At 44.9% G+C, this 228,054-nt stretch overlaps 4 protein-coding genes across 45 annotated transcripts; 2 read left to right on the plus strand and 2 right to left on the minus strand.

The window, feature by feature from the left end:
• Positions 1-1,570: 1,570 nt before the first annotated feature.
• On the plus strand, positions 1,571-41,090 carry Sag (S-antigen visual arrestin). Of its 3 annotated transcripts, NM_013023.3 has the most exons (16): positions 1,626-1,723; positions 3,037-3,141; positions 7,797-7,857; positions 10,404-10,448; positions 12,127-12,320; positions 14,711-14,770; positions 18,657-18,733; positions 19,938-20,073; positions 20,358-20,442; positions 24,239-24,311; positions 28,657-28,794; positions 31,055-31,132; positions 33,641-33,664; positions 37,912-37,967; positions 40,272-40,281; positions 40,847-41,089. In NM_013023.3, the coding sequence occupies exons 2-16, from the start codon at positions 3,076-3,078 to the stop codon at positions 40,953-40,955; spliced, it is 1,212 nt and encodes a 403-aa protein (NP_037155.2). In that variant the 5' UTR covers positions 1,626-1,723; positions 3,037-3,075; the 3' UTR covers positions 40,956-41,089. The 3 variants fall into 3 exon arrangements, with proteins under 3 accessions (XP_087420923.1, XP_087420924.1, NP_037155.2); XM_087564797.1 differs by lacking the exon at positions 40,272-40,281 and having other exon boundaries at positions 1,571-1,723; positions 40,847-41,090; XM_087564798.1 differs by lacking the exon at positions 40,272-40,281 and having other exon boundaries at positions 1,624-1,757; positions 40,847-41,090.
• LOC148003831 (uncharacterized) lies at positions 40,710-49,844 on the minus strand. Its single transcript, XM_087569030.1, has 4 exons — positions 49,646-49,844; positions 49,499-49,555; positions 44,746-44,881; positions 40,710-40,902 (listed from the first exon to the last, which is right to left on the minus strand). The coding sequence occupies exons 1-4, from the start codon at positions 49,709-49,711 to the stop codon at positions 40,784-40,786; spliced, it is 378 nt and encodes a 125-aa protein (XP_087425156.1). The 5' UTR covers positions 49,712-49,844; the 3' UTR covers positions 40,710-40,783.
• On the plus strand, positions 48,954-139,297 carry Dgkd (diacylglycerol kinase, delta). Of its 9 annotated transcripts, none has more exon segments than NM_001427452.1 (30): positions 48,954-49,147; positions 79,376-79,486; positions 80,833-80,913; positions 111,395-111,499; positions 111,839-111,971; positions 112,678-112,784; positions 113,121-113,246; positions 114,192-114,294; positions 114,882-115,044; positions 117,341-117,449; positions 119,951-120,090; positions 120,358-120,442; positions 121,622-121,716; positions 121,803-121,902; positions 121,982-122,255; positions 122,812-122,970; positions 123,790-123,915; positions 125,695-125,791; positions 127,867-127,977; positions 128,883-128,979; positions 129,174-129,281; positions 130,092-130,205; positions 130,952-131,086; positions 131,410-131,561; positions 132,791-132,902; positions 132,983-133,075; positions 133,827-133,946; positions 135,027-135,156; positions 136,168-136,298; positions 137,193-139,297. In NM_001427452.1, coding segments are annotated over 30 exon segments (3,663 nt in total). In that variant the 5' UTR covers positions 48,954-48,991; the 3' UTR covers positions 137,283-139,297.
• Positions 139,298-139,877: 580 nt separating this feature from the next.
• On the minus strand, positions 139,878-210,751 carry Usp40 (ubiquitin specific peptidase 40). 32 transcript variants are annotated; one of them, XM_087566446.1, is made up of 33 exons: positions 210,653-210,751; positions 210,096-210,193; positions 209,412-209,629; positions 206,829-206,896; positions 205,196-205,309; positions 202,720-202,884; positions 200,198-200,344; positions 197,695-197,838; positions 192,142-192,270; positions 186,608-186,703; positions 185,431-185,538; positions 183,757-184,054; positions 180,544-180,625; positions 178,800-178,971; positions 176,443-176,527; positions 175,426-175,496; positions 171,436-171,758; positions 168,705-168,828; positions 166,807-166,864; positions 161,171-161,224; positions 160,317-160,405; positions 159,227-159,313; positions 157,477-157,513; positions 155,028-155,092; positions 152,839-152,913; positions 150,045-150,168; positions 148,423-148,517; positions 146,622-146,740; positions 145,914-145,979; positions 144,404-144,614; positions 144,226-144,321; positions 142,983-143,077; positions 139,878-141,413 (listed from the first exon to the last, which is right to left on the minus strand). In XM_087566446.1, the coding sequence occupies exons 3-33, from the start codon at positions 209,608-209,610 to the stop codon at positions 141,302-141,304; spliced, it is 3,708 nt and encodes a 1,235-aa protein (XP_087422572.1). In that variant the 5' UTR covers positions 209,611-209,629; positions 210,096-210,193; positions 210,653-210,751; the 3' UTR covers positions 139,878-141,301.
• Between the last annotated feature and the right edge of the window lie 17,303 nt (positions 210,752-228,054).

A 228,054-nucleotide genomic window follows, 5' to 3' on the forward strand; every position in this document is an offset into this window, starting at 1 on the left:
ACTTTGAGTTGTAAGCTAACCAAAGCATGACTCTTATCTCAAAGTAATGAATTCAAATAAAAAGTGTTCCCTTGGGACTTAAAATCTTGGCTGGGGATTTAGCTCAGTGGTAGAGCGCTTACCTAGGAAGCGCAAGGCCCTGGGTTCGGTCCCCAGCTCCGAAAAAAAGAACCAAAAAAAAAAAAATCTTTGGCAACTTTAGGCAAAATAAAATAAAGGGGTACAAAGGAGACTTTATGGGGGGTAGGGATTGAAATAGAATGAAGTACAATGACAGACGTGTGAAAATACTGTCACGAAATCCATCGCCATAGTGAATGCTTCCCTAAACCATCAGCTCTTACTGCTGCAGTCCAAGGACTTGACTTGCTAAGTGTGTGGAGTCCCAATTACTCTTGGTTTTGTGTGTTGGGAACCGAAGAGGAGGAGGGAGAGGAGGAGGAAGAGGAAGAAGAGGAGAAGCAGCAGCAGCAGCAAAAAGTGAGAAAGAAAACAGCAGGTTTACGGAAAGCAAAGAGGACAGCAGACGGAACAGTTGGTTGATGGGCAGAGTTGTGAGGAATAAGGTCAGGATCTGGCAGGCATTGTCCAGACTAGATGGAAAGCCACCAGATGTGGGGACAGATGCTGACGCCCCCACCCTAGGTATCACAATAAGCCTTTTGTTGCTACTGTTTTATTTCTAGAGTGATGCCCATTGTCAGTAGCTATAGCATCCCAGACAATCCTTCCAGTGTGTTTGGCAGCATGAATTGCTCCTCACAAAGTGAGGGCAGCACAGTGTAGTAGGTACTCTGCCTCACAGGCCCAGAGTCTAATAACAAAAGAGTCATTAGTAAGGATGAATGGCAGGTGAGCCTCAGGCCTGGGCCTGTGGCTGGGAGGACTTCCCTGAGACAATGGCACTTAGTCAAACTTGGAAGGATCGGAGTAGAAGGCTCACGTAGACTCCAAGATGCCTGTCTCCATGGAAGAGTGACAGGACCTCCCCAGCAGGAGAATTGACAGGTCAGGGTTCAGAAGGTCTGTGCTGGGTCTATAGAAGGGCCTGAGATGTAGCGATGGATGCCCATTGGGTGGTGGAGTTATTATTGCCCGGGGAAGCCCAGCTGGCGTGGAGACCCAGACTGAACGTGTAAAGACCAGGGAAGATACCAAGGGCCCAACAGGACTCTTGGTGTGTAGGGTGAAGGTGAGGGACACGTGCAGCCCAGCCCTAGGTTGACCTTTCTCCTTGACCTTTTTCTTAATTTAATACCCTAATGCCTGCTGAGATTAATCAGGTCTGTCAGTCGAACATCCCCCTTCCGGATGATGGTGAAGCGCGAAGGGATAAGCCATCTATTTCCAGAACCTAAAGAGGTTTAGGATTTAAAAAAGAAAAAAGTTTTCAATTAGCTACTCCTCTCACCACACCTTGCCCCGGCCAGCTGGATACTCGTGCATCTTTGAGACCCTCTGAGAAGATTGGAGCTTCCAGTTAATGCTTAGAACTGCTGAAATGGCCAATCTGCCATCTCACTGATCCAATCAGCTCCCTGCTCCTCAAATCTGATTTGGTTTTTAGACACTGAGACCTCAGGGCTGGGCATCTCCACAGATCCCTACAAATTCCCCCCACATGGCAGCCAGGGGCCTCACCCTTGCCCTGTGAGGTTATCTGATAGGATTTTACCAGTTCCCTCAGCGCACGGGGCTAGCTGCTCACCATCTGAAAGCACAGGTAAGCTCTCCTGACTTCGGTGACAAATTACAAGGTAAGTAAGCATCAGCATTCTCAGAAACCAGGGTGGACACAGGGTGGGAGTGAGAAACAAGAAAGACAGACAGACACGCTTTTCTGCAAGGCAGTGTGCTAGGGTTCACTACCTCTGACTACTACAGGATTTTGCTTGGAAAGGAAACTCAGAGAACATTTAATCCCAAACCCTGAGATGGCCTTGATTATCTGCCAGACTGAGGAGAGAAAACAGACATCTGAGTAGAAAGAAAGGCCTGCCTGGTGTAACTGGGGTTCTCCTATGCCTCTGACAACTGCATTTTGGGGAGCAGTCATATGGCATATTTCAGGGATATTTTCTGTGAGCTTACCACAAAGCACAGAAAAGCCAGGTGTGGTAGTACATATCTGTAATCCCAGCACTAGGCAGGAGGATTGCCAGTTTGAGGCCAACCTGGGCTATATAATGAGCCAGGAGGAGAAAGAGGAGAAGAAGAGGAAGAGGAGGAGGAGGAAGGAAGAAAGAATCTAGTCATGATAGAATTGTTTGATTTTGTTTGAGACAGAATTTTACTGAATAACCCCGGCTGCCCTAGAAGTCATTTTGTAGTCCAGGCTGGCCTCGAATTTTCTGCAACCCTAACTCTGCCGTTTGAATGCCAAGATTATAGGTAGGAGTCACCACGCCTGGCATGACAGCATTTTAGATGCAACCTTACAAGTACATGACACCAACGCTTAATCAAAAAAGACAGAACTTCATTAGAATCTACCTGGTGAAGTTTACTGAGATGTCTGAAGCTTACCAAGAAAAACAGAACACACCAAAATATACAATGGGCCAGGCATGATGACACACACCTTTGATCCCAGCACTTGGGAGGCGGACTTAGGTAGATCTCTATGAGTTTGAGGCCAGTCAGGTCTATATAGTGAGTTTCAGGCCAGCCAGTGAGACCCCATTTGGGTGGAGGGGTGCACTGGAGCTGGAGAAACGGCTCAGCAGTTATAAGTACTTGCTGTTCTTCCAAAAGACATGAGTTCGGTTCCTAGCACCCAGGTCAGATTATAACTCCAGCTTCAAGAGATCCAACACCCTCTTCTGGCCTCCACAGGGTACTGGACACATGTGGCACACATACACATAAAAAAAGACTAAATATTTTTTAGATGTGCACTACAGTAAAGTGCAATCAATCAGAGAGAGCTTTGAACTGATCAAGGATGGATATTGGAGCATGGGAGGAAGTCACAGAGGTAGGCTTTATGTCCAGAGTGTCCATAACTTTGTATTTGGGTTCATTGTACTTTCTTAGCCATTCGGCCTTGGACATACATCCCAAGGGACAGACAACATGGCAGCCTGTGTGAAGACCAATAAATCCCATGTCATCTTCAAGAAGGTCTCCCGGGACAAGTCGGTAAGTGGTACAGAAGAGAGGCTTCTTGGAAATTATTGTAAGAAGACTAGGAAGCAGACATTTGTTAAATATAACCATGGTCAGCCATCTACCAATGAGGCCCAGGGAGGCCCTGTGTCCATGGCACGGACAGTCAGTGAGAGAGAACTGAGGATCCCACAACCCTCCATCTCTCAGCCCCATTGTCCCACCCCAACCTCATTATTCTACCTTGCGTGTTACAGCACTGGCCATACTAGCATACATACATATATACATACATACCCTAAGGCTGGTGTATCTGGTATATCTATCTAGCTGTATACCTAACGGACAGTGTAGATCTGCCTCGTAGGTTTTCCTGTGAGGCCTCACAAAGGAATCAGGCTTTTCACATGTACCTCCTCCTGCCCGTTCCTCTGTTGGCTGCACAGGTCATCATTTCCTTCAAGCTCTTGGATTCTTTAAGGTTATAACTTTGGGGTTCTACATCTTTTCATTCTCTAAGTCTTCCTACCACAGTGTCTGTCAGCCCTTCTTATCTCCCCTTTATACTTTGTGCTGACTTCTCTGATCATTTGCCATTCCTCACTCCCCATTCCACTCCTCCACCCCAACCCCCTCCCCACTAATACCTAACACATTCATCGTGTATGGCCATGCCTCCTTGAAATGGAGCTGGTCTTTAAACAGACACTATTTGAAACAAGAAATGTATTTCCTTCTTTCCTCCCTCCTCACTTCCCTTCATATATATATATATATATATATATATATATATATATACATACATATATATATGTATATATATATATAATGTGAGAGAGAAAGAAAGATGATAGACATAGACATAGACATAGACATAGACATAGACATAGACATAGACATAGACATAGACATAGACATAGACATAGACATAGACATAGACATAGACATCAGCACCCCACCACTATATACCCAGCTCTAATTTTACTTCTATTTTGAGTCAGAATCTCATTAAATTTCCCAGGCTGGCCTTGAACTTGGACTCCTCCAGCCTTAGCCTCCTGAGAAACTAGGATTCCAGTGTGCTGCCAGCCCCACTTAGTTTTTTTTTTCCCCTGGTGCAAGGGTCCGAGTGGAGGAGAATCCATCAATTCTTGTTTTGTGTACTGGGAGTTTTCAGTGGCAACCCTTGTGTGCCCTAGTCATGGGTACCTGGCGCCTGCAGCCATTTCTCTGTGGCTCTCTTTTCTGTGAGATCCTCAGCCTGGTGGTGAGCACCCCAGCTCATTTCGGTTCATGGTTTGAGGATACAGTTTAACATAATGGGGCCTGGTGGCAGGAACGTGAGGCAGGATGCAGACAAGATGAGTACCCCTAATGAGCTCTTAAATGTCAGGAGACCTTTCCCGGGAGCTCTCCAGGAGACTTACCTCCTATCCTTACTGCTTGGGCCTGAGCTACCTGTCTACACTATGCCAATCACAAGCCAAAGGAATTAGATGCTCGGAACTGGATCAATCAAGAAACACCCCTTGAGCTGGAAGTGGCAGCACAGATCTCTGATTCCAGTACTCATGAGGATCCCAAGTTCAAGGCTAGCCAGAGCTACACAGAAAGCACTTATCGAAGGAAGGATGCAGGCTGGCTGGCTTGCTAGAAGGATAGTTCAACAGTTAAAGAGCATTTGTCGCCTTTTCAGATGTCCTGGGTTCAGTTCCCAGCACCTACATGCTAACTCACCATTCATAACTCCAGTTCCAGAGCATCAGATGCCCTCTTCTGACTTGCAGGCACCAGGCATATTCATAATATGTATACATGCATACATACATACAACATACATACACACATACATACACATACACATCTAAATTAAAATGAGTACATCCTTTAAAACAATGTTAAAGTAAAAGACAGATGCGGGCAGGGAGTGGGGAGAAGAGAAGTGGGGAAGAGAATTACCCATTAGGGCTGGCCTCCCCTTAGCATGCGACCTCATGATTGATGGTGGATCACGTGCATGACTGGCTGGTTTATCCAAGAAGGTGTGCTTAGCTATGGGTGAGTTGCCGGAAGTCCATCTGTCGGTTTCACCCTTTTCTCTGTCCTCCTCTGAGGTCCCTGTCCTCCCCACTCCTTTCCAGGGTAGTAGAAAGGTGACCTTGCTCCCAGTTGAGTTTGGAGTTGCTTGCTCCTGGTTAAGACTCACGATGTACCTACCACCCCTGGGGAACTTACTCCCATCTAGCTGGACTGGATCTGCAACCTTTCCCTCTCTGTCAGTCAGGCTTGATATACACACCTTTAATCCCTGTAGTCAGGAGGCAGAGGCAAGTGAATCTCTCTTAGTTTGAGGCCAGCCTGGTCTACATGACAAGTTCCAGGACAGCCAGGGCTACATAATTAGACCCTGTCCTGTTTTAAGCACTTACCTCACACCAAGGTAGCAACCTAGAGTGGTTTTGTCTCCAGAGACCCACAGTGCTGCGGAGGCCTCCACAGTCCTGGAAGCCAGGAAAGTGGAATATGTGCTGGGAGGGGGAGAGACACAGATTCTGAGTGCTCCTGGGGCACCAGGTTTGAAGTCAGCCTGGGCTACACAGGGTGTTCTAGAACAGAGTGAGAGACTCTGGCTAAAAATAATATAAGGGCAGCCAGAGCATGCTGGGATGCTGGGGACCTGTAGTGCCAAAATGTTCTCTTGAAGCGTGAGGAGGGCTTCCTCAGCTAGAGGTGTCACTGAAGGGCCTTCCTTGCTGCCTGCATTAGGAACAGAGAGGTTTAATTGTGAGAGTTCTATGGCAAAGCTGTGAGAGTTCTATGGCCATAGCCAAGGTGAGGAAAAGGGGCCTGGAGCCCAGAGGTAAGGATCGATCCTGTTGGCCACCTTCAAGAAGCTGGATACTATTCCATAGAAGGGAGAAAAAGTCACGTCTATGAATTGGGAGGTAGCCACGTTAGGGTTCCTGCAAGAACAGAGGTAGGTGGATAGAGGAGAGTTTATGCCCCTGGGTAAGACTCATGGTCTACCAACACTTGGAGAACCTTAGCCCCATTCAGTCTGGCTGGACTGGGTCTGTAGAATTGGGGGCAGGTGCTTTCCCGGGCTATCCTGGGGTATCCAGTAGATATCAGAACTCAGAAGCCAACAGGACCTACTCCCAGGAACATGCTTAGAAGGATGTGCCAGCCCCAGGCCAGGCTGGCAAGCAGGGGACAAACAACAGCTCCCTCTCTTCTCTCCCTCTACTTTTGGGTCCATCCTGCACAAAAAGCAGAGGGCCAGAGAGTCCACTGGACAAGTCAGCTGGGTTAGCCTCAGGTGAGAGCTCTGACCTAGAAGGAGAAGCTTGATGCCTGCTGCAGTGCACTTTGTCCTGTGTGTCCCTGCATCCCTCTCCCATGCCCAGCTCCCACACTTCCAAGGGTCCTGAGGCCTGAAGAAATGCTGTGCACAAATATGCAAGGTTTCCCCTGGGTTCCTCTCTGTTGACAGAGATGTAGAAGCATTTGCCTGATACCACCTTCAACATCAGTCATGCAAACGGACCCACCTGGGGAGAAATGATTCCCTGTGGAAGATTGAGTATAAGATACAATTTAATGTCAAAAATCATTTAGGTTGTTTGGTGAAGTAAAAATGTGTACTTGATAGGCCTAGAGAAGTAGAGGGCTAGCCGGGATGCGTGCTTTTGCTCGTTGGCATCCTTCACAAGCACTGACTAAATCCTTCTCTGTACCAAAGGCTGTAGGAAATACTGAGAAGGCTGGTATATAGAACACTCTAGAGTCAACCTGTGGGTTGTGACCCCCTTGAGGGTGAAGGACCCTCTCGCAGGGGTCACCTAAGACCATTGGAAAACACAATTTATATTATGATTCATAACCATCACAAGGTTGTAGTTATAAAGTAGCAACAAAAATGATTTTATGGTAGGGGGGTCACCATGACATGAGGAACTATATTAAAGGGTGCAGCATCTGGAAGGTAAGACCCACCGCTCTAGATCCTCACCTCAAGGCTTTTGTGATCCTCTGGCAAAGAAGCGACCCTGCTTACCTACCAAATAGCTGAGGAGACTAGCTGCTGAGAACATGGGTGGCATCCCCACCAGTTTGCTCCATGCCCTCCTTCCTCAGGGCGTGGTTGCGGGTTTACTTGTGTGGACTCAGTCAATCACTTCTCTGGGACTCCTACTCCTTGCCTAGTCTAGAAAGACTCTGGACACAGAGACAAGGCCTTTCACTGCATAACTAGAAACAGAAGGCTGACTGTGTCTGTGGGCATGACCTTCTGCTAATGTATGGGTTAGCCTGTCAGATTCGCCTGGTTGCCTACAGACCTGGGCTTGAGAAGAGGAGGGAAGAACAGAGTGGGAAGAATTCCCACCATCTACACAGATGGAAAGAGTTCCCTGGAGTCACGTAGGGATGGAAGACAAGACACTGCACTTGAACCATCTTCACTCACAGCAGGGAGAGAAGGACACCCACAGAGTGTCTGTGGAACCAACCAACCCCTCTTCTGAAGACTAATGGAAAGGGCCAAGGTTACAGGGTAGAGTGCTTGCTTTGCATGCATGTGGCCCCAGGTTCGATTCCTAGCACTGGGTAAGAGGAAGAGGAAAAACACTACTGGGAAGACTTTGGGATTGTTGGCCTCTGAGTGAATGCCTTTGTTCTTTCTGCAGGTGACCATCTACCTGGGGAAGAGAGACTATATAGATCACGTCAGCCAAGTAGAGCCTGTAGGTAAGTTGAGTTGGGAGGAAAATTTAATGTTGGTTTTCCTCTCAGTCATTAGACTGCTAGATTTTGGTTTAAAAAAAATGCCAGTAGGGGACAGTGTCCCAGGCCTTTAATCCCAGCACTCAGGAGGCAGCATGTGATGGGTCTCTGTGAATTCAAAGCCAGCCTGGTCTACATAGTGAATTTCTGGACAGCCAGGGCTACATAGAGAGAACTTATCTCAAAAAATGAACAAACAAAAAAGATGGAGACACCTCAGAGGTAAAGAGCAGTGGCTGCTCTTACAGAGGACCGGAGTTCAGTTCCCAGCACCCACACAGCAGCTCACAACCATCTTAGTCCATCTCCAGGATATTTGATGCCCCCTTCTGGTTGCTGTGTGCAGTATGTGGGTGGTGCACATATATGCATGCAGGCAAGCACCCATATACACCAAATAAAACAAATCCTTTAAAAAAAAATCAATCTCAGTCAGTTGGTGGCACACACCTGTAATCCCAGCACTCGGGAGGCAGAGGCAGGCAGATCTCTTGAGTTTGCGGCCAGCCTGGTCTACAGAATGAGTTCCAGGACAGCCAGGGCTACACAGAGAAACCCTGTCTCAAAACAAACAAGCAAACGAATAAAATATCACAAACAAATAAAATAATAATCTAATCAAATAAATACAAACTAAAATGTCAGTGAGTGGCCACTGGTTAGTCGGAAATGATTTGGTTTTACATTTATTTATTTACTTGTGTATCAGAGGAAAACTTTGTGTAATCAGTTCTCTCACTTTTGTGTGGTTCCGGGGATTGAACTCAGGTTGCCAGGATTGTACAGTAAACATCTTTACCCACTTAGCCACTTTGCTGACCCCTCAAATTAAAAAAAAAAAAATAAAAGGTTGGTTTGTAGCTCAGCACTGCTTGCCCAGTTCAAGGCCCTGGGCTCCATCTTCAGTACTAAAGGAAACGATCCATCTCTCTGCTTCCTGAGTGTGCATGCAATACGGCCGATGCCTCAAACACCTGTTTCCACATTACCCCATCAAGACAGATGTACCCTCAAACTGTATGTGCCACTAGGTAAGCGCGTGCAGCATCAGTTACTTCTTACATCTCTAGAACCACCCAGAAATCTAATTATATGTAGAAAAAGAAACTGTTACCACACGTTTTCCCCCAAATCAAATCAATATGTTTCAATTTTTCAAATGCAAAAGAAGGTTAAAAGAATGGGCTGTGGCCATGCCGGTGATCCTGATGGTGCCGAGAGCTGGGTCCCCGTGCACCGCTGTGGGGAGTGTACAGTGCTGCAGCCACTGGGAAAGCAGCTCGGCGGGTTCTTTAAGAACTAAGCCTATCCTTTCCCTATGAGCCAATAATAGCACCCCTGGGTATTTATTGAGAAGTGAGAACTGCACACAAAAGCTTTCTTGGATGTGGTTGTTCACAGAGCAGCCCCAAACTGAAAAGACTAAAGTCTCTCTTCAGTAGATGAGGAACATTAAACAAACTGTGGTATATCCATGCCGTGGACTACTATTCAGTCATAAAAAAGAACAAGCAGCCAGTTGTTGGCACTCGCCTGTGATCCCAGCACTTGGGAGGCTGAGGCAGGAGGATGTTCTGTAAAAAGAACATCCTCAAAGGAGTGCAGACTTCATAATTCCACTTATATAACATTCTCAAGATGACAGAAATCCACAGACAGTGCTTGCCAGGGGCTGAGGATGATGGGAGCAGAGATGGAATGCAATAAAGCCCACGGAGACCTTTACGATGCCAGAACAATTCCACGTCTGGATTGTGGTGCTCACACCTATGATAAAACGACAGAGCTGTGCACACCCATTGTGTTCTTACCATGTCCTCGTCTAACTCTAAGCACGAGAGGTGACTGAATGAATGGTGCTGGAGCCCTCTGCACTAGCTCTGCAGCTTTCTCTGGCTTGCTAAGCGTTTCATGAGCAACCGTTCGAAAGGCGTAAGGGGGGAGATTGGGAGTTTTAAACGCTGAGGATAAAACTGTCCTCAGTGGGTAAGGTACCTTGCTGCCAAGACTGATGACCAGAATGTGATCCCCAGAACCACATCTTAAAAGTGACAATTCTTATTATTTTATGTGTACGTATGTGGGCCTGAGTGCATGTCAGTGCATATGCATGCAGGAGTCATCAGAGGACAGCAGGGCTGTTGGACCCCCTGAGACTGGAGCTACAGACAGATGTGTGTTGCCACATGGGTGCTAGGAACCCAAACCTAGGCCCTGTGCAGGAGCAGCTAGTTCTGTTAACTGCCCAGCCATCTCTCCACTCTCTAGAACAAATATTATTCTTAAAAACCATAAAAAGCAAGCTGGTTGGTGAATCAGGCCTGAAGGCAGGAGGATTACTTGTATATGGTCATCCTTAGCTACAGAGCAAGCCCAAGGCTACACTGGGCTACATGATACCCTGTCTCAGCCTCCCTCCTCCGAACTAAAAAGAGAAGATGCCAAAGTCCTAAAGTCAGATGCCTTGATTTCCTAATCTCACTCTCTTGGTTTTCTCTCTGTTGTTTTAGATGGTGTTGTATTGGTGGATCCTGAGCTCGTGAAGGGGAAGAAAGGTGAGCTAAGCCCCTTGCTCATCCTCCGGGCAGAGAAGGCCTAGTTGCCTTGTCCATCCTTCTCCGGGCAGAGAAGGTTATTGGTGGGCAGTAGGAAACTATGCTTGTTGAAAGGCAAAGAAACAAAACCCAGAGTTTATTTTTTTGTGCTTCCTTGCAAAGTTCTGTGCCACAGTATCACAGTGCCCTTGAGATCTCTGGTGGTTGTGTGTGTGTCAAACCATTTGTTTCTAATGACAACTTGCAAAAACTGAATTAGAACAGATTTGAGCTACGCTTATGATGATGTCGCTGACTCAGATCCATTCTAAATATGCCTTTGGAGGGGTTGCTCCTGGCAACCACGAGGCATTGTTCTAAACCTTGGATGTACCCACTGGAATATGTCAGATGTAGGCTGGTAACAGGGTCGGGGTGAGAGGGGAGCAAGGCAGGAAAGACAGAACAATTGTTCTCTTCTGTTCCCCCAACCCCCTTCCCGGGGGCTCTTCAGCTCTCTGGCTTGAACCCAACCAGTCTGGCCCTTTACCACACAGGGATTCAGCTATCAGGGAAAACCACAGCTTAGTGGGTGCAGGCAAAAGTCCAGGCCTGCTGTAAGGAAGGGTGCAGGGTGTCGAGTGGCTCTGAGTCAGCAGTCAAGGGGCAGCTGGCCTCAGAACTGACACACGAGAGTGCTCAGCCAAAGCTAGGAGACCCGAGGTACCACTTTCAGCAAACTTTACCGTGGAAGACCATGCACTTCCTGTCTTCAAAGAAACCTGAAGCGAACTCATACACTGGGCACCGGCTCCCTTTAATCAGGCAGAATTTTGCGAAGTGGTGATTTAGAGGCTGTTTAGTGAGGCTCCGAGCAATGCGCAAAGACAATAGAGGAAACTTCTCACGTTCCATTTTGTCTCCCCGCCTGGCCCAGGCCTTTGGCTCTTCCCTCAGCCTCCATATGGCTCAGGCACATGTCCCATTTGCTTCCAGCACTGTTTGTCTCTCCAAACATTCTGCCCTCTCTGACCCAAGCAAGCATGTTAGCACTGTGTCAGACGTCCAGCTCCGGATCGTCATGCTGGTGGACCAGGAGGAGGGGGGTGGGGAGGAGACAGTAAGGCCAGGTGGACTGTGCTCGTCTGTCCGCACATTGTTTTAATTTATTGCATTTGTATTCGTGGGTACGTGTGTGTGTCCCTGTGTCTCTGCATGTGTACATATGTGTGCAGGTGGGTACACAAGTACTAAGGTTCACATGCAGAGGTTCAACTTGTGGAGAGTTGGTTCCCTCCTGCTACCGTGTGGACCCTGGAAATTGAATTTCGGCTGTCAGCCTTGGAAGCAGACGCCTTTACTCAATTAGCCATCTTGCCAGCCCTGTCCATAGATTTCTACCACTCTAGCAAAGTAATGTGGTTGCCAAGGAGATGGCCCCCAATCCGTGAGAGCCCTGCTTTTGGATAATGAACTCTAACCCTAGGAACATGCTGATCCTCCCAAAGTGTGCCGACCAGCTGCATAGTATTATCCTCCCAGACCCTCCCCCCCATTCCTTCCAGGCAGCAGAGCCTGGCGCCCTGGGGCAGACACCATGATGTGGTCACTCTGTTGCTGGCTCCGCTCAGTGCCAGTGGCTGAGGTGCATGGGCCTGTGCAATGGACCAAGACTAACCTGTCGCCTGTCCTTCCCCAGTGTATGTCACCCTGACCTGCGCCTTCCGCTATGGCCAAGAGGACATTGATGTGATTGGCCTGACCTTCCGCAGGGACCTGTATTTCTCTCGGGTCCAGGTATATCCTCCTGTTGGGGCCATGAGTGCCCCAACCCAGCTCCAGTTGAGCCTGCTCAAGAAACTGGGAGATAACACGTACCCATTTCTGCTCACGGTGAGCTTTCCTTCCCCTGCCTGCTCCCCCGGTTTGTCTCCTTCATCCGTGATACCCTATGATAGGAACAGGGCAAAGAGGAGGGGACGGAGGCCCACACATGTGGGCCTGTAAATTGCACCCTTGAAAGAAACTCTAGATTGCATGTCCGAGATTGTCTGTTTTTAAGTCTTTGGAAATAGCCTCCCTGCCTCAGAAGGCACCATTTCAACCTGCCCTTTGGATATTTTCCTTCATCTGACCACCTAATTAGATGAGTATGTTCTGTCTTCTCTCATTCACTATAAAAAGAAACTGGTAGATGTGACCCTCAGCTGGCCCCAGGGCGTTCTAAGCAAGCAAGAGTCTGCTTTGGGACAGGAGGTCTTAGTAGATGAGTGCCATCTTTTACCCCTCAGCCCCAGGGTAAACAGGGCACACAGGGAAACTCTGTCTCCATAAAACAAACAAACGAAAAGTCAAGAAACATTGTCTAAGTCAGAACATGCATGAACCCCGCCCTCCAAAATGTGATTCCATATAAAACAAGACAGATACAAAAGGAAAAACAGTATCATACGTTTGCACTTCCATAAGCAACAGTTGAACCCCATTAATTTAGACGGAATGAAGACCAGGTGTACTGGCCGGCTGGGGAGGAGGACAGGGATTTCAGGTTCTATGGATAGAGCTTCTCTTTGGAATGACGGGGAGGCTCTGGAGACTAATGCTTATGACTATTCTGACGCAGTATGAACAGATTTAACACAATGAAACACGCACTGAAATGAGCTAAAGTGGTCAAATCTTATGTTATCCTATTATACCACAATTGTTATATATATTTTTTTAAATTTACTTTGCCCAGTGTGGTGTTGCATGCCTTTAACCTGAGTACTTGGGATACAGGCTTATCTTTGAGTTCAAGGCCACTTGGTTTTGCAGAGCCTGTTCCAGGATAGCCAGAACTTCTCAAAAATCAGATAGATGGGTAGATAGATGGGTAGATAGATAGATAGATAGATAGATAGATAGCAAGCACACATACCTGTGCAGAACTTGAAGTAGTAACAATTTGTGCAATGCATAACAAAAACCTTTAGAGGCCAGGTATGTTGATATGTGGCTTTAATCCCAGCATCCAGAAGGCAGAGGCAGGATGATCTCTGTGAATTTAAGGCTAGCCTGGTCTACATAATGGGCTCCAGGAAGCCAGGGCTACACCAAGAAACCCCATCTCAACCCCTGCCCCCCAAAATACAAAAAATAAAACCAAAAAGCTTGTTACAAATGGAAGGTTTTTTTCTTTTGCTATCCTGAAGCTTGCTGTTGTAGACCAGGCTGGCTTCAAACTCAGATTCTCCTGCCTCCGCCTCTCACGTGCTGGAATTAAAGCCATGGGCCAACATGACAGGCTAGTAATGGACTCCTTAAGTTCTGGAGGTGTAGCTTGGTGTTGGAGCATTTGTCTGGCATGCACCAAATTGGTCCCCTGCACAGAAAGATTTTTTTTTTAAAGCAACCACAGAGGGCTGGAGAAATGGCTCAGAGGTTAGCCGCTAGCTGCTCTTGCAGAGGTCCAAGAGTCAGTTTTCAGCATCTGAATGGCAGCTTGTCTGTAACTCCAGTTCCAGAGGATCTGTCACTCTCTTTGGGCCTCCATAAACACCAGGCACACATTCAGTGGACATATACAGACAGGCAAAACATTCATACAAAAATATTTGGAAATTAATAAATCTTTGAAAAATGTGATTTTTTTTTCAGTCATGAATCTCAGCGATATATAAACAGAGGCAGGAGAATTGAAAGTTCAAGGGTAGCATAAACTAAGCAGAGAAAGATCCTGTTCTCACACACACACACACACACACACACACAAACACACACACACACAAACACACACAAATTTGATTTTGACTTAATAGTTCACATACCATTAATTGACTAAAACTGGACTACAGGATTTGAAGATGTATATTTACTGTTGCACTATTTATAATGACAAAACAATTAAACACCATGTAAGTGTCCAACAGGGGGGAATGGCTACATGAAGTGCATTGTAAAAGCTCTAAGTGCTATAGAGAGAAATTGTAGTCATGTGTGTATGGCCAGAGGGATGTCTGAATAGGATAAAGGTTAGTGAGGTGTGTGACCCAGATAATCAGATACCTTTGGTCCCCGTGGACACACTCGGGCCCAGGTGATGAACACAAGCCTTGGGTACAAGGTCAATTGTGTGTCTCTGTACATGCTGGGAGGTTTTTGGAAATAAATCATCATTGAGCTGGGTGTCAGGAGAGTGGGAGAATTCTGTGGGTTTTTTCGTGTCATATTGTATGATGGATTTACACTGCACATAGAATGACCCCTCTGAACGTCATGGTTGTATGCTTGTGTTTTTCCAGTTCCCTGACTACCTACCCTGCTCAGTGATGTTGCAGCCAGCTCCACAAGATGTAGGGAAGGTAAGTTAAAGAACAAATGCCACAGGTTGTCCTCTTTCAATAGGCTTTTGCTTGCTTTGAGGTGGACTCTTATGAGACTGAGACTGACTTTGAAATCCTGCCTCCACCTCCCAAGGGCTGGGATTGCAGTCATGAGCCACCATGCCAAGCTTTCAATGGCCATCTAAAGTAGCTTTTTATCATTGAAAATTCAAATATGCTCAGGGCCCAGCATAAAGATTCTCCAACCATGAACATCCTTGTGAACAAGAGATTGAACCCCCTGGGTCTTACATGTTAACAGACAGCCACAGGCAACAATAAGAACACAGAACTGTAGGACATATTAGATGGCCACAGCCACTATGGAAAGCCTCAAGCTTGTGTAAGGGAGGACAACAGATGACATTTAAAGTCAGAGTCCTTAGTCTCAGAAAGTGGGAAAGCCAGACTTTACAGGGAAAGAGACCCTGGGACTTGCTGTGGAGGGAACATGCTTCTGCTGTTTCCTGCTACATGCTAGATGAGGGGAGAAGGGGTAGAGGGTGGGAACTGAGGTCAGGGTGGAAGGAAGGCATAGGGCAGCCAGGTCTTGACAACTTGAGTTTGAATGACATGGGAGCCAGTGGAGGGGCTGAATAGCAGGCTCTGACTCAGGGTTACAAAGGGACAGAAATGGATCTGAAGTTGCTCAGACATGTGCTGTGAAGGGAAAGGGCTGAAAAGGAGGGTGTGAACAAGATGGACCAGGGACTCCAGACACAGAGGAGGGAATGAAGACCAGAGAAGAAGGGATAGGTGCCAGCTTGCCTGGGCCCCAAGATTGACTATGATGGCAGGTCTGGAGGTATGGAGAACAGTAGGCAGGGACTGGCGATGGAGAGTGGAAGGACAATGTTCGTCAGTACGTTATCATCACCCACTGGTGGTCATAGATTAGAAATGGGATTAAAGGGGTTGGGGATTTAGCTCAGTGGTAGAGCGCTTGCCTAGGAAGCGCAAGGCCCTGGGTTCGGTCCCCAGCTCCGAAAAAAAGAACCAAAAAGAAAAAGAAAAAAGAAATGGGATTAAAAAGACTGGGGTGGGATGGAAGGGCATAGAAGAGAATTGAACTAAATGGAATGGGACCATCCATGGTTTGCGATACATTGCATACATTGCCTACTGGTCACACATTGCAAAGGCCAATGTCACGAGAGGGATTTCACACACACACACACACACACACACACACACACACACACACACACACACGCCTGATTTCTAGGCCACACTATAAATATTACTTCTGAATGTTTGAATGTCATGGTCCAGGGACGCCGAGGACAGCTGGGATCAGGGCTTTGGGGGAGCCACCAAGGGCCGAATGTTTGCAACCCAACAGGATATCCATGGATACCACTCCTAGTGCCTTGAATACCTGTGTCCCTAGTTGTGTGCAGCATTAAGTCAGAAGGTAATGCAGGGTCAGATTGTACTCAAGATATGGGGACAAGGAACTAAGAAAATACAACTGAGACTTGTCAGATCCATCAGTGCTCTTTCCAGGAGGTCCTAAATCCTGATTCTTAGATAATCTTTCTGGAGTTTTATACCCTGTGCAGGCTAGAAGCCCTCTTATTCCTCTATTCTTAGAGGGGAGAGGGTATTAACTTGCAGGGGGGGGGCACTGGGCTGGGAACCTTCAGTATCTTTGATCTGGGGACCTGGTTGCAGCTGGAGGCTTGAGGGACACAGAGGAGATTATTAGATACATGTATGTATGTATGTATGTATGACTATAATACATACCATTCTGTGTATCACAAGTTACAGTTATAATCTTCTACAATATAATGTAATTTGTTTGATATTAGTATATTAATGAAATGAGATATACTAATATACTTCACCCCTATATAATGGTTACACAGTAAAATATCTTAATGCTATATAACAGATAGGTTAACAGAGTATAATATATAGACAGACAATTTGAAATACATGATAAATGATTATGCTATTATCCAGTTTTAGAAAGCTGTAAAGAGAGTGACTGCTTCAGCCTAGCGGAACCCCAGAGCCCAAAGAGACCTATGGAAGTGTGTGGCTTGTTCAGAGACCAGCACAGGGTGTGACAGCTAGGTGGGAATGGGTAGGTGACAGAGTATGCTGCCTGCAGACATTTTGGCTACATTTCACCTGTTTGTCTGCAACCTGAGAGCTGACATGTTCCTTAGTCTCAGAACCGTTAGGTCTATGGCTCAGCCATCACCATTGACATGTGGCATTGGGACACAAGAGGCATCCTTGTTATCCCTTCTTTTCTCTTGGGGCAGAGACCAGGATGTGCTGGGCCTACACAGGGAGTGAAGGGCAGGAGATCACATGCAGATGCATTTATTCCATCCATGCAGACTTAAAAGTCCTCTTTCATTTTGAAAACAAGGCCATCTTACCATTTCGCCTCATTGAGAAGGAAAAATTCAATCATTGTGAACCATTGTAGTCTGGCCAGGGTTGGCTTTGGGGGGGGGAGTCACCAAGGTCGAAGTGTTTACAACCTGACAGGACATCCATGGATACCCCGCTCCTAGTGCCATGAATACCTGTGTCCCTAGTTCTGTGTGCAGCATTAAGTCAGAAGGCCATGCAGGGTCAGGTTGCACATTTGTGAACAAAGCAGAGAGAGGCCTGGACCTGCCTGGATGCGAGAGGCACAGCTCATGTTGGCAGGCTGTCCTTCTGTAGTAGCTGTTTGTCCACACCATGTTTACTCCTTGTCCTGGCTGATTTATGTCAACCTGACCCAGGCGAGACTCATCTGAGAGGAGGGAGCCTCAATTAAGAAAATGCCTCCCTGAGCAGGATGAACCATCACCCTGTAGCCTGTGCTTCTGCTAGTATCAATGTGTAGGTGCCATTCTTGTAGCTCTTACCTGCAAATTTAGCTTGAGTTAAGGCATTTGGGGGAACCATTTAGCTTAAATACTGCTGGTTTGGAACGTCTTTGTAAGAGTAGGGTTGGCACTAAGGCAGTATGGAAGGCTAGGGGATGGGGGTCACACTGTGCTCCTATGGAAACTCTGAATATTTTATATGGATTTTTACTCACTTTTCTGACATGATACAATTGAGGGCCCCTCGGCTGCGGAGCAAGCGTTTGTAGCTTGAACATGGGTGGAATGGGCCAAAAGCTTAGGTTGTGACCCATTTTGAAAATATAGTATCTTGAAATAATTGAAGGGAAAAAAAAAACCTCCTTAAGATCAGGCTGCAGACAAGCCTGCAGAACTTTTGTTTTATTTTTTGTTTTTCCAGTCAGGGTTTTTCTGCATAGCCCTGGCTATCCTGGAACTTACTCTGTAGACCAGGCTGCCCTCCAGCTCAGAGGTCCACCTGCCTCTGCCTCTGTCTCCTGAGTGCTGAACTAAAGGTACACTCCACCACTGCTGGGCTAATTTCTTAATTAGTGATTGATGGAGGAAGAGTCAGCCTATTGTGGGTGGTGTCATCCCTGGGCTCTATAAGAAAGCAGGCTGAGCAAGCCATGGAGAACAAGTCAGTAAGCAGCATCCCTCCATGGCCTCTGTATCAGCTCCTGTCTCCAGACTCCCACCCTGTTTGAGTTCCTGTCCTGACTTCCTTTGATGAGGAACAGTGATGTAGAAGCATAAGTCAAGTAAACCTTTCCTTCCCTGTTTGCTCTTTTGGTCAAGGTGTTTCATCACAGCAATAGTAACTCTAACTAGAATGCTGATGTCAATCTAGATTAGCAGTATATTTCTCCACTAGTCTTCATGGGACAACCCCAAGAAAGACACCGTTTAGGAGAAAAGCTTGGGCCATATATCTCCCTACAGGTGTGGCCTCTGTTCTGTTAGGGAGGTGCTGACCACTGCCCTATCTGTTCTCTTATCTCCAATAGAGCTGTGGGGTTGACTTTGAGGTTAAAGCATTTGCCACAGACATCACAGATGCTGAAGAGGACAAGATCCCCAAGAAGTAAGAGTTCTTGAGGGACTTGGCTGGGGCTGGTTGGCATAGAGGTGGGGCTAAGAAATGCTACCACCTTATCCTGGTGTGACAGACTCTTTGAGTTGGTTCCTGGTGGCCGGTGTCATGGAGTCTCCCAAGATCAAGGCAGACAAGGCCTGAACTATCTACCATTTGACTGGGGAGGACAATGACTACCGATATGGGGAGGGGAACATAAAAGGGAATGACAATGGTCTTAGCAACCTTGGGGACCCACAGGCCCCCAAACCTTCTGGGTCCTTTCATTTTCTTTCTATTTATTTATTTTTTCTTCTTAGCTTCTATTTTATTTTATTCTATCTATTTTATTTCAAAACAGTCTCACTTTATAATCAAGACTGCCCTAGAACTCCTTCTGCCTCAGTTTCCCAAACCCTGCAATGCCAGGTACAAGATACCATGTCTATTTTTTTTAAAACATTTGTGAACTTACGATAAGATACGTACACTATGAAGTTTGTGATTCTAACCACTTTGAAACACATGAGTCCGTAACACTAAATATATTCACAATGTTTCACTGGCCTCGGATTCTAACTCAAAGCATTTGTACCATTCCAAACAGAATCTCTGTCACCAATAAACATTCCTGCCATCCAGCAGGGCTCATTTTTAAAAAAAATCTTTAAATGAGCATTTCACACTTATATACAATGAACTAGGATAATATACACCCCCACTTTTCTTTCCCCTTTTCACTCCCCCCCCCAAATCCTCCCAGCTCCTCCCCCTCTTAGCTGTGCCTTCTTTTTATTTGATAACTCACTTTCACTGCTAAGTCTCCACCCTTCCCATCTCTTCCCATGTTCTCCTCATGCTCGGCACCCACACCTCCCCATGCTGTGGATCCGACCCACCCGTCATATGGACCATGACCTGAGCGACATGCTTTCGATGCTTCTGATGGTGACAATGTGCCAGTTTCACGGAGCTCTAAAGTACAGTCACATAAGGCATCTGAAACCATGACACAGCTCTCCTGCGAGGAGGCTAAGCCAAGTCTGACAGGATGCAGAGGACCCTACGGGCATTGCAGGTTCAGCATTCAAACCCCTGGAATCACAGAAGAGTGATCAGAGCAGGCCTTTCCCACGTCCCTAGCAGGACGATTTGAAGCATTCGGGGTTGGGGTGGGGGCACCAGCCATGAACCCTGGGCCTTTTCTCCTCAGGAGCTCTGTGCGGTTACTGATCCGGAAGGTGCAGCATGCCCCACCTGAGATGGGTCCCCAGCCCTGTGCTGAAGCCTCCTGGCAGTTCTTCATGTCTGACAAGCCCCTGCACCTCTCAGTCTCCCTCAGCAAAGAGGTAATCCTCATCCCCATGAGGTTTAGCTCACAGCCCCCTCACTTTGTAGATGTGCATAAGTCACCTTGGGTTGGCCAAAGTGAGAGCATAGATGTTTGCAAACTACCAGCTTATTTCCATTAATTTGGAGCTAGTTGCTATCGCTTTAGATTTTCTAACACTGGGGGCCTTCAGCTGTATCTATTGGAAAGGGACTGAGAAAACCTTAGTCTAGGGAGCCCTCAGCTCACAGACGCCATCTTCTGCATTCCATTCTTATCTCTGACTTCTCTCTCACTTTCCAGATATATTTCCATGGGGAGCCCATCCCTGTGACCGTGACTGTGACCAATAACACGGAGAAGGTTGTGAAGAAGATTAAAGTGTCAGGTGGGAGCTTCCTCTCTAGACTGGAAAGCAGGGCTTCTAGAATTCCTCAGCCTCAACTAATTCTTAGGGCCCACTCTGGCCTTATAAGTCCCCACCCGACCTGTGTCCTTCGATCTGCCTATTGCTGTTGTCATTGATAGCAGGATTTTTTTATTTTTGAGACAGGGTTTCTCTATGTACTGGAATTCACTCTATAAACCAGGTTGGCTTCAAACTCAAAGATCTGCCTGCCCCTGTCTCCTGAGTGCTGGGGGTAAAGTCATATGCCACCGCCATTTGGCTGATAGGATCCAAAAAAGAGAAGGACATTAGAAGTTACCACACTCAGGCTGTGGACACACCTCAGTTGATAGAGCATGCAGGAAGCTCTAGGTTCGATACCCAGCACCACATAAACTAAATAGAATAGTTTAGAATAGCACGTATAGAATTTCAGCACGTGGGAGGTAGAGACAGGAAGATCAGAAGTTCAAGGTTGCCCTTGGCTATATGTCTATGTTGAGGCCAGCCTGGGCATTGGGAGACCCTACCTCAAAACGAGTCATTCCATTCACTGTTGTGGCCTTTTGTCTTGGAACTTTGTCTCCAATAGATAGCCTTCCCATCTTCCCATGATCATGCCTTTCCAGAGACACCCTCTGAGCCAGGTCTCACTTGGGGAGTCCAGGGAGAAGCTTCCCCCTTTTTGCCTTTGTTTGCTTGTTTAATTAATGTGTCAGGTGTTTGCCTGTGTGTATGCCTGTTTACCATGTACATGCAGTGCCCGAGGAGGCCAGAAAAGGGCATCGTATTCCCCGGAACTGGAGTTACAGATGGTTGTTAGCTGCCCTGTGGGTTTGGGGGCTTAAACCTTAACCTTAACTGAGGAACCATGCTCCAGCCCCACTCCCCCTTTTTGGAAATTGATAGTTTTTGCTGACCGATACAGCAAGCGTGTGAGCATGGCACTAGATTTTAAAACACTGGGCTTAATCTGCGGACTCCAGATATGTCATCTTTGAAACCCAAGTTGGCTCATTGCCCACCTTCTCAGGCCTATAGGCCCTAAGTACGGGCCCCCAATAGAAGTGCTTCATGAACAGCATGTGATGTCTTACTTCGAATGAGTGTCTAGTAAAGACCAACTACGTTATGTGCCAGAGTGAAGCATCCCCCCTCTTACTAGTTTATATTTCCTTAGTCCATTGTGGCACATACCCGTAATCCATGCACTCAGGACACAGGAGGACTGTAAGTTTGAAGTCAGTATGGCTAACGTACCTAGCTTTTCTCTTAAGACATTAAAAGTATAGATCAGGGCTGGGGATTTAGCTCAGTGGTAGAGCACTTGCCTAGGAAGCGCAAGGCCCTGGGTTTGGTCCCCAGCTCCGAAAAAAAGAACCAAAAAAAAAAAAAAAAAAAAAAGTATAGATCAAACCCAACATGCGTAGGTCCTTTGTGGGCAAAAGAAATGAAGAAACAAAAACCAAAATGGATTGATCAGGGAGAATAAATTCAGACTTCGACTTTCCACTGAAATGTTTGATGGCCAAGCTAAGGTAGATTGACAATGTCAGAGTAAGTAGTCATATCAGTTAACCCTGGACAAAGGATATGGAATTTCAGTGTCACATTAGTCATTGTAACTGCGCTGGGCAAGCAAGAGGATCAGGAGTTCAAAGCCAGCCACAGCAACATGCAGAGGCCAGACTAGACTACATGAAATCCCAGTTTATAAAAAAGCTAGAGGGGCTGGGGATTTAGCTCAGTGGTAGAGCGCTTACCTAGGAAGCGCAAGGCCCTGGGTTCGGTCCCCAGCTCCGGAAAAAAAAGAACCAAAAAAAAAAAAAAAAAAAAGCTAGAGATGTTGCTCAGTTTGTAGCTTGCTTGCTGGGCGTAGGCAAGGTCCTGGGTTCCATCTTCAGTATATACATACACACATACACACATGTTCACATACATACAAAATAGGGGTTGCCCCATGCAAACCAGATGGTTACATAGCCCAATTATTTGCTGTGGTTTGGCTGTGCCCACGGTGAGTGTGGTGAGTGTTGGGAACTTGATCTTCACATTCATGTGTTAATGATATTTGCAGGTAAGACTTTGGGAAGTAGCAGGGGTCAGATGAGGTTCTGAGGAAGGGCCTGTGATGACATTAGTGGCTTTGCATGAAGTAAAGAGACTTAAATTAGCATACCTGCCCTGCCTCTGCTGTTTGAGGTCCTCTGCTATCGCGATCAAACAGGAAGGCCCTTATCAGAGGCCAGCACCACTTGGAAGTTCCGGCTTCCAGAGCCAGGGGCTAATTAAACCGCCATTCTTTGTAAGTAATCCTGTCTGTTATTCAGCTAGGGCAACAGAAAATGGGCTGAGACAGGATCAGACAGATATTCCACTCCTCCCCCCTCCCCCGAAATGAAGGTCAGGAATCGTGTACGTGTATATTAGAAAATCTACGGTTTTTTTTTCCTTTCGGCTAATGTGAATATTAATTCAGCCTTGTTTCATATTGGTTTGGATCTCTGTTAGGAATGAGTCATTCAGCATATTGCTTACGGTGCCAATGGCTCCCTTGATCTGTGTAGTCTGTCCGTCCCTTCAGGCTGCTAGAGCAAAATTACCATAAACTAGGTGGCTCACACACACTGAGATGTGGGCCTTAAACTTGTGCTCCTCCTACTGCGGCCTCCCTAGTACTGGTGTTTGCAGGTATGTGCCTTCATGGCCAGCTAACAACACATAGTTATTTCTGGCAGTTCTGGAGACGGGCAGGTTCAGATCGAGGTGCTGGCAGGCTTTATCTATTGAGAACCTCATCCTCCAACAAGCTCCTGAAATGTCCTTGTTAAGGCCACAAATTCCACTCATGAGGGTGCTGTCCCCACAACCAGATCACTTCCCCAGAGAAGCCCTCCTCTTCACAGTGAAGGCCAGCTTCCCAACCTGGCGCCCCGAGTTTGATCTCTGGAACTCACATGGTTGAAGGAGAAAATGCCTTTCCCACAAGCTGTCCTCATGTCCCACCAAGTCCTTGACTAGTCTCTGATCCCCTCCAGTGATGCAAATTTTAAAAATAATGTCACCCAGGGGTTATAATTTCAATCTTGAAAGAACGGAAAAGCAAACTTTGAGAAGCAGTTGCAAAATTGATCATGTATCGTTGTATTTAAAATTACTTCTCGGGGTTGGGGATTTAGCTCAGTGGTAGAGCGCTTGCCTAGGAAGCGCAAGGCCCTGGGTTCGGTCCCCGGCTCCGAAAAAAAAAGAACCAAAAAAAAAAAAAAAATACTTCTCAGCAAAGTATGGCGGTGCACACTTGTAGTGCTAGCTAGCACTTGGAAGCCTGAGGTAGAACTCTGAGTTCGAGGCCAGCCTGGGTTACACAGTAAAACCTGTTTCCAAATAAAAATATTTCTCAAAGTTTATCGGATAATAACAACACCAATAGCTTTTGAGAGAAGCTGTGGAATTTTCTGAAACAAAACGTTAATGACTTCCTATGAGTTAGGTGCTGTGATGGGCACTTTAAATTGTTTCTTCTAATCCTCAAGCTTGATTTAAGAGATTATGGGCTCGGAGAAAGGGGCGCAGGGGGATTCCCTGTAGCCGAATCTCAGAGCCCAGTGTTTCTGTGGGAATTAATGCAGAGCAAGTCACTGGTGTACAGAAATGGCCTGAAACCAGACTTTGAAAAATTGCTGCTTTAAGCTGAGGGCTGAGAAAGCTGGATTTGAACAGTCCCGTGTGTCTCCTCGAGGGTATGGGGGGCGGGGGGAGCTGCACTGACCACCATACGCCTGTCTTCCCTTTGCAGTGGAACAAATAGCCAATGTGGTTCTCTACTCGAGTGATTATTACGTCAAGCCTGTGGCCTCGGAGGAAACACAGTAAGTAGCGGTTGCCTTTCCACTTCCTGGGCGGCAGCCCACTTTGTCAACTTCCTCTTCTGAAGAGGGATTTAGAATACTCTGACAGTCCCCTAGCCTGGCTTTCTTCCCCTTTTCTCACATCAAGGGCTATACAGCAAGGCAGGCTAAGCTATGTTTTTATTTTGCCTCTGGGACCATCTCTTAGGCTGGGAGACCTTCATAAACAAGGGGAGGGGAGAAATCTAGAGAGCAATGTCACCATGGGAACAACGGGGGCTCTGTGTATCCTTGGAAAGGGTTGACAGGAATGAGATGCTCTTTCTGCCCCCCAGAAGATGACTAAATGAGCTATTAGTCCAGGCTAGGGCCATAATATGTAATATGTCTGGCGTAGTCCTTCTGTAAATTCTACTACAGTAAAGGCTGTCATCCTAGCCTTTACCATGCCCTTCCATGACAGTCAGGCTAGAGAGAGAGAATGTATATGTATGTGTATGTACATGTATGTGTATGCATATATGCATGTATATGCATGTGTATATGTATGTGTATGTATGTATATGTATATGTGTATGTATATATATGTGTATGTGTATGTATATGTATATGCATATGTATGTATATGTATATGTATATGTAGAGAGAGTACCTAAGTATGTTGCCATGTTAGGTGGCTCATTTATAACTACAGCTCCAGAAAAGCTGATACCTCTGGCCTTTGTGGGCATAAATAAATATTTTTCAGCTTTTTAAAAAAATTTATTTGTTTTATGTATGTGAGCACACTGTTGCTGTCTTCAGACACACCAGAAGAGGGTATCAGATCCCATTACAGACGGTTGTGAGCCACCATGTGGTTGCCGGGAATTGAACTCAGACCTCTGGTTGAACAGTCAGTGCTCTTAACCGCTGAGCCATCTGTCCAGCCCAATAAATATTTTTTAAAAGGCATTTTAATCTAAGCTTAAGTAGGAAGGTTGAAAAAGAGGAGGTGTTTAGCTACGAAACACAGCAAAGCACCCAAGAGCTTCCCAAGAAAGATCGAGGTGAGCCCTACCCGAGTGTGGGCTTCTTTTGATCATCGCAGCTTGAAAATCTTGCCGCAGTGATAACTGGACCAGAAAACTGGATCCATTCTGAGCTCTTTGTGAATGACTGCCTCCCTTCAGTGGATTCACATGCTCACAGCATCCCTGAACGGTTGCTTGTGCCCACCAGGTGTTCTGTGCTGTGCTGGGAGGAGGCGTTCATTTAATACACAGGCTGGGTAGGGGCTTGGCTGCGCATCTCCACTTTTCTAGCTAGCGTGCTCTATGCAGAAAACATTACCAGGGCGACAGTGAGGTTGGGGTGGAAGGGAGGGGTGTGTGGTAAGGAAAGAAAACCTGATTCATCGAGATCATATTACATATTTAAAATCCAACTTCAGAGTAAGCTGCTACTGAAAAGAAAAAGACAGGCTTGCATTTAAACGTTAGGCATACGGTTTTGAGAAAGAAAAGAGTGCCTCATAGCTGACTTCTAGCAGGCTCTTTGTTCCACATCTTGTTCAAAGAGTGGGGAATCTTTCGGCAGATGCCCTATAACTGTAGGAGTGTGTGTGTGTGTGTGTGTGTGTGTGTGTGTGTGTGTGTGTATGTGTGTGTATGTGTGTATGTATGTGTGTGTATGTGTGTGCATGTGTGTGTATGTGTGTATGTGTGTATGTGTGTGTATGTGTGTGTATTTGTGTGTGTGTATTTGTGTGTGTGTATGTGTGTGTGTGTGTGTGTGTGTGTGTGTATCCCATTTCCTGTTTCTCATTAAAAACTATGTGTGCTTTGTGGACCAAATGATCCTCAGGAGAGTGGACACCATTCTAAGATTTCCCCGGGGGCTGGAGGATTCTAGAAACGGGGCCAGATTCTGTTAGCTTTTTCATTGTTGAGGCACATATCTGAGAAAACAAACCATCACGAGGAATACCTGTTTCCATTCACAGTTTCTATCAATCACAGTAAGGTGGGCGTGGCAGAGCAGCTCAGGAAACAGAGAATGCTGGCATTATACCCACCCTCCCTTCGATTATAGTCAAGCTTTTAGCCTCTCAGATGGTGGCTCTTGTATTCAGGGCGGTCTCTCCCTCTGGGCTAATCTTCTCTGAAAATGTTCTCACAGACACATCCTGAGTTGTGCTTCTCTCATCTCTGAGGCACAATCCCATTATGATAAACTCTCACATTGGTCTCAATGTAGAAGTCACTTAGAAGGCTGCAAGAGCCTAAGCCACTGTTCTAGTCACATCCAGCTCCTGGGGCTCTGGTAGGAAGGCTTCCTCGAACCAGCTCAAACATCAGTTGTAGGCTGCTGCTGACCATGCAGTGTAAGATCATCATGACCCTGGGCACAGCTATGGGCCTGGCTTCTGCAAATTCTACTACAGCAAAGGCTAGCCCAAGGGTTCCCTTCTAGAGTCAAGCTGGAGACAGGGAGGCAGGGGAGGGGGAGAGAAAGAACCACATCCCAGGTGGTAGGATGTGAACACCCCTAGCTCAAGCAAAACTTTGCAAAGCGTTTCCTGTACTTACTAGAGGCAGGAGAAGCAGAAGCTGCTTTAAACTCCTGGGGGGTGGGGTGCAAACAGGGAAGTCCTTCCTGTGGGAGGCAGTTCAGATTTCCAGATGTCTGGGAACTCATTCGGGAAGTGGTTCTGATGCTGGCTCCCAGCCACATCTACCTTCTGCCTTCAGCCCAGGCCTGGTTGCTAGGATGTGCACTGCAGAATGAGTTGTCCAGCCCAGGTACCACTCTGGAACCCCGGGAATGCTGTGTCTCTAGCCAGGTCCCAGAATCGCCCCTCAGTGTGGGGTTCCTTCTGCTTTCACTCATAGGGAAACCCACAGCCCTCTGAAGAAGCCCCAGTAAAGAAAGAGTTGAGCCAAGCTGGGCAGTGACATTGAATGCCTTAAATCCCAGCAGAGGCAGACAGATCTCTGAGTTCAAGGCCAGCTTGGTCTACAGAGTGAGTTCCAAAACAGCCAGGGCTACACAGAGAAACCCTGTCTCAAAAAATAACCAGAAAGAAAGAGAGAGAGAGAGAGAGAAAGGGAGGGAGGGAGGGAGGGAGGGAAGGAGGGAGGGAGGGAGGGAAGAAGGAAGGAAGGAAGGAAGGAAGGAAGAAGGAAAGGAGGAAGGAAGAGGTATGCCTCCTTGAACAAAAAGCAGACCGATCAGTCTGATCTGGGTTATAAGTGGTTATGTGAGCTTTCTTTGCTGACACTGCCCACAGTGGGGTTTAGGAGGTCTCTCGGGGAAAGTGACTGGGGTCTTAGACATGTAGGCTGGCTGATCTTGTTTGTTTTGTGTTTTTGAGACAGGGTCTCTCTATGGCTGTCCTGGAGCTTGTTGTGTAGACCAGGATGGCCTTGAACACTAAAGATTCTCCTGTCTCTGCCTCTCAAGTGTTGGGATTAAAGGCCAATGCCGCTACACTCAGCTAGTTTTTTTTAGTGTGTTGCATTTACTTCTGGACTTGTTTAGTTTTGCTTTTATAAGATGGATTTCACTATGTAGTCCAGGCTGGTCTAGAACTCATGATCTTCCTGTCTCCATCCTCTGAGTCCTGGGATTACTGGTATGTACCACCACTGCTGACTATTGGTCCACAAAACATTTCAGAGGTTTTAATAATTTAGAACAGGTCAAGAGGCTTGAGGGAATGTCCCAACCTTACGTGTGTGTGTGTGTGTGTGTGTGTGTGCGCGCGCGCACGCGCGCGCTGTGTGTTGTTTGTGTGTTGCATGTTACATGTTGTGTGTGTTTTATGAATATGTGTGTGCACATGTGTGTATCCCGTTTGTGCCTGGTGCCTCTGGAGGCCAAAAGGGGGCATTGGATCCCCAGAACTAAAGTTACAGGTGGCTATGATTTGCCACATGGGTGCAGGGGACTGAATTCTGGTCCTCTGCAAGAAAGTCAAGTAGTCTCAACTACTGAGCCATCTCTACACCTTATTTTTTTTAAACAAAGTCTCTCACTGAATTTGGATGTCAGTGACTGAGTGAGACTGGCCTATGAGCTCCTGAGATCTGTCTTCCAACTCTCTAGTGGTGGTTTACAGACACACTGCTCATGGTAGCACAGGGCTCCCTCCCCTCATGAATATATGATGCGCATTTTACCAACTGAGGCATCCCTCCATCCCTGAAATATCACAGTCTTGCTGCCTCCGAGCTCAGGACTCACACAGCATGTCCCTTTGGTAAAGGGAACTTTGACTCTGAAAGGGTTCATGACAGATAGGATCTTGAGGGGTCAATGGCGGCCAGGACATGGTGTTAACTGTGATTATAACAGCCACAAAACTCTATGGTTCTTCCTCAAGGGAAAAAGTGCAGCCAAACAGCACTTTGACCAAGACGCTGGTGCTGGTGCCCCTCCTGGCTAACAACAGAGAAAGAAGAGGCATCGCGCTGGATGGGAAGATCAAGCATGAGGACACAAACCTGGCCTCCAGCACCATGTGAGTCCTGGATGTTCTGTGCGTGGGTCATCGGTGCAGGGCTGTACTGGGCTTCCCTAGAGGCTCACAGGCTGGCATATCAGTAATGCCCCCACTTCAAATGTGGTGTGCATGATGTTGTGGTTGCCTGGGTTAGCTCTGAGCATAGCCTTATACCAACCACGTGTCATTGCCTGCCCTCTGGGTGGCCATGGCCAAGTTCCTTGAGCTCTCCGAGAACCTTAGTTTTCTTATCTGTAAGGTGGGAGTAATCACCAGTTCCAATGTCACAGGCCAGTGACGAAGACTATTTGGAACAATGCATGTAAAGTGTGGTGTCTGAACACATAAACTGAGTTGTATTTCACTATTTTCACTTGTTCATTTCCACCTGGAAAAGTCAGAAGACTCACTGGCAACTGATATGCACCAGATTTCGTCGAAAAGAGGAGCTGACTTGCCTATTCTGTTTTTGGAGAACTGCTAGATGGGTTTAGGCAAAAAAAAAAAAAAAAAAAAAAAAAAAAAAAAAAAATCTAGGGGAAAAAATTCCACAGGGAAGCCAGCTGCTAGCTGCCTTTCTAGGCCTCATTTGCTGTGAGATTATAAACTACTAAACGTTGAAGGTGTGAGGAAGGAACCAAAACACAGGCATGCGGCCTATGTACTGCCCTCTCCCATAGGATGTGCTGGGGTCTTCCTCCTGGCTCCAGTACGAAAGAGGACGAGGTGATCCCTTCAGAAGTGATGCCCAACAGAAAGGGGAGCAAGAGTGTCCTGACCGAGAGAGACCTGTAGCTCACATTTTGTGAGGTTTATATCAGAGAATACAAGTGAATATTTGGCAGAATGAAGGTTAGAATCAAGGGATTTTCTGAGGATAATTTGCCAACCATCTATGTTAGATTCTAAAGCATGTATGTGAAATTCCAGGGAAAGAAAATTGATGCCCTACACCAATTTCAAGGGGTGAATAATCTGATGCACACCCTTCTGCAAAGAGTTAGTTGTTAAGCAAGTCCACTCCGCCCTGGCTTTCCCACTCAGGAAAACGGCAGGGAGAGCCCTTGAAGTCTCCGACATGTTCTGTTCTCTGTGTTTGGGTCTTCCATATAGCACAAGTTTACAAACCAATCCCAGCAACAGTGTGGCCTCAGGTCATGCCTCTGTCCTTCCACCAGATGATGATACTCTTTGGGGAGTGCTGTAGTCTTAGAGAACATGATCCGGCAGGAGACCTCAGGCCAGACATAGTTCTCCTGTCTGCCCTGGCCCCAGAGCCCAGGACTGCCAACATAACTTCACTCTGCCTCCTGCCTTCAGGGTTGAGATTTTGTTGTGGTTCACATTAGTTTACAGATATCGTAGTCATTTTTCTACCCCATAATTCCTGTTGCGAGACATCATGGGATACTTAAGTCTTCCATGTTGGGTCATAGGAGAGACTGGTCTGTGACAAAATGTCCGCCAAGGAACTTGATTGAGGGTAGGAATCTCAAACATGGTCACTCCGTTTGGTCACATGTCACTCTCCTTGTGCATCCTTGGTGTCAGGTGCCATGCTGGCTGCAGTGCACACATTGCTTTTGGGTGCAATTCAGAACAACCTTGATCCAAGTTGTAGGAGAGTGTCTCTGGCTTTCTCATGAGCAGAGCCCAAGAGAGTAAGGCCCAGTGCTACCTGTTTGTGTCCAGGAAGGCTTTAAGACTGGAGGAGGGGTTGGGGATTTAGCTCAGTGGTAGAGCGCTTGCCTAGCAAGTGCAAGGCCCTGGGTTCAGTCCCCAGCTCCCAGGGGAGTGGGGGACAGGACTGGAGGAGTTGTGGTGCAGAGAAGAACCTTCTAGGTGGGTTAGGAGTTGGCAAGGTTGGTGCTTAGGGACTTTAGGGTATGGCAAAGGCATTTCAAAGACTGTTTGCCGAAGTTGGAACCTGGATGGGCTGAACTCTCTGGCTTCAGGACTTGAGGACTCAGTAGCTACAGAATGGTGGGCAGGGCAGGGCAGGAGAAGGGAGAGGGAGGAGACAGGAGAGTGATTTAAGTCAGAGGTTGAGTCCTGAGAAGGAAGACAGATGATGTTGTGCTCTCTGTGAGCACCCTAGGGAAAGATGGGGAAAACCCATTCCCCAGCTCCATGAGTGGGTGAAATTCTAAGACTTGAGGCCAAACTGTGGAATTCTCCAGTTCTGGGACAGCATCTTCCGAATGATGGCCCTGGCAGGAGAGGGATGGTTCCCACGCTGGCTCTGCTCTCATAACCCTTCTCCTTCTTGATTGGGTAGTATCAAGGAGGGCATCGATCGGACCGTCATGGGCATCCTGGTGTCATACCATATCAAAGTGAAGCTCACGGTGTCAGGGTAAGTGTTCAGCGTGTCATCTCTGTGTGGCCTGTCCCTCTCCTCAGTGACTGGCAAAGTAAGCCCGAGATGCCTACTGATGCCTATGTAGTGTTTGGCATGATTCCGTTTGTCAGCTTCTGTAGTTTTGTTGAAGGCAATGTGTCCTGGAGAAGCAAACGGAAATACACACACTGTGAAAACCACTGAATGTAAGTGGGTGTACATCTGCACACACAGTGAGGGCTGACAGACAGAATGTCAGTCAGACCCCTTTGTAAACGTAAATTGCCTTGCTTTTTTTTTTTTTTTTAAGAGAATGACATCGGTTTAATTTTCAAATTTCAGGAAGATCAGTAGCTGCCTAATGAACTCTGTAAATCTTCCTCCTTTAGGGTTCAGGTGGGGGCATGAGCCACCTTTGGGAGTCTGAGGGAGGATTAAGAAGCATTATGATACACAGTGACTGACTTTGGTTTTGTTTTTTAAATTGGGGCTTAGTTGGTAGAGTGTTTGCCTCAGAGGCAAAAGGCCCTGCCTTTGATCCTTAACGCCAAATAAAGCAGGCATGGTGTGTGTGCCTGTGATCCAGCATTGCAAAGCATAGCTGGGAAGTCCAGAAGTTCAAAGTCATCCTTGGCTACCTAGAAAGTTTAAGGCCTGACTGGGTACATGAGGCCCTGTCTTAAAAAACAGACATACTCAAGTACGGAATGTCGGTACACACTCGCAACCCCACTACTCGGGAAATTTAAGTAAGAGGATTGCTATAGATTCTGGAATAAAAGAAAAGTTTATTTACATCTTAGACTTTTCTGTCCTTAAGTAGCTTCCTTCCTTCCATTCCCTAACATGTAATCAGATAATTAGGGGTCACCTTTTCATTAAAAAAATTACTGCAATCCAGAGTTCTAAAGAAATGGTTTCCTTTTAAGGACTTTTTAATTTTTATTTTATGTGTACAGCTATGACGCCTACATGGATGTAAATACGCATGTGGTGCAGACCTTCAGCCCCAACGTTAGGGAGGCAGAAGCAGGCAGATCTCTGCGAGTTCAAGGCCAGCCTGGTCTACATATCAGGTTCCAGGCCGTCCAGGGCTATAGAGAGAGACTCTCCTTCTCTCAAAAAACAAAACCAAAAGAGAACAGTCTGTGCTCTTAACCATCCTTCCAGCCACACTGGTCCCTTGTGTGTGTGTGTGTGTGTGTGTGTGTGTGTGTGTGTGTGTGTGTGTGAGAGAGAGAGAGAGAGAGAGAGAGAGAGAGAGAGAGAGAGAGAGAGAGAGAGAGAGAGAGAGAGAGAGAGAGAGAGAGAGAATATCATCATCCTTACTCTAATCAAAACAGAAGGGAGCGAATTCCCATTTTCCTTTCAGATTCCATTCCCAGCCCTGCTGGTTTTTTCTCTTGATGGGCGGTGGCATTAGCCTGGCCATGAGAGGCTCCACACACGTCCCTATTTTTAAGAAGGGAGAGAGTTCCCCAATTTTGCTTGGCTCTGAGTTGGATATCTGGTTAACATGGCATTTATATTTCTCGTCTGTTTCTTTCTTTCCTTTTTTATGTACAGTCTCACTGCATAGCCCCTGACTGTCCTGGATATTCCTGATGTTTTCAAATCAAATGTTTTTTTCCTTTCCTTTCCCCTCCTATGGTCTAAAAACAGGGTGAAGCTTCCTCTTACAGTAAACATAAATAATAAGTAAATGCATGCATGCGACGCAGTCGATTCTCCACATCTTTGAATACTTTATCAATTTCAACAAATGACAAATTGAAAATACTTGGGGAAAAAAATAGTTTCTAGTTCAAGGCCAGCCAGAGCTACATTAAGAGATCCTGTCTCAAAAATAAGACACAGTAACAAAATGTTTCTGAACTGGTTGTGTGCAGGCCGTTCACCTTGTTTATTCTTTAAACAACCCAGTCCGTTATTCCTAAGGCATTGTAAATAAAGTAGGGGTAGCTCAGAGTCTAGGGAAAGGTGTGTGTGGGTCGTTTGCAAATTCAGTACCAACTCTTGAAGACACTGAGACTGGGAACACTCCTACTAGGGGCTCTAAAACCAGTGTCCCAAAGACTCAGAGAGACAGGGACAGCTATAACCGTGCATCCCAGTGGCCTCTGTGCCGGGGAGTTTCTCTCTCCCTCTCCCTCTCCCTCAAGACTTTAAAATGTATTTTGAGAGACGTTCCCACTGCCTCTGCTTCTTGAGAGAACCGAGGCCGCATGCTCCGCCACCATAGGGTGGCAGAAAACTTCTGGTTCTGGTTCTGTGGCTTTTGTTCGTTTCTAAGTGAGTCTACTTTTAAGTAATCCTTTGGAGAAAGATGGGAAGCCCACAGCACGTAGCAGTGAAACTGAGCACTGAGGGACCCTGTGACCCAGGGAATTTGGAAATTTATGCTAGAGAGCAAAAGCTACGCCTACCAGGCTGGGTCGGGGACTGTCCTGCCTTTGAACCCTGGGACTTGAAGTTGTGTGGCCCCTGGGGACTTACCATGACTGTCTGCTTTGTGCTTTCCAGCTTTCTAGGAGAGCTCACATCCAGGTAAGCCTCTTTGCCTCCCTTCTCCACTCAGCTCCCTGCAGGCTGAGGACAAGGAGCCTGTGACCAAATAGAAACTGGTAAAAACCAGTTTCTGGGCAGCGGTGCTTAAAGATAATGTAACGGATGCATGGTGACTCAGATGTGTGGTAAGAAGTGTCACTAGCAGCCGAGAGGCTGGAGACCACGGTAGGCTGTGCACAGGGGCAAGGACACACACACACACACACACACACACACACACACACACACACACACACACACTAGCATACTCTATCCAGCTGTCATTGGCGTGTGTAGAATGCATACAAGCTATGTAAGATGTTCTACCATTTTAATCATTTTTAAAGATACACCACAGAATTAAGTACATTTACAATGTCATACAACTATCACCCCGACTAAGTTTTTTTTTCTTAAACTGTTTTTAAGGTCTGTAAAGGAAACCTAGCGTTTGTTAAGCAATCACTCCTTTCCCTCCCCACAGACCCTGGCAACTACTGGTTGCTTTCTGTCTCTATAGATTCCTCTCTGCTGGGGCTGGTGATATGGCTCAGCTGGTAAAGTGTTTGCCTAGCAAGCACAAAGACCTGGGTTCAGTTCCCAGCACTTCATAAACCTGAGATTACACACCCGTAATCCCAACTACTGGAGAAGTAGAGGCAGGAGAATTCGTCCTTGGTTGTCTTTGACTATATAGAGATTTCTAGGTCAGCCTGGCTGGGCTCCACATCTCTCTGCACGGTGAGGTGCACCTTCAATTGCAGCACTTGGAGACAAAGGCAGACAGATCTCTCAGCGTTCAAGGTCAGCTTCTTCTGCATAGAAACTGTCTCAAAAACAAATTCCGTATATGGCCTATGTGACTGGCTTTACTTAAACATTTGTAGCATCTGCTACAGTTCATTCCCTACTCATGACCGAGTAATATTCCATTGTGTGGACATACCACATTTTGTTTATTCACCCATCAGTGGTGTTGATGTAAGGACATAGCTGGCAACTCAAAGAGAGTGGATCTTAGAATGACCTGGGGACACAAGTTCAGGTCTCCAAATACCACGTTCTGACATGGTCACTGAAGGTTTTTAATAGTAAAAGAACAAAAAAAAAATCATAAATCAAGGTATTTTTTTAAAAAAATGCATCGGTGGGAATATCAGGTACACAGGCTATAGCAAGGTGGGAAAATCTCTGCTATACACTTCAGGTACCATCTTGGATGGTGGCAATTTGAGATTTGGGGCTGGTGGAAGCTAGGGGTCTCTTTGTGTATCTCCCAAAGGATACAAGGATGCCAGGTCTAATACTAATGTCTGAAGATACACATGAGAACTTTGTCTTTAGAGCTGCAGCATTCCTACTCTCCACAGTGACGGGATTTCTTTTTTTTTTTTTTTTTTTTTTTTTTTGGTTCTTTTTTTTTCGGAGCTGGGGACCGAACCCCGGGCCTTGCGCTTCCTAGGTAAGCGCTCTACCACAGAGCTAAATCCCCAGCCCCAGTGACGGGATTTCTAATCCGTCATTCAGCCTTAGAGAATTTTTAACAAAGATGTGGCTTTTTTTTTTTTCTCTAAATTTGGTTCCCAGCAGACACTTGAATTGTTTCTACTTTTTGGTAAATGTGAATAGTGATAGGTGTCTTTTGAAACACACACAAAGAACCAATAAGTTTGGAAATATCTGAGACGAGTACTCACCTGTCATTGTTCTTTGCCTGGGTTCTTATCACCTACTGCCATCGCCTGGGCCTACCGGGCACACTGGCTGATTAGCATCTCTGTGATGTGGAGAGTTGGAATGTTGCAGGTCTGGAGCTGAATCATTCGGGCCTATCTTTTGCCCTTAATAGCCATTTACTGCCCACCTCTGTGTTTCACCTGACATTTCATGTAGACCTGGCCTGTACCTGGGTCACTGTAAGCAGGTCAGTGCTGGGTAGGCTGCAGGGGTCCTGGGATACAGGGCATAGTGTGTTATCTCATCCCCTCTCTCTGGATTCCCCTTTGACTCATCTTTCTGACACCTTTTCTTCCTTCTTTCCTTCCTCCCTCCTTCCTACCTTCCTTCCTTCCTTCCTTTCTTCCTTCCTTCCTTTCTTTTTTAAAAGATTTATTATTTATTATGTATATGAGGACACTGTCTTTCTCTTCAGACACACCAGAAGAGGGCATCAGATCCCATTACAGATGGTTGTGATCCACCATGTGGTTGCTGGGATTTGAACTCAGGATCTCTGGAAGAATAGTCAGTGCTCTTAACCACTGAGCTATCTCTCCAGCCCCCTTTCTTTCTTTTTAATTTAATTTTTTTTAAATTCACTTTACATCCAACTCACTGTTCTCCTCCTGGCCACCCCATCCGCAATCTTTCCCCCATCCCCCTTCTCCTTTGGGTGGGTGAGGACCCGCTGGGAATCTCCCCCCACCCACCTTTCCTTTCTTCTTCTCATATAAATTCTAACGTGTCCCAAAGCATTTTGGTACTAGAGATGTGATAGACTCTACCTTGCCTCTTTTGCAAGAGATGGGTGTGCCCAGCCTTGTACCAGCCTCACAGAGCTTTTTTCTTTTTATTTTTTCTCTTTTTTTCGGAGCTGGGGACCGAACCCAGGGCATTGCGCTTGCTAGGCAAGCGTTCTACCACTGAGCTAAATCCCCAACCCCACAGAGCTTTTTTAAACTATTATGGCTGGAGGGATTAAGAGACTTATTTTCAGCCTCGTGGAAACGTGAGTGTAAAGAGAGGAATGTCTGTGCCACAGTACAGGTTGAGGTTAACCCTGCCTGCTTCAGTTTCTCCCTGACATAATGACGTCTGAAGCATAGTCCAGCTTTCCAGACCGTGTCTGACTACCATGCCCTTCCAGAGTAGCCATCCGTGTTGTAGAATTTGGCTCTAGACCCGTAAATTGTTCTAAGATTCTGTGAAGTGGGTGAAGAGGCCACTCCCTAAGGCTGCATGTGGTAGACAATAGCTGGGAGAGTTTGTGTAGGCATAAAAAGGAGGCTCCCTGTGCTTTGGTGAAGTGGATGGAAGGAGCTTTCACTACCTGACTTCCTGCTGGGGCTTAATCTAAGGAGTCTAATGCTGAGTGTCACAGAGTACCTCTGCCCCCCGCGCCTCAAGGGCCAGAGCTGCAGGTGGAGGGTGTGACCACTGACACCCACAGCAGCAGTATCACGGACAGTGGTTTCCAGAGGTGACCGCTGGGTCCACTGCCTCTGGGCTGCTGCCTAGGGTGAGGAGGGCTGGGACACTGAGCTTCTAGTTTGGTTTCCATATACTATAGTAACTTTTGTTTACTATAATAATAATCATCATCATTTTAAGTTTATATTTATTTAATTATTTTAATTATTTGCCTGCAAGCATGTCTATGTACCACATATGTGCCTGGTGTCCACAGAGACCAGAAGAGTGTGGTTGTTCCTATGGAACTGGAGGTGCAGATGACTTGTAAACTTCCTTGTGGGTGCTGGGAATCAAGGCCAGGGCCTCTGGAAGAGCAGCCAATGCTCTTAGTATCCAGACCCTCACATAAACATTTAAAATGTATTCAAATGTGTCCTTGCTGCAGTGAATACTTTTTTTAAGATCTACTTTATTTTAAGGCGTCTGTACATGGATGCAATTACTTTGTGAAGTTCAGAAGTGGGTGTTGGATCCCCTGGAGTTGGAATTACAGGCGGTTGTGAACTGCCCTATGTGGGTGTTGGGAACTGAACCAGGGTTGTCTTAGGGTTCTACTGCTGTGAGGAGACACCATGACCAAGGCAACTCTTATAAGGACAACATTTAGTTGGGGCTGGCTTACAGGTTCAGAGGTCCAGTCCTTTATCATCTTGGCAGCATGCAGGCAGACATGGCTCTCTAAGAGCGGAGGGTTCTGCATCTTGACCCAGCTCCATGCGTAGCTTTTTATAACCAGACTTCTTGTAGGAGTTCGCCTCTTCTCTTCCCATGGTGTCACATCATTATCGCTAGGATCCAGAGAGCTAAAAGCACTGGCTGCCTCGGCCACGCCTGAGTGAAGTTCTTAGACCACATTCCAGGGAATACATTTCAAATTCCTGCCTGACCACTTCCTGAAGTCTGTTTTGTTTTGAGTCTCGCTGAATGAATCTTTTGGAGATTCTCTGTGGCTCCAGTTTTGTGCTGTGTAATCTGAAACTCTGTGTGTGTGTGTGTGTGTGTGTGTGTGTGTGTGTGTGCTTTTGCACTCACCAGCCTGTATTTTTTTTTTCTAGTGAAGTGGCTACTGAGGTGCCGTTCCGTCTGATGCACCCCCAGCCTGAGGACCCAGGTCAGTCATTCCCACTGTCTAGGATGCCTCTCATCCACTTACCACCGGCAGATTTATTCATTTATTCCTGGTTTCCCTTGACTATCTGTCTGAGCATCCACAGGATGACCACCAGATCAGCCTAGATGAGAGAGCTAGTCACCTACTCTATCCTGGGCCTGTCTACCTCCTATTTGTATGTGAAGGGTGTAGCATTCCTACCCTCTGTTGGGTGTAGATGACCTAGTGAGATTTTTATCAGTGACCCTGTCAGTACACAAGTTCTGCTATCCACAGACCTCAACTGAGATTGAGGGAGATGATGTAAGGGACAAATCCTCTGAAGAGCCCGAGGCTTGGCTTTGTGTAGAAACAGAAGGCCTCTCATTCTGAAGTGTAGACAGGCATTTAAAAGGTGCTCTGTAGTTTTGAAAGGAGCGATAGTGACGAGATTACAGAAAACACTAGAAAGAAGTCAGCCTGATTTCCTACCACCTCCGGTCCATTTGATGATCTGCCCGCTGACTCTCATGTGGATGTTAAACGAAGCAATCACAGCTCATATCTGTGACACACTGAGGCTCCATCATCGTCCCTACAAAGATGTGAACGGAATGTAGCATGAGCTCAAAGAGGTTCTGAGAAAAAGTTAAATGAAGGTAGGTGTGCTGGCATGCCTGTAATCCCAGTGCTCAGCAGCCTGAGGCGGGAGGATGGCTAGTTTGAGGTGAGCCTAGACTATAATGGCAAGACTATTAGAAAATAATTTCTCCAAGTATCTTTACCAACTATTTTAGATTTCAACCCATAGTAGACTTTGCCAAAAGCCAGTCTAGTCATACATTTTGCTCATTTATATTCATCTGATTTAAATGCTAATTTAAGCATTTATTTGGGACTAATCAGGATGGTAATCCAGGGAAACGCAGATTCAAGCAGTCTTTTTTTTTTTTTTTCTTTTCTTTTTTTCAGAGCTGTTTTTTTTTTTTTTTTGAGACATCCTTGGCTGTCCTGGAACTCCCTGTATAGACCAGGCTAGCCCCAAACCAGGCGCTCTACCTGCTTCTGCCTCACGAGTGCTGGGATTTCTTGAACACAATCTCTTCAATATCTCTTTCTTTTCTTTCTTCCTTCCTTTCTTTCTTTCTTTTTCTTTCAAGGAATGAATATAGCATCTCACATGTAAGGCAAATGTTCTGCTACTGAACTTCATTCCCAGCTAATAATAATAATAATAATAATAATAATAATAATAATAATTTTTTTCATGGTGTGAGGTTCATCTGATGTTCTGGTTCCTCCCAAGAAATTGAAAATACAGTTGGGCTGTTTCCTGGAATTTTCAGTAGAGGTGACTTACTTTGGAAGAAGTGGAGTTTTTCTCCCTCCCTTCTCTGGGTATTTTCAGTCATTATGGACCTTACATTAGACAACTCCAACTCCTCATATTGTGTGTGTGTGTGTGTGTGTGTGTGTGTGTGTGTGTGTGTGTGTGTGTGTGTGTGTATGTCTGAGTGTCTGTGCTTTCTGCCTTCCATCTTACCTGCCTGCTTCCTGGAGCCCTGAGTCTAGGTTGGTTAGCTTCTAGGCAGAGAGTGCAGTCATTATTTGGGGCCCCCGGGAACCAGGACTGAGACAATCTGTTCCCAGTATGTGCTATAGAGTGCTGCCTGGCTTTTATTGTTCCTTTTCAGTTGTGGGTTACCATTCTAGTGGTCTACTCAACAGAATAAAATTCTAAGCTATCCTTTGCCAGGAGAAGTTTTATTTTATTTTAAAATTTCACTGTAACAATGGTTAAATCTAAGGCCTAGAATGTCCAGGCAAGTTCTCTACCACTGAGTTATCTCCCCAGCCTTCTTTTTGTTGTTTTGAGATAGAGTCATGGTGACACAGGCTTGTCATTTTAGCTCCTGGGGTGAGGTGGGGGTGGGTGCTGAGCAGGAACATTGTGAGCTCAAAGCCTGTCCCAAAATTTATACCAAAAAAAAAAAAAAAAAGTTGAGAGGACTGAAGTTCAAAGGTCATCCTCGGCTATATAATGAGTTTGAAGTTAACATGGGATACAAGAAACTCATTTAAAAAATTAATTGGAGCTGGAGATGGCTCGGTGGTTAAGAGCACTGATTGCTCTTCCAGAGGTCCTGAGTTCAGTTCCCAGCAACCACATTGTAGCTCACAACCATCTGTAATGGGATCCGATGCCCTCTTCTGGTGTGTCTGAAGACAGCGACAGTGTACTCATATATGTAAAATAAATAAATAAATCTTAAAAAATTAATTGAATTTCCCCTCTCTATTCTCTCTCCTCTTCTGGGCTTACAGCAAAAGAAAGGTAAGAAAGGAAGCTTCTCTGGGGTCTCCTGTGTTTTGTGACCCCCTTTTCTCACAGAACTCCTGTCAGAATGTCTGTGCGGAGTCCTTCTATCTTCATCTGTAAGAACTTAGATGTGTGCGCACATAGCTTTGTTGGATGCGTCTTTTGTTCTGTGGGTTCTGTCACTTTTTCTCTCGCATTTATTTGTTAAAGAGCTTTTAAGTACAGTTTTAGCTAGGGGTGATGGGTTGCCTTTAATCCAGGAACATGGGAGGCTGGGGCAGGAGAATCACTGCAATTTCCAAGCCAGCCTGGGCTATAGAATGAGACTCTGTCAGAAAAACAAAAAGAAAAAACTGAAAGAAAACAAAACCCCTAAAAAAAGGCCTGAAGAGAAAGGCATGGTCCCTCTTCTATCCAGGGATTGACACTGACAAGGACCCTGTTCCACCCTGAAGAATGAACACATTCATCTTGGATTGGTTCCTTTACTACCGAAAGATCAGTAGTCTTGTTCCATTCAGGATTTAATCCTCAGCTTCCCAGAGTAAGAACACTGACTGACATGTCTGTTTTCTTCTAGTGTCCAGGATGAAAATCTGGTTTTTGAAGAGTTTGCTCGACAAAATCTGAAAGATACTGGAGAGAATACAGAAGGGAAGAAAGATGAGGATGCAGGCCAGGATGAGTGAAGACTTAGCCTTGATGCCTAGAAACTGCTTGTAGTCCTGGTTGCCTTGTGGGAAACCCCTGGTAACCTTTCAGAGTTATGCTAAATACGAAAGCTCGAGCATTCTTCCCAGAAATAAAGTCTGTGGGTCCTCCCATCATGTGTCAGGCTGTATGGCTGGGGCACTAGGCTGTTGTCACTGATACAGAGCCTGATGCCTTTAGGGTCTCTGGAGTCTGAGAGTGAGGGCAACATCTAGAAGAGAGGGCAGGCTATCACAGAATAACTCGGTGCTACTGTGCTCTCCAGTTTTTGGGGTGGGGGGTGGGGAGGTCAAGGATTTTCAGCCAAGTTTCTCCGGATACACATGGAGTGGTAAGTTTAGTTCCTGACCAATCCTAGTTACAGGGCCCTTTCAGAAGCTCCTGAGTTAATAGGGCAGAAAACAAGTAAGGACAAAAATCCCCTCATGACTCCACTTTGGGGTCCAATCCCTTCTTGGCTTTCGGTTGCTGGCCAAGGTTTTTCTATTTCACACAAGCATCAAACCAGATTTGGTTAATAAAGGTAGGCAGAACAGAAAAAGGGATCTGTCCCTGGGGTGTCCAGAAAACTGAACTAAACTGAGGAAGAACCTAGGCTGCCATGCTCAGTGTGACTAGAAGCTATGATCCTGGGAACTCAGCTCAGAAGCTCGGGCTGGCACCCAGCAAGCCTCTGTACCTAGCCTCTGCTATCTGTGCTCTGGATAGCACATCTAAGAAAAGAGAATCTGACGAGCCCAGCATTGGCTTGGTGGACCAACATCTCCTGACCAGCAGTGGCCAGGCCTGGCAACAGGTTTATCCCGACAGATGGACTTCATGATCATACTGTTATTATGGAGAGGAAGAGTGGGAAGGATCAGAGAAGGGGAAAGGAGGCACAACAGGGGCTCTTTCAGGCCTTATCAGAAGGCCATTCCTGGCCATAGTGTCCAGCATTCTATATTGTACCAAACAGTTCTTTTGATATCCGTGGAAGGGGCCTGTGTGTGCACTGGGGTATGGGGGAAAGATGGGATGGAGAGGCGGCTCTCATCCATGGTCAGGGAGTGGGCAGGAAAAGTGGTAGAGATTTCTGTATAGTTCAGCCTACTCACTAGTGGCAGGCTGTATGCATGTACAAAATACTTTCCTAACTGTTGTGACCAAATACCTAACAAGAGTAACTGAAGAAAGTAAGGTTTTGTTTTAGCATATGATTTGAGGCAACAGAGTCCACTGTGATTTGGGGAGCATGAAGAAGCTGCATCTGTGGTCAGAGAGGAATGGATGCTGGTACTCAGCCTGCTCTCCCCTGTTTGTTTCAGGGTAACTCCCCTTCCCTTGGTTAAACCTCCTCAGAAATGCCTTAATAGACATACCTGGAGGTGTTTCCTAGGTGGTTCTAAAACTGTGAAAGTTGATGGTGAACTTTCAGGCTGCCGTGTGCCACTACGCTCCATGCTCTGGATTTTGATGTGAAGGCAAAGCTGGGAGCCTTACCCTGGGTCCCACACAGACAAGGCAAGGCTTGGACCTGTGTGCTGACTTTGAGTTCCCTAGTACTGGGAGAGGTGAGAACTCATTTATGAAGCTATGAAAATGGTAATATACATAGAAAATTGTGGGTTGGTGGGGGTAGACACAGTCTATCTCCCTGTCCCCCAAGCTGGGGTTGGGGATAGGGTGCTGTCATGGTGCCCAGGCAAAGGGATGGCATGCTTTTGGAGAATGCAGTACTTCCTCACGGTTTCTTTCCCCTGCTTTTTGACCAGGCAATCTGCACTGGTTAGCTCCTGGTGGGTGGAGCTCCCTGTCAGCCAAGGAGGCTGGGGACTCTGCCTAGTAGCTCCTGGTGAGAGAACCATCCTGTTGGTTCCTGCATTGCTTGACCCCAGGACATCCTAAGTCAGAGTGGACATTAATAGGCCTGACCTGTGGAGCAGTGTGGGCAAGAGAGCCAGGAGGGAAGGGCCAAAGCCGGAGCTCTGGAGACTAGAGGTCAGAACAGCTCTTGCCCTCCCAAGTTATTTCGGTGCTAAAACATCCAAAACAGGCTTCCAGGTGCTGGTTTGTTTATATACTGCAGCTGCAGAGGGAGTGGGGGCAGGAAACAAGCAGCCAGCTGTCCCAGCAAGACTCTGTGTGTGTGTGTGTGTGTGTGTGTGAGAGAGAGAGAGAGAGAGAGAGAGAGACAGACAGACAGACAGACAGACAGACAGACAGACAGAGACAGACAGAGGAGTGTGTGTGTGAGAGAGAGAGACAGATACAGAGATAGAGACAGAGACAGAGAGAGACAGAGAGAAGAGTGTGTGTGTGTGTGTGTGTGCACGCACACATGCGCATGTGTGTGATTGGCTCTGCTGTGTATATGTGTGTGTCACTGACTCTGTTCTTTGTATGTTGTTGTTATGGGCTCTGCTCAGCCTTCTTATACATTTCTTTGCTGGCTTGCAGAAACCTCAGAAGGCAGGAGATCTGAGAGCAGGCTGAATGTGTGGCTGAGTTTTGGGGTTAGGTGCAATGTAAAAAACAAAACAACAAAACCCAACCAAACCAAAAACCGGGTCAAGGAGCAGAACGTGTTGCACAAACAAAGGAGCATTTGGGACAAGGTTGGAAGAACCTGGTGGCAAGTGCCTTTACCCACTGCATCATCCGGTCAGCCCTAAGACAGTTGTTTGGTTTTAAGATTCACATTTCTGTGTGCATGTAAGTGTATATGTATGGCTATATACTTGTCATATGTGTGTGGGAATCAGGACGACTTTCAGGAACCCCTTCTCTCTGGGGTCGTGGGGATCAAACTCACCGTTGTGAGGTTTGGCAGGCAGTGCCAACTGAGCTATCTCACCAGCCCAGTGGGAGAGCCTAGGACAAAGCTGTACATCCAGCAACCACAGGTCTGGAAAAGCAAGGATTCCTGCCATTTATTAAATGCCTGCCTTATGCCAGGCACCTCCCACATGACTCCAGTTGCTCCAACAGCAGGCACTACCACCCATTTATTTGGAGAGAAACTGTCGTTCAGAGAGATTAGATAGGAGAGTTTAGAGGGTCAGAGAGGATAGCAGAGCCTTTATAAGTAAACAATGGCTGCCCTTTAGTTCTTTGAAAATGTTACTGACACAATTGCCATTCACTTGTAGTTGTAAGATAAGACAGCCTTCATGGGCTTTACGGAGTGGTCTCCTTTTACAAAGCTATAGAAGTTCAATATTGCAGACAAGTGCTTACCATGGTGTCATTCCCTATCTGGTTTGGGTCACCCAGTTCTCTCATTTTTTTTTTTTTTTCACACACAAACTCCTTTTGGAGCTGTTGGATTTCCTGCTCTTTTGACAGGTTTTATCCCCTGATTTCCCATTAATTTCATAGGCTGGATAGTTAGCAGGTCGCAGCCGTGGGTGGGGCATGTAGGGGTGGAAGTCAAGCACATCTGGAAGTGTGTGTGTGTGTGTGTGTGTGTGTGTGTGTGTGTGTGCGTGCATGCACACATGTGTTCTTTTGGTTGTCACAAATGTCCAGGAGCCCAGGGAATCTCTCTGTCACACCCAGTGAGAAGCTGTCCTGCTTCATGGAGAGTGAGGGTCATCCCAGGCTTTCCAGATGGAAACATGCCAGGCCGTTCTTTCTGACAGGATCGGTCCTCTTCTTCGCATGTCACTGAGACGGATGTGGCTGGATGTGGGGTGTGTTATTACTGCCACCTTGGTGTGCCCTCCAGGTGGGGTGAACTTGTGGTGCAGCAGCTTGTCATTAGACATGATTCACTGTGTGACTCACTCAGGGAAAGAGGCACCGGAGGGAATGCGTTTCTCCTAGCCAGCCGGTCTTGGGGGAGTTGATGGCTCCAGTCCTTTCTGAGATCTCCAAGGGAACCACACTGTGGGTTTAGCAGGGAACAAAAGGGCTTCTTCACCTGTCAAAAAGAAAAAAAATCACACCCAAGTTAGGTCTCTCTGCCTTTAGAGCCTAACGTACTTCTTTTCAAGCCAAATGCCCTTCTCCTAAGCACATTTTATTTCAAATAGTTTTAGATTTACAGAAGAGCACTGAAGAACCCAACACTGTTCCCCCTATTATTAATATCTTACATCAGAGCGGCTGCACCAAACGAAGTGGCATCGACACATTATTATTAAACTAAACACATACTCTGTTCAGATTTCCTTACCCAATGGCCCTTCCCTGTTCCAAGATCATGTCTGGGATCCATGTGACACAGTCAACCTGTCTCCTTAGGCTCTTTGGCTGTGAAAATCTCCAGGGTTTTTTCCTAATCGCAGCTACTTATCCGTCCTCCCATCTGTCCACGATTTCTCCCGGCTAACTGCCACTGCTGTCATGTTCTTACCCATGGCTCTGGTTTCCAAAAACCATAAGGTCCGGAGCTCAGATGTACCTTGGGCTTCTAGCAGGTGCAGAAACACACCTGGCACCTCAAGCCAAACCACTTATTTCTTCCTTGAATCGGTGCTTTTGCTGACGATGCCGCTATCCCAGGGAAGCAGATTCTTGATTCCCTTTTGCACTATGAGCAGTTGGTCATCTTCCTCCCTCTGCTTTCTGTGTGTTATCCCTGTCTCTAATCCCTTGGAGCTAGCCTTGTCAGCATTGCCTAGAGCGGTTGCAAGCTCTTCCTAATGCCTTCCCTGCCTCTAATCCGTTTCTAATCCAGGGCATAATTCTCAATCCAGGCACTTGAGGTGCTTGGCTTTCCATCCCCTCCTCCTCTTTGTCTTCTTTCTCTCAGTTGGGATGGGGTCTAGCTCATAGTCCAGGATGACCTCAAATTTGTGAGCCTCCTGCCCCAGCTTTCTGCCTGCCGTTAATGACCTCATCTTAACATAGTTTCCTTTGTTTGTTTTATTCCTTTTTTTCTTTTTATATAGTTTCCTTTTTATTCATTTATTTTTTACCTTTTTATTAATTCTTTGTGAGTTTCACATTATGCACCCCAGTCCCACTCATCTCCTGGTCCCCTGTCCGGTTGCCCTTGCAACAACTGCCCACTCCTCTCCCAAATAAAACAAGTACAAACAGTAACAAAATCAAAGCATAGAAAACATCTCATTGTGGAAAGCTGAATGTAGTATGTCAGTGTGTCCTAGAGTATGTCCCTCTGTCCCCACCTGTTCACTTGCACAAATGTTCATTGCAATGAGTCATTACAAGTCTGGTTCAAGATCTTTGGCTTCTGTGACACCATCAATATTAGATCCTCATCAGGACTCCTCCTGGTTATTCTGTTGTTGTCTGATGTCATGGGGATCCTGCAGCTTTGGAACAGCAGGACTGGCACTTACACATGTCAACTACTTTCAGATGATATAGATTTTGGGGTGGGACAATTCAGAATCCCAGATCTGGGCCTGGGTGGTAGCAGAGCTGGTCAGCCCGCCACTGGCTGTCCCTTATCCGCACCACCAGGGCCAGCTCACCTGCACTTACATCTCCAGAGCCAGCTCCTCTGTGCTGCCCAGTCAAGGTGTGGGAGCCACTCTCCCAAGTGCTGCTGTCTGTGAGGGGCTGGGCCAGCTCTCCTGCTCTCTCACCCTTGGGGCTGTCTCACCATGCCTTTGTCAGCAGAGTTGGCTCCACTTTTTATTTTCTCCTATTTTTATATAAAAAGGACAGTAGTCCTTTTTAAAAAAATGCACTTTACAATTGAAAAATTTATTTAGAGTGTGTGAATAGGTGTGTGTGCCATGCACATGTGTGTAGGTCAGAGAACACCTTGACAGTGAGCACCTTTCCTTGCTAAGACATCTCACTGACCCCACAATTACCTTTCAAAGACCCACTCTTTAAATACAAATACAATCACATTCTGAGGGCCTTGAAGTCAAGACTTCAATACTGATTTATGGGGAAACTTCCTTCCGCCACATATTCTCTGCCTTTCTGCCCATGTTCTATTTAGGAACTTCCCTCAGGCCTTGGCTTCCTGGGAGGCCAACCCAGCAGTACTCAGATGGAGGAGATCAGTTGGTCTGAGTTCACACTCTGCCTCCCTGGCATACTTAGGGGAGTGATACCTGAGACTTCCGCCGCTGTTAGGGGCTGGTTCCTATTGGTTCTGCGGGGGTGTGGCTGAGGGGTGTGGCTGAAGGGCCTGTATTTCACCGTGCATGCACAGGGGCTCTATATGGGCAGTTGTCCCTATCAAGAGCTATAGAACTTGCCTGTGCTAAAAGTACATACACAAGGGCTAGAAAGATGGCTCAGCGGTTAAGAGCACTGACTGCTCTTCCAGAGGTCCTAAGTTTAATTCCCAGCAGCCACACGGTGGCTCGCAACCGTCCGTAATGGGATCCAATGCCCTCTTCTGGTGTGTCTGAAGACAGCCACAGTGTACTCACAAAAATGAAATAAATCTTAAAAAGAACAAGAAGTACATACATTATGATAGCTGTCAAGCCATACGAGGCTATTCAGTGCTGCAAATGTGACTAGTGTCACTGAGGAACTGAAATTTTTGTTTTCTTTGAGACAGGATCTCCTCTGTGTAGCCCTGGCTGTCCTGGAACTGACTCTGTAGACCAGGCTGGCCTCGAACTCAGAGATCTGCCTGGCTCTGCCTCCTGAATGAATGCTGGGCCACCACTAAAGTCATGAGCCACCACTGCCCAGCTTGGTTCTTGTTTTGTTTTTGTTTTTGTTTTTTTTTTTTAAACTAAATGTCATTCTTTAGCCTAGGCTGGTTTTAAGACTAGAGCTAGTTAATAGGCATTTAAATATAAGTACTTGTATGTATGAAGCCAGTGGCTTCAGCACAAGGTGGAGTGCCCTGGTTCACCCAGGGGTCTCAGATCTTTTCCATAACATTGGGGCTGGTCATGCTCTGTGCTGGCTGGGAGACCAGGATCCTAGCCTCATCTTTGTGCCGGATGAAGAACTTCCCATGGTTCCTGGTGGTATCTGACTTGTATTTCCTCTAGAAAGAGTTGCCCAGTGTATGAGGCCCAAAGCTTGCTGACTGGTGGGTAAGACAGAGGTCCCTGGTCTCCAGCAGCAGCATCTGAAAGGGTGAGGGGATAGCTAGACAGAACTCTGCTGACTTGCCTCGTACAGCAGGGCACAGTAGGAGGGTAGCACATTCTTCTGGTTGGCACCAAGTCCTTTTCCACCTCAATGTGCCAAAAAACCCACCCCAGATGGAAGCCACTCCTTTTCAAACTGCATAGAGTCCTCCTTTGGCTCAGTGTAGACTTCATTCTGCTCACTCTGTCTCGCTAGTACCCCATCACTCCCTTCTGAATCTCTCAGTTCCCTTATTTATCTCTCAGCCCCACCCAGTAATTCAGAGTGGCTACTTGCCTCAATACTTCATAGATCCCTGCTTTGTGACCCAGCCAGGCTCAGCTACCTCCCTACAATGCGCCCCCTCCCCTCCCAAACCTGATTTCTTGCTGCCCTCAGGCCTCAGCAGAAAAAGCCAATCCCTAATCTGGTCCTTGAAGTCTCATTTGATCCCACAGCTCACTGGTTCCTGTCCTATTCTCATTTCCCTCCCTCTAAACACCAGTTTCTTTTATTTTACTTTATTTTTCTTGCATTTGGTCCTTCACACAGATCAGACCTCTGCCTACAACACGGTCCCTCGGTTAGGGTCAAGTCCGGCTTACTTTCTTCATCTCTCCTTAACAGTGGCCTTAACAGAAGTTCTGCGTTTGCACGCAGGCATCCACTCTGCAAACTGTTTCACCAATATAGTCCTGCGGCCTCTTAGAGGTCACTTATATTCGGGTGTGAGTGGGGGAAAAAAGGTGTATTCAGAGATAAAAACCAGAAATTGTGTTCCAAGAAGAAAACGACAGAAGACATCAGAATGAAAGAGATGGGTCAGGCAGAAACAACCCAGCAAGAGCCCTGCAAGCCTGCGTCTGCCCCTACTGTTTACGGGGGCGCGGTGGGGTGGGGCGGCCGGCCTCTAGGCCCCGCCCCGCCTAGGCTCCGCCCCAGGCACTGGGCTCATCCCACCCCCGCCCCGCCCCGCCCCCCGCGGCGCGCGCGCTGGCCGGGCAGCATGGCGGCGGCGGCGGGCGCCCCTCCGCCGGGTCCGCCTCAGCCACCTCCGCCGCCGCCGCCTGAGGAGTCGTCCGACAGCGAACCCGAGGCTGAGCCGGGCTCCCCGCAGAAGCTTATTCGTAAGGTGTCCACGTCGGGCCAGATCCGGCAGAAGGTGAGCCCGCGGCGTCGGCCGGGCGCGCGCCCCTCACGCCGCGGTCCCTGCCGAGGCCCGTGACCGTGTGCGAGCGGCCGCCCAGGCCCTGCCGGGCCCGAGGTCCTGCGGTCACTGCTACGGGGCCGAGCGCGCCGCGGCTTAACGGGCCGCGGGGACCGGGCCGCGGGGCTGGGGCTACGGGGACGTGTCTGTGGGGACTGGTCGCAGGTGGGCGCCGCCACTGAGGAGACTGAAGCCCGGCGTGCTGCTGGGGCCGCTGCGGGGACCGCTGCGGGGGCCGCAGGCGTGTGCTCCCCGAGGCCTGGGGGTCTGCACGTCTGAGTATCGGGTGCTGCTTCCCGCACTCACCTGTGTTAGACTCACCCTGGAGTGCCCACCTCGCTGTGGGGTCCTCACCCCTATGTCCTGAAAGGGAAGGGATGCGCGTGGAGTGGCCGCTTCTCCCTCCTTCCCTCCCTACCACCTTTCCTCCTTGGGAAAGCCGGGACTCCTCACCCGCTGGGCACAGAACTCTTCGGTGGAGAACTCCAGCCGCTCGGGATCCAGTGTAGAGACACACATGCCTTTTTGTGGTCTTTTCCTAAGAATAAAGTTGCACCCTTTGCTTTCCTTTTCTGGTTCTTTTTGAACACTGCGGATGGTCTCTTGCTGGCGTGATCCCTCCTTGTTGTTGGAAGGGCTTCCTCAGGCAGGTGGCTGGACAGGTGGTGGAGAGCAGGTTACCACCGTGGGGCAGCCCTGGCAGTTCCGGCTGGCACGGGCGGGCTTGCTCATCCTGCTGCAGTGCGCTTTTCCTCCGAGGCCAGTTAATTACCCTTTACTGGAAGAGCCATTTCTTGTTTTATCATCTGTCAGCCTCTGTTACTTGCCCGGGGTTGTGGGTTGGGGTGTCATTTAGGTGCTGACGTGTTACATTTGTTGTGCGGTATCCAAGTCACTCAGCACACGGGACCTAACACCTGAGTTATTCTAGCTATAACAGTAACAGTCCCAGGGATGGTAGAGCGATTGTATATAATGGTTCTTCAATTTCTCTTGAGCTAGCCTTGCATACTTCACTTGGGTTTTATTTAGAGTTGGTGATAACCCAGTGAGTCCTCAGGATCCCGTTTTTGGGCTCTTATGGGTTAGAAACCAAAGTGGTTCAGTTAAGTGACGGGCCCAGGTGAGGCTCTCACTGATGGGAGGTAGTTTCTTCATTTAAGGGTTCCAGTTCAAGTAGGGCGAGGACACCAGTACATGTTATGTTATAGTAAATGCTGTGTTTGAAAGTTTGGGCACACCGGAGAATGGTCAATGGTTCGTTCAGGTTGAGTGAAAGAGGCAGGACAGGTCAGTCAGGGCCAGATGTGAAGGCAGCCTGCAAGAGAGCACTTCCGAAAGTCATTCTAGGCATGGGAGCCATGAGCAGATGTTCCTCATGAACGTGTTTAAGGAGCCTTGATGCCCTCTCCTAGTGCTTGGTCCTTAAGATGGGTAGTGGTGTGAGGCAGATCAGATCCTGTGACTGAAGGAAGTGCCGAGTGAAGGCCAAGATCACAGTGGAGAGGGTGGGTCCTCAGAGATCCCATTGAGTCCAGAATTTTATTGGTCAGGATGGTCTCCCTGTCTTTCCTGTGGACGAAAACAATAGCTGCTATACCAGCTGTTCTCGTTGGTGGGGAGGGGGAGGTGAGTGACGGCTGTGGTGTTAAAAATACACCCGAGAATTGCGTTCGGAATACATTCACATCTGCTGTACAGATAGCTCAAAGCTGGTTTTTCTTCTGGGTTGCTAGAGCTTAAGATGTGGGAAATAAGTTTACTGTGTGCTACTTTTGTAGCAGAGAGGCCATTCACAAAATTTTTCTGGTAATATGTGTGTGGCATATAATGCAAAATTCCAAATGGTGTGATCAGAATCCACTCTTAACTGTTTGACCAGAGGAGCTTAGTGCAGGGGCGCTGTGACACAGGTGCTGAAGAACAGAGAGGAAGCTGCAGGCAGTGAGGCAATTCAGAGATGAGGCAATACACAGGAAGCTGCTGCTACCACTGAGTGGAGGGACAAAGGTCAAAGGGAGAAGACCACATCAGACTTCGGGGACAGTGGGCTCCTCCAGAAACGAGCCCAGGAGTCTCATCTGGCAGAGAGAGCTCTGGGAGAGCAGAGCTGCTGCTACATATGTACTAGTCCTTTTCTGCCTGGGCATCCTGCCTGTAAGGGTCACCTCCTCTGCAGTCTGAAACACAGCAGAGTGGAGGACGGTCAGAGGACCCACTGACCCAGGATCAGAGCTGTGTGTATGGCAGGTTTTCAAAAACATTAATCTACTGTAACCTTTAGCCCTCTTAATTTAGGAGAGAATTGCTAGTGGTCCTCTGATTTTAGTGTGCAGACACATCTCCCTGGGGATCCTATTAAGTCCCTGATGCTTGTTGAGGAGGACTGGGTGGGGTCTTAGTATATTTTTAACAGGCTCCAAAGTTGATGCTGCTCTCTAGGAAGCATGCTTTGAGAAGCAAGACTAGGGTGATCCTGTAGAGAAAGAAACCTCACCAAGCTCCATGTACATCTTCTGGTCACAAGGAGTTCTGAAAGTTTTTCTCTAAGTCTCCCCTGCAAATCAGATGTATGTAACTTGGGGTGGCCATTTATGACATGTTTGATTGGCATCTTTTTCCTAGCTTGTTTGAATTCTTTGCAGTTGAAACTGCCCCCAGCAAACACATGGCTTCACTTGTGTCTTTCGACCACAGAACACAGTAATGACATAGTTAGGGTAGAAAGAGAAACAGCTAATGCAGCAGGCAGAGCGGTAAGCACATCAGCACTTTGGACTGTATTGTAAAATTTGCGTAAAGTGCAGTGTAACTCTTTGAAGTTATTAAGATAGAATTTTGTTAATACATTTTTTAAAAGTTAACTTTTTTTTTGATTTGGGTATAGAAATGTATTTCTTTTTTTCTTTTTCAGTTTTCTTTTTGAGACTGGGTTTCTCTGTGTAGCCCCGACTGTCCTGGAACTCATTTTATAAGTCAGACTGGCCTCAACTCAGAGATCTGCCTGCCTTTACCTCCCAAACGTTGGGATAAAAGTCATGAGCCACCACACCCTGAAGAAATGTTTATACTTTTGATTTCAAATGTAAAGCATTTTTTTCCCTTTGTGAAAGTAACAGAAAGTAAGTAAAGGGGCCAAGTTTTATTTTTTTTTTTTTTTTTTTTTTTTTTTTGGTTCTTTTTTTTCGGAGCTGGGGACCGAACCCAGGGCCTTGCGCTTCCTAGGTAAGCGCTCTACCACTGAGCTAAATCCCCAGCCTATTTTTTATTTTACTGTTTGAAGGGAGATGGTTTCATGTAGTTCAGGCTAGTCTTGAACTTGCTATGTAGCTGAGGATGTCCCTGAACTTCTGATCCATTTGTCCTACCTGAGTATATGCTATATGCCCCACCACTCCTACTTTTTTTTTTTTTTTACTGTCCTAAGTTGTTTATTGGATATGAATTTCACTCCTACTTTTTGCTGTCCTGAAAATTGAATTCAGGGCCTCAATGCTAGATAAATTGTCTACCAGCTGAACTACTTGAAAAGCTCAGGTTTATGAAACACAGCTGTGGCTGGGGAAGTATCCCAGTGGTTAGTGCTTCCCTAGCATGGATGAAGCCGGTGTGGGGGGGGGGCATGCCTGTGACCCCAGCTGGAGATAGGAGTAGGAGAATCAGGAGTTTAGGGTCCCCTTTAGAAATTCCCTGTCTCAAAAAAATAAAAGAAAATAAAAAAATAAAAGAAAAAACGGTCTATAATTCACATGCCATTTGATTTCCTCATGTAAGTAATGGTTCACCTGGGCATAGTGGCATTTGTAATCCCAGGTGGTCTGCAGGCTGAGGCAGGAGAGTATGGAATAGCCTGGGCTATATTAACAGGATCTGGTCTTAGAAAACAAAACAAAGACTGCACAGTTGGGTGGCTTTTGGCATGTTCACGGTTGTGTAAGCGTCACACAGCCAATTTTAGAACTTTTTCGTCACTGGTTCCTCTCAGCTCCCTCAACCCTAGGCAAACTGCTCATGTATTCTGTCGCTATGCCTGCCCATGCTGATTACTTTTTAGAACTGGAGTCATTTAGTGTGCTTGCTGTCTTTTGTGTTGTTTGTTTCTTTCTTTTTTTTTTTTTTTTTTTTTTTTTTTTTTTCTTTTTTTTCGGAGCTGGGGACCGAACCCAGGGCCTTGCGTTTGCTAGGCAAGTGCTCTACCACTGAGCTAAATCCCCAACCCCTTGTGTTGTTTCTTTTATTAAGCATATTTAAATTTAAAAAAGTTAGTAGCATGTAAAGTGACAGGTTTCATTGGAATACTCACATATTCATTAAAGTATCATACTTACATTCAGTATATTTTCAGGATGCCTCCAAGTTATATTGTGTGTCAATACCACATTCCTTTTTATTATTTAGTATTCTGCAGTAGAAATAGGCATCATTTTATATATTTATCAGTTTATGGATCAGTTTCTGCCTTTTGGCCTTTCAAATAACACTCGTGTGAACATTTGTGTACATGTTTGAATAGACATGTCTTCCTCTCTCGTAGGTATATACATAGGAGAGTAGAGTTGTTGAGCTTTAGGAAACACTGTTAAGGTTTGGAGGACCTGCTAGGCTGTCTCCTGAGTGTGCAGTGTGTGCAGTGTCTGCATCCTTGCTCATCTTTACTGTCTTTTTTTTTTTTTAAAAGATTTATTTATTTATTATATATAAGTACACTGTAGCTGTCTTCAGACACACCAGAAGAGGGCATCGGATCTCTTTACAGATGGTTGTGAGCCACCATGTGGTTGCTGGGAATTGAACTCATGACTTCTGGAAGAGCAGACAGGTGCTCTTAACCACTGAGCCATCTCTCCAGCCCTACTGTCTGTTTTACTATAGCTCGTCTGTAGGTGTGAAGTGCTATGAGATTGTTTTCCCCTTCCTTCTTTTTCTTTTTCCCTGTGTTAAGTAAGAGATGAAGCCAGATCCTCATGTGGGTTAAGCAAGTGCTGTACCATTGAGCTACACTTACAGCCCCTATAAATGTTCAAATTTTGCACAGAACTTACTATATTATAATGTCACATATATGGGGTCCTCTCCCTACTAGACCCTAGCTGGAGAAGCTGCCTCCCATCAAAAGAATCCTCACCAAGGTTCAAACCCAGAAGTAATAGCTGCCATCCCAGCTGCTCTGGTTGGTCTTAGCAGGGGCTCCAGGCCTTGACGTGCTAAGTGTTGTGCCAGGCACTTGGTGCTTTCTTCAACAGCAGTGACTTTCAGAGAGGCTAGGCAGGAGTTCAGACAGAAACCGGCAGGTTAACAAGAAGAGGGGATATTACTGAGGCTAGGGTGCTTTGAGAAGACATCAGGACTCTGAGACTCACCTGAGAGCTGCCAAAGACTGCTTGACAAAGTGTGAGAAGAGAGATCAGAGGGGAGTGGAGAGACTGACTGAGCCACATTGGTGAGTGCAGTGCTAAGTGGCATTGTCTGATGTGGCTAGACTCTGGAGAAGACCATGGCCCTTGATGAATGTGAATGGGACACTGGGATTGCATTTGCCTTTGGAATTAGTACTGGGGTCTGTAGTGGGGATAGTATCTTCCTCAAATCTGATCTGGCCCAAACCTCACATATAACCTTATAGAATGTTAGCTAAGGATCTTGAATTCAGGGTGAACTCTGATGTCTGGTATCTTTTTAAGAGGAACTTTGGACCCAAAGACTCAGAGGAAAAAGTAATGTATAAACAGCTGGGTACAGGGGCCAGCAAGATGGCTCAGCAAATAAAGCCCTTGCTGTGTAAGCCTGGCAACCTGTTTGATTTTTAGAACCCACCTAAAGGTTGAAGCAAAAAACTAATTTTACAGGATTGTCCTCTGACTTCCACACATGTACCCCTCCCCCCATTAAACAGACAAATAAATAATTGGGAAACAAGACAAAATAGCTGGATACTGTCACAGTGCCTAGGGAGCTAGAGGAGCCATGCCTGGAATTGCTTTCAGCCCTAGCTTCCTGCACTGTGACAATACGTTTCCCATGATTTTAGCCTTGTAGGGTATAGGGCTTTGTTCCAGAGGTCCAGGATGTTAGCACAGGGTATGGTAGGGCTGAATGCGGGGCCTGGGGGACTGACCTTTGTTGTGGGGTGCTTCTGGAGGGCTGAAGTGTCAGGCTTGGTCAAAAGGCAGGAGTCCTGGGTGAACTCTCCCATTTAGGTTAGGACCCTCAAAAGCCACTTGTAAGGAATATTGTGAAGCAAAAATAACACTATGGAAAGCCTGTTTGAAACCATCATAGTCCCATGAAGTCAAAGCCATGCTAGAATGCCAGGTCTGAGGTTCCTCAGAGAAGCACTTCCAGGATGTGCACAAGTCAGTTTTTAAACACACAGTAAAAAGGTTATACACAGGGAGGCAAGGCTCCTGAGGTAAAACCAACAGTCATAGGCTAGAGAGATAGCTCAGCAGTTAACACATTCTGTTCTTGAAGAAAAGACTCAGTTCCTAGCAATCATGTTGGGCAGCTCCAACTGTCTTTAAGTCCAGCTCCGGGATTGTGGGCCTCTGCACACATGTGCACAAACCTATACAGATGTGAGTGCACACACTTAAAAATAACCAAACTAGGGGGCTGGAGAGATGGCTCAGTAGTTAAGAGCACTGACTGCTCTTCCAGAGGTCCTGAATTCAATTCCCAGTATCCACATGGTGGCTCACAACCATCTGTAATGAGATCTGATGCCCTCTTCTGGTGTGTCTGAAGACAGCTATCATGTACTTATATATAATAAATACTTAAGTCTTAAAAAATAATCAAGCTGAATCTTAAATCCAAAACAACCAACCATCAAGGCCGATGGACATTTTCTTTAAAACAGTTATACTTGTTATGTTCAAGCAGACATGTTAAAAGACCATGAGAATTTTGGCAGACAACCTGAAATTATATACAAGAACCAAATGCATATTATTTTTTTAAAAGAAGATTTATTTGTTTTTATTTATATAAGTACATTGTAGTTGTCTTCAGACACACCAGAAGAGTGCATTGGATCCCATTATAGTGAGCCACCATGTGGGGAATTGAACTCAGGACCTTTGGAGGAGCAGCCAGTGCTCTTAACCACAGAGCAATCTCTCCAGCCCCCAAATGCAGATTCTAAGACTGAAGATTTGTTAAACAAAACTAAGCAAGCAATGGAAGAGTAGACATAATATAAAACTGTAATACAAAAGAAATAGCCACAAGGAAGCCTGAGGACATGAAGAATGGAAATATATGGGGCTGGCAAGATAGCTAAGAGGGAAAAGGAGCTTGCCACCAAGCTCAGTGACCTGAATTCAATCCCCAACCCTACATTGTGAACTGAGAGAACCCATTCCAGAAAGTTGTCCTCTAACTTCCACATGCATATCACAGCACAAGCTTCCCCTCCAAATAAATATATAATATGGTTAAAAATAAATATATAAATATAATTTAAAAAGGGAAACATCTGAATAAGGTCTGACTTGTGTTTGACTGTCATGAGAGGAGACAGACTTGAGCAGAAACAGGACTTGAAAGGGTAACTGTTGAAACTATCCTGTAGCCAACAGAAGGCACTGTCCACACGAAAGACACACACACAGGGCACTCCTAATAGTGGTGAAAGCTGTAGTGATCAGAAATCAGTGTTAGAGAGAAACCTCTCCAGAGAGCGAGTGTCAAGCTAATAGCAGTGTTCTTAACAAAAACCACAGGACCCAGAAGTCAGTTGAAATTTAAGTACTGGAAGAAGCTGAATCCATGGATTCTTTTTTTTTTCTTTCTGTTTTTCGGAGCTGGGGACCGAACCCAGGGCCTTGCGGTTGCTAGGCAAGTGCTCTACCACTGAGCCAAATCCCCAGCCCGAATCCATGGATTCTTTATGAAGCAAATCCATTCCCAGCAATGAGCTAGCCCCTAGTACTATGCACCCAAGTAAACAGTGTTTTTGAAGAAGGAAACATTAAAGGATTGTATGTTTGCTTTATCTAAAGGGAAATGATCTCAAGTAAAAGGTTAGAATTGTTGGAAGGGGTGAAGAGCAATGTGTAGGGTGTTTGTGTGGAAAAGACCAGGTGGTTCTTGGCTGTGGGTCTTAACTCTGACTTTGGGTTTTAAAAACATGTAGAATTTGGTCCCCAGCTCCAAAAAAAAGAACCAAAAAAAAATGTAGAATTAAACACAGTAATGTCATGAAAGTCAGAAAGGTAAACTGTAGAACTGTTCTTTTAAAAAAAGTTAAAGATTGTTGAACCAGCTATTGATAGGAGTCCTAATCTGTGTAGTAGCTCTAGAGTAGCCATGGCTGTGTGGGGCTGTGTGTAAGTCAAGGACTGCGAAGTGATATAATAAGCAAACAGTAAGTCAGGAGTCTAAAGTCCCAGTGTGTCTGACCACTTGTGTTGGATGTGAGCAGGAGGAACACAGCACAGAAGCCATAAGTACTCTCGCCTAGTATATGTGAAGAAGCCCGGGGTCCACATAGCACCACATAACTGTCAGTAGACTTAAGTTCCAGCTAAGAGAGAGTATGTAAACTAAGTTAATCTAAGCTATTTATGTAAATGTCACATTTAAAACACAGATGTAAAGTGATGGAAAATAAAGGAATGGAGAAAGTAATGTAAAGACTAACTGAAAAATTGATGTATTAGCTTTAATAGCCAATAAAGTAGGCCAAGGCCAACATTATCCTATATAAAGATATTATACTGATAAATGAGTTTATAAAAGGTTTCAATAATTAAAAGTTTGTAAGAAACTTATAAGTACCTAATAATACAACTTAAAGCTGTATAAAAGAAAAATTAACACAAATATAATAGGAATCTCAAATATCCACAATCTGGTGGCACCCATAGCAGGTAGAGGCAGGAGGGCCAGAAGTTCACTCTCACCCTCTGCTGCTTGATGAGTTTGAGGCTAGTCTGGGATACTTGAGACCTTGTTTGAAATTAACATCATTAACAACACTCCTCTCTTCCTCCCCAAGTCATAGCAGGATTTACTTTTTGAGGAAGTGTCATGTAGCTCTTGTTGGCCTCAGATTCACAGCAGTCCTACTGCCTCAGCCTCCAGAGTGCTGGGATTACAGGTGTGTGTATCACTGTACACGGCTTCATAGTGGAGTGGTTTAATGTATGTGTCTCAGGGGCTGTTAGGACAAAGCAGACCAGGAAAGAGTGTATGAATGTAGCAGAATAAACAACATGGCACATGGATAGACGATGATACCTAATAATCACAGACAGAATGTATAGACACACTAGTCAAAATTCCTCATGTGCTGCTACAAGGGAAGTTTCAGCAGTGTTCACAAGAATGCAACAGAGTATGTTTTCTGATAGCAGTGGAATTAAATAAGACAGGTATTAATACAAAGAAATCCTGAGAGTGTATCTGGAGATGTAAGAGTTTCTAAGTAATTTATGGGTCCAAGAAAACTAGAAATACTTTTTGAGTTGAATGATAGCAGTATATATGTATGTGTATATGTAGCTGTAATTCCAACACTCAGGAGCCTCAGGCAGGAGAGTGAGTTTGAGGACAGATGGGACTACAGATCGAAACCCTTACTTTAAAAACAGAGTCTCAACTAACTAACAACCAACCAAACTAACAAAAACCCCAAACCAACTCAACCAGCCAACCAGCCAACCAAGCAAGCACAACATTGATAGCATGTAGCTGGAGTCAGATCTGGAGGAAAATTCCCATGAATCACCATGGAATCACTAGAAGGAAGACATGTTAGAAATCCCTGAGATTTAAGGAGCAACACATTGAATACAGAGAAAATGGAACAGCTGTGTAAAGGAGGAGGAGGAGGCCAGGGAAGGGAAGGGGAAAGGAGAGGGGAGGAGGCTGATACAGAGGAAAAGTGCTGTGGCAGCATGGCAGGAGGGAGCTGAGGAAGTAAGCAGAATGTAGTTACAGGCACAGGGCTAAGGAGGCTGGAGAGCTGTGTTGGAGGCACAGTAAGAGGTGAGAAGTCTGATAATAGGATCCAGATTAACAAAACGACTCCAGCTGTGCCATGGTTGCTGGAGGATGCTGCCAATCCCCAGCGTAGGGATGATGGCAGCTTGTGACAGGGCAGATGGCAGCTGGGTTGGGGGGCGGGGCTCTGCTGGCTTGGTATGGTTCTGGGGAAGAGGATGTTGATGACTCTTAATGAGGCATGGGGACATTTTCTGAGGCAAATGCCATGAGTGAATATGGACCAGCTTGGGGATTTTGCTCTGATCACCTCCAGCCCTGTGTACTATCCTGGATTAAGCTTTCCCTTCCTCTCCACCCAGCCCCATATCACCATGTGGCAGCTATAAGTGTGGTTTATCCCAGCCTAGAAACAAGTGTGATACTGGATTTGGCTGCTCAGAGCCAGGAGGAGGGGCAGGGAAGAAAGGTGGGGAGAGGAGGAGAGGCGCCCAGTGAAGGCTGGGGAAGGTAAGTGACTTGGTCTGTGGGCCATCCTGAACACCTCAGCAGACATCTTGAGACACACCATAGCTTTCCCTCTCACACATCAAGTCTTTTTACTGGAACATGGTAACACACTAACCTCAGACACCCAGATAATTTTTACATTTCCCTGATTGAACCCGTGTGTTTTATGCACGTCCCACCTCCCCCACCCCCATGACAGTAAAGGCTGACGAGGTAAGGGCAGCTATCTTGTCAGAGCTCTGTCTGATTGCTTCCTTATGGGTTTTTTCACATTTCCTGTAACCTGGAAGTGAGAGGTCTCAGAGACTCCTTAATATTTGGACTGGCCTTTGGGGAACCTTTGAGTATGAGAAGCTCTGAACTCTGGTAGCCCAGCTGAAGCTGTCTGTCATCTAGTCTCTTGGGAGGTCATCACTAGATGTTTTCATGGAGATGTGGGGTCCTTTGCAAATTAGCAGTTCTCTAAGTGGTGCTTCCTAGGCATTGTACAAATGTCATTTCCCAGCCTTTACACAGCAGTTTTTAGCTTTTAAGTGCATCTGAGTGTGTAAAATGGAGAGTCCTCTGTCCTGTCACTTACTCTACATTGGTGGTGTTATTGCCTCCCCCAACTCCTCTTTTAGTAGAGCCTCACCATACATGCAGTCTAGGCTGGCCTCAAACTTGAGGTCCTTCTGCTTTAGTGTCCTAAATGTTAGGAGTATAGGCATGTGACATCTGCCCAGTCATGGGTTTTGTTTTAAAATTTTATTAATTTTTGATTTTGAGACTGGTTCTCATTGTATAGCTCTGGCTAGTCTGGAACTCACTAACATAGACCAAGCTGACTTCAAACTCACAGAGATCTGCTTGTCACTGTCTCCTGAGGACTGAGATCAAAGGTGTGCACCACCATACCTAGCTGTTTTTTATTTAGAAATTTTACTTATCATTTTGTGGATGTGTATACATGCTTGTGTATGAGTTAGAAGATGACTTTCACACACACATTTGCTGCACCAAAGGTCTCTATGTCTTAGATAGGAAAGTGGCTGGGTTGGGCTGTCTGCTGCATGGCCCCTCTGAAGCTCCCCGGGCTCTTCATGTGTTCTGCGGTGAATGGGAACCATACTGCCATGGTGGCTATAAAGTTAGATGGGAAGACGTATGCAAAACAAGAGAAACTGTAATAAAAACACAGTGGAAGGCTTCAAAAGAAAAAAAAAGCGCTGACTTTCAGGAGCTAGTGCTCTCCCTCCACCATAAATTCAGTTTATCCACTGAGCCATGTTTCTGACCTGACAGCTGATTTTTTTTTTTTTTTTAAACACAGGTGTTCTCTATTACGTAGCCCTGCCCCTCCAGATAACCTGCTATATTCCTGACCAGGTTCTGATGCTCTTGTTATTGTCTTTTTTTTCTGAGTCAGGCTTCTCACCCCAACTGTGAGCTCAGTAGGCCTGCCAGCTGCACTACCATCTGTCATCTTGAGGGAGACCCCCAGCGTTCGAATTAGGGGCAGATGGGGCACAGGTGCATTCCTTGTTGTGAGGTGTGTGCCTGTGTCTGGTGTGCGGCATTGTACGTCTTCTCTCCTGTGCTCAGGACAGGAGTGCCTAATGGTCCTGGCACTTAAGGCTTGTGGGCCTTTCTTACCCTTTCTGCACTGGATTGAGTTTGCCTCCTGAAAGAGTTCGGCAACATTCTCCCAAGGTCCTCTTTGGTCTCCTGCTGTATCTCCTTGTATTGTTTCCTCCGGTTCTCACTGTCTGCATGCTGAATGGTCTCACCTCTTACCACTGTGTCCACAGACTTTTCATGGTTACGTTTCTGCCCTTGATTTAACCTGCAGTCTTCAGGGAGCCTCAATTTTGTTTTATACTGCGGCTGATACTTTTGTTTATTGTACATTTTTCACATTAGTCCTTCAAGTTGGGTTTCAATTCTGCTGTCATGTGACGAATTTTTGCTTTTTTTCTAATCTTGGCCATTATCTTAGCTTGTCTTTTAAATTTTACCCTGTTCTCTTTGATGTTCCCTGTCCTTTGAAAAGTGATTAACTTTATCTTTTTTTTTTTATAAAGGCAGTGTCTTCTTGGATTTTACTAATGAAGAGAAGCACATGTACATATTTTCCCTCTCTCTCTTCTTCCCTTGTCCTTGTTTCCTCTCCCCAGCACCCCTCCCTACCATCCTCAAATGGAACCCAGGGTCTCTCTCGTGTTAGGCAGGCTGTCTGCTCCTGAGTCACTCTAACCCAACAGCATGCATTTTCTAAAACAGCTTTCTGTTTTCTATAACAGTTCATTTCGTAGTCATGAACATGCTTTATGACATATATTCTCTTTAGTTTACCTATATTCTCCATTTTGTTTCAGCTAATTAGTTGGTGCCACCATGTGTGTAGCTGCTGGAAGAAATGCTGAATGCCCTCAGACTGGCCTTAGCTGTGCAGCCTCGCCTGTGCAGTTCTGTATTCAGTGTCTGTCCACTCTAGACTGTCCTTGAGTTGTACACATCACCCTCCTATCAGTCTCCTATCACCCTCCACTGGCTGGCCCTCCCCTGTCAAATCCCAGATGGAGAGTGGGCTGTGGTCATGATTGGGAGGCATTGACTGCCTCCAGTTTGAACTCTGCTGATTGCCTGATGAATGGTGCTTTGTATTTTTGGGAAAATTGAAGAGGGTCCCTCTCTCTCCAACCCTCCTCCCCTCTTACTCTACTTTTTAGGTCTTACTAAGACCTGTCTGGCCTCAAACTCTCTACCCTTGGGTTCAGTCTCCCAAATGCTAGGGTTCTAAGCCTATATTATCATTTCCAGCTACATATGTTTTTAATTTTAGAGAAGTCTCTCTCTCTCTCTCTCTCTCTCTCTCTCTCTCTCTCCTTGTTCTTTTGGTGTTATATTTTAAGAAGCCATCAAGTCCTATGGACTTCTGATGCTTTACTGTTGTAGCTCTTACCTATGAAGTCTGATTATTTGGAGTTATTTTTCTTACCTGGTGTGAAGTAAAGTCCATGGGGTATAGCTCTCCAGCTGCAATCTCAAGTGCATGGTCCCAATGAAAGTGTTTTCTAGGAAGAATTTGTTGTCTTGACACTTTCAGAGGATATTGTTTGCTTGTTTTGTTTTGGTATAGAGTCTCACTGTGTGACTCAGCTGGGCTTTCTTGATCATTTCCCTGGGTCCACCTCCTGAGTGACATCGCATCGGGCTGACAAGTAGAGATCTTTTTGGGGTGGTAATGGTGTTGAGATATTGTCTTGATAGATTCAGATTGGCCTAGAATTAATCATGTAGCTCAGGCTGGCCTTGAACTGGTAATCCTCCTCTCTGTTCTCCTAAGTGCTGGGATTAGCAGTTTGACTTGTGTAACAGCCAGAATATTCAAAAGCAAATCTCTGCCCTTCCCCTTTGAGCTCTGAGAGTAGCTGCTTGACTCAGCTTTTGCTTACTTAAGGTTTGATATAACATTGATGTCATTAGACCTAGGGATGTGCCCCCTCTCTCATTTCCCCTTTTAGTTTGCTCTTTAGATATTTATAAAAATCTGTTGAGTAAAGGGCATTTGGGGGTGCTATTGGTCTCTATTCTGTGTATGGTTGGATGCTTTTATGCTTTGAGTGGACAGATAGAACCCAAGGTTGTCAAGACTTTGAATTGCACATGCTCAGCATATGTGAAGCTGTGCTTTCTCTACCTATAGCGTCAAACTAGACCAAATCAACCAAGTTGCAAACAGCTTCATATTAAGCTAGGTGTGGCAGCACACACCTTTAGTTTTAGCCCTTGGGAGACAGAGGCAGACAGACCTCTGTGAGTTCAGGGCCGACTTGGTCTAGGCAGTGAGACCCTGACCTGTCTCAGACAAAACAAAAACAAACAAACAAACAAACAAACAAAACAAAACAAAAAAATTAACAACAAAACGATGACAAGGGCTGTAGAAATGGTTGAGGGTTATCTATTGTCCCCAGGACACATATGAAGTGACTTAGAACTGCCTGTAACTGTAGCTCCAGGAGGTCTACAGGCATGTGCATAAACCTATACACATACACAAACGTACATAAAATTAACAAGGAAACAAATCTCCAAAAACAATTCATTAGACCTTCTCAGTTGATTATCAGAGAGTTAAAGATAGAGCTGACTGGTACTAAGTGCTGGCCTGTGTGGTGTTTCTCTCTCTCTCTCTCCCCGCCTCTCCCTCTCTCCCTCTGTGTGTGTGTACTGATTTCACCTTCACAACCATGTGACAGTTGTGAGGATCCTGGGACATCTGGCCCCAGTCACACAGCTGGAAAGCAGCAGAACAACTGACCGTGCAAGCCAGAGCAGGTGTAGCCTAGTGTAGCCTGCTCTGCAGGCCACTGAGGAAGGCTGGAATGGGACAGTGCTTTGCGCTGTTGGGGAACAGCAAGGCAAAGTTAATACAGAGTGTATTTTAGTTGTGTTAAAAAAAAAAAAAGCATTCGGAGGGAAAATGATATGGGTCTTTTGTTGTAGTGTGTGTGTGTGTGTGTGTGTGTGTGTGTGTGTGTGTGTGTGTGTGTGTGAATTTGAAGTATTGTTAGTTTGTTAGTTTACATTTTCTCATAGGGACATGTGTTATTTTATCTTAAAGAGCAAGGGCGCTGTCCTTCAGTTTGGGTGACAAGTGGAGCCTGTGTGAGTGTGTTTGTAGAGGGTGTTATATTCCCCATGTGGGAGACGAAAGAGAGACCTGTATTCATCCTCTTCTCTGGAACATTCTAAAACACAACCAGATCTGGTAGATTAAAGCACACTGAATCCAAGTGTAACAGGGAACCCATCAGAGATACTACTCAGATATAGTTTATAGCCAATTGAAAGTCTTTATTCAAGCTGTCTATGATTATACTCAGATATTTTGGACCCAAGGGTATTGTTAAGTGTTTAGAGTAAGGGGTTTTTAAAGGCAGAACCACATGCTGGTATCTCATTCACAAGCAGCTGCAGGGGGAGGTTTGCACAAGCAGGCAATTTAACAGAAGCTAAGATAAGCTGTTAGCGGGGGCATCTTGACTTTAGGTTCCTAGAGTAGAGCTGGATAATTTTCCTCAGGGCTCAGTTAAATCTAAAATGGTCTCAGCAAGAAGAGTGCAAGATGGAGGGACCTCTGTATTGTTTTTCCCTGTCATATTCCCCACAAGTTCTCAGTCATGAATCAGATTGTCAACTTTCCTATAGCTTAACTGAGTTTATTCTCTGATGTAGTTGGCCGTGCAGTTGAGATGCAGGTTCTCATCATTAGCCTGATCAGAGTAAGGATCAATGGTCTAGCTAATGCTGACAGTTAAGCTGGTCAGTCAAGGGGCCCAGGTAAACAGGCTGATATCAATTATCTGATCTATGGATCCTTTTTTCCTTCCTTTGAGTTTTTCTCTGACCATGCAAGGTTTTCCCCATTTACCCATGATTGATTGGCAGAGAAATAGAAAGTTTCACCTAAGGCCATGCAAAGGCCTCCCTGTTTTATAACAAGGGGTCAAGCCTCTTTCAGTTCTGTAGGACTACCCCCATGAGGGAGTCAACTTGGCATTCCAGCCTGGAAATAGACTCAGACCTAAGCCATTTGAGGAATTCTATCTGGGAACTGAGTTCCCTACCTTGATTACCAGCAATCAAGGCTGAGATGCCTATAGCAGTTACTCTGGCTATTTCTGCCCCTACTAGAATCTGGACCAGAATTTGAGCACATTTGACCATTTTTAACATTGACTCGAGGCCAATAAGAAGTCTCTCCTTGTTTGCATTATAGGCATATACCTGGGAGATCTCATAGACCAGTATATGTCGAGTGGGAGTGTGCCTGCAGTGAGTTGGAGGAGGCACATTTAATCAAACTGTTAGTACAAGCAAGCCAGATAATTTGCGGACATGATGAGGTACTTGTCCCTGTCAGGACGACTCACCATTGTCAGGGCATGTATAAAATTGTAGTCCCTGAAAGCCTTTTTCTTGCCAGTCTTCTCTACAAAACTGATATACTGATCCATGTCCCTCCGCTAGACCCATATTGTTCCACCCCTGGAAGGCACATAAGAGAGCAGAAGTCTACCTGAAAGATAGAGTTTCCATCCCTGGGTTTTCTGAGTTCCCATGTTCAGGTTTAGGGGATAGTAAACTCTTGTCAGTGTTACCTTTAAGGGGCCCAAGTGACTGCCCACCTGTTCTCAGTGGCTTTTTTTTTTTTTTTTTTAAATCTCCCAACAGGTGATGGCAGCTACTTTGACAGCAATTGGAGTGGTGAGGATAACTGGGTAGGGTCCTTTTCAGACAGTTCTAAGGTCTAGGCAGGGATCCTCCTCATCCAAATCGACTCTCATGGCTAGGACTGGTGATGAGACTTAGCAATATGAGATAGTAGGTGTCTTAGGGTTTCCATTGCTGTGAACAGACACCAGAACCAAGGCAACTCTTATAGACAATGTTTAATTGGGGCTGGCTGACAGATTCAGACGTTCAGTCCATCATCATCAAATTGGGAAGCCCAGTAGTATTCTGGCAGGAAAAGCTGAGAGTTCTACATCTTCATCCAAAGGAAGCCAGGAGTAGACTGTCCTCAGGCAGCTAGGAGGAAGGTCTCAAAGCCCATCCCCATAGTGACACACTTCCTCCAACAAGGCCACTCCTCCTAATAGTGCCACCCCCTGAGGCCAAGCATATTCAAACCACCAACTAGGATTCCCTTCACAGTTTGATCAGTGACCCGGTGAGCTTCCTACAGATTCTGCAAGGGCTTGAAAAGGGACTGATTTAGACATTTCTGTCTGGGGAATATCTTGGAATTTGGAAGTGCTGTGGTCTTCCAAACATAGTTTCAAAAGGAATAAGTCACTCCCAATAAGGAGTACATCAGGCCCTGAGCAGGGCAAAGGGGAGGAGGTTGACCCATCCCCCCACCCCCTAGTTTTTAGGATCAATTTGGTCAGAGTCTCCTTAAGAGTTCTGTTCATCCTTTCTACCTGATCTGAGCTCACACATAGTGCAATTTCCAATTAATATTTAATACCTTTTTCAGATTTTGAGACAATTTGGCCATGAAGGCTGGGGCAGTCCAGACTTTGGAATTTTTTTCTAAAGAAATTTCTTAATAACTGTTGATGTTCTGATAGGGTAAGCCTTCATCCATCCTGAGAAGCTCTCTACAAACACTATCAGATATTTTTAGTGCAAAATAGTAGGCCTGATTTCAGTAAAGTCCAATGCCCAATTTTTATAGGCCCATTTCCTTGAGCCCAGATCCCTTGTGGGGTATTCCTTTCCACTTTCCAGTTTATCTGAGCCACAGGTAGCACATCTAAAAAGTGGTGTTTTAATCAGACTTTCCAAATTTAGAACATAATACTTGGGTCTGAGTTCAGTTTTCACAGCACGTAGGTAGGTGGTTTGGTGGGTACCCATAACTAGTTGCCTTCCCAGATTCATGAGAAAAATGGGTCTGTTGTCTAGCAGCATCCACCATCCATGTTACCCTGTGTGGTCAGTTCTTGTTTTGGTCAGACAATTTCACCTGGGGTACATTCCAGGTGCCTTGGCAGGGCTACTGTGACTTGGAGAGGCCCCACTGATTCTAGAGCTACTTCTTGGGTGGCCAAGTCAGCTACTCTTTTCCTCAGGCTTCTGGGGAATCCCCATTTTAGTCTTTTGCAGTGAACAACAGCCACCCTCTTGGGTAAGTAGATAGCTTCCAATAGAGCTAAGATTTCTATTCTTGACTTCTTTTTCTGCGGAGGTTCACAGGCCCCCTTTTCTTATACAGTGCCCCATGGACATAGGCCATATACTCTATTATTGTCTATGGCAGTAGCATAAGAGTTACAGCTCTGAGGGGAAGGCTTTCTAATGTCTGCTTTGACAGGAGGTTTTCCCAATGCAAGTGTTACAGCTCTGATGGGAAAGGTATCCTGCAATCAGGAGCCAAAGAATACCACAAAACCATACCTTACAACAGATCTCACACAAGAGATTTATTGGGAGGGGAAAACCCACGAGGGCGGCTGCCTCTGCTAGTGAGAAGCAGCAGAGAACTGGGCAGAATGCAGGATTTATGTAGGGGTTCTGGAGAAGGTGGCCTGGGATTGGAGGGATTATGTGGCCTGATCTTGTGGCAGCACTGGCTGGCTACTCTTGACTCTCCAAGGGTCAGGAGGCTGTCAGAGTAGTCTAGGGGTGGAGCCTGGCAGCTCTAGGTCTCCAAGGGTCAGGAGGCTGTCAGAGTAGCCTAGGGGTGGAGCCTGGCAGCTCTAGGTCTCCAGGTGGGGCTTGCAAAGGAAATCTCTGCCCAGGCAGGGAACAGCCAACGGATAGCCTGGTCTTCCCTCCACCGGAGGGAGTGCCGAGTCACTGAGCTGAGGGTTTTCCTGCTTAAGAGTTTTATCTGATCCTGTCTTGGACAAAACTGCTCCCATCTGTAAACAATACCGGGCCATCAGTTAGAGCAGGTCTAACAGACTGAATCATGCCCCTCACTCCAAGATAGTCATTTGGGGGATCTGCAGGGTCATTATTTAGCAGGTGACTGGCAGGGTTGAGGGCTGATGTCTTGTGGAACCAAATGTGGAGTTGATTGAGAAGCAGGGCTTGGTATTGGGTACTGAGTGTTAGACATCCATTTCTCCGGTCCTCAACAAAGTGTGGGGCTGTCAGGAACAGTTAGTGCCATAAAGTTAATTTGCCAGTTTTTTTTTTTTTAAACCAGTATACTCAGCCATCTTCCTGTTACCAGGTCAAGACTCTTGGACAGATACGTCACAGGTCTTTTCCAGGGACCCAGGATTTGTATGAGGATTACTTAGACAATGCCTCTGACCTCATCCATGTACAAGGTGAATGGCTTAGCAATGCTTGGGAGGGCCAGGGCCAGGACAGACACTGGGGGATTTTTCAAAATTTCAGAGGCTCTCTGCCCAGTGTCAGTTCATTGCAAAATCTTTGTACCTTGATGCTGCCATAGAGGGGTTTGGCTGTTTCAGGAAATTCTATTATCCATAGCTGGCAGTAACCAACGGCCCCAGAAAGTCTCATACTTTTTTTTTTTTTTTTTTTTTTTTTTTTTTTGAAGCAGGGATTTGCAAGGTGACTGAAAATATGGTCATAGGAAGTTATCCACTTACCTTCCCCTAGGTTGCAGCTTAGGTATGTGAACTGAGGGATACACCACTGAGTCTTCTTGGCTCACATTCTGTCCCCAAGGGCTTGGAAGGGTTCTAAAAGGCCTTCTATCTACATTCCTCCTTAGTAGTTGAAGCTATGAGGAAGTCTTCTACATATCTTTCTCTGGGGTGTCTGGGACCAACTGTAAGTGTTTTTGTTAGGATGGAAAGGTATCCTGGGACTTGGAAGCCCAGGGAAGGAAAGGCCTACTACCACTTTGACAGCTTTTGAGGCTATGCTGGGGATACTCTCCCCTAGGAGCTGCAATACCTCTGCTGAGGAGGCTTCCTTTCAGAGCAGTGTGGTTCCTGAGCTACCGTGTTTTAGGATATCTGCCATTAGGACACTGACCCAACTCCGAGCAGTAAGGTTTCTGAGCTCCTGTGTCTCAGGATGCCCTTCCAGTGGGACACATTCTCCCCTCAGAGCTGTGTGGTTCCTGGGCTTCTGAGAACCAGGATGCCCTTCCAACTGAGCAGAAACCACTTAAAATCAGACCAGGGGAGTCTGGTGATATCTCACACAGATCCCAGACATAGGATCTAAGGTCATTTCCTCTCTTGTGTGCTAACCAGATGATACTTCTACAGACCAAATTTACCTCTGGAAGTGTTCAGACCAGATGCCTTTTGACTTACCTTTTTTTTCCTCTTCCTTTTGAGTGGTGGCTTGGTGCCTCTGGAGCACTTTGTGGTGATCAGTCAGGATTTTTCTGGAGCCCTAGAACATTTCAGGTTCCTGTCTAGGATCCCTTGTAGAGATTTTGCTGGGGCCTTCAAAATAGACGAGCCCAGGAGATATGACCACTCAGACATGTCTTATAGCCAATTGGAAGTCTTCATTCCAGATGGCTGGGACTACAGTCAGGTACTCAGGACCCACATTTTTAGAGTAAGTGCTGAGTTTTTGGAGTAAGGGCTTTTTAAAGGTAAAAACCACATCCTGATATCTTAGCAGCTACAGGGCAGTTTAACAGAAGCTAAGCTAAGCTGGAAGGGGAGGTTTGTATAAGTAGGCGGTTTAACAGAAGCTAAGTTAGCTGGGGCATTTTGATCTTACGTTCCTAGAACAGAATTAGATGCCTTTTGTCCAAGCTTTAAAATTCTGGGTTGGAAATTAATCTAAATTTATCTAAGACCTATGACGGTCTTGTTAGAAATAGGATCTATTTTAGCTGGACAGTCAAACCATTTGATGTATGAACACTGTCAGTTTCTCCTAGATACATTATATCAGTGTTCCTCAGAATCTGTAGGAACTCAAGTAGTATATGGAGAAATAAAACAGGAAGGGGACTTAATATTGTTTTTTGGGAAGCAGGTCTTTAAGCAGTTGTGGTATTGTATAATCCTACTTTTCTGTTGTCTGAACACACTTGCAAAGAAGGCTGGAAGGATGTTATCTAAGAATATGAGCAGTGCCTGGACCCTGGGTGTGGCAACTAAATTAGAAGCAACCTCCCCAAGCAGAAAGGTAGCTGAAAGGTAGGCTATTTAGTTTGATGCTTTATTTCCAGCAGGGGCCTATAAATGAGTGAGAGCAGGCCCCCAACTTCTACCATTTGAACATGACAGTGACATTCCAAGGGGACCCTGAAAAGCAGTTTTTTTCTTTTCTTCTTTTTTTTTAGGGGTGGGTGGGTGTTTTAGGGGATAAGGTTTTTTTGTGTAACCCTGGCTGCCCTGGAACTCACTCTATAGACCAGGCTGACCTCAATCTCACAAGAGATCCTTCTGCCTCCTGAGTGTGTGCCACTACTGTCCAGCAAAAAGCAGTTAAGAGTTCGGGGCGCTGTGCTTTAGAGGAACGGTGGAGGATGACTGACTCGGTGTCCATGCTGCAGGCCTCTCGACCTCTGACCTTCAGAGGCTCCCCATTTCTCTAGTCTTGAACATACCTTATGAAAAATTCTAAGCAGACACAAAAGTTGGAAGAGCTGTGTTTACCATACCACAGGGTGTCTTGGTTTATCTTCAATCCACACCTTTCCTGAGTGTTTCAAAGCTGACTCTGGTGCTTTGTGTTTTGTGAAGTATCCCTTTGTCCCAGTGTAGCTTTCTTAAAAGGTCAGACGTCTTGTCCCATCTCTTCCATTAAAGTGTTCCCAGTAGTGCTTGGCACGTTGAGTACTCAATAAATACTTGCTGAAATTCAGTAGCTTCATTCCATAGCTTCATTCTCTGTGGACTCCGAGTAAATTCTTCTCACTGTGGCTGATCCATAGTATCACATATCTTAGAATGTTCCTCCAACTGCTTGTGGTCCAAGTTTATCACTTGATGTGTGGTACAGACATCTGTGTCTGTGTATGTATATTTTCTCTTCTAGAACTAGTAGTAGGAAGATAGTCGCCCCCCTCCCACTCCCCGAACTTGTAAAAGCCAAAATAATGAAAATTATTTTGAAAATTACACACTGCACACTCCCATGCTGTCTCCACACCTTTGCAGTGGAGAAGCATGGAGAGGACAGATTGAGGGAAGTCCCACAGCTGATCTCTGTAGATGTGCGTGTTTCCCTGCGACCTCAGTTTCCTTCCTTAGCAGCTTCATTGGGTGGTGAGGCTTACATGAGGGCTTTTTGGCTTCTTGTGGGCACTTCACAGGTACTGTGCTGTTCATGTGTGCTGTGGCCACCTTGAGAGGTCCTCTGTATAGACTAAATAGATGGTCTGTGAACACATGTGGATTTAGCCAGTTGAGTGAGAAATCAAGGGCAGTTTTCTCCAGTGTTGCCCCTGAGAATCTTTTGTACCCAAATACCTGGCATTGTCCCAGTTTCTACCCTTTCCTCCTGTCTCCAGGTCACCAGTTAATTAACTGTATTATTTTATATTTGTGTTTATTTCTTCTCCAGAACTTAAAACTGCTTATTTCTGTTCACTTCCAATACCTCTCATTGCTCCCTACTGCATAGGGAGCTGTTCACCTTTCTTTCTCTTCATTGCCCCAAGGACCTTATTGCAGCTTGTTAGAGAGCTTCTTCACTCTGGGCCATTTTACGGCCCAGTTCCCAGTCTAACACAGTTGATCTAGCTTTTGCCTCTTACAGACCAGACCTTTTAGTTTCTGGCTGTAGCCCATAGCAGCAGTTGCAGAGTTCCATCCTTCTCTGTTACTCAGTGCGTTTGTGCCTGGGTTGCTGGGGTAGGCTTGCTATTTTGCTGAACAGAAGAGAAGTGAGTGCAGTCTTGCTGGGTGTTGCTATGTGTAGTTCTGTTCTCACAGTCTAGTGCACAATATTCCTATTACTATTTTTTGGGGGGGTTCAATCTGATGGTGAAGATGAAAGTTAAGCTTTGTTTTTTTCTCGTTTATATTTCTTTTTCTGTGAAATGTTGGTTTATATTTTTGCCTGTTTTCCTCTTGGCCTTTTTGTTTGTTTCTTGTTTATTTGTGAGACAGGGTATCATTATGTAGCCCAAGGTGATCGTGAACATATGTTCTTTAGTCCTGGAATTTTAGGGCATACCACCATGCCTGGCTTTCCTAGTCTTGGTGTTCTTGGTGTTTATAGATAAGAAATGTTGGCCCTTTATGGGTTGGTGAAACAGTTCCTGAAGCATTAGGGGGACTAAGATGGATAGGATCATCCGGAGTTGATATGGTGGGGGAGATAGCCTTAGGACGGAGGTCTACATACTTGCAGACAGAGTAGCCATTGTCTGTTCTAAGAGGGTGGGTATTCTGGAAAGGATTCCTTCAGAGACAGAGTGACAATTACCTGTAGTCTGAAGGGCATTAGTTTTTCAGCTGGTGGAAAGAAGAACTGAAGATCCTTAGGTCTCTTTAGAAGAATGAGGGTGGAGAGTTGTCCATGTGAAGGGCTCTAGGCTACAGAGGAAAGACGTATGGGGAAAACACACCACATTAGACCTCCCTTTTAAACCTGGTGGTCTGTGACTGAGTGTAGGTTCTCAGATGTGAAGGTTATTGGGATCTCTGGGGCAGCCTTAAACACTGCCCCCCTTAGGTCCCTTAACTACTTGATTTTGATTTCTCAGGCAGTGTGAGCTGGTGAGGGATAAGGCTAGTGTTTCTCAGAGCTGCCAGGTAGTTCTATTGGTGTTTGTAGTTGAGAGGCACTGGGTAAGAGAATATGGCAGCAGGAGAGATGGATAGAGCAGAAGAAGACTGATAGACTCTTCCCTCCCTCCCTCCCTCCCTCCCTCCCTCCCTCCCTCCCTCCCTCCCTCCCTCCTTCCTTCCTTCCTTCCTTCCTTCCTTCCTTCCTTCCTTCCTTCCTGGGGAGCAGGGACAGGGTTTCTCGCTCTGTAGACCAGGCTGGCCTTGAACTTACAGAGCTCTCGTCTGCCTCTGCCTTCCAAGTGCTGATATAAAGACTTGAGCCACCACCGTACCCAGTAGAAGCCTGCTGCTGCTGCTGCTGCTGTTGTTGTTGTTGTTGTTGTTGTTTCTTCTTCTTCTTCTTCTTCTTCTTCTTCTTCTTCTTCTTCTTCTTCTTCTTCTTCTTCTTCTTCTTCTTCTTCTTCTTCTTCTTCTTCTTCTTCTTCTCCTCCTCCTCCTCCTCCTCCTCCTCCTCCTCTTCTCCTCCTCTTCCCCCTCTTCTTCCTCCTCTCCCTCCTCCTTCTCCTCTTCCTCCTCTTCCTCCTCCTTCTCCTCTTCCTCCTCTTCCTCCTCTTCCTCCTCTTCCTCCTCCTCTTCCCCCTCTTCTTCCTCCTCTTCCTCCTCCCCCCTCCTCCTCTTCCTCCTCCCCCTCCTCCTCTTCCTCCTCCCCCCTCCTCCTCTTCCTCCTCCCCCTTCCTCCTCTTCCTCCTCCTCCTCCCCCTCCTCCTCTTCCTCCTCCTCCTCCCCCTCCTCCTCTTCCCCCTCTTCTTCCTCCTCTTCCTCCTCCTCCTCCCCCTCCTCCTCTTCCTCCTCCTCCTCCCCCTCCTCCTCTTCCCCCTCTTCTTCCTCCTCTTCCTCCTCCTCCTCTTCCCCCTCTTCCTCCTCCTCCTCCTCCTCTTCCTCTTCCTCTTACTCCTCCTCCCCTCCTCTTCCTCCTCCTCCCCCTCCTTCTCTTCCTCCTCTTCCTCTTCCTCCTCTTACTCCTCCTCCTCTTCCTCTTCCTCCTCTTCCTCCTCCTCCTCCTTTAATTATGTATTTATATCCCAAATGCTGCTCGCTCCTCCACTCCTCCTTCTAGGGTTCCTCCTCCATACACCCTCCTTTTTGCTTCTGAGAAGGTGGCCCCTCCCTGGGTATGCTCCCAACCCTGGTGCATCAAGTCTGAAGGATTAGGTGAGAAGTCTGACTCTTAACCTCTTGTTAAGTTGTCCCTCATCAGAACTGCTTGTTTGGACTGGAGAGATGGTTCAGTGGTTAAGAGCACTGACTGTTCTCCCTGAGGTCCTGAGTTCAAATCCCAGCAACCACATGGTGGCTCACAACCATCTGTAATGAGATCTGATGCCCTCTTCTGGTGTGTCTGAGGACAGCTACAGTGTACTTACATATAATAAATGAATAAATCTTTTTTTTTTTTTTTGGTTCTTTTTTTCGGAGCTGGGGACCGAACCCAGGGCCTTGCATAAATCTTTAAAAAGCAGGTGGGCTGGGAGAGAGCAGGGGACTAGTCACATTCTAACCTGATGCCTGGGAGAGGCCAATCAAGGTGCTCCGGAGCATGCTCTGATCTTGTTTTCTTGTGTACAGTATTGGAAATGGAGCCCTGGGGCCTCTCCCTTGGTAAGCAATTGCTTTTTCACTGAACTATATCCCCTCACACTTTGTGAGAAACTGAGAGACAGTAATTTAAGCTTGGCATGGCTACATGCCATGTCTATAGCTTCAGTTGCATAGTGATTTGAGACCAGTTTGAGTTTTGTGAACTCATAACAAAAAACACAACCAGAAGTGAGAGAGACAGAGAGAGTGTGTGGAGGGGGAATTGATTGAGAATGATCAGAATTTAAGTCCTAAGTGTGGGACTTGTTCTGGAAGAGGGACAGAACCAGTGGTGTATGGTGGCCACTTTGAAATGAGGGTAGTTTTACTTAAAAAAAAAGTGTGTGTGTGTGTGTGTGTGTGTGTGTGTGTGTGTGTGTGTGTGTGTGTGATGGAGGTTGGGGATGTGCCACAGCACACATATAGAGGTCTGAGGACAATTTGTGGGAGTTGGTTCTCTTCGCTACCTTGTTAAGTCTAGAGATTCAGATTGCAAGTGCCTTTGTCTGATGAGCTATCTATCTCACGGGCTCTGATACTTCTTTTAGCTTTGATGCTATTTGACACAGGAAATACAGGGCTAAGAGCGAGTGACAGGGCATAGGTCAGTGAAGAGAGTGGCTCGGACCCTCTTGACACCAGCATTCAGTACTAGGTAGAGTGGACAGTGACCTTTATTAGACAGAAATGCACTGGGCTGCTTGTTTGTATTAGGGCATTAGCATGGCTGCCATAGCACTAGGCATTGTACTCAGGACATAAACAAAGAGGGAGGGGAGTTTTGAAGTTGCTTGTGTTCCCACATACCAGAGACAGGCGAGCCATCTCCTTACACCAGCTCTGTGAATTTGACCAGGACGGAGGAAATGGTGAATAGTGACAAAGGCCCTTGTAACATTCCTGTGACACTGAGACCTTGTTAACAATGCCAGGAGACACTGCTTGATTGTGTTGGTGGACATTTGCTGTGAGCACCAGATGAAGGACAGACCCCTGAGCAGCCTGGGCGCCACTTCTTTTGGCTTTTTTTCTGGTTCAGTTCTTCCTTAGGTGAGTGAGGACAGGAACGAGGCATCTCCCTTTTTCTTACTGCAAGCTTCTGTGGAATAGGGGCCTGAGAATACAGTCACTTAATATTGGTGCTGTTGGAGAGAAACCAGGGCATTGGCAAAGGTGAAATTGGGTTCTCTTCGGTAAGAAAATAAAGCTGTTGACACTTTCCCCAAGTTGGTATTTTGGAAGTCTTTAGAAAAAAAGTCTATGTAGTGCTGCTCTTGTCACATCAACAGTGTCATATGTGGGTCCTGGCTCTGTGGAGTTGATAATTCTTCAGGACAGTGGCTGTCCAGGTGTGCATTATCTGCACTCTTGCTGTCAGGCACTCAGTATGAATTGTCAAATGTGTCCTAGCTGTGCATTTCTTTATTGTCCCAGTAGACCATGATGAGACCAGTTAGGGGTGCACACAGCTCTGAAGCACATGGAATTGTTAATGGTATTGGAGCAAAGGAAGTTGTTACATTGTTGATGTCCGTGCTTGTGTAGGGCATGCGTGTGGTTGTGTATGAGGAAGCCAGCAGGCATCTCATCTTCTTCTTTTGATATAGGGTCTCTCACTGGGACCTGAGATTAAGGCGATTTGGCTGGCTAGGAGCCCTGGAGAATCACCCAGTCTCTACCCTTCCCCAGTGTTTCAAAATGTGAACCACCACTTCAGACTTTTTACATGGGCCGTGTGGTTTGAACTTGGGTCCTTGTATTATGCTGCAACTACTTGACTCACTGGTCATTCTCTCCAGATACCTGCTTCCTTTCTTTCTTCTTCTGCCTGACCAATATATATAATTTAATTTAAAAAATTTAATTGTGTGTATGTGTGTGCACGTGTACATGTAAATGAGGTGCCCTCCCTGGAGACCACAGGACATCTGATCTCTCAGGCAGTTGTGAGCTGCCTGATGTGGGTACTGGGAACTAAACTTTGGTCCTCTGCAAGAACAGCACCTGCTCTTAACTTCTGAGGCATCTCTCTAGCCCCTGTCTCATATTATTAAAGTGAGCTTCTGAGTCTTCCCTCCCTGATGTGGGGCCACGTGACAACTAGGTCAGCTAAGCAATGATATGTCTATTTTGCCACTCCTGTTGGGTTCTATACAACTTTGAGTATCTCAGGCTCATGCACTCTGACCTCCTTAAATATGTCTGCAGAGGGACATTGCTCACTTGCCTGTACTCTATGCCCTCACACTCTACTTTATATCTCTTTGCTCTGTGGACTAAACTGTTGTCTGAACCATTGCTTGCTCTGTGTCTGTGTTTGAAGAAGAGAGGCAGAGAAGAGAATACATCACTGCTGGGTCCCTCCCTGTGCCTGTCCCTGACACTCACTGACTCTAGTGGGGATGGTATGCCAGACAAGCAATGCCTCTTGCAGGCTTCCATTGAGAAATCCAGCACATGGTTTCAGGGTGCAGTTTTCTTCCACTGTTAAAAGTTAATTGTCTTGAACTGAGTGTTTAAAAATATCCTGTAACATATTTGTAGTACTCAGAGCACGAATCAGAAGATAAATGACTTTCTGAGAAAGCTTCAAAGAAAGAACTGGTTTTTATCTTTCTCTATCCTTTTCCGCTGCAAACCCACCAGGGTCTCCTTCTGAGCATGCTTGTTCTATAAATAGAACAGCAGGTCTCTTTGGGCAGCCCAAGCTTGCAAGCTCTGGTCTACTTTCTGAAACATATTTGTGTGACTGTGTATCTGTCTGTGTATATGGGTGATGGCGTAGATTGTATTTTAATTTTGCTCTTTTCCTCTTTTGTATGAGAAGCTAGGAGCAGATACAAAACATACTTTTGTATCTCTCCTTTAATGATAGTTTGTAACTTTTCTGGGTTGGCACATTGGTTTTGCAGCCTTATTTTTATTTTAACATTTGTGCTTAGGAAAGAAATGCAAGCAATTTCTTCCTCTTCCAAGGTAAGGAAGCTGAATTGGGGTGAGGAGGGATCCACAGGAGAGGTTCTCTGTGTGCTTCAGGCATTAATGGATGGTTATGTGCAGATGTAGTTAACAAGAATGCCATCCATGTGAGCGGACCTGGAAAGGGTATTCAGAATCTAAGGTGGTTACAGCGCTTCTGTACTGCAGATTGGCTCCTGTCCTGGCCTTAGGGCCTTGTTCTGTTGTAGTGCATGCTAGTGACTGTAGCTGGAGGTGTTTCTCCTGTGGATTGTGGCATCATGCTGTTTTCCTTGATACTTTCTAACTGCCTGGGAAATAGTAAGTGATGCCTTCAGAGATAAGAGGTGAAGGTAGATACTACAGCATGAGTAACTGCTCCTCAGCAGTCTAGTCTCAAGAGTGCAGCTGGCATAGTACCAGGTCGGACCCATAGAGTACATTCTAGTGAGCCTGAGAGTAAATGTGGACACACGCATCTCAACCAGCCTAGAAGGTGCCCCAGGAAGATGACTTGTGTCAGGAGAGGAAGTGTCAGGCACCATATAATGGTGGGCTGTGGGCCTCGAACCTGGCTCTGCGTGTTTAGGGCGTGAAGGAGCTGGGGTTTGGTTTAATATTTTTTATGTCTCTCTACCTTTCTTCCCTGAGATATGGGATGGTGGAAACTTAGTTACACAGTGTGCTGTCTTTGTACTATGGCACATTTCGATGACCCGAGCTTTCTGTGTCTTGTTTAAAGTATCCTCAAATGCTGGATGTTGATGGTGCATGCTTTTAATCCCAAGACTTGGGAGGCGGAGGCAGGCAGATCTTGTGAGTTCCAGGCCAGTCTAATTCTACAGAGCAAGTTTCAGGACAGCTAGGGCTACACAGAGAAAACCCTCTCTGGAAAAAGGAAAAAAAAACTCTGTCTTGAAAAACTTAAAAAAATTTTCCCCCCAAATGTCCAGGTGCTTTATACACACACACTATTTTAAAAGTGGGTTAAAGGGCAGAGCTGCACAGCTGTAGTGTAAGGAAAGCACTGAATATGGAGTTGAGTTCTTGGTCTTCTGGATATACTTGTTATTATTTTTTCTTTGCTGTGCTTGGGATGGAACCAGGGCCTTGAGTGTGCTGACAAATAGTCTATACTGAGCTCTACCAGGCCTGTTATTAGTATTGACTGCATTGGTGACTCTTGAGTGGTTCAGGGCATCTGGCCATTTCTTCAGTGTTTGATTTCCAAGTAGTATGTTGGGATCAGGGTTCACTGGGAGCCAAGTACATGGGACCCTGCTCTGAGTTGCTGTTATCTGAGCAGGGGGAGTTCTCTAGGGAGAAGGGAATATTTCCTGTAGTATAATGGGCTTTTCAGTAACATGGGGGTAAGGGAGTGGGGAGTAGGGGGCAGGGGGCAAGGGGGCAGGGGGCAGGGATGAGTATCAGATACCTACGCTGACCTCAGAACCATGCAGAGGGCTGAGTAGAACACAGGCTAGAGCCACACTGAAACTCAGAGCAGTGGACGTGAACAGTTTTGGCAACAAGATCCTGAGAAATGGCAGGAGGCCAGAGAACACGAAGGCAGGGCCAAGAATAGCTGAAGAATACCAAAGGCTGAAGCTGGAGAATGCACTGGTCTTTGTTGTCCCCAGCTGCTGCTTCCTGGAGGCTCTCGAACCTCAGTTTCTCCTGTGCTAATCTGCTGGGCATAGTTAGGGAACACCTTGGGTCTCTTAAGGCATGGTCTGTCTATTAGAGAAATGGTATGCCCCTTGCCTCTCCCTTTCAGCACAGTGCTTAGTCTGTGTAAGGTTAAGGTCTGTGAGAAAATGAGAACTGTTCTCCTTTGGCCCCTTAGGGACACACTTTGTTCACCATCATGACAGGCTGCTTCAGGGTGATGGGCACCTCAGAAATGCAAGCTCACAGTGTGCTTCTGTGCTTTCAGACCATCCTCAAAGAGGGCATGCTGACCAAACAGAACAACTCGTTCCAGCGATCGAAGAGGAGGTACTTTAAACTTCGAGGGCGAACACTCTACTATGCTAAAACAGCAAAGGTGAGGCACCTTTAGAGGACTACCTCAGGAGCCACATTTAGGAGCCCAGAACTCTTGCATGGGATAAATATTTGCATACCAGTTATTTCTAGTTAGGGTTGTTTGTTTGTTTGTCATTTGCTTGTTTTGGTCATGTTGGAATTGAACCCGGGCCTTGGATGTGGTATTCAGAGTTTACCACAGAACTGTAGCCCCATAAATCTGGCTTGTAATAGTAGGTGTCAGATTTTATTTGTCACTAAGCATGCTTTATTTCTTGTAAAAATTATTTTTGTTCATTTTCCCCTTGTCTAAAAATGGAAAAATGGTCACAGAACAAACTATATTACAGTTTCTTTCCTTTCAGAAAGATGGGAGCCACAGGCTCATGAATCTTTTATTATGGGCTAAGAACTGCTCTGGTCACTGGGCATCTTAGTGTGTGAGCAGAAATATGCAGGTCTTTATTTCTAGGCTTCCCAGCAACTGGCCCTGGGTGGTGAGTTCTGGCTGTGTTAAGACTCAAAGCTGGACTCCTCAGGCAGCTGTCAGAGGAGCAGCTGGGATGTTGCTGCTTTGAATGTGCTATCGGACTTCAAACCCCAGTGTGCAGGCTGGCAGGTCAACATGTCTCCGTGTTGGTGGCAGTTCTTGGGCATTAAGAAAAGTCTGGAATGATAAGCATCTCTAGAGAGTTAGTGTGCTGAAATTAGAAGTGGAGCAAGGCAACATGCTTAGAAAGGCTTCTGACCACAGCCATGGTTATTTTAGTCCAGTGGTGGGGGTAGGGAGGGTTTTCTTAGTTTAACAACTTAGTCTTTCCTTCAGGGATTCCAGATAGAGAAATCTTAGAATAGAAGGAACAGTAAAGTAAACAGGAGGTAGGGGCTGTGGCTTGGGCCTAGGTTGAGGGAGGAGTAGAGGGAGCCCCTAGATCTGACTGGGTTCTGTTCCTTGGCTTTCTTTATGGCAGGGTGGGTTTATCCTCGTGGGGTTTGTCTCTTGCCCCTACAATATTTGTTTTAGTTGGAACTTTTCTCCAAATGTGTTTGCTGGAGAAACCCAAGCCATAGGGATCCTCTGACTCTGGATCCTGACTGACTGTCTCAAATCTAAAAGAGAAACACAAGAAAGAAAGGTCAGCATTGTTATAGTGTACCCACTAATGACCTCTGTGGAGTGGAAGCCACAGACTACCTGTGGTCCATGCTCTTTGGGAGAGGCAGGCAGGTGGTTGCATGCATTTTGCATGGTGGTTTATTGCTCAGATGTTGAGGGGTGTGTAGGGAGAATGTGGGCAGCACTACTAGTGCTTGCGTGTGTTTGCCCTGGCTTGCCTGATACCCTCTGTCTGCATCTCTCTCCAGTCGATTATATTTGATGAGGTAGACCTGACTGATGCCAGCGTGGCAGAGTCCAGCACCAAAAATGTCAACAACAGTTTCACGGTAAGATTCTAAGCCACACCCATATCCTTCTCCAAGGTTGCTTTGCTTTCTCATTGCAACGTGGAGGACTTCAGAGTTCCTCATCTCCTTCCTGATTGGAGTGATTTCTGATAAATGTTGAATTTCATGCTGAAAGCAGTACTGTGACTGGAGAATAATCAGAATTTGGTAATGTAAGCACAAAGCAAAAAGGCCTAAATGAAATGTTTTTAAGGTGTTGCTGCTTATACATTAACATTTGTTCAGAGGCTTGCTTGCTTCTTCTCTTGCTTCCTCTTTCCCTCCCTCTCTCTTCTTTCCTCGGTTTTGAGGTAAGGTCACTCTATGCCGTTCTGGCTTCCCTGGAACTAGCTGTTCCAGGCTGACCTTGAACCCACAGAGAACTTTCCAAGCTGGGGTTAAAGGCGTATGAAGGGTCACATCAGCACACCTGGCTTATTTTTGTGGAAATTTGGGAAAACCAGAAAAGCTTAGATTTAAGATAATTGAAAAGCAACTATACTCACCCATCTTACAACACAGAATATTAGTAATCTGGTATACTTCTTTTTGTCTTTTATTTAATGCATTTGTAACAGTTATGTAGGGTTTTTGTTGTTGTTGTTGTTTTTGTTTTTCTCAAAAGTTCCAAGACCTCAGAGGCAGCCAACCACTCGCTCTGGTGTCAACTTTGTTCACTCTTCCCTGCTTCCTTGAAATTAGACTGACCATTTTCTTTCACATGTTTCTTTTCTTGAAAACGTTCTTGAAAGCTTTTGGGGACTCTTCTCTCACAGTTGATCCAAATTTGCATATTATTTATATATTTTCTTGTAAGACTGTAACTCTGGCCTCACAAGCTGATATCAGCAGTAGCAGGACTCGCTCTAGTGGTGGCACTGGAACCTTTAAAGCATATATTTCTAATACTAAGCTAGCTCAAACACAGAAAGTATTTGCCGCCTAATTTTTCAGATTATTCCTTTATAACTCAGTGAAGGTGGGTACCATCCTCATGTTGTTGATGCTGGTGTTGGACCCTCTGTCTGTTCTGTTCGTGTAACCGCTGCAGGCTTTCCTGTGGTAATCTAACTAACTGGGCTTTCCTCATGGCCCCTTGCTTTCCATTGTCCTTAGAGTGCTTGTACTTTCTCTCCATTAACTCTGTGGTTTACTCACTGACTGGGGAAAGGCATTTAAACCATGTAGGTCAGTGGTTCTCAACCTTTTAAACGTTGCAATCCTTTAATATAGTTCCTCCTGTTGTGGTGACTCCCAACCACTAAATTACTCCATAATAGTAATGTTGCTACTGTTATGAATCATAAAATGTAATGTAAATGCCTGATATGTAAGATACCTGATTTGTGACCCTCAAAGGGGTCATGACCCACAGTTTGAGAGCCAATAATGTAGGTGAACTCTTCTCTGATTTGGGTTTTTCCTTCCTTGAGAGGTTTCCTGTGGTTCAGGCTAGCCCGGACTTGATCAATAGCCAAGACCAACTGTAAACTGCTGCTCCTCTTGCCCCACCCCCCCACTTAGCTGATACTGTAGCTATTCACTGCTTTGCCTGGCTCGATGTGATTAATTTACTTTTTGTTTTGTTTTGTTTTGTTTTTCAAGACCAGGTTTCTTTGTCCTAGAACTAGTTCTGTAGACCAGACTGGCCTTGAACTCACAGAGAACCATCTGCCTCTGCCTTCCAAGTGTTGGGATTAAAGGTGTGTTGCTGCCATGGCTCAGTAATTCATTTACTTTTTAATTTTATTTTCTGTAGTACTGGGAATTGACCCAATGGCTTTGTGCATGCTAGGTAAGTGCTCTAACCATGCATTGAGCTATATCCCAAGACACTTTTAGAGAGTTTTATTTAAAAGTTATTTTTTATTTTATGTGTGTGTGTGAGTGCCTATACATACATATGTGTGTCGTGTCTATGCCTAGTGGGCATCAGACCCCTACAAATTGGAGTTATAGGTGTTGGTGAAAAGTCTGAGTTCTCTGAAGAAGGAAGTGCTCACAACTGCTGAGACAGCTTTCCAGACCTCCATTGGAGGGTTTTTTTTTTTTTTTTGGTTCTTTTTTTCGGAGCTGGGGACCGAACCCAGGGCCTTGCGCTTCCTAGGTAAGCGCTCTACCACTGAGCTAAATCCCCAGCCCCTCCATTGGAGGTTTTAATTAAGTAATTATATAAAAGTACACTGTAGCTGTCTTCAGACACATCAGAAGAGGGCATCAGATCCCATTACAGATGGTTGTGAGCCACCATGTGGTTCCTGGGATTTGAACTCAGAACCTTTGGAAGAGCAGTCAGTGCTCTTAACCACTGAGCCATCTCTCCAGCTTCCCTTTTGGGGTTTTTAATAGGACACCTTGGTCCCCTTTTGGCCTGGAACTTACTATGCAGCCTAGGCTGGCCTTAGTCTCCTGATGCTCCTGGCTCAGCATCTTGTTTGATGAGATTTTGGGTATTTTACATCACACCTGGTTTATGTTGTCATTGTTGTCTTCCTCTTCCTCTTCTTCCTCCTGCCCCTTCTCCTCCTCCAGTTATTTATTTTTATTTGTGTGTGTGTGTGTGTGTGTGTGTGTGTGTGTGCGCGCGCGCGCGCTTATGCATTCCCTGTGCATGTAGAACTCACAGAGGCCAGAAGAGAGTACCTAATGTTCCTGGAACTGGAGTGAAAGTGGCAGGAAGTTGCCTGACATGGGAGCTCAGGCCCTCTGAAAGAACAGTGCATTCTGTTAACTGCTGAGCCACTTTTGCAGCCTTTTAAAATTATTTTATTTTTAATTGTGTACATATGTGTGTAGGTACCAGACGAGGCCAGAAGAATTGGATTTCCCCTGGAGCTGGAGCTGTAGGTGGTTGTGAACTGCCTCATTGTGGGTGCTAAGCACTGAACACTAACCCTCTGCCTTTAACCACTGAGAAAGCTCTCTAGCCCCCTTTTCCTTTGTATGCATCTGTTTTCTATCGGTAATCTCTCTCTCTCTCTCTCTCTCTCTCTCTCTCTCTCTCTTTCTCTCTGTGTCTCTGTCTCTGTGTCTCTGTCTCTCTGTCTCTGTCTCTGTGTGTGTGTGTCTGTCTCTCTGTCTCTCTCTGTGTGTGTCTCTGTTTCTCTCTGTGTGTGTGTGTCTCTGTTTCTCTCTCTGTGTGTGTGTCTCTGTTTCTCTCTCTGTGTGTGTCTGTCTCTCTCTCTGTGTGTCTCTGTCTCTCTCTGTGTCTCTCTCTCTCTCTTTCTCTCTCTGTGTTTGTCTCTCTGTCTCTGCCTCTATGTCTCTCTCTCTGTGTCTCTGTCTCTCTGTCTCTGTCTCTGTCTCTCTGTGTATGTGTGTCTCTCTGTCTCTCTGTGTGTCTCTGTCTCTCTGTCTCGCTCTCTGTGTGTCTCTGTCTCTCTGTCTCTGTCTCTCTGTGTATGTGTGTGTCTCTCTGTCTCTGTCTCTCTGTGTCTCTGTCTCTCTGTCTCTGTCTCTCTGTGTCTCTGTGTCTCTGTCTCTCTGTGTGTGTGTCTCTGTCTCTCTGTCTCTCTCTCTTTCACTGTGTGTGTGTGTCTCTCTGTCCCTCTCTGTCTCTGTCTCTCTGTCTCTGTCTCTGTCTGTCTCTGTCTCTGTGTGTGTGTGTGTGTGTGTGTGTGTGTGTGTGTATCTGTTTGTCTTATCTATCTGAGAATCTGAGAGAGGGTCTTACTATATATCTTAAACTTACCTATAACTGGTGATCCTTCAGCTGTGGCTTCCAAGTGCTAAAATACAGTTATGATCCACCCCACCTGACTTGTTTTTCTGTTTTTATTTATTTGAAGATATATTTAAAAATTAAAAAAAATTGTGTGTGTGTGAATTTACAATGGCATGTATGAGGTGGTCAGAGGACAATTTTGAGGAGCCAGCTCTCTCCTCTGTTGTAGATTTTGGGGATGACACTAAGATTGTCAGGTTTGGTGGGACTTGACTTAACCTGCTGAGCTGTCTCATTGGCCCTGACTTTTCAAGGTTTCAAAGTCCCAGTTCTTTTTTTAAAAAATTTACTCAGTGCATTTATTTTAGAGTTATTTATTCTGTGTCAGAATATTCAAGTGTTTGGTTCTTTTTTTTTTTTAAATATTTATTTATTTAGTATATGAGTACACTGTCGCTGTCTTCAGAAGAGGGCATCGGATCCCATTACAGATGGTTGTGAGCCACCATGTGGTTGCTGGGATTTGAACTCAGGACCTCTGGAAGAGCAGTCAGTGCTCTTAACCGCTGAGCCATCTCTCCAGCCCTTGGTTCTTTTAAATATCTTTTCTGTTTAGTTTTTCTCTTGGCTCTTATTCTTTGGCCTTTTTTGCTGCTGTGTAATTTTGATTAACATGGTATAGAAGTTGTCAAGATGACTTTAGGCTCTCATTCTTTTCTTGAAAGGATTTGTTCCTTTGATCCTTGAAGGCAGAAAAGTTACAGCAGATCTACTGAAATCTAGGCTGAGGTAGAGGCAGTTTGAGGATTGTCTTAGTCACTGTTGTGTTGTTGTGAAGAGACACCATGACCAGGGCAACTCTTAAGAAAGAAAGCATGTAATTGGGGCATTGTTTACAATTTGATAGTCCATTATCCTCATGACGGGGAACATGGTTGCACATATGTCACTGAAGCAGTAGCTGAGAGCTTCATCCTGATCCACAGCTGAGAAACAGAAAGGGGTGGGGGAGGGGAGGGAAGAGAGAGAAAATGCACACTCTCAGGATACCCTTCCTCCACACTGATTCCAACAAGGCCATATCTCCTAGTCCTTGTAATGCCTTCAAATGGCTTGTTCCCTAGTGACTAAGTGTTCATATATATGAGTCTGTGGGGACCATTCTCATCAAGACCACCACAAGGATGGTTTTGCTATCTCTGCTGGCTGGTTTTTACTTTGGATTCAGTGGTGCGATTATGCATGGGTCCCTCCATGGATTCCTGTGTATAACCCAGCTTGAGAACATATGCCACTCTATTGACTTCTTGACCTCTCTGGCTCTGAGTAAGGAGTTAGTGTCTGTCATTGTGTGAATTTTCTCCATGTCTTGTCAGCCCATACTATTTATAAGCGTCTGTCATTTACGATTGCATGTTGTAAAGATGAGAAATATCAATGACAGTGTTGCTGTTATTGTTTCTAATCTTTTATAATTTAGGAAGATTGCTGCTCAAGTCTTCTTGTGGTTTTGTTTCTATCTGCTGATGGGTTACAGAGTTTGTCTTGTTTGTTTGTTTGTTTATTTATTTATTTATTTATTTTTTGAGAACTTTGTCACTGATACAGCAAGTGATTTTGGGGGTCTTCCCTGGCACATATATTTGAGTTCTAAAGATCAGCAGACAAGGAGAGGAGGTTTTTTTTTAATTTAATTTAATTTTTTTATTAAACTTGTATTCTTGTGGAGAATTAGAAATGAAGCTAGAGTGGGTCTCCAGAGGAACCCGAGATCTGCCTTTGACTGCTCAGTATCTAGGTTTCCTTCACCAGATAAAGAGCCTAGATAACAGGCCACATTTCTTTCCTCCTTTTCTTCTGTCTCTTCCTCTTTTTTTTTAAACAGAAGAATCATTCTTTATGTATACAAGTATTTGTATGTGTACCATGTGAGTGCCTGGTACCCTAGGGTACCCAGAAGAGGTCATTGGCTCCCCTGCAACTGGAATTATGATGATTGTGGTTGCTGGGAACAGAACTTGTATCCTCTGCGAGAGCAGCAAATGCTTCTAACCACCGAGCCATCACTCCATCCTTTCACTTCTTCCCTTTCTGAGGCAGTCTCATGTAGCTCAGGCTGGCCTCAAACTTACTATATGGATGAGGGTGGCCTTGAAGTCTCAGTCTTCTTGCCCCTCTCTCTTCCCATTGCTGGCATTACAGGCTTGTGCAGCACTCAGCTCTCTTCTGTTTTCTTAGTCTCCAAAAATACAGAACATCTTTGAAAGATAACACAGAGACTTTGTCAGTTTGAAACAATTATAAAACATAGTATTTAAAGTTTAGACTGAAAACCAGAGGAAGTCCTGTGTTAGCTTTATTAGTTGATGACCTTGAGTGAGTCATGTGACTCTGCACTGTAAGTTCTTCTTCCAAGGAGTGAGGTCTTTGGGTTTCCAGGAGCTCTAAATTAATGCGTACTATGAAGGATTGGTGAAGCTGTTGCTGTTAGTATGAGAATGATAGGTACACACTGGTAGTCAGTGGTGAAGCAAGGCAGTAAATTAATTTATTATATCATTTTGTTCCTAACTGGACTGTCTTCTACTTTGGTGTCATTGCATTCCTGAAATATCACAGTTTTTATGTTTGGGAGTAATATGTATCTGAACTCAATTCTATAGATTGTTCTCAGTTTTACCAGACCCAAGGCCATATGGCCATATCATTTAACCCTTTAGATCATTGCAGCAATCAATGTCAGTTGGGTTGAACGTTAAAGAGAAAGAAAGTTTTACTAGAATGTTCCTGAAATAGAAAATCATTAGAAAGAGTCATTCTGTGCTCATTTTAAGAAGTGCTGTAGGTCTTTGAGAGACTTCTGGCTTCTTTGTTGATGCAGCTGTCTGTCTGTCTTTCTGTTCCCCATCTTTGCTTCCCATGATGTACTCTAACATGGTCTTGCTTTAGCCACTGCTTTTAGACAGTGTTATATGCACTGGTATCTGGAGGAAGGGGCCTCCCTAGACCATGTGCAGACCTTGTCCTTTTCTTGGAGGTCTTGGTCTTGGAAGGCTACCCTTCCTGCCCATCCTTTGCTTAGGAAGCTGCCCCCCTGCGCCTTCAGAGTAGTAGTCCCAAGCCTGGTTGGACTGGAGCATTCTTTGGAACTTCAAAAGTCCCCACACTATGTCTAGGGACTCTGAAACTAATTCACAAATGGATGATAGTTCAAGGTTGCCTAGGATTTGGGGGGACGGGTAAGTGTAGGGCCTTGATTAAAGGTCCTTTACTAAACTCAGTGAGGTTGAATCATCACTTAGTAATTGGTGTCCTTGGTGACATTGTTTTAGGTTAGCTTGAGTTTGAGACCAGGAGGTTTAAGGCCCTAACACTTCACCTCTGGGTTGACTGACGCAGAGTGCAGCTACACACATGTCCTGCTGCTTCAACATGGCTGTGGGATGTGGAGCCACCTCTGTTTTGAATCCTTTGTGGATTAGGGGCCTCGTGTTTGGGTGGGAAGCTCTGAGGCAGGCAGGGCAGCACAGGTGTCTTTCTGTGTGTCTACGCACAGAAGCAAATTTAAAAGCTTGTTCATTCATGGAGAATGTGGGACTCTCGTGTGACAGCAAGGAAGGCTCACACTGGTTACCAGATTTCTAAAGTGAATCAATAAATAAAAGTGGAAACTAAATTTTAGAAAAACTTGATTTTATTTATTTATTTTTTTGACAGTAAATTGTAGCAAACTCTGTATTAGAAACCTGAAGGGAATGTACAGGATGGATAAATGGTCCCTCTGTTCTGGAAGAGGTCTCACAACTCAGATATGAAAGAACTAGCTGTAGTCAGTAGTAAGCAGGATAGGAGAAAGCCCAAATAGAACCAGGCAGTGTGTGTGTGGTCTGCGTGTACGCGCATGTGTGTGTGCACATGTGCTGGGTATGGAGTTAGGTCCCTTCTACAGGAAGAGAGATATGGGAGGAGTCAATCAGAGACATGGAGCTTGGGAGCATTGGCTCACTCTGGGAACCACAGTTGTGTCTCTCCATGGGTGGGTCAGTCATTCACTTTTCTTGAAATGTTGTAGATCAGAGTAGTGATTTTAAAACAAGTTTAAAAGAAAGGGAGACATGTCCCTCTCTTTCTTCCCTTTATTTCAAAGGGAGACACTGTTTTACTTTATGATGTTTGCTATATGATGCATTACATCATACGGGTGTAATTTCGTATTCTGCTTTATTTGCTAGTTTGTGATAGATGTCCCCCTGTCATGAGCTTTGTGAGGATGCAATCTATAGTGGCAAGTTACTACTCTTAGTACTAGGAATGGAGGGTGTCTGGCTAGCCATATATTGTTAGAAAAGCATCTCATATTGAGGAAGGGACATGCGTGGCAGTTAATGTGACTTCCCTGCAGAGTGACTCCCGCTCTCAGCCTCCTTTGCTTCTTCCCACCAGCTGTCCTGCGAGCTGAGTAGAGACGGCGTCCTTCTGTTCCAGGTGGTGCTGGAGACAGATGTGTGTCTGGTCATTAGCACTACTTGACATCATTGTAGATGGATCATGCTTAGGCCTTTGATGTGTCCTAACACCTTCTCCTGTTTGTCTGTATAAAAGGGAGTTTGTTTTATCAGTAGTAGTGTTAGGAAATAAGAGTAGTGCCTATTAGAACTAGGTTTGGCCGCTGTGTTAGTGTCCTGTGGCTTCCTTAACAGATTTCCCACAACTTAAAACAGAAATGTATTTGACAAAGCCAGAAGTCAAGAGTTGGCAGCCCCACCCCTCAAGACCTTAGGGCAGGCTTTGCCTTGCTGCCTTAATTCCCAGCAGCTCCAGGGATGTGGTGCTCTCACTACAGTTCACTCTCTGCCTTCACATGATTTTCTCTTGTTCCGTGTGTGTGTGTGTGTGTGTGTGTGTGTGTGTGTGTGTGTGTGTGTGTGTTTATTTTTTCAGATAGTCCTCAACTCAATTTTATCTGCAGATGCTGTGTTCCCAATAAGATTTATTTATAGATTTTTGAATCAAACCATAGACATGTCTGGAGGGCACCATTTGATACTCTTCAGCTACTCTTCCCTCGGTAGTTTTTTCTTTTCTCAAATAGTCCTTCTGCTTTCGTGTGTGTGTGTGTGTGTGTGTGTGTGTGTGTGTGTGTGTGTGTGTGTGTGTGTACAATTTAGGTTCAGTATAAGAAAATACAATTAATTTGTTTTTCAGAGTTTGACTAATTCACTTAATATAATGATATCCACTATTTATTATTTTTGAGAAAGGATCTCTATGTAGCATAGTCTAGTCTTGAAGTCACCCTCTTCTTGCCTCAGTCTCTGGAGTACTAGGACTTAAGGCATTTTATTTTTTATCTTAGAGACAGTCTTAGAAGGGGTCTGTAGGCTTTACCAGACTTCTAAAAGAATTCCATGGTAAAACTCTTAATGTGATGTCCTCAGAATATGGCTTGGTACTCCACCCTATACAGCTGTTGTGGTAGAGACCTGGTGGGTTCAGTATTAATGTCATTGTGGCTGTTTCTGTGATGAACCAGGTGAGAATAATCCTGTTGCTCACACTGAGGAGTGAGTTCTTACAGCTGGGCTTTGGACTCTTTTACCCAGGAAAGACTGGAAGAAGTTAACAGTATCCATAAGCTTTATGAGATCTTCCTTATTTATTTGATCTTTGAAGCATGGCCTCACCATGCTTGAAACTTGTGATATCCTTACCTCAGTCTCTTGATTACAGATATGTATTTCGAAGATCTTGCCAGCTCTGTGACCTAGGACAAGAGTCTTTATCCTTTTAGGTTTTCCCATCTGTAAGATGAGAATGTGTTGGGATAAGATGGTGTTGGGTTGGCACAATACATATTCTGAACTTTTGCCATCTTTCATCCCACTTCTGCCCACCCCCTGCTGAGCAGGAAAGTAATGGAGCTTAGTGCTGACACTAAGCGCTTAGTGTGATTTATTGGAATTCCTCAAGATTTCGAATGAGGCTGACTTTCTAGACAGAGCTGAACAGTAGCACCTGTTGCCTAAGAGTGGGTGTTGGGAAAGCAGGAGGTTTAGGAGTTTATATACGTCAGGTTCTTCTAAGGAACGGAGTTGATGGGGCACGGATGACTGTAGAGGATCTGCTCATTAGCTTATACAGTCAGAGAATTAACTGTCCCACAGTGGTGGTCTGCTAGAGAAATCAGTAGCTGTACAGTCCAAAAAGCTAGAAATCGCAATTAAAAAGGGGCCAACAACGGTAGATCAGCCTCCTGTCTGCGGCTGAAGGCATGGAAGGCTGCTGGAGTATATGTGTTGAGATGTTGAGGAAGGGCTGTGGGATGGCTCAGCAGTTAGTTGTTGTATAGATAATGAAGATCGTTCAGATCTGAGAACCCATGGAACAGGCTGGACATTTCACCCACCCTGTAACCCCAGCTCAGAGGAGGAGGAGACAGGAGGGCCTCTGAGGCTAGCTGGCTTCCAGCCTACCTGAGAAAACATGAGTCGTAGGTTCAGAGGGAAAGAGAGAACTGGCTTCAAAAGTAACAAAGAAGAGATAGCCAAAAATACGCCACAGACCCTTTTCTAGGCTTGTGGGTGAGTGGTGGCTTCCTGGTGACCCCGGACTACTCATGTACAGAGGCACATGCACCTCACATGTTTGCATAATTCATAAACAGCACAAAGCCTAAAGAATCTGGACTTTGTTCTGCACAGGGATGGCAGGAGAAAAATAAGCTAAATAAGAGGCTAGTACCTGATGGCTAAGGCCGAATGATTAAGAATTTGAGACCAGTCTATCTGGGCTGTATAGGTAGACCTAAGAGAGGCCTTTGTTTAATTGCTAGCTAAGTAATAGAGGAGCTTTATAGTGGGTTAGAAGAATTGTTCAGTACTGTTGTGTTTGGCTTTTAGGCTTGTGGGTGAGTGGTGGCTTCCTGGTGACCCCGGACTTCTCATCTGTTCCCAGCAGATGTCAGCCTGAGGGTGGTCAGGACTGTTCCACAGTGAGAAACTGTGACCTTTATCCAGATTTCAACATAAGTTTTCCTTCTCAGCTTGTTTAGATCTCTCATATTTCCTGGGCAAATCCCTAGCCAATCACTTTGGCTTGGAGAAAGGAAACTGTCCATACTTGGCAGATTTCCCCTTAGGAAAGACTCTCTGGTTCCTGTGACTGCTGGACTGGGCTTGAGGTGGGCAGAGGTGTATTTGAGGGTTCTTGGAGTAATTTTGTGGGCCAAGTGTTGTTTCCCTATAGTCAGGAGCCCCTGCCTCTCCACTGGGAATGGGCTCATTTTGTGCTTGGCTAGGGCTCCAGGTAACCTGTCCCTGGCCTCACATGCCATACCTCAGCTTCGATGTCTGGCGCTTCTCAGGTACCTGAGGCTTTACCCTGGTGCGTTGGCTGTTCATGAACATAAAGAGATCACACCACTGTCCTCTAAAATACTAGGCACTCAGGGACAAACAGGACTTTCTTTCACATAATTTTCTAAAAAAAAGAAAATGATACTAGGTAAGCCTGAAGTAGCCTGCTCTTGGCACTGGGTGGGGCCACAGTTACGGCCTGCCTTGGTCAGTTGCAGGGGCTTGTGAGAGCCATGCAGAGGGACTTTTACCCCAAGCAGACTGCATGTTTTAGAATTCATTCTGTGTTTCCAAATCCAGAAGCAGGAAGAAGGCCTGGTTTTGTGCCAGGTTGGTGGCCATGTGTTTACCAAGTGTGTGGCTTTGTTGAAGGCAGTGCTTATGCCTGGGATACAACTGGTCCACAAGCTGGCTAGGCTTATGCCAGTTCTCATAGTCACTCTAAGCAGAGAGAAGACACTGGTCTCCTTGGCAGCCAGGTGGGTTGGAATGTTGTCTGGGTGTGAGGTCTTGCTACTTGCCTGAGCTGTGTGGTTAGATTATCAGGAGGGTTGCCTTGGGCAAAATCTAAGCTGTTTATAGACTGTTGTATGTGTGTATGAAAATGTGTGTGTTTATTGTTAATATCTGATTGTTTTTCTTTACAAATGGCAGAGAAAACAAAAGCAGACAGTTGAATGACTGCCATTTGACTCTAGTCAAAACTCTTAATAGTTTTATGAAGGGGCTTTTGATACATGACAGATGGGAAGGCCTTGGATCTGATCGGATCTTCTTAGAGTGCCTATGAAATTAATAAATAGTTCTTTTACTGAGTGCTTTTTTTTTTCTTTTCTTTTCTTTTCTTTTTTTTCTTTTTTCTTTTTTTCGGAGCTGGGGACTGAACCCAGGGCCTTGCGCTTGCTAGGCAAGCGCTCTACCACTGAGCTAAATCCCCAACCCCCACTGAGTGCTTTTTGATAAATGTGCCTATTGTGTGACAGAGCCAAATCCTATCTGTCTTATCTTTGACCTTAGAAATATAGTATCATTTTTTTAGGAAATTATATGGAAAAAAAATCCTACCTGTTGGTCCCAGAGTGCCTAGTATTTTAGAGTACACAGTGGTATGATCTCTTTATTTTTTTTGAAACAGCTTGTTACTGTCATTGCTGTTTACTGACCCAGTGTGTGTTGCTTCCCGTCTGAGGAAAATGCAAATGCACTGTGTGAGTTTCCATGTTCATGCAGTGCTGTAGAAGCTGTGGGTGCTTCCTCTCAGAGAGACATAAAGGTGTGCCCTCCATACAGCCTGCTATAAAAAGGGCTTTGTGCAGGGCTGCACCCAGGGCTAGGTCCCCCCCCCCCCCCCGCCCTGCTGGACTTTGCTTCAGAGAAGTTGGCAGAGCCTTTTCTATGGGCACATTGGTCATGGCTGCACATTGGTCATGGCTGCAAAGGTTATTAAGGGAGGGTCAGGACAGTCCAACATTCGGAAGATAATTAGGTGTGGGGGTTGCTCTGCACTTTCTTTGATTTCTTCATCCAAACAAACAGAAAAGCTGAAGTGGCATGACCTTGGAGATGGAGCCTTGGTGTCTGCCCTGCACTCAGCCCTGCTGGCCTGTTTCTCAGGTGTTAAGCAAGAGTATGGGTACAACCTGCTGCCAGCCTCGTGGTACCTTCTGAGGAGGGAACTTTAGGGCTTGCTCTATTCAGGACAAATCTAATCATACCGAGACTACATTGCTTGTTTGTTGCACCCCTAGTCTGCACGCTGATTTGTCCAGGGCAATGCCAATTCATACAACTGGCTGTAGATGCCGTAACACCATTACTTATTTTTAGATCCCACTTTGATTTGCATATACTTCCTGGCTTGGATGATATGCTGTATGGTCATGCTGGTCATCAGGAAGGGTCACAGTGTTCTTTAATGAGTGCTCTAGTGTGCTGGTACATGCTGAGAGTAAAACCTTCCTACAGCTCAATAGGTGCAGAGATGCATCATCCACTGCAGTGTTTAAAGCATGGATTTTCTTATCATAGTCAAGAGGGTCAATATTACTGCCACTTCCAAAGTAAGTTTTTCTCTCTTTGAAAAATTACTGTGATTGGGGATTTAGCTCAGTGCTAGAATACTTAAGGCCCTGGGTTCAGTTCTCAGCTCCAGGGGAAAAAAAAAGACAAAATAAAAATGACTAAGCCAGGAATGGTGGCACTTGGCCTTTAGTCCCAGCACTCAGGAGGCAGAAGCAGGTAGATTTCTGAGTTTGAGGCCTGCCTATTGTATAAATCTAGTTTTAGGACAACCAGGGCTACGCAAAGAAACCCTGTCTCAGAAAACCAAAAATAAATGAACAACAAACAAGTAAAATAAAATAAAAATGGAAATTATTTAGGGCCTGGAGAGATGGCTCAGCTGTTAAAAGCACTGGCTACTCTTACAGAGGGCTCAAGTTTGGGTCCCAGGACTTATGATGGAGCTTACAACTGCCTGCAGCTTCAGCTCCAGGGTATCGATGCCTTCTGGAGTCAGAGGACACTCACTATACAGACAGAGATACAAGCAAATGAGTAGAAATAAAAATTAAAATAAAACCTATCTGCTGCTGTTTTCTGGAGAGGTTTTATTATCTTACGCTCTTTCCAGTGGTAGATCCAAGGTTCTTCAGTTGCCCATGTTGTTAGCAGTTGGATGGAAGCAGGATCTCACTTGTGCTAGGCACCCCCTTTCCTAACTATTGGAGCTAACTTCTAGCAACACGAACAGCTCTTAATGTGTTTATCTAATCTGTGAAGTGTATGCTTAAATAGTTTGTTTTTGTGTACAATTATTTTCTTAATATATTCTGGATGTCCTTTCTCTGGTAGCTGTCTTATAATTGGCCTCCACAGTCTGCCATCTAATTTTTCTTAATGGCATTTTTAGAATAATTCATTTGTAAAATCGGGTTTGTCAACCTTTTCTTAATTTCTGCCTAAGAAGTTTTTTTCACCCTAGAAGTTTTGTAGCGTTTGATTATACACTTAGATCTGTACATAATTAATTTTGTGTTTGGCACAAGATACAGAATTAATGTTCGCTACATCAATGCCAGCTTTTTTCTTCAGCATTTATTGGAGAAACATCCATTTAGTTACCTGTGTTTCCTTGGTGAAAAGTCCAGTGGCCTTGTATCTATGAGTGTAATTTCAGTGCATGCATGCAAGTATGCACTTTGAGATAGAATTTCACTGTAGCAAGGCTTGCCTCAAACTCACTGTGTAGCTCAGACTAGCTTTGCACCCATAGTGGTCTTCCAGTTAGCCTTCCAAGTTGGGGTTAGAGGAATGATCATACCCAGCCCTCTACATTTTAGTTCTGTTCCTCTGATTTGTCTATCTGTCCATATCGTCGTCTCATGCTTTGATATTTATTTTCTATTTTATGTGTTATGAGTGTTTTGCAACGCATTCATGTATGGTGCCTGTGAGAGCCAGAGGAGGCCTTTAGGTCCTTTGGAACTAGACTTATAAGTGCTTATAAGCCACCATATTAGTGCTGGGAATTGAACTTGGGTCTTTTGGAAAAGAAAAAAAAGTGCTCTTAACCATTGAGGGATCTATCCAGCTTCAGAAGATTGATCTATCTTTCTCCTTCTTCCTTTGTTTTCCTTTTTGTTATTTTCTGAGACAAGGTCTTACTATGTAGCCTTATTGATGTGTTAGCAGCCACGATCTTGGGCCTAGGATTAGGGTTTTCTTGGTCAGAGCTGGCACCTTGGAAGGACAGGTGTAATTGTCAGTTCCCTTTCTGATCTGGGTTTAAAGGAGAGCTGTATTGGAGTCCCAAGGTCATGTGCCGTTACATCCATCACAGGCATTCAGCCCCACACAGCGCAGCATGACCTAGGTAAGGACCAGCTTCTCCCTCTGTCTTACATATCCATTTTGTGTGTGTATGTGTGTGAAAGGAGGTAAGCACAGATAGACTTGTAGCAGTGGCACTTGCTGTGATCCTGTGAGCTCAGTTGAGACTGGTTTCTTTAGTCCTATTGCCTGGCTCTAAAGCGACAACATTTGAGACTTTCATGGTGTGTGCGTTCAAAGGAATGTAGTCATAACATTCCTTAAGAGCGTTTTTGGAGAGAGATAGTGACTGCTCTTCTACCTATGGTAGACTGGCTGGGAGGGGTAGGGCAGTTTTGTTGAACAGTCACTGACTAACCGTGTGTTTTCTAAACTGTCCTGGGGCTGAGTGTCATACTGGCCTCCCTGCCTAAGGGAGGTAATGGGCCAGATAGTGCCTTTCTTTGCGTTCTGCCCCTGGTCTAGCTATTTCCCAGCAGCAGAATTAGGGAGCGTCCTACACAAGTGAGCCCCTTACTCAATGGAGATGATGTCAATTTCTCAGACAAACACAGGAAAGTAAGAGAACACAGCAGGCCTTAGCTCTAAGAATGTTTTAAGTTGGGGTTGGGGATTTAGCTCAGTGGTAGAGCACAAGGCCCTGAGTTCGATCCCCAGCTCCAAAAAAAGGGGAAAAAAAAAAAAGAATGTTTTAAGTTTGCATTTGAAATAGGGTGAGGTATGTTGTGGGAGTTATGCTGAAATATAGATGGATTTTTAAATATCTGTAAGGCTTTTCATTCCAGATTACGTAGTAACTGTGCAAACATGCACAGTTAGCTATGACGTGGTAACAGGAATGGTTTAGTGCTGAGTTCACCTGGTATTTACTCCACAAGGTGCACTCAGGGACCAATCTGGGAGTAGAATGGAGACCCCACTTTTGTGGAGACAGAGACAGAGAAAGGAGAAGGTACAGATGCTTTTATTTAACTTTTGCCAGTTTCTAATTAGTTCTAATTTCTAATTCACCTTTATATTCCTAAACTGTCTACAGCCAGGAAATTTTATATGGGGTAAGCAGTCGGGTTTTTCTAGAAAAAGCCAGATAGTTTCATCTCTGTGGGCTATGGAAGCCCTGTGACAACTCAACTGTGCTGTGCATGGTCATAAACAGTATGTAAATGAGCAGACGTGGCTGTGTTCCAATAAAACTTTATTCAACAAGCAGATAGCAGGTTGTAGTTTGCCTGTTCCTGATTGACAGACTTAGACTGCATTTTCAGTCTGCATGTTGTTATTGGTTGTGAACCTTAGCCTTTAAACATTGAGCCATCTCTCTATCCCACTTTTAAAAATACTTTAAATTTTCTGAGAATTTGATATAATGTGTTTAGATTCCATTCACTCCTCCTTCAGTCAGTTTTTCCCAGATTCACCTCCACTTCCTTAACTCACCCAACTTTCTGTCCTTTTTTAAAAAAAACCCATGTAGTACAATTTATGTTGCCCAAATGCTCTTGGGTGTGGACCTCCCCTGGTGTGTGGTTGTCCTACCAGAAGTCATACTCTTTTAAAAAAAAAAAACAAACAGATCCTTCCTCCCCCAGTAGCTATTAAATGGTAATAGCTCTTCCACTAGGAGTGTCCTCAATCCCTAGTTCTGGGATTCTGTCTGGTTTGAGGTTTCACAGGCCTTGTGCATGCTGTAACAACTGCTGTAAGTTCATGTGTGCAGCTTCCCTGTTGTGTTTGGAAAGCACTGTTTACCTGTAGTCATCTACCCCTCTGTCTCTTAAAATCCTTCTGTCCCATTTTCTAAGATCTCAGAGCCTTGTGGGGAGGAGTGCAGTATAGATGTCACATCTAGGGCTTCATACTCTTGTTCTCTGCATGTTGACCAGTTGTATGTCTCTCTGTTAATTCTCATCTACTGCAAGAAGAAACTTCTCTGATGAGGGTTGAGAGATACACTAATCTATAACAATAAGGTATTAGGAATCAGTAATATTATGTCCATTTAATAAAAGGATAGTAGTAGGTTCATTCCTAGGACCTGTAACTTATCTAATCATAAGGTTTTGGTTCTGGTAATGTTGCAAGATATGGGTTTCATCTCACGGAGTAGGGCTTAAATCCATTCAGAAAGTGTATGGTTACTTCAGTAGCGTTCATGCCATTCATCATTGTACTAGTGGGTATATGTTGCCAAGACAGTTGCTATAGATCACAGGGGTCATGTTGGGTAAGACTGATGATTACTGTTCTTGTCTGGTAGTGTGCATAGCGCCTTTCGGCACTGTGAAATCTGGCCAGTAGGAATGAATCTTCTCCTAGGTTAGTACCCTCCTAATCTTCTCTATGTTTTATGACTCAAGTGATGATATTATTCAGTACTAGGGTCTTACCCACCAATTTGGAGGGTAACCAAGAGCAATGCCAATGTAATGTTTGAGAGTCCTAGAGGACCCAACAACTCAGAAAGAGGTTATTTTTTCAGCTTTACCTACTACCATGTTAAATCAGGGTCCCTGATATTGCTTCCTGTTTGAGGTTTGAGTGTCACTACTGAGGCAGTGAATTAATTTATTCTTGATAAATAAAGATGACTCTGTTTTCTTGCTTTCTGTGATGATGAAGATGGTGCCTTAACTGAGATTATATTTGAGATATTTAGTTGGAAACCCAAGAACTCATGATTTAAAGAGGGAGAGAGTTCTTTTTCTCCCATAGGAAGGATTGGTATCAGCAGGCTGGTGATACCAGTGGATTCCAGTAACATGCTCCAGTAGCAGCCCAGTGGAGGGTGGAAACTCAGCTTCCTGCTGACTTTTTTTTTTACCCTGTCCTCACTGTTCTTAGGATGAGGGCTTCCCTCTCAAGGTCACCATGGAAGCAAGATGCTTGCTGCAGGGCCAGCCAGGGGCCAGTGGGTGCCTCCGAGCTTCCTGTGGGAATGCTGCTGGAGGCTCCCGGTGACGGCAGCCTAACTCTCTCGCTCTGCTCCCCCAGCTGTGTTTTCTCTAGCTCTCATCAGCTGGAGAACAGAGCAAGCTCTGCACGCGGAGAGGTTGCCTCAGGCGCAAGCTTCTTATTTAAATTTTTTGTTAATTTGTTTGTTTATTTGGGTGCCTGCCTGAGCGTCTTCGTGTGTTTGTGTGTTTTCTCATGAATGCCATAGCATGTGTGTGGAGATCAGAGGACAACTTGAAGGAGTCAGTGTTCTGCTACTGTCATGTGGGTCTTGGGGATTGAACTTAATCTGTCACACTTGGCAGCTCTGCCATCTGCTGTTCCTGCTGCCTTGCCTACCTACTACCATGTTTTTTGCCATAAGTAGAAAAGAAGTTTTTGTTATGGACTAAAAAATACAGAAGATCAGAAAGAAGAGAAAAAAAATTATCTGGTAGTTCCATTGAGTATGAACTTTCATCTGGGCTTCATGTGCTCTGCCTTAATTGCTTTATATATATTAATATAAATATGTCCTTCTCTATGTTCCCCCAAGCCTTTTTCTCGTGATAAACTACACATGACAGAGTTGCTGTCTTAGGCCTTAGTTCAGATGTGTGTGCTATGAGCACACCCTTCACATTCCCTGTGGGTCCTGTACAGCTTTTTGTCTTCTGTTCACACTCTATGCTGCTAGAATGACTTATTTAAACCCGACTGAGTGTTGAGCTTAGAACTAGTCCCAGACTGATTTATAAGCAAAGGTGTGAACAGTCAGCTACTGCCCTTACTTCTCTGCTCTGGGCAGTGTCACTATGCAGTCAGATCCACTTCTAGTGCTCAGAGGACTTGAACACAGGGTCTGGACTACAGTGGTTGCTTAAGAGTTCCCCCTTTAATTGTACTGGTGATGTTGGTGTACGTGGGCATACTGAGCTCTATGAAGTAAATGTTTGGCAGAGAAAAGGGGATAAATACTGCTTGGCAGCCGTCAGAACCAAGGCAGCCCTCCCCACCATCCTGTGTAGCTCATAGCTTCCCTTGCTGGCTTTCTCTAGCCAGGTTCTCAAGATTGACAACGTCCTCCCCACAGTATGGCTGCAAGCTGTACTCGGAACTGCTTAGCTCGCTTTGCTCGCTTTGCTTTTGCTTTTGCTTTTGCACTTGCCTGCAGTGGTGTCTACCTATTACATTTTTGTAAGAGATAAATATCTAAGTTTACTGAGTATGTTTCCTTATAGGTTTAAAATTTATATATTAAAAAACGTGGGCTTGCTGTCATTTTTTGATTATAGTTGTGTGGGGTCTAAGTGGCTGCTCCATAGGTCTGGTGGCTCTCATTGTATGTATACAATTGGGAGGGGTTTTAGGAACCTGGCGAATCCTAGCAGAAACCATGGGAGGGTTTCTACTATGCCATTTCATTTTTATTACCTAAGTTTTATGATTGAGAGTCTAGAGATGAACAGTATTATGCACACCTTAAACATGGATTCTGATGTATCAGTGGGGGTAAGGAATTGGGGGTGCAAGATTCTGCATGTGGCAGCTGTTCTGTCAGGATCCCTGTCATGGCCATGGACTGAAAAATAGTGTGGCTGTGGGTCCTGTCCTGAGTTCTTTTACCCCACTGTGAGGGCCAGTGGCTGTGGTGGTGTCTGCTTCCATGTTTCAGGCTCTGCACACATCCCAACTGCTGTGAATAGTCTTTCTGGGGTACTTCCAGTTAGGGAACAGTGCATGGGTACCTAGGGGCCAGAGCTGCACCAGAACAGCAGGATATGAGTAACAGGAAGTGACAGGAATTGCCCAGGGCGCCGGACCTTTTCTGGGCTACCTTCCTGAGCCAGGAGCTATATTTAGCAGAGCATTTCCCAATCCTGTTCTATGCTGACACTGTTTGCCACCTCCCTAGTCAGTGACTGGATGGCACGGTACTAATATGTCTACTCTGTGTCCCTGGTCTACCTGTGTGACCCACAGGTTGCTCTTCACCATTGTAAAACTTCTTCCTGCTTGTGCCGGTTCTCTTGGATGCTGAAGCACTTGAGGCAGCTGGAAAGTGGAGAACAGCGGGTCAGAGACAGAGCCCATGGGAGACTGTTAGGGTCTTGGGTAAGAGGTAAGGCTCTCCTGGAGTACTGAGAGGGACTGCTTCCAAAAAGTGGAAGGCTGGTGTCTTTAAGCCGCTGCCTTCATCTACATGCTAAGAACATCCTTCTGCCCTTTCCTGCCCAGGAAAGACGCTGCAGGTTTCTCTGATTTATCCCAGATGTTCTAAGCTGTGGCAAGGGAATGATTTCCCTGTGGTCCCAGAGCAGCTGCTGCAGAGTGGACAGCCCTGTCCTGCCTTGTTCTCATCTACTTGTTGCTAGAGTTTTACCCTAAGGTATCTGTTCACACCCTTAGCCACATGGGACATGTGTCCACAATTAGAAAACTCTTTAATTTATGGTGATGGCCATCCCTAGAATTCACCGACTGCATGTTTGGAGCAAGGTGTTATGTTGGTCTCTTCTGAAAGCTTCCTATGGAGAGGTTTAGGTAGTGCCTCCCCTCATCCCCATCTAAAGCATCAGCTATGCTTTTGAGACCTCAGCCATTCAGAGAATTGAGGCAGCTACCTATGAAAATAGTTGTCTGCTGTGACCAAGGAGGCCCCTCCATTTCATTAGTTAAAACAGTCTCCTGGTGTGGTTGCCAACTAGTCTCTTACATTTTGTGTTCCTGAGCTTTGAGTATGAACTGTGGTTGTGTTGTTACCTCTGCGGTACATCTCTGTTTTCATGCTGAAACATTCAAGGCCTTGAAAACTCATTATGCTCCCCAGACTAAGACATGTGGGTATCATTGAAGAAAGTTCTTGAGATAGTCTTTCCTTTCTCAGCCTCATTTCTGTTCTGCCAGTGCTCTGCACTTGGTGTTTTTCGTGCCCTGCTCACTGTTCTGCTGTCTCTACATGCATGTGTCTGTACAGCCCTAGGGAGTGCTGCCCAGCTGGCTCAAGGATTGAGTCAGTGGTGTTCTACCTGTCGATAGAGATAAGATTACTGTGGACACATTGGCCTCCTGTTAAGTAGCTTGGGTAAAGACCACAGAGTTGGGGTTGGGGATTTGGCTCAGTGGTAGAGCATTTCCCTAGCAACCGCAAAGCCCTGGGTTCGGTCCCCAGCTCCGAAAAAAGAAAACAAACAAACAAACAAACAAACAAACAAAAAAAACCACAGAGTTGGTTTTCATAGTTTCCATAACTCTCCAGGACGTGGAAAGCTCCATCCCACTGACAGAATAGGTCTCCCTAGATTTCACTGTTGTGAGCTATGGTGCCAAGGACACACTTATCTTTATGTTCCTGGCTCACAGGCAGAAGCCTCTAGTAAGTGTTTCTAAGGATAGAATTAGCAGGTCTGCACATCTTCAGCTAGACCGACAGTGTCACATCGCTCACCAAAACTGCTCCAAGACATGACAAATAGCACAGCGTCATTCACTTATATAGGTATAGACGGCATGGACTATTCCTGAGCTGCCAACTTGTAGAACATGTTGCCACTGTTAGTACTGTGGGTATTTGCCACACGATGGTGAATATTTGTTTATCTGGCCAGGAAAGTAACAGTAAAAATAGCAATAGCAGGGGCTCTTCAACAGCTCCACTTGTACGCGGTCTCTGCCACTGACATGAGTAGCATGTGGTACATGGCTGTACTTGAGCACCGTCAGTGCTGACGAGTAGTCTCATTCGTAATGAACCACACTGATGGCAAGATGGTAAATTCTTGGATATGAACATTCATTGGTTACGACTGAAGTGGAACTTCTGATCTCTACCTCTCAACTCCAAGCCTCCTTCACCCATGGTGTCCTGGTCTCAGCAAGGCAGCTGACCTTCCTCTGCCCGAGGAGGCCTGTTGACTCTTTCTCTTACCCATCCGACCTGTCAGCAGCTCCACACCTCTGCTATCTGTGTTTGGTACTAGATTGCTGAGCTTCCTCCCAAAGGCTTCGTGACTGCTGCCCTGTCAGTTTTCAGTAGAGCGCCAGAGCAATGCAGGGGAGAAGAGTCAGAGGCCAGACTTGTGAGGGAGCTGTCGTGCTTTCCACTTCACTTGAAGTAGAAGTTACTACTCTGTGCCCCACATGGCCAGCCCCTCCGTGCTGCTGGATCTCATCACCCCTTCCCTGTCTTTGCTCCTGAGTCACCTAGAAACCCCTCCCTGTCTCACCCCACCCCCGCCCTCCCTACTCTTCTTTCCCATCCCCAGAGCTACATTGCATTCTGTGAGACTTTTGTCTTCAAGTGTTTTTCTGCTATAGGAGTCTTACCTGTTTGTTCAATTAAAAAATATCACCTGGATATATTCCTGAGGAGGAAAGGATTTAGAGCCCCAGATGAGAGATTAATGTGAGAGAGGAGGAAAATCTAGAGTTTGTTTCTGACTTGGGATGGTTAGTGGCTGGATGGTAGGTGGTGGTCACTGGTCTCTGAGGGCAATTGGCAAGAAGACATCAAAGTTCCGTTGGATCATGGGACTCCTAAGGCACCTGAGCATTGGTCTGCTGACTCATGTTGCTCCCTCCATTCTCTTTGAAGTGGGAGCTGGGCTTACAGCTCTCCAGGGAGGACTCTGCCGCCTGCCTTCGTTCATGAATTCCTCAACTCCACATATTTCCAGGTCTTTTCTTGGTAGCACTGTGCTGGTACAGGGCAAGTGCCTGGCCATTCATTGTGGCCAACAGTAGAACAAGCATCTGAGGTAAAGTGTGTGGTTTCATAGTCTGCTGTGCTGAGAGATTGACTGAGTGCTCACCTTGGTGCCTAGCATTGGTACAGGAAGTACTGGGGCCACCATTCCTTGAGGATATGTGCTGAAGGTGAGACTTGTTTTCTTGGTAAGCTGGGAGGCTTAGCAAGATCAGGGTGCACTTTAACTTCTGATGCGACAGGCCTCTCAAGAATTGTGGCCTGCCAGGAGGTGGCTCATGCCTGTAAACTCAATACTCGGGAGGCAGAGACAGGTGGATCTCTTGTGAGTTCAAGGCCAGCCTCTGTACAGAGAAACCGTGGAGGAGGGGGTTAGGTTTCCATGTCAGACCTAATTGCTGTTGATCATGGCTTCTTGTAAATAACCTTTTCATTTTGAGAACCTTCATACCTTTTACCCCCTTGCCTCAGTGGAGAGCTCTGTGTAGCTGTAGAACATGCCCTGCAGGGACACCACCATTGACTCCTCTATACCCAGAGCATTGCTTTCTTTCTCCAGTTCTTTCCTGCTCCCCTCTGTTTCTGCTCAAGACTTCTACAACCCCTGTGGCTACTAGTCTGTTTACCATGTCTGTAGCCTCAACAGTTGGGGAATGGTGTATTACAGAATCATACAGCACGTAACCCTTGGTGTCGGCCTTTTCCAAAGCCAGTAGAGTTTCTGGAGGTTAACTCAAGTTGTGGGCCTCAGTCACTGTTCCTTCTTATGGTTAAGTATATCCCATGGTATGGGTGTGCTACAGTGCCTGTAGTTTTATGGAGGAAAGTTTCAGAGTTGTGCTCAATGATTATGAGAAGGTTGCTGTGAGCATCGTGGATATCCGATGGCTTGTCTGTTCTTCCATAATAAATGTTGGAGAGTGATCGCTGAGTTTTATGGGGGTTGCATGTTTAGTTATGGGGAAGGGTGGCATATGCTATGGCATAGGTATGGAGGTTAGAGGACAATTTGGAGGATTCAGTTACCTTCACTGTGTGGGTCACTGGCTTGAACTTGGAGTTGTCAGGATTGGTAGCGAGCACCTTTACCTTTTCCGCCCTATTGTGGGCCTGCATGTTTAGTTTTTATTTGTTTTTTGTTTTTTGTTTTTTTGTTTTTTTGTTTTTTTTGGTTCTTTTTTTTTTTTTTTTTTCGGAGCTGGGGACCGAACCCAGGGCCTTGCGCTTCCTAGGCAAGCGCTCTACCACTGAGCTAAATCCCCAACCCCATGTTTAGTTTTTAAAGAAACCCCTGTGTTCAGGCTCTAACTGACTGTGTGAGCCTCTTACTCCACCTCGTGTGCAGCTTTGGGAGGTGTTGCTGTTGTGTGTGTGTAGAAATACACACAATGTTTGTGTAGAGGCCAGAGGCCATTCTTGCGTGCCATTTCTTGCTCTTTTTTTTTTTTTTTGAATTTTTTGTTTTATTTTATGTATGTGAGTACACTGTAGCTGTCCTCAGGCGCACCAGAAGAGGGCATCGAATCCCATTACAGATGGTTGTGAGCCACCATGTGGTTGCTGGGAATTGAACTCAGTACCTTTGGAAGAGCAGTCAGTGCTCTTAACCGCTGAGCCATCTCTCCAGCGCCATTTCTTGCTTTTTAAAACAGGATGGTCTCTCACTTAGCCCTGGGGTTGGGTTTTTTTGTCGTCCCAGTTCTGGGATTGCAAATATGCAGTGTTCCCAGGTTTCCTGTGACTTCTGGCTGGGACTCAGGTCCTCATGCTCGAGCAGCCTTACTAACTAGGCCATCTTTCTAACTGACCCCTTGCTTGCCTTTATTGTCACCTTCCTCATGGTGTGCAGTGCTCTCTCATCTTGCCTTTCTGTGCACCTTCCCTGACTGAGGATTCGAATGGATAGGGTGGGTGTTATTCCAGCCAGGAAGGCAGCTTACACCCTCCTTGGCTTTCTCTGGATACCATGAGCAGCTGGATGTACCCTGGGTATGGCAGGAGTGGAAAGCCTCCTGGACACTGCTCTGGTGGGTTTGTTCTGTCAAAGGCTACCTCTTTTCTCAGTCTTGGAGGGACTTTGGAGGTAGCGTTAGGTCCTTTCTCATTCTTCAGCTCTCATTCCAGAACACCCAGATGTTGAGAACCGAGGAGAGCCCACCAGCCTCTGCTGTTTATCACCGATATCTTCACTGACCAGGGTTCTCACTTGGTGGTGGTGGTGGTGGTTGTTGTTAGGGGAGTAAGGAAAGCCCTGTCAGAGTCAGCTGGGCTTTTCTTCATGAGATCTGAAGACCAAACAACTCAACTTCCAGGCCACATACTTGCCCTGCCCACTCTGTGCTTTGCCCTGTAACCCATGTCTTGGCCTTTGGACATTCTGGGTGCAGGGCCTCACCTTAATGCTGAGAGGGCTGTTTCCTGAAATGGTTTTGCTGGGTGGTTCAATTTGATGGTGCATTCATTACCTTCTACATCTTAACTTCTTTACCTTCTGTTTTGAATTCTTGAAACATGTGGCCAGAGTGGGAGGGGCAGCCAGTTGATGACTTAATGAGGGTGCATTGATCTTCAGGCCATTCACCTGCCAGAAGGGAACCCAGAAGAGCTTGAGATGTGTTCTGGTCCTTTTGTCCACTGCCTATTGCTCTGGGACTAGGTGCTTTGTGGTCTCTTTCTGCCAGATAAGAAGCAGCTGCAGGCCCAGGGACACCGTGGGTCTGGCCTGCCTTGTGCCTGCTCCTTAGCTGCTCATTTGCTGTAGGACTTGGAGCAGCCCCATCTGGCTGCACTGGGTCTCATCAGGGTCTCTCCTGAGAATGAGGAATTCTTTACGGCGTAAAGAAGGCTCACTGGGCAAATACTGTAAGTAAAACACCTTATTGGATTGCCTGAGGTTGTAAGTGTCCTTCTCTGTTAGCCACTGTTGTTATCAGCCACAGTGGGTGTGAACAAGAGCATACTTTTAGTTCTTTCAGAAATGTCTTCTGAGTGTCTGCTTTGCTTTGCTTATGGGGCCTTGTACCTGTTAAACAAGTACTCCATCCCTGAGCCATATCCCAACTCTTGTAGCTCATGCTCTTTGACCACAGGTTCACAGAGACCACTGTCTGTGCTTCAATCATCTCCTTAGCTAATTCTACCCAGCACCTGACTATTTTTTTTATTTACATTTCAGGTGTTATTCCCTTTCCTGGTTTCCTAGACATAAGCCCCCATCCCATCCCTCTCCCCTTCTTCTATAAGGATGTTTCCCTCCCCATCTCTACCCCCTCAACATTTCCCTACACTGGGGGGTCCAACTTTGGCAGGACCAAGGGCTTCTCCTTCTATTGGTGCCCAACAAGGCCATCCTCTGCTACATATGCAGCTGGAGCCCAGGGTCAGTCCATGTACAGTCTTTGGGTAGTGGTTTAGTCCCTGGGAGCTCTGGATGGTTGGCATTGTTGTTCTTATGGGGTTGCAAGCCCCTTCAGCTCTTTCAGTCCTTTCTCTAATTCCTCCAATGGGGGTCCCGTTCTCAGTTCAATGATTTGCTGCTAGCATTTGCCTCTGTATTTGACATGCTCTGGTTATGTCTCTCAGGAGACAGCTATATCCGGCTCTAAGATCTGTTTCTAACCCTGAATCAACAATTTCCAGTGACCCTTCCTGTTCGTTTCTGGGTATTTGTCTCCTGCTATTCCTTCTGCAAATGTTTTTCTTTCTTCAGTTTTTTTTTTTTACATTCATTTCTTTATCTTGTATGAGCCATCGCACAGGTGTGGTGGTCAGAAGACAGCTTGTGGCAGGTCACTTCTTCCTCCTAGGATGTGGTACTTATGCTTTACCTGCTTGAGTAGTCCTTGCACATATACTTTTCAATCAGGATTTCTGAGAGTCTAGGTAGATGCATGGTTTTCTTTTCTTATCTTCTGCTCACACCCCCCCCCCCCCCGCCTACTTTGGTGTGGTGGGGGTAAGATACTCACTGTGTAGTTCTGGCCGGCCTGGTACTGGCTGGACAAGGCTGGTTTCCTGTCACTGCCTCAAGGTGCTGAACTTAAAAGTTGTGGCATACCATGCTTGGCTAGATGGTTACTTTTAAATTTTTGAGAATTCCAACCTCTGTATAGTTTCTCCTGAAACTCAATATGTACACATAGGTGTGGGGGAGACACTTCTGTCTATGTGGTATATGTTGGCAGGTGGCATGGCTGCCCTGGAAGTTCTATCTAGAGAGATGAGAACTGTGGGACTGAGATAAGTATAAGACTTGGGAGCATCAGTCATGAGAGTGAATTGAGGGATAGGTACTGTTATCTGTGGGCAGTTCAGAAATATGGAAGGTGATAGAGTCTGACTGGAAAGGAGTGGGAAGCTGATTTTATTTGCTAGGATTTGCTGCGATGATCTCATTCCATTGACGGGGCTGTTTATGGTAGAACCATTTCAAGGAGGCAGTGCCACATGGACTTTGTCTTGGTCATTTCACATGGGAGTCCTGGGACAGTGACAGTAAGGTGCTGCTGACATATACCCTGATAGAGCTCAGATGCGGTGGTGCCTTCAGTACCTGTTTTGAGATGGGAAAATGGGAACAGGAATTGGAAAAGTATCTGCTACAAGTAGCTTTGGATACAGGGCCAAAGTGTGGTATTGGTCCAAGGCAGGTTGTGTCCCTGCACTGCCTTCTGGGGTTCGATCACCCCCTTTCCAGAAAAGAAATGGACTTCCCACGTTCACCCAGTGACACTAGGTGGTGTTCAGGTTAGTGTCTGTTTTGAGCTTCCTCACTATAGAACAGGCATAGGTTAAAGGAAAGAAATGTAAACACAGGTTCCTTGACATCTGCAAGCATCCTTTGCTATGCTGCTCAGGCTAAGGAAGTGACACCATCGATTGTTTGATTTATCGACTCATTGGCTTTAAGCATAACAGTTTTACAAGGTTATTTTTTCAGAATGTGCAGGGCTAGATTAGGGGAGGGGCAAAGATCCGTTTTCCGGTGTGCTGGAATAATGCAGCAGTGCCTCTCACAGTTGTGGAAGTGGTACACATAGCATCAGTTTAGGAGGGGATATGTAAACTCCATATAGTTCACCTCTGTGAGTGTCCTGGTACCCTGCTATCTCTGAGCCATGCAGGGTCGTCGTCGTCGTCGTCGTCCTCCTCCTCCTCCTCCTCCCTCCCTCTTCTTCCTCCTCCTCCTCTTCCTCTTCTTCTTCTTGATTAGTAATTTTTTTATTACCTTTATTGTTTTATAGTCTAGTAGTTACCCTCCTTCTGGTCTGCCCTTTCCACAGTTCCTTCTGCCTCTTGTCTCCAATGGGATTGCCTCCCCACCGCACCCCCCCACCCCCCCCCCCCCGGCCTCCCAACTCCCTGGAGCCTCAAGTCTCTCAACGTTTAGGCACTTCTTCTCCCACTGTGGCCAGATCAGGCATTCCTCTGTTGTATATGTGGCTGGAGCCTTGGACCAGCTCTTCTGTGTTTGACTGCATTTCTTATGCTGATGAAAATGTTCACATTTTGAGGTTGTGCTAGAGAGAGTTATTAAGGAGAGTTTACAGACTTTGTAGAAGAGCAAGCATAATGAGCAGGGGTTCAGTTCCTACCACTATCTCCAACAATGTCTAAAGTCCTGGCTAACCCCACTTCCTCATACTGCGCTCTTTGTGAACATCTGAGGTGGTTGTAGGTCTGTCTTTTTCCAATATGAGTTTTCTCTGGGTGGCAGCTTCATCTTCATGTTCTTGGAAACTCAGCTCTGGAGCAGACTGTGGTAAGCCAGTAGGGAGTGTGGGTGTTGGGAGGGAAGCCCGCAGGGTGCCTGTCTCAGGAAGGCAGACCTCCTTGCCTCTTGTTCTGTCTTCATTTTAGCATGCTCTTGGCTCTTCCCATGCTTGTGTCCAATGTGTCCTCAGATTCTTCATTTTGGGAACCCTGGAAACCTGAGTGTAAACTAAGCTTTCACTGGAGACCCAGTTCTGTTCATTGTCTCTGGATGAACCTTAGTTGCTGGAAAAAGCGCTGTTTCCATGTGTTCTGAGTTCTAGGCAAAGTCCTAGCACTTGAATGTCATGTTTCTGAATTAGGTCTTCTTACTGTCAGTTTGAATAAATGAGATGGGTTCAAATGTAAAAGGTAAAGCACTTGATTGTGAAGATCCTGCTGGACACTTATTGATGGGAGTGTGGTGGGGGATGGCTAGCACTTGCAGAAGGGAATTTGGCAACATTTAGCAAGGTTACATATGAATTTACTCTCTTTCAGGGAAATTATACTTCTAGGAATTTGACCCAGAGATATACTGTAAAAATAGTAAAAGATTGTTCACTGTGGCACTGTATAAAATGCAAAGTATCTCAAACAGTGCAGAGTTCCCAGAGGTAGCAGGACTGGCTGAGAAGCTGGTGTCTGTATCATAGACTGCTGCGCTCCTCTGAAGTAGAACTAGGGCTGTGTGCTGTCAGGCGTGGAGGCGAGGCCATACAGTTATGAGAGAAGGCAGAGGTGGGGGGTGAGGTCTGTAGTGTGCTTCTGTTTATACAAAGAGTATTAAATACTTTTGTGTTTGTGTAGCTTATGGATGAAGTAAGTCTCCCTCCACACCTTCCCTTCTTTTTACGGTGATCAAAACAGAGGAGAAAGACATTTACAAAAGAACTTCTACTCAGATTTTGTATAGATTTGATTTTGGAATCACTTAAACATTTGTATTATTTATGTGTATGTATAGATATTATATTTGTGTGGAGATCAGAGGACAGCTTGCAGGAGTTAATTCTCTCCTTCCACTGTGCAGGTCCTGGGGAGTGAACTCAGGTCATAGGCTTGGTAGTGAGAGCCTGTACCTGCTGAGCCATCTTCCTTATTCTGTATCACTCTACAGTAAAGAGGTTATGACATTTGTCACAAGTGACTTGTCACTTTCCCCCTAAATTGTTTGTACCTGTTTACCTCCCATCAGTACTTGAGAACTCCTCTCCTACAGCTCCAGCAAGTCGAGATGTCACCTTCTAGAACTTTACCAATCTGAACAGAGAAAAGCGGCTATTTTTCCCTTCTGTGGTGACACCAACTCAGTGTCCTTGCATTCCCATTCCTTTCTTAGTGATTTCTGTTCTTCTGTGACTCTGAGTTTGCAGTTTTTCTTCCTCAGAAGGCTTCTCATTAGTTTATAAACTCTTCCCACATTCCTTCCGTTTGTTGGCTAGCACCAGTTGTGTATCATTCCAGCTAAACTGCTTAGTTCCTAACTGTAGAAGCTGGTTGTTGCTCTGTTGTCTTATGTGCAGCACATGCTCATGGTAGTTTATAGTAACTGGATCAGACTTGCTATGTCATTTACATGCTGGCCATTAAATAAAGGCCCCCTGGAGCAGGGGCTCGACATTTCTTTGTTTGCTTCTCTTTTTCAGTTTTCCAGGCCTTCTTTCTTATGTGTGAGCAGTGAGCTCTAAGTGTTCACTCAGATTGGAGTTGGTGGATAGCTAATGAGATGCCACTGATTTATTACAATGATACATAACTACTTATATGATCTGTTCAATGTAAATACCTGAGTGAAATATTTTCCCTGTCGATATACACTTCTTTCTTAGAGTTTACTGTTGTGAATAGACACCATGACCAAGGCAACTCTTATAAAGGGCAACATGTAGTTGGGGCTGGCTTATAGGTTCTGAGGTTCAGTCTGTGATCATCATGGTGGGAAGCATGGCAGTGTCCAGGCAGGTTCGGACTGGAGGAATTGAAAGTTCTATTATCTTGTTCCAAAGACAAATGGAAGACTGTCTCTAGGCAGCTAGGAGGAGGGTCTCAAAGCCCACCCCCACAGTGACACACTTCCTCTAACAAGGCTACACCTACTCCAACAAGGCTATGCCTCCTAGTAGTGCCACCCCCTTGGCCAAGCACATTCAAACTACCCACCGCAAATTATGTACATAGTTTTTATAGCTGCCAGCATCACCCTTGTTCATGGGTACACCCACCATGTTGTTCTCCTTCTAGGTCATCACTCCTTGTAGGAAGCTCATCTTGTGTGCTGACAACAGGAAAGAAATGGAAGATTGGATTGCAGCACTCAAGACTGTCCAGAACAAAGAGCATTTTGAGGTTGAAAGAGAAGTATATTGTCTATGGGTGCCTGCTGTTGCCTCTTTTGCCTTCCCGCTAATCCATCCCACCCCCACCCATCCCCCCACCTCATAGTATCTTCCAAGTAGATCCCATCATTTGTCTTGTAAAATTGAGGCCCATGGTTCGTTCTTTCTGTAGACCTGTCAAGACTGTGGTTCTTGGGGGGCGTGGGGCAAAAAAAAAAAAAAAAAAAAAAAAAAAGACTGTGGTTCTTTGCGAACCCGATTTCCTCTCTGGGGTACTTCATGTAATTCTAAGTTGCCTCACTAAAAACTTGCAAATGTTATCTTTTCCCTTTCTGTGTCATTCTTCCAGCCTACCCAGTACAGCATGGACCATTTCTCAGGGACGCATAACTGGTACGCTTGTTCCCACGCACGGCCAACCTACTGCAACGTGTGTCGGGAAGTTTTGTCTGGGGTCACATCCCATGGGCTATCCTGTGAAGGTAAGAAAGCTGCATTTGTGAAAGGTGATGGGAGGATTTACTTGATGAACTGTTTGAAATTCAAATATAGTCCTAATCAGTAAATTAATCAGTCCTAATCAGCTGCCTGAGGGTTGTCAAGGTGGAGTGGTTCCCACCACTTCCTTCTTCTTGATCTTCCCACAGAGGACTCAGACCGTGAGTGTCCTCTGCTTACCAACCTACAGCATGAGCACAAAGAAAGTAGCAGTGAGGAACAGGAGGTGCGGCCCTTTCTGGCTGTGTGCTGTGGATCAGGAGAGAACATGCCTCAGAACATAGGATCGGGGGAGGATTCTGGTGGCAGAACCGGGATCACACAGGGACTACAAGCTCGTGGTCAGGACTATCTGCTGCTTTTTTTTGTACAGCTGATTTTACATTTTAAATGGATAAAAAATTCAAAAGAAGAGTATTTTGTAATATGGAGTTAAGTGAACTTCAAATTTCAGTTCCATAGTGTTTTCCGATTCTGCTTGTCTGAGGTGCTGTGACAGTGGCCAGCATTGTCTGCCAAGCCTCAGTTGCTCACCCCATTCTCTTTTACTGGCTCTCCCAGTGCTCTGCGGTTACACGTGGCTGGCCTCAAGAGTTCATTCCACCGTAACCTCACTAAGCAGCCATTGCCCCACAGGGAGGCTTCTGTTGAGGATGAAGCTTGTAGAGTTGTGTATTCCTTTTCCCACAGTGTGTAAGTTTAAGGCTCACAAGCGGTGTGCTGTGCGTGCAACCAGTAACTGCAAGTGGACCACACTGGCCTCGATTGGAAAGGATATCATTGAGGACGAGGATGGGGTATGTCCAGGGGGTTCTGCCTGTGACCTGCAGAGCACCTCCTGTTTCCTGCCCTCCTCTATACTTCTCATTTAATGTATCACACTGGGATCTAGGACCTTTGTGGCCATTCAGCTCCCGATTCTGCCCTAGTCCTTATAAGTCTGGGTGTCTCCTTCCCAGTAGCTGCTGTGGTGTGGGAGGTGCCTCATAGCTGTCCTTGACTACATTGGCCATCAGGGACAAGCTTGTGTGGGGAGGAGTGTCTTGAAAAGAGCACTTCTGTCCCAGAGTGCCCAGCTGAACCCTGTATTGGAACTCTGGGTTGTCCCTAGCACGTCCTTGCTTGGTCTACAGATCGCCATGCCTCACCAGTGGCTGGAAGGAAACCTGCCTGTGAGTGCCAAGTGTATTGTGTGTGACAAGACTTGTGGCAGCGTATTGCGCCTGCAGGACTGGCGCTGCCTCTGGTGCAAGGCCATGGTGAGTAGGTAGTGTCTGTCTGGCCTGTGGGTGCACGGATACTCTCTGGGCCTAGGGCTTTGCTCCTCTCCTTCCTAACTCCTGAGTTTACTCCCAGGCTTTCTAAACGCTCTGAGCCTTCACTCTCACTTGGGCCTGGTCATCCTCATTTTTTGACAGTTTTATTAATTTCTTTCTTTTGACGTTGATCCTATCTTTTACACAAAAGGCACGATGTCTGCTCCATGTGGCATCTCAGCAGGTTGTGTAGGGGTCTTTTGGGACAGGTTCATGGACTTCTCTGTGCGTGAGAGTAGGGATACTTACGATGAACAGCGAGAGAAGTTTGTTCTGGGACAGTAATCATAGTGATCAGCACTCAAGCCAAGAGAGGAGCATGTCTGTAGCCTTGAGCACAGAATCAAGTCTCATAGGCCCTGCTTGTCCCCGCCCACACTGGCCATCAGGAAAAAGCTTGTATAGGGAGGAGTGTCTTGAAAAGAGCACTCTGGCATGGCTTGGCACTCTGGGGTGTCCCTAGCACGTCCTTGCTTGGTCTACAGATTGCCATGCCCCACCAGTAGCTGGAAGGAAACCTGCCTGTGAGGGTCAGTGATCAGTCAGCTGTGGCTCCTGGTTGGCACCTTGTATTGACCCTGTCAGTGACTTGCAAGGAACCTAGTCACATGAGGGCGGCTGTCCAGGAGCCCTGAAAGTTAGGGGCGCTAAGACAGAAGCAGAGGGCTGTGGTTCAGTTTCATGTCTGGCTTTTGCTGGGCGGAATCCCATCTGATTTTTCACCTCCTATTGTACAAGGCCGGGGAGCAGGGTGCTTGGGGGGCACAGGTTTGCCTACTCAGATGGTGTCTGCCTCTTCTTGGGAGGATTTCCAGATGCTGTGCCAGGGAGTTTCTGGTGTGTATGAGGAGACTGTGACTCTTGCTGACATGTGGATTTTTATTTCAGGTTCACACATCTTGTAAAGAGTCCTTGGTGATGAAGTGTCCACTTGGCCTATGCAAGGTGTCTGTCATCCCTCCCACAGCACTCAACAGTATTGACTCCGATGGTGGGTCTCACATGCATTTCTCTATGCTGCCTTCCTTATCAGCTCTGGAGACGGGTGTCTTGGCTGTTTTGAGACATGATCAGCAAGAGGCTAGCTCAGATGTGGCATGGGCAGAGGTCATAGTTGGATCCTGGGAATTGCTATAGGACTCGCAGCTTGAGCCAGCATTTTTTGGAAGGATTGATAGATGTACTTGGCTGTCAAATAGAGACTGAGTGTAAAGTGTCCTGGTCTACCATGAGCTGAAGGGCTGTGCCTGTCACCATCTCTGGCAGAGCCTAGCATGTCCAACTGGATCATGGAGAAACGTGCTGGCAGGGATTGGGGAATGGGATCTCTGATGTACCTGATTCAGAGGAAGGAACTCTGCCAGGCTGGTAGCAGGAAGAGGGGATAATGCAGTGAGGGAAAATCTGGAATCCTTGAAGATGTGAAGTGAGGTGAGGTGAGCTCATCTCCTCACACCTGGTTTGTCCCTCACTGAGTCACTGACTCATGCTGTGAATTCTGTGCCTCTTGCTGCTTATTCAGTCCCCAACACCTCAACAGTTTGTAAGGGTTCTTTCCTGTTCCACCCTCACTTCTAGGGTTCTGGAAGGCCACCTGTCCCCCATCTTGCACAAGCCCCCTGCTGGTCTTTGTCAATTCAAAAAGTGGAGACAATCAAGGTGTGAAGTTTCTCAGAAGATTCAAGCAGCTGCTGAACCCTGCCCAGGTTTTTGACCTCATGAATGGAGGACCACACCTTGGGTAGGGATTGTGTGAAATCCAGTCTAGGAATTTACAGTGCTTTGTAAATAAGACATACTTGTTTTAAAAGGATCAAAGATAAGGCTTAGTGCATCTGAGCTCTTGCTAGGACCTGAGTTTAATTCTCAGTACCTACATGGTAGCCCACAACTGTTTATAATTCCAGTTGCAGGGTATTATCCAACACCTTCTTCGCGCCTCTGTAGATACTATACTGTACACGTGGTGCGTGGACATACATACACGCTAAACAGCAGTATACATAAAATAAAAATAAATTTTTATAAAGAAATTTTCAGATAGCAAAGAAGTTCAATTGTCCCTCCCCAAATTCTGCTTGTGAAGGACCTGCTCCTAATAGATGGTAGATGTCTGCATCCTTCTACTGCAAAAGCACCACACAGAAGTGAACTTGATGCACACCACTCTAGTTGCTCTGTACAGCATGTTCACATGCATCCACTCCTGTGCTTGGGACGTTTCTGTGCTGGTGCTTACAGGCCTGCCTTGTTCTCTGGACTGCCTGCTTAGTTCATAGGAAGCCTTTCTTCCGTGAAACCAAGGGGTCTTTTCCATCTCAATACCGTGGTATCTTCATGCAGGTGAGGGGAGATAAGAAGTTTCTTACATGCCTGCCAAGGAGACAGTGTCCTCTCCTTTTAGTTTTTACTTTGCACAGGTTTGCAGGAAGCATTTGTTCTTGTAAGGTAGGACTCAGGACATGCCAGCATTGGGGAGATTGAAATGGAAGGTGCTTTGATCGTGAGTTCTGGAAGGAGCTGAGGAGAAGCTCTTTTAGAGGCAGGCGCTGCTATAGCTCGAGCCTGGACTTCTTATGTGCCTAAGCTGACATGCTGTGGGCTCATGCTGTGGGGCCTGTCACTCCGGGGTGCTGGGCCACCAGGGTTTGGGTTTTTTCCTGCTCTCGCTCATGTGCACGGCTTGTTGGAAGAGTCACTAGTGGCCTCGCACAGGTTGTTTGCTCAAAGGCAGTTCTGCAGATGCCTGTTTTCTTAATGGCACAGATCCATTCTTTCTGAGTTAATGAGAGACTAGTCTCAGGAGGGATCTTAAAAGCATCCTATCTGCTGATTGCACTGCATTGAACAGGCTCAGGCAAGGATATTGCTTGAAAACTCCACTGTACTGTGGCAGGCAGGCTGGGTTTTGACATGCAGGAGCTCCATGAAATCTAGCTGGAGCTGAGTAGAGGGTGATGTGACACAGAGGTCTAGTAGAGATGGCATGGGAGTTGGTTTACTCATTTCCTGTTTCTGGGAAGCATCTCACATCATACAGTTTGTTACCTACCCGAGTTCTGGCCTTGGCTGATTACTGCTTCTTCAGAGAGCAGGGGTCCTTGTTGGTGAACATTTAAAGGATACACGTAAATATTTTTCTCACCACTTGGAAGTCAAATGCAGCCTTGATGCTCAGAACTTAGGTTCAAATCTGAGGCAATGTCTTGTTGCCCATCCTAGCTTGTGTTCTGAGGACTTCCTGTGCATCCAGCTCCATTAGAGACAGAGTCTGTAAGGTCCCCAGTGAGAAGGCAGTATACTTGAATGGAGGGAGGCACTGGTTTCTTTGGGATAGGCATTAAGGGAGACTACGTTAATCTAGTGTTTTAATTTCTCTTTGTGCTAGCTTCTGAGGAGATCTAGTGTGCCCACTCCATACACTTGCCTTCACCTTCTCCTATATGCATGCTAGGGACTGAGTCAGACCTTGGGGGAGCTGAGGGCTCCAATTATTTGCTGAGATATTTGTCTCTTTATTCATAGCAAGCCATTAGGCAAAACATGACAGAACTCTTGTTTGAGAAGGTTTTATTGGAGGTTCCTTAAGGACTCAGAGCAGCAGTAGAGGCTGAGCCTAGCTGCCCTTATTGGGGGAGGGGAGGGCTGGGCTAGCACATGAATGAGGAAAAGCAAGAATGGGGTTTCTTGGGCCTAGTATTTGCCTGGGATAGGGAAGATTGTGCCCACAAGTCCTCCTAGGAGCTCACATTAAATGAGACTGTCATGGTACTCTGAAATGTGTGTAGTATCTTCCTGTTTCTGGTTGGAGGAGTTGCTGGGATCTGGATTTCACACCACTGTCATCTATGAGCCAAGGGGCTGGGCAGACAGACATCTAGGCAGCCTTGTAGACCCCCCCTGTATACATACCTGGGCTTAGTCTGGGTCCAGGTTCAGCCACATGGGACAGGGTGTTTCCCTCAGCTTAGGACAGACAGACCCATCATTTGTCGCTTAGACTATACTCATTTCCCTGGCTTCCCATTCTTCTACAGCTTACGATTATTTCAGAAGTTTGACACCTTCCGGATTCTGGTTTGTGGCGGGGATGGCAGTGTTGGCTGGGTCCTCTCTGAAATTGACAGCCTCAACCTTCACAAACAGGTACTACACATAGGTGTTGAGAGGACACCCACTGTAATGGACAAATGGGAAAATCACATAGGTCAAGTGAGCTGTAAACACAACTTGGCATCAGGCTCTGTGTGTGGGGGGGAATGAGGATGGGAGCTGTAGTCCCCTAAGCTCCAGCTCTTTCCTGGGAGGTGATGTGCCTAATTGCTGGATGCCTCTGTCTAGAGAGGAAAGGAAGAAAGAATCTTCAACCTCCAAAGTTTGAGTTATGGTTCAACTTAATTGCCTAGTTTTTAACACTAAAATAAAATACATTATCCTGATTTCTTACTGTGTTCATTGAATTTTTACTCCCAGTCCCCCTTTTTGGCAATTAGCCATTGTGTATATTGTCATAACCATCGCTCAGATTGTGTCAATCCACACCATCCATCTGGTACTCACCCGCTAGTGGGTTACTAAACTGCAGAAATAGTGGTGTGTGTGTATTTCCACGTGTGTTCCTTGAACAGCTCAGTGTGGCAGGTCTCCACGGGATGTAGTGGATGGACCTGAACTAGCACTTCTCCCCAGTTAGTGCAGGAGCTGGAGGGCTGGGACAACCTTGTTGATATCCTGTTCATGTTCTAGAATCTTCTCTTTTGAGGAGCCCCTTATTTAAATTTTTAGTGCCAAATTGCATTTGTCAGGGATGCTCCAGTTCCCATTCCATGGACGGTGACTCGGAACCGCCCCTTGCCTTGAGGCTCATTCTTTCTGATTCACCCAAGTCTGTAAACAAAGTCTTAATCATATAAATATAATGATAATGTTAATCACAGCTTTATTGGAACGCTGCTTTAAACGAATCCCCTGTTCATGGTTTTTTGCCTTGTTTCCTGTTGAAGTAATCAAATTGGCAAAATAAAAAGCAGCTGTCTCTCTGTCACTGAAAGATCAGTTTTTCCTGCCAGGCAGTGGTGTCACATGCCCAGTACTTGGGAGACAGAGAGGCAGGTAGATTTCTGAATTCGAGGCCCGCCTGGTCTGCAGAGTTCTAGGATAGCCAGAGCTGCACAGGAATCCTGTCTTGAAACGACAATACTACAAAACAAAACCCAAAACAAACAAACCAGATTTCCTTAGTTTTCTGGCTTGTCATTTTTCTCTTCTTCATAATTTTTATCGTTCTTTAGTTTTCAGTGATTTTGTGTTCTTTGTGTAGTCTCACTCACCAATACTATTTTGTGTTTGTCTGGAGAAGAGATGGTGTGGGACTTCCTGATAGCCACACCATAGCTCTAGAAAAAGAAGCAGCACCCCCCAGTGGTGGGACTGTAGTATACAGTTTTGTTGACTGACTTTTGATCTTAATGTTTGGCTCTCTAGGAAGACTATGAACGTGGTTCTTGTACTCAGTCACGCTCTGTGAACACTTGTCTCCTGTGGCTTCTTTGTACTCCTTAGAGCTCTGTCCGCTCTCTCCTGCACCCTGTGTTCCCCAGCCCTGCATGTGGTGGTGTTTCTCCTCTTGGCTTCTAGTACATGCTAAGTGGTCAAACCTCAAGTGTCCCACCACCCTCATCCTTTACACTTTTCCTATGGGGAAAGCTTTGTGATGCATTGGAGTTTGATACCATGTCAGTTTGGGGGACATTCCGGGGTTTTTGGGTATTGTAGGTTTCCAACCTTGCCTGTCACTCGGCTCCTACTTTGCCTGAATGTCTTCATGCATCCAGGGCCTAAGGAGAAGCCCCACAACCATTCCTGATTCCTTGGTCTTCCTCTTCCTCATTTCAAGCTAGTTGCTAGCTTGCCCAAATGACCCCAATCCTGTTGTATCTTCCCTAGTCTGGGCCATTCATAGGCTGCTGAGAGTGACACTCCCTAGGACAGTTACAAGCCTTGGTCCCTCCCTGCTTACAGCAGACTTTACTAGAGCCCATATTTGCTCCTCCTTCTCTGTTCTGCCTTCTTCCCTTTACTTCTGCCCTCTGTTAAGTCTAGGAGGAGAGAGCAGGGCTGGGGTCAGTTTGGGGAACCACCACCTCATAGGCAAATGGGTGCAGTCTAGGTCTTGTATGTTCAGACAGCCTCAGCATGGTGTCTGATAGGACCTAGAAATCATCAGGGGACTTTTAGTGATGTGGAATGGTACTAGTGACAGCTTTTGGAAAGTGGATTTGGCATCAGTGAATGAGGTGCATAGTAGGGTAGAGAGATGTTTGGGGAGTTAGAGGTCGACTCTTCAGGTGTGAGTATCTCAGTGTCTTTGGGAAGGGAGTGGTTGTAGAAACCAGGGGTTTTCAAGGGTTGATTGCCAAGACATGTGAATAAGTGAGGAAGGGCTAGGGCTCCTGGTATCTGCTGTTGATCCCAAAGCCCATCTGTCCCCTCTGGTGGGCTCTGCTGAGAACGTACAGGCCACAAAGTTCAGATCAGAGTTCCTGCGCTTCTTGTGGCTATTGATTGTGTCAACAGGGTGGTACTGCATGGGAATGGTTCTTACTCTTGGTGTCTAAGGGAATGTTTTCCTCACTGTTTTCCACCAGTGTCAGCTAGGTGTGCTGCCCCTGGGGACAGGGAATGACCTGGCCCGCGTTCTCGGCTGGGGCTCTGCCTGTGATGACGATACACAGCTCCCTCAGATCTTGGCAAAGCTGGAGAGGGCCAGCACTAAGATGCTGGACAGGTGAGTGGGGCAGCCTGGATGTGTGAATGGCAGCTGGACCAAGAAGCATTGGTCACTGTGGCCAAGCTTTCTTCCTCGAAGATCAGTGAGGACTAAATCTGCCCCGGTCTCAAAGACCCAGAAAACTTAAAAAGTCAGAATAGTACTAAGATCAAGGCACCAGACCACAACGTTGGAGCGATGAGGGGCTGGCTTGGGAATGGGGCCCTTCAGATCCCTGAATGTCAGTGGGCAGCCTGCAGCTGAGCTGACTTTGGACCTGTGCAGGTGGAGTGTCATGGCATATGAGACCAAGCTCCCTCGGCAAGCCTCCTCCTCCACGGTCACTGAGGACTGCAGTGAGGACTCAGAGGTACTACCACCTGCTTGCTCCTGTTCTTTCTCCGTTGTAGTGCTCAGCATGGTACTTTGAATCGCACACTCAGCATTGAGCTGCATCCGAGCCCACCGCCACATGTGATTGTCATGCACTCAACTTTTTTACTGCATCCCTTCCCCTTTTGTGGTTCTGAAGGGGTGCAGGAAGAACTGTGGGCTGAACTTGAGACCGGGCAGGCTCAACTGAGTAGGGCTTCATGATTGTCAGGAGGTTTCCTAAGTTGTCACCAAGATTTGGGGTGCTCCTAATGCCTAATCTCTTGTGACATCTTACGTTCTTCACTGTAGCTCAGCACCTATTGCAGTCTGCTCTTCCTGCACAACCTCCTCCTGTCTGCTTCCAGAAGTCTCCATGTTCGTCTTTCTGCCTGCCTCTCTTTGATATCTATGCTGCCCTTGCAGTTAGCGCATAGTGCTTCAGTATCAGTCCTGTGTGCTGAGTAGTGGCCATGCCAGGGATTCAGTTCCGAGATCCTGAGGGGTAGGGTTTTGTCTTATGTCCTGACTGCAGTGCTGGGCACATGCAGTGTTAGTCCTGCTAGGAGACTGGTCTGAAAAGCCCAGGGGTCAAGGGCAGTAGCAGTCAGCAAGCAAGGTCAAGCCTGCTTTTATGGCATCACAGGTGGAAAATGGTCTGTGCTTTTGTTTTGAGAAGAATATTTCTTTAGAGCCTGAGAAGTACCCAAGAAAATGTCTGAGACTCTGGCATAGATGGTCTCTCTTTGACTTGTGAGCTTGCTGGCCATGGGGAGGGCAGAGAACAGTGGAGTTCTCCTGCCTGTGGGTACACCTTATTGGCAGAGCTCCTGGTCAGGAGAAAAGGTAGCTTCTGCTCTGACTGGCCTCTAGTATATTCCTGAAGAGAGACTGGGGTTTACTCCAGGGCTTCCAGGCTTGTTTCACTGTCCCGACTGAAGAGTTGTGGACTGTCTGTTGGCTCTTGTAGGTTTTGTTTTGTTCAGACTTACCATTTTACTGTCCACAGGTTGGTAAAGCTTTTGGTCTTGTCCCATAGCTGTGGACAGCCCTGATAGTGATTGGAGATGCTCTGTTCTGGGAGAGGATGGACCAGAATGGCCAAGAAAACTCTTAAGTTAGACACTGTGGAGTTCACAGTTGATTCTGAGACTAACTGCCCATTTTGGTATGATAGGTGCAGCAAATTCTCTTCTATGAAGACTCAGTTGCAGCCCATCTTTCTAAAATCTTGACTTCGGACCAACATTCTGTGGTGATCTCATCAGCCAAGTGAGTGACGGGGCTTCGGGGACTCAGAGAGGCAGCAAGTGTGTGCTATACAGGGTCCTAGCCAAACTGCCCTCTGTTTTTTATAGAGTGCTCTGTGAGACAGTGAAGGACTTTGTGGCTCGAGTGGGCAAGGCTTATGAGAAGACGACAGAGAGCTCACAGGAGTCAGAAGTCATGGCCAAGAAGGTAGGTTTCTGGGCACAGGGTGAGTGGAGCAGCAGGTACAGAAGAGCTTGCTCTCCATGCCGCTTTTTCTTGAATCTAGTGCTCTGTCTTGAAAGAGAAACTGGACTCTCTCCTTAAGACCTTGGATGATGAATCTCAGGCTTCATCCTCTTTGTCCAACCCACCTCCTACCATTGCTGAGGAGGCTGAGGACGGGGATGGATCAGGCAACATCTGTAGTTCCACTGGGGACCATTTGGTGGGCTCAGCGTGTCCCTCCAGGCCACAGATCTTCCGACCCCGGGAGCAGCTAATGCTGAGAGCCAACAGCCTGAAGAAAGCAATTCGCCAGATTATAGAGCACACAGAAAAAGGTAGGTCTCTTACTCCCTAGGTGGCGCTAGAGTTCCCAAATTTTCTGGATGTAGTAATAGACCAAGAGTGGTATGTGAAAGTCATTTTGGCCCAAGACTTCCTCACCTCCATCTTCATATGACACATCCCAACCCTACCAACCTTCACTCTCTCCTACCCTCTCTCACTGCCCTCGGAAAACACTTGATTCTGTGTCCTCCCTCACACTCTACCAACTTTCTTCCTGTCACTCTGAGCAGCTCTGCCTCTTCTTGCTTCAGACCCTGTGGTCACACCACACTGGGTCACTGGTGTGGCCATACTACCCACTCTCCTTCTAGGGCCTCTAGTTACTCTGTTCACCTCCACATCCTCCTGTCTCAGAGTCCTTCTCCCCAGCCTATTAGCTGGAACCCCCAAGTCCTAGTACATAAACTGAGCTAGGGCATTGGACTAAAGTATGTGGGGAGGAGTTTGGGTCTGAGCGTTGAGCCACTACCACTAAGAAGAGAGAACCTAAGTGCTCTTAGCCCTACTGGCACAGTCTTAGCAGAATGAATGTTCTTTCATTACCAGCGGTGGATGAGCAGAATGCCCAGACCCAGGAGCAGCAGGGTTTTGTCCTTGGCCTATCTGAATCTGAGAAGAAGGACTTGAAAACTGACAATAGGGTGTGCACATCATCTGCCCATAGTGAGAGCTGTGTGGTAGCCAAGGGGAGGAGTCACCGCAAAGGTAAGGCTGGGCTTTGGTTTTTGGGTGATACTTGGTGAGGTGGACATGGGCACTTTAGGGTGCTTTTTCTCTTCGCTCTGGCCATTGGAGTAAACTGACATTCTCACCTGTAGCCTACATCTGTACCACCTCCATGTTACCAAGATATGTTTAGTAGAGGGTGCGCACTGTGTCACCTGCAGGAAATAGGGCTTCTCTGTTGAGGACTGTCCCTGTCCTCCTAGGTGTTCTTAGAGTCTTCTTATGGCTGCTCATAAGTGTCTGGCAAAACTGAGACCTTCATCTCTCTCAGAATAGGCCCCAGCAAAAGTCCTCAAAAGGAAGGAAGGGGTTCTTCTCATCAGCCTGTCGTGGCACCGTGGGAGAGGCAAGGGGGCTTTTCTAGAGTAGACGTATTGTTTTTTTTTTTTTTTTTTTTTTGTTTTTGTTTTTTTTGGTTTTTTTTTTTTCCGGAGCTGGGGACCGAACCCAGGGCCTTGTGCTTCCTAGGTAAGCGCTCTACCACTGAGCTAAATCCCCAGCCCCCGAGTAGACGTATTGTTAATTAGCATCCGAGCTCTGTGCCTTCTGTACCCAAACTGATTAGGGATTAGCCCCTCTCTGTCCTCATACTGCTGTCCAGGTTTGTGTCCTTTCAAGACGAGCCAGGCCCACAGTGGACGTGTGAGTACTCTTCCTTCTCCTTTATTCAGGGATCAGCACACATACTTACCACTGGCCAGTGAGCGGCTTGAAGCACTCCTCCTTTCCCACAGCCCTCCTGCCTGTTCATTTGGTTGTGACTTTGGACAGTGTCAAGTGTGTGGTCCTATCTTACAGCATCCAGGACCCCTTGTGAAAAGCTGATGAGCAAAGGTCTGTCACTTGGCAGCTCTGCTTCACTCCCTCCCAATACAGGAAGCCGGGACAGCCTGCCTGCTCTGAACACCAAGATCCTATATCCAAGTGAGTGATCCGCTCCCCCGGGGTGGGGGTCTTAGGCTGGGGGTGGGGTACCAAGGAAGTAGAGGCCTTGCAGGCCTTGGCTGGGCTATGGCACCCGGGTCTTGGGAAGAATAAGACTGTTGGTGTCCTTGGAAGTTTACAGGTCCATGGAAATAGAGACAGAACTATGTAGTTTAATTTATGTGACTGCAGGAAAAGTGATTTTTGTTTAATTAGTGTTTTTTATTCCTTAGCAATTTCCTATATGTATACAATATATTCTGATGACATCTGTCCCCACCACCTCCCTTCAGGCCACCACTGTGGCCCTCCAATGTATTCTCCCTACTTTATGTTCTTCTCTTATTTTCTTTCTCTGTTTTTGTTTTTTTCCAATGTACTGAGTCCAATTAGTGTGCCTGGGTATGGCCCCTACTGCAACATAGGCTCCTCCACTAGGCCCAAGGCTTTAGGAACCCTTCTATCCAGCACTTGGGTTTTGATCGGCTTGCTGTTGTGCACGTGATCAGTGCTTCTGAGGCTGTGCTGTCCACCAGACGTCATTTCACAGCTCTCTCCCCACCGCAGGCTCTCACAGTTTTCTTCAGTGTTTCCTGAGTCTTTGGGAGGAATTGATACAGTTGACCCTTTTAGGGTCGAGCACTTTGACCAGTTAGGGGTCTGTACATTCACTATTGCTCACTGGAGAAAGAAGCTTCTCTGAGTTTTTCTAGTTAAATTCACACAGATAGAAGCAAATATTTAAAATACAGTGTGGCATCATGATTGTTTACCAAAACAGTAGCAGCCAGTTTTCTCTTAGGACTACACTCTTCCCAGTCATGGACTGTTGGTCAGGCTTACTGTACTAGGCATGAATCCCCTGTCGTGTGGTATAGGTCACAAATTCAGGTACAAAGTGGTCTCCCCCATAACAGTTGCACTGGTGGGCACATCTTCCTGGCAGGTTGGAATTGCCACACTCAAACAAAGTCTCATGCTGGGTAAGAATATTGATTTTTTTTTTTTCCCCTACCCCCACCCCGACAGCCACATAACAAATATCAGCTCCAAGAAAGCTAGCCAGGAAGAGTGTTTCCTTCTCAGTTCCAGATTAATTTCTCTCTGTCCTGAAACCCAAGTGTGCTGTGTCTTTAGTAAGAGATTTTTTTTTTTTCTTTTTTTTGGAGCTGGGGACCGAACCCAGGGCCTTGCGCTTGCCTAGCTAAATCCCCAACCCCGAGATTTTTTTTTTTTTAATGTACGTGAGTACGCTGTAGCTGTCTTCAGACATGCCAGAAGAGGGCGTCAGATCCCATTACAGATGGTTATGAGCTACCATGTGGTTGCTGGGAATTGAACTCAGGACCTCTGGAAGAGCAGCCAGGGCTCTCCATCTCTCCAGCCCCCAAGCAAAAGAGTTTTACCACGTAGCTTTGGTGGACAACCAAAAGCAATGTCAGTAGCCCATGCTGTTTTGGGAGCTCTTGGACTCTTGACCAATTACTTACAGCATAGTATCCCAAGCCTAGGAAGGTACTTGTTTAAAAGGCATGCAATGTACACATAATGGCAGGGAAAAGAAGAAGGAGACAGTTTTTATGTGTCTTCTGGGTGTTAAAGTCTACTGTCCATATAACTTACTTTACTATGGGAAGGTGGTGGGGATTTTGAATCGTTAGTCAAATTGGAGCACTTGTTCATAATGTTGTCCTGTAGGATATGTGGCACCAACCTTAGAGATCTGTCTTGCTCCATCTCGAGCTCCTGGCCAAGAACTCTCTTTATCTTCCCTTGCAGGTGTTCGGGCAGGGATGTCTGGTTCCTTGCCAGGGGGCTCAGTCATCAGCCGCTTGTTAATTAATGCTGATCCCTTTAATGCTGAACCTGAAAACCTGTAAGTATGAGGCAGTACCAGTGGGCATTTGTTAGGATGCAGAGTGAAGAGGTCTGATTCACAACATTCAGAGCCATCGTTGAACAGCAGGCTCTTTTTCAGCTGTCCTTGATGTGTGCCTGAGAGCCTTCCCTGTAGGCTAATTTGGACAGCAGGGGGCAGACCTGTTACTGTCCTGTCCCAGGCCAGATCAGTGCTGACACTTCTTTACTCACTACATTGTTTTTGCCTTTGTCTCTTGTTAATCTCATGGTGTCTGCCATCCCTTCAGTGATGTAGTTTCTAGCATTCCTGGACTGAAATCCTCCAAGTGGTTGTTCCCTGGGTGTTAGGGTTCCTGGGGACAGTGTCTTTGAGGATTTAAAGTCTGGTGGCTCTATACTGAGTTCCAGGGGGTGTGTGGCTTCTTCTGCTATGTGATAAGGCTGTACAGACATATGCATAGTGGTTTAATGGACCCCTGTGTATATTAAAGCTCATTGTAGATGGTATTTCTCATACCAGAGAAGACACTGTTTTAGGCATGTTCTCCTACTACTGATTGCAGCTTTGTGGGCAGCTAGAGACTGGTGGCAGCTGGCTATAAGTTCTTACTGTGTGGTGTGATGATGGAGTATGTGTGTGGTTCACAGTGGCCCTGTTTTGGAAAGGTGGCTCTTAAGTGTACAGCCTAGAGGTCCATGGGCCTCTGCTCCTGGTCTGGTCTTTTGCTCGGACCCTGACGTATTTCCTCAGCAGGGGCAGAGCTGTAGTTCCTCTGGAGGCCCAGACCAGGAGACTTCTTTGTTTACCTCCTTTGATGTCATGGAAGGCCCCCATCTGTGGCTAAACCTGTTTTTTCCCCTCTCTGTCATGGGTAGCTGCTTCCTCCTTGGATCCCTGCACCCAGCCTCTCCTACTCTTGTTCTAGTACCCTATTTTCTGTATTACTTTTTTTTCTTTCCTAGGACCTATAAATACTGTTCATCACATGCTCTTTAGCTTAGAAAATAGTTTGGCCCCAGAGCTTTTCTGAACAGTCACAAGGCACTTGAACTAGATGTATGATCAGGAAAGATGCTTGCTGTACAGATTGGTTCTCATCAGGTTGCAAGAAACATAACCTAAAATGTATTAGAATTCTAGGGCACACTTTGTGGAGCACCTCCTCTTGTCCAGCGTCTGTGGGAGTTCTCAGAACTTACCTTCCTCCTAGTGTCTGTCACATGGGACTGGGGGAGGGCATGGGATAGGACACATCAATGGCTCTAAAGGAGTGAGTGAGAACAGTGCCACAGAGTCACCAGTAGTTCTCTGGGGGAAGGGAGGCTTTGGCCTTTGGTATAGGGGTTTTCAGTCACTGCCCTTTTCACTTCAGAGGCTGGTTGAACAGTTCAGCAGTGCTAGAGAAGCATGCTGTGAAGACCTCTGGGAAACAGGCTGGCAGTGCCTCAAGGGCAAACCAGAGGCTGTGTGTCCCAGTGGTTCTGCTCATGGTACAAACTCTATCAATTCTAAAACAAATGTCTACAGCAACATGGGCACTTATGTGCGTAAGTCATTACTAGAACACAAATAAATTTGAATGTTTACAGTTAGTGATAGACAAACGTAGTAAGGCCACATAATAGAAGTTTGCTTTGCATAAAGATAAACTGTGGTTAAGGGAAAGGAGTCAGAGGACACTGTCTCATTCCATTTATTTGACAGGTCCTGGATAGGCACATCCAGAGGATCAGTAATTTCTGGGGCCTGAACAGTGAGGAGTAGGAGCTAGCGCAAGTGGTGGTGGTTCTGAAATGGGTGAAAGGACTCTGGAATGTACTAGAAACTGTTGGTCATGTACTTTGAAGTGATAGTGATTTGACATGTGAATAACATCTTGGTAGAGCTCTTACCAAACAAACAAATAAACCCTAAATCAGGGCCCTGAGTTCAAACTCTAAACTCAGGAAAAGGAAACAAACCAAAGCAAAGTGAAAACAACAGCAAAACATGGAAAAAGCCATGAGGTTTGTTCTGCGGGAGAAATGGCAGGGCAGTCACAGAGGAGCCTGTCAGGCAGAGCCATTGAGACTGTAAACTTGCCTTTGCAGAGAGTACTACACAGAGAAGTGTGTCATGAACAACTATTTTGGCATTGGCTTGGACGCAAAGATATCTCTAGACTTTAACAACAAGCGTGATGAACACCCAGAGAAATGCAGGTAGGTACTCCCTGTTGTTAGAGATGTAGAAAGAGGCAGTAAAGAAGCCAGCTCAGAAGGGGAGGGACTCCACCCCTGGATTGGCCAGCTGGGGCAGACTGGAGATCAGGAAGGCAGTGATGCGTATGACTGTAGCGGGCTGTGTCTTACCCAGCACTGGGGTCTGTGGTGATGTGTTGGAAGAAGGTGACAGCAAGCTCAGCAGCCCAGCCCTGCTTATAGGGAGAGCTTTGCCATCCACAGACTGCCTACCTCCTCGCAGTTGTCATCAGGACATGGAGTATGTAGAGGCTTGGGAATTCGGAGGTTATTTTCTCCCTTGTGCTTTTCTTTTATTTATTTACTTATGTGTATGAGTGGGAGTGGGTGAGCAGATGCCATAGTGCATGTGTAGAGGTTGGAAGACCACCTTAGGTGTCATGTGGTCCTTGGTTTACATCTAGTTTTGAGACAGTCTTCTACTTTTCACTGCTGTTTTCCTGGCTGACTGGCCCGTGGGGTTCTGGGGATTCTCCTGTTCTGCTTCCCATTAAGCCATGTGCCCTGGGATTTCAGATACGCTCTATTGCATGCAGTTGTATGTGGGTTCTGGGGATTCAAACCCCAGGCCTCATGATTGCATAGAAAGCACTTTATCCACTAGTCATCTCTCCAGCATAATTCCATAGCCACAGCCATGGTATATAATTTTCCTTCCCTCCTTCTCAGAGTGTGACTGCTCTCTTGGCAGTGTCAGTTTGCAGCATGCTTCCTCATCACTAACTTGACTCTTCTTGCGTGTTTGAGAAGCCCAGACTGTTCTGTTCCAGTGTCCTGTTGTACAGTTGCTGAGTCCCCAAGTTTTATAGCAGTAACTCAGGCTATTGTAAGAGAAGCCCTGTCGAAGGTGGCACTTCTTCTTCTAGGAGTCGGACTAAGAACATGATGTGGTACGGTGTCCTTGGGACCAAAGAACTGCTTCACAGAACCTACAGGAACCTGGAACAAAAGGTCCTGCTGGAGGTGAGTGGTAGCCTCCGGGACTGGTGGGTGATCTTCCAACTTTGGCTATAGCTCATTCCTACTGAGCCTTGCCTGATGGTCCCTGAGGAGCCCTTGCCTTGGCCCCGGCCCCCAGCATATCAAATCGCTGCTAGGAGGAACTGGCGAATGCTGAGTGTTGCTCTTTTCTCTCCATTTGCCTTTCTGTGGTGCAGTGTGATGGGCGCCCGATTCCCCTCCCAAGTCTTCAGGGAATTGCTGTCCTCAACATTCCCAGCTATGCTGGAGGGACCAACTTCTGGGGGGGCACCAAGGAAGATGATGTAAGTGTGGGGTTTGAGGTGGGTGGGCTGGGCTCACAAGGTCATGAGGTGTGACTAGATGCACTATCTCCCTGGTCCTGACAGTGGGCATGGTGGAGGACCAGATAGACAGGCTCCCTCCCCTATTGGGCTGGTGTCTAGAAGGCAGGTCTAGCACATGATCAAGTGAGAAGCAGCTGAGACTTGAAGGAAAACTTAAGTTGGCCAAATTGGCAGGCACTAGATGGGGAGTATCCTGTGTTGACAGAAGAAAGAAGATGTGGAAGCTCAGAAGTTAGAAGGGAACAGTTTCCTGACTGTAGTGTCGAATGGGCACGGAGAGGGAGATGCCTGGAGAGCCTGCACTGCATGAGGCAATAGAAGCCAAAAGCAGAAGTCTGGACTTTACGCCAAGAACATAGGAAGATAGTAAGATAGTAATAGGCTTTAACCTGGGTTTGCATGTAATTTAGAAAAACAAAACAAAACAAAACCAAACCAGCTAGCATTTACTGCATACTTGTGTGTAGGCCACTGTTCTAAGTAGCTGGAATCTGTTTGCACATTCATTCTGTAACCTCCCTCTCCTAAGGAGCAAGCAGTGTTATCTCCCTTTGAAGGAAGGAGGGCATGAATAACTTAGCTATGGCTAATAAATAGCAAGCTTGAGAGCCAGTCTCAGGCACCAACCCTGCACCACACTTACCACCATCGCCGCACCGCATGTGGGTTGGGCTTGTCTGTCACCAGAACCCCCAGAACAGGAAGCAGAGCAAGAAGGAGACGTGCTTGGGGAAGTGAGGCAGACAGCTTTCATGCTGGCCCTTTCAGACTTTTGCAGCTCCATCATTCGATGATAAGATTCTGGAGGTGGTCGCTGTGTTCGGCAGCATGCAGATGGCTGTGTCTCGTGTAATTAAGCTACAACATCATCGAATTGCCCAGGTACTGGCCATGCTGTCCAGGGGTCCAGCCCACCCCATTCTGGGGCTCATCCCTGTTTGGAGAGGCAGGGCCTGGATTTGCTCGTAGTAGAGACCCAGGAAGAGAGATGCCTAACTAGGACCTAGAGGCAGCCTCCCTCTGCCTCCCTCTCCCACTGAGTGCTCTCTGAGTCTTGCTGAGGTAGAAAGGGCCCAGCCTAGCCCACCAGGGCTTGACAGACAGCACTGAGGCTAGCCAGAGAGCACTGGCAGGGCAGGGCAGGGCAGGGCTCCTGGCTTTAATTCTGTCAGCACTGTTGAGCTGGTACAGGTCCACCCACTTTGGGGATACAGGGAAGGAGCAACTATACATACAGTGCAGTGCTGATAAAGTCTATTGGATGAGATTGCTGGTGTCCTGCATTCTCCTGGTCCCCAGCAGTGAGCTGTTTAAAGTTTACCTTTTTGTTTTGGAGTGCAGTTTTGTAAAGAGAGTTGCAGAAGCCTGTTAGACTTTGCTCTGCCTGGGGATGTTTACATCTGTCAGGAACCATGACTCTTTGACCCCTGTAGCCCAATATCACTATCTGCACCCAAGATAACCTGATCTACCTATTCTAGATGTCTGGGAAGGGAACAGTGGGGGCAGAGGCTAGAAAAGGAGGACCAAGTAAATGGCTGTGGGTAAGGGGTGGGAGTGCAGATACTCAGAACAGCAATGTGCTTTAAATCTCCTGGCACCGGAGTAACAGCATGGCATCTGTTCAGTGTCGCACAGTGAAGATCTCCATCCTGGGGGATGAGGGCGTGCCTGTGCAGGTGGATGGGGAAGCCTGGATCCAGCCACCTGGGTACATTCGGATTGTGCACAAGAACAGGGCACAGACTCTGACCAGAGACAGGGTAAGAGCATTTGCCAACAAGGCCTGGTGGGGTCTGGGCTGCTTACTCACTCATGGGCTCACCTATATGTTCATCAAACAGGCGTCTTTGTTCTTGGATTCCTCTTCACTATACAGAGATTAGCTGACATAGTGGTGTGCCCTGTAGTCTCAGTAATCTAGAGGCAGGAGACCAGCTAAGGTTATACAGTGAGACATGTTCCAAAAGACACAAAGTTAAACTAACATCCTTTCCATACATAGCTCTTACCTTGGTGGGCAGATGATGTGCTCACCCTGTGGAGGGCACAGGAGGAAATCTGACTCTGGGTTCTAATGTCTTAGGCCTTTGAGAACACCCTCAAGTCTTGGGAAGACAAACAGAAGTGTGAGCTGCCCCGCCCACCATCCTTTTCCCTGCACCCTGAGATCCTGTCTGAGGAGGAAGCGACCCAGATGGATCAGTTTGGGCAGGCAGCGGGGAGCCTCATTCACAGGTAGGCTCTGCTGTGTTCCTTGAAACCTTGCAGGCTTTGGGACCTGGTCCTGCTTGCTGGCTCTGCTTTACTGTGGGGCTGAGCCTGACTTCCCTGGCCTAGTTTGCTTCTTTAGTCGCCTCCTTTATTATTCAGGTTTGCACAGTGAAGACGTAAGATGCACAGGGATTTTTCTGAGCCACCAAAGCTTTAAACCCCATGCTGGGTTTCTGCGAAAGGCCACAGACTGCTCTGTTATTTTATACAGGAAAGTCAACAGGCTTTTTTCTTGTTTTAGCTGTGGTTTGCAGAGCTACCGTTGCTCTGTGGCATTGCCATTCTGTTCCTCCCTGCTCACCTGGGCTCTCTGGAAGCTCTGATCCTTTCAGCTCTCAGTAGTGCCCTTGGCTGTCCATTTCTTGTTTCTCTTTGGCTCTGGCTGTGTGTTCTCTGTGTGTTCTTCCGGGACATATTTGCCTTGTTCTGGCCAGCAGAGGCTTCAGGTTCCTTAGCAGGCCGATTTCTCTTTGATCCTTATGGTCATCTCTAGGCACCTCTGCCCCCATGCTGTTGTCTCTAGACAAGTAGCTGATACTGGTGCAACCCCATTCTGCTCCTTTGCGTGTCAGCCATGTTTATCTAGCTCTGTGTTATAGGGACCGTGGCCCTGCCACCTTGTAGTCCCTGGGAGCCCAGGAAGCCTGGCTGCTGGGAAGGCGTGCTTACTAGGTCAGCCTTCTGAAAGCCACCAGTAGCTCCATGCTTCCCACAGTATGTGCAAGTTTCTCCCTAGCTTATCTTACCACACCCAGCTTCTCTGAGATGTCCCTGGTTGGCTCTTGGTCTTGACCCAGGCTGATCTGGCTCAGAGCTGATCAGCACACCATGTTACTCTGTCAGAAGTGGATCTGACTTGAACTTCCAGAATGTCTTAGCATGATGCAGCATCCGTGTCCAAGTCTCTGATTGCCAGCCTGCATGCACAGCTGTTTGCTTGCTTTCCATGTTATGAGGTTTCGTCTTACAGTTTCTTCCCTGGAGAAGCTAGGATTTGGTATTAGATTTCCACAAAAGTCCACTATTTGTTGGTATTGGGATGTGATATACCTGTGGCTGTGACTGAGAGGTCATCGTGGCAAAGCTACTATCTCCACTGGTGTGTCACCCCCCCCCCCCCCCCCCGCATATGTCCTCTGGGTGTGCTCATAACAGTGTGTAAGGCCTGACAGATGTGTGCCTCTTTCCTTCAGCATTCGGGAAATAGCGCAGTCCCACAGAGACATGGAACAGGAACTCGCACATGCTGTCAACGCCAGCTCCAAAGCCATGGAGCGAGTGTACGGCAAGCCCAGAGCTGCAGAGGTACTTGGTCTTTTTGGGTCTGGCTCCTTCTCACCTTTGCAGCTCTTGGCCTTTCATATGGATGCATTTGTTCTTCTCAGGGGTTGAACTGCAGCTTTGTTCTGGAGATGGTGAATAACATCAGAGCACTGCGCAGTGAGACAGAGCTGCTGCTGGCTGGGAAGATGGCCCTGGTGAGCTGATAATCGACAGGAGGGTTCTGGCTGTATGTGAGGTGTATGTCCAGGGTGCTAGACATGTAAGGTAGCCGATTCCTTCCTTCCTAGATTTTTCTTTTATTTGTTTATACTGTTGCTGTCTTCAGACACACAGGAAGAGGGCATTGGATCCCATTACAGATGGTTGTGAGTTGAACTCAGGACCTCTGGAAGAGCAGTCAGTGCTCTTAGCCATCCTCCAGCTCTAGGTGCCAGTCTTAACATTGGGTGTGCTGCACTGTCATCTGTCTCCACTCACTATGTGAAACTGGCTGTTGAGTTAACCCTTAGATCACTGTGTGGGAGTAGGGGTATTGCTGGGCTCTAGGGTTTACTCAGATGGCTGCATATGACGTGAAGAGCACTGCTGAAGCCTCCCAGCTTAGTAGTGTCCCACCCTCCACTCCAAAGAGGTTCTGTCCTGGATGCCCAGATGTTGCATTAGCTGCCTCCCATGCTTGTGCACTTTGTGACAGAACCCAGGGGGACCGTAGCTGGCCAGGTAATAGGGTTGCTGCTGTGGCTTCCCTAAGCAGAGCAGAGGTCCACTCATCCTCACCTGTTCCTCGAGGAAGGGACATTCTGGGCTCAGGCCTTACCTTAGTTTCAGTTCTGCTAAGTTTTTATAGCAGCCAAAGATCTTGATCTAAGCCTTATCCGCCTGGCTTGGCTGGTCCAGGCTTGCTGTGCTTAATAGCTCCATTTCTCTCTCCCTTTTCTGGAGCAGCAGTTGGATCCCCCTCAGAAGGAACGGCTTGGGGCTGCCCTAGTTGAGATGGACCAGCAGCTCAGGAAGCTGACAGACACTCCCTGGCTTTGCCAGCCCATGGAGCCTGGTGAGGAAGAGGTATGTGGGTCCTTTACATAGTTACAGGTTTAGTGGCTCATGCCATTAGTCCAATATGTGTGCAATATAGCCCTTGAGGCAGCTGCTCTGCCTTTTGGAAACTTCTCTACTAAAATGGCCGGCCTTCAAGGTGGGGAGAAACTTAGAAATGGAGGAAGGAATTGAGGGTTGGGAATGGAAAGTGATCCATGACGAATGGGCCCTCACTGACTTTGAAACAGGCAGGACTGGGATGGAGCAGGGGAGGGGAGAGCAGGTGGCAACTTCTTGGAGATTGGTGACAGGAACTTGGTTGTGTGTCCATTCCCCATAGGTACTTAAGAAAAAAAATTTTTTTTTTCTGAGCTGAGGACTGAACCCAGGGCCTTGCGCTTGCTAGGCAACTTAAGAGATTCTTAATTGTTGCTTATCTGATAGTTTAAATAGAGAGGGACCCAGGGCACACTGTTCCAGGATAGACTCCACTTACAGCAGGAGAGCAGATGGAGGAGACAGAAGAGGGAAGCCTCTGGGCTTCTGGTGTCTTAGAAATGGAACAGAAAGGGCCTAGAGAAAAGTCATTTTGGCCTCCTGTAACACAGGAGACAGTGTCCTCTTTAACACAGTGACAGGAGAGAACGGATAGAAACAACTGCCCAGCTCAGTCTGTGGGAACCTGTGGCAGCAATATGTTAAGGATGAGAATGTTGTGGCTGGAGAGAGGGTTCGGTGTTTAATAGCACATACTGTCCTTCCAGAGGACTGGAGTTTGGTTGCCATCATGCAGGCAACTCACAACTAGTTGTATAACTTCACTTCCTTGCCCATTTCTGGCCTCCCTGGGCACCCATACAAATGTATAAGAACAAATAAGAGTATAAAAACATTTAACTGGGGCTGGGGATTTAGCTCAGTGGTAGAGCGCTTACCTAGGAAGCGCAAGGCCCTGGGTTTGGTCCCCAGCTCCGAAAAAAAGAACCCCCCCCAAAAAAAAAACAAACAAAAAAAAAACATTTAACTAACAAAAGTATCTCTTTCTACTCCCAACCCCCAACTATAGGTTAGACCTTGGCAATGAGTTTCTGACTCTGTGTTTCTTAGTCTCTCCAACAGAATGTGATGCTGGATCTTACTAAACGCAGCCGCAGTGGTAAATTCCGCCTTGTGACCAAGTTTAAAAAGGAGAAAAACAATAAGAACAAAGAAGTTCACAGTTACCTAGGAGCCCCTGGTATCTGCCCTTCTCCTGTGTCCCTCCCTCTGACTGTCAAGACCCAGTTCTCCTGGTCTCTGCTTTTCTTCTCAGCACTTGAGGCTCTTCCCCTTGGTCTTGTGCTATATAATCTCTAGTCACATTGGCTATACTAGTCTGTCTTATAGCTGTGAGACCATACCTTGCTTGTTTTCTCTCTATGTGGGTACTGACTGATGTCATGCTTTGCTTGAATGCACCTTCTATGGAGACTGTGGGGTGATGGGCAACTGAGCTGACCTGTCTACCCTGAATTTGGGGCTTGAAGTGGGGAGGACAACAAGAATGACGAGACGAACTTGGAGACACAAAACTAGACTCAAGACTGTGCTGGGGTCCTCTGTGCCTGCTTCCTCTGGCAGGTTGCTGATTCCCATTTAATTGACTCACTGATGAAGGTTCTTAAGCCTGGCATTCCAGGTCACGAGTGATTGTGGGTGAAAAATCAGTGGGAAATGGTGCTAAAGAACAGATTTTCCTCTCTGGATCAGTAAATTGGGTCTTTAATTTATCTTAGTGGTTGTTGGCCCTGAGTACTGGGTCTGCACCTTAAGGGGCCAGAGCTTGAATTGGTGTGGCATCTGCTGCCATTCAGGGCAGCTCCTGTCTGATTTTTTTGTCTTTGCATGTTTGTCTAGAATTGGGTTTATGTGAATAATGATGGATCTGACTCTGCATGGCCTAAGTCTCTGCGCATCTCCTGTAGTGCTCCAGCTGTGAGCTCCTCTGTGTTTGGTGCTGTTTAATTCCTCTGGGATACAGAGGTATCCAAAAGGCTGGTGACTCACCTGGCAGGAATAATCAGCACTTCTGCAGTGCATGTCCCTCGGGAGGGTGGCTCTGTCTCCCTTAACACTGCTGGAGCACACTGCCTGTGGCTTTTGAGGGCTATCTTGGGTGGCACTGCTAGGGTGTCTTGGTGTTGGCTGCTGCCTACTTGGCGCTGGGCTCTGGGCATTCACTGCACTCGTGCTTTTCCGTCTCTGACAGTTCACCTCTGGGGGACAGAGGAGGTTGCTGCCTGGCTGGAGCACCTCAGTCTCTGTGAGTATAAGGACATCTTCACGCGGCACGACATCCGGGGCTCCGAGCTCCTGCACCTGGAGCGGAGGGACCTCAAGGTACTTCACAGGTGTCTTCCCAGAACCCACACCTGCACTTTACACACTTCTTTCAACTATGTCCTCTTCCCTGACTGTGTCCTAGCATCACTGGTCATCAGTTTTTCTTTTTGTGTATCCCAGGGTACACAGGTCTTTGCCTTTTATTGATGACGACCTCCCTTGATACAAATAAGCAAGGCCAGGTGCAGACATGATGGGAGAAGCCTTGATTCTCTTAGCCACAAAAGGAACTGTCTTAACCTTAGAAGCTAGGGGATGCTTCCCTGTGGTCACTAGTTCAGCTGAAAAGTTCTAGGGTCTAGTGGTTGGTGGGCCACCCTGCTCCACAGTGAGTGAAGATGAAGAGTCTGCTTTCTCAAGGCTGGTCTCACAGACAACCACTTGGCTCCTGGGCAGCTGCTGCCACTTCACCTCACAGGGAGAAGGGTCAGGTGGTTCATCCTCCCATCCCTGTGCATGTGTGGTCAGTTCTGCACCCATTGCACTGGACTCACATCGCCAAGCCCTGGCCTGCTTGGTCTTGCAGAGCGGTCTCTGGGCATTGCTTCTGGTTGTGTCCAAAGGTAAAAAAAAAAAAAAAAAAGGCCGGGGGGGGGGGCAGCGGCGTTTCAACTGGTAGCTCTCCCAACACTGCCCACTTGCTGTCAGGCCTCTGTTCTTTGTCTGCTGGCTGTCCTTCACAACAGTACTCTTTGTAGGACACAGGAACCATGTGTTGGGTGTCTGCATGACTGACATCTGTGCTGATTTCCTTCCTATTTTATCCATTGGCCATTTTCCTATTGTACTTGAGAAACTGAGAAAGCTTGTTGGTGGCAACCCATTTGTAGACCCTCTGGCCTGAACCCTCTTCCTGATATCCATGTTGCCTGTCTTCCTTCTCTGTTGCAGGACCTTGGTGTGACCAAAGTGGGCCATATGAAGAGGATCCTCTGTGGGATCAAGGAACTGAGCCGGAGCTCCCCTGCCGCCGAGGCCTAGCCTCTGCATTCTCTGCCTGCATCCTCCGCTCCTCCCGAGACTGAGGCCCAGGGAGGAAGGACACTGCCAGCACTCAGCCCCTGGCCTTTCTCATGGTGCTATTCCTTTTGTTAGTGACAGGAAGTCTGACGCCCGTTGGTAACAGCTTTGGAGTCTTGAACATACCAACACAGCTACCTTTGAGAATACTTTTCCTAGCTGCAGTCATTTGGGGCAGACTGTGTCAGGTCCACTTGTGGCTCTTGCTAACCTGCCTGTGGGCCACAGAGAATGTGGTGAATGAAGCCTGACCACCCCAGCACATGGCATTCCTGCAGAACCTTCTTACCTGTGGCACATGCTTGGAGTGTGCTGTGCACTCTCCTTTTCTGTGTCCTTTACTGGGTAGTAACATCTTCTGCCTCTATTGGCTCTCAGAAGCAGAGTTGGGTCTGGCCTCAGTGGCCCTCACCAGAATGTTCTCTGTGCCTGCTACTCACTCTGTGGTTCTTTTACAGCAGCCTTGCAAAGGCCGCCCACTGCTGTTGCCCCTTTGTTCACAAGGTTTCATTGTTTTAAAAAACAAGCTTATTTACTTTCCTGGTTTGAAAGTGGCATGGATCTATCTCCAGGCTTCTTATAGTCTGTGAGGAAGAAGGAAAACCCTCCTGCTTAGGCCAGGCCTCAGGACACTTGGTTCTCCCCTCTCTTGTCCTTTGGGCTATGAGCATACGGACAGTCCATGTGTCTCCTCAGGATGCTACAGGTGTCTGCAGTCCGGTCTGGGCAGACAAGGATGTGGGTTTACACTAGTTCAGCATCCCTGTGGAGCCCAGGCTTCCCGGGTGCTGGGAAGGACATATGCCATGGGAGAATGAATAGTCAGTAGGGGCAGTCTGGGCCATCTCAGGTGGCTTCTCATTTGCTGTGAGATTGTCCCAGGAGGTGTCTGTGAGGTCTCTGAACTGGCTCTGAGACAGCAGGTGGTACTGTTGTGGGCAGAAGCTCTCCAAAGCTCAGACTACATCCTGTGGGCAGTTCCCAGGTGGGGATGTTCCCCTGGCCTTCACCACCACTGACTTACCCCTTTCTCCACTTTCAGAGACAGCAGTCCTCCACAGGGACTTGTAGAACAGCTAGAAAGGGCTGTAGTTCAGCCCTGGCTGTGGTCCTCAGCAGAGATGACAGTTCTGTGAACTCTGCCAGTGCTTCCCCATCTGACATGGAAAAGTGCTGGACTTGGGTAGGGTCTCCATCTGGGAGGCAAGGTTGCTCTGCTGTTTGTGCTGCAGACTAGACTCCTTGCTCATCTTCCCTTTACTGGTGGCAGATCTGAGAGCCCTGGTCAGCAGAGTGGAGTATGGAGACGGCCTACATTGTTGTTCCTGCTGCATTCTGCCCCAGACCTAGAGTTCCATCCACTGTAGATCAGATGTGGGCTGGGACATTGCTGCCTCCATGAAAGCAACCCTGGATGGAAATAGTTGTCACTTTTCCACCTGGGGCTGTTTCCCACCGAGCAGTCAATGTAGACTAGAATGTGGAAGCAGGGAGAACCTTGGATAATTCACAGAGCCTGTGCCAGCCAGACCACCTGAAACCTAGGGGTCATGAGGAGAAACAACTGAGGCCAGTGGCCTTGAGAAAGCTTCATGTTTGGATGACAGCATTAGAATTCACTGTTGTCAACAAAAAGTGAGAGGTCCAGGCTGAGTGTTGGAGGGACCTGCCAGGTGGCCATGGCTCTTCACAGATGTATTCTGGGTATTCTGGCCATCACTACCTGACCCCAACCCCACGGCAGTTCTTTAGAGCTGTGGAGAGGGAGGGAGAATATGAAGGATCCCAAAGGATTGGAGTGAAGGTTTTGTGCCTGCAGGTGGGGCTAACCTAACCCTTATATTTATAATCTTAATTTATAGTGATCATCTGGAGCAGATGCCTCTTGTATTGTTATGTACATAGTCTGCATCAGAGAGTTGTAAATAAGTTCTTCTGTGTATAATAAAACAAGCCTGTTTCTGATCTTCCAGTCAGCATTCCGTCCTCATTCCTGTGCTTATCGTTGCTAGCTGCTCTGACTTGGTGGCTGTAAAGCAAAACAGAGCCATTGTGTTCTAGGGGTCTGATGTATGTGCAGCTCAGCCAGGGCAGCTCTGGGTTAGTCATTAGCAACAACAAAACCTTCGGGACAGCAGCTGCCACTCATACTTCTTTGTCAAGTGCTGCAAATCACCTTTACACATTGATGTTTGGCTTGCTCAACTGCTGTGCTCCTGTAGGCAGTGTGGGCAGTTCTGGTATTGTTGAGTCCCTCATAATTAAATCTGACCTAGAGGGAAACTAGCAGCTATGAACATGGTTTTGGACTGTTAGGAAATTCATAATACCTACCACCATGGCCCAGGCCAGATCCTCTTCCCCAGAATAGTAAACAGAACTACTCGACCGTCAGTTCTTCCAGCACACTTTCCCAGAAGTCTATACACTTACTTTTAAGCCAAAATATATTAGAAACACTGATTTGGAAATAAGTATAAGTCATGTTTGTTGAGTCTCTAAAAGCATGCTTGGAGAGAAAGCAGTGGAACACAAGTCAGTCAGTGTATGACAGAGTTGAGGACTGCAACTTTAAAATGGTTTATTTTTAATAAAATCTTAGTGTTTTTTCCCTGTTTTGTCTATTCTATCCCCCAATTAAAAACAAACAAGAAACCAACCAAATAGAAAGACCTGTCAAGAGACTCGGGCTGCAGCCAGCACTTGAGGCATGGCTTCTGGCTTCTCTAAGTACTGAGAGGGTCAGGGAGCTTCTGGCTTCCTGAAAGCAAGGTATCTGAGCTAGTACTATATTGTCAGGGCTGGGGTGAAAGGACAAACTAAGGAACTATGTCAGTTACAGTACAAGAAACAGTAGCCAGTACCCAGAGGACTCAGTTGTGGTCAAGTAATGTTTACTATCTGGGTCTCCCAGAACCCCTTGGGGTGTAGCTACAAGGACATGGCCAGAAAAGGTAACCAATCCAAGTCCAACATCTTCTAATCCAAGTGCTTCAATAGAAGCAGCCACCTAACACGACGCTGCCAACTCTGGCAGATGGTGTTGGGAAGACAAAGGAAGAGCAGGATTACGTGCTGATCAGCAGCTCCACAGAGAAGCCAGTATGGCTAACAGCAGAATATGAAAAGCTTTTAGCCAGCAAGGGCCAGCTGAGCCCAGGCCAAAGTAACTTTTCCTTGTCTTACACCACCTCAGTTCTGTTACATGAAGACATGGCAGAGTCGGTAAGAAACCGATACCCTCTTAGGAATACTGTCATAGGCTAAGTCAGCCCAGGCCTAACCTGCCAGTTCAGTAGCTGATGCTGTTTTGACAGTATATTAATTACAGTACATAAACACCATATCTCTTCAGTTACCTGTGCTGACTGAGAAGGAAGAGGCCTCAGTTTGCCTAGGACAACTGGGAGCCTGGATTTGTTGTGCTAGGCTTCTTTGATGGTCCTGCCTCTTGCCAGAGTGTGTAAGTGGTAGACAACAGGGCAGTTGATGCCACACGCAGCTCTTCTTGCACAGCTGTCTTAAGAGTCCCACTTTAAATTTGGCCCAAGAGGAGGCGCATGGCATAGTGAGGGCTAGAACTGGGAATGAAGTCAAGATACACATCCTTCCGTTGCAGCTTCAGTGAGGTGTCAGAACTAGATGACTAACTGGTCACCTCAAGAATGGGTAGGTAACTGACCTTGTGTCTTACCTATCAGAATTGTCCTCTTTGAACAACTTGCCATTGTCCAGAAGTATGCTTTCAGGAGAGGCCACTAAGATCAGGCATGGGAGATGTATTCCAGTTGGCACAGTGCCTGGGGTCAGCTGCACCTGCTTGATCTGAGAAGTGCTGTCCCTTAGCCTGTCACAAAGCTGAAGACTTGAGATCACTGGCTGTGGAGGCAACCAGCTTGTCCACTATAAGCCCACAAGGTTTCTGTCATAGAACTGACAGGACGGTTCTATCTGGAACACAGGACATACTGCTGCAGGGGCTATCTGAAGCTCGCAACATGGATGGACAGAGAAGCTTCTGGTCCCCGGGGCCTAGTAGGCATTCCTGAATTGGAGAACACATCGCTGCTCTGTGTACGTTGGACTTCTCGGCTGTGGGAGACAGAGGATATCACTGATAACACAATCATGGGTGAGGGCCTTATTTAGTTACTTCTTGTCTGTTCCTTTAAGATTTACTTTTATGGGCATGAGCGTTTTGCCTGCATGCCTGGTACATGTGGAGGTCAGAAGAGCGCACTGTATCCCTGGAACAGGTTATAAATAGTTGTCATTTACCACGTGTGTGCTGGAGACTGAAGTTAGGTCCTCTGCAGAAGCAGCAGGGCCGTCTCTCCAGCCCGTGTTGAGGGTGCTAAGAATGGTTCCCAAATGAATTCCACATACTAGGGTTCAAGGTAGAATGGGTTTTGCAAGTTTGACAGTTGTTTTTCAACTGCCTATCTGAGGACCTCACATCTCTCATGTGAGAATGGGGCTCTTCACATCTTGGCTACACATTGTTTAGGCGGCTGAGCACAATCATCTCACAGCAGAGTGACCTTTTTCTTCCTCACATTTTAAGTTGAAAATTAACATTCAGTGTACCCAAATTATGCCCACATACTTATGTGACAGTTCAGGCAGCTCCCTTTGCTTCCTCAGTCCCTGTCCCCAGACAACCACCATTCTGACCACTTAGCAAACTAGTCTTCACTGTGACTTCCAAACATGCAATCACGGTAGTGTGGTTCCTGGGTCTGGCATTCATAATGTACAGTACTTCTGCAGATGGCTTCCATGAGACTCATGCTGAGGCTGAGCTCGGGCCACTGCATTTCTTCGTCTGCCTGTGCTAAAAGTGAGTTTGTGAGGGTACTGCTGTGTGACAGGTGTGTGTCCCCAGAAGTAGGAAGCACCTCCAAAGTGGTGTTCCAGCTCTACACCTGCTAGCGAAGCCACAGACCTAGGCACTATCGTCTCACCAGTGTGCCATCATTTCAGCAACATTAATGGAAGTGTCGTGGTTTGAATTGACATTTGGTTGATGACTGAGCTTAACTGAATACTTTCTGTATGCTACAAGCTATTGCACTTCCCTTCTGCTCATGCTTTTTACCTATGTATTCATTGGCTCGTTGGCTTTTCTACCAGTAGGCATTATTTACACCAGTAGCCATAGCTTTTGACCCAGCCATCGTGCTCCCACCATCTGCGCTGGGCTGTCAGTGACGAAGGGTGAGCATGCTCTCTGAAAGGGTATATAGGTGACAGTGATGCTGGTCTCTGAAAGGGTATATAGGTGACAGTGATGCTGCTCTCTGAAAGGTGAACTCACAATAAACCCTTTTGGTGGCCTTTGAGTCTGAAAGCCTGTAATAACATTAAGTATCAAAAAAATAAGATGGGAGGAAGTGGGAGGCAGTGCGGGCCAGTGAGGATGCATTATTCCAATAGCATGCTAATGGCAGATGCCTGCTGAACACAGACCATGGTGACAGCAATTCCAGTTCACGATGTTCTAGCTCTGCATAGGGATGAAGGTGACAGGGCCTGACTTGGAACACTGCTGGGTGACAGCAGGGCCCTGCAGATCAGACGAGGTGTCTGAAAAGGTAGTGAGAACACCAGGTCTTCATCCCTGGCGGCCTTGAGTAGAACATGGCCAAGCCTCAGACTTACCTTTTCTTTTTCTCCAGAGCTGTCCGCTTCTGGTTTTCCTTTCCAATGTCATCTCTGATTGTGCTGAAATCATCATTGTCATCAAACAAGAGATTCTACATTTCAAAACAATAAAAACAAAGGTTTTCAGTCTGCCCTACTATCCAAACTAAAAAAAAAAAGATACTCAGACTTAACTGATTTTTGAAAAATTTTAACTTTTTTTCAGTCAGTATTTGAATTTATTTGTTGTATATGTGTGTTGTGGGGGCGAATATAACATGTGCATGCTACAGCACACGTGTGCAGATCAGAAGACAACTCTGTAGAGACTATTCTATCCTTCCTATGGGCGGGAGGGCGGATTAGCAGGTAAGAGTACTTGTGGCTCAAGCATGAGAACCTGAATTCAAAACTCCAGAACTAAGTGGGAAGGTCAGGCATGTTTGCTCGTGCTTGGGAGGACAGGAGGACCACCAGGGCGTGCTGGCCACCAGTCTAGTTCCAGCTTCAGTGAGAGGGTAAAGTGGAAGGTGATAGAGCAGGACACTGAACACCGTCTGCTGGCCTCTGCATGCACACGTGCTCACACACATGAATAAAAATAACTCTTCTAGTAGAGCCCAGACTGGCCTGGAACTTAGAATGCTCCTGTCTCCAACTTCTAAGTGCTGAGATTATAGGCGTAAGCTAGCTTGGCAAGCCGTTTGCTTCTATTAGAGTTGGATCTTTGTGTGTCTTGGGTGTGATGGTTCATATTACCAGTCAGCTTGACAGAATCTAGACCTGTGTGGGAGAGGCGTGCCTGTGTGACTGCCTTAACTGAAGTGAGGACCTGCTTACTATGGGTGGCACCCTTCTCTGGACACGGGGTCCTTGGCTGTACAGAATGGAGGAAGAGCTGAGGAGCAGCATGCACACACGCACACACCTCATCACGTACGTCCTGACTGTGGGCGTGATGTGACAGGGTTCCTCAAGCTCCTGTCACTGCTTCTCCCCCATGATGAGCTACAATAAACCTTTTTCCCTTAAGTTGCTTTTGTCAGGATATTTTATCAGAATGAGGGGAAAAGGAACATGGACAGTGGTCGTAAGCAAGCTGGCTACATCCTTTATTTACCGTCCTTAACAGTGCTGGTCTTGGTCTACCTGCTGTCCTCATTCATTCTCTGAAACAATTTGTGTAAGGTGACACTATCTGGTAAGTGTCTCTGAAATATTTGACCTTTGATTTAAAATGATAAATACAGTTTTCACTCACCTTAATGCCAATAGTGTCTCCGTCTTTTAAGTAATATGGTCCCCCTTGCAAAGTATCTTGGTTTTTCTTCTTTTTCCTTTTGGCAATTTGCTGATTCTGTTGAAACATCAAACTAAAATTCAACTTGAAGTTTGCACTGGACTCTCTGCCCTGGTTTCTCTGAGAAAGCCCAACTCACCCAGCTAGATATTGGAAGCCACTCAAACTTTTCAGGAAAATATTTGGCAATTTCAATTTTCTCCACAGGAAGAGAATAGAAGTCAGCCACTCTCTGCCTCAAGGAGCCAGCAGTCCATCCTCTGGTGGTGTCCCATACTAGGTCTTTGGCCAGGGAGTAGGCTCTCTCACCAGGGATGCGTAGCTGTGTCCTCAGCAGTACATCCCGGGGGCTATAGAAGAACAAAGCAGACACTGGGCAAAAGCACAGGAAAGATGAGTGCTGCAGAGCGTGATGGGCAAAGCCCCCACCCCTTCTCCAGATCCTGAAAGGTGCCCAGATGGAGGTGGGGCCCTACCCCAAGTCTGCAGTAGAGGCCTGCAGCACCATGGCAAGGGGCACTGGCTCCTGCTGCTGTGAAAGCCACTGTTACAACATATAAGCTCTGGGTATTATCCAGAGTCAAGTCACCCTCCAGGGTTCAAAGCCATTCAGATTGTCTGCTAAGAAACTCCTTGAGAAACATGAAAAATATACAGATCAACTGCCAATGTTCATAAAATACAGATTTATAAGGCCCAGTCTTACTAGCAATCACAGCACTAGAAAAGCCATGAACACGATGACCTGTTTTCATTTGTCAATTCAGGAAGCATCTAAATGCTGAATTCAAGGCGGGTTTGCAGGTGAAAACACTTAAGAGCTCGGTATATGGGACCACCAGAAGCCTTTCACAGAGATGAAGCATTTAAGAGATCCTAAGTGTCCACATAAGTTGGTTCCTGATCTTCCTACCTATAGATGTGCTCTTAGAAAGACACTGGGGTTGACTGAGGGTTAGGCCTGGAGGGAAGGGCATGTTTTCCAGAACAGTAAGAGCAATCTCATTACAACTGAGAGAAGGAAGGCAAGTACTCACGGATACTCATAAAGGTTGTATACACATTTTCCCACATGCAAAACACATGTGACACTTTGGTTATAGATGGTTTTGGGGTGCTTCATTAGTCTTCAAATAATTACTATATCACAGCTGCTATTGCTGGTCTTGGGGATGCAGAAATGAACATAGTATTTGCTCTTGTGAGCACTTATGTCCCAGACCCGGAAACAGACACTTGGAAAGCCATCTCAGCACACAGTGGGAAGACGTGTCTCAGCAGCAGACACTGGGAAGAAGGCAGTACATAGGCAGGATGATGGGGGACACTATAAATCATGTGCCCTGGGAAGGGCTCAGGTTGTCAAGGGCTCAGTAACACCTTGAGAATGACAGAAAACTAACAGTCACTGCTGTTACCAGAGTAAGTTTTAGGAAAGCCATATAGATCTGTAAATACAATTTGGTTTGTTTGCCTGAGTCAGGTTCTTACTGGATAGCCCAGGCTGACTTATGGTGCTTCTCCTGCTTCAGTCACACCCAGAATTGTGAGACAATTGAGAAGCAAGGGAAATAGCACTCTTCTGATCAGGCCTGTACATTCTCAGGAAAGCCACCACTTGGTGGGAAATGTGCAGCAGGCTTCCTTACCCCAAGTCCTCCTCCTTTTGAAGGAGCTCTAAGCAGAGCTCAGTTCTCCGGCCCAGTCTGTACTCCCTGGGAATTGAAATGAGCAACTGATTAAGTCACTAGGGTTTCTGCAAGCCCCAGGCCCCAATTCCAAGTATTTTCCTGAAGAAAAGGAGTGCTTTCTGAATGATGCATACAAGCACTCGGCTTTCAGAAAAGGAAGGCATCTACAGCACTGCGGTGGCTACTACACAGACATCAGGCCACTCCTCACCACACAGGAAGGCCCAGCTCTGAAGATGGGCAAATGCCAGTCAAACAGCCCTCTGGCTGCAGCTGGTTGGACTGCTTTTTGGTTGATAATCAGACACACATGAAAGAACGTATTAGGGCTGCTTTTGCCAAAAGAAACCGAATGCCCCAAACTGGCCCATTAAGATTTCTGGAGGTGGAGCAGCTGGCCACATGTGACCTGAATATCAGAGAGCTCGCTCTAACTCCCACATCACTGAAGTCCTTTAAATTATGATCATGTGGTCTTTAGAGCTATGTCTGATCTTGATATGGAGGCTGATGTTCTCCCAGAGTTAACTTGGAACAAGAAGCTTATCCGACTGACAAGTTCCTAGGGGTACTCTGACTCATGGGGCCGCTTCTCTCATAGACTCATCTTGCTCCCTGTCCCTTACAGTGGCAGCAAAGGGTGGCCAGGAATCCAGAGACACTTACTTGAGCTGCCGCCAACCAGTGCGCAAGAGCCTGCTGGGGCGCTTGCTCTCCACTGTCCAGACTCTAAGCAGGCTTGTGGACTGGACGGCGAGCTTCAACACAGAAGGCAAGGCCAAGGCCTAGAAAGAGCAAAAGACATATCGCCACTGACTTTACAAGTACTGGAAAGCATCTGAATGAAAGACTACATGACTCTGAGGGACGAGTACCTCAGTGTCTGTCAATAAATCAATTACAAACTCAGAAGAGCTGGTTATGGGAGGACATACCCACAACCACAGCGCTTGAGAGGTAGAGGCAGGAGGATTACGAGTTCAAGGTTATCCTTAGCTACATGTTTGTATTCCGGACCAGCCTGGGATACATCAGATCCTGTCTTAAAAAGTCAAAACATTACAGAAATATCTGTCTTAAATGAGGTATATATGAAGTATATCCTGGTACTTTCCTATTTCTTTGCACTGAAATAGACCAGAAAAATGAGCCTTCTATTTTTAAATTCAAGTTTTAAAAAACCTATTTTATTATTTTTAAAATTTGAGACAGGCTCCTGCCCAATCTCCTGGATACTGTATATCACAGTGTTGTACTAGCACTCATGGCTGAAAAAGTACTGCTGTTTGCTGTTTTGCGACAGGGTCTCTCTATGTAGTCCCGGCTGTCCTGGCACTCACTTTATAGACCAGGTTGGTCTTGAACTCACAGAGATCGGCCTCCCTCTGCTCCCAAGTGTTGGGATTAAAGGCGTATGCCACTACCTTAGAATTGAAAAGCTTCTTAATCATGTTTTTATAAAGCCACTTAACCCATTCTACATGGGTGTGACTCATACAGGCAGAGCCTGCTCAAGTGAATGCAGCAAGGCTCATCTTCAGCTCTTACCTACATGAACGTAATCCATTCTAAACACAGAACTTTTGGTTTGAAACACTTAGACTTTGGCTCCGACAGGGAGGCTGGAACTTTGTGTGCTCTGTTCCACAGGAGCAGGTGACTTTGAGCACCTCTTAGACTGAGGATGGAGTACAGAAAGCAGCCTTTGTTCAGCTTTTACCTAAAAATGGCTGTCTTTTATCTTTCCGCCGAGAACAAGGGATAAAAAGGTCTTCCCATTTGTTTTCGTGGAAATGGAGCTTAAGTCTTCTTAAGTAGGGTTATGTCATTCACTGGGGACACAAAAGAGGACACTGCAGGTCACAGCAGGTCCTGCATCTGTCTCTTTAGTAACTGCCATGTCCACCACAGTCTAACAGAACAAGAGACTGTTTCATCAGAGTGGGCCATGCGTCATCCAGCCTTCCCATTTGTATGGTGAGATGTGACACACAAGACAACAAAATGTTCAGCTTAGGACCCTAATACAGATAGCTCTCAGCTAAGGAAAACCCATACAACACAGCTTGGAACTAATGACATTCAACAAGTGGATCACAATGTACAAACAGTATAAATGAAGAGCTAAAGGGAATGCTTTATAAATGGTTCAAGAAGTCATGTTTCCCTAAAAAGTCAAAAGGAACATAAGCCACAAGCTTCTGAGGACCAATCCAAACACAAGCACAGCATGCCTGTGGGAACTGTATGAGTGGAAACCACTGGGCCACAGCACCAACAGATACCAGAAGTGTCTATGTTGAATGTGGGCTGCCTGTTGGTACTTACCCCTGACCATGGCATATAACACATGCCATATCAGGACAGACTGTAATTGGGGGAAGAGGAAATAGAAGAATAGATTAATTAATATCTCCCTGGAAGAAGCCATATCAATACCAATGTATGCTGCAGGAAGGGGCCTGACCTTAGACTTCAGTTCTGCCAAAGTGGCCTCTTCTGAGATCTCCATATCTCCCAAGTAGAGGAGAGAGACTTCTGCAGGCTCAGGGCCAGGAGCACCTTCAAAAAGACAGAGATGCATGTTTGGGTAGTCTAACTTTACCTTATGTTTCTGAGGTACTCTGCCATGTTCTCAGACTGTAAATAGACTCACTTCATCAACATCCACACCTCTACCTTGAGACCTTTGCATGTGCTCATGATTTCACTGTTTGTCACTCGGCAGTCAGGGATTATGCTCTAAGTGTGTGCTCTCCTCACACCTGTGCTCTCCCTGAGTGACGGCTCACACCTGTGCTCTCTCCCTGAGTGACTGCTCACACCTGTGCTCTCTCCCTGAGTGACTGCTCACACCTGTGCTCTCTCCCTGAGTGACTGCTCACACCTGTGCTCTCTCCCTGAGTGACTGCTCACACCTGTGCTCTCTCCCTGAGTGACTGCTCACTTACGCTCTTTTTGCTGGCTGCTCTGCCCCACTCCTCCCTGCCTCACAGAAGACTATTGGCAGGATACTCTATATTCTCCTCTCTCAGAACACTTACCCGAACGTGTCATTTTTCTGTGTATTTCCCTGTGTGTGTGCATATTTAAGAGCAGACTTTGTAAGAGGAAACAGACTGTCATGGTGTTTATCTACCACTGTCTGTTATGATAGATTCTATATGGAAAAGGCTTGGTAAATAGTCATGGAATGAATCAAATCTTAATGAGAGGATCTATGTAGGCTTAAAAATAAAACCTAAACCAAAAGACACCACCTAGCTGGTGGCATATGCCTGTAATCCAGTACTTGGAAGCAGGTACTGGGAGAACACTGATGTTGGGGTCATTCTGACCTAGACAGCATTCAAGGCTAGACAGCAAGATCCTGTCACAAGAAAGGTAAACCTGGTGGCCAGTGATGTGGCACAGCAGATAAAGGTGCTTTTCTGTGAAAGATTGGTAACTGTAGTTCATTTCCAAATCCATATAAAGGTAGCATGAGGGAACCAATTCCACAAAGCTATCTTACAGCCCCCACATATGCCCCATGCATGTAGGCACACACAGTAATTATGAACAGAACAAAACAAAACAACAGTGTGTGTGTGGGGGGGCATATCAAATGTTCTGTCATGGAAAACACTAACAACTAAAACTTAAGTCAGGATAGCCATGCTCACTTTTGTTTTACTTATAGTTCTTTGATTACTATGGAACACCTTGCAAACACTAAGAAATTATAGGTTGAGTCTACATAATTAAATGAAGAAGTTCATTTCCTGAAGTTCTTTTGTTAAATTTTTGCTTTTAGAGGGAGGGTCTTACTATGTAGTCCTTGGCTGGCCTTGACCTTAGTCTTCTTGCTTCACCTCCTGAGAATGGGGAGTAAGTGCGTTCTAACACTCCCAGCTTACCAGTGGTTCCTATGTCCCTAACATCTAACGACTAAGACAGTTCCACTACGACACAGGAGCACTACGCAAGGTGAACCTTTCCCTTTACTACAAAAGAGATGTTATATATGTGAGTACACATATCTGCCTAAAACTATGCAGTGTGTATCTAGCAAGAGCTGCAGCTGACAGTTAAGAGCACTGTTCTTACCTTGGGTGGGAGCAGCTCCCCAGCTGCTACCTTGAGAAAAGGCACAGTTTAAGTGGTCCCAGCTCTCACGGTGTCCTGACAGCCTTTCAGGCTGGTACCACCAGATGGGCATCTTCAAGTGCCCCTGAAGGACAGAACATTGGAAGACTGAGTCTTACTTCAATAGTTACAAGTAGTTGTGAGCCTCCTGATGTCGGTGCTGGGAATCAAACTTGGGTCCTCTGTAAAACCAGTACATGCTGATGGCTGAGCCATCTTTCCAGCCCTCATATATACATTTTCTACAGTGTTCTTTGAAAAGAGACTGGTGAGATAAATTATAGGTCTGGGGATATAGTCCATCGGTAGAGTAAGAGATTAGCACATGCAAGGTTCTCACTTCTATCTCCAGCACATACAAGTACCTCTACACAGTGGGCTACCACAGTTACTATAGACTGAGATAACTCCATATATACTGATACAGCACATGCTTACACATTAAATATGAATGAAAAAAATAGGTAAAGTCAGGCATGATGGCTCATGTCTGTAGTCCCAGGACTTGGGAAGCTGAGGCACAGCTGTCAGGAATTCAAAGTTAGCCTGGGTTATACACAAAATATGGTACGTGGAATAAAATCTACGCAAATGAAAAATACTCATGCATGACATGTATACTGTATACACAAAACACACATACTTGAGGTAGGCACACCAAAGTGTAAACCTCTGGAGAGTACAGAGAAAACTGGATGCCAATCCGGAGGACTGGGGTGGAGGCGGGGAGAGTGCCCAGCACTTGGAACTTTATATTACCTATGCAAACATGAAACTGTGCAAAGCTCAGTAGGACTTATGAAATTATGAATGAAAAATCAGATGCCATGTGTGACCCTTGGGATATGGTAAGTGCATGCAAGCATGGACCGTGAGTGTCAAACACTGAGGAGATGGCACCCTTCAGGGGAGAGCATACAGGATGCACGTCCTTGTAGCTCACAGCTTATACATGCACACATTTGGAACCCCTCCCCTCCTTTCTCTTCTGGGAGGGTCACACTGTCCTCTTGTGTCAACCTCACTGCAAAACCACGCTTGGTTGCAGAGCATTTTCTTTAGGAGGGTGCTCAAGGCAGACACGGGTATGACTCCTGCTTTTCGTTTTAGAGCTTTATCTTTGACAAACAGCTTTCTAAGCTGTCTGAATTCTCTACTAAGTGAATGTCATTTATCTGAATATTGGAAACATTTTACTTTATCATTTTGCCTCTTTGCATTAAAAATGAATAAAGAAAAGCAGTGATAGGGGTTGGGGATTTAGCTCAGTGGTAGAGCGCTTGCCTAGCAAGCGCAAGGCCCTGGGTTCGGTCCCCAGCTCCGGAAAAAGAAAAAAGAAAAAAAAAAAAAAAAAAAAAAGAAAAGCAGTGATGTGTAATGCTTGTTAAAAAAAAAAAAGCATCACAACAGGCTGGGCAGAAGGCTCAAGTGTAAGGTGCTTGCTCAAAGAGTTTGGACCCCAGCACCCATGCAGCAAGACAAGTCGCCCTGACAAGCTGACTGGCTGGACTGGCTGAACTGGTCACCTCCAAGTTCAGTGAGAGACAATATCTCAGTATATAAAGTGAAAAGAATAAAAACTGATGTCAATTGCTGGCTTCAATATACATGTGAACACACATGTATCCCCACATGTGTCCACAATGCATGTGTCCCCACTTGTGTCCACAAACATATAAGCACTCCCCACATATGCATATCACACACACACACACACACACACACACACACACACACACACACACACACACACACTGACACAGTAAAACACTCTGGTAATACAGACCAAAAAGGTCTTTTAAAAACATGCATAGGTTTTGATTTAATAACTCTAGAGACTTTAAGTCTCTAGGAACAAAAACTGTAGGAACAAAAATTAAGGGCTGGGGAAATGGTTCAGTGCTCTCTCAGGGGACCAGAATTAAGCGCCAGTTTTTATTTTTATTTTTTATTTTTTTCAGGCAAAAAAGATACAACAAACTGTTAGCGGTGATAGCACTCACAACTCTGGCTCCAGTGCCAGGGAATCTGGCACTCTCTCCTGGCCTCAGTGGGCACCAGGTACACAGCCATACATACAGGCGAATAACCATACACAAAATAAATAAACTAAACCGTTTAAAAAAGTAAAACCTAAAACCAAAGATGAATTTGTAACACTGAAAATATAAGAAACTAAAGAGCAGTAAAATTTAGTTTGGCTGTAATGGTAATTTCTGGGCTTTCCATGGGCTTAACATATTAAATATAAAGCCTGGTGTGGCGGACACATCTTTTTAAGCCCAGTAGTCAGGAGGCAGAGGCTGGTGAGTCTCTTTGAGTTCGAGGCTAGCCTGGTCTATTCAGCAAGTTCCAGGCCAGCAAAGTGAGACCACATCTCAAAATAAGTTAAATATAAAAATGGAAGAAGTAACATTCTTTACATAGTTTATTTTAAATATAATTTTAACTTAATCACACATATATTAATATATAATGATTTTAATTTTATCTTACATATAGCTACTTTAATTTTATTTAGAAATTTGGAGGGAAATCTCCCACGTACCAACGAGGAGAGATTTTTGCAAAGCTGTATAGATATTTTTTATCATTGTATTTTTATACAATTTTGTATTTTTATACATACTGTATTTTTATACAATTTTGGCAAAGCTGTATAGATATTTTTTATGATTTCCTATATTTTCTCATTCCCCATCATCATAATAATCAGAAAACAGTAACTTACTTACAAATGGCCATTTGGTCTTACCGGAGAAGGCAGTTTTCCTTCAGTTAACAGCAAAGTGTCCCCAGAACATATCATAAGCTCTTTCAATGTTGCATCCTGGGAACACAGAAATTCTTTTTGTCACTTCTGAAAGGAACAAAGAGACCACTGGATCTTTTAAAGTCTTATACTTCTATTGTCTTAAGAGATAAACAATCAAGCAGACACTGAAGACAAAGGAGATAAACTGAGAGAATAAATCAGAATAGCATTATGTATTAAGCTATGAGTACAGAGCAGAAGACCCACAAAGGATCTAATGAAAGAGACAATGATTTGTGCAATGTGAGATGTTAGTGATTCTTGGGGAAAAGGCTGGATTTGGAAAACTAGAGGAAATAAGATAAGGAACTTTGTTGGGAAAAAAAGATCAAATGGAAAGTCAGAGCTGACAACAGTCAAGAGCTGAGAGCAGGAAGGTCAGAGTGCACAGCACCGGGCGGCAGGGGAGTGGGCATTGCCTTGGGTGTGGGACAGAAGCAGCCACTGAAGACGGTTTGGGCTATGTATGATGGGCTGTGTGGGGACCACCTGCTGGGCTGGAGAAGCTGTTGAAGTAATTTAGTTAAGAGGAAACAACTCTTAAACTCAAGTGGTAGTCTGGTAGGAAAGGGGCAAGGAGAGAGTAGAAAGGCTAGCAGGCTCTTGAAGGCTAGGACTAAATCTCAAAAAGACATAGAAGACTAGGATGGGAAAGAGAAGTTTGAAAGGGACTTCAGCTTTGAAAACAATGAATTTTTGCACTCCTTTCTGCAAAAACTATTTACTCTCTGGCCCACCCTTAGTAAGTCATATGGACTAATTTTCCAAGATGAACAATGAACAAACAGTTTAGACAAATAAAGACTGTCTCTCTCATCAAGAACCACTGTGGGGGAAGCCTTCATCATACATAGCCCTATTTCCAGTAGAAGTCTCCTCTGCCCTTTGGACACGGACACTCACGTCTGAGCTAAGCTGGAGTTCTCCCCACCTCCATCACCAGCCTGAGTGGCCCCTTCATTCCTAACTCTACACAGTTCCTAGTGGTGACTGGACACTGGGAGTTTGGGAGGAGCCCTGCCTCCTCCATCTCAGTCTGCACTGTTTCTCACTTGGGCCCCCATCTTAGGCTGCCTTCTGTCCCCCTGACCCCCCAGTGTAGCCTAGTGCCCTCCCATTTTGTCTGCCTGAGCAGTATACATACACCTCAATGGAGGGGTGGTACTTGGACCCACAGTGAAAAGGCTACCTAATTTTAACACCTCAGGATTCTTTGAGACCTGCTTCTTACTCTGCTGTCCAACCCCACAAAGACTCAGAGGGTGCTCAGTGGACTGGTCCCACTGGAGACCCCATTGTGCCTGTTTAAAAATGTAAACCACTGCTGATTCCTAGACAGCAGGACTGGAGCGTAGGCAGGGAGACAGTGCTGACCACGGCTATCTAAGATGCCAGGGCTTCATTTGGCCACCTGCTAAGAATGAGTGTGGATATGGAGGTCTGATGCAATTTAAGACCAACTAACAGCCTGCCTGGATTCCAACGGCCTAGACAGAAGCCTTCCTGCTGCTGGGCCATGTGACTGGTTGGTACAGACATTTACTTACAGAGAAATTCTGAGATCAAAGAATTTGGAGTTTAGAGTTTGAATGACTTCAAAAGCTTTCCAGCACCCTTTTGCTATTTGGTCTCTGAAATCCTCTGCTTGCTGATAAACTTAGTTATTCCTCAAGCTTGCCTGCCCATCAGAGGAGTTTACCACTCATGTCAGAAATGACTTGCCATTTATCAGAGAGCCGGTTGGAAAAAGTGAACACAAATAGACACATTTATAGATCCTTTTTTTTTTTTTTTTGTATGCTAAGAAAGGGAAAAAAACTTTCATTTTCTTTTGGAATTGCTTCCTATAATGGGATGAGGGAATTGTGTATAAAACTATGAAATAACTTGCCCATTTTTAGAGCAAAATGTAGAAAAGATGGACTGGCAAGATGGCTCAGTGGGTAAGGGAGATTGCCACCAAGTCAGGAGAACTTGGACCCACACAAAGGTGGAATGAGAGAATTGACTGCATGAAGTTGTCCTCTGGATGTCACACACCTGCTGGGCACATTTGGCATGTTCCCCCTCCCCATCACATACACAATAATAAGATGAAATATTTGAAAAATATAGAGAAAGGATCTTACTTCTTCACATAAAGGCTCACCAGCTTCATAGCACCAATCCATTTTCCTTAAGTGCCACATCTCTCCTAGGAAGAATTAGCAGCAAGATGAGGAACCCTAGAGAAGATGCTGTAAGGTTTGCCAGGAACAACCTTCTAGAGACAACAGGTATCAAATGAGGCTCCATCATTTTTTGTTTGAAAATTATGTCTTCCATAATATGAAAAATTAAGTTGGTCCTTCAATTTGTTTAGTTTGCTTTTCACCCAGCAAGAACTTGCAAATCAAAACCACATCCTCACTGGGGCTGTAGCCCAGGAGCAGCACTTACCTGTTATGAGCAAGCTCTTTTTTTTTTTGTTTGTTCTTTTTTTTTTTTTTTTCGGAGCTGGGGACCGAACCCAGGGCCTTGCGTTTCCTATGAGCAAGCTCTTGAGTCTACACACAGCCTAGCTGAGCACGAATGAAAGGAACACCTGGCCATAGTGTACTTGCTGCTGTGCTACAGTGTTTACTCTGTAGCTTTGTAACATGTATTCTGGATTATACATAACACACACACACACACACACACACACACACACACACACACAGGTATGTGCACATACATACTTCAAGTGTAGAATCTCTTCTGAAAGCCCTAGGAAGTTGAATTTTAATTTAATTTTGCTGTCGCACCTAAGAAATTTCTCAGGTATACAAGGAAACTTAGCAGTTAATCTAACAAAAATAGACAATACAGCCTGAGAGGCATGTTCATGAGGTAGGTGGGAGTGAAATATATTTGACTAGTGTTTGATTAGAGTCCCATTTGTCAGTGGACTGACTACCCTGGTGAAATGACAGGTGCTCTGAAAACATGTGGGGAAAATGTTGAGTGGGGCAAGTTTAAAAATCGGATATTAAAAGAATAACAATGTTGCTAAATATAACAAGAAAGGTACACTGACTTCTTACATTTACCTTCAGGCAAATAAGAAAGCTTTAACTTTGATTTGCCATAGTAACCTTCTTTCCTTCTTCCTTTTTTTTTTTTTTTTTTTTTGGTTCTTTTTTTCGGAGCTGGGGACCGAACCCAGGGCCTTGCGCTTCCTAGGTAAGCGCTCTACCACTGAGCTAAATCCCCAGCCCCCCCCCCCTTTTTTAAGGGGTTAGTGGAACAGGAGGAAGAGGGGGATCAAATCAAGGACTTTGCACATGCTAGTACTCTACCCCTGACACACACTAGCAGCTCTTGTTTTGGTTTTTGTTTTGAGATAGGGCATTGCTATATTGCCAGTCTGGCTTGGAACTTTTGTTTTTTGAGTCAGGGTCTCTGACTATCCTGGAACTCACTACACATTTGTCTAGAATTTGAAGAGATCTGCCTGCTTCTGATTCCTTGGTGCCATCCCAGGGCTGGCTGTGTAAGCCACAGAAGCAAGCCAAGAAGCAGCACCCTTTATGGCCTCTGCATCAGCTCCTGCTTCCAGGCTCCTACCTGTGTGAGTTCTCACCCTGACTTCCTTGGGTGATGAACAGGTCTGTGGAAGTCTAAGCCAAATAAACCCCTTTCTTCCTAGTTTGCTTTTTGGTCATCATGTTTCTTTGCAGCAACAGAAATCCTAACTAAGACAAGTTGATATAGTGCTGGGTTAAAGGTGTGTACCTTCATGTTGGGGGGCCTACAGCTTTTGATCTTCATGTCTCTCCTTCCAAATGCTGGGGTTATAGGGATGGGGCGGTACATTGAGCCCTTATAATCTAAGTATATTTAAGAAAAAAATCGTTAACGAGTTACAAGTGAACAGTGTACAATGACAAGAAGCTGGGCTCTGAAAGCAGAGAAATGGTCCCTGCTGAAAGGCTGGGTATGCCTTCTAGAGTCTTGAAGCCTCCGCTTGCTTCCTCACCACAAACTGGGACTAGGTAGGGATCCTTGTAGGGCTGCAGGGCTAATGAAGTAGTGCATACACACCGCAGACATGCCTCGCACCGAGAGTAACTGGGCAGGGCTGCTGCCTATAAGGAAGCTTGGGGGCTGCGGAGACTATGGTGTCTCAGCCTACTGAAGAGGCTCTGCATGGGAGGGAAGCACTTCAGTTATTCTCAACTTACTGTTTTCTTCCCTTGTATTATATTTTCTAATCTATAACACAGAAATCAACAGGTGCAATTAAATTTTGGATTACTGTGATTTTTCTGGAAGTCAGTAAAAGACCTGAACAGTCCCAGGTAGAAGAAACCTTGGCTTTCTGTTAACCTCTGCTGGACCCAATGTTAGCTATCGATCGTTGCTTAGCACCAGGCTGCCATTACTTTTAATTTGCAGATAAAAACCAGGAGACCTTGTTATGTACGCACAAAATTTAAGTTACAGTTTTCCCACAACTCTCACAGAAAGAAGCCAGCTTGAGGATTCTTCATGAAGCTTCCAGATACTGTTTTAAAGGATGTGAATACGGTTTTATTATCACAGTAAAGAACTTACCTTGCTGACCTGACTTCTCCAGCATTATCTTTAAACACTGTTAAAAAAAATTATACTCAGTGTTAGTTTTCTGTTTCTGATCTGCATAGGAGGAGAAGTCCAGCTTTTGAACCTGGAACTAATTAAGTCTGATTCTACTTCACTATTCATAGATAAATACACATATTTCATGTTCACAGCTGGCTCTCTTCTAGGAGCTAAGTAGGGCAATCCAGATGGGGAAACAGTTTCTGCCACTTCCAACTAGGACTGTTCATAATACTAGGCCTGGTGGGTGGCACATGAATGTAATTCCAGCCACTTAAGGGTTAAACACACACTAAGACAAAGCCAGAAACATTTAACTCATTTATTAAAAGGACAAGCAGAGTATGCATGACTGAGTTTTGGATAGACTTAGGCATCCTATAAAGAGAAACTAACCTGAATTAACACCCAGAAAACACTCCACACAAACTCTCGGGAAGAACTATGGAAGCCTGACCCCACAGCACAATGTAAAACATCAGACAACACGTGCCAAAGATTAAAGAAAAAAAACATAATTAGCAACACCCACTTCCTGATGAAAAACATTCCTAACCTAAACTCATCTTAAAGAACAAAGTTTGAGAGATACTACCTAAGAGCAAAGAGAAGTAAAAATCGGCTTCTCATTACCTATCAGAGACCTGATGTCTAGTTTTGGAAGGAAGGTGAAACATGCCTAACTTTTTGGTCCCTAGCGTCTACTACAGGCCAGATGATCAGAACTTCCTTGTAGGGTTTGCATTATGTGAGCATGTGAATGAGGCCCTCATGGTGTAGCTCAGGCTGCCACAAACACATAATGCTCCTGCCTCAGCCTTCGGAGTGCTGACATTAAAGCACGCCTCCTTTCATTTTTTTCCCTCAAACTCTTTTCTGATTTTTAAAACTTTTTTCCTTACACAGATCAGTTAGTCCCCTTAAGTTCAATCATCACTTGCTGACACGGGGACCTGTCTCTACTGTCTTCTGTGATGACACGCTGCAGCTCGGCATTTACATTCCCTAGCCTGGACAGAGTACCAGCATTTACTCCACGACGCCCTGGTTCCTCCTTCTAGAATCAAGTAGCTAAGTCTAGCAGCTATCCCCTGGGTGTTAGGGCTGCTTCCTGCTACCAAGTTACTCAGGAATTATAACCTGTGGCAGGGGATGAAGCAAGAAAACCTAGAGGTTTTAAGAGAAAATAGATGCAGTTCATTCAGAATCTTCTATTTCAAATACAGGAGTGCAGGCTTACTGAAAATCCCAGCTCTTAATGACAGCAACACAATTATTCATTTGTTTTCTCAATGCAAATAAACAAACAAAACCCTCAACCCTGTTGTGACTTTATATGTATATTAAGTAGGAAATATCAAAAGGTTAATAGTAGTGGGATAAGAGACAATGAAGGATTTCAGTATTTTCCTTTTATACCCATTTCTTGTTTAGAAACAGGGTTTCTGTCACCCAGGCTGGCCTTGTAATCAAGGGCTGGATTACAGGTGTGTGCCACCTGTCTGCACAGCTCAAATTTCTGTAGTATTAACGATCATCAGGAAAGTAAAAAGGAACACGAACAATCTTATTTAAAAGTCTTGGTTGCCTTAACCAACTTCTGAATTTCCTTTTGATGAGTATTAACAATTTCTGAAAGCCCATACTGTGTAAGCCCTCAGCTTATAACCTCCAAATCCTGACATAGGATAACATGGCCCCTAAACCCAAAGTAATTACTTACATCTCTCACTGAGAGTGTTTCTTCTACTATGACTTCCAGCTCTGCCCCAGGGTGAATGTCAGTCCCCAGAGCAAAAAACAGGAACAGCTGTGAGCAAGACCAAAGTATGAAAATAATTTCCCTGGACTAAAATACCCTACAAGCTTATTATTTATTTTCAAAACGAAGGCCAAAGGCCCACAGAGAACTAATATAACAAGTTCAGTGGCTGGGAACACAGTACTTGCCCCACCATTCTGAAGGCCCTGGGTTTAACCTAGAATTGAAAAAAGATGCAGGTGGGCACTCCAAACAAACACCAAATTTTGTGAAAACAAGATGATATTGAATAATTTCACATTATCATTTAAACATCAATCTTACTTTCCTGAAAGCAAAAGTAAAATGCTACTCAGAAGACCCCTAAAAATCCCATGCCACTTTAAACGTGTTCTCACTACGACTTGGTCACTCCACAGGGATCTGTAGTCACTGTACAGTAAGCATCATCTGTGGCTCTCTCAGACATTTAGTTTTAGTCCATATGCTGCAGTCCCCAAGGCCCCATAGGAAGAAAACAGAAAACTCTCATCAGTTAAGCTCCTTAGAGCAGTTCTAGCTACTGTCTAATTCTACTTCACTTGTCACAGCTTGTCATGCCTGCTACTTGCTAGCATCCCAAGGAAAGCAGACTGAAGGACAGTGGTTGGGGAAGTAATAAGATATATCTAGGAGTGACAGAGAACAGGATCAAAGTCCAGACTGTCTTATGAGGTAGTCATGGAGCTATGGTAATAACAGCTCACTATCTAGGGAGACTCAGGCAAGGGGTCCATTCTGTGGTGTTTTATAGAGAAGGGGATGCTGAGGATGAGGGCGAGAAGCTGGTACACAGCTAGCACATCCCTGCAACACAGAGTGGCCCCTCAACTTTACAAAGTCTTCTCAACCACAAAAGGAACCTCAGAAATATGCTTTGGAATGGTATTTTTGGTTTCAAGAGTATAATAGTATAAAAATTTAAAGAAACTTTCTACAGAAAAACAGTATTCCTGGAGCATTAAATCTATCAGTTGGGAAGGACCAACTGTTCTGCTGGGCCATACTGTACCTGAGAGGAAGTTGGTGCTTTCCCCAGACACAGTCCCATGGAGCTCCCCATCTTCACCTCTGCCTCCTCCAAAGTGCTGGTATCTGGTACTATGAGTAAAGTTGGTAACCAAGTGACTATTTTGAATTCCTACCTCTCTTAAGTGACATTATTTTCTTTGAAAACTGAGAGGATCAAGGCTGGGCTGCAGCTCAGAAGGAAAGTCTGTACTTGTCTTGGGCAAGGCCCTGAGTTCCACCGAGCACCACCACACCATTACTAGGTTTTTATATACACTCTGAAGAAAATATTGAGAAAAGGGGAGTTGTGCTTCATGTTAAAGTAGCACATGTGTGGTGCTTATGTTTAACTTTCATATTCCCACACTAGTCTCATCATCTGTGCCACATGCTAAGAACCACGATTCATAATGAACATGACTTGATCAAAGACTTCTTTACACGAATTTAAAAACCTGCACAGTGGACTGGACTTGCTTCATCCACATTTAGAGTTGTGGCTGGAACATGGGTTATTAGACCCTGTGATGGTGTCAGGGCTGATCTCAAGAGGTGCCAGAAATGTGGGAAGTAAAGACTATTCACAGCAGTATCCCAGTGAAATGAACAAGCAGAGAGACCTGAGGGGTCAAGCTATGAAAACCTTAGACAACACCATGACCACAACAAGGACTGAGGCATCTGAAAGAATGTTTAAGAAAACAGAGATGGTGTAAGTCTTTCTGTAACAAATAAGATATTTGGATAGAAACACATCCAGGAGTCATTTCCTGAAGGTGAGATGTGGAAACCATTATTTACCATACAGGTGTCTGAATGAGAGCCTGCTAGACTTTGAAAGCTGCCAAAATTTACCTGGACAAAGGAGCCTCCCGTTTCTATCAATGGGTCTCAAACAGCTGTTCTCAGCTGTGAATGAAAAGAAGGTGGTTAACTACTAAGCAAAGAGCTGTAACGTAATGTTCTACTATGGTAATTACAGTAAGTACAATAAGCTAACCTCCACCCACAAAAGCAAAACTCCAGATGCACATAGTGGCTCTGTGTCATGTCTATGCTCAGTGCATAGCGGCTCTGTGCCCTGTCTGTGCTCAGTGCATAGTGGCTCTGAGCCCTGTCTGTGCTCAGTGCATAGCAGCTCTGTGCCCTGTCTGTGCTCAGTGCATAGCGGCTCTGTGCCCTGTCTGTGCTCAGTGCACAGTGGCTCTGTGCCCTGTCTGTGCTCAGTGCATAGTGGCTCTGTGCCCTGTCTGTGCTCAGTGCATAGTGGCTCTGAGCCCTGTCTGTGCTCAGTGCATAGTGGCTCTGTCGTGTCTGTGCTCAGTGCTCACTCAGGAAGCCAGGGAAGAAGAGTCATGGATTCAAAGCCAGCTTCAATTACACAATGAGATGCTGTCTCAAAAACAAAACAGAATACTCCAACAATTAAAAAAACAAAAACAGAACCCCCCCAAACAACCTCAAATGAGGATAACCTTCACTTTGCAGCCATGCAATACTATATAAACAGCTGAAATGGTTCAGTGGGGAAAATTACAACTAGCCAACAATGACTTTAGCATATTTTTCCCAAAACATTAAAAATTGTAAGGTTACTCATGGTTCAGGAAAAGAAAATTAAAATGAACACTTATACATACACTTATACTTTAAACATGTTAGTGTGAACATTCAAAACTAGAACCAGAGATAAGCATCTCTGTCCTGCAGCACACTGATCAAAAGCAGGGCGTGACGCTCTGTACCCTATATAAGCACTTGGGAGAAGAAGCAGGAGGGCTGCTGAAGCCAGCCTGGTCTATGCAGTGAACTCCAGGCCAGCCAGGGACAAACAGTGAGACCCTGTCTTCAAAACATAAAACAGGAACCAGGCCCAGAGTGTGGACCAGGGCTGTCTGCCCCTCGTGGGGCAGCTGGCGCTGGGACATGAGGAGATTTTCTGCCTCTTGGCAAGTGCTTGTACTTTTGACATGAGCTCAGTTCCCAGGACTGTTTGTGCATTTAGTGCTGGCAAACATCTCTGTGAGCTGGTTTTCCCCAGCATCATTTCTCTTGGGATGTTTGCATTTTTATCACCATCCTCACTTAAGTCACTAAGTTTGCCTTTAGCAATTTCCTCAGCTGCATGTTTGGTGCCTCGTGAGTGAGTGACAGCTATGCCACCATTCCTGTGGACAGGGATTGCTTCTCTATTGTGACTTCTGTTTCTCTGGGTGCTTTCTTTCATGACCCATTCATGTACAAGGTCAGGTAGGCTTATGGCTGTGAGAGAGGTAGCAGAGCGCCATACTTTACTGTCTGTGTGCAGATATGTATGACACACACACTAGCCAGCCACCACTGAACTTGAAAAAGGGAAGAGACTGGTCTGATTTGTGACTTCAGAGCTAGTAACTGTGGATAGGCTTTAGCCAAATACTAAAATTTGACTATTTATCTGAAATTCAAGCTAACTGCAAGTGTGCAAAGCAGACCACCTGCATTTCAAACATATTTAGCAAATGGATGAGGCCAGCATGCACTGTTGAGGATGCAGACTCCTGATCCCGGGGAAGGAGCACACTAAGTTTTCAGTCCACATAGAATTCTTACATGAATTGCAAAGCATGAACTTGGAAGGAAGGAGTGTCGAGATTTCTGAATGGGCAAGAGTGGCACAGGCTTAAAATGGTCTAAGTTTATTAGAGTGGGACAGACTTTCCTCCTGAGACTCCAGAGTTCTGTCTCAAATACGGTGTTGTTATAAAGATGACAGACATTTTAAAATACAAATTTCTTATTAAAGAAGTAGATAAAAAGTATTTCCCTAGTTTAAAAAAGTAGATTTTAAGTCTAGTGCTTTAAGTCGTTTTTTTTCAGTCCTGGCTGAGTGTGGTACTGCAGGCCTGTAGTTCAAGCCACGTGGCCTAGTGTGAGGGTTTCCTGTGCCCACAGACTCAAAGTGGAGGCAGGGTAGCACAACAAAACAAAGCCCTCACATCAGTCATGACAGCCATCAAGCATGACAGCCCTGGAGTTGGCCCTTACACAGCCTCATCTAATGGGAGAAGTGAATGGCTGTGGCACAAATGAAAAGAGCACTTGCAGCTATAAATGCTATCAAGCAAAAGTACAGAGTGTTAGGAGTGAAGCCAAAAGCCTGAGACTGCATGGTCAGAAATAAAGGAGAATACTTAGGTTAAGAACAATGAACAGCTTAAGTAGGAGATAAGAATGCAAAGGCAAGAAAGTCCAGAGATCAGAGCACAGACAGTCTGCAGGCAGACGAGAGCTTGTGCAAGGGGCTCCCCCAAAGGACAGTCTGCCTGCACAGTCTGCTGTGACTCAGCAGGATGGTGGCATCGAAATCAGAGACAGACAGGTCCTGATTGCAGGTCCCACAGGGTTAGGTTTCAGAGTTAGTGAAAGAGTAGTGGAAAAGCAGAAAGAGCTCAGATAGAGGGCAGAATCTAGCTCATGAAGTGGATAGGATCTCTTGCTGCAGGAGACATAGTGTGGAGAAGGAAAAAGTGTCAGGATGAGCAAATCAGTTACTGGACACAGTACTGATTCCCACTTCCTGAATAAGCAATATGGCTTTGGTAAACTTTACCAATGTATTTTTACTTAGAGTGATACAATCCAGTCTAGGAGCACAACCTGCAGAGCTTGACAAACACACAAGCACTCATTCACACCAAGGTTATCAAGCTCAAATTCCCTGCCATGCTACTCTGCAGTTAACCCCTACAGCCCGATCCTCATCTGCTTTCTGGGATTGTAGCTTAAGCCGGAGTTTCCTAAGACAGCTCCTGTGTAGGAGCGTTGGTTTATACTTGTTTGTGTCTGCTCCTTTCATTTGGCATATAGCACACAGTTTCTGAGAGCCACACCTGCTGTGTGGAGAGTGCTGCTCTACTGACTACAGTGCCCACTGACAACACTCATGTTTTTATAAGGTTGTATGTTTTACCTTTTCTTCAGTAAATATCTAGAAATAGAAGTGGGACATGTTTGCATTTATAAAAAACCAAAACCAAACCAAAACAACAACAACAAAAAAAAACAAAAACCAAGCAAACAAAATTCAACCAAGCAAAACCAACCCTCAGTTTTCCAAAGAGAATACAGCACTTTACACTCCCTGCACACAGGAGCTCCACATTTGGTTTTATCGGGATTGGGTATTACCTATATGACAGGTGTTGTGACTTCCCTCTGGTGGCTACTGAGACAATCGTGCCCTCACAGACAGGTCTCCCATTTGGGGCTGAGATGTCTTTGAATTCCGTTACAAGTACTTTTTATAAATTCTGTATTCAACTATAAATGTGTATTTTCTAAGTTTTTCTCCTAGTTCATAGCTTGCTTTTTCAAGTGTCCTTTGAAGAGAACTTGTCATAGCTACTTAGGGTAATTTTCATATTTTTTCTTTATATTCTTTCATGGTTTGAATGTGCTTAAAAATCTTTTTCACATAGTAATGTCATCAAGAATTTCTTGTATGTTTTCTTCAAGAAGTTTTTTCTTTTTTCTTTTCTTTTTTTTTTTTTGGAGCTGGGGACTGAACCCAGGGCCTTGCGCTTGCTAGGCAAGTGCTCTACCGCTGAGCTAAATCCCCAACCCCTCCAAGAAGTTTTATTCTTTTTAGTTTTAGTGTTTAGTTTTATAATGATTTTAAGTTAATATTTTATAAGATGGAAGGTAAAAATGGAAGTTCATTTTTGCACATTTGGAAGCCAATGATTCAGAACTGTCTACAATACACGGGTTTCTTCTTGAAACACTGTCTTAAAGGTGCAAAAACTCTTCTTTGTCCACTGAACACAAAGTGGGTTGTATACATCTATATGCTCTATACATCTTCCTGTATAACAGACCCGACAGCAGTGTCTTGAAGCCATACACTGCAGCATCCCTTCAAAGCTGCTATGGCTTCTTTAGGGCTTTTGCTGTTGCTATTTTTGAGACAAGGGCTCACTACATCACCCTGGATGGCTTGGAACCTGCTTTATGAAGACCAGGTTGATCATGCTCTCACAGAAATCCACCTGCCTCTACCTCTGGAGTGCCGAGACTAACCACACTTGGTTCATTTGAATTCTTTCAATTACCACACAAATTTTAGAATGGCATCGTCCTGTAAAATATAATGCTGTTGGTGTTTTGAGTTAGAACACACTGAATCTAAGGAGATAAGCTCTTAGCATGTCATGTCTTCTGATCTGTGGACATGTTATCCTACTCCTTTATTAATGTGGTGTTTAGTTTTTTTGTGCATGTTTTCTACTTTCCAGTGTACAGGTCCTGCACATATTTTTCAAATATATGTTTGATACTTAATGATATTGTTTTTATTTTCTTGTAAACGCATCAAGGCAAACACTTGAAATTCTAACACACAGGAGTTTAAGGCAGGAGGATTTTGAGTTCCAGGCAGGCCTGAGTTATAGAGTGAGATCCTATATCCAAAACAAAACAAAACAAATTCCAAATGAATGAATGAATGAATGAATAAATATATAAATAAGGTTTTCTCAATTTTGATGTTCATTTTGTTTTTGCTGTTGACAGATTCCTGCATGTTAACTAATGTAGTATTCTTGCATTTAATGAGATACCCATTTACATTCACTGACAATGGAAAGGGGCTTGGAGAGGCTGCACCCATGACACACGACTGAGATGGTAAACTCTTCAGCCACTTCGGAAGCTGATGGCACTTCTAATAAAACCGAACATACATTTGCCAGATGACCCAATGTTGTCTGTCCTAAGTCTAGCTGAGAGCCTAGCATGTTGTGTCTTCTGATCCACACAGAGATTCATGGCAAATTGTGTACGGCAGCACTATTCAAAACAGGCTAGTGAGGTGTGAACATCCTTACAACTGAATGGCAGTCACCACGAAAGGGATTAAACTTTTGCAAAGTTCTAAATAGTGGACAGACTGCAAAGACTAGTGTGCTAAGCACGAAGCCAGACACAAAAGTCTATGGACCCTGTGATTCCCTTTATACAAAACGTCCAGAAAACAATCTGACAGAAGGCCGTGGCTACTTCTGGAATGATGGGAGTGTTCTAAAACCGGACACTATATCTATCTATATATTCCTGACTGACACTAATTTACACACTCACGATGAGTGTGCCCTTTTGATACCTAACTTAAATCTCAATGAAGCCATGAATGAGCAGAAAATGTGTAGACTTCTCACTATAAATTTTATAAAAACATACAAATACACCTAAACATATACAGTACATTATGAATACAGTTGAGTTAGATATCTTACTGTTTTAGGGAGAAAGGAAGACTAGTTCTGAGAGAGACACAGAGAACTGATTTTATGTTTCAAAAACAAACACATGAAAAAATATTAACATTTGTCCATTTTGGGTGGTAGGTATAAGAGATTTCCTTAAATTACTTTTGTACTCTTCCATATTTTTTCAATAAAAGAACAAAATTAAATTAAGATAAAAACCAAAAAGCAAATAGAAATGATTACCTAGTTCCTTCATTAATTTTAATTCCTTTATGGCTTTAATTCGAATATCAAACACCACCTAAAATAGAGAAATAAACTAATGACTGTGTATAGGTTGAAGGGGTGGGGATGAAATGAAGATTACCAGTGTTTCTGCAGAGACCACCTGAGACATACAGAGTTTTTAGCCATCCCTGACATTCTTCTGACGAGACTGAAAGCAGAAGTTCAGAACAGGTCCTAACAGTCAAGTTCTCAGCCAGCTGATTTTAACTGGGACAAAAGGATACCGACGCGAATGAAAGAAAGAGTTCTCACTGGAAGCGCTGCACTGACAACACTCACCTGAGAAGAGTCAAGGAAGGAACAGTGCACAGGCCCATTCCTCACAATGGGACAATGGGTCTGGGACCCGGAACAGAGTATAAAAATGTGTAACAGCAATCCAAGATAAGTATGGCTTCCATTTAAATGACTTTTTTTTTTTTTAAGCCTACTTTAGGCCAATATCCTCTACAGCACCAAATGCTGGTAAAACTTACAGGTAAAAGTGATGTCAGAAATCATGCACTTGCCTCTCTACCAGAACCCACAAAGTGCTAAGCAGACTCAAATGACAAAGGATTTTACCAACACTTCCACACAGGATCAGGTACTAGTGTGCACTGATCCTAGACTAAGAATACTAGCAAACATCACACTCTTTAAGAAATTATAATGCCAAGGATTGGCAAGATGGCTCCGGGGGACAGTGTCTCATGCCAAATCTAATGGCCTGAGTTTGATCCTTGGAGTCTGCATAGGGGAGAGAGAGAGAACAAACTCTGACTTCCACATGCATGCCTGTCCCTACAAATAAATAAATGTAAAGAAAAACATTTTAGAAGAAAGTTTAAAACAATATAAAACATCTTAGTAAGTTTCTATTTCTTTGGTATAGAAAAAATCATTAATATGCTAGTAACAAGTAAATATAAAAATATATTTCCTTGAAGTACCAGGGTGGAGAGATACCCGGGGAGGCCCCACTCGCTCAGATAGTAAGGGGAAGGGGAAAGGATTGGGAGAGGGTGACTGGGAGGAGGGCAGTGAGTGAGATGTAAAGTGAGTAAGTTAAAAAAACATGTTTCCTAATCAGGTGTGGTGGCGCATTCCTTTAATCCTAACACTCAGCAGACAGAGGCAGGTGATCTTTGTGAGTGTGAGGCCAGCCTGGACAGTTGGACAGTCCAGGACAGCTAGGACTACATAGAGACCTTGTCTCAACCTGCCCCTCCAAAACAAACAAACAAACAAACAAACAAACAAACAAACAAACAAAGGAATGAACAAACAACGTATGTTACCAGAAATTATTATTATTATTATTTTTTTTTTTGGTTCTTTTTTTCGGAGCTGGGGACCGAACCCAGGGCCTTGCGCTTCCTAGGCAAGCGCTCTACCACTGAGCTAAATCCCCAGCCCCACCAGAAATTATTTTTAACAAAACCGGAATCCTTGCCTCCACACGTAGCTAGAGGAATACTTGTTAAGGGTAGTTGGTTTTGCACAGGACAGTGTATATAAAGAGTAATTAAGGATAAAAATAAAAACTTAGCAACACAAAAAGTAAAATGACAAATTCACACATGTGCTTTAAACAGTACAGAGAAAACCCTTGACAACAGTTCTCTGTGCTTATCAAATCAGAGGACCCCAGGAACCACCAGGCGAGTCCTCATCCTGGTTCTAAGCGTCTAGGCTCAGGAGGGTAGAGAAGAGCACATACTGCTTTGAAGCAGGCCACTGGTTGAAGTAAGTAAATAAGCAATAAGAGCTTAGAGGATATCATTGATACAGCTGTTCTGCAAGACTTGACTGTTTCATAAATAAATTCTGTTGCCCAACATTACCAGCCAGGGTAATGGCTGTCTACTCACTGTGTGCATGGTCACGGCTATCTGAACCTGCTTCTCTTCAGATCCTGACTGGCAGAAGTTTTTCACTTGGAGCCAGTTGAGCTCATTCATGCTGCTGGTCCATCTCCCTTGTTTGGACAACAGACTGTAGGTAAAGAAGGAAACATTGAAGAAATGAGTCCTTACAGGACACTCTTGCTTGGGTATCACTATCCAGACTCGGCATGTATCCCCTAAAGTGACTAAGGGGTAGGACCACACTCCATGACTCGCTACCATGACATTAGTTGTCTTTAGGGCAATGTGAGGCAGTAGACTATGAGGCTGGTTTTCATGGCTCCAAATCCTGAGTTACATGAGTTGTGCCTGTTTTCAAGGGGAATTTTTTTTCTTCTCAAGATAAGGTCTCCACAGCCCAGACTAGCTTTCAACTCATTGTGTAGCCAAGGCTGGCCTGAAACTCCCAAGTGCTGGGAAAACAGGCATGTGCCATTACATCCAGCTTCAAGGGTCACTCCTATAAAAGAATGGTCACCTGTTGTCTGCCTGCACAGGAATCCCTAGAGAGGTTTAAAAGACTATCAAAGCCTATCCATTGGGGTCTGGATTTAATCTGACAGCAAGGCAGCTGTGTACATACATGTACACATGTACATGTGCAAAAAAGTGCCATATGTATGCAGTCATACACACCATACATTTGTATTTCATTGAAGATTTTGGTTTTTTATGGTAGCAACTGAAGCAAAGTTTCTTCTTCTAACAAAATCTTCCTATGGACTGAAGAAATATATGGGCTATGGAAAGAACAGAGGTTTGAATATTTGGTCTCCCATTGGTGGAAATGTTTGGGAAGGATTAAGAAGTTCGGTCTTGTTAGAAAAGGTGTGTCACTGGGGACAGGATTGAGATTGTAAAAGCTCACACCATTATCAGTCTCATTCATTCATTCATTCATTCATTCATTCATTCATTCATTCAGTTTCTCTCTCTCTCTCTCTCTCTCTCCCCCCTCCCTCCTTTCCTTACTCCCTCCCTCCTTCCATCCCTCCTACTTGTGGGCAAGGTTGTAGCTCTCTGCTCCAGTGCCATGCCTGCCTGCCACCATACTCCCTGCCATGATCATCATGCACCCTAACTCTGGAACCATGAGTCACAAATTAAATACTTGTAAGTTGCTTTGGCCATGCTATCTTATCAGCCCAAACATAATTCTACTCTTTATTTCTGTTATTACACTCTGATAGCCCACCTCTTAATATATAACACAGTTTTAAGCATAAGACGTTCATGAAGACTGCCTTTTAGCAACTTGAGGATGAAGCCAATGGCAAAGATGGCACCACACTTAGCACTTGAGATGTGTGACCACTTAACTCTTTCAGTCCTACACTCTAGGAAGTGGGTACTCACTGTTACCTCATCTTATGGAAGAAACTGAACAGAGAATCAGGTAAACTTGTCTAAGCTCACTCTGTTAGTTGCACAGCAGACTGGAAAAACAACCCAGGTGCTGGCTGGAGTCCTCATCCTTACCACTGGGTCATACTGCCTCTCTTAGGAGCAGCGGGGCAAATGATGATGCCCACATCCATTAGGTGGAAGCTTCCAAGGGAGGCTTACAGAGTTCGCAAACACATGAGGGGAAAGAAGATACAGACAGCTGCTTATCAGAAAGATAATCATTAGTGTGCTTAAAAATATAAAGACCTTCCAAACGAGGGTTTCAGTTTAGAAGAAAAGGAAACCCACCAGACACCAGTGACCAAAGCTGCATCCTAACTGAGGGCTGGGGTCTCCACTGCTCTTGTATCATCTCCCGAGTCCTACTAAACGAAGACTGTCTTGTATAAAGAGCACATGATCCATTCTCTTACACACAAGACAGAGATGCACAGCTGAAGAACATGTCTCCTTGGAGGACCACAAAAGTGCACAGGCTCTGCTTCTCAGATCTCACACAGGCTGTAGAATTGCATGGACACAAACACAGAAGCAGGAGCAGGAGCAGGAAGGTACTGTGCTTCAGAGTTTCAGATATGGCTACAGGGCTCAGGATAATCTCTCCAGGCAGTTGTTCCTTGAGGAAGGCTGGGTCTTTCCCAAGAATCACAGAGAATGCCATGAGGAAAGGCTAAATTGTCCTACGAATCTCTTTTTCCTCATGAGAATAAGCTTTGAGCTTTATAACTCAAACAGAATTCACTTGATAGAATTTTGTCTATAGACAACTAATTGAAACTATATCTATAAGCCAAAGACATATTTATAACAGTTTTTCTCTAAGTTATACAACCCAACATTCCTCTGTACACTTACGAGCAAAGCCTGATGCCACTAGCACTTCTGATGTGGAGGCAGGCGGGTCAGAGTTAAGGCCAGCCTCAGCTAAATAGAGGCTGAGGCCAGTCTGGACTACACACAATCTTATCTCAAAGCTGGACAACAAGAGATGTTAAAGCAGGTATGGGTAAGGACATTTGTGACAAACATAACGACCTGAGCGTGACTCCTGTGACCTATATAAAAAGGTGGAGGAGGGGTCCACTTCACAGCACTGTCCTTTGACTTCTACACGTGTGTGCATACACACAAATTATTTTTTAAAAGAATAAACCACGAAATACAACTCAATGGCTAGAAATAAAGGAACATTTACTTATCACCAAAATAAAGTTCCTGAGTTCTACAGGGTAATGCTATAGTTAAATTACTTTGAAAGTTCTCCCCATTTTTCTCTTCAACGAGTTACCTGTTATCATCACTGTCTGAATCCTGAACCAAAATTAAGCTTCCATTTCTGAGACCTTGCTCTCTGAATGTCTTCTTCATGTCTTCTTGGGGAATAGCAGTCCAGCACTCTTCATCTGTAGATTCCACACTGTTCATGAGGAGGACGCCTTCTGGGGTGCCCAAGGCTGTGAACACAGTGCCCACTTCGGCATTAGCGGGAAAGACATGTGGCGACTCCACCAACTGCTCACACTCTGAGCCTTCCCCACTTAACTCTAGATGAAGAATGTGTAACAGCAGAGGTTCACAGTCAAAACCAGTCTGAATTTGGACTCCACCAACCTGCAATATCAACAAACCACTAGTGAAATTTATGTTTGCCAAATTCAATATTATTCTATCACAGGAAAAACCTATTCTTGTAGCTCAACCCACATATTTTCCAAGTGAATAGTTTTTTTACACTGCCTTTTTTTTTTTTTTTTCCGACACCAGCGACAGAATTTACTATTTGAAGCAGTTTGAGAAAGCTGAGGTGTTGGCCATGGTCTTCTCCAGCAGAGTCTTTTTTTTCCACATGTCCCCTACTCATAGCTGAAGAGGTAGATTACAGACTTCAGCCCAAGTTACATCACAGTTACTGTGCACTTCTTGATTATCTTAAGATCACAAAGGGTGTGATTTGGACCCAGATCTTATAAAGAAAAGCTCTGTGATTTAATTAGGCTCTGTGATACCCATCCATCAGACATCACCAGCCTTACCCAGCCGAGAAGGGGAGCATCTTCTGATGCCAGAACTGAGTGGGATGGGATAAGTGCCTGTGAGTGAGCCTGGGAGAGGAGGCAAATCCTGTGAGTGGGAAACTCAAGCCCTCCTGTGGTCCTCTTGTATGAGTTAGGCTGGACTTAGGATCTTTGGGTGGAAGTCTCCCGGTTGCTTAGCAACCAGTACTGCTCCTGATCAAGAATGAGCACTGTTGGGAAGATGGGCCTCCACTTTGCAAATGTAAGGACAGAATTCTTAGGAGCTGAGGCAGAGGTGTTCTTTGGGCAGAGCTGAGTTCCCTTATTTTGTTCACATCTGGGGATCTAAGCTGGTGTACCTTATCTGGGATTTGCCTTATTCTTCCCATCAGTTCCTTGCCTGAATCCAGAAGGCAAGTTCCTTTTCTTATTCCCCTCAAATCAAATGACACTTGGGAAACACTGTGCTCTGAACAGCTCTGGGGCCACTCCCATGTTAATGAAGTCATTTCTCCATGTTAGCCCCACTCTCTGGCACCCACATTGGAAATGGATGAAGGCATGCTTCATCTCCTCACCCAAAGAAGGTACTAAGAAAGGGCATTTCTGGGCCCTCTGCCAGACTCTTGGCTCTAGACTTTACTCAGTATACGCATCTCATTCTGGCTACGAGGTCCCCCAAGGTGTCCCTACTTCTGTCTTTAAGGCATGCCAGCTCCTCTAAGGCTCTTGGTTTATGAGTTTATTATTCCTACCGTTCAAAAGGAAAGTTCCGCATTAATGGCTTCCCCTTCTAGTCATTTAGCCCTTAGATGCTGAGAGAGTGGGCTAAGGGCATAGAGCAATCACATTAGGGGTTCTGGTCATTGGGGTCACACTTGATCATAACTTTCAGCCCCAGTCCCTTTTTGGCTGTTTCAAAGGCTTCTACAGCCTTCTCCAGGGGGAACCTATGGGTCACTAAGTGCTTTACATTCAAAGTCTTCGATGCAAGCATGGAAACTGCCATCAGCCACGTGTTGCAGTATCGAAACACGCCTTTGATATCCACCTCCCGCACAGCTGCGTGCACTAGGGGTAAACTGATCATCTCGGGGCCCATTCCCACAATCACCGAGGTCCTGCCAGAGTGAGTGGCATAGATGCCCGACTGGATGGAGGGCTCCGCTCCCGAGCAGTCAATGGTGACCTCTGGCTTGCTCCCCAGCAGACTTTCCACCTTACTGGCAATTTCCTGAGGGGTCTCTTTGGCAACCTGGATGGTAAAGTCTGCTCCAACTTCCTTGGCCTTGGTTAACCAAGAAGCAGATAGGTCAGTCACCACTACTTGAGAAGCTCCCATTGCTTTGGCCACAAGCAAAGTGACTATCCCAACCGGCCCAGCTCCACACACAAGGACCTTGTTCCCCAGGGAAACCGAACGTCGATGGCAGGCATAGATCCCCACAGAGAGAGGCTCAATCAGGGCCCCTTCTTCAAAGGTGATGCCATCAGGAAGCTTGTAGCAGAAGTCAGCGCTGTGCTTGTAGAAGCGGCAGAGGTTCCCACCATCCGGGGGCGTGGCACAGAAGAAGATGGATGGCGTCAGATTGTATCGGCCGATCTTGCAGAATTCATTTATTTCTCGGGGAACGCCAGGCTCGATGGCGACCCGATCTCCTGGTTTTAGATGTTTCACCATCGGTCCTACTTTTGTGACTGTTCCAGTAGCTTCATACCCAAGCACCATTGGCTTTTTCACAACGAAGTCCCCAATTCGGCCATGCTCCCAGTAGTGAACATCCGAGCCGCAGATCCCCACCGAATGCATCTTTAGTAACACGTCATTTGGGCCCAGCTCAGGGATTGGGTAGTTCTCCAGGCGAATGTCTCCAGGTCCGTGCACCACCAGGGACAGGTTCTTGCCCTTAGCAAGAGCTGCCATGTTGCTCTCTTGCTTCGAGGTGTCGGCTGGATCGGGCGGGGAGCTGGTGTTTCTCTACACTGTCTTTTTAAGTACTAAAAGAACAACTTTGAATTTTATGTTGAAAATTTCACTTATTCATTTTTTCTCAATTTATGTGTTGCCAAATGATGGTAATGAAACCCTGGAAACCCAGAGGACCAAGGACAGGCCACGGGGTATCTGAGATGCTCATCCCTCCTGAGACAGCGTTCACTCTTGTCATTCCTACTTTAGCAGTCCTAGCCACAACCCCTTCGCTGTCCTTGCAGCTGTCTCACACACACACACACACACACACACACACACACATCCTAGAGCCTATAGTGCAGCTGTTTACATAAGAAGGCTATTGATGACTGACTTATCCTGCATCAAGCATGTGACATTCAGTCTGGTAAACTGAAAGTGATTAATTAATTACTTCTGTGCATGTGCATTTCTTCATACAGGTGTGCATGAACACACTCATGTATGTCTATATGTGTGCAGCCAAGATCCTAGTTGTTCTTCCTTTTTTTGAGACAAGGTCTCGAATTGACCTAGAACTCACCACGTCGGTTAAGCTGGCTGGCCATTAGCCATAGTAATTACGTTTGCCTCTGCCTCCTCAGTGCTGGGAATACAAGAAAATGTCACCATACCTGGCTTTTTCACATAGGTTCAGGGCATGTAACGGAGATCCTCAAGTACTTTACCTACGTCAGTCTGCCCCGACACCCAAACATCTCTTTAATCGATCTAATAAATGCCACTGACTGGACCTCAAAGGCACTGAGCAGTCCAGGTTTTGCTTCTCTTCCTTTTTCTTTTCCCCTTTCCCTTTCCTTCCCCTTTTCTCCTTACGCCTCCTTTCAGTTCCCGAGACACAGCTTCACTACATATCTTAGGCTAGCCTGGAACTCACTATGTGGTCCAGGTTGCTCTCCCTTCAACTTGGGAAGTTCTCCTATCTCAGGCTCCTTGGCTACATGTCCATCACCATACCCAGTTCATTTTAGTAATTTTCTGATGGCTAACTGCATGTTGATTTTTTTTTTTTTTGGAATGAGACACGGTTTCATGCTGCCCAGGCTGGCTTTGAACTTACTATATAGCAGAGGATGACCCTGAACTCTGATCTTGTCTCTGCTTCCTGAGCGCTGAGATTGTGTGTGCTGCCATCACACTTAGTCTTATGCAGGGCTGGCAACTGCACTAGGCCCAAGGCTTCACATATGCTAGGCAAGCAGTCTACCAACTGGACTACATTCCCAGCCCTGCAACAAAACTGTAAAACATCCTAAATCATCATCAATATTTCTTCAGCCATTTTTCTTACCTCCACCCCATTCCATACAAAGATGTCTTCCTCATCAGCGATTTCAGCTTCACCCAGTGTCAGTTCATCTCCTAGAAACATAAGGTACTCAATTCATTCCCCATGACCGACCACAGATATAGCTAAGCTAAAGAGAGCCACAACTCTCCAATGTGTATTTGAAAAAGCATTTACTAAGAAAAATCATAACAAAGCAGTAGCTATCTTATTAGCTATACTACTATACATACATACATATATATATATATATATATATATATATATATATATACATATTTTAATCTGGACCATTCCATTGCTCAGTTTTGTGAGCACAGCAGCAAGACAGGAGGGCACACAGAGGTCAACAGGCCCAAATCACCTGAGATTACCTACAGACAACTCCAAGTGGCCCAGATCACCACCAAACACTGCCGGTGTCAGTTGTCACAAATAGGTGTACGTTACAGCACTACCATTCTTATGCTGCTTTGTTATTTCAGAGAAGTGGTGCCTCTAAACTCTCAAAAGACTGTATCAGTTACAAAGTCTGAAGTGGAGTGGGTAAAGCCACATAAATAATGTTTTAATGGGTTAAACCGTTTTGCTCAGTCATTTGTGACGTGTGTGTGTGTGTGTGTGTACCTAAAGCATTTTAAAGTTTTGGCAGCATGGTAGTCTTAGTTTTAAAAAATGCAAAACATTCGTACTGAGAAGACTGTGTAGACACTGGTTAGATAGACTGCTGAGACAGAGGGCTTACACGGTGCCTCAACGGGAAGATGCCTGCCGCACAGTCTGATAACCCAAGTGCTAGCCTGGAACCCAGAGAGTAGAGGCAGAGAATCCACTCCTGTAAGCTGTCCTCTGACTCCCAAAGGCTCTTGTGCGGCCATGAACATACACATGCATCCTGCATGTATATACTGACCCCCCCATAAATGTAATTAAAAAAGAAAAAGGTGGGAGACAGAGCAGGACTGGCAAGCTCCTCAAGATAAACACAGAATGAGTTGCTGTGTTCTGTATTGATCTTACCATCGAGGGTATGGTACACATGAAGTCCTGCTGGCACACGCTTTGCAACACTGAGAACCATGTCTCCTTCCCAGAACTCCAATAGCTAAGGAACATTTAGAGTGAGAGAACAGTGAACCATAGCACATGAGCAGCATAGCCCTGGACTCAATAAGAGCAGCCAATGAGCACTCCCCTTCCTAAGCAACACCCACATTTTAGAACGTCATCAACGTCATTTGATGAATTACTCAAACCCAAAGATGTTGACTGCATCCATTGCTGACTGAAGAATTTGGGTGCATATGCCCCAGTAGCCATCTTATCAATTTATCTAAGGATGGACTTTGTTGGAAAGCAAACTGCTCCGCAATCTGACCTAGGAATTCCTGACCCAGCTCCACCTAGAAAACAACACTGGCTCCAGGGATGATAGAAGGGAAAGCCCCTACTCTAATTTAAAAGGTAGCTGGGGTATAGCTCTGTGGTACAGTACTTTGGCTAGCTTGTGTGAGGCCTAGAGTTTTATTACTCCTTCCCCCCACAACACATACAGAAGCAAGGCATCGGTTATATACTAGAGAGACAGGCTTGTTAAGTTTTTAAACCTGAACCTGGGGACCAGCAGAAACCTCACTGAAATAGTATCAGACCACATTTTTACTCTAGTCTTTTTTTTTATAACATTATAAGATATTACAAAGACAAGATATTTTGTCTTTACATTTATAAGTGGCATTTAAGTGCCAGTTTCCTCCTTCAACAGTGGCTTGTGTAAGCGGATAGTTTGCAGAGACGTATGACTGAAATACTAGACTGCATAGCTAGGAGGACATAAGGCATGAGAGACAAATCAGGCCATTCCATTTGGAATGCCCTCCACAGGCTCAGAGCACCAAGACCTGACTCAGAAATGAACTTTACTGCAGACATTCAGACACATACAGGGCTCTAGAGAGCCTGCTACTGAAGCAAAGATTACATGTAAACCAATGGAAGCAAAACACACACTGGTTTGCTTTTCTTAGGAGAAAATAAAGAGTTGGTAACTTTGATGATAGATACAAAGTTCTGAAGAATTTAAATTATTTCTGGAGCACCTTTCTTCTTCCTTTTCTTCTTGAGATAGGGTCTCAAACTTACTGTGTAACTAAGGTTGATGTTGAACTCCTGATTTTCCTGTCTGTGCCTTGAGAATGCTGGGATTATAAACACATGCCTACAAGACTGGCAAACGTTTACATTTCTAAACCCTTTGATCAGTAGTATACGGTGAGGAAGTGGGGCTTAGGGACAAGACCAGGTAGAAGAGGAGGAGACCAGGGCTGCAGTCCTAGCACTAAATAGCAACCAGATGTCTGTATATGTGCAGCACTGGATGCTTTAAGACATAATTCCACTTTCAGAATGGAGTTGGCTCACCCTGATTGAGGCTGAAGTATCAAATAAAATGATGTTTGTGAAAGAAAGCACTGTAATTAAAAATGAGCATCTCCACTGTCCTGTGCCTGAAACACAGGTAAAAAATGACCTGGAGGTGAATACTAGGTGAAAATGCCTGGTTGGTAAATCACATCTGCAAACCCAACACTGAGGAGGCTAGGGCAGGGGGGTTACTAATGAATCTGAGACCAGCATGGGCTATAATGTGACACCATCTCAAAAACAGAAACAAGAGCTAAATATCAAACAAAAGGATCTGTCCAGCATGCTCACACAAGAACAACAAATACAGATATTAGCAGTCAAGCTAGTCATCATCATCATCACCACCACCATCACCACCATCACCATCACCACCATCACCACCACCATCATCACCACCATCATCACCACCATCATATTATACTAGAACTGCAAAACTAGTTATTTTGATTTGTTCAATGGTTCTTGTTTTAAGTAAGAGCTTAACCACCTTCCCTCTCATTTCTTTGGAAAAGCCATTCTCTTTCACTTGTTTTCCAAAAATAGAACTTTACTGTCATCTCCTGCCCTCATAAAATATACCAGGCTCAATTAGTCCCTTCAAAAGCTGCTGAAAAAACACCAGAAAGCGTTGAGAAGGTGAAGTGGTAGCAGAAAGCTGTGATCCCAGTACTTACTATGGGAGGCTGATGTGGGAGGATTGTGGTTTCAAGTCTAGCCTGGGCTATAATGAAAGACTTCATATAGACTAAAAGGACTCCATATCAACCACTGAAACAATCAAAGAACAAAACAACAACCCAGACTTCCAAGTAAGAGAAGGTTTGGGTCATCCTGCTATGCAATGGCAGATGTAGGATTCTCCTATGCAGTTTTAGAAAAGTTGTAACTTGTGTTAAGATGAAATGAAAAAAAGTCAGCCTGAAAGGACCTTAATGTGTCTGTTGAATTACCTGAAATATTGACTGACGGAGATCTCCTACAGTTTTTCTTTTATCAAATGTTAAGTCCCACACGCTCTCAGTCTGAGAGACTGCAGGGTGAAGAGCCCCATTGAAGAAACGGTAGTGAGGACCCAAGTGGAGATGCAACTCAAAAGTACTGTTTGCAGAGTCACATTCTGCCCTTTAGAGACATAAAACACACACATATACTATGTTTCTGTAATACTCTTTTATCTCAAACCAAAAATATTTGACTTATCATATATATGCAAATTCTCTACCTTAGTGACATTTTGTCTTCTGCCTGCCCAAGTGATTCAGTCACTTTGGCTCTTCACTACAGAGCACACACTCAGCTGGAAGAAGTCAGGAATTCCAGGAGAAAGCTGTTTCCACAGACAAGGTGTATGCTAACTGCCTCTAGTCCTGCCACGATTCTGGATGTCTGTCCACATATTCAGAGGTGGATTCCAAACACCATCCCAATGTCCACTAGGCTCCTGAGGACTTCCCAGAAGATACTGACAGCAGCTAAGATCTTTCCCAGTGTTTGTTTCCCAGGCTGAAATCCTAAGTGACTGGCTGATCTCTGCTCCTCTCTGGGACACTCAGTTGACTCAACGCCTGGTACTAAATTTGCCCCCTTAGGTAGAACCATAGGCTGGAATGAGGCCATCGCTGAGACTCAGTACTTCAGATGTGTTCTATGCTCATCAGCAGGAACATTAGATTTTCAATGACCACATTAAGGACTTTAGTTTTAGCTTTTGCTGTTTTGTTTTTAATTCTTAAGTTGCAACTGCTAGCCTAGGTCATCACACAGGCTACTTTCTGCATTTAACATGTTTCAATGATTTAGCTTTCACTGATAGTTCCATTGATCTTGGTGTGTCATTCAGTGGATCTGCTATTTTCACTCCCAGTTTCAAGTCCATGATAAAATTTCTAAACATAACCTGCTACATTATCTGACTCTGTTCTCTCCCCAACGCTGCTGACACCACTGGAGAGCCAATACAGCAACAGAACAGTCTCTAGAGCTCAAAGTTAGCCATGTTCCTAAGTTCTGCCCTTAGTTATTTTAAAGCTTTGTTTTTATTTTTGGTATTTGCACACACACACACGCAATCATGTGTGTGCAGTATCTAGCCTCACACACATACACACACAATCATGTGTGTGCAGTATCTAGCCTCACACACATACACACACAATCATGTGTGTGCAGTATCTGCAGAGGCCAGAAGAGAACACAAGATCCCCTAGAACTGGAGTTACAGACGTGAACTGTGATGTGAGTGTTGGGATCTAAACCTAGGTTCTCAGGAAGAGCGGCCAATATTCTAACCACTGAAGCACCACTCCAGCCCAGCCTTTATAGCTCCCTTCCTCCTGACTGACACTAAGCCCCTTTAGAATTAACCCATCTCTAGTCTTCTGTCACTATATATCAGTTCTTACAACTACTAAAAATTGAGGGGCAGTTGTATTGACAAGTTCTCTGTAAACTCAAGAGAATAATTTGGCTAGGCCAGAGCACAATTCTTGTAGCATGCTTGCAATTTTCTCTAGGCTTCCTAGGCTCTGCTCCTTACTTGGCAATGGCTACCGTATGCTATTATTCACTCTTACATATGCATAAAGGATGTCTTTACTATAACTAGTGGATACGTATACATATTTTGGTAAACTTTCATACTGAATGCTTATGTCCCAGAAACACTCTCTAAACACCAAGTGCAGTTCAGACTACCTTCTCGTCTGCAGGAGAACGTTGGCTGCATCCATTTCCTTTAGTAAATGACAGGGAACTCTGTATCTTGGATTGGCTTGAGCTGTGAACAAAACTGACCATTAATTTGTTTTGACTAAACAACACTGAATTGCCAAAGAGGCAAGATTAAAAACCTAAACTCATGTGTGGCAATTCACACCTGTAATCCTAGCTCTGGGAAGGCCAAGGCAAAGATCTTGAGTTGGAGGCCAGCCTGCTATACTAGAAGACATTCTCTCAAGCAGAGATGAGGGGCTGCAGAGATAGCTCAGAGGACAGGTGTGTTTGCTTTTGCATAGGGCTGAGATCTGGTTCCTAGTAATTAGGCAGCTTACAACTGCCTGTGATCCCAATTCTAGGGAGGTTGATGCCCCCAGACACTGCATGCACATGGTGGACATAAATGCATGCAGGCACACACTCATGCTGGAAGCCAGGAGCACTACCATTGACCTACCTGAGGGAAAGTAAAATCTCTTGATCTTAATTTTGCCAGATTTACAATGAAAAAAGAGTGTTTTTTTTTTTTTAAGAATCTCATTGTTTCAATTTTCTTTAAGCATTTTTTTTAAAAAAAGAACACCCACTAGTTTTGTACTGATTATAATTTTAATAGTTGGTTACCGTAAAAATTCAGAAATTAGGGATGAAGGTGACTTACCAGCTACTAGCTTTGAGGAAACTTGAAGTGCAGGGTGAGGCCCACCCACTCAGTGAAGGGGAGGGGAGATGGGATGACTGGGAGGGGTCAGTGATCAAGATATAAAGTGATAAAGTAAAAAATAAAATAAAATTAAAAAAAAAAGAAAAAAAAAAGCTGCTCTTCACTGACTGCCCTTCCAGAGGACCCAGGTTTGGTTTTCAACACCTACATGGTGGCCAATGACCCACTGTACCTCAAGTTCTAGGGCATCCAATGCCCTCCTTTGGCCTCTCAGGGGACCAGGCACACATGGTACATATACAAAAGAGGCAAACATTCATACACTTAAAATAGTAAATCTTTAAATTTTAGACATTACACTTACTCATTCAGATTTTTTAGGCTATGACATGAGACAGGGTCTTGTTATAGTCTGGGCTGGCCTGAAGTTGACTATGTGTCGTGGGTTGGTCCTGAACTCACTACAATCATCTTGCCTCAGCCTTCAAATGCTGGGGTTACATGTATGAGTCACTATGACTGGTTTGAACTAATTTTGAAGAACATTAGAGTACTATCTGTAGTCTTACTCCCAAGACATCAATCTTTTTATAAAAACAACTGAGATTACAGTCAGCAAACTCGTAGTGATTTTTCACTTCCTATTCCCACAGGTAAAATTTGTGGCTGCACAGTAGTGCACTTAAGTAAAATAATTAGTCTAATATTCTTTCTTTTGAAAAAATATTTCCTTAATGTATATGGGGGTTTATTTTTGCCTGTATGTATCCTCTGTACAACCTGTGTACCTGGTGCCTTTGAAGGCCTGAAGACGGTAGGTATTAGGTTCCCAGGGCTGGAGTTACAGCCGGTTGTGAGTCATTGTGTGGATGCTGGGAGTTGAACCCAGATCCTCCGAAAAGCAGCTAGTGATCTTAAATCACTGTACCATCTCTCTCCAGCTTCTAACCAACCTTTTTCTGTTAGATAATGTAGTCGTTTGAGTAAAAATAGATACGAATACTTGGTCACTAGGGAGTAGCACTATTAGGAGGTGTGGTCTTGTTGGGGGTGTCTCTTTGTTGAAGAAGTATGTTAGGAGGTGGGCTTTGAGATTTAAATGCTCAAGCCAGGACCAGTGTCACTCTCTCTTCCTATTGCCTGCAGATCTGGATGTAGAGCACTCAGCTACCTCTTCAGCACCATGTCTGCCTGCGTCCCACCATGCTTCCTGCCATGATGATAATGGACTACCTCTGAACCCCAATTAAATGTTTTCCTTTATGAAAGTGGCTGTGGTCATAGTGTCTTTTCACAGCAATAAAACCATAAGTGAGACAGATATGAAAGTGACTATAAAAATCACGATGGCAACAAAACCTTTAAAGATTAAGTATCTACTGTTCTAACTTCTTTCCTCTTACTCCAATTTGATTCGCAATCTACTGGGCTGCAGAATTACAGGTTGCCCAGGCTGGCTTTGAATTTATTCTAAAGTCCAGTCAGGCCTTAAACTTTAATCCTCATGCCTTACTTCCTGAGTAGCTGGAATTACAGTGCTATGCTACTAGGCTAGGATCTCTTTTTCCTCCTTCCAAAGACAAAGCCTTTCTGATTAAGAGCAGTCATGCGTATTCATGATCTAGAAAGTTAATTTTTTTAATTCTCATGCAAATTAATGTTTTATTCTCTATAAAAATGATCACTATTCCCATTTTCTAAGAAAATGGAAATTATCTCACTGCTCTGTTAATCTAAGAAGGTTTTTCTTTTTTGAAACAGGGTCACTAAATAATCCTGGCTGGCCTGAAGTTTGCTAGGAAACTAGGCTAGCCTTGAATTCACAAAGAGATGTGCCTGCCTCTGCTTTCCAAGTCCTAGGATTAAAAGCATAAACCACCACACTCAGCAGCTTTTTACTTTAGAGGAACTTTGGCAAGGACCAAAGACAACCTTACTGATTTACTTGCGATGATATCTCTACTGTAAATGCTCGTTATTATGGTGAGATTGGAATGGTTAACTCACAAGGTAGAAGTTCTCTCAGAAAGCTCAACAGAGTACTTCAGATATATTTCAACTGCTCGAGAGCATAATATGTTGAGAAAAAGGAGAGGTAGGAATATACAAAGGAGAGCAAGAAAACAAGACCAAGACCACTTACAGCTCAAAAGCAACGCATAGCTAAATGACAAAGACAAGCCTAACCGGGCACCTGCATGCAGGCTGTCCACCACAATAACAATGGACATCATTCAAGAATGTTTAATTAGGAAACTATGAGCAAGGGGAGAAAAATGGCAGACATTTCCTCATAAAAATGACACATGAAAAAAAAGGTATGATTTCCTGCTGAAATAAACAAATACATCAAGTAAGGAAAACTTAAATGACAAGCTGATTTCATAACAATATATTTCTATTAGTTTTAAAATATGTAAAAGTACCTAGGTAAAACCATCTCTTCAAAAGACAGAATTTCAGGCAGCATTTGAAGTGTATCTGCTGAAGTTGGTAATGACAAATCAGAACACTTCTTTTTTCCGTACCTTCAGAGGGTCTCTGCAGCGTGGCTTTCCGATAAAATAGCATGTAGGCACTTTCTTTACCCTGGAACTGCTGCATGATATCTTTCTCTTTGATTGGCTGGACTTTGGAATCATTGATGTCAAACCAGTGTGGGCAACTGATGTTATCCCTTAAGCCTGGGGGTTCTGAAGCAAGTGTGTGTGCAATCTGTTCATGGCTCTGTGGATCAGACGGGACCTGGGGAAAATGGCTTCTCTGGAGACTGACTGTACTTTCATCTGTGCTGAGCAGAAATACCTGAGGATGGAGCCGTAAGAACTATCCAGAACAAACAAAAACAAAAATTAGGTTTCTTTAAAAAAAATTTAAGTTTTTAAACAAGACAAATTCTCTGTGTTAATGTGAGTGTGTGTGTGTGTATGTATGTATGTATGTGTGTGCATGAGAGTGTGTGTGTCTGTCTGTCTGTGTAATTAGATATTTTTAACTTCACCTTTTTTTTGCTACCCTTGTGAGCATGGAAAACTTGTCTGCTAACAGTGCTGCCCTGGGAGACCAGTGACAAGCATTTGTATAATATGTTACTACTGCTATTTTAAGATTTGTTATTTGTATTTGCTATTTTAAGCAAACAACTACTTGCTATTTGACTGTTTTAATGAAGAAAATTGGGAAGAATAAACATTTCTGAACTATTTAGTAGGCATTTAATTCTATAGATTCCATTTGCCAATTCTTGGGATTGTTTTCCTATGTCCTCAGAGTTCTCAGAAAACTCTTGCCCACACCTGTATCTTGAAGTCTTTTCAATTAAAAAGCTTTAAAAAAAAAAAAACCCTAATGAAAAAAACCTTTGCCAACTACACATCAGACAGGGGATTAATACTGAGCATGTAGAAAGAATTCTGAAATTAGACACCAAAATACCAAATCACTTAATCAATAAATGGCTTAATGAACAGAAAGTTCTACAAAACAAAACAAACTCACAAGTGACAAATAAGAGCTTTAGAAAGTAGTCAACATCCTTAGTCGTCAGGGAAATGCAAACAAAAGCCACCTTGATTCCACCTTACAGTCAGAGCGGCTGTGGTCAAGAAAGCAAACAATGGAGAGGCTCCTGGAGAAAAGGTGTAACCATGTGCGGCCACTATGGAAATCAGTATGGATCAAAAACTAAAACCAGAATCACTGTGTAACTGAGCTGACTAATCTAAGGCCTTATGCCAACTCTGAGGGTACACTGGGAGGACGCTAACATACCATAGTGATCTGCACATCCATGTTTATTGTTACACTATTTGAAGCAGCATAGCTAGTTGTCAAAAGATGATCAAAAAATGTGGCGCATGTATACAATAAAATTTACTTAGCCATAAGGAAAAATGGAATCATAACATCATTTTCTGAGTCTGATTTAAACCTAGGGGGAGCAGGGTGACTGCCTTGACTATTCATTGAGCTTTAGAGTGACTTCTGTGGTAATTAAAGGCTTCCTCCTTTCCTGCTTATTTCTTTGTGAATAACAAATACTTTGCATGTGAGCTGTAGCATACCAGCAGAATTCTAACCATTAAACAAAAACATTGATAATTTTAATCTGTTTTAAAGCTCCTTCTTCACAGGAACTTGTGTTGCTGGGATTGTGATATGGTTTCCTGGGATGAGGCTTCTTGTGCTGAAGCTAGCACTACCTTTCGCAGTGGTCCATGCTGTTTCCTGTACTTCTTGTTCCAAGATATTCCTGTTTTTATCAAGAGTTTCTGGCCCAGCTGATCAACAGGAATTTGATTGGCCTCCTCCTTATGAAAAAAATAGTTAACATCTGATGAGAAATAATTATACCACAAATTCATTGGGGATCAATACAAGTGAACCTGCCAATCTTCCCTAGAGTATAAACTTATAATGGGATCAATCAGAGCTATATAGTTTTAAAGTAACATTGAGCACCAGTTTATAAGACCTTGATTTGAAAATCCATTTGCCAAGGGCCACAGACAGGAATTCAGAGTACCATCCAGAGGAGTCCTAAGGTCTGCCCCACTGTGACATTATTTATGATTTGGAAGAATAAACAAGAATGATGTGGCTGACACAGGTTTTATGCTGAACCTTTAGCCCCCAATGCTTCACAACAGGACTGTGATTGGAGACAAGGACTTCAAGGCCACAGGCTGAAATTCTCTTCTGTTGTGTGTTTTGAGACAGACTCTCATGTTGCCCAGGCTGGCTATGAAACTGAGAATGCTTTTGAACTTCTGGTCCTCTTGCCCCATTCCTCAAGTGCTGGGATTATATGGCACTTCATGTATTACTTTATGTGGGAATGCTGAGGACTGAACCTGGAACCTTGTATGTGCTAGACAAGCACTTTACCAATGAGGCCACATTCCTTGTCCTTATTATTATTATTTCCTTGCAAGTGGTTCCAATATCAAGACAAATGGAGTTTTCTTTGAACAAGTTCTTATTCTCTAGCTAGGCTGGCTCAAAACTCAAGATGTTTCTTCTGCTTCAGCCTTTCAAGATGAGAGATTACAGAAAAGAGCCACCACACCTAGTGATTAAGTCAAAGGAATCAGTGTGTGGTGCCAGGCACCTTTAATCCCAGCACTGGGGAGGCAAAGACAGACAGATTTCTGAGTTCATGCCCAGGCTGGTCTACAAACCAAGTTCCAGGCCAGCAGGTCTACACAGTGAGATCCTGATTGGAAAAAAAAAGTTAAAACAAAAACTTTCCATTTTAGAGGTAGCCCTAAAGCAATGATGATATTTTCATATACATAAACCACATACACAAATGCACCCAACATACACACGTCCCTCTAATACTTCCATGCCCACAGATATGTAAAAGACTCACTCTACCTGCAATAAGATTGCTTTTAGAACCACCAGTGGATCATCAGTCTCTTCTTCATTCTGAGGAGCTTTCAAATTCACAGCTGAATCACTTATCTCCTCCTAGGAAGGAAACAGTTTCTTTCACAGATGCCAGTTTAAAGGAATTAACCAAATAAGAATGTGTAAGCCACCGGAGAAAGAAAGGTAAAAATAGGACCTGTGAAGCTGGAAAGTCAGACAGACCTGGCTTTGAGTGTAGGGCTGCATCAAGTCAGTCCACACAGTTTACTTCATCACTCTGGCTTTATGTGCAAACTAGGGTTGTGAGACAAAGAAAGGAAGGACGGCCCCATAGGCTTACACATTTAAGGACTTAGTCGGCGGGAAGGAACGCGAGTAGGTGTAACATGTCAGAGTGGCTGGAGTGGGTGGAGCTTTGTTGAAGCAGCAGCTGTGACTGTGTTGGAGGAAAGAGATCAGTGGGAGTGCGGTTTGAGGGTTTCAAGAAGTTCACAGCAGGCCCAGAGTGGCTTGCTTTCTGTTTGTGGAGCAGGATATAGTTTTCAACTACTTCTGCTTGATGGCTTCCTGCTCTCTGCTATGATGAAGATGGAATAAACCTACGAGCTGTAAACGAGCCCTAATACATGCTCTCCTTTGTGAGAGCTGCCTCAGTCATGGAGTCTCGTCACAGCAGCAGAACAGTGACCAAGACAGCACAATATACATAGAGGGTTCTAACATTTCCCAGCTACAAATCATGGTGTTTCATAAAATTAGTGCTCACTATCATTTACCGCAAAAGTCGTTTTTAGTCTTCACTGGTGTGTTTACACACCTTGTTGGCTTATGGAAATCCTACCAAATTTTTGTAAGCTCAGCGTAAAGACTGACTCACTTAAACACTTACCATTCAAAAAGCCCAGGATGGGCATTGTGGCACGTCCTCTGGTAGGCAATTTTTGTTATTTAAAAACAATACATATGCCACCATGCAAAAGTATTTTCTTTGCTTTGGTTTTAAGACAGGGTCTCAAAATGTAGCCCTAGTTGGATCTGAACTCACAGATATCCACCTGCTTCTGCCCTTAGAGTGTGCTGTGTGTGTGTATGTTTTTTTTTAATTTCTGTAAATTATAACTTTCTTGGTTTCTAATTAAAATTTTTATTTATTTTATTTTCTGTATGAGTGCTTATTTATGCACCATATGCGTGCTCTCACAGAGCTGAAGAACGCATTAGATTCCTTAGAACTAGAGTAACAGATGGTTGTGTGCTGCCATGTAGGTATTGGGAAGTGAACCCTTTGAGAGCAACAAGTTGAACTGTTTCTCCAGTCCATCAAAAAAGTAAACTGGCTAAAACTGTAACTGCTAATTGATAGCATTAAGCTAAAAAGAAAACTGTTAAGAAATAACAGCTTATGACAGACCAGATTTATCATCTTTTTATAAATTATTGAAAATGATGAAGATAAAAGAAAAGCATCTTTTTCTTTTTATACTTATTTTTAAGTTAGTAAACAAAATAAGTTTAACTGATAACTTGAAAAAAAAAATCTAAGATTGGGGCTGGAGAGATGGCACAGCAGTTAGAAGCACTGACTGCTCTTCCAGAGGTCCTGAGTTCAATTCCCAGCAACCACATGGTGGCTCACAGCCATCTGTAATGGGATCTGATGCCCTCTTCTGGTGTGTCTGAAGACAGCTACAGTGCGCTCACATAAAATAAAAAAATCTTTAAAAGAAAATCGATCTAAGATCACCTGGGAGGTAAGCCTCTGGGCATGTCTGTAGGGAATTATCTTGATTAGGTTAATTGAAGAGGAATGGCACCACTCCCTGGGCTGTAATCCTAGAGTGTATAAAAAAGGGAATGTGTACTCAATACAGCATTCACCGCTCTCTTCTTCCTGACTATGGTGACACTGTGACGAGATGCATCTTCCAGTTCTTGACAGCATGACTTCCCTACCATGACATATTGGACACTGAACTGTGAGCCACAATAAGCTGATCCTCTGTTAGGTGTCTTTGGTCAGACATTTTATCACAGCTCAGGAGGGTAACTGAGCCCAGCCTTGCTGACAATGCTCATGCAGAAAAACTTCAGAGAAGAAAGCCTATGGCTCATGCAAAGCAGGCAGGAAAGGGACCGATTCTTCAAATAACCAATCCTCCAATTCTTTGGCACTAACTGAATGTCCTACATTTCCACTCCATTCTGACACTAGCCATGCAGTCATTCAAATCCCACCTGCTGAGGAATCAGTCTCAAAAAGATTGGCCTCTTCTCTTTTCAAACACCAACTACAACTTTCCAGAACAACGTGCAGCACTCACTACAGTGTATCATGAAGGATATCAATGTAGAGACTGGATGAAGAGGACTGCTGGGTAAGGCTTAGAAAGTCAGATGCAAGAGCCTCTGTCCCCAGGGAGTAGGCACCACACCTCTGTCCCCACATCCCAGCTACACGAAATTCCTAAACTTGTTTCTCAAGAATTTGTCACTGAAGTTTTACTCTGGAGCTTTGTGGTGGTTCTTCTTGGTTGTCAACGTGACTACATCTGGAATTAACTAAAGCCCAAGTGGCTGGGTATACCTGTGAGGATGTTTTTTTCTTAATTAAATCATTTGACGTGGGAAGATCTGCTTTTAATCAAGATCCTTTAAGGTGAGAAGATCCACCTTTAATCTGGGTCACACCTTCTGCTGGCAGCTATTTAAAGAACACAGAAGAAGGAAGTGGTCACTTTTTGCCTGCTAGCTCTTCCTCTCAGTGGCAAGTTCATTCCTTCACTGGTATTAGTGCCTACATCTTTGGGGTTCTGGTGTATACTGAAGACCAACTGAGATATCCAGCTTTGTGGCCTGAACAACTACTACTGCTAGACAGCCATTGTTGGACTAGCTGGACCACAGCCTATAAGTCATTCTAATAAAGCCCCTTTATATATCTACATGAAATATATATATTTTCATCCTATAAGTTCTATACCTCTAGACAACTCTGACTAGTATAAGCAAGACTGATGAAATCACCAGCAAGAGGTGACTGAACTCAATTTCCTGTCCCTTTTCCCTCTCTAAGGTCAGAAGGTGGGGCTGCCAATTTAAACTCTTTAAGCACATAGTTGTTTTCTCTGGCAACAATGTCCCACATTGAAGTAGCATCACCTAGATGAAAGGGCAAGGGGCTCATTATAAATAGCAAAATATACTTCCATAGAAAATCCCAAAGAATACCCCATGGTCAAGAAAATATACCAAGCATGTGCAAGTCCATAGAAAATATACCAAGTTCACATAAAAATCCATATCTTGCTTCTTTTGATTATATTGACAGGGCCTTCATCTATAGACCATGCTGGCCTCAAACTCATGATAATTCTCCAGTGTCAGCCTTTCAAGTGTGAGACTTGCAGCTGCGTGTCCCCATGCTCTGCTTCTTTTGACTACTCTTGATTTTGTGAGGAGACAGGATTTCAATAAATTAGCAAGTGAGTGTGACGGCCCAGACTATGCCTGTAGCTCCAGCACTTGAGAGACAGGCAGGGTGAGTGTAAGCTGCAAACCAGCATGGATCTCAAAGTGAGACAGTGTCAAACGGACAGACAGACAAACAGAAAATACAAAATCAAACCGCCAGACTTCATAAAAAAGAACAAAGATTGTTCCCTCAGGTCACAGTAGCAGCGAAGGTTCTACCACTCTACAGAAGAGCAAGCTGCTGCTGAGGGATGAACACATCTTCAAAGAGATGTTCACAGCCCCAGAGGAAGACAGAAGAGTCATTAACTTCAAAATGAAACTGCACATGAGTATCTCATGATCTTACAGGCTGCCAGCTGAGAAAATGCTGCAACTCTGAAAACAGCTAAGAAAAAAACTACAGGAGGCATCGAGGAAAAAGCCGAGACAGGTCCCTCAGCTGCAGCTAGACTGGTTCAGAAGCAAAGTACCCTTTAAGATCAGCTTGAGGTCTTGTGTTCCTGAAAAAGGTTCTAACAGAAATGTGAAAGGTGGAAGATTTTGATGGATGGCCGGGGAGGAGAATATCCTTGTGCTTAGAAGGCAAACACCAAGCATTTCCCAGCAAAGGAGCCAGATGCGCTCAACTTCATTCCAAATTGTTCACTAGAGTGAGATCACTAGTGTGTAAGAATCTATGCCACACTAAGATCAAAAACTCAGGTGACAGCAGATGCTGGCGAGGATGTGGAGAAAGAGGAACACTCCTCCATTGTTGGTGGGATTGCAGACTGGTACAACCATTCTGGAAATCAGTCTGGAGGTTCTTCAGAAAATTGGACATTGAACTACCTGAGGACCCAGCTATACCTCTCTTGGGCATATACCCAAAAGATGCCCCAACATATAACAAAGACACATGCTCCACTATGTTCATCACAGCCTTATTTATAATAGCCAGAAGCTGGAAAGAACCCAGATGCCCTTCAACAGAGGAATGGATACAGAAAATGTGGTACATCTACACAATGGAATATTACTCAGCTACCAAAAACAATGACTTTATGAAATTCATAGACAAATGGTTGGAACTGGAAAATATCATCCTGAGTGAGGTAACCCAATCACAGAAAAACACACATGGTATGTACTCATTGATAAGTGGCTATTTGCCCAAATGCTTGAATTACCCTAGATGCCTAGAACAAATGAAACTCAAGACGGATGATCAAAATGTGAATCCTTCACTCCTTCTTTAAAAGGGGAACAAGAATACCCTTGGCAGGGAAGAGAGAGGCAAAGATTAAAACAGACACAGAAGGAACACCCATTCAGAGCCTGCCCCACATGTGGCCCATACATATACAGCCATCCAATTAGACAAGATGGATGAAGCAAAGAAGTGCAGGCCGACAGGAGCCAGATGTAGATCGCTCCTGAGAGATACAGCCAGAATACAGCAAACACAGAGGCGAATGCCAGCAGCAAACCACTGAACTGAGAATAGGACCCCCGTTGAAGGAATCGGAGAAAGAACTGGAAGAGCTTGAAGGCGCTCAAGACCCCATATGTACAACAATGCCAAGCAATCAGAGCTTCCAGGGACTAAGCCACTACCCAAAGACTATACATGGACTGACCCTGGACTCTGACCTCATAGGTAGCAATGAATAGCCTAGTAAGAGCACCAGTGGAAGGGGAAGCCCTGGGTCCTGCTAAGACTGAACCCCCAGTGAACGTGATTGTTGGGGGGAGGGGGGCAACGGGGGGGAGGACGGGGAGGGGAACACCCATAAAGAAGGGGAGGGGGAGGGATTAGGGGGATGTTTGCCCAGAAACCGGGAAAGGGAATAACATTCGAAATGTATATAAGAAATACTCAAGTTAATAAAAAAAAAAAAAAAAAAAAAAAAAAAGAATCTATGCCACAGAGTCAGCTGTACATGTAAAATGAGTCTTCAGGACGATCATTGTTTTCTAAAGGAGGGGTGTATACCAAAGGCAGAATGACAACAGAATCCTGTAAGAGGACTAGAAATGCAAGTTAATTTCAAAGTTATTTCTAAACAAATTTGTAAGCTTACTTGACATTGCCAGTTGCCGAGATGATCAACGTCTTTAATGTACACATGGTAATGACCTCCATAGCAGCCACCTTTGTGGATAATGACAGAGAAGAGGTCATACATATATTCCATGTCATCCATGTCACTCTAAAAGAAGGAAAATAAACATTGATACAGATTAATAAGGTGAGATGCATAATCAAAGGGGGGGGGAAATGACTCTGGGAACTAGTAAGAAATATCCTTGTAATATCCACACCTCACAGTCAGGCCTCTGTGCTGCTGAGTCACCTGATACTTAAAATGCTATTACTATAAGGATAAAGATACATTTAAATAAATGGGCTTAAATTGACATGTTTTTTTTTTTCATTTCTTTGAGGATAGCTTCAATTCAATTCTGGCTTAGCTTGAGTGTTACGATTATAGGGATGCGTCACTATGCACCGCTGAACTTTAAGGCTGAATCTATTGGTTTATTGCCAACCATACCACTGAGCATGCGTCTGAAGGTGTTATTTTTACCAGCTTTAACTAAGATAATGAGTCTGTGCTAGAGTCGGTTAGTAGAGAAAGCCATCTTTGCATGACGCCCATGATACTGTTGAGAACATATGCTCTGTTCCTGCCCACATATGCTCTGTTCCTGACTGATATCCCAGGAGAGCTGCTGTGTGTCTCAAGGTCAAGTTCCTTCTCGAATGTTAGTTCCCTGCACAGAATATGAACTCTGCAATCGTGACTACCACCTGGTGTTGTTCAGAGGTAGTTAGTTTAGTGGAATGAACAGGTTCTTTCTTGCTTTTCTAATTTATCAACCTCTTCTATAATTAATATCGTGTGAAATTACAAGTGACCCAATAAGTAAACTCCTCCAATAACAATGGGAAAAATTACATTAGATTTAAGAGATGCTTTAACCTCTGGATGCAGAAGGAAAAGGAAAAGCTGGCTGTGGTGGTATACCTTTGTAATTCCAGCACTTAGGGGCCATCCTCAGCTATGTAACAGACTTGATGCAGTCTGGGCTATATGAGGCCCTGTCTAAAACAACAGCAAAAAAGGAAGAAAAGAAAGCACGAGGAAGGAAAGGGAGGGAAGGAGGAAGGTGGGCAGGGAGGCAAGGAAATCTTAGTCTTTACATTCTAGGAGGATTGTGAACCATGTGGCTTGAGACATAAGGTTTCTTCTGGCTTTGAATTCAATGTCATCTGCAATGTAAAATGTGCATGTGGGTATTACCTGAGAGATACAAGTTACTTGAAGAATTTATTTCCTTAACTATAGTTTTTAAGTGGGCAATATTTAAAAAATGTCATATTCAGGAAATAGACGAGACACACAAAGAGAAAAGATATTTTTTTCTCAACATAGACATTCAAAAGTAAAATTAACGTGGATTTCCTAGCTAAGTAACCAGGGATATATATATATATATATATATATATATATATATATATATATATATATCTCAAATTATGTTAGAAACATGTGACAAACTACTTTTTATAAAAGGAGAAGCAAGTATATTAGTAACTCTTGGAAAGCAATTTTATTTTTCTGAGTGTGTCAGTAAAACCCTCAGAGACAACAGGAACTACTAGACTCTAGGGATGGTAATTCATGTAACAAAACAAATAGTACAGAGCTCGTGGTGAGGCCTAAAGTAGAGAGAGGCTTGGCCATGAAGTTTAAATACACACACACACACACACACACACACACACACACACACACCTGTTCTTAAACTAAACAATGACTTGTTATAAGAAATGGGTAGAATGATGGAATAGAAATGAAAATTTGGAAATAAAGACAAAGCTACGCTTACCTAATTTTTGACAAACATACACTGAATAAAAGGCAGCCTATTCAAAAAATATGCTGAATTTCTGCTTGTAGAAGATGAAGTTAGATTTACATCTTTTACCTTATACAAGATCAATTCAAAATGGATCATAGATCTTAATTTAAAGCCTTTAACACTGAAATCTCTAGAAGAAAACATAGGGAGCATCCTTCAGGATACTGGGAAGGCAAGAACTTTTTGAATAGAACACTAATACAGAGGAACTGATCCACTGTGGGAGGATAAGACTACATGAAAAAAAAAAAAGGTTTTGTACAGCAAAGAAACAATCAGCAGAATTAACAGGACAGCCCCAAGATGGGGGAGAGCTTTCATAGCTATACTTCAGCCAAGGGGCTAATATCCAGAATTAAAAAAAAAATGCAGAAATTGAATGCCAAGGAAATACAACTGCCAGTCAACACAAGGCAAATAAACGTAAAAGACAGGTAAAAGACAGTTTAAAACACAAATAGCCAATAACTCTTTTTAAAACTGCTCAATATTCCTAGCATGAGGGAAATGCAAATTAAAACTACTTTGAGGTACCACTTATCTGAATGGTTATCAACAAATGTGACAAGGAATGCTGGAGAGGAGAGAGAGAGAAATGAAATCTTATTCACTGTTATTGAAGGTATAAATTAGTACAGTCACTGTGGAAATCAGTTTGGAGGCTTTTGCTTTTTTTACTTTTTGTTTTTTTAATGTAACTCCTCCACAACCCAGCTACTTCACTCCTGGGTATATAACATACCCAAAGAACTTCAAACCTTATTGTCTTAGGGCTCCTATTGTTGTGATGAATTACAGAACCAAAACCAAGCTGGGGAGTAAGGCTTTATTTGGCTCATCTAGGCCAGAGCTGATGCAGAGACCATGGAGGGTGCTGCTTACTCCCCACTGCTTGCTCTGCTTGCTTCTCACAGAAGCCAGGACACCAGCCCATGATTGGCACCGCCCATAATTGATTCTGTCCTTCCAAATCAATCACTGATTAAGAAAATGCCCTCCAGGCCTGCCTGCAGTCCGATTTTATGGAGGCATTTCTCAATCGAGGTTGCCTTCTCTCAGATGGCATTAGCTCTCACCAAGCTGACCTAAAAACTGGCCAGGGCACTTGACCCCTTGTTAAGTTGACATACCAGCTCAATACTATTTAGCCATAATCTTTCCTTTTTTGTTCATGCTCTAAGTCACACATTAAAAACACACACACACACACACACACACACACACACACACACACACACACACACTATAAAACATTTCAACTTTTAAAAGTTCTAAAGTCTTTAAAAATTCAAAATATTCACTATGTCTTTAAAATATTCACTAAAAACCCAAGGTATATTTAAAAGTTCAGAGTCTCTTATAACTATAGACTCCTGTAAAATAAAGAATAAGTTAATGCCAACCAATCGGAGCTTCCAGGGACTAAGCCACTACCCAAAGACTATACATGGACTGACCCTGGACTCTGACCTCATAGGTAGCAATGAATATCGTAGTAAGAGCACCAGTGGAGGGGAAGCCCTGGGTCCTGCTAAGACTGAACCCCCAGTGAACTAGATTGTTAGGGGGAGGGCGATAATGGGGGGAGGATGGGGAGGGGAACACCCATATAGAGGGGGAGGGGTAAGGTTTAGGGGGATGTTGGCCCGGAAACCAGGAAAGGGAATAACAATTGAAATGTAAATAAAAAATACCCAAGTTAATAAAGATGGAGAAAAAAACAGTCATAAAAAAAAAAAGAATAAGTTAAATATTTTCTCAGGGCATAGACACAATCTGAACCTAGCCAAACCAACTCAAACATTGTCAATAATTCAGGGTCCAATGTTAGGGATTCACTCATAATCTGGGGTCTCCCAAAGGAATGGGTCACTTCTCCAGTTCTACCTTCTTCAGTTCACACAGACTGTCTTCTCAGCTCAGACCAGCCCTACCTCATGGCTGCTGCTGTCCTTGGTGATCTTCCCATAGTATTGGCATCTCCCAAAATGCTGGGGTCTCCTGTTGCAATGGCTGCACCCTCTCCAATTGCCTCTCCTGGGCTCTCCCCCAAGGTACCACACCTCAACGTCCCTCCATGATCCTTTCAATCCTGGGCCTTCAACTGCTACTATAGTTTCAGAGGCTGCACTTTCACCAATGACCTTTATTGACCTCTCAGAGTGCCCTCAGCTGTTCTGCATGATCCCTTCATGCTTCAAAACAAGAATTATCTGTGAGATGCTTACACATTACTAAGTTCAGCTGAAGTACAACCTTGGAACACAGCTTCTGTGTGTTCACCCTAACGAAACTTTCCAGGAGATTCCACCTCAGTTGCAGCTGACCTGCATCGCGTGTTCTAGTAAAGCAAAGGCTTCACAGTAGCGCGCTGGTCTCCTGTTAATCACATTGACTCTTCAGCCAGCTGACCAGAAGCACAGACTCTTAACTCATAATAGCAAACAGCCACGGTAGCCTTTACTCTTCCCTGTGCATTTCACAGGCCAGGCCTCTATCTGCACTGTTCTCAGCATCTCTTCCAAGCTCCAACAGAACACTTCACAGAGATCTCAACACTTTTTTAGCCCTAAGTTCCAAAGTTCTTCCATAATTCCCCCCCAAAACATGGTTAGGTCTATCACAGCAATACCCTATAACGTTGGCCCCAATTTCTATCTTAGTGTTACCATTACTGTGATGAGACAGTATAACCAAATGCAACTTGGGGAGGAAAAGGCTTGCACATCTGGAGTCATAGTCTTCTGAGGAAAGCCAAGGCAGGAACTTGAACCTGTTGGGAACCTGGAGGCCAAAGCTGATGCTGAGGCCATAGAGGAGTGTTGTTGCTCATGGCTTGTTCAGCTTGCTCTCTTACAAAACCCAGAACTACCAGCCCATGGGTGGTAAGACCCCTAGATCCTCCTTCATCAATAACTAATTAAGAAAATGCCTTACCGTAGTCAATCTTATGGAGGCATTTTCTCAAATGTGGTTGCTTCCTCTAAGATGTCATCAACTTGTGTCAAGGTGACATAAAACTAGCCAGGACACTTACTATTGAGATATTTCCACCACCATTTTTATCGCTGCTTTATTCGCTATGACAAAGAATTGGACTCAATCTAGATGTCTATCAACAGATAAGTGGATAATAGAAATGGATGGACTCAGAATGTATAATATTAAGCAAGATCATATAATCTGATCAAGAAAAAACTGTACGGTAGCCCTGATATGTGCCAAGTCAGTAAATATGCACATGTGGGCAGAGTGTAATATGTGGAAAAGAGAAGAAAGGCTAAGTGTAAGAGGATAAGGGAGAACTTCATATTGGACTTTACACTTTTACTATCAAATATATTTTTATGAACATATCCACCACCAAACACTCTCAGACATGGTACTACAGGCCTTAATCTTAGCACCCATGAGGCAGAGACAAAAGATGAATTCAAGGCCAACCTGGGCTGTAAGACATCTGTTTCAAAGAAGAAACAACAACAAAAAAGAAGAAGAAATTCAATAGGAGTATAAAAAACCAATTTGGACCACTCACCCTGCCTAGGAGACATGGACTTTTGTCTTGTCAGTGGAGTAGGGATGCATACACATTATACATTTAACAAAAAATGTTAACAGGGCCAATGTTGAGAAATCCTACAAGAAACTGAGTATTCTAATCTTGGGAGGGAAAGAGAAAGAATTAAAAAATAAAAGGTTCAAACCTGTTCACAGAAAGGCTTGAGATTGATCCGGAGGGGGAATGTATAACAGCTAGTATCCTTGTAGCGTTCACATTTCACAAAATCAAAATTAAATCTTAGTAATGAAATAGTAAGAAAAGGAGGCAGCTTACGTAATTTGGCAGACTGTAAAGAGAAAAATTAACAAAGTTACATGAAAGAATACATAATGCTCTGTAAGGTAGTAAAAGATGACATATGACACAATTATAAATATGTCCTTAAGAACACATTCTGAATTCAATATAAAACCATTTACTTTATGGAACTAAGGATGGTACTATGTGGTTATGCTTACAACAAGACAGGCACAAGCCAGTTTTATACTTTTCGGGTTGTTAACCTAAATTACTCTTTGATAGGTGTGTCCTAACTAGGTACTCCTTCTCTGTCCTTGCTCATTTCCTGCCTAGCCCTTGTCCTTTCACCTTGCTCCTTGGGTCTGCATTTCACTTAGCAAGCACACAGATCTTATTCAGTGAAGAAGCAGAACTCTGAATGATTAGAAAATGTATGTGTATATACATTTTTTTCTGGAGAAAGATTCATAGTTGTCATAAGACTACGAAAAGGGACTCTTGACTCCCCAGAGTTCAAGATCTACTGATGGGGTTTTATTTGTTGTTTTTCTGTTTGTTTAAGATTTATTTTTATTTTGCATATGGGCGTGCTGCCTGCATATGTGTCTGTGTACTACATACATGCACAGTGCACAAGGAGGCCAGAAGTTATAATCCGATACCCTGGGATTAGAGTTTCAAACAGTTATGAGCCACCCTGTGGGTGCAGGGAATCTATTACGGTGCTCTGGAAGAATAGCTGTGATGTTAACCACTGAGCCACCTCTTCACTCCCTATCCGCTGTTTCTTAAGTTCAAAGGCAGGGTATCTTGTTGCTGTATTAACTCTGATTTAAAATTAAGTTGTTTTTTAAGAGTCATCAGGGGGTTGGGGATTTAGCTCAGTGGTAGAGTGCTTGCCTAGCAAGCGCAAGGTCCTGGGTTGGGTCCCCAGCTCCGAAAAAAAGAAAAGGAAAAAAAAAAAAAAGAGTCATCAGCTGTCCCCAATGCTCTTGCACTGGTAGCCTTAGGGAAGAAAAATGCTCCCCTGTAGAATAATTCTAAGCATTTAACATTACTTAAAACATATTTAAAGATACAATTTCATATAATCTATAGGTTAAAAACTGAAAACAAGGCAAGGAATGGTGGTGCACACTTATAATCCCAGGATTAAAGGGAGGAGGAACAAGTTTGAAGATAATGTGTGCTATAGAGAGATCCTAGCCAACCTGCATTACACAGCAAGACTCTCAAAACAACAAAAGAAAATAAAGCATGCATTAATACATGGAATTTCCAAACTCATCCCACAGATGCACCTAAAATAATCAGAGAAACTCGACTCTAATAAGGCTAAGAAACAAGTGTCCCACTGGCCACAGGTAGAGAAGGAACTGAGAAGGTGGCCAGAGAGGTGTAGCAAATGGCACATCTAAGCCAGAGGAATGGGAAATGCATTAGCAACACACACACACACACACACACACACACACACACACACACACACAATCTCTAATAATAATTTTGTATTAATATTAAAGAATTACTGATATTTGGCAAATCTGCTAACAATGTCTTTTGTTGGAAATTAACCATGTAAAATACATTTAAACCAATTTCATACAGACATCACATATAGCTGTGAAAGGATGTTGAAAAAGAAATAGTCAGTTGCCAGAGGAGATAAAGGAGGGAAAAATAACTCAAGAAGTTTTTTCAAAATCTGTCTTCTGAAGATAGCATTCACAGGTCAGACCCTGGAGAGTAAGTAGGTAAACTCAGGAAGCAAAGCACAGAACCCTTCCTCAGCTAGAAGAGCACACTAGTATGTAGCCAGTTTCTAGGAATGCTGAGAAGTTGCTGTCTCAAAGCAAGGTAATGTGATAAAGGAGCTTAGAGATGTGTGTGTGTGTGTGCACGCAGTGTGTGGAAATAACAGAGCAGTGTACTCACCTAGGTGGTAAGCCCTCTCTATTTTCTTGTTTTCTATCTCCCCAGAACACAGGGCAACTGTGCTCACAGGAGTAACTGTACACAGGACAATGAAAACAACTGAACCCGACCTGAGTTCATGCAGCTCCACTGAGCTCCCTTCTGCCTCTGCTCAGACTCAGAGATCAGCCCCTCTAACCCTGTCTTCCTTGCCTTGCCGTTCACAGGGAGAGAGGAAACTGCTGAGCACACAGATGCTTACTAACAGGAGTCTGAAGAAACGCTGAGGCTCAAACACATTCTTCCATGAAAAGTCATTGCTAGGTTAATAAAACAACTTTTTTCTGTTGTAAAAATTAAAATACAGGTAACAACACACTTTCTTAATCCTTAGTGTTCAAAGCGTAAAGTGTGTCTTCCTGACTTCTCGGGTGGTTTTAGCAGGCACAGCTTCCTGTCTCTGAGTACTAACGGATGGAAGGTGTGGTTACCTTTGCTGCTTTCACCAGCCGGTCACAGGTTCCACAGTGGTACAAGTTATCATAGTCGAAAATTTCCTCCTCCACGTACATGTTCCAGAGTGCATCTTCTAAACCAGATACGTTTTTGACTGCTACTGTCAAATCCAAGAAGTCTTCCTGAAATACAAAAGAATTAATATTAAGATAACAAATGATTTCACAGAGGTTTACAACTGAAATATATATTGGGAATTGGTCATATATATTTTGCATACAAGAAGATATATATGTTATGATTACATACTGTAAATTTGTATCACTAAATTATTCTTCTTAAATCAAACTATAATTTGGTTTAAAGTACATTAGGAAAACAGTTTAAAAGACAAAGGTTTATGATTTAGATGCAGATGCAATAAAACCTCATGTTTCCCCAGGAAATATATACATACCTAAGTTTAAGTATCACACACACACACACACACACACACACACACACACACACACAATTTATTAACATTGCTTTAATCTTTAAAATGATAATAGCAACCCAAAATGTAAACATCCTTATTTTCTTTTGGTAAAGTTGATTTAAGATATGAAAAAATGACAAGAAAAATGTTTTTATCCAGATTAAACAAGTATTTCTGTAAAAATTAAAAAGTGACATTTTATAAAAAGTCTCTTGAAGCTGCAGAGACTATATCTGAATTTTATTTCTAGCAACAAATGTTATTACAATTTGGCAAGTTTACATCTTATTTATAATTCTGTCACACATGTAATAGTATTCTTTTAAGAGACTATGGAAACTAAAACATAGCAGAGCACTAGTTTAAATCATGGCACAATCCCTGTGGAACAGCTCATTTCTGTGGTAACAGCATGTACATGGAGAGTGAGTGTTCATCGTTTCTGTGTGGGTTTCGTATGTCATGCTTTACCACCGCCCTGTTATCTCTCCAGTAGAGCTCAGTCAGTCAACGAGACACAGGAAATGTCAGTTATTTTCAAACTAGGCTGACTGGGACAGCTTCTGTTAACACAGGTAAGAAGGTCCAGATGTACCATTTGTCCCCAGCTCTTCTTTTAAAAATAAAAAAGAAGGCTGGAGTCATAGCTCACAGTAACCCCTTTGCCCAGCATCTGTAAATGTACAAGGACCTAGGCTCAAGCTCAAGGACACAAACAAACAAACAAACAACGATAAAGGACATAGATATATTTAACACATGTATTTATTAATATAATATAATTGCATCTATTTCTAAAATAGCAGTAAATACATCTGGAAAATAGTATGACATTTTCCATTTGAATAGTCAGATACAGAAACTCTGTACAATCCTTATAACAAAAGGAGATTTTTCACTAAATGTTCAGAAATGATACCATTTGCTGAGCTGGACTTGAAAAACAACAGAGAAGACAACATCAAGCTCAATGGGCAATCTATATTACCACAAAGAGATGAAAACCATAATTCAAACAGAACTACCAGCTTTGCATGATAGTTTATATATCATATAAATATACACACACACTGGAAAGACACTCCTAAAGGATATAAACAAATTAAACCTAATATTTAATTGGAGATCTGTTATATATTCTTTAGTATCTTATCTTTATTACCTCCATAATTAAATTAATTAATTAATTTATTTTTGTTTGTGAAACCAGAACATTTATTTTATAATTGATTGAAATCTTCAAGATCAACTGGATGCTGCAGCAGCTGCCCTCTTGCCCTCTTGGGTTTAGGTGTTGTTCTTTCATGGAATCCATGTGTGAATCTACGGTAGACAGTCTTTAGGTGCCTCATCTGACCAGTTCTGGTAGTGTTTTGTCTCTTAGCCTTTGTACTCCAGTTTTACTCTCCTCTTGTGCTTGGCAGAGTAGCCACATTTGCCACAGGTCGACTTCTGAAGGTGGTAGGCCTTGGAGCCACAGTGGCAGCACAGCGTGTGGGTCTTACTGCAACGCCTTCCAAACAATGATGTTCCTTTCATCATTTTGCTTCTACTGGCGAGACCAGAAGAGCAAATTTCTATATTTATATACAGTGTGTGTGTGTGTGTGTGTGTGTGTGTGTGTGTGTGTGCATGTGTGTGTAGGTCACGTATGTGCCAGTGCCTGCAGAGACCAGAAGGTCCTTGGGAGCTAGAGCTACAGACAGCTGTGGGCAGTCCTACATGGGTGCAGGGAATGGACACCAGTCTTCTGAAGAGCAGCAGCAAGCAGTCTGAACCACGGAGCCATCTCTTGAGCTCCTCAGTGGACTTTCTTTATACTGGCTTTTTTCATGAGATATCTGCATGTAAATATCTCCCCAAACCTTTTTTTAAAAGCAAATGTCAGAGCACTGAATAAAAGCTACTTCAAGAACCTGCAGGCTGGAGATGGCGAAGTAGGCAAAGGTCCCTACTGCCACTCCTGACAACCTGAGCTTAGTCTCTAGGACTCATGGGCTGGAAGGAGAAAACAGCAGACCTCATTATGTGGATTATAACCTACAATAATTTGTTACCAGAGGAATCCTATCTGCTTACCTGCCTCTCACTGACATTCTTACACTCTTTGCAAACAATCTGGTTCACAATGGTGCCATGGTATAGACGATGAATGAGGTCATGGCCAGAGGTCCCAACTAAAGAAGTTTCCAAAGCACTGAAGAGAATTCGGTTGAGTTCCTGCACATCGTGTTGTCTCATTTCCTATAAAACAGGAAACAGTTTTTATTTTTGAGACAAGGTCTTTGGACAGCCAAGGCTGGCCCTGAACTTACAACCTTCCTGCTTGACTCTGAGTGCTTCCATTACAGGCACAATGCCCCACTAAAGCAGCTGACTTTAAATATTACTTCTGCCTCAGTTTTTAAGAACAATCTTTAAAGAATACTATCAATTAATAGAAACACATAAGAAAAGCTTTGAAGATGGATGACTACAGGTTAAAACATTGCCACCTATATTTACTTACACTACAAAACAAAAATACGACTAGGCAGTGTTTAGTGTGTACGCACAATTCACCTTACTCGGTGACTATTAAGTACACTCTGTATTATGAGAGAACACCCACCTGCCCGTGTCACAAAGATGAGAGAAGGAAAGAACAGGACAGGCTCAGAACAGTAGGTAAGTATGTACACAGGTAAACCTCACTTAGATCACAATAGTTGAGGACAGCAGAAACCAGAATTCACTACTTCAAAGGATAAAGCAACAAAAACTAGAGTAATGTACTGTTGCTGAGAATTCAAACTGGCTCCTGCTTTAATCCACTCTAAGTCACCCGCCATGTATGAACTAGTCTTTCAGAACAATCTGTACCTCCAAGGTGTGCTCTATCCCTGGGACGCAGAAAAGGACAATGAAAGGGAGAACCAGGAGCCAAGTCCTCTAAGGACTTAAACAGAACAGCAAGTAGCCCATCCCACAGACATTAACAGTGTCACAGACACAGCAAAGTGTCTCTCAGTCTTGATACATTGTTGCCACTGTTACCAAGGAAAGCCAAAAGGAAACGAGAGGAACAATTCAGGGTGCAGAAAGAGAGGCAGCCAGGGGGAATATAAAAAGAAGTTATACCACATGAGGTATGTAAAGAGGATGAAAGCTGACACCATGTATGAGACTGATGTTCTTTTTCTTGCTTTTTGAAATGTAAAATACCAAGGTATGTAAATCTATCCTATATCACTGGCTTGAAAGGGAGGGAAAACTCCCTATCTCTGCCATTTATTTGGCAAAGGAACCTCAAGGACATTTTACTATCCAGGTTGGTCCAGTCCTTTACCAAAAAAAAAAAAAAAAAAAAAAAAAAAAAGAATTAAGAAAATTGTTTCAGGCCTTTTAAGAATTATGAAGCCAGCAACTTAGTGGAAGCTCAAATACGTAGAGCCCCTCTGTGGCATATCCATGAAGCAGAGGCTCACTAATTGGTAAGAAGGAATGACCCTTGGCATTATCTTAATGAAACATGCCAGTTAAAAAAGATCATGCAGTGTCTAACTCTATTCCTATGACATGTGCAGGACAGGCAGGTCTCTAAGTGGGAAGTAGGTTACAGATTAACCAAGAGCTTGAGGAGGGTGGGGAGTGACTATAAATGCATAGGGGTTCTTTTCAGAGCAGTGAAAACAACCTAAAATGGACTGTGGTGATGGCTGCCTAATTCTGTGATAATACTAAATGCCACTGAACTGCCAGTTTTGACAGAGTGAATTTATGGCATGCAAACCTCAATGAAGTGGTTATGATTCAAAGGCAAGGATAAGGGAATATGGCCCTGCACTAGTCCTTTATCTGGAATGTACATGCCTGTTGAGAGGATATGCTGTCACCTGCTACAAGGCCCAATCCCTGTTTTAATCCCACAGGGCAGTACCACTGGGTTAAGGCATGCTCCTGGCACAAGGCTACAGCTTTGCAGGGATGGACCACAACTGATACGAATGTCAGCTGTCTGATGTACTGACAAGACCCTTATCCATTACCACAGATGTTTGTTTGCACGTGGTGGAACACCTTTTAGGAACGCAAACTGAACAGTGAGTCATGTCTACAGCAGATATAGGGTTCAGGTGGAAAAATGAAGTCAGGGGTCAAGAAGAGGAAATGAAAATGCTGATGTGATGGCAGTCCGTTCTCATCAGAGTCAGACAAGAAGCATACCACAAAGGTGGGCAGCCTTCTAAAAATCCACTGGTTTATTGCTGAAGACTGAAAACTTGATGAGCAGTTTGACACCTAAACAGTAAATAATGTGGCTATTAGCTCAACTAAATGACACAAAAATTGTTCAGTATAAATTTCAACAATCAGCTCCTGTATTTCTCCTTATAGTAATGGCATCCTTCCCAGTCTCATGTCACAGCTAGTTGTAATAGCCTATGTTCAGTAATCATCTAGATATTCGCCTGTGAAGATGTTCCAATATGCTTTGGCCCTGAGACAAAATTAAAGGACATTAGACAAAATGTGAAGCTGGTCGACTTTTCTCTCCCTGTTGGCACCTTCCTACCTCATCGCTGGTCCACCCGAAGCTGTCAGTGAGGTCTGTGGTGGATGCAGCCTCCTGGTCCACGAGCAGAAGCTGGGCAAACAAGCGCTGCAACTGCAAAGGTATGATCCGGACCTGAGGGGAGAGGTGTGCATTTCCAGGTGACTGTTCACGAGGGCAGCGAGGATTTCAAAAGCTCCACACTGCTTTTCTCCTGTCTTCTGGCTCACTCAGCAGAAAGGGCACAAACCCCTCATTATAATAGAGGGAGAGCTAACTGGATTCAGCCCTTTGGAAATTCTAATTCAATCCAAAAGGTTTTAGTGATCTGGAGTTTTCTCCCTTGATGTAATTCAGATCAATATTAAAAATCCAAATGGGTCCCAACAAACCACACAAATGATCACAGGCATACAATTTCATACTTCATTTTTCTTCTAAACTATCTCCATACACACATATTCAAGGTTAATGTAGCCATGTTTCAGGTGCTCAAATCTCAGTAGCTAGCCTACACCCTGCCTCCCTTTCTCCAGGCCAGAGAGCAGGGCCTCGCATAGCCCAGTGTGCAGGTTAAATTTTAATGATTCAGAGGGACAATAAGCATTCAGGAATATCTGTGACAATTCTATAGTCCCATGACTTTAAAAATACATACTATAAAAGCATTGATCTGCAACAGACTGGAAAGAACCTGACATCTTGCCTCACAGTTGCTTTTGAAGCATGTGTCTGTATCACAAATCACCAGTGTTCCACAGACCTGCACCTAAGTGCAATGAGAGGCCTCTGAATGAGATTCCAGCAGGAAGAGCATGCTTAGAGTTATGCTTTAGACACTCTCACCACAGCAATGTACAAAACAATGTCCTAGCTTTCTCCTCAATGTATTTCCAGAACACTAAATTGAGAAAATACTGGTCTGTAGGGTTTTCCCCATGTATTCAGTGCATAGTAAGTACGTGCATTGAATGAATGCTCTGGTCAGCTAGCACGGATGGCTGGAAGTCTCTCCTTTGCCCTGAAAATAAGCACAGCAAAGTGGGCATATTCATGATAGCAGCAATGGCAGCATGGTAGTTGAAAATGCTATTCTTTTGTAGAGAAAATTTTGTTGCTAATTAAGTATGAGGCAAGTCACCATCTGTCAATGTAGATGATACTTTGTAGTAAATAAATGTTTTCTATGAATAAGGCACTTAATTCTTTCCTTAAAAATCATTTCCTGAGCTAGGGAGATGCTGCAGTGGATAATGTGCTTGCCACATAAGAGTGAGTACTGGAGTTCAAATCCCTAGCACCCACTTAAATGCTGGGTGGGTGTGGCGGCTTGCCTTAATCTCCGTTCTTGGGAGGCAGCCAGGATCACAGGGACAATCGGGTTAGGGAGAGAGCCACAACAATACAGAGAGAGATCCTACCTCAGTGAATAAGGTGGAACGTGATAGAGGACATCGACCCCTGGCCTCTACATGCACATACACACACTTGTATGCTCACATGCATACACATGTACATCTCCTTAGCCCTGGGCAAACCTGTAGCTTCACAGGCATGCACGTAACACACATACACACATAACACGCATACACATGCAAAAGCCCCCAAACAAGTCCCGACTATGCTAAGACCCAATAAAGTGCACATTCAGTACCTTTGCTTCGGGTTTATCCTTATCCTCTAGAGAACCGAGCTCTTCCGGACCAAGAGAAAATAAAGCTTCTAAACGAAACAGTAGAGTTAGATATGTAAATGATGGCTGCTTCTTTGAAAATCGTTTAAGAAGCCAAGACCCCCATTAAGCAATATCATCAAAAGATTTAGAAAGGACTAAGGCAATATTTGTCCCCTTCATCTATACATTTTGAATTCTTTTTAGATTTTTGCCCACCAGATCTAAGAATAAACATCAAGGGACACTTGAGTATGACAGATCCACAGAACATAAAAACATAAGCAAGCAGAGCACTATAGGACATCTTTAACCCTATGTTCCTGAGGCAGAGGCAGGAGGATCTTGAGAGCTAGGCCAGCTTGTCTCTATAAGAAGACTTTGCCTCAAAAACCCAAAGACTAAGCATGGAGTCCTAAGACCGTGTGCTAAGACCAGGCACTGCACCGCTTCCTCAAAAAAAAAAAAAAAAAAACCCTATAAGCATAAAAAAATGACTGGTTTTCTTTGCCTTTGGCAATGAGGCTCAAAAGCTATGAGGAGTCTCAGAAAGCAGAAAAATGTCACAGGTGTGTATGCTTCACGTGTGACGCTGTTAACCAACCATTCAAATGCTGGACCAGCCTAGATGTCTTTTATCTTGAGATCCTCTGGTTTAGTGTGTAAATGTCTTTTCTATGCAAGTAATGAGACATGGTAATGGCTTTACTTGAAAATAAAGCTGTCAGTCCCTGCCCTTGCCTCCAGTGTTTTTTGAAACATTCCACTGAGGTAAGTGATAAATGGGGTGAATATATCTCTTTACTGAAAAACACTGATACCTACTCTTAAGAAGGTTGTCTCTCACTAGTGCTGGGACTGGACAAAAATAAACTAAAAGCCTACAGTTTAAGGAACAGAACCACTCATGGGCTTTCTAGACTTAACTCACATTGTTCCTCACTGCAGTGTACTGGAAATATAACAGAACTCAATTTAGCCTTGCTTTAAAACACCACTCCCCACAAAAGACATACACAAAAGTCCCTGTTTTCCTCCTTCAGGACTGTTACTCCTTACTCTTCCAAATTATACCTCCTCAACAGCAGGATCATGCTGAACCATCCAGAGTGCACAGTGCACACTAGTGACAGACGACATGCTTGAAGAGACGAGAAGCTTATTCCTCTTGCCCTCTTCTCCTCTTGCTCTTTCCCCTCTCCATGTGCTCACAGCCAGCCTCTCCTCCTCTTCCTCTTCCTCTCCTCCTTCTTCTTCTTCTTCCTCTCTCTCTCTCTCTCTCTCTCTCTCTCTCTCTCTCTCTCTCTCTGCCTTTATCTGTCTCTATACCCTCATCTCTCCCCCCATGCCCTAAATAAACTCTCTTCTATACTAAAAAGGGGGGGGGGGCTTATCTACACCTCTCTTTCAAGCTTCTGATATTCTTTTTTGGGTTTTGAGAAAGTCTCACTTTCTCAGGCCAGTCTTAAACTTTGAATCTTCCTGCCTTGATCTCCTGAATGTGAGGCTACAGGTGTGTGCCATATAGCTGGTATTAGTTTTTCTTCATTTTGTTTTGAGAGAGGGTCAGTCTCCTGTGGCCTTGAACTTGAGACCTTTCTCTCAACTCTACCTCCCATCATCAACACTGGGACCCCCCCAATCGGGATCACGCACAGGCCAAACACGCTCACGCTGGAATCAAAGGACACAGAGAGGGCTATGAAGGAAGCTGGAGTGTAGATAGACACGGGACAGACATGTTGAGAAACAGGAACAAGACATAAGGCTCTAGTGAAAACTGGCTGGCTTCCAGCCTGTGGTTTCTGGAGAAATGGTCTATCATCCCAGTAACTCCCCATAGCCATCTTATACAGCAAATCTGAGTAGGTTCCTGTTTCTTTTACAAAGTTCTTTACTTCAATTCCTTTGGGCCTTTGAAATTCATAATTTCCAGGCTTTAGAATGATGAAGGATGCACCTGTACAGCATTTGTCACTCTTACCAAGGTCTGGGGCAGATAATGCTGATTTTTAGATTAACATCCCTGTTGTGAAAATATTAATATTCATCCTCCTGAGAGAACTACAACTTCTAAGAAGCCTCGGCCAGATCAGGTTCTAAGGCCAAACAAGTTCAGGACTGGTCAGCTCAGAATCAGAGTTCTCAGAATCTCAGAAACGCAGATATGTAACTATGGATGTGTATAAATAACATGACAACTTTTCCCACTGCAGAAGTCAAGCTGCCTGCGTAACCCTGACTTAAGTGACTGTTACTTTGGAGAGAAAATTCTCTTTATTGTTGTATCTTAAACTATGGGAATTAGAAATACCTTGCCTTATTTTTACCACTGTTGTTGTTATGAAACACTGTATCGCCACACAGAATAGATATCTTTTTTTAAAGTGGTAAGCGTCACAATTTTCTTCAGAGAACTGCTAACATATGTTTTCCTTTGCAACGACGAGCACGTATTGTTGAATGCACCTTTAAGAGTCATTTTCCTTTATGATTTTGGCATAACTAATTACATATAAAACCCATGACACATATTACTATTCAAATGCATGTCACAATGCATACCTCTGAATTCAGGTGTGAAGTGAAGTGTCTGAAGCAGGGAACTGAGGTAACAGGTTCCACCCTGATTTCTGATTCCACTTAACTTGGTGAATTCTCTAGGGGCAGGTGGCTCCAAACCTTTAGTCTTTAATTTCTTCCCGCTTCCATACTGACTACTTGACACACTGGAATAGTCCTCTTCAAATAGGTTCCCAAACATTGTGGAACTAAACGCTATCCTTTAAAGAAAGCGACATGTTACATAAATGTCTTTATTCTTGAAATGAACCTCCACCCCCAAGTTTTTCTTATCTTTCGAGCGAAGTTGTTTTATTAAAAATCATCCTTCAGAAAATACAGTAGTCTGTGTTTAGGAGACAGCGGAGACCCGACTTATCCTTCCTACTTACACGGGGTGCTGATTAACCTGTGTGATCCTGGACAAGTTATTTAGCTAACATTTACTTCTATGTAAAATGGGGCCGTGCATGTTTTATAGGGTACTTTAACCAATCACATGACAAAAGAAAGGTTACTGAGTACAAAGGGCTTGGCTCACAAGAACTGATAACTATTCTTGGATTCCACATCACTAAATGAGGAGACAAGGAGGGAGAGAGGGAGAGGGGGACAGACAGTGTTAGTTGACAGCAGCCTTCATCAATTATGAAATCTCAGCTTCTCCCATCCCTTCACATACTGTACCAGATCACAGCGTTTCAGGGACTTAAACCTATCACATTAATCTTCGTGACAGTAGTTTCTGCACTTTGGCCCCAAACTAGAGAACCTGGCGTAAGTACCTTAAGAAAGAAAAACTGGTCATTAGAGCTATGGAGTCCAGTGGCCTTCCAACACATACCCAGGAATCCAACCCCAGACCTGTGGACCCTGCGGGAGTCTGCTCTGTTTGTGTGGTTAAGGGGCATTTGAGGTAAAAACGCTGAGGACTCTCTTTTAAGAGACAGGAACGCCCAAAATGCAGTTCTTTTCCTTTCCAACACAGTCCTCTGAAGAAAAGCTCAAGAAATGGAACTCGGGAGTCAGGCCTCGAGCTCGCGAGCTGGATTCCCGTCATGCCATTCCAGAGGCCTTCCCGCCCACCAAGCCGCCCAGGGCCCAGGAGCGCGACGGGCGCGCGTCCCCGCGGCCCGACCCTTGACGCGCCGCCAACAGAGGCCCGGCGTTTCGCCCCAGGCCGCCGGGGTCGTCTCTACGGGGCCCTCCTCCCTCCCTGCGTCCCGTTCCCCGGCCCCACTTACTGCCTACAGCCCAGACCCCCGCCCTGGCCACAGCACAGAGTAAACGAACTCGCTCCGAACAGGCACCGCCATGCCGGCGAGGCCGGGTCTCTGGAAAGTGACCCCCCCGCCCCGAGATGCGGACTACACTTCCCAGGGTGCGTCGCGCCACGCGGAGATTTATGGGTAGTGAAATTGCGGCGCGGCTAGTGAGTACTGCAGAGACTGCTCTTTTCTCCTGACAGTTTGCTTGTTAAAATTTGTATTTATCGCTGCCTGCAAACGGCGTTGGAGCCACATTCTGTTAGAGCTTTCACTAATTAAGTGGAGTATGTATTTATATAGTTTCTGTTCTAGAATAAACAAAAGAGCCTTAAAACCCTTTTTCCCTCTCAAAGTATATCTCCAATACAAAACTTATGAAGATGCTCTAGGTTCTGTGGATCTTCTTACATTGTCTTAAGTAGTTTATATAACCATGCAAACATATATGCACACATATTCCCTTCAAAACTGTCTATCCTACTGGAACTCTTTGGATGGGTTACTTCCCATCCTCTGCATAGAACCCATTTGTATTGCCCACGTGAAAGAAAGGAACAGGTAAAAACTAATTTTTATTTCAGCTGAGAGTTTGAGAGATAGAGAACTGGAATAGAGATGGAGGGAACTGCGGGGTGGGGATGGGAGAGTCAAAGTGAATATCAGTCCAAGGGTTTTGTATTTGGTACATTTGAGTGAGTCTGGTGTGGCTAGAAAACTAAGGAAATGTTGGGAGGAAAGGACGGGAGATGAAGGTTGCCTAGGAACAAGGGGTCTGGGCCAGGAAATGGACAGAGAGAGCACATAGCTCTCAGTACTCCAGTCTGAGGACCACTTTGCTTTTTAGCAACCCCCTCTTCACTTTGCTTTCCTGGCCACATCTCTTACTTTTCACTTATCTGTTGACTTCCGGTACTTCATCCTCCTATTTAAAATCGTAGATATACCATAAACTTTTATTCCTTGACCAAAAACCTACCACAGATCCACAGACATAGGAAAGATCTTTTCCTTCTAGGCAGCTATATCCCTTTATACCCATGTGCTTGCTTGTTAGATTTTGATTGGTCTTTTTTTTGGGGGGAGGGTAGGCTGTTTGTTTTTGTACTTTGTTTTGTTTGTAAACTGGACACAAGCTAGGGTCATATGGAAAGAGGGAACTAATACTAAGAAAATACCTCTATAAGATTGGTCCGGAGGCAGGAGGGGGGGGTAGCGGCATTTTCTTGATGAATGATTAATGTGAGAGGACCCAGGCACCATGGGTGGTACCATCCTTGGGACGGTGGTTCTGGGTTGTATAAAAATAAACTGAGTGAGGCAGAGGGAACAAGCTAGTAAGCAGCATTTCTCCATGGCCTCTGTCCGCTTCAGGGTCTGCCCCTGTCTTGAGTTCCTGCCCTGACATCCCTTCATGATGAACTGTGAGCTGTCTGAAATAAACCCTTTCCTCCTCATGTTGTTTTTCAGTGGTGGTGTTTAGCACAGCAATAGAAAGTAAACTAGGGAACTGGAGAGACGGCTCAGTGGTTAAGAGCACTGACTGCTCTTCCAGAGGTCCTGAGTTCAAATCCCAGCAACCACATGGTGGCTCACGACCATCTGTAATGAAGTCTGATGCCCTCTTCTGTTGTGTCTGAAGACAGCAATAGCATACTTATATATAATAAATAATTAAATAAATCTTTAAAAAAATCGAACTAGGACATCCACCCTAGCCTCCCCGTGGTGCTGAGAGCAATGGAGACTTTCAGATTCTTGTCTCAAACTACTTCCAAAGTCTCTCCAATTACGTGGCCGTTAGTCACAGCAACGGCTCCATTCTTGATACTAGTTTTTTTTTTCCTCATTGTCTTAAATACTTGGCACCATTTAATAAAAGTAGAGTTTCTTTTTTGGCTTATAGGTGGGGGACTAGTCCACCATGATGGAGAAGACAAGGTGGTAAATGAGACTCTAGTTGGGGTGGCAGGAGTGTAAACCAGCTTGCACACAGCGTCTGCAATCAGGAAGAGAAAGAGAAAGTAGGGGGAGAGGGGAGGGGAAGGGAGGGGGAAGGAGAACATGAAGAGATTGCCTCCCAGCCTCTTTATTATGTTTTGACTCATAGTCCCATTCCACCACTGTCCACGTTTTCCTTCTCTCCCTGGGGTCAACTTACTGTAAGTGGCTATACCCCAGAGCTATCTTATCTCTTGGGTTGGCTTACTTTCTGTGCTCGTTCTCCAATTCTGGGCACCCAACTATCCAGTGCCCCCATTTCTCACACTTTAGGTCTCTCCACAGACAGTCTCTCCTTCTACATTTGTCTGACCCACTTTATTTTCTGTTCTGTCACAGCTAAACATCAGTAATTTGTCCCATCCATCCCTTTGCTTTCTCTTACACAATGAGACAATATCCAACCATTGAGATGCATTCATTCCCATAGTCCCTTCTAACTTTTAGATTTTCCCAAGAACTACAGAACCGTATTGTCCTACAAAAGTCATGGGAACCACTCTCATATTTTCTAGGGTCTTTGGTCAATACCCATGTCTATTTTTGATATTCTACAAAAATTCTTTTTAAAAATTCTGGGGATCCTTATTTGGATTTGGTCGGACTCTTATATTTTATTTAAACTCCTCTGCTTGGGAAGCCCTGCACCTGTTTCTTTCAAAGTGCACCGTCTGTACTGATCCAACTTAATCCTTCCTGCACTGCCTGACTTCCAGCTAGGTCAAGTTGCTGGGACAGCTTCTGTCCCCTGGGGTTCTGAATGGGTCATTCTTGATGGACACATTGAGATTCCTTAGCAGCCTTGCATACCTTTAATCTCTTTTGTGGGCAATTAAATAGTTTAAAAGAACATTAATATCAGATCAGTTGGAATGCCATTTGAAACAGATGATAACCAGATACCATTGAACCCCTGGGGTCATCCATGTAGGCAAGTCTTCTATCTAACTTAGCCACAGAGAAAGGATCCTGTCTAGAAAGGGAAAAAGAATCCTGCTGCACACAGAGCAGGACATTCAGCAGTGTCTATTCATGGCAGCGTTGCCTATGACAGACAACCCCACTGCCAACCAGGAGGTCATGAAGAACAATCCTCCCAGGGCTAGCTTCCTCTGAAGCTGGTTGCTGGCTTGTTTCTGTGGAGAGAGTTTTCATTATTCTTAGCACACGACTCAATAGTTGTTTCTGAAAAAACAAAAACAAAAACAAAACAAAAAAAGCTCTAACAAAATGTCTCTTCAAATTTTCTCTCACTTTAATCTTTTTGAAGTCTCAAAGTCCAAGATCACTGATTAAAATTCTGTCTCAATACTTACATTGAAGAACATGATTCTCTCTAGAGCAAAGAGCATATGCCATTTTTTTCAGGAAAAGTAAGTCTCTCAGCAGTTGCTATTCATTAATCATTGATCTTCTGAGTTCAACCATTGTTGGTGGGCATAATATTTTATCAATATGTAAATGTGAAAACATACCTGTGGGGACATTTGTGCTCTCGTTTCTCCACTTGTGTTATAAGAGCACGGAGTCACATCAACTGGATCCCCCTGGGCTGCACATCTCTCACAGCTCCTGCAGGTTTTCCACCCTCTCTTCCTCTCTATGTGACTGGCCTCTGGATGACCACTGAAAAACTCAAGAGAGTATTTTCTCTATCACAACATTCATCCAGTAGTTTCTTTGAACTATTATTTTCACCCTGTAGGAGTGTGTTTAACCACAAGAAGTTAGTGGAGTACTTGAAGCAGACTTCTTTTGATGCTGTTCCAAGTACTTTTCTCTTGGGGAGGTATTTTGTTACTATCTTGATGAGGGTGCCCAGTGCCCTAGTCTTCCTTCTTAGGTCCCCAGAGGTCTCTTGAAATTCACAGACACCATGACTTTCAAGGAGAGAGCGTGGAACTATCTCTCCTACATGAAGGAGCATGTATTTTTTGCCCCTATTTTTTCACAACTGCTATAGACATTGCTTCTGACATTCTGCAGACCCTGGTGACTATGAGAGATCTCCTCGGCCCAGTGTCCATTTGGTTGTTACACACTGACTTCGTATTGGAACTCCCCAGACCTGTGATGCTCAACATGGTCTTCAGTGGTGGGGTCAACTGCCTCCAGGGGAAGCCACTTTCCAAGGTATGTTATTTCTCCTTTAGCACATAAAGTGAGTTCTGGCTTTGGACAATAAAATTTCCATATGAATCTGTGATTTGTTGTTATATTAGTTACATCTTAGATTTCTTCTTGGGTTAGAGAATTATTTTGTACCAATTCATTAATAGAGAGAAAATGTATATATCGCTTCCTTGTTGACATGTCTGTGTATATTCATGGTATAATTAGATAGAACTTTGAAGCATAATCCAGATTTAAATGTGTGTGTGTGTGTGTGTGTGTGTGTGTGTGTGTGTGTGTGTGATGAAAATCGAAAGGGGAAGAAGAGGCCTTATGTGAGGCAGGAAGTGGGGAGAGAGAATTCTGGGATATATTATATACGAAAGTATGAAGCAAACTTATTGGGCTGAGGGAGATCAGTAAAAGGGGTCAGAAGAAGGGTGCAAGGCCTCACTGAGAAGGTTTTTGCCTCTGAGTTCTCATCGTGATTGGGGAGAATCAAGATATCCTTGATGCAGTTGCCAGGGCTTTGATAATCCAGAGGTACCTGACTCTCCTGCTTGCAGCACTGTTTGTCTGTGTCCCAGCCATCCAACCTGTTTCCTGTCCCTCAAACCACCACGGCTATTGCCTTCTCTGGAATCCTGCTCCTCCTTCATGTATCTGTGCAGAACATCCCTGTTTGAGTCTGGTCTCAGTGGGAAACTTTTCATGATCCCTACATACAGCTGAAGTTCAATCTCATGGTGGTTGGGGGCCTTTTTCTCCTAGGATGACTCATGGCAATGCTGACTGGTAAATTATTTTCAAATCTCTCTGTCTGGTCTGTCATGCCTCCCTGTGCATCACTATCTCCAGGGCAAAAATCAGACTTGACTCTTTGTGTCTATCTAGACTGGTATTGAAAAAATCCCACGCAGAGAGACCCTTACTCAAGTCTTGGGAAATCGCGGACCCCAGACACAGAGAGACCATTTTGGATATAATAAGCAAAGGCGAGGTTTATTACAGAGACCTATTACAGAGATCTCCGGGCCGACACGTATCCCACGCAGGAGACAGAGGTGTCGGCCCAGAGAGGCTGGGAAAAAGAGTATTTAAAGGCAGAGGCTGTGAGCACCAGGGGATGGGGGATGTCAAAGGGGAATGCACCACAAGTTACAGGATTGTTTTATGGCTCCAGGAGATAAGGGGACGCCAGAAGGTTTTATGGCCCCCTGGTTCCTGGAACAGAGCTACTAAATCAGGAGAAGGGTAGGGTCTTCAGGTCCTCATTATTTTTAAAAGTTTGTCAAAATTGATGGAGCATTTGTATTTGAAACACCTCTGGTTAGGCTTGGGCTGCCTGGTTTCTTGGAGTGCTCTCTGCAGGACACAATGGCTGAAAAGCACAAGTAGGGGCTTATCAGGGTCTGGAGGACATCTGGTTAAAGTATGACTCTGAGTAAGCTGGGGGGATGTCTTTGGATGGTTTATGGGTCAGTCCTCGATAGCCTGGGCTGGTTTTTGTATTCCTTTTCTTTATCTTTATGGCCTGCTATTCCTGGTGGCAGGGCTTAGCCCTGAGTTTGTGGCTTTTGGGGCTAACTCTTTTAATTTTTATATTTCTAAACCTAGAATTCGTATAATTTTCTTTTCAGTATCAGGAGATCTTCTGTTAGAGGTATAAAAAAATAGGGCTGGAATTTAGGGCTGTGCCTAAGGATTTTGTCCTCTTGCTTTATGTCATATATTTTATAACTGGCAAATTGTGCCATTCCCAAGTCCAAAGGGACTTGTGAAAAATGATGCTGGAAATGGTGGCTGATGCCCAGTCTTTCAGTCAGTAACTCTAAGTGTACCCCAAAACACACATACCCATGAATGTGCCTCTTCCACCCCAAACTTTCAAATGGATACATGCACACAAATGAAGACCCTTTGGCATATAGAGTGGATACACCATAACTACAAATCTGGCTTTTTGATAGATAAAATTCCTGGTACCCAATAAGTTATTAGAGTGCCTAAAGAATGTTCTTTTGATGCTGTGTTTCTGGATCCTTTTGATGTGCATGGCTTAACTGTTGCCAAGGATTTTTCTCTCCCATTCATGGTCTTCACCAGAGTCTTTGCCACTATGTTGATGGTACTCAGTACCCCAATCCTCTCTCTTACATTCTCAGAACTCATATCTATCCTCCCAAGACCCTAGTGTGAGGGACAGGAGCAATGGTGTCTCCACAGTTAGTAGGTATGTCAAGGTGGGAAGGGTGATTCCTCCTGATCCATAAAGATAACAGTCTCACTTTGATGCTTATGTCTTCTTGGTCAGGGATGGGGCAGAATTAGGGATGTCTGAAGCAGAACAATGCCTGCAGGAAGAATTCTATGTTCTCCTCTTCCTCACAATTGGAGAACTGAAGTGGGAAATTTTTTTAATGTGATTATAAGCGTGTTGGTAAGAGAACATAAAGACCAATGCTGGCAGAGATGGGAGCTCTGGTGGACCATTAATGTTTGAAGAAGGAAGAAGGGGAGTAGCAGATGAGCGTGGTTGAGTATGTTATCACAAGGAGCGATGGGGGTGAGGGACTTCTTTTCCAAAGCCATTTTGCTCGTGATCACACAATGGAAGTCTAGGGATTACCATGAAGGAGTACCTGTCTCATCACGTTTCAGTCTTCAGTTGGGATGAGATGTGCCAAGTTCCCACTGGGAGTGTGCTGAGACCCAGTTGTAAAATGCCAGACCAGAACCTGCCTAGGATGGGCTGTGTGGAGGCACCCCAACCCTGTGATGTCAGATGGCTCTACATTGGGATTTGGGATTGGTTGGTAATACAGTGGCCAGAGGGGAGAGGGATGCTACTTGTTGTAAAAATAAAAATAAAAAAAGTATAGTTGTCTTTTACCTCGCTAGGTCCACACCCCAGTGCCCCAAGATATCTGCTAGATATCTTGGTGGAAACACATTCCAGCCTCATGCTTTCCTACACTCAAACCCTCACATAAAAGAACACACAACACAATAATCTTAGATCCAATTGATAAGATATAATTGCCCACTTAAACATACAAAACCCAGTACCATCCATCCCTTAGGAACATTAATAACAACCTGTAAATACACAGAGCAGAATCTTAACATCACCTGCCATGGCTTCTCACCCTCTCCTCTGTCCTGTCTCCTCCTTTCTGTTCTCGCCTCCTCTTCCTTCAAACTTCTCTCCTTCCTTCTCCTCCAATGACAGGCCTCCTTCTATCCTGTACCTGCCCCTCACTTTACAAATTCAATGGGGAGGTGGTTCTGGTGAAGTTCTGAGTACTGACTAGGCAGCTGTCCTTGGGGCAGTGGAATTAGCATCAAAATACAGATAGCTTCAGGGAAAACCACATTTCCCCCTTTTTGTTCAGTTAAAAAACCCTTTCACTTATATATAAATTGAGTACAATTATTGTCACTCTACAATTTATAAAGCATATGATATACTCAACACCCAGTCCATCACTCTATCAGTTAGAGGGCAAACCACAGCAGCTACTTAGCATCAGGAAACTTAGAAGAGAATTCAGACTAGATGATCCTTGAAAGGACTCTAGCCAGGCACAGCATTTCATCAATCAGTACATCTCATAGTAGGAAGGGGGTTCTTGATAGCCAGTGCTTTATAGCAGTGCTTCTTAAACTGTCTGGTTAAGCAAAAACAAGAACAATTCAAATTTGTTATTATTTTATCATGGATAATAGAGATCGTATAAAAGAGATTGACTTGGTTGACCAGGCAACATCCATTGCTGTGAAAGTCTCAGCATGGGTGCTGCATCTCCTCCTTGGTGCCTGAACCGGCTCTGTGTGCTGGAGGCAGACTCAGAACAGCACTGTCGCAGACTTAAGCAAAAGACTTTGCATGACTGCTGCTCAGTCAGAGGGAAATTGGAGTTAGAGTTCTTAATTAAACATGCTAGTGTATTGCCAAATGTCCTGACACGTCAACAGGAGGACTAAGTCCAATGTCATCCGTTACTGTTCTTGTTACCTGTTTGGGAACCTGGCAGTATTTCTGTTCTTAATCTGCCATGACATCTAGAAGTCCTAAGTCAGATGAGACCTCAAAGTCTTTAGCAAAGATGAGCCCTTGATTGTTTTACTTGGGGCAAAATAGCCATGGCCATCATAATTGGAGGGCTCAGACCTTGACAGATGTCAGAGGCTCAACTCTTCTATCTTCTGTTGAGAAGCCAGGCTCTGAAATACACATCCTTTCCTGGAAGGAAAAAAGGAACCTTTCCACTGACTCTCAAGCAGCCAATACTTCAGAGATACTGCTCTTATCGTGGCTGGCTCCTGGATTATTGACTTACAAGGGTCCTGAAGTAGGACAGAATTCCCAGGCTCAGTGCTTGTCAGCAAAGTCTCAAATTCTCAGACCTGTGAAGTTGCCACACCTCCAAGAGTCATGTAGAGTTGTTTTGGCTCTGTCCCAATACAATGTCCTAATACAATGTGTTCTTCCGTGAGGGACTAGATTTGCTGTAACCTTCTCTAGCATTCTATGCCTCTTCCTCTTTAACTTGTTTCTCTCTGTCTACTTTTCTTAGCCTACCTTCTTATGATGTATAAACAACATATGATGCATACTGAGACTCCTTATAGGCAGTGAATTCTAAATTCTAAAAATCAAAATACATCATTCCATTTCACTCTCAAAACTGGTATTGCAATAGAGGACATAATCTTTCCAAAGAAAAGATCACACATTTAAAAAAAATTTTTGGAAAACACGCAGGTGGATATTTCAGTTAGTGAAGTTCCTTAATTTTTATTCTTGTGACTGAATCATTACCACTGAATTGAATTTCCCTCATGCATATAAAACCTGTCTTTGCTGGCTGTGCTTTGTCTGTTTTCTCCTACTGTGTTATAAGAGCACAGAGTCTCAGCCCCATCACCATATGGAGACTTCATTAGGATTGCCTTCCTATGATAGGAAGTTTCCACACCGCCACTCAAATGCTCACCAGTTCTAGCTGGCTCTCACTCAGAATAATCTCTCTCCAGTTTTTGTCTCATCTCCAGCCTCCAGTCCACCCATAAAATATATAGTCTCCCCTTTCCAGGCAGATCCATGTGCCCTGCCTAGTCCCTGATGTTGGGGACTGTGTATTCAGCTGCTGATTTCTGTGCCCAGGGATCTGGTAGCAGGATGGACATTGGCATTATTATTGGAGCATCTCTGATCTCAGTATTGTGTAAAAATTGTTTCATCACCTCAGATTGGTTTATAAGGAGCTGACCAGTCAATGGCTGGGCAGAGGAGCGGGGAGTCAGCACATCTGGTCCCAGTGGGATGAGAGAGAGAGAGAGAGAGAGAGAGAGAGAGAGAGAGAGAGAGAGAGAGAGAATGGACCATGTAGATGGACCATGAGGATTCTCCATGAGTAGGTTGTCGGCACCATGAGGAAACTAAGGAGCAGCATCAGACTAAGATGGCAAATTGTGGGGCAGGTAGCTGGGTGGGAGGCAGCCGAAGAGTAGACTAGATGAGTATCTGCCCAACTATCGTGCGCTGCAGCCTGTTACTAAATTTATTAAGTCTATGTGTCATTACTTAGGAGCTAGAACAGGTGGGAAAGCCCCAAAATTACTTTTATAACTTTCATCTATGCCTAACCTCTCCTGGTCAATGGATTATGATTTTGCTATCATTTATTAAGTGGCTACTATTGTAAGGGTGCGTGATTCACTGAAATGATACCTGGGACTCAAATAGTATGTCAATGCAAAGAGTGTTTTATTCTGCAAAAGTCCAGCATGCCAGGGTCTCCCATTACCAGAATTAAGAGACAACCAAGTGACCTTGCAGGCCTGATTTAAAACACCTTAGGGGATTCCAGGGTAAGTGACATATATCTTGCTCCCTCTCTAGGGACATTCCATTACCTGGGTGTGGGGGTTGGAAACTGATGTCTGGAAACTGTTGCTAAACCATTGACCTTGCCTTGAGCCAGGTGGCAGGGCAGCTTCTGAGGGCAGGGCAATTTCTGCCTGAAACCTAGGTTTTGTTTTGTTTTTGCTTTTTCTAGTAACTCACTTGCTTGGACTTGCCCCATTCTTAGGGCTGGTCTCCTAAACTGCCAGGTTGAAGCCTGTCATGGAGTCAGCCTAGCCTTCTCATTTCCCCCCTTCAGTTTTAGGCCATTTTGAATCCTTGAGATGTTTAATAAATCTGTTCCTTAACAAGCCTAACTAAAGCATTGATTATGTGAGGACAACAAGTCAAAGCTAATACCAGCAGGATCTGTTTCTTTCTGACCAAGACCATAGACTCTTTGACCACCCCTGAGTGGTCAACATAGAAACAACATTCCTCACCTAAGGCCACACAAAGTGTCCTCCTGGCTGGAGGAACAGCAAGTTTAGGCCTCTTCTGTTCTGTAAGACTACATCTGCCAGGGAGGACAGGGGAGGATAGGGAATCCTGCAGGGCCATGATAGACTATTTTTTTTAAATATTTATTTATTTATTACAAGTACACTGTAGCTATCTTCAGCTATACTAGAAGAGGACATCAAATCTCATTACAGATGGTTATAAGCCACCATGTGGTTGCAGGGATTTGAACTCAGGACCTCTGTGAAAGATAAAAGTTTTAAAGTTGCCCCCCTAGACACAAAGTTTAGAGCAGAAAACAAACAAACAAACAAACAAACAAACAAACAAACAAACAAACAGGTTAGGCCCCAAAATTGTATGTTCCAAGAAGCCTCTCCTAGGACTATAGAATGGATAATTACATTGGCCAGCTCAACAGCTTTCTCCCAGAAACTAGCTGACCATAAATCTTAGAGAACAATCTTGAGAAGCAGGAAACAACTTCTTCTAGGAACTAGCGGACCATGAAGTTAAACAATCTGAGAAGTAGGAGACAGCTTCTCCTAGGAAACAATCTTGGGGGACAGAGTTCTTCCTTGTGATTTTTCACTGTTATTCTATGATGCCATCCCTGCCCCCTCGGGTTGTGGTTTCTCCCTTTAAATACCTCTTCTCCCAGCCTCTCGGGGTCGAACTCCACTGCCCCTGCGTGGGATACGAGTCTCGACCCCAGTGCACTGGTTGCTATCGATAAACCTCATGTGATTACAACAAGGACGGTCTTGTGTGAGTTCTTGGGGGGTCGCATCATCCCGAGACTTGAGTGAGGGTCTCCCCACTCTGGGGGTCTTTCACTCTGGAAGAGCAGTCAGCGCTCTTAACCACTGAGCCATCTCTCTAGCCCATGATAGACTTTTCTATCTCCTATATATCTGCATCTATTGCCATCCATAGGATCTTGTAAATTTTATCTTGGAGAATTAGGGCTGAGGCCCCTACACTAGCAACTCCAGCCAGCCCCCTGCCAAGGAGAACACCTAGTAAAATGGCCACCCTTGTAACCCAGTTGTTTGGAGGTGCTAGCTGGTTGATGATATCCTCCCCAGAGTAATAAGCTGTACTAGAACAACCACAACAAAAATCCTCAGTCCGTATTTACAAGCAGGACATAAATGCATGGCATCCCCCACCCTCTCCTGCAGATACAAGCCCTGGGGGCAGCATGTATCCTACAACAGTAGGAGTTACAGTGTGGTTGCAGAGGTGGGACTAGGCTATGGGGACTTTGTTTCCAATACAGAGTCCCTATTCCATAACCAACAGTTCTGTGTTAAGTCCCAGGGACAGAGGTGTTTTAAGAACCAGCAGTCCCATTATTAGGACAAAATGGCAACCAACAGATTGGGAAAAGATCTTTACCAATTCTACAATTGATAGAGGGCTTATATCCAAAATATACAAAGAACTCACAAAGTTAGACTTCAGGGAGACAAATAACCCTATTAAAAAACGGGGTTCAGAGCTAAACAAAGAATTCACAGCTGAGGAATGCCGAATGGCTGAGAAACACCTAAAGAAATGTTCAACATCTTTAGTTATAAGGGAAATGCAAATCAAAACAACCCTGAGATTCCACCTCACACCAGTCAGAATGGCTAAGATAAAAACTCAGGTGACAGCAGATGCTGGCGAGGATGTGGAGAAAGAGGAACACTCCTCCATTGTTGGTGGGATTGCAGACTGGTACAACCATTCTGGAAATCAGTCTGGAGGTTCCTCAGAAAATTGGACATTGCAGTACCTGAGGACCCAGCTATACCTCTCTTGGGCATATATCCAAAAGATGCCCCAACATACAACAAAGACACGTGCTCCACTATGTTCATAGCAGCCTTATAATATCCAGAAGCTGGAAAGAACCCAGATGCCCTTCAACAGAGGAATGGATACAGAAAATGTGGTACATCAACACAATGAAATACTACTCTGCTATCAAAAACAATGACTTTATGAAATTCATAGGCAAATGGATGGGACTGGAAAATATCATTCTGAGTGAGGTAACCCAATCACAGAAAAACACACATGGTATGCACTCATTGATAAGTGGCTATTAGCCCAAATGCTCGAATTACCCTAGATGCACATGAAACTCAAGAAGGATGACCAAAATGCGAATGCTTCACTCCTTCTTTAAAAGGGGAACAAGAATACCCTTGGGAGGGAATAGGGAGGCAAAGTTTAGAACAGAGGCTGAAGGAATGTCCATTCAGAGCCTGCCCCACATGTGGCCCATACATATACAGCCACCAAACTAGATAAGATGGATGAAGCAAAGAAGTGCAGACTGACAGGAACCAGATATAGATCTCTCCTGAGAGACACAGCCAGAATACAGCAAATACATAGGCGAATGCCAGCAGCAAACCACTGAACTGAGAACGGGACCCCCCGCTGAAGGAATCAGAGAAGGGACTGAAAGAGCTTGAAGGGGCTTGAGACCTCATATGAACAACAATGCCAACCAACCAGAGCTTTCAGGGACTAAGCCACTACCCAAAGACTATACATGGACTGACCCTGGGCTCCAACCTCATAGGTAGCAATGAATAGCCTAGTAAGGGCACCAGTGGAAGGGGCAGCCCCTGGTCCTGCCAAGACTGAACCCCCAGTAAAAGTGATTGTTGGGGGGAGGGCGATAATGGGGGGAAGATAGGAAGGGGAACATTCATATAGAAGGGGAGAAGGAAGGGTTAGGGGGATGTTTGCCTGGAAACTAGGAAAGGGAATAACATTGAAATGTAAATAAGAAATACCCAATTTAATAAAGATGGAGGAAAAAAAAAAAAAAGAACCAGCAGTCCTATCGGCCTTCTTGTCAGCCACTGTGAACTTGATGACAAGGTTGTTGCATCGCCCCCCTTGGGGTACCCAGATAGCAAGGGGGATAGTGTCTGATGCAGCAAAGCATAAGCAGCAAGTGTTGGTGTTCTGTCTAAGCTCCACCCCCACAGCTACCTGGGAACAGCCAGGTATGCTCTGCCCCACAGTTGCCTGGCAACAACCACCTGTGCCTGACTATAAAGGGGGCTGCTTGCCCCCTCCTCTCCCTCTTGCCCTTACTCTTCTCTGCTGTTGTGCCCTCTTTGTCCCTATCCCTTCTCTCCCCATCCCCCTCTTCCCTCCACATGCTCATGGCCCGCCTTTCCTCTCCTCTCCTCTTCTTCTCTCATTAAACCTCTCCACGAGGAACCATGTTGGCTTGGTGTGTTCTGTCCAGGAACGGGCTGAGATTTAAACCCTAACAGCAAGCAAGCAGGATCAGGAGCACTGGAGTTGTAGTTTCAGTGGATTGACAGGTGTGGGGTTGAAAGGTAAAAGTTTTAAAGTTGCCCCGCTAGAGCAGAAGAAAGAAACAGGTCAGGCCCCAGAATTGTATGTTCCAGGAAGCCCCTCCTAGGGCTCTAGAATAGGTAATTACATCTGCTGGTTCAACAGCTTTCTCCCAGAAACTAGCTGACCATGAAGTTAGATTAGAATCTTAGAGAACAATCTTGAGAAGCAGGAAGCAGCTTCTCCAAGAACTAGCAGACCATAAAGTTAAACAATCTTGAGAAACAGAGAGTTTCTCCTTGTGATTTTTCACTGGTATTCTTCACACTTTCCAATGACGCCATCCCTGCCCCCTCGGGTTGTGGTTTCTCCCTTTAAGTACCCTTTCTCCCAGGCTCTCAGGGTCGAACTCCACTGCCCCTGCATGGGATATGAGTCTCAACCCCAGTGCACTGGTTCCTATCAATAAACCTTGTGTAAATTACAGCAAGGATGGTCTTATGTGAGTTCTTGGGGGGTAGCATCATTCCAAGACTTGAGTGAGGGTCTCCGCACTCTGGGGGTCTTTCAGGGTGACCTTCCATTGTTCCCAAGGCAGTTTGCCTGGGAGTCTCCTCCACGGGGACCTCAACTGCTGGATCTTCTCTCCTGGCAGGCTTAACTTGGGAGTGGTGTATCCACATCTTGATCCTATCCACCTTAACAACTATAGGAGTGGTTAGGATCAAGGTGTGAAGTCCTTTCCAGCAAGGTTCCAGAGTCTTGTGGTTATGAATCTCAATCCAGAATTCTTCACCTGGTTCAAAGCAGTGGGAGTGAAGGGAGGAGCAAATTCATAAACCTGGCAGATGGCAGGCCAGAGTTACTTCTGGACCCTACCCTGGAGGACTTCTAAGAATTTTAAAAACTTAAGTTGGTCATATTCAGCTAAGGTATCAGACTGGGGTTAGGCAGCATGGGGGGGAGCCTCCCATATAGGTTCTAAAAGGGGAGGCACTGAAAGTATAAGGGGTTTTCTAGCTCTATATGAGACATAAGGTAGGAGAAAGGGCAGGGCAATTTCTGACTAGCTGCCTAAAGCGTAGGGTTGGTTGGTTTATTTTTCTAGTAACTGACTTGCTTGGGCTTGCCTGAACTTGCCCAGTTCTTAGGCCTGGTCTCCTAAACTGCCAGTTTGAAGCCTGTCACAATGAAGTCAGCCTAGCCTTCTCACTATCCAAATATAAGCAAATAACATACCATATTTATCTTTCTGAGTCTGGGTTACCTTACCCAGGATGACTTTTCCTAGTTCTTTAAATTTGCCTACAGATTTCATGATGTCATTAAAAAAAAAAAGCTGAGTAAGACTCCATTATGTAAATGTAACACATTTTCTTTATCCATTCTTCTATTGAGGGGCATCTAGGTTGTTTCCAATTTTTTATTATTATGAGTGGGGCAGCATTGAACATGGTTGAAAAGCTGTCACTGTGATGGGCTGTATACTTTGGGTATATGCCCAAGAGTGGAATAAGTGTTTGTGTTCATGCCAATAACATGCTGTTTTTAATACAATAGCACTGTAGTAGAACTTGAGATCAGGATGGTGAGAACTCCAGCAGTTCTATTATTGCTCAGGATTGTTTTAGAAGTTGAGAATTGTCCTTTTAAGGTGTGTGAACTATTGTGTTGCAATTTTGACTCTCTGCATTGCTTCTTCAAGGATGGCCATTTTTACTACGCTAATCCTACAGATCTATGAGCATGGGAGACTCTTCCATCTTCTGATGGCTTCTTCCATTTCTTTCTTCAAAGACTTGAAGTTTTCATCATACAAGGCTTTCACTTGGTTGATTAGTTAGGTCTGTTAGAGGTGCCCCTTTTAGAATTCCCTCTATTAGAGTTAACAAGATATTTTATAGTGTTTGAGCCTATTGTGAAAGGTGGCGTCTCTCTGATTATTTTTCTAGTCTATTTGGTGTTTGTATATAGGAGTATATACTGATTTTCTGAGTTAATTTTCTGTCCAGCTACTTTACTGAAAGTGTTCATCAGCTGTTGGAGTTCGCTGGTGGAATTTTTAGGGACACATATATACACTATCATATTATCTGCAATTAAAGGTAATTTGACTTCTTCCTTTTCAGTTTGTATCCCCTGATCTTTGTCAGTTGCCTTATGGCTCTAGGTAAGACTTCAAGTACTATATTGAATGGGTATAGAAAGAGTGGACCAACCCAACATGTCATAAATATACATAATGTTCTTTTCCATGCATTTTGCTTGCCAAAACATTGGAGATACAAGCCAACACTTAACAGACTTGGCCCTGCCCTTTAGTGATCACATTACAATCTTTTCACTGAATGACCTTATTTTGTAAGTGATAATTAGTGATATTTACTAGCTTTCTATCTTTTGATTTTGTGAAGAAGATTGTGCTATCTGTTCTTTAATATTTTCTTTACATCGACATGTTTCTGTATTACATTCTGATGTCTCATGAGCAAGAAGTAGGGTTTCTGGGTAATACATCTGGGCATGTGCCACACACATGTACACCCCACACACTTAGTTACACACACATACACAAACTACCACCATCACCATCACTCTCATGACCACTACAACATTGGTCTCACATGCTGTGCTCAGGCACACACAATCACATATATATGTATATGTGGAGGCACTTGATAAAGAGCTTGTATAGAGCACGGCTATAGATCTAAACAATCAAACAAGCCTGTGTGTGTGTGTGTTCTAGTATTTCATAGGGTAGCCATGTTCCACATATAGTGTTTGTGCTACTGGGGAGCAGAACTTATGGGTGGAGTTATAGCTGGGTGTTGAGAGGAAACTGGGTGACTATATATGTCTAGGCATGTATTTGTGTTCAATGTGCCAGATTCTACAGAGGGGATTTAATGTAACACTGCACCCATGAATCTTTCTGGAGAATTCTTTATAGAGGTATAATTAAATTTGACAGCAACAGTGACTCCATGGAGTTGCCTTCCACACAAGAGCAACACAGAGTTAGTTTGATTCTGTATCAGCCCTTCCCTTCACAATGTGTCCTTTGGTGTGACCTTCTCTAGCATTCTTTCCTTCTTTCTGAGGACTAAATTTCATGTCTCACCTTCTTCCATTCCTAGCCCCTGTAATAATGTTCAGCCAAACAAGTACATTATAAATGCAGAGACTCTTAGTGGAGTTCATAGTTTTCCTGAATTCTCAAAATCCAATTACATCATTACATAATGGTCTTTGAAAATTGGCCTTGCCGTGGAGGGCATGATCTTTCAAAGGCAAAGGTCACAAGCTTTTCTTTTTAGGAAAACATACAAAACATGTAGTCAGCAAAAACAGATCATTAGTTACTCTTCTGGATAAATCTTTGGCAGTGAGTGTAACCACCTATGAAGACGCAAATAAATGTCTTCACTGAGGTAGGTTTGGTGCCTGTATCTTTTCCTGCTACTGTACAAGATATGTAGAGCCTAACTGGCAAGTCCTAGACTCCAGACCCATTTGTTTTTGGAAAAGCAACCTCCTGGCCATTGTGCCTGGGGTAAATCAATCATGGAGTCAACAA

This window comes from Rattus norvegicus, chromosome 9, assembly GCF_021556685.1.
Source record: "Rattus norvegicus strain SHRSP/BbbUtx chromosome 9, alternate assembly SHRSP_T2T, whole genome shotgun sequence".
NCBI lineage: Eukaryota > Metazoa > Chordata > Mammalia > Rodentia > Muridae > Rattus > Rattus norvegicus.

Excerpts from the sequence above, each read along its gene's own strand:
- Usp40 (XM_087566446.1), bottom strand. The coding sequence starts at position 209,610 with ATGTTTGGGAACCTATTTGAAGAGGACTATTCCAGTGTGTCAAGTAGT. Across the intron at positions 176,528-178,799 it reads TCCGTCAGTCAATATTTCAG|CTATTGGAGTTCTGGGAAGG; the intron begins GTAATTCAACAG and ends AATGTTCCTTAG. Across the intron at positions 146,741-148,422 it reads TGGCAGAACTGAAGTCTAAG|GCCTTGGCCTTGCCTTCTGT; the intron begins GTCAGGCCCCTT and ends TGCTCTTTCTAG.
- Sag (NM_013023.3), top strand. The coding sequence starts at position 3,076 with ATGGCAGCCTGTGTGAAGACCAATAAATCCCATGTCATCTTCAAGAAG. Across the intron at positions 14,771-18,656 it reads CTCCACAAGATGTAGGGAAG|AGCTGTGGGGTTGACTTTGA; the intron begins GTAAGTTAAAGA and ends TATCTCCAATAG. Across the intron at positions 20,443-24,238 it reads GAAGAAGATTAAAGTGTCAG|TGGAACAAATAGCCAATGTG; the intron begins GTGGGAGCTTCC and ends TTCCCTTTGCAG.
- LOC148003831 (XM_087569030.1), bottom strand. The coding sequence starts at position 49,711 with ATGTGTGTCTCTACACTGGATCCCGAGCGGCTGGAGTTCTCCACCGAA. Across the intron at positions 44,882-49,498 it reads CCAGGGTGAGTCTAACACAG|GTGAAGAAGCCCTTTTGTTC; the intron begins GTGAGTGCGGGA and ends TCTTTTTGACAG. Across the intron at positions 40,903-44,745 it reads TCCGGTGCCTCTTTCCCTGA|TATCTTTCAGATTTTGTCGA; the intron begins GTGAGTCACACA and ends TATTCTCTCCAG.
- Dgkd (XM_087567160.1), top strand. The coding sequence starts at position 48,992 with ATGGCGGCGGCGGCGGGCGCCCCTCCGCCGGGTCCGCCTCAGCCACCT. Across the intron at positions 114,295-114,881 it reads CAACAGTATTGACTCCGATG|GGTTCTGGAAGGCCACCTGT; the intron begins GTGGGTCTCACA and ends CCTCACTTCTAG. Across the intron at positions 117,450-119,950 it reads GCCTCAACCTTCACAAACAG|TGTCAGCTAGGTGTGCTGCC; the intron begins GTACTACACATA and ends GTTTTCCACCAG.